Consider the following 288358-nt stretch of genomic DNA (forward strand, 5'->3'; position numbering starts at 1 on the left):
AATATATTCAGAAACTGAGATGTATATGCAATCTGCATATTATTATGTTTAATACAGGAAGGATCAGTACAATTCTTTTTGCTTTCAATGCTTTGTTGTTGTTGTTGCTTTATCTGCTTCATACAAGGGCTGTCCACTACAAAAACCAATGCAAATTAAATCAGAAAAGAAGCTGCTTCTTCCAGCCTTCTGGCAAAAATAAATAAATATCAGTAATAATAATAAATGCGAACATATACTATTTTATCCCTATCTTAATGCAACATCAAAGCCTAGATTCTCTGCCATCGGCTTAAAGAAAGAAGAAATCTATCTTCCTGGAGTCTTGTGTTTTTCCTGAGATGTTAGCCCAGTCTTAATCAGTAAAACAGATGCATTGGACATGTGGACACCAGTGGAGCAGCTTTCAAGTAACCACATAAAAGCACTTCATTTTTCTGCTTGTCCTGTGTTATATTTTATAATTTCGTTGAAGGGAAAAAGAAATATGAATGCTGATAAGAGCATACCAAAAATATGAGGCTCCTTTTTATTATCTGGTTGACCACTGTGGAAACAGAATGCAAGACTGGATAGGCCTGAACCAGCAGATCTTTTGTGTTACTTTGATCCCCCCCCATTCTTCTTATCCCTCACATATCCAGCTCATTATCTGATCGTCCCTAATAGTTGTTGGGTGTAAGCGGAGGGTCATTAAATTTTGTTCATGGACAGAAGCAGGAGGACAAACCAATCAGTTTTCTGAAGAAAGAGAATGCCCCCCCACTCTGTGCTGAGTTTGCTGGATGCATATTACTGAAACCATATTCATGTCTAACTCAGAAGTAACCCCTATTAAGTCAATGGGACTTATTCCAGGTGAGCTGATCTAGCAGCCACTGCAATCTGGTAGCTCTAGATGATATCATTGGTCATGCTGGCTGGGACTGATGGGAGTTATAGTCGAAAATGTCTAGAGGGCATCAGATTGAGGAAAGCTGTTATATATAGCTTAAACATGTTTTTTATGGATTATTGGGTATATATAAATATTTCATGCATTTATTTCAAAATTATGCTGCATTAAAAAAATTGCTAAAATAAACTCATGCATTATTATGCTTAAAATACTCAAACCCATTTACAAAAGCAGAAACTATCCCAGTATAAAGGCAAGCCAAAATAAGATAGCTGTAGTCAAAAATCCTTTGAAAAATAATAATATTGGCTTGTGTGAGTGAGAACACTAACAAAGGGGTGGAAATGTGTTCTTGCAGGAGGTCATGTAGTTCAGCAATTTCAAACTCTGGACTTATTATAGAGTGGCAGGGATGGGAAGAAGGCAGTTTACTGGGAGATCTCCATGTGACTTTCAGTAGATGACAAGGATTCTGACACCCAATCACTGAACAGTAGTAACTGCAAAAATATTTCTGTCTTCCACTTGTAAACTAGGCTGCTGAGATGAAGAAAGGTGGAAGGAGCCAAGGGTAGATTTTGGAGTGAAGGAACTGGGAATTAGTTCTGATTCTGAAAACAAAATCTTTTCCTGAGCATGTGCTCAGATGCCCCCAGTTCCTTCATTCTATGTTACACATTCGATGTTACTACAACTCCCATCAGCCCCAACCACTTGTAGTCCAAAACAGCTGGACAGATGCTTTACAGGCAGTCAGATGCAAGCCCCACTGAATTCAATGGTGCCCATTCCCAGGTAACTATACTTAGATATATAGTAATACAATCCTAGCAGTTCGAAAGCACCCCGGGGGCAAGTAGATAAATAGGTACCGCTTACCAGCGGGAAGGTAAACGGCGTTCCGTGTGCGGCTCTGGCTCGCCAGAGCAGCGTTGTCACGCTGGCCACGTGACCCGGAAGTGTCCCCGGACAGCGCTGGCCCCCGGCCAATAAATGTGAGATGGGCGCACAAACCCCAGAGTCTGTCAAGACTGGCCCGTTCGGGCAGGGGTACCTTTACCTTTACCTTTAATACAATCCTAGTCCACAGTGTATAGCATTACCTAATAACCTAGTTATTGAACTATGCAGTACTGCTGCTATTTGTGGGTCAACACAGCTGTCTGCATTTCTGGACACTCTGTGTGTGTCATTATGAGAACTTGCTTAAAAATCTGCCACTACACCACTGGCACCAGAATCATCATAGCTCAAGCACCAGGCTGAACAGACAAAAGCTTTATTTCTAAGCTCTCTTTCCAATACAGAAAGATGCATAAGTTGTGGTTCCCTTTTAGGCTTAAAAGAGAGAAAAGATTGCTATCATCAAATAACAAAGCCAAAACCCATCAGTACACACCCATGGATGAGATTAGATATGTTTTTAGGTCGCAAGCCTGCTAATGCTCCCGGCATTCCTTGTCTAGGAATGTTTGTTAATTTGAACTCCCTTCCCTTGCTGCCTTTCTTTAATCTCCCAACCAGCTGTCTCCCATAAAAAGATATTTCTGTTTTTAGTTACAAATCTGTTTAGAGATAAAAACTCAGCCATAAATACACAACCACATGCATAGAATTATTTTTTGGTTGTTGTGTTTTTTTGTTTTGCTGACAATTGAAAATCAAGTCCAGATGAAAAATATTAAAAGTTTGTTTGGGAATATAAAATGCAGTTTGCATAGCCAAAAGAGAGACGAGCAAAGTTTTCTCAACAACCAGCGTTTTCAGTATGGTGCCAGCTTTTAAAGATCTATCTCTTATCAGGAAGGCTTCAGTTCGAGAGTTCAAGGCAATCATATACAAGAGTTTTCCAACCTAAAGCGGTACATATTGCTTGCTAAGCAAAATGTTTGAATGAGCAAAAGAAACTAAAAAAAATCTGTATAGAATCCAATTTGAAATGAAGTTTACGGAAAGTTTCCTTTGGAGGTGTCCACCCAGGGTTATAAGAACTTTGGAAGCTGTCTTCTGCCCTCTTAGTCTCTAGGCTAGTTGCTGTCTTATCTCTAGTCTTCTCTGGCCACCTCAGGTTTCCTTATTAGAAACAAGGTCCTCATCTGTACTTCTCTCTCCATCTTCAGCTATATGTACCTGCCTGGATGGATTTGGCCTCTGCACATGACTTTGGTTTGTACATAAGAAGAGCCCTGCTGGAGCACACCAAAGGCCCATCTCACCCAGCGCCCTCTTCTCACAGTGGCCAGACATTTGGGAGGCCCACAAGCAGGACCTGAGAGCAACAGCACATGTCCAACTTGTGATTCCCAGCATCAGGTACCTCCAACACTGGAGGTAGAACATAGTCAAATAGGCCTAGTAGCCACTGACAGCCCTATCCTCCATGAGGTGGCAATGGGCTAAATATGGGCCAATAAATTGAATCTTTAAAAGACAGGGCTGTTATGTGCCCTAGGTTCTTACATTTGGGTGGTTGGGAGGCTGTCCTGAAGTGGGTTGCACTCCTCTGGAAAGGAGTAGGTCACTGTTGTTTGCACTGACTGGCAGCAGAGCACCTGAATTTCAGAGAAGGGAAATTTCTAGCCGCACCTGAACCTGGGACCTTCTGCATGCAAAGAAGATGCTCTACCGCTGAATATTGTAATTTATTCAAATTTAAGCAGTAAAGTTTGGCTGTAATCCACTGAACAATACACTCTACCATGTTCTTTATGCTGCAAGTACCTTGAGCTAAACAATGATCGCCCAAATATTTGGCTGTAAATCATCTGAGTTCATTCTAGCAAAGAAATGTTTACTTCAGCGTATTTGACATTGGGGGAAAACCCCCAGTGAACTTACTTGTTATAGAAAACAGATAATCATGCTATGAAAGCAGCTTTCTGGTATTCAGTTTCTTGGAGAAGGAGTCCAAAACCATGTTGCGCCCATCCGATGCTAACATTTGCCAGAGGATCTGTTTTTATTTAGAATCATAGAATCATAGAGTTGGAAGAGACCACAAGGGCCATCGAGTCCAACCCCCTGCCAAGCAGGAAACACCATCAGAGCACTCCTGACATATGGTTGTCAAGCCTCTGCTTAAAGACCTCCAAAGTAGGAGACTCCACCACACTCCTTGGCAGCAAATTCCACTGTCGAACAGCTCTTACTGTCAGGAAGTTCTTCCTAATGTTTAGGTGGAATCTTCTTTCTTGTAGTTTGGATCCATTGCTCCGTGTCCGCTTCTCTGGAGCAGCAGAAAACAACCTTTCTCCCTCCTCTATGTGACATCCTTTTATATATTTGAACATGGCTATCATATCACCCCTTAACCTCCTCTTCTGCAGGCTAAACATGCCCAGCTCCCTTAGCCGTTCCTCATAAGGCATCGTTTCCAGGCCTTTGACCATTTTGGTTGCCCTCCTCTGGACACGTTCCAGTTTGTCAGTGTCCTTCTTGAACTGTGGTGCCCAGAACTGGACACAGTACTCCAGGTGAGGTCTGACCAGAGCCTGTCCAAGATGTTTAACTGCCTGAAGCAAAGGACAGGATGGCACCCTTCAAGCATTATAAAGAGTCAACTGGATTTGCATTAGCCTATTGCTTCAATACTGGCAACAGGGCAGTGTTGAGTGGATGGTGGCAAGCTCACTTAGGGGACACAGAGTCAGCTGCATGGCTCACATCGTTCTTCCCTGCAACACTTGCTGCTGCTGCTGCTGCTGCTTCCCATCACCCAGCATCTGGTGCCTGAGGCAGCTGCCTTACTCTGCTTAATGGTAGGACTGACCATGCATTAATCCAAGGGTCAGCAACCTTTTTCAGCCATGGGCCGGTCCACGGTCCCTCAGACTATGTGGTGGGCCGGACTATATTTTGGAGGGGGGGGGGAGAGAACGAATTCCTATGCCCCACAAATAACCCAGAGATGCATTTTAAATAAAAGGACACGTACTACTCATGTAAAAACACACTGATTCCTGGATCATCCGTGGGTTGGATTGAGAAGGCGATTGGGCCGCATCTGGCCCCCGGGCCTCAGGTTGCCTACCCCTGCATTAATCTATCATAGTAATCTTCACCTCTCAGGGAGCAACGTACATAGAAATTTCAGAAATCCTCAGAAATAAGTCCCCTTAGAAGCAAGTCCCCCTGTGCTCAATAGCACTTACTCCCTTGTAAGTGCACTTTAGTCCAAGCAGGGACATGATTTTCTAACTGAGCTGCATTCCCGTAACTGTGAGGAATTAAGTTATTCTGTCTCGAATGTTCCTGCCATTTAGACACCTAAGCGATGGGTGCCACAGAGATAAAGAAGGAGACGCAGGCAGAAGGGAAGGATGAAAGGATAATGTTGAGGGTCAGGAGCAATTTCCTTCCTCTCCATTTTACTGCTTGGGGAATTCTCCCCTGAGGTGAAAGAATTTGCCCTTTGCTTCCCAGTCTGCTTCGTCACCCTGTATATCGATATTTCCCGACAGAAGCACTGTTGTTTGTTGGTGTGTCTGGGGAGAAAGAGGCCAGAGAAATCAAAGCAAAATAAATAAATAAATAAACCACAAGTCCCTGTGGTGTAATGTTTCAGCCTTGAGGAAGAGGTACAATTAAGTGAACATGAAAGATTCCAGGCAGCGACAATCTCCTCCATCTCTCCCCCTTTCAGACTGGATGACTTAAGGTAGGTTTGGCAACCCACATCTGTCACAAAAGTGATGTCATGGGTCTATCTGTGACAGGCACCATGGGTCTGTTACACTCTTAAGATTGCTTAACCGCTAAACACCTCACCAGAGAACAAGGCAGAAGCATCAGTCAAAGTGAAAAAGTAACGCAGAGGATCTTTTGGACATGGAGTGGGCCACTTTCAAGGAGCAAGCGGAAGGAAGGCTAAAACAGAGAGAGTATAAGATGCTGGATTTCCACTACCAAACCCATTGGGCATGCTGGGTGGAGCTGATGGGGGTTTATTAATTTATTTTGAACTGTTGCACCATACACTCCCAGAGTGGCTGGCACAGAATAAATTAAAACAGTATAAACAACATAACAGAAAAGGGCAATCCCTGTCTTAATGTCACTTCAGGGCTTTTTTTTGGGGGGGGTATGCACAAAAACACTTGAAATGAACAACAATACTTCACATTTATATATTACTTTACTTACTTATTTAGAGCATTTCCCTTCAGCTGAAAAATCATTCCAAAAGCAGGTAACATGTAGATCATACACCCACCAATCCCTGCCTTCAGGCATATAATCTAAAGATAACATGCAAGGGAAAAGGGACACACAGAGAGAAGGAAAATGTAAAACTCTGGCACCAACTCTAATAATTACAGTGGTACCTCGGGTTACATACGTTTTCAGGTTACATACGCATCAGGTTACAGGCTAACCCAGAAATAGTGCTTCAGGTTAAGAACTTTGCTTCAGGATGAGAACAGAAATCGTGCTCTGGCAGTGCAGCGGCAGCAGGAGGCCCCATTAGCTAAAGTGGTGCTTCAGGTTAAGAACAGTTTCAGGTTAAGAACGGACCTCTGGAATGAATTAAGTACTTAACCCGAGGTGCTGCTGTACTAGCTGCTGTTGAAACAGTTCAGTCTCTTCCACTTCATGGTCCTAGACCTAGACACTATGCCACTCCAACTGTTAGTGCACACACAAGCATTTCATGTGCAGCAGCTTGCCAAGTGACTTGTGTGATTTTCTCCATGACTTTCTTTTTCTTAACTGTTTGTGTTGGTGTGGAAAAAATTGCCTGACCTGCTGGGTTGGCATAAGAGGGCATTACAGCATGGCCTTTAGGAGGACCACTGCAAAACCCCAGAGCCCTAGAGCATGGGAAACTGCTTTACACTGAGTCAAACCACTGGTACATCTGCCTCAGTACCATCTATTTTGACAGGCAGCTGCTTTCCTGAGTTTCAGACAGGAATTTATTTCCAGTCCTAAGTGGAGATGTCAGGAATTGAACCTTGAACCTTCTGTATGCATGGTAGATGCTAAGCTACATCCCTTCCCCAAGGTTTTATGACACTAAGAAAAAAGAAAGGACGTTGAAGCTGGATATAAAATAGCATCTTATGTGCCCAGGATGCTTCCTTATACTATGTCAGATGATTGTTCCATCTGGCTCAGTATTGTCTGCACACTCTACATTGACTGACAGCAGCTGTCCAGGATTTCAGGCAATGAGTTCTCTTCCAGGCTGACCTGGAGATGCTGGGTATTGAAACTGGTACCTTCTGAGAACAAAAGAAATGTTCTTACCACTGAGCTATGGTCCTTCCCCTATTGAGTAATGACCTTTCCTACAGTGTGCCACCTTCTCCTCCTTGCTGCTGCTGTCTGTTCATCTGCCTGCACTGAGTCTACAAGCAGCAACAAGAAAGAGGAGAAGCAGCTTTGCCCTCTCCTTCAGAGCAGCTACCAGTACAAGGAGGCAACTGAATGAATAGCAGTGAAGAGGGCCGGTCCTACTATTTGGCAAAATCGCCTCGTTTTGACTGGGACAGCATTCCATCTCAGCCTTTCCTCCTGGGCCTGATTTTTCTTGAGATGTTTTCATCTATTGTTCATCCTGACTAGTTACATATTTTTTGTTACTGTTAGAGTAAATTATATATTTTTTTTTTCTTTTTTGGCTTGAGCATGGTTTAACTATGGAAAGGTGGCATACAAATAAATGATGGTGATGATGAAAATGTCTTGGGCTAAGCCTGATGGTAAAGTGGGACAGTTGCAGGACAGCATCTTGCCTAAGCTCCCCCTCCCCCCTCAAAAAACCCCTTTTGCAGCTGCACTCCATTGCAAGGGGTTGTGCATAGAACCTCACCATATGACTGTTTGTGGGGCCTGGTAGCACATGCAGCAACTGAAATCAGCCAACAATTGTGCACTCTCTCTACAATGTAACAGCCTCTGGGAAGTCAGATGAGCAATCAGAGTGATAGGAAAAGCAATAATACAGAATGGTCAGGCGTCTGCAAACTGAATTGAATATCCGCAAATGTTTTTCACAGCATGCCAGCAGTTACGAGATCAGACACCTGGCTAGTAAATTACCAGACTCTGATTTTGTCAAAGACCTATTTGTGTGCACTTGACAAATTAGGAGAAACAATCCAGAAATTCCCCTATAAAGGGACTTGCTCCTCAAATCTTTCTTTTTTAGCTATGTCATTGGAAGTTTAGAAAGGAGAGGGGAAAGATTTTTGAAGGGCAGCTTGCTAGACAGAGCTTGCGTTAGAAGAATTGGATGCTTTCTATCAGCTGTTGACAGAGAAAAACTTTCTGCATTGTTGGCTGTGGTTAGCATTAAATTAAGAGTGTTTCCCATACTGCAGTGGTTGTCCATTACAGTAACCCTAACAAAGACCACAGATAGCTTCCCTAAAATCACACACCCCATGACACAGTAATAGCTATCAAGTGAGAAGGTGAGGTTTGTTCTAGCTAAATGTGTTCTTTCAATGGGTTCTGATAGCTAGAATGCATTTATTCAATAAGCCATGAGGTTTTTTGTTGCTAATAACTACTAGAAAGATGTCAGCCCAGGGAAAGAATTGTGTTCTGACAGCAGTTTAATGTGAAAGAATTGTTCCCTGCTTGAGGGGAGTGGATTGTTTTGTATTATATAAAAATACATTTTGCATGTCATTTTGTTTGGAGAGTATGGAGTTAACCTGCTAAACCTGACCTGTGTGTGGCTCAAATCGGAAGGTGTGGTAATCTGCCAGTGTCTGGTTTTTGTGGGCAGGTTCAAGAGTGGAGATGCCAGGCCAGTTGTAAGCCTTAGACTCTAGGAATAGTGTGGATAAGGAAAAACTGGATTGCTTTTTAAAACTTAATGCTTTTTTTACTGTATTACCTCTCTTGATAGGATATGCTGGTTTTCCATTAATCCTTTCCCCTAAGTACTATTTCTATCATTTTAAGTTAACTTTTAATTTGAATGCATAAAACCTTGTAGTCTCTATTATTTAATATGCCATTCCATGTCTAAGCCAAACACAATGCTACTTTGAGGTATTCTTGAGGAGACAAAACGAAATGGGGGAGTGCACAAGCCCAAGGTCAATTTACCTATTGATAAATCATAGTTTATTGTTACATCCAATTACCAATACATTTATTACCAAGCAAAAATATTTGAATGCTGCAATGTCTCTTAGACTCGCTGTGATTGTTAGTTCTGTTTCGTTTGTCAATTTTTTGAAGGAAGAAAACTGCTTTGGTGAATGGTGTGATTTTGTATTTTATACACTGTAGTTTAGTTTATTAGTTGGTTGGCTGTTATAAACAAGTATCCAATTGAGACCTGTGCCCTTTTAGAGCAGCATATGAACAAAGCTGGGACGCGGGTGGCGCTGTGGGTTAAACCACAGGGCCTAGGACTTGCTGATCAAAAGGTTGGCGGTTCAAATCCCTGCGATGAGGTGAGCTCCTGTTGCTCAGTCCCTGCTCCTGCCAACCTAGCAGTTCAAAAGCACATCAAAGTGCAAGTACATAAATAGGTACCGCTCCGGCGGGAAGGTAAACAGCGTTTCTGGGTGCTGCTCTGGTTCACCAGAAGCGGCTTAGTCATGCTGGCCACATGACCCAGAAGCTGTACACTGGCTCCTCGGCCAATAAAGCAAGATGAGTGCCACAACCCCAGAGTCAGCCACGACTGGACCTAATGGTCAGGGCTCCCTTTACCTTTACCTATAAACAAAGCTATTGTATTGAAGACCATTCTCAATATTTCCCAAGATCTTTGGAGAGGCTCGTGCTACAAGTGGTATAAATGGCACAAGCTACAAGTGGTAGAAGCTTTACAAAAACCACAAAGCACATGCAGAAGCTGCCCATGCAGCCCTTTGGACCCAGGCGAGGGAAAGTCTGCTGAAACGCACAATGAAATGGACTTCTAGCATCATTTTTTTCTTCCTTTCCTCCAGCCCCAATTGACTCTGTACTGTGCCAGCAGCTCTTTCTTCTACTACTCACTTAGAATACAGTACACTCCAGGCAGCACGGAAGGCACTTCTACAGGTCATTGCTATTAAAGGATGTTACCTTCCGTCATTAGCTGGAGAGTCCCCAGGTCAGCTCCTGCGTTATGAAATGTTAGTACTGCCAGGTGTTCTGATACTGCAGTCATAAATAGGTCAAGCAAAATGTCACTGATATGATTGTGTGAGAGAGAGAGATTGAGACAGGAATAATGCTGTGAGAATGCAAGATAAAAGGTAGAAAACTGCTGCTAATGACCATATCTTGTTGTTATTTTGGAAAAGCTGAAATTGAAATAAAAATGTACATGCCACTTGACCCTGCTCTCCAAGTGTGTGTGTGTGTGTGTTTGTGTGTGTTTTAGAGCTGTGTGCAAATGGCTTTTTTATGTGTGAGGAACTGGGAGGGGGCGGGGAGACCATTTCACTAACTCTCGAAATTCTCCAGCAGCTTTTCGGGGATGGCAATAGCATGGCTTCTTTCTCTACTCACCCCAGGAATTGTCTCTTAATTTTGCAGAAGCAACTGTGTTGATAGCCTGGACACCATTTTGCATCCTTCTCAGTTTCCTAGCCCTAGCATCAATTTGGTGGGGAATGGTGGCTATCACACACACACACACGAGAGAGAGAGAGAGAGAGAGAGAGAGAGAGAGACCATTTCTACATGGAGGGGGGATTTACAAAGTGGTCTCCACCCCCCCAGGGGATATGAAAAAGAAAAGAAAAAATCCTTCTGAGAAATTTCATAGTATGTGTCTGGTTCCCACTGAGACTTCTCAGGAGAAATGAGCTTGCTCAGGGCCACAGACCAATGTAAAAGGGAATAGAAATGGGAACCCTCCCTATTTAGAAGCCTTATGCACCCACCTCCAAAACGGTTTGATTGCTCCCTATGCATTGTATGCAAATAGTGATCTCCAACTCCTCCTCCCCCCTTTTAATTGTCACTTGAACATCAAGAGGGAAAAGGGAATAACAATTTCCTCTTCTCTTGTGATCATGGTGTACTTTGTTACTTTCCAACACTTCTAATGGTCTAGAGGTAACTCAAAATGCATGATAAATGCCCTGTACTAAAAGCTGTGTCCCATTTGTTTCAGCATAATGATGGTTATACTCTTCTTTTTAAAGAACATTTTCCATTCTACAGCTGCCAAATAGTAAGAGGAAATGACTGGCACATTATTATAGGATGAAGATCATTCTGATGGTGTCAAGGATGTGTGAGGATTTACATTATGAACACTATGCCTTAATGGCTTTCCAACTTTGGCTAGATGAATTTACTCTTGTTGGATATTCAAATAAGACTTGTTGCATACTTCATATAATCCAAATGCCACTATTTATAAAGGATAGTCCTTATTTTCTGGAACCTGTCCCTCACTCTCTGTAACTATTTGAGCAGATGTTGATGAAGCCTATGCTGAGACCAAGATTGGCTGTGAGTCCTGGAAGACCTGCTCCCTGCGTTGCAGACTTTTCCCCATCTGGGCTGACTGACTCCAGCTACCAAAGTTGGGACTCCTGAAGAGGCCAGAAACCATATTAGCTGTGAGTCCTGGAAGACAGCTTAGAACTCTGCTGCCTTGCGGCTAAACTCATTCATGAGAAATGCTCTGGGATTAACCCCTGAGGAATATTCTGTATCCCTTGTCTTGCAGGACATATTTAGGAGAAGTAAAGGCCAACGAGTAATCCCTACACAAATCCAGAGTGGAGTTCCTAAGGCAGTTGGATGGCGCCTTGTATGCCTATTTCCAGCAACTCTCACAGCCAATTTGGTGCCAAATGTATTGTTTTGCTTTCCTTTGCACCACATCAGCAAGGCCAAGAGGGTGGTCCTGTCGTCTAGGCAGCCCAGGACCTCCATACACACTGCCCTGGTTTGTGCCCCACAGAGGTCACTTCAGTGCTGCTAACACAGCAAAAAACTGACTTGGGAGATGGCAGTTCCACGTTATAAGCTCAACCTGATTGGCACAAGGTACAAGCACTACAAGTTGCCTTTGTTGGTGGGAGAGATCATTGTGTCTCACTAGTCAGCTACTGCCTGCCTTAAGCTGGGCAGCTGGCAGTTAGTAAAGTGCTGACCAGCTACTGTCCACCTGCTTCAATGGGTGTTTGGAGTGCAGAGGATCATTCGACAAGCAGACTAAACTATTACACCAGGCAATAAAGAAAAGAAACAAACGATCTTGTGCTTAACATGCTCAAATGTCAGGAACATGTGTCCTGGCTTGTCCACTGACCTGTTGCAGGTCAACAACTCATGGAAGGTGGCCATCATTGCTAGCAGAAACAGTGGTCAGAGACAAAGGGAGTTGTAGTCCAACAGCATCTGAGGAGCTAAGGTTGAGAAATGCTGGTCTAGACCATAATTTTCTGGGTGGTAATTGGACGTATCTTATTTCTTGCACACATCATGCAAATGCATAAGCATGTACACTACAGCCCCTTTCATATATGACCTACCCCTGGCCAGATCCATTCCTTGTACTGTACTGTACAAAATCTCTGTGTAGTCTAAATACAGAATATTGATTTGATGTATATAAGCTGCTGCTAAAAACCAATGGTTGAAATGTTTCCAGGTATTATATAGAGTGATTGTTATGACTGGATAATGTTGCGGCACAGCAGTTTTTACCAGAGGTGTTTTCGGACAATAATTGAATATTTGGTGTGTCACCAATGTAATTGCTTCTGTAAAATATGTCTGTAAAAATAAAACATTTCTCATGGCATGGTTTAATGTAATATAGGTCTTCAGCACAATAATACGATAGGATGTCAGGAATGTCTGTCTAATGTTTAATGCAGCAAGAACAAAGACTCACTATGTAATATCTACATTTTGATCAACAAGACCACGGTTAATCTTCTTTAAAGTGTGTGTCTGTGCACAAGGAAATATTTGATGATGGTTTGCTGGGAACCAGGAGTAGGGAGGGTGCTATTTTGCTCAGGTCCTGCTTTTAGGCTCCCATATGCATCTGCTTGGCACTGTGAGAAAAGGATGCCAGACCAGATGGACCTTTGTTTTATCCTGTAGGGCTCTCCTTATAAGGTAATGAGTGAGAAATGCTAATGAGCTGCCTATCTCTTCACCAGCAATGCCAGATTTCCCACCTTTCTTACTTTCAGAGATCCTGTGATAAACAGGAAGTCATTTCTACTGTGAACCAGCAGTAGGCTCCTTATCTAATCCTAATTGCCTCTCTTTGGAGCACCAAATGGGCAAGTTTGGTGCACACCTTAGAGATCTTTCTTTGGTGTCACAAAAATGTTTCCAATGCATAGAGAGTAGTGTTCTTCAGTAACATTTTACAACTAGCACCCCATCCCAAATGTTCGCTTTACATGGATCCATTATGTATGTATTTTAAAATGCTATCATGTATTGATTTAGCTATCATGTATTGATTTAGCTGCCAATTATTTCAGTTTCTACCAGTCTTTTAATATTCTTAGCTGAATCTAGTGCAACCCTATGCACGCCTACACCAAAGTTAGCACACATGATACAGATCTGGTTGCCAGAGAGACTTTTTATCAGAAATGAGGAGCAGTCAATGCTTCTTTATTCCAGCATCCCAGGTGTATAGCAAAGTTGACTGACCAAACCCAAAGAGTGCTCACTAACTGTTCCACATCATCCTGGAAAAGTGACAAGTGGGGCGTGGCAAGGCAACATCCTGGGTCTGATGTTGTTCAAAGTCTGTATAAATGACTTGGATGAAGGAATTGAAGTGATGCTCATCAAATTTGCAGTTGACACCAAGTTGAGAGGGGTAGGTAATGCTGCAGAAGTCAGAATCAGGATTTAAGATGACCTTAACAGATTGGAGAATTGGGTCCAAACTAGCAAAATGTATTTCAATAGGGACAAATGTAAGGTTCCACACTTAGGCAGGAAGAACCAGCTGCACAAATACAAGATAGGAAACGCGTGACTTGCCAGTAATACATATGAAGAAGATCTAGGGGTCTTAGTAGACCACAAACCGCAGTGTGATGCACCAGCAAAACAGCTAACGCTATTCTAGGCTGCATGCACAGAAGTATAGTGTCCAGATCAAGGAAAGTCTTAGTACCTCTTGTGAAATCAGAACCCTGCTAGATCAGTCCAAATGCACATGTAGTCCAGCATCCTGACTTCACAGTAATCAGCCAGATATCTCTCAGATGACTGCAAGCAAGACCTGAGTGCAACAAACACTCTCCCCAGATTTGATTTCCAGAAACTGGTTTTCAGTAGCACACTGTATCCAACCATGGTGGGAAAACATAACCTAGTAGCCTCTGATAGCTGTGTCCTCCATAAATTTGTTTAAACCGTTTTTAAGGCCACCCATGTTTGTGGCCATTACTACAAGTTGTGGGATCAAATTCCATTGTTTAACTATGGAGTGTGTGAAAAAAGGTGCTTCTTTTTGTCTGCCTTGACTGGATTCCATATGTTTTCATTGTGTGTTCCCACTGTAAGAATATAGTGTCACAAGCAGTAGATGTGCCAGAGCATGGAACAAATTCAACCCCAAAAAGTCAGCCAAGAAACAAAGGGAATGAAATTATAGTTCCAGTGTCTCTAAAAAAACAACCCTTGACTTGATCACAAATTCTTTCACACCCTAAATATGACAATCAGATTCAGGCTCAGGCTCAAAACCAAGAGCAGAAACAACAAACCCATTCAATGAGTCCTCCTAAGGGATGCAGTTTTGGACTGCAATTCCACAGCATCCATTTATTCTCTTTAGTTTGGATCGAGGCAGGTTTTGCTTTGTTTTGAAAAGCCTATTTTCTTCCAAGGGTATATTCATTCCCCTTCCTTCCTCGTGACAGATTTTTGTGCAATATTCACAAGGGAAAGCGAGCATCGGAGGCAGAGTCAATCTTTCAAAGCCATTATGTTCCCGTGAATTTAAAAATTATGCAAAGCATGTTCGCCCAGCTTCTAATTTAGACTTATGTTCCTACATGCAAATCCTCAGTAGAAATGTATGAATGTACAAGTCAGTTATTCGCATGGAGTGAGTACATCCAACATTTGTAGCCCAGGAGTTAATTTACTTAATGTCCCACCAGGGAAGGTGCATATTCCTCCTCCTGGAACTTGTGACTTTTCCTTTTCCTTTTCCGTTTTCTTTTTTCTTTTTAAAGGAGATGCATTGCACCCTATAAAGATCCACAAGATTAGAGTTTCCATCTGTAGTTAAAGCATCCTAGTCTACTGGGGGGGGGGAGAGAAGGCTTTCTTTCTTTTCCAAATCTTCTGAGACAGAAACCTCAACACATTTCAGTTTTGAAATGACTTTTAGCTGAATGGGCATATTTAGCAACAGCACCACATGCTTTAAAATGCAATGAAGCATAATGACTTTGTGACTATAGGGAAGATTTTAGGGCAGATGGTTCAGAAACCATAGCCCCTTTGGGTGTTTGCCTGAACGTACAAAGGTTAAAAGTGTGTAGAGTGTCAGAGGCACACATGCCAACCTCACCCTCAGTGCTTCCCACACTCCTGAAGTGTAGGCTCTTTTTAGACCTTCACACCTTGACTGTGAAGGTTTAAAGGGGCTCCTAAGTATGGGTGACTGAACATCCTTCATTGTGTACTTACTTTGTGTTTCTAAGTGTATTTACGGTACTTGATTGCACAAAGAAGCCCAATTCAGATCTTTGCACTCAACGTCTGAAGTCTGATATGCAAACAAAAGCCATTAGGGGTGGAGCTCTGCCCATTTAATCCTCAGATGTGCAGGCAAGTATCTTAAGTTTATTCTGTTATGAGTTTCAAAGCTATTCAAGCCTCTAATTCTGGGAAATAGCCAAACTGCTGTCCTGGTGAGGTGGTGGTGGATTAAGGGGCTCAGTGCAAGGTGGCAAATGGGTGCCCCCCCTCCCTCAACAGAAAAAGCCAGAGTTGGGAACAGAGGTGGCAGTGATGTGACCTAAAAGTAAAGCAACAAGCTAGAGAGAGTCAGAAGTTTGAAAGCAATAATTGATTTCTGTTTAAATCCAAGGCTGCAGCTACGGGGGAAAACAAGACCCTTTGGGGTGCTGGTGCTGTGAATCCCTCCACTTTAGGTCTAGGTTGTAAATATATGTATATAAACCATATATCATAAAGACGGCACAGTCTCCACTGTGCCTTATTTCCAAAAGGAAACACAAATGCTTGGTAAGTGCCTGGAACTCCTGGAATCTCACACTGTTTAGGGATTGGGGCAACAATCCATAACTGTTATATATCCCTTACTTTGTGGGCAAGAACAGCAGCAGCAGTGGTTAGATTAAGAGGCAAAATGAAGGCCTTTAAGGCTTTGAAAGAATGATTCCTCTAAAATCAATCATGCACAACATTACTCCATATAGATGGTTGGATGGATGGATGGATGGATGGACGGATGGGGTAGAGACAGTGAAGTGGAGGGAGGGATGTCAATTCCTCCCCCCCACCCCGATCCTGCTGTTGTTCTTGACAACAAGGGTATTCAAAGTCTTGAGTGATGGGGAAGGCATTGAGGGCAATAGAGGTTGGGGTTGAGTGACCGTTTCTTTTTGTGGGGGAAGGAATTTGAGATAAAAAACAATCTAATCCAAGGAGCAGTTTAGAGGATTTAACAACACACACACAGAGAGAGAGAGAGAGAGAGAGAGAGAGAGAGAGAGAGAGAGCTTGACAAGGAAAATATACACAGTTTTGGAACAGCAAAGCATATCTGGTGATAACAAAGCAAGTTAGGTAATAAAAATATACCAGTTTCTTTCTCAAAGTGCTCCTCGGTGCAAGTGGTGAGGTGGATGTTTCTCCTCTATTGATCCCCCACCCCGTGTCCACACATTGTATGCAGCCCCCCACTGCCACCACCTTCACCAAACCCAGATTTACCACTTCTGAGAGGAAATCTAGAAAGTTTATTTTTTAAAAAAAGCCAAAACACTTCTTGCCAATGGTCTATTGGCAACAACTGAACGACCCCCTCCTCTCAGAAAATCTGGAAGTCCTCTGCCTCTGTGACATCTGCCAAGATACCACATATGTTGAGTTCATCCATCCTGCACTACCAGAAAAATGGGATATTTAATGAAAAGATTTCTATGAGACACAAAGCCAGATTAAAGTCAACTTGTCAGAGGTAAGAAGAATTCAGGTGTGTGATAAAGCACTTTAAAACCTAGGAGCCTACCTGGTACTTTATTATAACTTACTGAGAACCATAGTATTTTATGTCTCAAAGATGTGTTCTCCTTTTCTTCTTGATCATCCAATCTCAGGTCATACTTACTTTAAAAAGTGTTAAAGTTTTTTTGAATATAATAATAATAATAATAATTTAAGCTTTTTATTGTTTTTAATATTGTTTTTCATGCCGTAAACTGCCCCGGGTCTCAAACCCTAGATGAGTTAGGAACTTCCTCTGCATGAGAAGACAGATTCCAGTGGATTGAGCTAATGAGACCAACAGGGGGTCCAATGGTCGAGAAAGTGGTTTCTGCATGTGCTGTAGAGGGAAGTGAGGGAAATATGGGGCACATCAAACTAGGAAGTCAGCCCATCCAGGAGAAGGAAAACCTAAACCTCTGCTGTTTTGTGGGATATCTTTGGGAGAAGAAAAGGCAAAGGAATACACCCTACATAAATCCAGAGTGCAGTCCTTAAGACAGTTGGGTGGTGCCTTGTACACCTCCTTCTGGCAACTCCTTCATTCAAGCTGGTGCCGAATTTATTGCTCTATTTACCTTTGGACCACATCAGTGAGGCTGAGAGAGAAGTCCTGTTGTCTGGGCAACCCAGAACCTCCATACACACTGCCCAGGCTTGAACCCTGGGGAGGTCACTTCGGTGCTGCTAACATAGAGGTTTGACTTCATCCCTGGAGCCACACCCCATTGTCTCTTGAGACAAATGAATGCCAATGATCTGTTTGGTTGGAGAATTGCATCACAGAAGTGTGAATAAGTGTGGATTTTGAAGGACAGCTGTGGTTTGGTTCTCATATTGTTTCAGAAAGTGGAAATTGATAAATCCAGCTTTAAATGAGAACTGAATCAAATTTCTTCTTCATCCTGATTTCCATCTATGGGGTTCAATATTAGTCATACTCAAAATAGACTCATTAAAATTAATGGACGTGTTAATTTCATTGGGTTTGCTTTGAGGTGGACCTAACTGATTTCTACCCTAAGGGCCCAGCAAGGTAACACTAAAGTTAACAACAACACAACACAACACAAAACACAAACACAAACTTAACAGGCAAAGCCCTGAAGCAAGATGCCACTATTCAGATTTTCATGTAGTAGTCTATTACTAGTATTGACCTGGAGGCATTCTTCTGTACAAGAGGAAGGCATATTGGCTTCAGAGTTAACATAATCTCTGGCCTTCCTCAAACAGATTCTGTGATTTGCTGCGCTGCATTTTTTATATACTTCGCTGCAAAGATGAGAAATGCGGAAGAGCAACTTCTTAGCCCCTGATAGATTTTTACACTGCAATGGACCACAGATTCGATTGGAATTCCAGTCCCAGGAGTGCAAACTTGGTACTTTATTCATGTAATAGACCAGCTCTTCATTATCAATTATTCATCAGCGAGGTGAAATTGGAGGAGAGAAAGAAAGTGCATGATCCTGTATTTCAGTGCCATGTATTTAGCAGATGGACAGAAGAGTTCAATGCAAGCTCAGATGAGCAAGTGAAGTATGGTCAGCCCTCTCTCCGTAGGCCTCCTTGGAAAACAGTCTAACATAATGTGGGTTCACCCTCCCAGGACTGGTTAACTGAAGAGACATTAAAAATGTATTGGTCTCTTCTCAGTACAAGGGTCTGCTTTCTGCCTACATCTGCAAAGAAACAGTAATGATAGAAAGGCACACTAATGGTACTGGTACAAGTTTCTGAGTTGCTATACTTAGAAGTTATGTTAGAAGGATGCTAGCTTGAATGGCTATATGCCCAATTTAACAGAGTAACCCTCTACTTGAATGGTTGTTTGAGGGTAGTCCTCTTTTTGAAAGCCTTTTTGAAGGTTTTAGAGAGGTGAAACCACTGCTTGCACAGCCCTGCCACACATGATGGTGAGGTAGAAGGTGGGGGACCAGACAGGTAGCTGTGCTATCTTAGGGTTGGTGCAATGACCAGGCTTGGATCAAGCCCAATGCCAACATATTATGGCAATGAAGACAGCTTGAGATTAAATGGATCCTGGGCCAGCTCAGATCTTCTCCACTCCCAGAACATCATGTTTCAGGGATTTCTACCAGTGGGCATCTTGGCGGTGGCACTTTTGTCCATCTATACATTTGGCAGGCAGATGGACACCTCTGCCCAATCAAAAAAAAATACAAGCCCAGTGTGGTGCAAAGAGGGTTTGGATTGTGCCATTACAAAGGAAAATGCCCAGCAAAATTAAAGAATGCAGTATATAAAGAACCTGTAAAACAGATAAAACATCAAAATCCATAAAATAGGATTCCACTCAAAAGCAATTCCACTCACTCAATACTTGCACATATTCCACATCAACTACGGCAGACAATTAATGGCAAATGGCAGAAAGCAGCATTTCAGGAAAAGACATCAGCACAAGACACTTCTATGCACAAGGTAAGATGGACAGGTAATCTACTTTCTTATGTTCCTAAGGCTTTGGAAATGGGGGCCTATCAAAAGAGGAAGGAAGTAATACTATAACAAAACAAAATGAGCCCTAGTGGCAAGAATTGTAGAGATTTGGTAAGCCATAGCCTGCTTCATCAGGCATGTGAAGTGGGTCTATCAACAGGCAAACCAATGATGTTGGCTATGAGAATGCTTCCAAATCACTGCCTTTCCTTCTTCACATGGAACCTTCTTAGAAGCAGAACACCAGTGCAGGGACCCCACCTCTTTCTTCAGATCCTTCTCCCATGAAATCTCGGGCTTAACCACTCCCTCCTTGTCCAGCAACCAAGATTTAGTAGAGGTGGCCATGGGCCTCAAGAGTCATGTTATATGTGCGTACTTTTAAGAATTCCAATTTGCTTCTCTGTGCTCTTTCTGCTTCAGTCTAACAGGTTCTGAGCCACTCTATCAAAAGAAGCTCTGCAATTCCCCATTTACTATAATGGAAAATCTAACTTTTTCCAATTGTTTGGCCAAGTGGATGAAGCAGATTAAGCCTGCCAAATTGCAAAGAGATACAGACAGTGGCTTAAAATTCTCAAGAATTTTAGGGGGGGGCCAAAAATTGAGAAGTTTTGCTGAATTCCAGGGTAGATTGTACGTTCCACATCTTAACAGTCTTGTAACACAAGGAAGGTGGAATGTATCCTTAATATTATGCATGAACGGAAATGTTTCTCTCTGTGTTTCTGTCTCTCCTTAGTGTTTACAATCTTCCGATATCTGGAGTTAGTTATTGGCTCATTCCTCTAGCATAGATGGGGGGCATTTAGCCTATATGGATGCCCACATTGACTGAAACATCCATGCAATGTTGAGTCAATACGCTTAAAATGATGGGATACAGAAAATCACAGGATTTAGATAACCGCTAACTGCTATTGAATCAGCCCTGGAAGATTAGGAGACATTTGCTTTTAATTACTTTCTCACAGCATTCAGGGAAACAAAAAGACAGGCAGAAACGCTGAGGCCTCTTGCATTTTCCAGCTCTCCAAATTTCCATATATTGAGTCACCATTGGAAGGGAAGGAGAAACTCAAGTTCTAGCGTTTGAGAGCAGTCGTCAGAATATTTGCGAACACCTGTCATTTGACATTTCTGTTGGTGGTGGGGAAAAATAAATATGGAAATCATGCTAATGACATGTAAATGAAATGCAGCCTCCGTGCTCAATGATATTTCCCTCCTCTAGCCCTTTCTGCTGAATAGCTTGCCCATGTACGTTTGTTGTCTTATTTCTATGGCTGTCAGATAATTTGCGTTGATTAATCTTGTCTTTCAAAGGATGTAATTGATTAAATCAAAATTTAAATTAACCCAAATATGCTTGCTTGCTTGAAATGTGACCCAAACTGGATTAAAGATGCCTTTGAGAGGGACTGAAGAAAATGTGGGATAATTCACAACCTAATATGCAGAGGCTACCACTTATAGTGAAAGGAAAACAACACCTTTGATGATTTGATTTTTTCTTTCCTCGTTTTGGGGAAGGGCCATAGCTCAGTCTAGAGTACGGTACACATTCTGCATTCAGAAGGTAGCCTAGGTTTAGCCCCAGGACATGTTTGAAGTGCTTGCTAGTCAGTGTAGAAAATACTAACCTAGATAGACTAAGACTCAGGTAGGTAGCCATGTTGGTCTGATGCCGTCAAAATAAATAAATAAAATTTAAAAAATGTCCAGTAGCACCTTAGTGACCAACTAAGTTTGTTCTGGGTATAAGCTTTCGTGTGCATGCACACTTCTTCAGATACAGTGAAACAGAAGTCACTAGACCCTTATATATAGTGGGAGGGTGGGTGGGGTTTTTCTCAGAAGGATATTGGGAGATGGGTGATTGACTCAATGGGTATGGTAAACCTGTTGACGACTGTTAACGACTGCAATTAGTCCTACAGGAAAAAGCAAGGGATAGTATGCAGATGACCAAAAATAGCCAAATTGAAAACTATGGAGAGACCTGGTCTGAACAGAGATATTGGGTTCTTGTCTCATTACATATGCTAAAGCTATTTATTTATTTCAACTAGATAGACTAATTAAAAAATCTCCCCATGCTCCTGTTGCTTATGAAAGTTTAGCACACCAGAACTGAAGCAGCCTAAAAGCAGAAAGCCTTTAGTCAAAGCCCTGCACAGGGCCAGAGAATGAGCCCAGCACCCACATTCACATTCATTTAAAGCACTATTATACTACTTTAACAGCCATGGCTCTCCACGCTGGGAAATGTAGTTTCTTAAGAGTGCTGAGAGTTGTTAAAGGTAAAGGTAAAGGACCCCTGACAGTTAAGTCCAGTCGCAGACGACTCTGGGGTTGTGGCGCTCATCTTGCTTTACAGGCCGAGGGAGGTGGTGTTTGTCCTCAGACAGTTTTTCCAGGTCATGTGGCCAGCATGACTAAGCTGCTTCTGGCACAACGGAACACCGAAACCAGAGCAGTGCACAGAAATGCTGTTTACCTTCCCACCGGAGCGGTATCTATTTATCTACTTGCACTTTGACGTGCTTTCGAACTGTTAGGTTGGCAGGAGCTGGGACTGAGCAACGGGAGCTCACCCCATCACAGGGATTCAAACCGCCAACCTTCTGATCGGCAAGCCAAAGAAGCTCAGTGGTTCGGACCACAGCGGCACCCGCGAATTCTTAAGAGGCATTCATTCCCCTCACAGAGCAATAAATTGCAGAGTTCCTGGGAAAGAAGAAATGTTCAACCACTCAGGAATTGTAGCTCTGTGATAGGGCTCTCTTAATGCTCAGCATCCTCAGCAGGACTCTTTGGGGAACCAATGACTGTTTAAAGTGACCTGATACTGCTTTAAATGTATAGTGCGGAGGTGGCCACACAAAAAGTCCAAGTGAGTCAGAGTCATTCAAATGCGTGAGGTTGTGGTATGGTGTGTGTGTGTGTGTGTGTGTGTGTGTGTGTGTGTTTAGGGGGGATGTGTGGGAAGAAAAATGTTGCAAACCTCAGAACAGAACATTACAAATTATTGCCTGGGGTTAAAATACATTTCAGTGTAATTCCATCCAAAGTGTTTCACACTGTCAGATGCATTTTACATCCACAATATCTCACTAGTTAAGCTTAATAATTTTAATGTGTCAGGCTGGGCTTGAACAAAAGGGCAGCTGGGCTCACGTTTGGCTAGCACAGGAAGAAGAGGACTATTATTCATTATTAAATAACTGCAAGGCTGACATGATATTTTGCTTCCTCATGAGGATGGTTGGTGGTCCATGTTTTCATAATGACCTTGTTCTAACTTAAATTGCTTGGCAAAAGCACACTTAATTCAATTATATGGAGCTTTAGAACAGCCTTAAATGTTATTTTGGCTCACTGTGCAAGTGACACAGAGTCTTTGGAGAATAAGGATAACAGGATGAATTTTAGCACTTTACCTTTATTTCATCTACAACTGTCAAGGGACTGATTGTGGTGATCTTTGAACTATTTTTTTGTCCTTACATACTTGGGAGTAGTCAAAGAAAATGGAAAACCTTAATCATTCTTGAGTCAAACGTGTGGGCAAACACTGTAGCTCAGTCATAAAACACAAGCCACAGATTCCAGGTTCAATCCTGGAATTTCCGGTAGGATTTGGAAGTAGTCCCAATTGTAATCCTGAAAAACCACTGCTGCCAGTAATTGTTGTCCAGCCTTTCCTGGCCTGGTTCTCTCCAGAAATGCATCTCCTATTATTCATTATCTGTCAGGCCTGGCTCAGATGCAGGTCAGCACTCAAGCACAGAAACGAGCAGGAAGTTTAATTCTTTATTCAAGAAAACAGAATCTTCAAGGCAGGAGCAGCTTGCATAGCACAGTTGCCAGGACTGACTGTTCCTGCTTCCTACTTCCCCTTAAGACCTCTCTTCCTCTGGAGTTTGCCCACATAGACATAAACTATGGCAGGAGGGAACTCTTGCGTGTTGTTCAGCCACATGCATAGCTCTTTGTCTCCCTGGAGATAAGCAGGGCAAGGAGCCTAACACAATAGAAGAGGCAAGTTCCTGGGAAGCTTCATGTGCTGAGTCTGAACTGTTTTCTGCCCTTGGCTCTTCCCTCTTGCTCACGCCTGTTGCTTCTTCAGTGGCCCACCATTCATCCCCCCATTTCATCTTCTGACCTGTCCTCAGTTTTTCAATACCATTCCCCGTCCTCTGAACCTTGCTTCTCTGAGGCTTCCCTAGGGGGTTCACTAGCTGGTGCTCCAACCACTCCTTGTCATTCAGCCAGTCCCTGACATCTTTAGCAATCCTAGCATGGGTTGGTGAGTGGTGGGTGTTGCAGTCCAAAACTTCTGGAGGGCACTGGGTTGGAGAAGACTGCTCTTGTAGACCATGCTAAGCTAGATGGTCCAATTGTCTGGCTCAGTATAAGGCATTTTCCTATGTGGTTATTGATGTTTGCTTGTCCCTAATCTGGACCAGTGCCTTTCTGTGTCTGAAATTCACAAGGGGAAGGAAGCTCCAGAGTTTTCTTTCATTGTTCCCCCCACCCCATTTCTCTCTCTCTCTCTCTCTCTCTCTCTCTCTCTCTCTCTCTCTCTCTCTCTCTCATCTACACCCACATTCAGAATTGCACCAGAAATCTTTATTAATGAAGAAAACAAAAGAAAATCCTGCCCCTGGTGTGTGAAAATGCTTGATACATCAGATTATACAGATACAGATACAGATACAAATATACAGATATAGATTAGGAACTCATCCTGAGGTTTGGATTTCTGGTGGGGAAGTTGATGGCAGTTCTGCTGTTAAACACAACAGAGATTTGGCGGCACAGAAACTATGGATAAATAATGTAATGCCTATTCCATATGTACGAGCATGTGTATGTTTGAACCAGCCCATCTGCTCCCTTGCAAGCAGAAGTGAAACAACATAAAGTGTAGCTGCCGATTCATTTCTTCTTCCTTTTACCAAGGCCATGACCTTTAAATAAAGAAAGGAAGCAGAAGAAAGATGGAGAAATACTTTTTAAACTGCCATACTATCCCCTGGAAATTTGTCTGGAAAGGAGGGGAAACCAGAAACTGCATCTGTAAAGCATACGTCAGGCTGTCAAATTCTGATTACTTGTAGCCAATGATCATTAGAATATGAGTCCAAAAATAACAAAGAAGATAATCCAAACTCAGTCCAAAAGGAAGTTTTCAGAACTACAAGTGATCAACACTTAAAATTGTAAAGTTCCCTATATAATAAAGATATTTTTAAAAATCTCCTGAGGAGTCAACACTATTTGGGGTTGTTTTTTTTAAAGTAGCACATAACTTTCTGCTAGTGCATATAAATCTGGTTGTGGCAATTGTAAAATATAAAATTATTTATAAGGAGAGAAAAAAGGTAAATTCAGGAAGATGAGATGGATCTTGCTGTTACCATAGCTCATTCTTTGGCTGACATGATAAAATTTAATCCTTTTCATTTTCATAAGTCACCTTTGCCATTGTGTCTATCATCCTGGCTCTTTAAAACTATAGTCTTACTATGCCTTTGGAAAAATAGCTTTGAATACAACTTTAGTGCTCTCCTGTGGCTCCCCAAATGCTATTGAGACTCCAAGTCTCATCAGTCCTAGCAGGTTGGGGATGGTGGGAGGTATAGGGCAGGTTCCCATCATACATTCAACACACATCCTGTGCATATTTAAAGCACACATCTTCCCCCCAAGAATCCTGCTAACTATAGTTTCCCACTCACAGAGCTACAATTCCCAGTACCCTTAACCAGCTAGCATTTTTTTTTGAAGGAAATATTGTGCTTTAAATGTATGTTGGATGTATTTTAAATGTATGGCATGGATCTGTCCATAGTCCAGCAACACCTGGAGGGCACAAGTCTCCCACTCTTCATTTGGTGGAATGGCTGGCATGTTACTGTACTTAGGCTGTGAATACATTGTCCCTTTATGGCACACCTGGAACACATTTTTCCCTTTGAAGAATTCTGAGCACTGTAGTTTGTTAAGGGTGCTGGAACTCTCATTCTGTGAAGGAAAAACTACATCACCCTTTGAGAGACAAAATGTGCTTTGAGTGTATATGTGGCCATATTTTCAGCCACTTCACATGCTTTTCTTTCAGAATGTATGCATGTGGATGCACTGAAGCCTATTTGCAACACTCCAAAAGCCCCAGCAGGGTCCTATAAGTGTGACCTTGTCTAGTAGAACACTCCTATTCTTTTGTGTGACTTCTTAACTAGGCATAGGAAATACTAACCAGAAATCACTCACATCCAATTAAAAACAAAAGGAGCTGACCAACTACATGTTTATAGCTCTGCCTCGCCCACTCTTGACCAGCAATAGTGTAAAGTTTTCCACCCAGATAGCTACATCCTTTGGGAAACCCACTTAACCTCATAAGAGCACAGGTACTTAATATTTTCATGTCATAACAATTGTCCTCTCGCAGATCTGGAGGCAGCCTTCCGGTTATCTAAGGCTTCTTGCAAGTCCCCCTCTTCCCCCCGTTGCCGCCCTGGTGTTCTAAGCAGTGTTTGGAGGCTGGGTCTCATATCCACTATTTAAAATTTTCTGCCTTGTGCTCAATGGAGAATTTCTGGGAAATTGAAATGGGGTTTCCAATACACAGCTGTCTGGCAATTTTGGGATCTCACCTGCTCCCTGCTGTTGCCATTAGTGCCAGATAAGACCCTAGGAGGAAGGCCACTGGTGGTGGAGGGGACCCATCGGAGTGTGCAGTACTTAGCTGACCTTGCCCTTCCTTCTACACAACTGAGAAGATCTTGCCTTACTCCTGAACTCTTCATGATAATGGCCATATTCTGGTTCCTTGGTTATTTTTTCATACATATTAAAGAAGGGGAATTTATGTCAACTGATGCAGAGGAAATATCCATCAGTTTTACCACTCTCCATAGACATCTGTTGTATACAGCTCCCTCATTAACTTATGTCCTCTTTTCTACACACTTGAATAGAATCTTGCATTTTATTTTTGTGGTTGTGAACTGGAAAATATGTAAGAGCAAGTCACTTCTTCAGTACAATGAATCACTGTCTCATGGTATGATCTGAAGACATGTGAGGGTTACCAATAGGTCTGTGCACATACTCCTCTGACCTACAGAGAGTGTTCTGGGGAAGCAGTTTTCTGCAGCCTGCAGGACCATATCCTCCATTCACTAGCAGAGGGTTCAGACCTGCTCAGTTTGACTGTGTGTGTGTTTTTTTTTTTTTGCTAGGAACAGGGACACACAGTCAAACATCATTCATTCTGCTTGAAGCCCTACCCCCTGACAACCTTGGATAACCATAAGAGGCATGACCTGATCTGGGGCAATTTAGGGCTGTCTCAACAAACTGGATCAAAGCCCAGATCACCCTGAATCAAACAAATTTGGTGTGGAATTTGCCACTTTGTGTGAAGCTAATGATGTCTGGGTCTGGGTGGACACTGCCTGGACACCACACGTGTGCCTCCTTTGGGTTCTATGATAGAAGAAAGGTGGGATGTAATGGTAAGAAAATACATTTTAAAACACAGCTCACCTATTCCTACTGATCCTAAGGAGAGAACCAACATTTCAGAGCACTGGATTGAGAAAGGAGTTCTTTTTTTCATTATTAGACCTTATTAATGTATAGTTAATTGTAATTATACATCAAAAACTCAAGCAAATAAAAAACTGCTTATATGCAATGCATGAAATAAATTATAAATCAAATTAAATACATCATTGATCAAACATTCCAGAAATTATGTAGCAGCCAATTCAGGTTTTAATATATTGAACGGTTCATTCATTATTAGGCTAACATTAAAAAAGATAGTCTAATTAAATCTGGATGCCTGTATAGTGTCTGTTTCTTTATATAAATTCTAGCACCTATGATCTTAAATTCCGATAATTATTTTTTTGCTTCTGGTATTGCAAAAAAACTCTCCCACTATCCTAATGTCTCTCCCAAAGCAATTTTAAAATGTAAGATATTAAACATCAATATTCTTTGCCAGATGTTGTTTTCCCATTCTTTAGGTAAAGTACTTTTCTGTTATCTGGCCACTAAGATCCCAGCTGGAAGCCGCATATTGGCAATACGTAGTTTTTTTTACTTTTGTTTGCAAGCAAAGTTCCAAGCTTCCCTGATCTTGGTAATTTAGCTGTAATTTAGATTCCAGAGGAAGGTGATCTGTAGTGCTTCTTAGAGTTTCCTGTAGCGACTCCTTTTTGACATTGCCCTCTTAAAAGGCTTATGGCTTTACTGGGCCAAGTTCAAGGTTTTACTGTTACCACATAAAGCCATTAACAACTTGTGGTTCACTTGAGGAATCACCTTATTGCTCCTTGCATGCCCACTTGACCACTTCAATCTGTGGACCTGGCACTGTGGCAGGTGCCACATAATAATCATCCTGCATTCATCTTTTAAAGTGAAATTGATCTTTCCGTGCGGTGGTACCCGTGCTTTGGAAGTCCCTGACTTTTCACACCAGGCAGACACCTCTTTTCCAGTGTCTGCTAAAAACATTTCTGTTCAGGCAAGCCTATACAGACATGTAGAAGTCAACAAATTTATTAATAATTTTAGCTTATTGTATATTTGAATAAGCAGCAGAAAGTGACGGGATCCTGACCCACAGCTCTGTCTGGATAACTATGAACATTAACTTAAAATGTGAGGATGCTAGGACACTTAGTAGTAAAATCATGCCAGGGAATTTAGGAATTCTGATTAGCAATTAGATGGGCTGAAGGAAGTCAGGATGCCAAATCTTTAATTAGGATAAGAGATGATGTTTGATTGCTTTGTCAATGCAATGTTTATAATGCTACTCTTAGGTAAATGTTAATCTGTGTTGTTTTCTAAGTTGTTATATTTCTATATTACATTTTCATTTATGTTGCTATGTTCCCCCCCAACTCTATAATACAATAAATTGTTATATTTTGTTCAACTATAATCACAAGTTTCTGTGGTATTATGGTTTATGCATTATTCCCTGACCTCATTTGCTAATGAGCAAATTCAAACTTTTTGTAGATCGCCAAATTAACACCAGCCAGCAAGGCCAATAGACAGGCATTATGAGAATTGTAGTTCAATGGCATCTGGAAGCTCACAGATCTGCCAACCATGACCTACATTTCATGTGGGATACGGGTGGTACTGTGGTCTAAACCACTGAGCTTCTTGGGCTTGTTGATCAGAAAGTCAGTGGTTTGAATGCCTGTGACAGGGTGAGCTCCCGTTGCTCTGTCCCAGCTCCTGCCAACCTAGCAGTTCAAAAGCACACCAGGGCAAGTAGACAAATAGGTACTGCTGTGGCAGGAAGTTAAACACTGTTTCTGTGTGCTCTGGCTTCTATAATGGTGTTTTGTTGCGCCAGAAGTGGTTTAGTCATTGTGCTGGTCCTGGGGGGAAGGTTACCGTTGGCGTAGTCAAAATCCCGTCCTGGGTCACTGGTCTGGAAACAGTTCACAAGGAGCGAGGTGAGGTCCGAAGCAGGAAGCCGGGCGGGGACAGGAACACTGGGGGAACAGGACTGGATGCTGGCCGAAACAGCTCATCAACGACGTTGCCCCCGCAACCTGGGACCGGGCTGACTGGCCTTTATCTTCTCTGAGGCCAGGGGCGGTCCCGGCCCCCAGGAGACCTGCCTCTCTGGGCCTTAAGGCGAGCACTCCTCCTGGGAGAAACCAGTTCCCTTCACCTCTCTGCCCTGAGCCTCTGCAGTTCAGGAGAGGCTGAAGGGTTACTGGGCCCAGGGGGAGACTCACTTGTAGGCACTGAGTCCTCAACCACCTCTGAAGCCAGAGTAGATTCACCTGGTGCCTGCTCCTGAGGATCCGGCACAGGTGCAGATGCCTCAGAATCAAGGCCCTGCCCCAGTTCAGCAGGCCCTGGAGGCGGGGAATCCTGTGCAGGCTGGGATTCCTCCGGTTCACCCTCTGAATCGGATTCCCAGGCCATCACAGTCATGCTGGCCCCATGACCCGGAAAGCTGTCTGTGGACAAACGCCTGCACCCTTGGCCTGAAAGCGAGATGAGTGCTGCAACCTCATAGTCTCCTTTGACTGGACTTAACTGTCCCGGGTCCTTTACCTTTTACCTTTTTTTTACACTTCATGAACACCTATCCATGGGACTTCCAAGGAACACACATAATGGTAGTCTGTAAGGAGTAGCTTCCATTAATGAATGAGATATAAATGGAATGTAAAGCCTGAAACAGTTACCATACTTTTGTTTTGTTTTTATAAGATATTTATTGAAATTTTCAAAGTGTTACCAAATAAAATAAAAGCAGTAGAAAATACAAAATAAAAATAGTTTACAAGGTAGAAAAAGGAAAAAAAGCAAACCCCTTCCAACCATATGAATACAAATTCAAAAATAAGAAAAAGTGACAGAAAAAAAATACAAAAATACATCACAAACAATTAAAAACATTTAAAAACAAATTCATTCCAAATCTGGCTTTTTCCAAGTTCATTTGTCAAATCCAAAAACTCATATTCCTGTTGGGCCTGTTCTGTCAGGACACACTCCTGATTTAATTCCTGAGTGGGCACCACATATTTTCCCACTGTCTGTTCAAAATTTCCCACTGCCTGTTCAAAATTTCTAGTTGAAGTCGCCATCCAATTCACCTTCTCATGTAATTGTTCCAGTAGGGCATTTGTTTTATAGAAAGCACACAACAAAGCTTCTGAATACGTTGTCCTGCAAGGTCAAATGCCTGTTCCCACGATTGTAATCTGTAACAGCTGCCGGCTCCCTGGAGTTGGTTACAGTTACACAGTCTCCCTCTAGGGGGAAAACTTCTATTTGTTCTTGCAACAAAGTTTCCCTTTTTGAGATATTTTGTCAATATTTGTTACTTAAAGATGCGAAGGGAAGCAGTGGAATCGCTATGTTTCTCTTCTTTTAGCTATCTGTCAAAACCACTTGTCTCTGGTCAATGAACTTCAAACGTCAGTCCTGACACCCCGCTCCAGGATCAGGACAGAGGAAAGTTACTTTACTTTAAACTCACTTTAAACAGTCCGAAAAAGATCCCCCTCCTTCTCCTGCTGTCGAAGGGGGGTTCCACAATTTTAAATGATGAAATCCAATCCTTTAAAGGCGATTTTCTAAGCTCTAGTTTACATTGTCTTTGCTTTATTCTGTCTACAGAAGAACGGAAGGCTGACTTCCTGTTTAGACCTTCCCGTTCCGTACCAAATTAAAATAGGTTTTTAAAAATCCAATTCCTTTCTGCTCGCAAGTCCTTATTTAATGTCCAGTTGTTCAAAGTCTAAGTACTCACGGGTGCTTATTTTAGAGTCCAAATTGTCCCAGGAAAAAGGCAGCGCTCTCCGGCAACGGCTGTGCGGCTTCGCTCCACGGAAATAGCAGTTGACTCACAGCACCGCGCCACTTCCCCCTCTTCACTTCGGAGCCCATTAGTGGGTTCCCTAGCGAGTTGGGGGGGCGCTAAAGGTGCCCGCCGAGTCCCATGGTCACAGGCTTCATCTGCCTGTGATTTTAAAAAGGCTCCCCGCTTCGCTGTAGCGGAGAAGACCCCTTTCCCGCGGAGCTAGTACCTCCTGTTCAGAGGGAGTCCGCCATTGCCGATGGCGCCACCCCAGAAGTCAGTTACCATACTTTTGACAAGCAAGCGGTTGATATAGATAGGGGTGAAAACTGTGTCAGTTCACCTTTAGAGATGAACACACCTAATTCACACTTTCCACAAAAATACGCGAAGCAAAGCACAGCCATTCTCCAACATTTGCCACATGTCCAAATATTCCAGTACAGTTCTCCAGCCATGTAATGTGTGCAAATCTGCATATACTCAGGAAAAGTGTGCGTGAAAATGCAAATATTAGTAAAAACCACATTAAAATGTGTCATAATGCAGTGCTTTGGGTGCAGTTCAGGGATGGGCTTGGCAAGGGATACAAAAATGAGGGGTTCCATGCATCAAGGAGAGATTGGTTTAAGCATCAAAGTTAGGGCAGGTGAATGCCATTAAGAGTCACTCCTGTTGCTCTGCCCATTTCCCCTCTGACTATGCCCATATTTGGCTCTGGCCCCATCCACTGCTGGCATGTGGCCACTGGAGAGTTGCTGATAAGGGAATATGGCTGTCAGACTGAAAAGAATTTCCTACCCTAGCTTCACAGCATAGCTGCTTAAGAAAATAGTGAGGCTTGCAACTTATGCAAAACTGCCTCATACTGCAGGGGTGGGGAACCTATAGTCTTCCAGATGTTGGCTGCCAACTTCCATCATTCCAAGCCATTTGCCATACTAGCTGGGACTGTTATGGCAACCCTGTTATACTGAGTTAGGTCATTGGTCTCTCATTGGCTCAGAACCATATACACTGACTGGTAGTATTTCTCCAGGATTTCAGGCAGGGGTCTTTCCCAGCCAGACACAATTCAGGACCTTTGGCATGCAACAGATGTGCTCTACCACTGAGCTTCTGCCCTTTCCTATTTCCAGGGTGAGCTTCCCAGCAACATTTAATCAAAACATGATGACTTCGGAGCTGTCCGCTGTGAGAAAAATACAAGCTGTTTCATGGGACGTATCTCAACTAGAGGACAGAGAAAGACCACGGAAATAAAGCAGATACCAGAATTTAAACCTGGGGTGCTGTGCAAGCAAGGCATGTGCTCTGACACTGTATTACAGCCACCTTCCTAATTAAGTACTAGTGGGTCCTTTAAGGCCCTGGTATGGGATATCATAGTGCCACAATGAGACTAAAAAAATGCAATTCCAAAGCACATCTACTATGTCCCACTGAGGTTTGATTTGGCTTACCCATTAGGTAAGTATGTATAGGATTGCATCCTAAGATCTCTTAGTCCTGATTCAGATCTTAATGTAATATTACCATGGGTTTATGTTGTGAGAATGAGCCACACCAAGCCTTGGCCTTTTGTGTTCTCTTCTCTCACCTGATTGTTCATGCTCACAGGGAGGAGATCAAAAGCTTCTGCTCTTCAGCAAACCAGTTTCTCATGACAGCTGATCCAAGGGAACTGTGGTTTGTTTACACTATGGTTTGAGAACAAATCTACATCTGAAATCACAACTTGATCCTGGCTTGTTCCCAGTAACCAGTGTCCCAAGTTTGGACATCATGAAGAATTGTGGTGAGCTGGGCTGTGCTCAGACCCTGTGATCCACACAGGGCAATCTGGGGGCCACCTCCTTCACTCCAGAACCAGCCCTAAAACAATGTGGGTGGGTGTGCTAATGTCTAAACAGTGTTTCTTAAGCCCCTAATTAAACATACAATCAAGAGTGTGGTGGAGAAAGGAGATGAGATGTTTCCTTCTCCCACTTCTAACTGAGAGGTTTGTGCAGATCATTCACACAGTGACAAAGCATAATTTACTGTTGCATCTGAACTGAGCCTTGCAGAAAACCCCCAGAAGTCTCACAACACTGAAATTCTAAGCATTTTTCTGGAAGAGGCTCTGTAGGTGCTAATGGAAGTAACTCCCACCTAAAGTTCTGGCCAACAATATTAAGGAATGTTTATTTTTTGAAATCCATATTCATTCATGGGCGTATTTCCAGTGGACTTACTACCAATTGGAGCCTTTCATAAACCCCCATGCAGAGCTCTTGATTCTAGGAATGTACCAGCTAACATTGTTACACTACAGTTAAGGAGGACGTGAACCATGTAGCCTGGGGTTAAATCCAAACGCATGATTGTAAAACAGTGCAGTCTTGAATTTAATTCCTGTCTTTCCCCACAGGAGCCTATTGGGCTGCTTTCAGAAGTCAGGGAGGAAATAATTATCCAAATTTTTAAGTTGAGCTGTTTTCATTTGACTCTCTATTTTACTGCTCAAACTCTAAACAGAATTTTGATGACAAAGCTGCCCGAGACCACGAGAGTGGAGCTCTTTGAAATATCAATTATTTTACTTGTAGTTGGGTTGGAGTTCTTTGTACGGCCTTGGCTGTGAAATTGTGCCCTAGAGCTCTCTGTGGCAATTCCCCCTGGGTCTAAGTGCTGTTCAGAAGCCTGACAATTGAGGAATAAATTACCTCAAAGGGCATCATTAATCAAAGTTACTTTTTTTCCAGTCATACAATTAGCTCTCGCCCGTTTCAAATAAACTCCTGTTGTTCGTGAAGTTTGTTTTTTTAAGCACGTGCACACGCTCTGGACAATAACTGGAGGCACTTTGCAAAAGCCATTCCAACTCAATCCAGAAATGGCAAATAAAGGCACTTGTGGAATTTCGCTCATATAATGATGCAAATGTGCACAGCAGTGATAAGAAGGTTGGAGAGTTAAGTGAAGGAGAGCAGGGTAGAGGTGGAATCAAATATCTTGTTTCTGTGAAGTCGGCAGCTCCAATCTTCTGAATTATGGTTGAAGTATAAAAAGGTGTATGCTTTTTCCTCTTGGGGAGTCTTTATATATATGAAGTGGGTGGCACATAAGCAACTTGAAATAATATTATAGATGCGTTTTGTCAGGTTTTGTTCCTATATTAGCAGAGAAGGACTACCAGTAAAGTGCATAGCCTGTTCATACATCCCAAGGCTGTGCATCTGTGATATTTCAGGTGTGAGATTTCAGGGGTTCCAGGCACTTACCCAGGGTTTATGTGTGATGGCCTTTGAATCAGATTCAGAGGCTGAATCTGAGGAATCCCAGCCTGCACAGGAGTCCCCGCCTCCAGGGCCAGCTGAGCAGGGCTGGGGCTTGAACCTGAAGAGCCCTCACCTGTGCCGGATCCTCAGGAGCAGACACCAGCTGAAGCTGCTCTGGCTCCGGAGGTGATCGAGGACCCATTGCCTGCAGGTGCACCTCTCTCAGCCCTGTCAGGGGAAGGTGAGGTTGCCTCTGAGTCCAGTAACCCTCCAGCCTCTCCGGAGCTGCAGAGGCTCAGGGCAGAGAGGCGGAGGGAACTAAGTTCTCTCAGGAGGAGTGCTCGCCTTAAGGCCAGGAGAGGCGAATCACCTGTGGGCCAGGACCGCCCTAGGCCTCAGAGGAGATAATGGCCAGTCAGCCCAGTCCCAGGTTGCGGGAGTAACATAGCTGGAAACCTGTTCCTGCCAGCACCCTGACCTGCTCTTCCAGAGTTCCTAACCATGCCAGGCTCCTTGCCTTGGACCCCGCTTTGCCCTTGACGGACAGCTTCCAGACCCTCGACCCAGGACCGGACTCAGACCACGCTGCATGGTAACACCCCCCCCCCCCCGGACCAGCACATTATGTTTCTTTTGGAAATGAGGCACAGCTGAGACTGTGGTGTCTTTATGATATATGGTTTATTTACACATACCTACAACCTGAGCCTATGATGTAGGATAATAGCTATTCTTCTCGTCTTCATTAAGCTTGATGAGTCTTCCCCCAGGCAATCTCCTGAATGGGAAAGCTGCCTTGGCCTGTAGTTTGACACTGCTAAATTCAGTGTCTGTCACTCAGGAATTAGAGGGGAGGCAGGAATTAATATACACACTTTTGCAAAGCACTGTTCCATAATATAATACAATTTTGTATGTTACTTTCATGAACATATGCATTTTTATGCACACTCTACACTAGAACGTGCATTTTTGTACATATTACTTATGGAGAGCTGCACTACAAAATTTGGAGAAGTGCAAATTTTTACATATTACTTTACTTCATGGATGATCCTGTGGTCCTTGATATGCTGTTGGACTCCAACTTCCATCAGCCCCAGCTAGTTTGGCCAGTGGGCATTGGCCAGGAATGATGGGAGCAGCAGTCCAGCAACATCACATATTTTCCATCCCCACTTGCTTCCTTCAGCTTACTTTGTATGGAATAGTTATAGAGAAAAGGGGGAGGTGGCTCATTTAGAGTTAACAAATGCAGCTTGTACCTTGACAAAAACAACCATCTCATTTCTGAAAAACTAGAATTGGAGCCACATAATTAGCTAAAAATACCCGGTTCTCAGCACTTCCAACTAAGGAGATTTTTTCCCCTATTTAATAACATTACTGAGAATATGGAAACTGTACTCTAATTACTTGCTGGCTAGTATACAAACAAGACAGAGAACATATTTTTGCCAGATCTATCACAATTCTCAGAGAGACTCCCCAGCTCCCAATAAATTGTCTTCCTTGACATCTTTTTATCTTTCATCATGGAAATATACTCCAATTATATTATACTGCATGAAGATTGAATTCCCCTTCAGCAGTACCAGTAAATTTTCGGCACACGATGGAAGTTGTGAGCTCTCCAGAAGTTCCTAGCAATTTACAAAAGAATTTGGCACCATATAACTTCCAAGTGCCTTTGTCGCCTTTTATTGACAATGAAATCCATTCCATGATGTGAACTTTGGGATACTGTAGAAAAAAACCTGATTGTTCACTCATCAAATGCCTGGGTAAAAAAGCATTTCTTTTTTAAATATTCCTTTTGAACATCAGTAATGAGGTAGACAGACACACCAGATTAGGAAGGGCATTCCACAGGCTGGGAACCACCATCAAGGAAGTCTTGTAATAGATCAATGCCAAGTGGGCAGCACTCAGCAATGGCACCACCAGCAGTGCCTCTCTTGCTGATCAGGGTGCCCAAGATGGTTGATTCTATCTCACTCAACCTGATCTATTCCAAAGTGACCTTTGAGCCTAAGGAGAGAAAGACTACTACAGTCCTCTGGTCGTAGACCAAGAGCAGCAAACCTTATTTGCATTTTACCACAAACATACCATATTGGCCCGATATAAGCAGCACCCGAATATAAGCCGCACCTTTGAAATTGGAGGGGGGGGAGAAAAAAATATCCGAATATAAGCCTCTCCATTCCTCGCTGCTCCTGGCTGCATGCTGGTGGGGGGGGGCGTACTGCGTTGCCAGCAGCCTTTTCCCTTCCTGGCCTTGGGGGAGGAGACGGGCAACTACACACTCCTGGTGCTGTTTGCCCAACGCTCCTGGTTGCATATTGTAAGGTCACAAATATAAGCCGCACTTTAACTTTTCATGGTCAGAATGTTGGGGGGAAGTGCGGCTTATATTCAGGCCAATATGGTACATGCATCAGCACCTCAGAACATATCCACTTCAACTAGTCAGTATACTACAGTCACTTTGTGGTTCAAGGTCCCTTTTAAAATTATCTCACACTTCTGAGGTGATGTTGTAATTACAGTGACTTTCATGCTATGTTCCAGGTAACTTGGAACTCGTCGGTAGTTCCTCAGTGACAGGGTCAGGAATGGCAACTTTATTTTCTTGTATGTTAAGTCACCCACTATCAACAATACTCTACCATCATGTGATGGACATGTACTGCAGTACAGTGGTACCTCGGGTTACATTCGCTTCAGGTTACATACGCTTCAGGTTACAGACTCCGCTAACCCAGAAATAGTGCTTCAGGTTAAGAACTTTGCTTCAGGATGAGAACAGAAATCGTGCTCTGGCGGCGTGGTAGCAGCAGGAGGCCCCATTAGCTAAAGTGGTGCTTCAGGTTAAGAACAGTTTCAGGTTAAGTACGGACCTCCAGAACGAATTAAGTACTTAACCCGAGGTACCACTGTACAGGGGCAGGCAGACTTCAGCATCTCAGGATCTGATTGGATGTTTACTCAAATGTTTACTCCATGAACTGGAGCTAAATGCAAATATATTGTGAGTCCATAAATTATAGTTTAATACCAGAAATGAGCTCACAGTCCAGTTGCACAAAATCCACTCCTAGTGTCCCACCCACATCCCAAGTTTTCACAACTCAGCAACTTAATTTAGAAGAGGGGAAAAATATTGATTCAAACAGTATCCCCTGTAAGTTTCCAAAAAGTAGCTAGTGGGATTATAACAAAAGGTAACTGGGTGCCAGCCCTTCTCTGGCACCCCTGTGAGTCAAATACTGCTCAGTCGCAATACCAGCACTGTAGCCAAGATTTGTGATTTTTGAACCGCTCACTTGACAGCCTCTGGACATTTCTGCTTCTTCATTTTGCATTTGACTCCCTTTCTTAATTAGGACTTGCAATGAAGTATGAATGAATGCTCTGGCTGTCTGGCAACAAAGGTATGCTGGCACTTACTTCCCTGCTGTTACGAACACCTGTGCTAGAAGCATGTCGACATGACACAGAACTGCAACGTGAAAAATGGTTAAAAGTGAGAATATGTTAGAGGGAAAAAACATCATTCTCATCATCACATTTCACATCTACAATGCACTTAATTCTCAGAAGGCTCCTCATAATAATTAGCTGTGGCTGTGGGTTATTGACACAACTTTTTCCTCATCTCCCCTTGCTAGAAAAAAGAACAAAAGGTGCCAGTTTGACTGTAGAGCAATTGGAAAAGAAGATAGCAAAACACCTCCTCATATATTCATCCATCTTTCTGTCATCTACAGGACTGCTCTTCTCCCAGGAGTCCATTCCCAACCGCTTCCTGCCAACTACTTTGAAATGTCTTCAAGTGACAAGGCTTCTACCATCCGCAAGAGCATTTTGCAGTCCCCAAAGTCTGATGTCTGGTTTGATTAAAGATTTGCTAACCATCATCCGCACTGACGCTGGGTAGTTTAATGGTGAGAACATTGGACTTGGTCCTGAATTCTAATCTGTCTCTTTGTACTGGTCTTTTCTTTACAGAACTCTTTTGCACATATAATTCATCCCCTGTGCAGAAGATATGGCATCTGTGTGCTGTGCTTTTTGGAGACTGGGAGGTGACATGATAAACCCATCAGTGCTCCCATTGTTTGTGTTCTGCTCTGCTCACTTGTCAGAAGTGTTTTTAAAGCATTACAGATGTAGGATGTTGTGTGAATCACAGCATGTGGTTCTGACATGTATGCACATATGTCTATTATGTCTGCAGCTGGGTGAAGAATGTCAGTGGGGGGACACCCCTACCCAATATGAATCACTCTGGAATGATGCTATTTCATGATGTAGCATTATTCCATCTGAACCATGGTGGGAGACATGCTGTCAGAGGCAGTATACCTCTGGGTAAAGTTGCTGGGAAATGCCTGGGGATATTGCTGCTGTGCTCATGTATTCCTTGTGGGCTGGTTTTGGAAGATGACACCCTTCATTTAGTATGAAAGACCTGAGAAGGTTTTGTGTTTAGCATTCAAAGAAGGAGAGATAGATAAGCCCTCTGCTGATGCACGGAGTGAATTATTATTATTATTATTTATTTCTATCCTGCCCATCTGGCTGGGTTTCCCCAGCCACTCTGGGCGGCTTTCAACAGAACATTAAAAACAGAATAAAACTTCAAACATTAAAAACATCCCTAAACAGAGCTGCCTTCAGATGTCTTCTAAAAGTCAGATAGTTGTTTATTTCCTTGACATCTGATAGAAGGGCATTCCACAGGGCAGGTGCCACTACCGAGAAGGCCCTCTGCCTGGTTCCATGTAACAACAATAATAATTTATTATTTCTAATAATAATAATAATTTATTATTTCTATAATAAATAATCAAGACACCAAGAAGGAAATAGACTACCCACCATCCTTACTCCCAACCTCCATACATTCCTTCACAGGTCTGAATAGAACCATGCATATATGAATTGTGCTTTGATGTGCTCTCTCCATACAATAAAAGATTATTATAGTGAGGCGACTCTGATAAGGATAAAGTTTGTTGTTTGGGGGGGACTTCCAGAGGGACTTCTACAACCCCAGCTGTGGCTTGGTGAGCCCTTTTTTCTAGCTGTGACTGATTTAGCAGCTCACCGCTGAAACAGAGAAGCATAGTCATTGTCATTCATGCTTTGGCAACATCTTTATCAGATGGCTGTTATGTGCTCTGTATGTGTCCTTGAAGACTGTTTAGAAACTACAATGAGTTCAGAAGATGCTGTCCATCTTTTGACTGAGGCAAGCCAGCAAGCACCCCTGTTTTCCAACAACTGTACTGGTTGCGTGTTGAGGCCCTGTGTCCACCCAATTCCCTAAGGATTAAATAACAAGACAGTACACAGTATATTGGTTTTATGGGATCAAAAAAGGCCACAACTTTATTGGTTACAGGTGTGAAGGATTTGGCCACAGGCATTTGGTTAAGCAGCTGGATATACTACCCTAGCCCATCTGCTGGCAGTGTCTCTAAGGGTAGAGCCAAGTGGTTCTAGCTGGAAGAGTGGTATGGCCCTAGCCCCTGTCTGGATGCCAGAGAGGAGCCACTCATCCCAGATACTTTTAACAGGATACCTTTACCTATGGAGGGGCAGACGGAGGCTACAACCTCACCTCCAACCAAGATCTGGGCATGGGGCCAAGTGCCACCATTGTCCAGTTGGTCCTGTGCCCAAAGAAATGCTCTCCAAATCCTGCCGCCATTGGCAGCAGGTGGACGATCTGGCCTACCATTAGCCAGTTCACAAAGGGAGGCCAGGGCCCTGCCCACAAAGCCACATATCGCAAAAGGCAAACGGACCTTCCAGTAGACTTGAGGTACTGGTGTTAAGTTACATATGAAGCCCTGAACTGCCAGGGTGCAGACTCAAAGTATATCAAGAATTATACCATCCGATAGTAGCCCTACCCCAATGAAATACTTTCCAAGGGATGTGTATTGGCTGTTTTCTAAGAAAAACATATTTGATTTGACTGGATATTGAAACCAGTTGATAATCGTCTGCTGTCCGGCCCTGCTCAACTATGCTTTTTCAGTCATGTTGTGTGGGTTTCAGCATTTTATTATCTGTTATTTGTTCTAAACTTCTTTGTAAAGCATTGTATAAATATTGTAAATGAATAAATATGTATGGCTTACTAAATCTGATGCTTCAAGTGACACTGTGTGGGAGGAAATTTGCTTTCTAAGCACAAACTGCTCTGAAGTTTAAGGGGTAGCTGATAGTGGTTAAAATGCTGAATTGTGCTGAGGGGGAGCCAGGTTCAAATCCTACTCAGCTACTGCTGACCTTGGACTAGTTGCACTCTCTTATCCTAACCTACCTGTTGTGATGATAAAATTGGTAGCAGGGAGTCACTGCTTTGGGTCCTTGGAAGAAGGCTAAAGTGAACGTAATAAGTAAATAAAACAGGGGAAATGAAAGTTCCCATATATAGTGCCATCCCATACACACTCCATTATTGATTTGGCAACGCAGCTTTGTATATTATGTTCACTTCCAAATCACCTGTTCATTGAGCACTCAACCTGATTTGTTTGAAAAAGTTTGTATGACATCCCCTGTTTATTTAGCATTCATTCTGAGTTTGCAAGGAGATTATACAATATTGCATCAACCCATTGTTATATGATACTTTCCAGTGCTTTTCCCTTTAATTTTCTTCACTACAAAAAGTCTGATTTTTTTTGGGGGGGGCAGGTATTTTAGCACAAGAGCACAAGATTCACTTTAAAATTAATAAATGGAATTAATAAATTGCACAGCCTGAATTTACTGATATGCAGTTGAATTCCACTTGTAGGAAGGCACCTAAGATGATGCTTGTGCTGCCATCTCTGGATTTTATGATGCTAACATACACACTATAAATGTTAGGTGCATGACCTCCATACACCATATATAAAGAAAGGAAATGCACCATTGAAATGACACTAAGGCAGCAAGGGAGCTGTTTTTTCTGTGGTCAGGAGGACATGGGGAGAAATCTTCATTCTGCAGAGATGGGTGATTGACAGCCCGGGTCAAACTGCACTGTGTAGGAAAGGACACTGGTCCAGAGAGTGGTGGGAGATTTGCACCACTTGATTGCGAGCAGCCCTACATGAATGTGGACCAACTTTGCAAAGTCAAGGGAGGCCAGAAAAACCGAGTGACATTTTCAGCAATTGAAACACCTCTCTCGCGCCCCTCCTCCGGCTTTGTTATACTGTCCCTGTTCTCCAAGTGCCATTGAGTCAGCACTGGAGTTTGAGATTAAAGGTAGCAGCTACATCCAGCTTTAGCACAAGGTCACAGTTCAAGGCTCCGGAAAAGAGGAAAAGGTATTTTAAGCAGAAAAGTCTGACAAAAGAGACCCAACAGAAGAAATAATAGGTGTGCTGGGGATTCTAATAGTCTATGACCCTGTGCGATCTATCAGATAAGTAGGATTTGACTCTCAGGCACCAAGTTATGATCCTATCTCCGTCCTGGTGTCAGAGAAGTGAATGCCATTCCTTCTCAGTTCTCTGGGTATAGAATGGGATCAGCTAACATCTTCAAGTTAATTAAGGTGTGAATGCAGGAATGAATATGGCCTATAGTCCTACACAGTTGGAGTAAGAAAAAGTGGCTCATGGGGTAGAACCACTACAATAACTTCCTGGCAGGTGGGCTTAGGGGCAGGAGGGAGGTCAGTAAAGTGCTGATACTGGAAGGGCTGCAAGAAAATGGTGGGAAGGGACTGCCCTCATCCCCACTGCTGAAATACTATTCCACTCCTGCTTAGGAAATTATTCAGTGTGTTGTACGAGGATGAATCGGGTGCTATCCACTCTAACCCTGTTTCTTTCTCCAGAATGCACCCACTAGTGACTTTAGGCCTACTTGAGTCATCTCCCTAAACCTAAACATTGAATAGCAATATCCTCGGTTCATGAAATCCTGGAACATAAGGATAGTGCCTGATATTCCTATTAATCACTCAGGCATCCTAGAAAACAACATGTGTCAGGGTCCTTGGTGCATGCATACTGTTATTTTGGTGATTTTTGGTACCAATCTTGAGCAATGGAGGCTTCACGAAGAGATTCCCCCCAACTGTGCCACTGAGATGTATGTTATGTAGGAGAGAGAGAGAGAGAGAGAGAGAGTGTTTAGAACAGGGATAGCTGCTCCTCTGCTGAGCTGCAACCTTTCCCCATTGGCCATGCTGGCTGGGCCTGATGTGGGTTGTAATCCAACAACATTGACTATCCCTGGCTTAGAAGCTTACAGTGGGAGGCAGTGAGGCTCTATCACAATCCCTATGAGGTCACAAGGAGCAGTATATTTTCAGGTGGGGATAAAGGGGGATGCTTCCTTTAGCCAAGCCAAATTGAGATGGTGGGGTTTCATCCGTTACTAACCTAGACAGACAAATGAGACAATCCTAAATTGTGTTGTGGGGGCAGGGGAAACTGAAAGGTTTTGTTGAGGCAGAAGAGCACTTTAAATATCTTCAGAAGAACCAAAACAACATAAAAAGGATCCCATCAGTTTTATGATGTACTTTTGCTCTTAATGTGGAAAGAATATATCTTCCAGTCTTTTTGTTCATTATTCTGACAGGCACAATGCTCTCTTTTTTTTAATCAAATGAAAGGAGGATGGAAATGAAAGTCAACTTTAAAATAAAAATAAACTAGAGGCAGACATCAGCCTGTGAGCAGAGAGTTCTGGTAGGCGGAAGTGGGGTGGGCAAGGAGGTCAAATTAAAGCAGAATAGCAAGACAAGCCTTTTTCTTGGATTTTTTTTTACAAAGGATTCTATGGAGCGTTCAGGTCTGCACTAAATAACAGGAAGATTACAGGGTTGTATGAAATAAAGCCGCCACATCAGATAAGCTCATCCTATGTAGAGAAGCCAGTTGCTGGCTCCTCACTCTTTGTCACACTCTAGCATGACCCAGAAAAAATGCTCAGAGTCAGGGCATGAGGACCAACCATGTGAGTATTTTGTACATTTATATATTGTCCATCTTGTTTTCCAAGGAAAATCAAGGCAGATAACAATAACATTACAAACTGTGCCCAATATGATAAAGCACAAATTTAACCCCCCTAAAAAAACACCCATTATTTTATCAACCTTTAAAAAGCAGGTTTTCACCAAGCACCTGAAAGAATACAATGAAAGAGAGTGGTGTCTCTTGCTTGGCAGAGCAAACTGCAGGGTGGGTGCCAGAACAGAAAAAGAACCTAACCCTGGTTGCGACTGGTAGGGATGGAGGATGACTCTAATTAAATGGGACATATACATATAATTTTGTGGTTTCAACAAGATCAAGCTTTGCCCACATGACACAACCTCTTTCATCAAGTGACCATTCATGCCCAAATTGCTTATGCATTGTTTAAAGGCCTACTAATTAAAACCTAATTCTTTTATTAAAAAGCCCCAGCTAATTACATGCAGAAAAGACACACACACACACACACACACACACACACACATACTTAGAGAGTGAGTATGGGAATTAGGTATGCATCCTGTTCTGTGAGGGGTTGCACTCCCCCTGAAGGACCAGGTTCATTGTTTGGGAGCACTCCTTGATTCCAACTTGCCACTGGGGCCTCAAATGGCTTCAGTGTTGTAGGAGAGCTTATGCCCATCTTAGGCTGGTTCTCCAGCTAGGGCCATTCCTGAATCTATGGTACAATGTGGCCTGTACATTCTAGTAACCTCCAGCTTGGATTACTATAGGAAACCTGGAGCGCATATGCAAATAATAATTCATATAATACGAAAGAATTGCATGTCTTTTTAGTGGAACTGGTTTTTTTAAAAATGCACTTGCCAAGATCAAGTTGTTGTTTAGTCATTTAGTCATGCTGACTCTTCGTGACCCCATGGACAAGAGCATGCCAGGCCCTCCTGTCTTCCACTGCCTCCCACAGTTTGGTCAAACTCATGTTAGTAGCTTTGAGAACATGTTCCAACCACCTCATCCTCTGTCATCCCCTTCTCCTTGTGCCCTCCATCTTTCCCAACATCAGGGTCTTTTCCAGGGAGTCTTCTCTTCTCATGAGGTGGCCAAAGTATTGGAGCCTCAGCTTCAGGATCTGTCCTTCCAGGGCTGATTTCCTTCAGAATGGTAATTGGGAAAACAAAATCTGTGCAGATATGCTTGACATGGAGATTAAAAATATAAATAAATCTATCCCTAGACACCAGCCCCACCTCACCAGCTCATAGGATCTGGAGCAGAGTCTCAGATGATGTGGGAAGGGGCTTACAGAAAAAGGCAGTCCTGAAAATATCCATGTCCCATGGATAGAAAGTATCCATGTCCCAAGGGCTTTCGACAGTAATGCAGTACCAGCTCCTTGAATTGTACCTGGAAACTAATTGGCTATCATTGCAAATAACAAAGGACTAGTGTGATGGAGTCAAATTGCTGGGCATTGATCAGCACCATTCAGAATTTTTAAAAGATGATCTGCCTTTTTAATTATCCACAAATACTTCAGTGTGGCATGTGATTTACATTGCTAAGTAATCCAGAATGCAAGTGAGGTGGCCTGACCTAGCAGCTGACTTGAGTATGATGGCTGCCTCAGCATCAAGTGATAATCTTCAGGAATGAGGAACCTATCCTAGATCAAGTCCTGCAGGTTAACCTTTTCAAGCAAATAAAGTACTGCTCACTGAAGGCAGCTCATGGACCAAATATCCTTGGATGGGCAAATCATCCCAAATAAGTCTCAGTAGCCTCCATCTACAGAGTTTGCAACACACTTCACTTTGTAAAGTTGACCAATGAGATTGAAAGTTTAATTAAAATCTGTAGAGGTTGATCTTCTTAATTAAATAAAATGGTCTATTTGTGTACTAAATGCTTGCAAAGTCAGCTCATTGATGGGACATCCATATTTGATTCCCCAAGCTATGTGTCTGTTTCTGTCTTGAATACATAAATAGTTAGCAGTCCTGTACAACACTTTTATGTACTGCAGCCTGGTTAATTGGAAAAGGTGTGATTTGTACTAATTGAATATGACCATGGCTAAATAGTAATATCAATACCTCAGTTTCTGCCCCTAATCAATCACAACCCAGAGCATCATGTGGAAGTGGCTCAGCTAAGGATGAGCAAAACTAGGTATGGACAAATCAGTTTAATTCTGATTTGTGTCATTTTCAAATGGGATTGCAAATTAGTCCATTTGCTTCCATTTCCATACTAATTTGTGGTTTTATTTTTTATTTTTTTAATCTCCATGGCTGATGAAGTGAAAGTGGAAGGAACCTTGGGGAAGCATGACACGAACCGCATTCTGGTGTTTATAGGAATAAATAATGTACCTTCTACTGAGTCAGATCAGAGGCTTATCTACATTGACTGGCAGCTGCTCCCCATGGTTTTAGACTGGGGATTACCTACATTGCAGATTGAACCTGGGACCTTGTGCATGCAAGGCAGGTGTTTTATCACTGAGCAAAGACCCTTCTTGGATACACAAAGGGCAAAAGTGTGTTGAGGTGCACAGTAGTGTGGGCAGGAGGCAATGGCAATGAATGTGCCCCCACCCCCTGCACACTTTTGCAATTGAAAGTCCAAGCTGAACACATGGAATGAATTCAGGTCATCTTGGATACTGTGATAGCAAAGGGTGTAAAAATTGAGCATAGTCAAGTTGTTTTTTTCTGGACTTTAGGAAAACCGCTTCCATACAGCTCAGATTAAAATCCATAGCTAGAAATTCTGAAAGAATTCAAGAGAAATGGGAGATCCAAAAAATAATAATGAAACACAACAGGGATTGGGTACCTCTATCATAAGGGCCAAAAATGGCCCCCAGGCCTCTCTACCCTTCCAAAGCCACACCTACTCTCCCCAGGTCACACTAACCCTAATGTGTGCTCTCCTTGAGTCCTTTTGTCTGACTGGAATATTTCCATGTGCAGAGGTTGTGTGTGTGTGAAAACCTCAGATTTTTGTATTACTTTTTTGTACTGTCCAAAAAAAAAAAAAACCCTATTGCTTCACTCACCATTGTCTCTGCACCCCCTCCCACACCAATGTTATTTGCCCCCTTCAGGGTTGCCCAAGAGGAGAAAATTGCCCTTTGTCTGAAAAACGTCCCTCTTCTGTGTACTAACAACATGATCCCACATTATCACAAGAAGGAAATATGGGAGAGAACTAACTCTAACTCAGACCTTTTAAAACAAACTTGGCAAAAACATTTGTTGGGATGTTGTTGTTTTTTCTTTCCCAAACTACAAGTCAATGAATTTACTATGGTGCACAGCACAGTGAAATATTCCAAAATCAAACCAAGGATGTGGTGTCAAGAAATCTGCTCCCTTGTAGAAACTTTTATTTGAGAAAACCACTGGGGGTTTTTATTCTGAAATGTTAACTTTGGGTTGGAGAACTAAACTCCCCAGTTGAAGAGGGGAAACCCCAAAGATTTGGGTGGAGGTGTTGTGTCCCCAATTCTTTACTGTTTTCAAAAATAAAACTCTGGTCAAGCACTTAAAGTTACCTCACTGGATCAGTTTACGCTGGTTTGGGATGTATTACTATAAGATGTTACATTGAGTGGACAAAAAAACAAACAAAAAACTACCTCCACATGTAATGTTTCATTGAGATACAGTTGGTGTTCTCAGAAGTGGGAGGCTGCTTGCTTGAATGTTTTGCCATGAACAAATCTTCCCCGTATAGAGAAAATGAGAATGTCAGGATTTGTTGGCCCCCTGCTCAATGGCATATTAATTTTCCATGAGTATGTAGGTATTTGTTCCATAGGAGAGCACTGACTATCAGTTGATATTGTGTAATGTCTCAACTGGTCCATAGTTTCCCAGATTTCTCACCCCACCATCCATTCCAGGTGCACAGTTAACTCTGTCACTAGATGAAAATCAAGCAGCTGTTCAACCAAATGTGCTTCCCTGCTCATGCTGTGAAGATCCATAGATGGGGATTATGTTTTGTTTGAAAGCAGTTAGATGTTGTTAATATGCAAAATGTTGCTGGCACATGTTTCTTTTCTTGCAAAATATGTATACCATGGGGATTTCCCACCATTTGTTCTTAAGACACCTAAAGTGTGCACAGAAAGGGGCAATAGAGGTTAACAAAGTTACAAATGTGACATAGTGGTGGGAGTGAGGGTATGAATCAGGGGGTGTATTAGGTATGGATGTGCCCCAGATTCAGCCAAAGCCTAAACTAAATGAGGACAATTTGGAGGACTCTGGGTTCAATCAAGTCTGATGGAGATAGCCCCAAATCACCATGTCAGGCCACCTGGAGTGATCTAGGGCTTTCAGGATGTTGGCAGCCGCCCCAGTGCATTCTACCACTGTTTGCTTGTTGAAGCAAAGCTCAGCAGCAATGATCCTCCACTCAGGATTCAGTATTGGGGGGGGCAGGGTGCTCCTTCACAAGAGCCTTTCCCCAAGGGAAGGTGCTTGTAAAGAAGCATCCCACGGAATCATGAGTTTGGTTATGGAAGGGGGCTGTGCACAGCCCTAGTGTCAGGGCAAATGGGCATGGCTGTCCCTATAGGGTTTCTGGTGAGGTTGGCAACACAAAGATCATTTGTCATCTTCAACACAGTGGTGACAGTTGCAGTCTGTCCAGGCTGCTGGAGAGCTGGGTACAGAGGCAAAAACTGTGCTGTGCTAGATCCTAAGGGTAGGCTCTGGGATACTACATAGAGGGTTTTTTTTGTTGGGAGGTAGGGTTGTTGCTGTTATTGATTTGTGTGTGTGTGTGTCTTTATTTTGTATCTTGATTCATGTGGAAATTGTTCAATTTGGTTGTGTGTTTTGGATGTTTTATCTATTGTTTATAACCACAGTGGTACCTCAGATTACAAACACCTCGGGTTACAAACACTTCGGGTTACAGACTCCACTAACCCAGAAGTAGTACCTCGGGTTAAGAACTTTACCTCAGTATGAGAACAGAAATTGTGCACTGGCAGTGTGGTGGCAGCTGGAGGCCCCATTAGCTAAAGTAATACCTCAGGTTAAGAACAGTTTCAGGTTAAGAATGAACCTCTGGAACGAATTAAGTTCGTAACCAGAAGTACCACTGTACTTTTGTTTTGAGTTGTGTAACTTTTTCATGTTGTAAGCTGCCTTGAACGTGGTTTTAACTGTGGAAAGAAAGCATACAAATAAAATGATGTGTGTATGTAAGCTTCCTCCTCAGTCTCCACTCTGTTGGTGGATACAGTTTCTTTCTTTCTTTCTTTCTTTCTTTCTTTCTTTCTTTCTTTCTTTCTTTTTTCTTTTTTTGCCTTCCTACTTATGCTAATTAGGAGCAGGCATGCTCTAATGACTACACTTATGATTAAAAACAAATGTGAGAGCAAGATTCTTTCTATCACGTCAAGCATGAATTCTCCCCCCCCCCGCCGTCACCAGATGCTTCAAGAGGTAGTAGGTAAGGGCATCATAACAAAAGTCCCATACCCCAACACAAGGCTCCACCCTGCCAACATTACGATGGCCTCAGACTATATTGGTTTCATTACATTTCACAGAAGGGGAGCATCACTCCCTGATAAGGAATCTGACCCGTAAGAGACCTGCTCAGTTTTTTTAAAAAAGGTTTGATTATTGTCACCTACTCTTTCTGGCAGCTTTTATCTTTATTTATTGCCTAGAAACATTTGGACCCACTTATCTGCACCTGGAGTAGGAATCGGCAAGCCACTCCAGTATCCCTGCCAAGAAAACTCCATGGACAAAGACAACAGGCATATAAAAGTTATGACACTGGAAGATGAGCCCCTCAGGTCGGAAGGTGTCCAACATGCTACTGGGGAAGAGCGGAGGACAAGTACAAGTAGATCCAGAGCTGATGAAGCGGCTGGGCCAAAGCCGAAAGGACGCTCAGTTGTGGATATGCATGGAAGCGAAAGGAAAGTCCAATGCTGTAAAGAAAAATATTGCATAGGAACCTGGAATGTAAGAACCATGAACCTGGGTAAGTTGGATGTGGTCAAAAATGAGATGGCAAGAATAAATATTGACATCCTGGGCATCAGTGAGCTAAAATGGACGGGAATGGGCGAATTCAGTTCGGATGACTACCATATCTACTACTGTGGGCAAGAAACCCGTAAGAGAAATGGAGTGGCCCTCATAGTCAACAAAAGAGTGGCGAAAGCTGTACTGGGATGCAGTCTCAAAAATGATAGAATGATCTCGATACGAATCCAAGGCAGACCTTTTAACATCACAGTAATCCAAGTTTATGCACCAACTACTGGTGCTGAAGAAACTGAAATTGACCAGTTCTATGAAGACTTACAAAACCTTATCGAAGTGACACCAAAGAAGGATGTTCTGCTCATTATAGGGGATTGGAATGCTAAAGTAGGGAATCAAGAGATAAAAGGAACAACTGGCAAGTTTGGCCTTGGAGATCAAAACGAAGCAGGGCAAAGGCTAATAGAGTTCTGTCAAGAGAACAAGCTGGTCATCACAAACACGCTTTTCCAACAACACAAGAGACGACTCTACACATGGACATCCCCAGATGGGCAACATCGAAATCAGATTGATTATATTCTCTGCAGCCAAAGATGGAGAAGCTCTATACAGTCAGCAAAAACAAGACCTGGAGCTGACTGTGGCTCAGATCATCAGCTCCTTATAGCAAAATTCAAGCTTAAACTGAAGAAAGTAGGAAAAACCACTGGACAGGTAAGATACAATCTAAACCAAATCCCTTATGAATACACAGTGGAAGTGAGGAACAGGTTTAAGGATTTAGATTTGCTGGACAGAGTGCCTGAAGAACTATGGATGGAGGCTCGCAACATTATACAGGAGGCAGCAACTAAAACCATCCCAATGAAAAAGAAATGCAAGAAAGCAAAGTGGCTGTCCAACGAGGCCTTACAAATAGCGGAGGAGAGAAGGCAAGCAAAATGCGAGGGAGATAGTGAAAGATACAGGAAATTGAATGCAGATTTCCAAAGAACAGCAAGGAGAGACAAGAAGGCCTTCTTAAACGAGCAATGCAAAGAAATAGAGGAAAGCAACAGAATGGGAAGAACCAGAGATCTGTTCAAGAAAATTGGAAATATGAAAGGAACATTTCGTACAAAGATTACCATAATAAAGGACAAAAGTGGTAAAGATCTAACTGAAGCAGAAGACATCAAGAAGAGGTGGCAAGAATACACAGAGGAATTATACCAGAAAGATATGGATGTCTCATACACCCCAGGTAGTGTGGTTGCTGACCTTGAGCCAGACATCCTGGAGAGTGAAGTCAAATGGGCCTTAGAAAGCACTGCAAATAACAAGGCCAGTGGAAGTGATGGTATTCCAGCTGAACTGTTTAAAATTTTAAAAGATGATGCTGTTAAGGTGCTACACTCAATATGCCAGCAAGTTTGGAAAACTCAGCAGTGGCCAGAGGATTGGAGAAGATCAGTCTACATTCCAATCCCAAAGAAAGGCAGTGCCAAAGAATGCTCCAACTACCGCACAATTTCACTCATTTCACATGCTAGCAAGGTTATGCTTAAAATTCTACAAGGAAGGCTCAAGCAGTATGTGGACCGAGAACTCCCAGAAGTGCAAGCTGGATTTAGAAGAGGCAGAGGAACCAGAGACCAAATTGCAAACATGCGCTGGATTATGGAGAAAGCCAGAGAGTTCCAGAAAGACATCTACTTCTGCTTCATTGACTATGCAAAAGCCTTTGACTGTGTTGACCACAGCAAACTATGGCAAGTTCTTAAAGAAATGGGAGTGCCTGATCACCTCATCTGTCTCCTGCGAAATCTCTATGTGGGACAAGAAGCTACAGTTAAAACTGGATATGGAACAACTGATTGGTTCAAAATTGGGAAAGGAGTACGGCAAGGCTGTATATTGTCTCCTTGCTTATTTAACTTATATGCAGAATTCATCATGCGAAAGGCTGGGCTGGATGAATCCCAAGCCGGAATTAAGATTGCCGGAAGAAATATCAACAACCTCAGATATGCAGATGACACAACCTTGATGGCAGAAAGTGAAGAGGAATTAAAGAACCTTTTAATGAGGGTGAAAGAGGAGAGCGCAAAATATGGTCTGAAGCTCAACATCAAAAAAACGAAGATCATGGCCACTGGGCCCATCACCTCCTGGCAAATAGATGGGGAAGAAATGGAGGCAGTGAGAGATTTTACTTTCTTGGGCTCCATGATCAGTGCAGATGGTGACAGCAGTCACGAAATTAAAAGACGCCTGCTCCTTGGGAGAAAGGCGATGGCAAACCTAGACAACATCTTAAAAAGCAGAGACATCACCTTGCCAACAAAGGTCCGTATAGTAAAAGCCATGGTTTTCCCAGTAGTGATGTATGGAAGTGAGAGCTGGACCATAAAGAAGGCTGATCGCCGAAGAATTGATGCTTTTGAATTATGGTGCTGGAGGAGACTCTTGAGAGTCCCATGGACTGCAAGAAGATCAAACCTCTCCATTCTGAAGGAAATCAGCCCTGAGTGCTCACTGGAAGGACAGATCGTGAAGCTGAGGCTCCAATACTTTGGCCACCTCATGAGAAGAGAGGACTCCCTGGAAAAGACCCTGATGTTGGGAAAGATGGAGGGCACAAGGAGAAGGGGACGACAGAGAATGAGATGGTTGGATGGTGTTCTTGAAGCTACTAGCATGAGTTTGATCAAACTGCGGGAGGCAGTGGAGGACAGAAGTGCCTGGCGTGCTCTGGTCCATGGGGTCACGAAGAGTCGGACACGACTAAACGACTAAACAACAACAATCTGGTGTTTATACTAAATGTTCCCCCATTCCTAACCTTTCTTAGCACTTCTCCCAGCCCCCACAAGGGTTTCCCTCCTGTATCCATTCCATCAATTCATTTCTGACCAAGGTTGGGAGGAAAGACTAGATATAAAATGGCGTTTTTAAAAACAGGACTTTCTCTTTGCTATCCCCAAAATTAATCAATATGTCATATGATATCTTCCATGCAGCTATTTGTGTGTCGAGGCCCTGTGGCCACTCTGTTCCCTAAGGATTAAATAACTAGACAGCACACAGAATATTGGTTTGGGCGATTTGACCATAGGCATTGGGATAAGCAACTGTCTGCTGGCATGCCACTAAGGGTAAAGCCAACTGGAAGGGACGCCCTATGACCTATGTCAAATTGGTGCATGTCCCAAGTGGTCTCCATTGGAGGAGTGCTATGGCCCTAGTGGTATGATCTGGGAGTTAGACAGGAGCCACACCTCCCAAATCTTTTCAACAGGATACCCTTACCCATGGAGAGGCAGGCAGAAGCTGCAACCTCCCCTCCAACCAAGATCTAAGCTTACACAACACCCATCCGCCTTACAAGGTTGTGACAATTGCTATGAGGTAGACAAAAACCAAATGGCTGGTTCCAGTTTGCCAGATGGGAAAATTCCTGCCTGGCTCTGAATACGGTGACCAAAATTGTCCTCAGCAAGGTTGTACCATCCTCAAACAACCATAAATTGAGGGTGGGTGGGTGAGAGAACTGGCACAGAGAAAGAGAGGCTGAAAGGCAAGTTTGATCTCAATATATCCTGGCCCTGGGCGCACAGCATTTGGTCCCATGCCCAGGGGAATGCCCTCAAATTCCTGCCATCATTGGTTGATTTGGCAGCAGGCAGATGATCCAACCTGCCAGTCATAGGGAGGCCCAGGGCCCAGCTGCAAAGCCACCTGCCCGAGAAGGGAAAATGGATTTAACAAAGACACAGTCGTCATGTTTATTCCTATATTTTTTTCTCCCAGAGAGTTAAATACTACTCCTGGAATTGTTGCCAAGATGGAATGGCAGTCACAGAAAAGTGGCTTCCTTGCAATTCGGTCCCCTGTTGCTTTATTCATGTAAGTGTTTTCTAGAAAGTAGATCCCATTGAACTCAGTAGGTCTATTTCTTTGATTGTCTCCACTACCCGTTCATAAAGAACTCTTGTGCTTTGCACATGTCTGTCTTCCTCCGAAACAGAGACCATATTGATGTGGTGGTGGGGAGACATGTCCCATAATTTGTGAAGCAAAGAGTGAGTGCTTATTTTGGCATGAGTACACAGGTCAGCAGACCAATGCATACAATGGCATCTTGACTCATGTATTGAAACAAAATAAACACTCATGTCACTCAGAAGTGACATAATTTCCTATGGAGAAATAATGGATTGTATCCAACTAGCTACTTTCCAAAACAGACCTATTGAAATTAATTGATCTAAGTTAGACATGTCCATTTTTTTCAACGGATCTACTCTGAGGATAAGCACCCAAAGTTTTGTGTGAAGTGGCTCCGATAAATTAAGCATAATTTAAATGATTCCATACTGTTGCCCAAACCAAGAATAGGGCCAATTTTCATACATCTCTGTCTATCACTCACCACTAGGTATGGGGAAGTAATTTGGTTCTTTTCATACATGAATGCCAACCTATCTAACTCACAGTTCTCTAAACCATACACAAATTGAAACAAACCTATCCTTTGAAAATTGCATGTCTCTGAATTTTGTGGTGTAGTTCTCTGAACCCCAAATATTATAAATATGTGCAGTGCTTTTTTCTGGGGGATACACAGCGGTACACATACCCCTAAACATTTTGTGAATCTTTGTACTTTTGTCCATTTACTGTATTTATTTTTCCTGATTAGAACTATAAAATTGTGATTTTCTTGAGTCAAAATGAGAATACGCCTAAATATTTTTTTTTAGAAAAAAAGCACTGAATATGTTTATATTAGGAAACATGTATAAAAAGGCATATATTAGTGAAAACAACAGACCAAAATGTATGTCATTGTTTGCAAATGAAAACAATAGGCAAAACTGCTTGCAAAAAAAAAAGATACTATATTAGGAAATGTACACTAAAATTCTGTTGTTTTTTAATTGCAAACTTCTGCAGAAATCTGGCAAACTGAATTTAAGACTGGGGGGGGGGGACAATAAAGTGAGAGAAACTGAAACTGACAGACTTGTGTATTCTGACTCACAACACAACATGCACAATCCTAAGCAGCTAATTATAGCATGCCTTTGGGGCTGAAGAAAACATTACAGGTGATGATGATGCAGTTACAATCACTTCCACAGCTGACAAGACAGTTAGCAGAACAGGCCTGGATCAACTCTGCAGACATCCCTTCCCTTCCTGTAAACAACTTTAATAATCTAACAGGCAAGATCACCAACTGGCCATCTGTGTTAGTTAAAAGTGGACATTCCCCAGTCAACTTTTTTATCACATGCTAGTTCCGTCCCTTTGATGGAGATGAAGGTCCTCTGGACAAATGTTTTCAGACTGCAAGAGATAATGTAACATAAACAACCTGGGCCAGCTCAGCCTCAAAGCATCTCAAAGCGCCCCTTAAGGAAGCCATTGGTTTCTGATACTGCTTTGTTACCCACCAGCTGCAGAATAGGTATTCTAATATGAGGGTAAGTGATACTGGTTTGAACTATTGGCTAGCTCACAACAGAAAACAATTGTCGCTCATTAGGAATTAATGTACGGTATTCATCTTGCTTTCCCAATTCATTTCCAGTTTTCACTCTTTTGGTAGATCTTGTTTCTGTTGCGTAGCCTTCCGGCCTCTCTTTGTAGTAGCTGCAGCAAAATGTAAAGAGCTCCTGTCCATGGAGCAAGCCAACCAGCTATACCATTTCCTAAGACACTCCATTCTACCCACCTCCCTGGGTTTCAATTCCCCTCACAACAACCAGCCCCATTGCACACCCACTGAGAAGGTCTGGTTTTTATAGGACTGATTTTCATAAAATGAAATGAAAAACAGCTTTTAGGATTTTTTAAAATAAAAGTTTTCCCCTTGTTTCCTTTTAGAAACCACAGGGTTCCCCAGGCTGATCTCCATTGGAGGTTTTTAAGCAGAGGTTGAACAGCCATTTGCAGGGGGTTATTTAACTTGTGATTCCTGCATCGCAGGGTGTTCCAACTCTACAATTGATTCTATGGTTGATGCCATTTTGGCTCCAAGATAAACTATGGGAGAATGAGCTAGTGTTAGTATCTAGAATATCCTCCCTGCTCCTTTGGTCAGCGCACCCACACCCCCACCCCATCTGAGATTAACACCCATTTATTTTATGAATTGAGCTCCTGCCCATTAAAGCTCATGCTACAATAAGACTTCATTGTTTTTGCTACTCTCTTAATAGTTCTGCATGTACAATGGAATTCTGGGCTGCATCAATAGGAGTATAGCATCTAGATCAAGGGAAGTAATAGTGCCACTGTATTCTGCTCTGGTCAGACCACACCTGGAGTACTGTGTCCAGTTCTGGGCACCACAATTCAAGAAGGACACTGACAAACTGGAACGTGTCCAGAGGAGGGCAACCAAAATGGTCAAAGGCCTGGAAACGATGCCTTATGAGGAACGGCTAAGGGAGCTGGGCATGTTTAGCCTGGAGAAGAGGAGGTTAAGGGGTGATATGATAGCCATGTTCAAATATATAAAAGGATGTCACATGGAGGAGGGAGAAAGGTTGTTTTCTGCTGCTCCGGAGAAGCGGACACGGAGCAATGGATCCAAACTACAAGAAAGAAGATTCCACCTAAACATTAGGAAGAACTTCCTGACAGTGAGAGCTGTTCGACAGTGGAATTTGCTGCCAAGGAGTGTGGTGGAGTCTCCTACTTTGGAGGTCTTTAAGCAGAGGCTTGACAACCATATGTCAGGAGTGCTCTGATGGTGTTTCCTGCTTGGCAGGGGGTTGGACTCGATGGCCCTTGTGGTCTCTTCCAACTCTATGATTCTATGATTCTATGATTCTATGATTCTATGATTGTGCTGGCTGGGGCTGATGGGAGTTGTAGCACAAAAGATCAACCCCCAAAAAAATTCTAGTCCAAAATATCATTGGACCATTGTTATCAGAATTGAAACCCATAAAGAGAGGAGGCTTATCCCTTCCCTCTCCAGCTGTGGCTCCACACTACATCGTAAACTTAATATGTTGCTTGACCATGGGGGCTGCCATGTTGAAACTGGAATAGTGCCAAAAGTCCATCTAACATTGGATCCCTACCTAGAATTTGAGATTATGTTGATGAGGAAGTATGTGTTATTTGTTGTTGCCGTATCCTAACTTCTACTCAGAGTAGACACATTGAAATTAATGGGCCTTAGTCATGCACATTAACTTCAATGGGTCTGCTTTGAGGAGAACTAGCAATAGATAAGACGGGTTGTTGTTCTCAGCAAATATCAAATTCACAAATGTCCCTGTGCTTTTGGGTGACGGAGAAAGGGACTGCAAGTCCATTCACTAATATAAGAACCTAACCATTCCCTTAACAAAATGGCTACATTTTCTTAACTTAAATACTTTTAAATGAATAAATGAAGCAATTCAGTCTTTCCTCATCTGTTTTAAAATCCATTTTGTTGATTTTTCATAGAAATTAAAATGAGTGTAACCAACAGAAAGTGGCATTTGTTCATACTGTGGGAATAGAGATATGCTATTTGTCCAGAAGACAACCTGAAAGCTTTTCGTGTGTGTCTCATTTCCATGTACTTGGTGAGCATGAAAGTGAAGGATTATCAGTGCCAACCAGAGGCAGGTGCAGTGAAGGCAGACAGCGGGGGTGAGTTTCACCATATAACCGTGACAATTAGGTATGATCCTGGCCGGTAATTCTTTGCTTGCTGTAAAGTGGTTGGTATATGACTTTTTATTTATTTTTTGCCAGGGAACACTGGACTAATGTTTACCAGGGCCTTGAAAGTCAGCTACAGATTTATTTTCACTTTGGACTTTCCCAGCCCAAGTGACTTTCGTCCTTTCACTGAAAACCACAAATCAGTAACTAAAAATGGCCTTCCCTCTAATTTCAGAAATGGGAACATAATTTGACATCCCCTGGCTGTTCCTGAGGGATCCTCAAGCAGCAGGAATGGCATGATTCCTGACAGATTCTTGAGAGAACATGACATAATTCCTAAAAGAATCACTGCTAACAACACTGATCAAATGAGATCTTCAGGGACCCTGGATGAGAATTTTAGTATGGAGTGTTTTACTCTCCCTGTCAACCAGGGCAGGGGTGGGGGTAATGTTTGTGTGGAAAGCAACATAAACCCCAAGGCAGGAAGATTAAGGATCAAACTGAAGGTGAAACTACACATTACTTTTCATAAGTGGCATTTAATACAGTAAGTGGCATTAATAAGTGGCTACGCCACTTTCACCCCTTAAATAACTCACAGCTTTCCTCTCTCTCCCCAAGTTGTTTTCAGAACCAAAACCCAATAAGGAGAGGTTTATCCCTTCCCTCTTCAGCTGTGACCCCCCCAAAAAAACCCCACCCCTCATGAGGCAATAACACCTGGTAAATAAGGTCCCAATTATGCCAGTTTTAAAAAAACTAATTCTCATAGCTGAATGAGTGGGAAATATCTGAGCTGGGGGGTTGCAGCAGAGAAGGGGAAGGAAAATACATGCTGTGCATTTGAAAAGAATCACTCCACCCAGCAGCTGCATTTAATTTAAGAAAAGTAAGATGCATCACTGCATGCTACACATTAAGCATAACCTGTCATTTGACCTTGGTGGCTGCCATGTTTGACAGTTGTTGAAACTGTAATAAGACTGAACATTGATTAAAGATTGGGGGCTAACATTTCTATTACTGTGGGGTGGGTGGGTTCCCATTTGATTAAAGCTAAGTGCACTTCCAGACCACTGCTATATTTAAGCAGGATTCCATCACACATTGGTAAATTCAACTTGTACAACCAAAAGCTGATTTGGTGCTTTTGTGCAAAAAATCTGCTTCTGCTCCATCCCCCCCCCAAATAATAATAATAATAATAATAATAATAATAATAATAATAATAATAATAATCAGGCAATTTGTTTTAAGAAAAGAAATGGGAAAATGCACTGGGGAAAACACTGAATAACATTTGCTTGATGCAACATCATTTACCCCTCCCTCAAACAGAGTCAAAAAATTGCTCAATGAATAACTGACATCCTCTAAGTTCCTTACAAACTTTATTCAGACACATCAAGATGAATGCTCAATAAAAAGGTCATAAGGAAGCAGCCACCATCATTGTCAACATATAACTGACAAGGTGTTCTTTGTTGTATGAATTCATTTTTAAAAATGCATAGATTGAGATTTTAGTAATGTGTAAATGTATTTGCATTCATCAACTATAATCCTTTAGATTCTGATAGCCCTACTTCGTTATACCCTCCCCTTCCTACAACACACACACACACACACATCATTCTAATATCTTCATGGATTTGTCTGTAATAGCCTTTCTATCCTTGTCTTGCCATTATGCTGCAGAGCTGCTCCGTTTATATATATATGCTCTTTACTTTGGTTCATTGCCTACACATTGATTATTTCACATTTGTCTACATTAGATGCTAAACAGTATTTTCCACTTACTGAGTTTGCCACCTGAAAGAATGAAATCCATTTGAATTTGGCTGGCTTCCACTCCCCCCTCCCACCCCACCGCCCCAATTTTGTTATTTCTTATATATTTAATTTGGTTGATGTTAACAATCCATCATCTGAACCATCTGTATGCTTTGTTTAGTTGTTTTGCCATTTGTCATCACGGAGATCAGCCTCATCATTTTCTGAGCCTGCCATTATGCAATGTTTTTTCAGCCTTTGTTGTGCAAAATCTTGCAGACATCCTGCTCTGAATCCTTCTGTGGTAGTGGAGGGAGAGAGACTAGAACCAGACCTTGCATACAAGCACAGTCCAAATCCCTCTCTTCCTCCAGGAGAACAGTTTCTGATTCCTGTATGGGAAGGGGAATTCATTATGGTACCACACAGGGATAGGGGAACCTGAGGCCCTTTGGATGTTGCTGGGGGCTACAGCTCCCTCATCTCTAACCATCACTCAAACTGACTGGGGATGATGGAAATCGGAGTACAACAACATCTGGAGGGTTGTGAAAGGTCATGGAAATGCTGGAACACGATTGCACAAGAGCAGTGCAGTTTGAGAGTACCTTTTATCATTTGTAACACATATAGCCATGGTGTACATACCAGCTAATGCTAGCTTGATACAATTAATGCAACAGTTGAATGTGGAAGGATCCCATAGGATAGGGATGGGGGACTTAATTCACTCCAGATGTTGTTAAGATTCTAGCTCCCATCAGCCCCAGCTAGTGTGGCCAATGGTCTAGGGATGATAGGAGCCAAATCATTAACTTGACCATTTCAGTTGCAAAACTAGACTCTTAACCTAGCCAGTGCCCCATTGTACTAGAAAGTAAAAGCAAAACATCATGCTCTACAGAGGCCTCATTCTCTTCTGCTTTTATTTCTCAGTTCTCCATTTTTATGGGCCAATTACCCCCTTTTATCACCAGTAAAATGAAAGAGTGTATCAACTAACTTTATGTTACATTGCAAAAAGAACTGCAGCTTTAATGAATCTGAAATTTTACTTGGGAAAAAGAATTTGAGTAAATAGAGTACCATGCTATTTAAAGAAATCATAAAATACAGACTGAAAAGATGCAAATCTCTTAGGCGGAAAGTCCACAGGCCTGTGCAATAGTGCTGTTTAAGGGATCCCACTGAAGTCTGTGGCCCAAATCTTGAGAAAGCCTCACTTAAGTTTCCTTGAAATTTATGCAATCTATGTGAGTCATGTGAGTCAGTTGATTCCCATGTGACTTAAGCACATCTAACTTGCTCTGGTCTGGGGACAATGGGATTTAAGCAATCAAAACTGTGTGTGGCATTGCAGACTTAATATTAAGATCCCCTGTTAATCTGCTTATTCTGAAGTTCTCATCTGAATTTTTTCTCCTTAAAAATGTGTTATGGGAGAGTCCAAAGCTATTTGCAGGTGAGAAGTCCCAGGTTCAATCACTGGCCTCTCTAGTGGCATTATATGTGATGCTCCTGAGCATAAGATTCGTTTGCTCACTTCCCAAGGTACCGTAAGTGTGTATAAGATTATTTGAGAGTTTTAGCCCCACCTCCCATTGAAACCTTAAATGTGTTATATATGTAGGCATTGTGGGCCAGGCCCATGCTGTATGCATGCCATGCATGCCTAGGCCATGAGGCACCTGGAGCTCAGGGATTTACTAATAAACTAATAAATAGGTTTTGCATGTTGTTTTGACTAATCACTTGCAAATAATTTCCCCTAATATATCCTTGATATAATATAATTCTGTATGCTATGTTCACTAAAGTATGTGGTTGTACACATATTTTCTCCTAATATATGCATGTTGGCACATATTGTTCAGTTGGAGAACAGCATCACAAAACTCAGAGTAGTGTAGAACAGTGGCAAGAAAAATTGATGACTTATGCAGAACTGGCTAAATAGACATATAAACTGTGAGACAAGGACAACTGTGACTTTAAGGGAAAATGGGAGCTATTTACAAATTATCTAAAGAGTCAACAAAATGAACTGGACTCCTTGGCAGGGTTTGAATACACGAACATACACGAATTTATTGGCTGATAACATGATAGACAGATAATGTAAGGATATGTACAAGTTTATAACATGCAGAGAATAACATGTGTTGAGAAAAAATAAAAAAAAATCCTTCCAGTAGCACCTTAAAGACCAACTAAGTTAGTTCTTGGTATGAGCTTTCGTGTGCATGCACACTTCTTCAGATACACAGTGCATGCACACGAAAGCTCATACCAAGAACTAACTTAGTTGGTCTTTAAGGTGCTACTGGAAGGATTTTTTTTATTTTGACTATGGCAGACCAACACGGCTACCTATCTGTCACTGGAACCATGTGTTGAGAAATCAGAGAGAGGAGCTGAGAGAAGTCTTTGTGGGGGGGAGGGGTGGCGGGAAAGGGGGAAAATGATGAATATGATATGTTGTGATTTTTTTTTGCTGGAATTGTTAATTAAAAATGCTTTTTTAAAAACAAAAACAAAAAACCTCAGAGTAGTGCAAATTTAGAAGGACAGCTGTGTTTCTGTTCACATATTGGTCCCCCATCCAGTTTGAAATTGCCATACCTGACCCTGCTTAGCTTTGCAAAGGTGCTAGCAGTTTTACTGCTGCACCACTAGGAGGTGACTTGTAATTCACTTTCCTTCCAGGGCTATTTTTAAACATGTTGCTGCCCAAGGTGGCCAAGGACAAGACAGTGGTACCTTGGGTTAAGAACTTAATTCGTTCTGGAGGTCTGTTCTTAACCTGAAACTGTTCTTAACCTGAGGTACCATTTTAGCTAATGGGGCCTCCCACTGCACCGCCACCGTGCGATTTCTGTTCTCATCCTGAAGCAAAGTTCTTAACCCGAGGTACTATTTCTGGGTTAGTGGAGTCTGTAACCTGAAGCGTCTGTAACCCAAGGTGCCACTGTATGTCCCTTTCCTACTCCATATTCAAGAGCTGACCATTCAAGAGCTGACCATGAATCTTAGTTCAACATTGCTTTGCATGTTGGTTTTTTGATGAGTGATGGGCAAATTTCCTTTCACTCTTGCAAAACTAAATGTACTCCTCACCTTCCACTCCCCACAAACCCAGGAAATAACTTGGTTAATTCCAAACACTATTCTGAGAAAATGCCAGGACCTAAGAATGCCAAACATATATATAGCTTTCAGTACTAGAGTGACCCAACACAGTGGAATTCTTTCTAGAAAATGCTGTGGGTTTGAAACAGGTGCATAATGTGAAAATCCATTCTGTGATTTGCTGAAGCCATGAACAATGTTTCAAAGAGTTCGAGGGAGCAGTGTTAGCTACTTTATCCATATAGTATTCTTTTAAAAAAATGAAAAAATACCTGATATATTTCTGTAGAGTTTATTTCTAACTTATTGCACAATACTCCTGTATCATATTTTCCCCTGGATAGCAGACACAGAAAATGGTCTGTGTTTTCAGAACAGTGTTTGGCCTTCAGCAAGATGTTTCATTTTGCTGCAGAAGAGGCCATTCTAATTTTTCAGGAAGAGAGACTGATGGTGACTCACAGGCTTTCCCATTTCTTTAGGTTTTGATAACTGCCTTCTCCAAATCTATGAACATAAGAAGAAGCCTTGCTCGATCATGCAAAATGCTCAGCTAGACCAATATCCTGTTTTCAGAGTGGGCGACCAGATGGCTGTGGGAAGCCTTCATGCTGGACCTGAATGCAATAGCATTCTCCCCACTTGTTCATTGTAAGGAATGATTGTATCTCACATGCATCCAGCCTCTAACTTTGGATGTAGAAGACAGTCATTATGTCCTATATATGTGATGGGAGGGGCAGGGTGTCACAACAATACAGCACATGTGCACTTATTATTCACTCAAGGTTAACAGAAATAAATAAGTTCACACCAGAGTTCTTAAGAACCCACTGGATAATTTGAGAGTTATTTTTATTTTTATTCATTATGTTCAGAGTTGTATTTATTATATACAGCTTGATTATAATTAAACCCTTTTTTTAAAAAAAGTAAAACATGAAACATGATGACTATCAATAAAAACAGTTAAAACATGTATCAAAAGCATTCAAAAGATAATAATAGGATAAGACAAATCTATGTTGTGACCACCCTTGGAATGCTTTGTTCTCTTCTGGTTTCATCACACTAAAAAGGAAAGGGTTTAGTAAAGGGAAACCAAAATTATGAAGGAACTGGGTCAACATACACATTATTACATTTGGGGCTTTTAGTTTCTTTTTTGAAAAATCAAATGAGGGTAGGGCATGATGGAGGTCCATGGGATGGAGAAAATGTATAGGCAGAGGTCCGTCCCCCCTGCCTCATAATTCTAGAATTTGGGGGGATCCAATGAAGCTGAATTTTGGAAGATGCAAGGCAGGGAAAAGAAAGTATGTCTTCAAACAGTGCATAGTTAAACCATGGAATTCATGCTCATAAGATGTGGTGATGACCACCAACTTGGATAGCTTTAAAGAGAGACTTAGACAAGTCATGGGAGATAGGACTGCTAATAGTTACCAATCCTGATGGCTATCTATGTTTGGAATCATAAGTGGAGAGAGTTCTGCCTCACTCATGTCCTACTTTCCAGAGGCATGTGGTTGGCCACTGTGAAAACTGGTTGCTGGACTAGATGGCATTTTGCTCTGTGCAGCAGGGCTTGTCTTGTGTTCTCTGGTACATATGCAAAGAGCCCAAGAGAACATACACACGCCTGAAAAAAGACTTGTTCAGTTCAAGTGATACAGATTTACACAAATTATTATTTTTCTCTTATCAAGCAAGTGGATATAAATATGTGTGAACTAGCAGATACTGGATACAGTCAAGAGCAAATAATATAACAGCGCTTCCTGTTAAAATTGTCGTGGTAATTTTGAAAATTATACTGTGGCTAACTAAAACCGTGTGTGTGTGTGTGTGTGTGTGTGTGTCTGGGCTAAAAGAAAGACCATATTCAGGGAAGCCTGTAACTGCTGATATGGTGAAAAAGATGTATTGCATGAACTGGCCCTGAGATCACTTATATTCCAACAATAAGAAGCTCTTGACAGCAAGTGTATAGAATAATTTGCAGATGTCATCAGCTCCCTGGTTGCCAAGTCTTTTTCGGAAGGGGAATATGAATTGACTGAGAAATTCTGTTTTTCAATGCAAAAGCTAAGTGTGTATTAGCTTAAATTTTCTTTGCTGTATTTCTCTGACACTTACATTTATATCAGTGTGTAATAAATAAAGCAAGCACAAAGCGAGGTTGAGGTGAATATATCAAAGCTTGTCAAAGAAATTACTTTCTTTCTCCCCACTCGCATTTATACTTATTTGAACGGCCTACGAGCATTATACCGAAAAGAATAATATATTCATTCACTCCTTAGCACAGAGGGTATCAAAACACTTCCAGCATTATTTCCACATTGGACATCTTTCATCATTTTTAAAACTAATGACTAAATTTTGTAATGGATATGTTGCATTTGACTCCATAGACACTAGACATTTGACAACAGTATCTAGAGAAGGTTGCTTCTTCTTCTTCTTCAACAACAACAACAGAGATAAGGTGCACCAGACACAAATTGAGAATTACTTCACAACAGGAATGTGCAGGCTTCCCAGAGGCATCTGGTTGACCACTACTGTGAGAAGAGGATGCTGGTTTAGTTAGATTTTTGGCCTGATCATGCACAGATACTGATAATATGTGGTGCTCAAAGAGGGCAGGGAATGATGCCGATGTGTTAGATGACAAAGCTGTGCATGATATCTGCCCTGTGCTCTGTGTGAGGGGGGGCGGGTGTCACTGGTTTTTTCCTCAGAGTAGAGGCATTGAATTTAATGGACCTTAAATAAGTTATGTTCATTAATTTCAATGTGTTTATACTGAGTAAAATTAGTATTAGACACAGCCCTCTGTTTTATTAACTGCAGTGTTGTGTGTATGTGTGTGTCACAAATATCTTCACAAAAAGGAAATATTTAAATAATATTTTAAACATATTTTTTTCTAAACTGCAAAGGCCAATGAATTTTATTATTAGTGTTACTTTTTTGAATACTTGCCCACTATTTACTATAAGGTCCCAGGTTCAACACTATGATAACTGATTTTTTTTTTCCAGAACAATATACAATCAGAAGAACAGGGTGAGTCCTAAAGCATATTTCTTATGGAAAGGGATGTGTCTTCAGCACACACACACACACACACACAAACCAATACACACCCTATACAATGAAGCTGCCAGACAAACATGTCTTCTCCTGCTCCCCCCCCCCACCAAAAAAAAAAAATCTTCTAAACTATACTTTGGCCTAGGAGGTGCAAAGTAGGTCGGTTCAATATTGGAGTTCACACAGACCACATTCTTAAACATTCCTATGACAAGGAGTGCATTACCATGGCAAAATCATCATGTGCAGCAGCTTCGAATAAGAATGAAAGGCAAATCAACTTTTCAGCTTCCCACAACCACAACTGAGGGTGGGGGAAGGAATAGCTTGCTCTTCAGACAACTGACATGTGGGATGCATCAAGAGTAAAATACTTCCCTTCCCTTCCTGCTTTGCTCTACATAAGGACAAGCCATTACTTGAAAGAGTGTATATGCACTTAGTCTGCCTCCAAACATTTCCGTTCAAGCATGCCAGAGAATAAACTTTTAATGGTTCTTATATGAAAGGACTTTAATTATTATTTTTTATAAGAGAGTGTCCCTCCAGGGATGCGTAAACAATTCTGTTTAGTATAACTGTTCCACATTCCACAGGTACCAGATTCAGTGGCTCAGCTAAGTCATTAAACTCTAGAAATGTGCTTCCCCATCCTCCACTGAAACATCCATGAAATTCAAAACAGTGAAAGATGATCTTAGTTCTATCTAAGAAGTACAGGAGAATGTAGTTGAGTCTGTGTTTATTTTTAGTGAATCAACTTGATTCACATTTCCAAATATGCAGATTGGGATTCAGATAGCTGTCAAATTGTGCATTCTTAGAATTTTGGGGTGCAGTTCTTGGTTTAAACAAAGGTGTATAAAAATGCAGATTTTAGAAATGAATGCAAAATGCATATTTTAGAGGTGAATGTGTACAATTTCAGAGTGATTTCTGGTGTGTGTTTTTGGTTCAGAACACAGGATGGGACTGACTTAAGAGTGAACATGTGTAAGACTTATTGGAATATGACTGATCTAACCAACCCTTGTTACAGCTGTTCGTGAAATGATGGAAGGGAAAGAGAAAAATAATATGAAAGGGAAATTCCCACTCCTTCCCCCTTCTTCTTACTGAATGTAGCTTAACAAAGTGCTACTGTGTAAGGAAAGAAAACTGTGAGTTTAAAATATTTTCTTGCCAAGGAAATTGCACCTTAGATAAAACAATGTAGGAGGGATGGATAGAAATCTGAGAAAGAATCACCTTGCTTGGTGTAGATTTTCAGGTACTTCACATTGGTGTAAAAGATAATCTGCAGTTGTAGCTGTACAACTAACGCGGTTGTGGTTCACTTTGAACTGTCAGTTCTCTGTGGCAACTGATGTGCTGGATAAAGATGCTGCTTCTCCTTACAGATGTGGAAGTCATGTATTGAAACAGACCTCTTTCTGCTGATGTGGAGGCTTGGTAGAATTTGCATGCTTTTGTATTTATTTCAAAGAACCTGGTGCAGTTCCTTGGCATGGGATACAAGAATATGAAAGGGACTGAGGAACGTTGGAGTTGCTTGTCAATGCCAGGGAGTGTCAACACAGTGACCTCCAGTTGTTGTTGCAGGTGGGAAGAGCCAGAGGGAAAATTGGGTAGAGTAATGAATATGAGGGGGACGTGGGTGGTGCTGTGGGTAAAACCTCAGCACCTAGGACTTACCAATCGCATGGTCGGTGGTTCGAATCCCCGCGGTGGGGTGAGCTCCCGTCATTCAGTCCCAGCTCCTGCCCACCCAGCAGTTCGAAAGCACCCTTAAGTGCAAGTAGATAAATAGGTACCGCTTTCTAGCGGGAAGGTAAACGGCATTTCCATGTGCTGCGCTGGTGCCGGCTCGCCAGAGCAGCTTCGTCACGCTGGTCACATGACCTGGAAGTGTCCTCGGACAGCGCTGGCCCCTGGCCTCTTAAGCGAGATGGGCGCGCAACCCCAGAGTCGGTCACGACTGGGCCGTACGGGCAGGGGTACCTTTACCTTTACCGAATATGAATGTTACCTTTATGCAATAGGCTAGTTTTTATGTGCGCACATACAACCCACACATTTCTCTATCCTCCAAGGAAGCAAGCGGCATTGTCAGAGTTCAAGGACATATTCCAGCCAGGTATAAACCCTCAAGAGGGTGCAAAGCAAGGCCAGTGACAGGTGTGGCTTGGGGAGACAGGTATGGTTGAGCCAGGGGGATGGCCCAAGAAGAGTCCTATGGCCCAGATAAGGAGTTCTGGGGGGCTGCACAGTTCTCCATCCCTACCTTAGTCAGTTGATGACACTGGACTTAGTTGTATCTATGGAAGACAAGCAGCCAAACCTCAGTTAGCATGAGAAGGGGCTAAGACAATAGAGCTGTATTGCTGATACAGTCAAACCTTGGTTGTTGAATGTAATCCATTCCAGAAGCCTGTTCGGCTTCCAAAATGTTTGACAACTAAGGCATGGCTTCTGATTGGTTGCAGGAGCTTCCTGCACTCAAACAGAAGCCGCGTCAGATGTTCGGCTTCCGAAAAATGTTCGAAACCCAGAGCACTTACTTTTGGGAGCCAAAACATTCCAAAACGGAAGCATTTGGGAACCGAGGTTTGCCTGTAAGCAGAAGCTCAGACCACAAAAATAAAATTGGTAGAGAGGGCTCTGAGTGTGATGTCCTTTCCTCTCCTCTCCTCGACTTGAAGGAGTGTATAGTACTTCCTGTTCCTCTCTCTCTTCCTTGGACCAGCCATGAGGGCAGTTCATGCACATGGCTGAAGCTGGCTAAACTGTAAAAAGTAAAGGACCCCTGACAGTTAAGTCCAGTCGCGGACGACTCTGGGGTTGCGGCACTCATCTCGCTTTACTGGCCAAGGAAGCCGATGTTTGTCCACAGACAGTTTTTCTGGGTTATGTAGCCAGCATGACTAACCCGCTTCTGATGAAACCAGAACAGCGCACAGAAACACCATTTACCTTCCTGCTGGAGTGGTACCTATTTATCTACTTGCACTTTGACGTGCTTTTGAACTGCTAGGTTGGCAGGAAGCTATACTGTATATAGAAGTAATTTGACTTCATAGTTTTTACTTCTGACATTGCTGTGAACCAATGCAAGACTATAGGTAAGTAAATTATATTTTAAACTTCCCAGATTGTTGCCTGATACTTTATTAAGTGGTGTAAGAATGGGGAGCCAACTAACTTCACAGCTGGAGTTGCTCAAAACAAGGTTTCACAGCTTAATTCCCATGCTTTTAATTTTGCTGCCAATAGTGGGATTTTGAAACTGTTCAACCCACACACGTGGGCACCTGGAGGGATAAATTGCAATTAATATGTCCTCCCCTACCCATTAAAAACAATCCCAGAGTATTTTGGGGGGGGGGGTCAGGTGTTTTCACGTTCCTGTTCTTATTTAAGACAAACAAACTTAATGTAAGGATTCCAGATTTCTGTGACTCTGGGTATGTCAGCTTTCTTTCCTAGTATGGCCATCACATCTCCAGCCTCAGGCACACCTGGTATTTAGCTGAAAACCCCAGGCATCAGTATTCCACCCCCAGTCCTCATGTATCTCAGAGTGAGAGTGCTTAGAGGACTTCATGTCTGACTTCCACCTCACACCTCCCTTTTAAAAGATTGTTTTTTAACTGCTCTTTTAGCTATTGCAAATAACAACTTGGCAGAAAGCAGGCACACATTCTTTCATAAAAAGACAAACAAGAATTCCTAGAGGGAAAGTTAACCATGTCTGTAGCTCAGGTTGCGAGCACAAGTCATTTAGACTCGGCAGGTTTTCTACTATATCAAGTGAAACGGCATTGGAAAGCCATGTAGCCACCTACGAAACAGCTGTTATTCTTTCTGTCGAGCATTACAGGAGTCCTTTTTTGCAAGAAGGAACATCCAAGGGAACACTGCAGTGTGTCACTTCTGCCTGCCAACCTGAGAAAATAACTCATTCCATGGAGCAGGACCAAAGCGTGCCTGGAGCTTCCTTTTGCACTTGGTGAAGTGATAAATAAATCAGAAGCGCTTTTGCAGAGAGCAGAACCACCAACTGTATATTCAACGTGTTGCCTTCTGTGTCTCTCCTGCTACGAGTGTCAGAAACACACATGATAATATAATAGACACTTTATCCCATGGAGAACCTGGAAGTTAATGCAATTACTCTCTCTATATATATATAATCAAAATGTCATCATGCAACCCCTGTTGAAGAATTTCTAGGGCTGCATCACAATTCTAGGTTTGCATTAAGTCAGGGTGGGTTGGGGAGCAAAAGCAAAGGGAGGTTGCACAACTGCCATGACCACAGCATGGAAGCCACAGGGGAGGAACAATGGGGGAGGGCTGTTATGTTTTAAAACAATGGCAGAAGGTTGAATGAAGAAGGGGTGGAGGAAACAAAGGAAAACTGAAGTTTTAAATGGCAACAGTTTGAGTAACTACCTTTATGCACATGAATATTTTAGGGCATCACATTCTTTATCTTACTCACATGAGGCAGCTAAGGAATGGAAGAGAGTGGTGTTTAAGCACAGCAAGAAGGGAGGAACAATGAAAGCAGGAAAGTGGCTGTTTTAAACAACAGCAGAAGTGAGGTGAAGAGACCTTGGAAAATAGTGGCGATTTCAGAAATGGCAGAGGTTTGAGTAGAGTGAGCAGGGTGTGGCATGTTGGGGAGTGGAAGTTTAAAACAAGATTTGAGTACAGTGAGAAGGCTGTTTGGAAAGGCTTTGTTGTTTTAGATTTCTAGTGTTGGATTCTGTGTTGTGTGGCGAGTTTCCGCTCCCCCCAGTGGAAATAAAGACACATGACACAGATATTTAAGGTTAATGGGCTAAATACGGCCACAATTTTATTGGTTACAGGTGATGAGCAGTATTGGCTTAGGCATTGGTCCTAAGCCAATACTGCTCATCACCTGTAAACCAATAACTGACTATCCGGCTTCAGCCTATTTGCTTGAAGTCCAGGAAGGGTTAACCACCAGTAGGGGGAGTCCTGCTGATGCACATCAACTAGGAACTCCCCCAGGGTCACCGCTCGGGGGCGTGCCTTAGGCCCTCACCTCCATAGGCTTTGGACAGGGCCACGCCCCCGGAATCCTTTATCGGACTACCCTTCAATATGCGGGGGAGGTGATGGCACTTCCTCCCCCCCCTTCCATCTACATAACAATACCAATACCAATGCCAATACCAAGGAAGTTGTGACGATTTGCTACGAGGCAGGCGAAAAACCAAGTGGCTGGTGCCAATTTGCCAAGTGGAAAAAAATCCTACCAGGCCCCTTAACGGCGACCAACTGAGGTCCATAGCAAGGTCAAAGACCAAAACCTTAAAGGGCAGGAGAGTGGGAACCCGGAGCAGCTGGAAGCGGCAAAGAGGGAGATCCCCGACCACCCCTGCATTAAATGGAGCAGGCCATGCCACACAGGCCAGCCGATTGGCTGGCCAGGGGATGATGCGGCTGGGATTCCCTCAATCATGCGGAGGCTGAGAGACAGCCCCCGTGCGCATGGTGGAAGGGTGAAGCCCGCAACCCCACCTCCTTTCTAAGTCGGAAGTGGCTTTGTAATCATCTCTGCTGTTTCTCCTTGTTTAAATTGATATGTTTTAAAAGAAAACTTCATTGTCCTTTCATCCCTGCTTTATTTAAATATCTACTGTTGTTTAACACCACCATTTTTCTCTCAGTCTTCCTCTGGCTTAGTTAGGTCCATTCATTGTAATAGGTCTGGTCTGAGTAAATTTAGCTAAATGATGCACCACATCCACCCACCCACCCACAATGCAATGAGTTGTTTCCAATCCTAGGCCAATGAAAGGACCCATTAAAATTAATGGGCATGACTAACTCGGGTCCATTCATTTCAATGGGACTATTCTGTGTGTGACTTAATTGGCTACAACCATCTATAGATACTAGGAGAAATTTATAAATTGCCCAGATTGACATTGGAAACAAATGCTTTCCCAAAAACACTCTCATACCATATAAAGTTATGTAATTAAAACAATGTTAATTAATAATTGACAGTATCCCAACTCTTCTACTATAGTCAATAAAGTTTTGTCAATTTATCAAGAATTTATTTTATCTTTGCCTGATTTCTTTTAAACTAAGAAAGTGTGTCAGTTTAGCCAGAGCTAAATATAATAGACACATTTTTTTTACACTTTGAGTGGTTGGTGTTTTCGTTCCTGCACACCCACGCATCCTGCCTCCCCACTGTTGTCTAGAAATGGATAAAGCAATCTATTTCTAGTCTGGGCTACTTTCACACATGTTCAATCTATATTGATACTGTCCCATTTTTAATTAATTTTGTTTTTTTTAAAGTCTGCATGAAAATTTGCATATTTTAAAGGGGGCTGGGGAACATCTGGCTCACAGGCTAAACACAGCCCTCCAGATCTCTCTATTGGACATCTCCCCAAGCCAGACTCCTCGGTGGGCCTTTTCCACACCTTCCTTGAATGCATTTGCCTTGCTGGAATGTCACTGAACTGTAATCAGACATCTTTTGGGGTGGGGTGTAGAAACCTCTGGCTTTTGTGTGACCTGCCAGCTGTACAATAAGTCACACCTTTTGCCCAAATCACTTTGCTTTTGACCTTTCTCAGTACTACCCCTGGCTCCACCCACCAGTGCCATTCAGACCCCCCTCCCTCACCATGGAAGGTTGTCCATACAGGAAAGAAACCTTGAGGCTGAGAAGTGTTCCCTGCTCCTGGTTCAAAACAAATTTACAGATGCATTTTCTAAATAAATAAATAAAATCTCAATGTGTTTTGAGCTGAGAATTGTGCCGGACCATTCAGAAAGTGCACAAGCTGGTCAAAAACCAGGTTTCCAACTGTACCTTAGCCGAGGGAGTGCAGATCATGTTAGTTCATATCAGAAGACTGGATTCTTCAGGTATCCCTAGTGTTGACACTACTTAGGGTGACAATGCCTGGCCAGTGGAAGGAAATGTCATGAAAGATGTTTCAAGAAAGGGATGGGTCAAACACTCCACCCAGCTGAAGATTGGTGTTGTTGAGGTGTTTGGGGCGGAAGAACCCTGAAATGTAGATACATTGAAAAGGTCCATAGCTCAGTGGCAGAGCATAGGTTGTGCATACAGAAGATTCCATGTTCAATCCAAGGCATCACCAGGTTAGCTTGGGAAGGTCCTCTTTCAGAAAGCATGAAAAGTCATTGCCAGTCAGAGTGTAGACAATACTGAGTCAGGAGGGAGTGGACGTTCAGAAGGGACATTTCACTAGAGCAGAAGTGGCAGACAGAGGCAGAGCAAGGTGGATGCAGCGGGTGCGGCGCGTTCCACGTTCAGTGGATGGGGGTGACATTCCACCCCCACCACCCGCGACTCCCAAGTCTACAGCGAGCTGGGGAAAGGGGGGAGCTGTAAAGCGGCGCGCAAGGCAAGTCTACCTGCTAGTCCTCGGCTGCACGTAGCTTTGCAGCTCCATCTCTCTCAGAGCTGCAGCCGTGAGTAGAGGATCCCGCTGCCATCTGTATGCTGCTTGAGTGGTGCCATTGGCAAACCACTCGTCGGCACATGCACGACACGTAGCGGCGCTGGACGTGCGCCATATGTACTGCGCACGTGCATGCACCACCAGACGGTTTGCCCAGCCTCCTGACACCCTACGCCGGACGCCGGTTTGCTTTCCTTCGCCCCTGGTGGCAGAACAACCAGTATGAAGCTGACCAACAAGGCAACTGTATCATGTGTACTGATACCTCTTTTCCAGTGGCCCTTTTCAGAAAATGCTACCAGATACACTATGTGCAGATATTATAGTCACCAGGTGGCACTGGGCTTAGGTGCATCTGGGTGAAATCAGTAGTTTCCCATTTCTGGTCTATTCTTGCTTAGAAAACCTTTCAAAAAAAACAAAAAAGGATTTCTCTAGTTTCCGGGCTGATTCATCCATCCATGAGAAGCTGTAAAAGACGTTCAAGCAGTGTTCACATTAAAAAAGATACCAGGAGCCTCATGCCCAAATTCTAGTTTTAGAAGGTTCAAGAGAAATATGCCTAAATCTGGAAGGATGGGGCTTGCTTTTATTTAGGGTCCCAATTTGGTGTGATGGTCAGTGTGACAGACTAAGACTATGGAAACAGGTTCAAATTCTTGTTCAGCCATGAATCTTACATGAGCTTGAGCCAGTCATGACAGCCTAACCTAACTCACAGGGTGTTATGATGATCTTTCAGTGGTGGCAGGAAAACAATGTATGAAGCTGCCTTAAGGCAGAGTATAACTATAATAAATGAATGAATGTGTCAGTCACCATATAAAATGAAGCAACAATTAAATGTTGTATGGAAAATAGAAGGTTTGTGCAAGTAGAAAATTGGTCTAGGCAAATTCTCCTCCTTCTTCAAAGAAGCCTGTTATTTCCTTTAATTCGTCAGCATTTATCATGCATGCAAAAAGCATCTTTGGTGCCAGTTATGCTCTATAGATTTGATGTTTGGTTATATAGCTGTGACTTGGAGGGGATGAAATGTATCTGCCTGTCTGCCTGTCCATCCATCCATCCATCCATCCATCCATCCATCCATCCATCCATCCATCTATAATTTCTGAACAATAAACAGGTACTGCAGGCTGCGGAAGTGAACACAGAGCCTTGAGAATTCTTTCTTAAATAGCTCAAAAAGATCTATCATTCTCCCCACACTTTATTTTAGTCAGAAATCCATTTACTCTGGAAAGGCGGCACACAAATAAATGATTGATAATGCTGCTGATGCTTAGAACCCTGCAATGCATCTCTTGAACTCTGATAATGCCACTTGTTCACCTACATGGAGGATCGAGAGAGGTGTGTGAATATCTGTGTGACATGGCCCTACTGCACAACAATAAATTTTACCTTGGTTATTCCACCCACTTTTGCTAGGCCCCCACTCACCCTTGGCATCCGGCCCTCAGAAGGTTGGTTCTCTGGCTAAAAAGGGTTCTCCACCACTGTTCTAGCTGGAGATTGAACTTAGACCTTCCCAATGAAAAGTGTCTGCTGTACAACAGGTCTCACATGTCCTCTGCTAGATTTGATGTGGCAGCACAAGGTCACCCCGCTGGCTGTGTGCTTGTTTAATTGTCATGTGTGAAAATATATTTGCATAGCATTCCATGAAAAGAACATTGTCCTCTGGCTTTTGTGATGAATGTGTTGGTGCTAAAGATTGGCATGAAGGATAGTACTATAAATAAGCTTCTAATAAGGTTAGACTATAATTGTTTTATTGACACAGGGCTGATGGATATGACTCGAAGGTGTAAACAAATCTAGAAATTATTAGGCATGATTGCCCCACAGATGAGAAATTAATTCTTTCTAAATGAGCTGTTGTGATATGAAAGAGATGTGAAGTCATGCGGCTGGGGGGGGGGGCTGAATCAGTACACATGCATGGTCTTCATGCTGTATTGATTGAATGGAGATTGGTTTAGGTATTTTTTGTTGTAATAAAAATAAATAAATGCGCTATTAGCCAGTGAAGGTGAAAATTAAAGAATTCAATTCTACCAAGTAAAAAACTAAACACAATGTGCAGCTGGAACATCTAGAAAGATGAAAAATTAATAGGCTGCTTGAGAAATGCTCACCACCACTACATGTGGGGATTTGATGCTTTTGGTACCTTGCCAACAAATATGCCCACCCAGTAGGGTGTGTGTGCGTGTGTGTGCGTGCGTGCATGTGTTTGCTAATCTACAACATTCTCTGACTCTCTTAGGCCTCCTCAATATAGTCATAAAAAAGTAAAAGACCTCTGGACGGTTAAGTCCAGTCAAAGGAGACTATGGGGCTGCAGCGCTCATCTCGCTTTCGGACTGAGGGAACCAGCAATGGTCCATAGAAAGCTTTCTGGGTCCTGTGGCCAGCATGACTAAACCACTTCTGGTGCAATGGAGCACCGTGACAAAAACCAGAGCGCACGAAAACACCGTTTACCCTCCTGCCACAGCAGTACCTATTTACCTACTTGCACTGGCGTGCTTTCAAACTGCTAGGTTGGCTGGAGCTGGGACGGAGTGGTCATATTTGCATGTCATACTATGCCAAACTATGGCTTGGTGGCACAGATTGGAGAAAGAGAGGTGCAGCTGGAGGATGACAGATGTGCAGGGGCCAAAGAAAAAATTGTGGGTGGAGAGGTGTCCTATTTGCCATCCTTTGGATACTTTAAGAAATTCCCCAAAGTCAATGCTTCAGCTTTTGGAACTGGGCGTGTGCAGTGCAGCCGACTGAGTGCTGAAGGGGATACAGCTAAGGGCGGCCTGAGGAAACTCCACCAACCTTGACAAATAGCCATACAATCGAGCCTAGAGTGAGGGATGAGGGAGGAACTAGCAGGTTCCAATAATTTAATTCATTATGAGATTCTTGTGGGCGATTTGTGAATTTGAGCCTTGGGTTAGAGCTAGGAGGCTGAGAGGTGGAGGTCTGGTGGCTGAAGAGCTGCGTAGTGAAATTCCAGTTACAACCACCACCACCATTTTCCAAAAATGCCTCAAGACCCCACATTGGTGGTCCCACATCTGGCCAATCTAGTTTTTAAAGAGAAAACCTTTTTAAAAAAAGTTTGTTATGCCTACATAGTATCTGCCTGCTTTAAACAAGCATCTCAAGTAGGGATGAAAGGGAAGTTCAAATCCATGTGCATTTTAACGTGAACCTGATATGCAGTTTCTGAAACAAGGTGCAGCCAAAAGAATGTACAAAAATGTGTATATTAGAGGAAAACAATATTGAAGAAGAAGAAGAAGAAGGAGGAGGAGGAGGAGGAGGAGGAGGAGGAGGAGGAGGAGGAGGAGAATTCTTATACTTAATTCTTATACTCAAGGCAGCTTTCAACAAAAACACAGGAGGAAAAACAACCACCATTTAAAGCTTACTGAAACAGGGCTGTCTTCAGATGTCTATGAAAAATTATACAGTTGTTTAACTTTTTGACATCTGCCGGAGGGCATTCCACAGAATGGGTGTGAATACCGAAAAGGCCTTCTGTCTGGCTCCCTGGAGTTTCAATCCTTGCAGTGAGGGAATTGCGAGAAGGCCCTTGGAGCTGGACCTCAGTGCCCAGGCTGAATGATGAGGTTGGAGACGCTCCTTCAGGTATATATAACTGGGGAAAAAATACCAGTACATTAAAGAGGAAAATGTTTGCAAAACAGTGCATTAGGTGAAATGCACAAAAATGTTGATGTTTTTGTGATGGCTTTGTGTGTGTGTGTGTGTGTGTGTGTGTGTGTGTTTTAAAAAAATGCAAACAGATACAGAGCTATGGAGAATTGAACTCAAGAGTAGGGGTGAAATGAGAAACACAGAAACCAAAAGTGACTAATTCAGCCTGCTACATAAAATCTAGATATGAAAGGATATCACAAAATGCTACCATGAATTTGGTTGTACATAGCATACTTGCTTTGCCACTGAGCTGATGTTGCCATTTCACTGAAATAAATAAAATTGTTTTGTGTTCCCCCACCCCTTGCACACCCATGAGCACTAGGACTTAGTCGAAGACAGTTTACTTGAAAACCTTTCTGATGAACTTCTTATGTACTCCAGCTTTTATATGGTGTTTCCAAGTGTTCAAATTGCTTCACATTGCATTATATTGTAGAAAACCTTATGATAACCCTAGAATATAGATCAGTGTTATTATCACCATATTGCAGATGGAGTGACTGAGGCTGAGAGTGGCTTGCTGGTCAAAAACAAGGAATTTCTTGGCTCACACATTAATTGCTCAGCCACTATGCTGTACCAGCTGCCAAATGTACAACTGTGACAAATATATATGTTAAGCAGATTGGAAGCTGCATTTACAAATAGTGTTAAAATAGCAGCATTCCTTAGCAACAGCTGCAGCCCCCTAACCTGACCAACTGTTTTTTTTTTTGTCAGCAACTACAAAGCTAGCTGCAAACCATCACAGAGTCTTGGTAGCCAAGGCAAAAAAGTTGTTCTTTCCAGGTTCCTGGGCATCCAGGGGGCGATGCAAGGGGGAACAGTTCTCCTTTAATTGTTGAGACATAATCCAGATTCTCAGCTTTTATATATATAAACTTTCTAGCATTTGTAGAACCTGAAATATGAAGCAAAATCTGCAAGATCATTCATTCATAATTTTATTTGTATGCTGCTTTCGCCCACACAAAAATTGCACTCAAAGTGCCTTACAAACAAGAAAATAAGGCATTTCAAAATCAAACAATACAAAAACAATTTCAAAATAAAAGAACAACACAGTAGGAAACATAACATACCAAAAGCAACATTTCAGCACGATAAATACAACATGATTACACTAACAACACCCATCAGCAAAAATAAGAGCCTTTATAGGTTTACCTTGGTCCTACAAACAGTCCCTCTCCTGCAGCAGCTTCTTAATAGGCTTGTAAAGGCAAGGAGTGGGGTAGCTGGGAACACCTCTTCCAGGATGTTACTGTTTTGTTTCTTAAGAAACGACTCACATTTCAATTTTTTGGCCATTGAACGTGGTCATAGCAATATCCAGCATTCAGGAAATCAGAATCTAGCCAAATTGATAAAGGCTAGAGTGAAATACCCATAATCTAGACTTGGTTTCTAAGCCTTCCCATTGTGCCTGCAAGCTCCTTTTGTGCCCAGTCATGTCTCATCTTCATCTTGTCCTGCACCTGGTGCCAGGTGTTGGGCAGGTGGTTGTGTGGCTCAGCCAAAGCAGCCCTGCAGGCTGAATGGGGAGGCTCCCCAGGCTTAAATAGGCCCATGGACTAGAGCAGGCATCCCCAACCTTCGGCCCTCCAGATGTTTTGGACTACAATTCCCATCATCCCTGAACACTGGTCCTGTTAGCTAGGGATCATGGGAGTTGTAGGCCAAAACATCTGGAGGGCCACAGGTTCAGGATGCCTGGACTAGAGATTCCCCACCACTGGTGTATCTGGCACTGATAAAAGAAAATGAAATGCAATTGGGAAGGGGTCAGCAAAATTAATGATAGAAGCAGTGGGGTTAATCAAGGGTTGGAGAAGATGAAGGGAGCCAGGGAAAGAAATTAGAATTTCAACAGTGAGTGGGATTATGTTGCATGGATCCATCTGTAGATGGGCAACAATACAGAAGTGGATTGAGAACCAATGGAGGGGTAGACCTAGAACAGATGTTTCTTGCAGGCCAGGTCTACCCAGGCCTCACCTCTGCTTAGTCACCAGATCTACCAGAAATTGTTGACCAATTCTCTGCTAGTTATGCATGTTTGATTTATTTATTTATTTATTTATTTATTTATTTAGAGTATCTGCTTTACCCTCCTGAAAAATTACTGTGAATGCTTATGAAGTGTCTGTTCCTCCCGGCCAATTTGGCTGATGCTCAGCAGAGTTGCTCAGAATGCAGCTGTCAAAAATCAACTGGTGGCCTTTCCCACTTCCCTTCTGTGGAATAAAATGTGGTTGGGGACATGTTGCCTGCCCAAAATTCAGTTCCCTCCCTTGTGCCAAGACTGCTTCTTCAAAACACTGGTGTCGGTCCCTGGGCCAGCACAGAGGTGTGGACTTCAATGCTAGCGGACTTTCATTTCCTATCAATTAGCCACTAAGCTGGACAGACAATGGCTCATCATAACAATATGTTATTATGAACGTTTGGTGTAATACATTAAGGAATTAAGGCTAAAAATAGGAGCAATACTAAAGGATAATGATGGAAGAGCTGAATTTGCATGGCGGTTGAGAGAAGCGAAGTCTGCTATCATGTATGGATGTCAGCCCCAAGAAAAGATGTCTCAACGCAGAAATGGTAGCAAAGGCTTAAGACTCCTCAATGTGTCCACTGGAGTTACAAACCATTTCAAGCATTATTTAAACATTGTTATTTCGGCAAACATGCCAGCCTGTGATAAGCTTCTGTGCTGTACCACATCAAAATGCAGATTGGTGCTGAATGCATAAGAGGGGCTTCATAGAGGTAACAGTTCATTAAGCCTCAGAGGAATTTAAATTGCAAACCCTTAAAAAAAAAAGAGGAAGGAGGATTTGTAATGTGTTCTCCCTTTAATCATGTGATTTGCACAACATAGGGACAGTTATAATTTCGTGAGGGTGTCTGAGAACCATCAGGATATTATACTGTAGCTGCTTCATTTAATCTAATTGTTTCCATTTAGGCAATTTTCATGTGTTTTAATCTGTTTAATGATCACCTCTGAGTTGATTTACTGTGGCTGAATCTATAGAGTACCTGTACATGATTTGCACTACTAGAGGCTCAAGCTCAGTGTTGTAAGTGATAAAAGGTGGAGGAACTCCAGTCAATATAACACAGTTTCATAGTTTCAGATCCTATAAATCATACTTTTTTATTGGTGTAGTAATGTTAGGACTTGTCAAATTGCGAGGAGGGGTGTCAATAAGGCTCAGGTCATGGAAAGCTTAGAGGACATATCAGTAAGGAAGCTAGAATTTTTATTTTTTTATTGTCCCTCTCCAACAAGAAAAGAATAGCAAGACAAAATGAAATCAAATGCCACCAAAGTCTTTTCTGTAAGTTATTCATATCTATTTTATTTATTTAAAAGCATATATAAACCACTTAGTATTTTAAAAATCTCTAAGTGGCATGCAATATAAAAAAGCAAACATCATTAAGACAAAAGTACAACATAAAACCAATAAAACAGTTGTATAAAAACACATAAAAGATACACTTTTATGTGTTTTTATATGGATATATAGAGAGAGGCAGGGTGGGGTGGGGTTCAAAAACATGAAAACAGAATCCAATCTTTTGGGTCAGGAAAAGTCTAGGAAAAAATATCACTCTTTATAAGACATCTGAAGCTACTAACAGTGTTTCACATATTGCAGAGGAAAGGGCATTCCATAGGGTTAACAACAGAAAATACCCAGTTTGGGGTCACCACCCTAAGGTATTCTGTGCTGTGTCACAAATAGAATTTCCCCAGATCATAGAATGGTAGAGTTGAAAGGGACTCATGGGGTCATCTAGTCCAACCCCCTGCAATGCAGGAATCTCAGCTAAAGCATTCATGACTAACAGCCAAGTAAGATCTAAGTCAGGGGTAGGCAACCTAAGGCCCGTGGGCTGGATGCAGCCCAATCGCCTTCTCAATTCGGCCCGCCTTCTCAATCCAGCCCGCGGACAGTCTGGGAATCAGCGTGTTTTTACATGAATAGAATGTGTGCTTTTATTTAAAATGCATCTCTGGGTTATTTGTGGGGCATAGGAAATCATTCTTCTTTTTTCAAAATATAGTCTGGCCCACCACATGGTCTAAGGGACGGTGCACCGGCCCATGGCTGAAAAAGGTTGCTGACCCCTGATCTAAGTGATCTTACTGGTATGTACAGGGGCAGATGGTCTACCAGGTAACCTGGTCCCAAGTTGTCCAGGGCTTAATATATTAACAGGAAGACCTTGAATTTGGCCTGGAAGGGTGCATCAAAGCATGAAGTTACTAACAGAAGAATCACAGAGGCTAAGGGGCATAAAAGGGCAATACAGATATTCAGACCATTGGGCCACTGAACACCTCCAGGGCAGAGGCCCTTTTCAGAACTGCCACCAAATGCACCATTGTTTATATTTATTTTATTATTATTTGTATTTGTAACCCACCCTTAAGAACATCGAAAGCTGTCTTATCAAACCATTGGTCCATCAACTTCTTTAGTGGCTTTCCAGGGTTTCAGACAGGGCTGGCTCCTGGCCCTACATAGAGATGCCAGAAATTGAACCCAGGACCTTCTGTGTGTATGTAACACATGCTATACCCCTGAGCTAGGGCTTTCAACAAATGGTGCCAGGACAGGTTTGCTAGAGATACTTCCAGGTATCGAACCTGCTTCTCTCTATTCAGAAAGCACATGCTATAGTCTCTCTTACATATTATTCATTACATTCTAGATAACGTCATCATCTGAAATGTGTGTAGGTGGCAGAACCAACCCCCATCTACCATGGCAAAATTCAGATCTGAATCTGGAGAAAACGTCTGCACTCTCTTTCCCACCTCCCCACCCCGCCTCCCGATGATTGTGTACTTTCCCATGTCAGAAGGGGAATGAGAAAGAGGAGGAGGAGGAAAGTGGAGTCTCTGAATGATTTGGAAACATTTGATAGAATTATGGGCAGGTGATAGGGAGCAATCAGCAAATATATTCGGAATGAGCCAGAGAGACTTAGCTATTAGCAGATAATGAGATCACGGAGTTCAGGCTATAAAACGTAAGATAATGAGACTGGAAAATAAATATACTGTAGGTATTAGAACCTCCAGCCTGTGTAACACGAACATAAAAGCAGTTCCAGAATTGCACCATGACCATAACATTATAATGAAAATATGCAACCATATTTTGTTATGCAGCCATGTAACAAATAGCTCCATAGACTAGATGAACAAACTATTAGATGTTTACTATAGATGGAGGCAACTAAAGGCTTTTCCCACCAAGCTGCCCTGTGTGATGATTCCGCCAGCATCCATTTTTTATTTATTTCCTTGTTTTCCCATGAAAGAATCTTGCAGTTGCAGCAGCAATACAGTAAAGCAATTTTATTATAGGGTTATAGAAAAACCCAACAACAACAATCCATGAAGCATTAAGACACAAATGACTCAAAGCAGAGAAGAATAAAACCCATTCCAAAGATCTGGTCAGTTAGTTCATTTACTTAATTCCTGCAAAGCAGAAGTCCTTTGGAGAGGTAGGGAGTAGAGATGTGCAAATCTGTCAATTTAGTTTCTCATAGTTTCTCATTTGTACACATTACTTGGCTGGAGAACTACATTGCAAAATTCAATGACGTGTGAATTTTGAATGATGGCTGTGTTTTGGATATTGTTTCGAAAAAGTGTAAAGCATGTAGGTTTGCCTTTAAATATTAATTACATAGAATTTATTCCTTGTCCCTACCCCAGACAGAGATAAAATTTCCAGCCCCATATTTATACGACGTAAGGCATGGGGCAGTTGGGTGTGGCTTGCAGGAAACAGGCTCATGGGCCAAATCAATCTGGGCTTAATCTGGCCCGCAAACCAGAGGTTCCTCCTGCATGTGTGCTACATGCTCCAACATCTTCTCCAGTTGGATATTTCACATTTGAGGCAATAAGCAGTATTTTTAAAATAAGGAAGAAAGGAGAAGCCCTCATTACCAGCATATGGGTTACACCGTAATCACATAAATCTCAGTTCCTCTCATGGCAGATTCATAAGAGGAAGACGTAATGACAGCTACTACAGAAGAGAGCTAAGTTAGGATGGATAGGAGGGAAGCTAGCAGAAAAATGTCCTTCCTGATGGGCAATGAGCAATTATTTGGCAACCTACTGAGATATTGAGAGTGTGTGGGGAAACCAGTCTTAACTACTGGAGTCTAGTTTATACATTCATTGATAGGAGGTCATACAAAAGTATTAGAAGGTTTTATTTAATTATTTTTTGCATCAGATAGGGAGGCAGAGAATCGCCATTATAATAAATTTGTATTAATGGCATTTAAGATCAGTAAATTAAATGTTTCGGTTCCAGGGTCTTCAAGTGTCATGACATTAATGCAGACTTCCCCAACCTGGGGCCTTCTAGATATTTGGGACTCCCATCAGTCTAGTTGTAGTCCAAAAAGTTTAGAAGGCACCATCTTGGGGAAGGTTGCCTTAATGCTTTTCCATTGCTTGGAAATTTGTTGAGATTGTTTTACCTTTCCAGTTTGTAAGATTATTTTAATTCTTATATTTACGTAGTGGAATATTGTTGTGAAACATTTCATGGACATGCCATTTTTATCCATTCATCATTTTTTATGGACAACCTTGCGAAGGAGGTTACCTCAATTTCTGTTCCCAGTTTCGAAAGTTGCCCTTCCTCGAAGCTGTGTTTCACAGACTAAGCTGATCTCATGAGAGTTTGAGTTTCCCCTCCTTCTGCCTTACTCGTCTTCCTGTCGCACCCATGCCCACTCATAGAATCATAGACTTGGAAGGGATCCTGAGATCATCTTCTTCCTGCAATGCAGGAAACACAACCAAGAGCATTGTGCAAATCCATTATGTTTTGTATGGTTATGGAGGTGGTTGGCAGCACAATTATGTTTGCCCTAACATGTGGGTGGTGGTGGGCATGGCTAACCTGCAGAGCCCTGCAAACTCCTCATGTGCTTTTTCAAATTGCAGATGTGGAGTGGTGGTTATGCAAATATTCTTCCTGAAGAGATAGGACTACAGCTCACCCTAAGAAATGTTTGACCAGTTTAGATGTTTATAGAATGCGACCTTTAATTGAGAATAGCTCTATAAGCAATTATGTGTCACAATAACTCTGTGCATACATACTTTGGAATCCCAGCTACTGGGGACAGCCCCAAGGAGATAGCCATTCATTGCTCATAAGTTTCCAGAGAGGAAAGGGTCTTTGGGGAAGGGCTGTAGATCAGTGGTAGAGCATCTGTTTTGGAGATGAGCCCAGGTTCAGTCCCTGGAATCTCCAGGTAGGACAGGGAGAGTCTGCAGCCTGAGAGTCACTGCTAGTCAATGTAGACTATACTGAGCTAGACGGAGTAATGGTCTGACTCAACAGAAGGCAGGTTCCTATGTTCTTCCTTGAGGGATCTGATGTTCATTGTAAAGTTACAGCTGTAGGAAACTGCATGGATGCCAGCAGGGCTGGCCCAATACATTTTGCAGCCTGGGATGAAGGACAAGATGTCCTGCTGCTCATCTGCCCCCTTTCCATTCCACATACAGAAGTCAACTAGACTAGTGGTGCAATAGTATCCTCTACTGCATGTGAGGCAGCAGGGCAGTTAAGGGAGGACAGGACTGGCTGTAAAGGCTTAGAAGAGGCAACCAAAGGATTGCTGCTGTTTCCCCAACATCTGCTGCCTGAAGTGACTGCCTCATTTTGCCTAATAGTAGGGCAGGCCATGGATGCCAGTGGGGTTTAATGGATTGAATTCCACTGCACAGCTGCAGTATTATGCCTACTTCCTCTGCAGTAATGAACTCAGTGCTGTTTACTTCCAAGGAAACATGCACAGTATTCATCTGATTGATTGCAACACAATTTGGCCCACCAGTTTAAAATCTTTAAAGTAAGTTTTTGTATGAGTGTATGTTTGTGTAATAAACACACAGCTCTTAAAATTGTTCATTTCCCCACTATTCAATTCCACAGAACCTAATCAGCAATAAGAGGTCAATTTTAAAACTTTGCTTGTCAGCAAAAGGGATTTGTTTTGCATTTATGAATGGGTAATAAGCCTGCATCTCACAATGATTAATGGTTATTAACCTTCCAAAGCTTATTCGGGTACCTGAGCATCCCCTTGTCTGTTAGTTTCTATGAGTGAGTTCAAGTGCTTTATTGCACAAAGGTCTTCTGTCTGTCTCTCAACTGCTTGCCATGAAGACACAATAATTAAAACTTTGGAATAATTAAAAATAAATTAATTATATGGCTGCATATGAACGATGTAGGAATTGGTTAAAAAAAGGAACTGCTAAAAATAATACTTCCACTATGGGTAATGATATGAAACAATCTCAAATACCAAGTGCTGATCGACAGACACAGGACTCTGTGTGGGTAGCTTAACGAAAAAGACAAAGACATTCCCGAGGTTAAAACCACTTAAGCAGACCTGCTTCCACTCAATTCAGTCAAGAGAGGTTCACATGTCAATGTTATTCACATGATAAGGGCCTTTATTGTTAGATTGTATATGTAGCAGTTCGAAAGCACCCCCGGGTGCAAGTAGATAAATAGGGACCGCTTACTAGCGGGAAGGTAAATGGCATTTCCGTGTGTGCTGCGCTGGCTCGCCAGAGCAGCTTTGTCACGCTGGCCACGTGACCCGGAAGTGTCTGCGGACAGGGCTGGCTCCCGGCCTCTAGAGTGAGATGAGCACACAACCCTAGAGTCTGTCAAGACTGGCCTGTATGGGCAGGGGTACCTTTACCTTTACCTTTATATGTAGCTATTCCTACATGAATCAGTGTATCATTTACAAAAGGAACTTTAAACACTTAACAGTTTTATTGTGGCATATGTTGTGGCATGCAGCCTACAACCAGATACATAGATGTTTAATATAAAAGCCTGCCCCATATTGAGCCAGGCCACAGGTCCATTTAGACCAGGGGTGTCCAACTTCCAAGAGACTGTGATCTACTCCCACTATAAATGAACAGGCAGTGATCTACCCATTGGATTGACCAGGGTTGTTGAGCTTTACAGGGGGCGGGGTGTGTGGATGAGCCAAAGTTGTTGAACTTTTTTTGGGGGGGGAATTGGGGTCATGAGATCGACCAGGATCGACCAGGGACACCCCACAATTGAGCAGTAGATCACAATCAACCTGCTGGACACCCCTGATTTAGACAGTTATATAGTTGCATAGTTATACAGTTATACAGTTTTAGAATTATATACATTTTAGCTTTACAGTGGTACCTTGGTTCTAAAACACTGTGGTACTCTAACAACTTGGAACCCAAGCACTGCAAAAATGAGTGTTCCAGTTGGCGAACATTTTTTGGAGGCTGAACATGGTCCATTTTGAGTGTTACACTGCAGTCTGTCTGTTTTTGCTATTTATTTTGTGTTTTTGTGTTTGTGGCTTTTTTGTTTTGTTTTTGTGACTGTGTGGAACCCAGTTCAGCTACTAATTGATTGATTGATTGATTGATTGATTGTGTGACTGCAGTACATTGTTTATTGCTGTCATTTTATGGATCAATGGTCTCATTAGATAGTAAAATTCATGTTAAATAGCTGTTTTAGGGGTTTTTTTAAAGTCTGGAACGGATTAATTCATTTTGCATTAGCTTCTATGGGAAAGCGCGCCTTGGTTTTGGAATGGACTTCCGAAACGGATTAAGTTTGAGAACCAAGGAAATGCCATGGAAAGTACTTCTGTGTTTTCCTGGGCTTATGTATCTGCCAACTGAGGTTTAGGGAAGCCTGGTCCTAAAGCCCATGTTTTGTACATAGAACATCTCGGGTACAATTCTCAGTTGAAATAATTTAAGGTAACAGAACTGAGAAAGACTCTGAAGCCACTTCCAGTCAACAGTAGACTAGATAATATCAGTCTAGACCAAGCTTCTCCAACTGCTGCCTTCTAGACAGCACAGGAAGGAAAAGTACACTGGGTTCTGGTCCTCCCTGGATGCTTCCGATAGTCATCAGGCTGGCCACTGTGAGAATAGGATGCGGGACTAGGAATCTCTTTTTGAGCATTTGTCCTAATTTCTTTGCAGGGAGATTAGACCACACTGGCTATTTAATGAACTTACACTGTTTCTGGAGATGCTATGTGTAGTGAGGTAGGATTGAGTTGGATACACTCTTACGTATATTATTGGTGCACTTTAGGTTCTTTTTACTCTAGGTTTTTAATGTTCAATTTTGTGAGTCACTTTGAGTTCACTTTTCTGAAAAAGGGAAGAAATAATAATAATACACTCCCACCCTTACCCTCTTTCGCATTACCTAGGGGTTTTTTTTTTACACCTATCCTGGCAGTGTTTGTTGACTTCTCACACTGTCAGGCAACCTCTAAAAAATTACCTTGTACAAAGGGCAAACTTTTGGCTCAAACAAGATTCAAAAGCCAAGGGTCAAGTACCACTGAAGAAGCCAGAAATTTATAGGAGTGTATCCTCCTATATGAATAGGATTCCAGGTGAATGGAAATCAGTGCTCAAAAGGCTTTCAGTTTAACATAGTACAAATATATTGTCCTTCTTTGAAGGGTAGAAGAAGGAAGAAAACCACAAGAGTGTGCGGTGATCTTCCGGTCTTGTAAATCCATGCATTAGAGAAGCATATTTTCAAAACCTGGCATGGATAGTTCAAGGCTAAAGTATGAATGAGCTCCCATTAATTAGCCAGGATTGCAGAATCGGGGTAGCTCTGTGCAATGTCAGCATCTCCCATAAAAGAAAACGGCAGGGTCACATTCCTCAATTCTTCTATTCTCCTCTGAAAATTCTCAGCATGAGAAAAGCTGCCTTAACCTGAACTTTATTAATGAGACATCCATTTAGTTCTTGTCAATGCTAAGGTCATATGTGTTCTACGTGTGAGAGTCAGGCATGCTAATGGGACAAGCACTTGCGTCATGTCCAACTAGACACTTCCCTATTAATGAACTAATTACATAGTATTGTCAATACTCTCCCCTCCTTTCTCCCCCACCACTTTCATTCTTTTTTAAAATTATTATTTGAAATGCAGACAGCCCCAAACATCTGCTAATCTCTGTCTGTTCATTATCAGGAGGGGGGTGGGCAGTTACGGCAGACACTTGAAGTCACTGCTGTTATGTTAACCAACCACAATTCAGTAGCCAATGCTAGCGTTTTTCTCCAGAGTGGTACATCCAATCCTATGCTCAGGTTATCTTTTTAAATGAGCAAGCCATTCATGCAAGCATATTGTTGCTTCTAATAGAGAATTGGGATGATTGAGCACCTAACGGGCCTTTCAGCACTGGTTACTGTTTGAGCCAACATTTTTCAACAGTAAATTTGTAGCTGATTATTATCTGCACATTTGATCATGTGATGCTGTTATTAGAGAGCTGGTGGAGGGTTTCCCTTTTCACGCTAATGGTGGGTTGTGCCCAAATTGAGAAAATTTCATGGCTGTAGTCACACCTATTATATACAGTGGTACCTTGGTTCTCAAACTTAATCCCTTCTGGAAGTCTGTTCCAAAACCAAAGTGTTCCAAAACCAAGGCACGCTTTCTCATAGAAAGTAATGCAAAATGGATTAATCCATCCCAGACTTTTAAAAACAACCCCTAAAACAGCAAATTAACATGAATTTTACTGTCTAACGAGACCATTGATCCATAAAATTAAAGCAATAAACAATGTACTGCAGTCACACAATCAATCAGTAGCTGAACTGGGTTCCACACAGTCACAAAAACAAAAAAAGAGGCACAATAACAGAAACTCAAAATAAATAGCAAAAGCAGACAGACCTCAGTGTAACACTCAAATCGTCAGCGTAACATTCAAAACGGAAGTGTGGCACTCAAATTGGAAACGTAACACTCAAATCGGAAGCATAACACTCAAAATGGAGCATGTTTGGCTTCCCTAAAAAGTTCGCAAACCAGAACACTTATTTCCGGGTTTGCAGTATTTGGGTTCCAATTTGTTTGAGTACCAAGGCATTTGAGAACCAAGGTCTCCTAGATCCTAGTTTGAATCCTGGTCTCCTAGGTCCTAGTTTCATGCTATAACCACTATACAAGACTGGCTCTCATTGTGTCGTATTCCAGAATTCTTATCTTGTTGGAGTGCAGGAGATAAGGAAATATATGTCTACCTGAGGCATGACAGATCTGGTTATTGTGATGACATCTTGTCTATAGCTAATGACTGCTCTCATGAGCAGTACTTTGACTCAGCACCATCTCTGTCTGCCATCTCTCTCCTTTGAACTGAGCTCACAAAGCGAAAGATCACGATGGTCAAAGAGAAGTGGCAGCAAACAGATATCACCCAAACACACCGACCAGCTCAACCCCCTCTGCACAGAAACTGGAATGATGCTTATACGTATGCCACACAAATGAAAATTAGAGGATCCATTCCGGATCTCTCACAAAGTCAGAATTTTTGCAATAGAAAAAGAGGGTTTTTCTCCGGTGCATTATTCCAGAACCTGAGCTGAATAATGACACCATCTGGCAACATGCCAAAAAATCCAAACAAACAGTGTGGAGTGCAGAATGGTTCTCAGTCTGGAAATAAAACAGGTCCATCCAAAAATATACTATTGGTTTCTATATATTTGCAGAGTCCCTGTGTACACAGGAAAGGTTTTGGATCCACAATGATGGCTAGTCTTGTTTGACCAGCCATGGAAGGGGGTCCTTGGACTACATTTCTCACAGGTTCTCTCTAACCTTGGGTGGAAGTGTGACCCAAGAGTTCAAAGGCAAAGTTTTATACAGTGGACGCTCGGGTTGCGAACGTGATCCGTACAGGATGCACGTTTGCAACCCGCAGAAGCACGTCTGCACATGTGCGGGTTGTGATTTGGTGCTTCTGCACATGCACAAAGCACGATTTAGTGCTTCTGCACATGCATGACTGCTGAAACCCGGAAGTAACCCATTCCGGTACTTCCAGATTTTGGCGGTCCGCAACCGGAAAAAAATGCAACCTGAAGCATCTGTAACCCGAGGTATGACTGTATAGGCATACAGAGACAGCACGCACCTTTAATACAACTCACACTTTAGCTCAAGCAGCATAAAGCCAAATGAGCTGGGCACATCAGGGGGAAATACTCCTTTGGATCTGGCATCAATGCACAAAAGAACCCTAGCAGCTAATTTGAATAGTTTCCAAAGTTTAAGAAAGCAAAAGCAAAAAGGCAGAAAGGTGCTTTAAGAAAAGATGTTTTTTTTAGAAAACTAGCTAAGCCAGGGTAGCATGCACTGGCACAAAGGTTGATGCTCACAAGCAACTCTGCATCTTTGATGGGGAGAGGGCACACTCCATTTTTTGAAGCATTCAAATTTGTAAGGACTCTTGAGCCAGGTGAGCACTGATTAGCCTGTTACAGAAGTTGCACATAGCCCAGACAATGGCCACAGCACATTTTGGCTAGAGGAGGAAGCGAACAAGGTAGCAACATCAAGGAGATGGAGGCAATCAAAACGTTAGCTTCTGTTGAAGTCCCTCAACTTTCTTGCCAGGTGAGAAGCTTGTGTACAGGAGAGGAAACATGCCCTCTTCACTTATACATGACTAGAGAAACTTGGTAATTTTAAAGGAGCAGGCTGGGGTAGGGCAGAAGTGCACACATACAGAAGTATATATGTTTGTATATTGTGTTAGCTTCACATTGAAATTAATGGAGTGGAATAACATAATGACAACATAATTTTGTTCAATTCATGTAATTAATTATGTAAGTTTTGTTATTTGCCACAGTGGACAGTGAGACAAATAATGCAGTTTCTGGCAGAAGACAAATTGCAGTGGAACTGGAACTAGTGCTTTATGCGACGAATACAAGGCAGAATAGAAAATGGTGCCTTTTTATGTCCCTACTGCTCACTTAGAACCAGAAGGTTAAGCTCATTTTCTGCTTTGCAGATAAATCCTCACAAGGCTACATCATCCCCTCTCAAGAAAACCACTGGCTCACTGACTCACCATCTTCAGGCAAGGGGGATGAAAGGGTGCTCACCTACCAATGTTGCTCTGGCCCCTTCTTTAATAATTTTCTAGCAAACTGTAAAAACATGTTTATTTCCGTTTCACCAAGCCTTTGGGCTGACTTAAATTTATTGTTTTCACCTATGAGTTCTGTTTGCTGCTGGCTTTGTAAGAAAAAAAGATGTAACTCTCTGTTTGTATTGTTATAGTGTGTGTATGTACACACACAAAGAGAGAAGTGTCCTACAAAATAGGAAAAATACATGTAATAAACAAAGCAAAGTGTCTGCTGGATCTGCTAGTTAGGCACTAACTGTTGATGGACAACTTCAAAAGACAATGCTCTCTCTTCTTAAGCTCTTTTTATCTTTAAACTGGACTTTGACTAGACAGCTTTTCAAACTGAGGATTCTTTCAGATGGAGGCTGTCCTCTGTAAGGCAGGATACACATCCACCCTGACAAGTAACTAAACCAATGGGGAGAAACACCCAGGGTAGTGGGTACCATTTGCATCACTGGAATTTAGATGAGGCCTATGTCAGGCTTACAGCATGCTGGAAGATATTTCTGCCATTAATCCTGCTGTTAGTTTGACAAGGCAATTTCATCTTTCCCTTACCAATCCTCCTGTATGACACCTGCACAGAGACAGGTTGCTTGGAGTTCTCAGGATTTCTGCATAATTGGCTAATGAAACCATCTGTAATTCAGCGCTTGTTAAGTGAAATTCATTCCTGCTTGACTCCCCAAATAAGCCTTATGATTGTAGAGACATGAGCAGAACAGCTGCGAGGGAGGAGGGAGGAGAGTTTTCCAAGACCTCATGCTGTTGATTCTGAACCTGGCTATGCCAAATCTTGGGCGTGTTCAGGTGAAATCTATGGGGCTTATTTCCAGGTAAACATAGTCAGGACAGGGCTGTCGATGTGTTGCTGGTATTTAATTAAGGAGCACCGTTTTTTGTCTATTATCACATTGATTTTTACCAAATAACTATAATAAGTAAATATTAAGAGTTTTTTAAACTCTGATTACGATGTTTCATCTAATATGTTCTGGTTCTGTTCAAAGATTTAAAAACAAACAAATAAACAGAGAATCTTGCCTGCAATCCAACAGAAATAATACAAAGGAAAATGAAATGGGAAAGAAAAATAAAGAAAAAATAAGCAGTCTCAGGCACCTAATCTCCAAGCAGAGGTGGGGATCTATAGCCCTCCAAATGTTGTTGGACTCCAGCCCCATCATGCCTGACTATTTTTTATATTTGCTGGAGCTAGTGATGGACAAATCTTTCATTTTGGTGTCTACCAGTTTCTTATTTTTCCAATCTCAAATTCATTTTGCCCCACTTCTGCAAAGTGCACATGAAAACATGCATTTGAGACATGTTTCTAAAAATCCACATTTTGTTCATAATTTTGACTAATATACACAATTTCTGCAAGCAATTTTCCTGGATATAACACATGCATGCATGTACTCCCCCCCCCAATATATACTGTTACATGCCACCCCAATCTCTGAGCTGTGTGAGATTACAGGAGTTCCAGGCTCTTACCCAGGGTTAGTGTTTCCTTCGGAATGAGGCACAGCAGAGACTGAGTCGTTTTTATGGCCTATTGTTTATTTACCCATGCATACAACCTGAGTCTACGATGGAAGAGTTCACAGCATTAGCACCCCAAAAGGGTTGTGCTTCTCCCATAACTGCTGCATTGGATTTAAAGAGGAATCAAGCATCGGTCTGGCTTTCCAGTTTGCTGCTTTTCGCTTCTAGCTCACATAACTCTCTGGCCTTTGCTTTCCTAACTACCAGCCATATTTCTTCTGGGACTGAGCCATTTTCTTTGTTCCCTTAATGACCCATTAACCAGGCTATCACCTTATCAGAAAGCTAGCCTGGCTATTCCAGGAATTAGAAGGGGGCCCAGGCATGCAGTCTTTAGCATATGCACCGCTGGGGTGCAAAGATCCTCCCAGCGCCCCCAAATTTAGTTTAGCCCTCAAATTAACTTTTATTATGCTGATGTCAGACACCATGCCTACGCCTTATCTCTTGTTTATGAAAGAAGGGAAGGAAACGAAAGAAAAGTGCCCTCCAGGAGGGGTCAGTGAGGCTCCAGTGCCCAGCACCAGCCAGCAGGCGGCCAGCAGGAGAGCAGCCAGGGCGCTCCTTTGAGCTGCCCCATTCATGCCAAGCTCCAGGCAGGTCCGGCAGGGCGGTGTGGCGATCTGAGCTGGCGGGTGCCCAAGAGGTGTGCACGGAGCTCAAGGGGGCGGCCAGGAGCCAGGAAGGGTGCTATGTTTGGAAGGATGGGGGGTGGCCGGCAAGTCAGATCCGGGCGTCTCCCTTGGCATGCCAGCCAGTGAGCAGGTCGGCAGGAGGCAAGGCGGCAAGTTGGGAGTAGGTCCGTTGAGAGCGGCTGGGCGGGGGGCAGGCGGAGGGCTCCCAGAGAGCCCTAGTCCTGTCAGTCAGTTGCCAGCGGGCATCTACGAAGCTGGCAGCTCCTGCTTCATGGTTTCAGTTTGTTCACCTCCAGCTCACGCAGAGTCCAGCCAAAAAGGGAAAAAGAGGAATGGGGGGAGTGCAGACACCAGGGGTGGGTGGGGAGGAGAGCGGTCTTTTTGTGTGTGAATGACAAGCACTGCTGCTGGCGCGGCACGTCTTTGGTAAATGAGCACACAAAGTCGAAAGTCCTTTTGTTTTTCTAGCTTCATCAAAATTATTTATCATTTTATAACAGGTAGATAGTTAAGAGCTTAGGCAGCTTCAGCGGTTGGCGCCAGGTGCCCCCCAGAACTCAGCGCCCGGGTGCCCCTGCACCCCTTGCACCCCCAGGTAAAGACGGCCCTGCATGCAGCCTACCCTCCCACCGCTCTGTTCTATGCATATTCCATAGGATTGCAACCTAGGATTTCTGTTTGAAACCATTACGTATCGTTTCCAGTTGCTGCAGTCCCCACTGTAAGCAGCACAATATTGAGCTAGATGGACCAACAGTCTAATTCAGTATAAGGCAGTTCCCTAAGTTCCTATGATCAGTTTTGGTTCTAGTTGCCATACTCATTTCTCTCAAAGCTTGTGCTGTAGCACAAGTCCAGGACCTTGCATTTAGACATAGTTGGCTGGTTTTTCTTGTAACATAGCTCAGACTTCAGCTACCTTCAGTTGCTGCCAGGTAAGCCTGAGGGAGTCTATTAATAGAGGAGGAAGCCAACAGAGGTAATATGGCTTAGGGTAGGAATGGGGAACTTGTGGTCCTCCAGACATTAGAATCATAGAATTGTAGAGTTGGAAGGGACTCTGAGAATCATCTACTCCAACCCCCAGCAATGCAGCTGTTCCATATGACAATCGAACCTGCAACCTTGGCATTATCAGCACCATGCTCTAACCCAGTGTTTCCCAACCAGTGTTCCGCGGCACACTAGTGTGCCGCGAGACGTTGCCTGGTGTGCCGTGGGAGGGAGGCGGGCGAGTCGGGCGGCGAGAGGCGGGCGGCAGCGGCGAGGAGAGGCCGCCCAGCGCGGGGCTCTCGCCGTCTGCCTGCCTGGCTGCCTGCGTGGCGTTGACGTCACGGGGCTGTAACGTGCCCCACATAGGCACACGCGGGGCGGCGAGCGAGCTCCCTCCCACATCCCATCGCCGCTCGCTTCGGCCGGCCTACTGGGCTGTCACAGGCGGAAGGCCTGCGCATGCGCGAGGTTTTCGCACCTTTGGGATTGCCTTCACGCCTTCCTCCTCCCGGGTCCTTGAGAGCGCGGGAAGCGGTAGCGCGAGAACGGCGTTGAGCCTGGTAGGTATTGCGCTTGCCAAGGCAGTCATTTGGGAAATGAAAACAAGCAACCAGTTCAATCTGAAGTACATGTATGCTTAATATCCTGTATCTGAAACCTGTTCTGCCCCCTCCCCCACACTTGGTGCCATTTTCATCTACACATGCAGCAGAGTAAGTTGACCCAGAATAGTACCAATTCAGATGGCAGATGGGAGAATGACAGTGCTGAATGCTTTCCCATGTAGAACAGTCCCTGCAAATAAAAACCTAGCATATTTGGAAGAGGGATGCTAGCCTAACCATTACCTTCTATGCTGTTACTATTTTTTTATTTCTTTTTACATAAGTAAAAAGTGACCTTTCCCCATCTGGCATGGTGGTGTGCCTCGAGATTTTTTTCATGAAACAAGTGTGCCTTTGCCCAAAAAAGGTTGGGAAACACTGCTCTAACCAACTGAGCTATCCATGCACTAAACACTGTTGGATTAAAACTCCCTTCATCCCCAGTTAGAATTGTCAATTGCCAGGGATTAAATAATTACTTAATTGTTAAATTTCTATCCTGTTCTTATGCCCAAAAGAGCCCAAGGTGCTAAACAGCAATGTGCTGAAACAGCAGAATTAAATATTATTATTATTTAAATAAAAACAATGAGTATCTAAAAACATGTAAAACTGTCACATACAGTCACATAATTTCAAGGTTGCCAAGTTAATAATGATGGAGACAGACACAGCTCACTAGAGAGGGCATTCTATTTTTTTTTTTTAAAAAAAAACATTTATTAAGATTTTACAAATTATATCAAACAAAACAATACAACACAAACACACACAAAAAAACAAGTATAATTTCATAACCTTATCTTCTTAAAACATATTTCACTGACCTCCTCATACCTCCCCTTTCTGCATTCCCATTTCAAAAATTTAGTTCAGCAAATCCTCTCCCTTAAATTTATCTAATTATCATCCTTACTTTCCTTTCACTTAATCTTTACAGCTGTACTCCATTTGATTTTAAAAGCCACATTATTCCAAAGTTCATAGATTTTACAATATTTCTTAAGGTAGTTCTTAAATTTCTTCCAATCTTCTTCCATCGTCTCTTTTCCCTGGTGTCGGATTCTGCCAGTCATTTCTGCTATAGAAAGGGCATTCTACAAACTTGGAACCACCACCAAAGATGTTCTGTCACATCTTAAAGGAGAATGCTCAGTGGCAGAATCACCCATGGAGCCTCATCTTCTGACTGTAGGGCCTGATATGGTAGATGATTTGGGGAGAACTTGAACAACATTTTGAGGTTCACAGGTCCTCACCTCTGGCCTAAGAAATACTCAGATCTGAAACGAGACCTTTTCTGAAAGCACTTGGGAAGCTGAGGTAGAGGCTCTGGGACAGATATCCAAGACAACAGTTTTATGAAACGGAAGATATAGTATACAGAGCAGAGGAATAAACTCTACTGCAACAATAATTGTAGTTTTCCCCATGGCCTTTCTGGCAGGTTTCATTGCACTCTCTTAACTGTATGACATGTTGCTATTTATTCTGCATTAAAAAAAAAAAGTCCTTTCCAGAGGGATTTCTTCTGATGGGTATGCTTTAAAAGGCACCATTCAGTGTGCCAGCTGTGCAGGAATTTCTCAGGTGGGAATGACTAGAGGAGGTTTTCCCATGCAATCTGTCCACACTACTTCTGCAGACAGGATAAACCGTGCAGAAATTAATGGAGGGTATCCCACACCATTTGTATATATAAACACTGAATGGGGAAATGTTTTGCAACAACACCGTCAGACTTGTGTTGGTAAACCTCAGGTCAATAGGGAATCTAGTAGACCTGTGGTACAATTGTTGTAAGTCTATTTGCAACAGCAGCCTCATGCAGTATTTCAAGGGTTGATCTTAAGCTTGCATTAGAATAAAAGAACTTTGCTGTATGTCCCCAGATCTTTCTGTGAAATTGCCTCTACCAGGACACAACATGCATTCATAATACACATCTGGTCTAGGTGAGCCGCAACCCAGTTCAAAGGATACCTTTTATAGGATATGCAAATATGGAATATAAAGCACTCGGTGGAGTGTGCTTACTTGAATGTCAATTACCACATGCTGCTTTTGCAGAGAAATATTCATAAACATGGAATCTGTAGAGGGATGCAGCACATATAAACTATTGTTTAATAATAACTATGGTTTAATAATAACTACTACAGTGGTGCCTCGCAAGACGAAATTAATCCGTTCCTTGAGTATCTTCGTCTAGCGGTTTTTTCGTCTTGCGAAGCAACCCTATTAGCGGATTAGCGCTATTAGCGCTATTAGCGGTTTAGCGGCTATTAAAGGCTTAGCGGATTAGCGGCTAAAAGGCTATTAGCGGCTTAGCGGCTTAGAAAAGGGGGGGAGCGGGGGAAAATCGGAACACTTGCAAGACGTTTTCGTCTTGCAAAGCAAGCCCATAGGGAAAATTGTCTTGCGAAGCAGATCAAAAATGGAAAGCCCTTTCGTCTAGCAGGTTTTCCGTCTTGCAAGGCATTCATCTTGCGGGGCACCACTGTACCTTTTTTAAACTACTATGAAAACCACAAATTACCAAACAGAAAAAGGGTGTTCCCTTAATTGAGTGCTCTTTCAGTCATAATTGCAATATACAACAAAAGGGACCCATTTCTGGAACAGTCCATCACAATTTCTGCTGTATCAATCTAGTTAATTTGTCCATTTCAGCAAGTGAAAATACTGCCTTCAACCACTCCACAGTGTGGGCAGTGGAGCATTAGATTTCCAGTGTTTTGCAGCAATAATCTTAGCAGCCACTAACAGATTTTCAATAACAACGTGACGATGCTGTGCTTGTCTTTTAAAAAATGAATCATAACAGAATCCAATCTTGACTTTAAACTCGTTAACCAAGGACACACTCATCATAAAACTTTAAATTTAGAAGGTGCCCTAGAGGTCATTTCCTTTCCTCCCAGAGGCCAACTAGATGACCCAGGTGGAATCGACACATGTATAAAAATCATTCTGAAAATGCTTTTTTAAAAAGAGTTTTTTAAAATACATTGAATTTTCCATAAGGCTCACCATCACCATCTAGTGTCACATTGTATATTGCACTTGAAACACACTTAAAACGTTTTATTTGACCCTTTGTGTATGGCTATCAGGAACACTTACAAGTGTCTTTTGATCGAAGGCAATACATTTCAACAGTATACATCCCTAACTTGGTTCCCATCATATGTTTTGGACCATGACTGCTATCTTTGCTTAGCATTGGCTATGCTATCAGGGCTGATGGGATTTGTTGTCCAAAACATCTAGAAGGCACCAGTTTGGGGAAGTCTGGTATAGACACATCCGCTGAAAATGTGCATTTGATCCTCATCAATCCCCATGCTTTATTGTAGTCTTTTATCTACCCTCAGTCCCAACCTTGTACAGTGGTACCTCGGGTTAAGTACTTAATTCGTTCCAGAGGTCCGTTCTTAACCTGAAACTGTTCTTAACCTAAAGCACCACTTTAGCTAATGGGGCCTCCTGCTGCTGCTGCGCAGCCGGAGCACAATTTCTGTTCTCATCCTGAAGCAAAGTTCTTAACCCGAGGTACTATTTCTGGGTTAGCGGAGTCTGTAACCTAAAGCGTATGTAACCTGAAGCGTATGTAATCTGAAGTACCGCTGTACCCCTACTGGAAAATGTGAATGCAAGGCACTGATGGAGGAGTCATCTAGCAGAAACACAAAGTGGCAGCACTCAATCAGCTGACTTCAAGGCCTGGTCTGCTTCCATCAAGACTTATCTAACACCAAACTTTGGTCCTGAAGCCAGTTCATCAGAGAGTACCCAGCCCTTGTAACCTTCTGCTTCCTTAGATTGTGTTACCTGCTTCATAAACTTTTGGTCTTTGACCCTTGCTTGTTTGGCACTCTTTGCTTCTGGCACCACTAAACTGTTACCTTCTTCTTCGACCAAATATTATATTTAGCTGTGCAAATGTGTGTGGGGGGAGTCTTGTTAGAAGACAAGGAGCTTTCTGGATCAGACCAATAGCCCATCTAGGCCAGTGTCCTGCTCCTGAAATGGCCAACAGATGCCATTTGGGAGCCTGAAAAGAGGACCCCAGTGCAACATCACCTGTGATTCCCAGCAATTGGAATTTTGAGGCAAATTGCCTCCATCAGTGCTAGCCCTCTTCTAAAGCCATGCTAATTCCTGGCTATCGCTAATTCTTGTGGGAGCTTGTAGTGTGATTGCATCCCCAGAAGAATCAATGGCTGGGAAGGTAGGTCTGGAAAATAATACAGGGATAGTAGGTTTAGCATTCCTTCTTTCTGTGTCACTATCCCAGTTGCTTTTACGTCTTTTTAAAAGAACATCTGGAGATCTTGTCACAAATCTCTCACATCACATCTGTTTCCCTGGCACTTGAATTCCTTTTCGCTCAACATGGTTGGACAACCAGGTTTGCCTCCCTCTGCAACTCATTCCTGAAACAAGGAGCTTAGCATTGGGATTCCATTCATGCAAAGCCAATTTATTTCTAAATATAAATCAACGGCAAGGTGGTTCATCAGCCCCTTAAGTTTCATTAAGATACCATCCTTATTAACTTGTAATTTAGTGTATGTTAAATTACATCTCTCTTCCTCCCTACCTCTTGCTATTTTGAAGTTGGTTTTGTTTAGGGTACTCCCACCTCCAGAGAATAATACTTCACAGAGGTAATAAAAACATCTTGTGCCTGTTGATTTTGGGTCTCCATGACAGAGGATGTTATTAGATAATGTCTTAGTCCTAGAGGTTGGTGCAATCTAATTTCATTATCCTAAATTATGCATGCATTTTCAGCTAAATGTTCTCTTCCAAAGGAACTGCTTAATCTATAGCGTTTGGCTTGTTTTAATACTATTCTGTAGGCGACATTTCTTGCTGAAATATTGTGAATGTAAAGAGGCCTTTAACTCTGTGAAGTTTTTTTTGGCAAATATCTGTGTGCTAGCACTAATTTTCTTCCTCTCAGAGATAAAGTGGTTTCCTGCAACCTCTTAATGTATAATGTATCTTGGGTAAACTCAGGGAACCAGTCTTCAGAATTAAATAAAAAGGGCAGAAACTACTTGAAGGTAATCTCTCTTTTTTGTTTTGTTTTTTAATATAACCCATGAGAGAGGTAGTAAAATATGAAAGCCTACTACGATCTCCATTATCCACATCCCTTGCTTCTTTTTTTGGTTTTGTTTTCAGGCTACTGTAGCTCATGCTTTCCTATTTTATAGATTAAAAAAACCCAACTCCTTGCTTTTGCTAAATGATTTGGATCATTTTACCTTCTTCCAACAAAGGAATGTTTCATTTTATGGATCCTGATTTAGCACAATGTTTCAGCACAAGATTATTCGTAAACTGGAAGGTCTTAATCTAGGAGGAATGGTCCATTAGTGCAACTGGGACACTACTTCACTAGCCCCAGTCTGTCCCCAGAGAGCCCTCACCTACCTGCCTTCTTAATTACATCTAGCCCAGTGGATTGTACTAGCGCGTAAAATTTATTGGACAGGACACACAGAGAAGAGGGCTTTCAGGTGTTTGATGTCAGGGTTTCAGCAGTTTTATATGGTGGTCCTTAAATTGGTGGGGTATTTATAGGTCAAAGCTGGGCTCAAAAACAGATGGGCAGCATTCCTGCTACTTCAGGGGAAATGTAAATCCATGTAGAAAACAAGATTCACTTTACCCATTGGGACTGAGGAACCATCTTCTAATGAGGATCTCTATTTTATCTGGATTGAACTTCTGTTTGCTAGACCACATTCAGACACCAGATCTGCACATCAATCACCACATCTGCCTGTGATGTAAAGGGGAATCAGTTTCAAGTTAAGAATGGACCACCAGAATGAATTAAGTTCTTAACCCAAGGTACCACTGTATCATCAACTTGCAGATGACAAGGCATTCCATTTTTTAAAAAAATAATTTTTATTAATTTTTTTCATTAATAACAATCCAATGGAGGCCACATTAATATCATGCCAAATCACAATACAATCAAAAAAAGCCATATTCCATATTCATTAACTTGCAGAGGGAATTTATATCCTGTAGTTTCTGTGTGAAATATTTGTTTACCTTCTTCTTTTATTTCATGTTGTAATCAATCAATTTTCTTCAACATTGCCCCTCCTTCAAAAACTCCTTTCTAAGTACACCACAACTGCATTTTGCCTCTCCAAAACTGAAAGCATTCCAGCCTCCGGCCACAACTCCTGGCTTACTTCCAGCACTTTACTCCTTTACTCCTTTCCAACCTTCTAACGAACTGGTGTCTTGCCAAAACCATAATAAATGAAAATTAAAGTTCTGTTTAGTAGGCAATGTCACAAATCATAGCAGTATTTCACACAGTCTATTCTTTCAAGTACTCCGTAAAGAAATTTATAGGTTCTTGTTGAATCCCTCTTGCATTTTATATATAGTTGTAGTGCATTCAGTGAAGGCTTGCAGAATCATAGCACATAAAATATAATGTAAATATAATGTAAAAAGGGACCAAAGGCCCCACTTCACTTATGTAGTGTTCCAATTACGATAGCAAGAGTCCTCTCCAGATCAAAACCTTGGCACTCAGTACCTGATTCATTTAGCAGGTTATCTTTCTCCTTCATCCAGAACACGTCTGTTTCTTAAGTCCAAATTCAGATCCCTATTAAAAGAAACAGAAGTACCTCCACTCATGGTGAACACATTGGGGAGTTTCCAATACGCACAGTGCTATGCACTCTGCGTCCCTGCCCTCGCATTCCATTGGCGTGAGAGGCAGTTATTGGACGAGCCACGAGTGAAAGCTGCCCCCCCCCGATATGAGGGGGGGCCTTTCATGGATAATTTATCCCAGATTATCCTTACTTAACTGCACGGCTGGCATCCGCTATTGTGGGATCTGCTGTTCACCATGGCGGGAGGGCCGGAAATCCTGATGACAAGGCATTCCAAATCTCTGGATGACCCCATTCAGCAGTTTCATGTAGATGTAACAACACAGGGGAGGGGAGAACAAATTATATGGAATACCACTGAAAATTACACTAGGCTGAAAAATACCACCACCAGGAGCTGGCAATCCAAGTGGAACAGAAACACTGCAAAACAGTGCCCCCAACCCCAGTCCTTGACCACATTTTATAGCTGCAGGCCAAATAAGCCCCTTTTTTCAGGACCTAAAGGAAGATTATATTATTCAGTAGCATGAAATATATCTGCCTTTTTCAACCAGTGGTGCTGGTGAAGATCTTGAGAACCAGTGTGGTGTAGTGGTTAAGAGTGATAGACTCGTAATCTGGGGAACCGGGTTCGCGTGTCCGCTCCTCCACATGCAGCTGCTGGGTGACCTTGGGCTAGTCACACTTCTCTGAAGTCTCTCAGCCCCACTCACCTCACAGAGTGTTTGTTGTGGGGGAGGAAGGAAAGGAGAATATTGTTGTGGGGGAGGAAGGGAAAGGAGCCGCTTTGAGACTCCTTAAGGGTAGTGATAAAGTGGGATATCAAATCCAAATTCTTCTTCTTCTTCTTCTTCTGAACCAGAATTGGAAAAGAACTTTGGGAACTTATAGAAACCCACCACAAAAGGGAGGAAAAACCTCAAATTCTCCTGCTCTGAATGAAATCTCAGGATGAGAAAAATACATTGCAAAGCCTGAGCAAGGGTTTGCAAGATGGATGAAGCCTGCATTGTTTTGGCCTCCAAAATCTCCACAAACCTCCTAAAATTGGCCCAGTGCAATACAGTTGTTATTGCTGTTGGCATCTGTCTGTTCCAGGAAACAATGGAAGAGTGTGCTTTTGGGGGTAAAGTTAAAGTGTTAGAAGGTGCCTGCTGTGGCTGTTGAGACCAATACAGAAGAGACATGTTTTATTGAAGACGGGGAAAATGAAGGTGTCTAGTTTTGCTGCTACAAGTGCACCATGGTATTTCTTCTCTCTGCACTCCTCCCAGAGGTTATGCCTCCTCTGGTCACTGCTGTGGATACACAAACTGTCTGGCTCCAGGCACTCCAGTTCCTTCATCTGCAAGGAACTCCCATACAGCAGGGTTAATTTTGCCAGCCTTCATGACTCGTTTGCTGACACCTTTGTAAAGCAGAGTTTGTCTTCCAGCAGGTCTTGTGCCTGAAGCCAGCTCCCTGTAAAGCACGTCCTTGGGGAGCCTACTCTCTTCCATGCAGTGTACATGACCAAACCAGGGCAGACATTAATGAGCTAGAGAATGCAGACTTAGGAGATCACAACTTTGTTTGAGACTTTTTAAAAAAAAAAATTACTAAAAGTTTAAGAATTAAAGAAAAAGAGAAAAAGAGAGAAAGAGAAAAAACAAACAGCACAAATCAACACACTACAATACATACAAAAAAGCAAAAAACACAATACATCAAAACAAAAACAAAATCAAAAACAGTTAAAAACAAATCCAATATTTCCATATCTTTATCTTTCGTTAACCTGTTTCATCGACCTCCTCACACCTCCCTTTTTGTATTCTAGTTATTAATTATTCCAGCAAATCCTTTCCATCTTTCACTATTTTCTGTCATTTAATTATCTTAATTTAGTTCTAACCTTATCTTACCATTAAAACCCTAAAACTTATTTGTACTTAACTCCTTATATCATTTCTACTAAAGCCATATAATTTCATACCATCATTTTTCTAATACTCATTAATTTTACATTTCTCTAAAATTATTTTTTTTTAAAAAAAAACTTTTTTCCAATCTTCCTCCACCGTCTCTTCTCCCTGGTCTCGGATTCTGTCAGTCCTTTCTATCAATACCATATAGTCCATCAACCTGGTGACCTTCTGTCCGAGGCTCTTAACTCTCTTCCATGTCCCTTCTGCAGATCTTCTTTATATTTATACATGCACTTTACTTTATCTTGTGCTGATCTTGTTCTTAATTTCCTTCCTTTGACGTTGAGGAGTAGATACCGGGGAAACTCCAACCTAACAATGTCGTTATTCCTTCTCGACAGGTCAGCCCATTCTCCATAGTCAGAACTAAAATCCAAAAGATATTTCAGAACGCCACTCTCCCCCTGACCCAAATCCAGTTCCCAAAGGCCAGAGCATCCCTGCATAGGAGGATCTACAAGCAGGGCTCCATCCCACCAAATCTGGCTTTCTCTAGATTCAATCATAAAGGGCAGCAGCTTATGTTCATCAAATTGCCTCTGTGAGGCCGTGGCTCTCTCCACTTGAATTACTTGAAGTTCGACAACATTCTCCTTCGTTTTCTCCACAGCTTGCCATGTCAAAACAGATTCCTGGGTCAATTCCTGAGTGATTTCTGTATAAGTATTCCCTTTTTGTCCCGACTCAGTCATTTTTTGTCCCAAATTGTCAATTTTAATAATCCTCACATCCATCTTCTCATGAAGCTGTTCCAGTAAAGCACTTGTCCTGCAAAACGCAATCACTAAAGCTTCTTCTGTCAACATTCTTATCCAAGGTCAGACTCTGGTTCTCACGCTTTTTAATCTCTGCAGCTGGAAAATTCCCCAGCTCCACTCCTGCCACTGTTTCAAAAGCTCCCTCTAGGGGAAACAATTTCTATTTGTATCCATCCTTTTAAATGCAGGTCCAACAACAGAGTTAGTTTCGATTTTCAGTTACTTTTTTTGCTCCTTTTTAAGTGCAAAAGGAAACAATGGAAACAATCTATTTCTCTTATTTAACTATCTGTCAACATACGTTTTATTCACAGTCAATGCACTTTCCCAAAACTTCAATCTTACTGGCAGCCCGTTCCCAGGTTCGAAACGGTGGTGATTTATCTTTCTTCACTCTCTCTCCTGCAGGCTTAAACAATCTAAATTCCCCCCCCTCTTCTCCTGCTTCCAAGGGGGGTTTAGTAATTTCAACCAATGGAGATTTAATCCTTTACAAAAGACTTTCCATGCTTTAGCTTGCGACGTCTTTGTTTCAATCTATTTACAAAAGAGGAAGGCGGACTTCCTGTTTGAAGCCTTCCCGTTTCGATGCCAAATTAAGAAGTTAAAAGATCCAGTTTTCCGTTCTACTCATGGGTTGTTGTTTAAAGTCCAATTGTCCACAGGAAAATGTCAGCGATCTCTGGCAACAGCAATGCGGCTTCACTCTGTGAAAGAAGCAGTCGATTCGAAGCACCGTGCCGCTCACCCCACGTCGCTCCGGATCCCCGAAACCAGGTTTCCCTGCGAGTAGGGGAGGCGCATAAGGTGCCAGCCGAATCCCACTTCCACAGGCTTCTCCCGCCTGTGGTTTTTGATGGGTCTCTGCCTCGCTGTGGTGGCCCAGACCCTGATTTCCACTGAGCGGATTCCTCCAGATCAGAGGAAATCCGCCATTGCTGGAGGCGCTAACCCGGAAATCCGACAACTTTGTTTGAGACTTTGTCCTGGCGCTTGATGCCCAAAATCTTCCTGAGGCAGTACATATGGAAGGCATTGAGGCGTTGCTCCTGGTGGGTGTAAGTTGCCCATGACTCACTTCTATATAGAAAACAGAGTGGAGCCAGCTCATTCCATTAAATTGCAGAGGGCCTATTTTAAGAGGTACATGGCTGAAATTGGGGGGTGGAGAATCAATATCACCCACCCAGGGAGCGACTTTTTTCTTCTTTGGTGATTTCCCCCCACTCCCACCAAAATTAATGGAGCAGTTTGTTTCTTATTCAGCTTGGGTAAAGGCTCAAGAGATTCTGTGTAATTTTCACAGTATCTCAGATTAGTTCAGAAAAGTCCCATTTTTAATTAGCAATATCAATTAATTAAAATTATTGGGTGTTTTTTTTTCCTTTTAGAAAGTCTGAATTAATTTGAGAGTAGCTTGAGGAAATTTTCTTCTCCACTGATTGTACATATGAAACAAACATGTCAGGAAACAAGTTGTATGTTCAATATTTTGCACTCTGATATGTTAGTTAATAAACCCCACCCCTGAGGGGAGCATTCAAACATGATCTTCCACCAGCAGGTTGAAGTAATCCAGCCCAGCAAGTATCGCAAATTACGTGATTCTCTCACACTTATAGATGAGTTCTAAAAACCACTTAATGCTAAGCTACTGTGAGTGATATGAAATCTCTTCTCATGGGTAGTTCCATTGTGGTACCAGATATGAAATAACAATACCCTTTAAAATTGTATATTGTACTATATGCAGAAAAGTGACTGATGTCATGGTCTCCACCAATACTGACTGAATACGTAGGCTGGATAAATGTGGATGCAGGTATAGCACTCATAATGCTGAGAAATGAAGAAATACCTATACTATCAAATAAAGTCGAGTCCCAACCAGTAGTTTTCATCTTAGCAATCCAAATATTTCATGGTTTGCTAAATGTTTGTATCCAGCTTTACGCTGGATGTTATTTCCTTTTCCATCTTTGTTGGTAGTAATTATTATAAAATCATTTCAGAAAAGATAGAGTTCCATTGGGCTTTGTTAAATGGCATTACATTAGAAACATTTGCAGCCTTAAAAGCCCCCCCCCCACTGGATTTCCAGCAGTGGAATGTAGGTATAACATAGATAAAGGTTACATATTTGAATGCTATTCAAAAATTCAATTCTTCTGTGTCCTCTCTTTCTCTATTCACTTTTGGTGAATATGATGTGTCCACTTGGAAGCAGTAATATGAGATAATTGAAGTCACCTATAGATATATCTATACTGACTTGTTTGTTTTTGTTTTTTGGGAGTATTTCCATCCAGGATGAATCATGCTCATTAAAATTCAAGACACGGGAAAATTGGGGATGGCCAAATGTTCAGGGACAAACATCTTTAGTATGGAAGAATGCAGCTGTTTACTATCACAGAGCCAAGCTGATTTGGTTGTGTGGAGACTTCATAGTCAAATGCTGAGTCTTTAAACGAAGTCAAGTTTAAGAGGCTCCATATCTTTATAAAACAATAACTAAAAGTTTCTATTATTCTATCAGGACAATCAAGGAATCAAAACAATACAGTGGTGCCCCGCAAGACGAATGCCTCGCAAGACGGAAAACTCGCTAGACGAAAGAGTTTTCCGTTTTGGAGGTGCTTCGCAAAACGAATTTCCTATGGGCTTGCTTCGCAAGACGACAATGTCTTGCGAGTTCCTGCTGGTTTTTTCCCCTCCCCCCTTTTTCTAAGCCGCTTATCAGCTGATCCGATCAGCAGATAAGCCGCTAAAAGCCGCTAATAGCGCTAATAGCGCTAATCCGCTAATCCTTCAATGGGCTTGCTTCGCAAGACGAAAAAACCGCTAGACGAAGAGAATCACAGAACGGATTCTTTTCGTCTTGCGAGGCACCACTGTAAACCTAAATATTTGCAATCCAGCACCTGGAAACTGACACTCTCAGTAAAACCAAATCATGTAAAACTTGACTTTAGTAATGACCAAAAAAAGGGGGGGTTAGAGGCCCCTCATAATCTGAGGTCCTAAACTGTAGCTTCCTTAGTTTATGGATTAATCCAGCACTGCTTCATTATGCTGTATGTTTAACTTGCGTGTCTTCTGCTGCATAGCTCCCTTTGCCAGGACTGTGCCCTCCAACTTGCTTTCTTAAACCACCCACTTTTATTGCTTTCAAATCACTCTTCAAAACCTACTTCTCCTACAAAGGAAACTCCTGAGGGAGATTCCCATTAGCCTTTCATGTACTCCCCTGCTCTGGCTCCAGCCCTCTCTGTAAAAGCTGTCTCGTACAACTAACCCTGTAGTTTTGGAGGGAAAACAATTTTACTTCTCCTCAGTGATTTGTGTGACAGGCCAAACGCCTACACAGAGGCAGGGCCCAAGAGGCAGCACTCATAGATTTTCTTCATGAAATTTCCCTCTGTGCACATAAGAATGTTCCCTTTCTGAAACAGAATTTCCCTCCAGACATATTAGGGTTATCAGAGCAAATTTTATGTATTAGAACCAGCAAAATAAGTTTTCAATGTAAGGCAAGAGGCATCAAGTCATGCACGTAAAGAGTAGTTTTCTTTCTTGATGTATGTTACAGGCACTATGCAGGTACTAGATTTTAGGAAGAAGAGCTATCTCAAAGCCAGCAAGACTAGGCAGCTACTTTCTTCCTATTGAATATCATTCCCTTACACCATGAACACTCTTGACAGCAGGGTAGACAAGGGTGGGGTTGTTGTTTTTTAAGAGAATGAAAGAAAGGGGGTTATTATTTTGTTTCACAAAAATGTGTATATTAGGCAAAATTACATACAAAGATGGGTACATCAGAATAAATTTGCATGAAATTTTTCATGAGTACTTGTTTATTAACAAATTAGCATGCTGTGGAAATGTGAAGAAGAGAACTTAAGAGTATGGGGTGGAGGAACGAAAAACCAAGAGAAACCTAAATTGACAAATTTGCCAAATCGTAGCTGGTCATTAACTTCCCTGTGTAAATTATGTACAAGGAAGGCTCAAAGTAGTCTCTGAGATGCAGTTGGGTGTTCAGGCATCAATGGCTGTTTACTGTATTGCACGTGATTCCCTTCTGTTTGTTGCATCATGCAAAAAATCAACATCTAATAGAATTGGAGAGATGCCAGGTCATTAGATGGAGATTCTGAGTAGGAGACGCTGGACTACTAAGCAAACATCATGTGTTTTTATTACAGCTGATCAGACAGTTCTGCAATAACGTATTTTCCTACACGGTAAAAAGCACAGCCAGGCAGGCCATCTGAGTCCTCTAAGCTTTTAATTCATAGCGGTCCAGCAGGGAATGAGTGTTTTGACATATAATGGGTTATTATCAGATCCAACTCCCCTCCTTTCTCTTTTGATCCTCCCTACAATCTGTAACTTCAGAGCAGAATCAGTTATGCTATAAGCAAACAACACACTGGGAGCATTTCAGAAATTCCTCTTTCTAATGAAAATATTTCAGTCTCAATCTAAATGAAATCATGAGCCCAAGAGTCTTGAGCAGAGAACAGCAAGTGCCTTTCTCCTGGAGGAATGGTAGCATGAAATGTAGAAATGAAAGATTATGTATGCATTGGTTTGCTTCTGATAAGAAGCAACATTATGTTGTCATTTCAGCATCAACGTTGTCATCTCTACATTGTCTTCACTTGGTCCAGTGAAGAGAGCTACTTATTTTAAGTCCAGAAGAGCTGAGGACCAGCTTCCTATGTCCCATCATGGTTTTTTCTTGTCAGCTGAGGGGGGGGGGAATCTAGTTAGTGCATTCTACACAGGCAGTACATCAGATTGTTCTGAAAGCCGAACCTGATCAGGGACATCCAGGCTTAGGTCAAAGATTGCCTCAGGTTGAATTGGGCTGCCCAGAGTAATCTGATGTTGCCAGGGTGTCAGTTGGGAAGGATCAGGAATCTGCTTCATTAGTGTGTTTCCTGCAGTGAACATGCTGAGGAACTTAATCCTCTACTTACTAACTAGTCAGTAAAGGATTCAGTCCCATAAGTTGCAGGTTGCTCCTTCACAAGTGTCTTCCCCATTGCATTGCACTCTCCTGAACTCAGTGGTGGGGGAAGGAGACATAGTGTCTCCCTATTACCACTCCCCCCCCCCTTGAACATTAGTCCTAATTCCATTTGGACTTTAGTACCACCACCAAATTGATTTGAGGCCAGAATATTGGGTGTTCCCTGGGTCAGCCTAGGTGATGGTCAGGGAGGGGGCTGTGCTATAGTGCACAAATCAGCCACCTGACTTTGGGCTATGTCACATAGGGGTGGGAAGAGGGACCTTTAGCACCATTGGGCAAAAGAAGGTATAGAGGGTGAGATTTGCTGGAATTCCTGGAGGCTACAGATGATGAGTGATGTTGACAGGCTCACTTATATTGTCCTCAGAATGTGGTGCAGCTATGGACAATATGGGGAACGCTGCAAGTTGGTCCACCTCTTTTCAGTAACCTTAACAAGTGTCACAGAACTTAGTAAGAGATTTTATTCTGAGTAAACATGCAGACATTTGGGAAGCATAAGGCCTCACTTGCCTTCCTAGCAACTGCATTCACTACTGCACATGTACAAAGTTGTTTGTAATTATTATCTTTTGTGAGTTGCTGGGGACAGAGTAATCCAAGCTATTAAATACATTTTATAACCAAGTCAGTAGAAACATTTATTTCCATTTTGATTCAGCTTTGATGCATGATGATATGCATATTACATGTGCATTAGCATACACAGCTAGGGGAGTTCCCTCTGCACACACATTTCTGCCCAGCTGTCATAATCATAGGTTCTTTTTAAATAATAATAATAAATGCTGCTTTGATCTCTACTGGTTCATGCTGTTCCTAGGGAGCACAACCTACCCAAGAGTGTTTCCCACCTGCTCTGTGTAGGAAACAAACTGAATTGAACCCATACAGGTGGCATGGATACATCCAAGGGGAGTTTTGAACTGTTCACTATGCTAGAAATAACACAAACAGGAATAAAGAGTTATAAATAGCAACATGGGGAGTCATAAAAATGCTGGGCATCATACTTTAGAGGCTTCATCAAATCTGTTTTTAAAAGAACAGGATTCCAACTGGGTTTGACAGGTGTTGGGTCAAGACAGTGACATCCTTCAAAGTCCACAACTATGTCTCAAGCTTGGGCTAGGTGCCTGTGGTGTGCTGCCTTTCTCTGCACAAATTGAGCAGAAATGAGGAACCTGTGGCCTTCTAGATATCCTTGGACTCCCAACTCCCATGACTTCCAGTCTGCTTGTTTGATTTTGATGGTCAAGGATCATAAGAGTTGGAGTTCAACAACCCTCCTCAATGTCCCACTACCAATCTCCTGGCTCTGGGCCCCTTTCCTCTGGGATTTCCCTTGCGGGGGGGCGGGGCGGCTGGTGCCTGCCACCATGCTTCATCATCTAGCCAGTCCCTAACAGTACATGGCATTCACAGCTCCAGCCCCTCCCTACAGCAGCTCTCCATTCTGCCTCACTGGAGGGCCAGCTGTGGCCATTATTCACCCTTCTGCCAAAGGTTCCAGGGTTGGTCACAGCAATTTAAAATACAATCCAAGTGGTTTAAAATAAGTCATAGGAAAAGGGTGAATCCTGAAAATATATCTCTCATGTGTCAGAGGCCAGGCTAAAGAGGCATGTCGTCAGTATATGATGGAATCCATATGATGCAAATGTGTTTGTGGGGGAAATCCACAATTTAGGGGCTAACACAGAGGATGCCTTCCCCCAGGCCACCACTCCACAAGTTTCTGAGGGTGGTGAAGCTACCTAGGGAGATCCCTTCTGCTGATCTTAAGGCGAGAGAGAAAGAAGGAGGCATCTTTTCAGATATCTGTGGCCTAAGCTTTTTAGGACTTTAAACACTAGCATAAGCACCTTGAATTGGGCCCAGAAACAAACATAGTGTTGGATTAGGGGAGAGAGCAGTGTGAGCGGGGCCAGTTCCAAGTCTGAGGGACCCTCAGTAAAGCACCACATCAACTGCAGTCATTTAGGAGCTGCCTATAAAATTCCCTTCAGAGTTGTGTCACTCTCTGGCAATCTAGGGAATTTAAAGGGCAGCTCACAGACCCAGCTGCCTATTGCTGATCGTAGCCGGGAATAATTTAAGTGGGGTGCAGGGCAGGTGTCAGAATGGACACTGCCAGAGCACTGCCGGGGGTGTTGTGTGATGATGTCAGGCCCAACCCTGGGAGTGCCCTTGAGCCTACTTGTGTTATTTCCCCAGTTTAGCTGTAAAACATCAACTAAAGATGGGTTGTCATTACTCCAAAGCTCTTCTGTGCACTAGAAAATGCAATAGAAATGAAATATTTCTCCTGAGGATGCATCAGATGATTCAGACTTTGTAGAAAAGTTGAAATTTATTCTTTCCTGCCTAAACCCTTTCAAATATGCATGCCACCAATATGTTCCAAATTCGATGAGTGGGTTTAATTCTTAATTAAGTTGGATCTTTCCATTTGTTCTAGAGATTTTGACAATAGAATACTCAGATTTATTTTATTTTATTTTATTATTTTGTGCGGTGCTGCGCAGATGGAAACCCAGATGCAAGCTGTGTACTGTGATCTAAATCTTTATCAGATGGCCTAATCTGGCTAGATAATTTGCATAGACTTTACTTTAAAAGGAGAGACAGACCCACTTCTTTAGCGCATCTACAATGACGGGGCAGCTTTCCAATTCTGAGTCTGCAGAGCTCATGTTTAAAGCTCATCTCACTTTTTGCAGATTAAAACTGCAGCAGCCTCAAAAGTGACTCAAAGTGACTGAAGAGCAAGACATGGGGAGAGGAAGACAAAATTTCAATGTTTGGCAAAGCACTGGAAAAAGCACAGCTATATCTGTGACTTGGTCATTGAACTAGTTCAACGAATAGCACTGCAGTTTTTCTGCTTCATTGCAAGCACAACAGTTTCTGACAAATCCTTTTATATCTTGAATTGGAAAAGAGAAAGAGGGAGGGGGCAGAGTGGCTGTGTGTTCATGGAAGGATTTTGACATAGTTTCTTAAAATTCCATCAAAGCCACAGTATACTTTGCTTTCCTTCTAATTCAAAATAGCTGTTAGTAAATTATAAATCTGCTCCACTCATTAAAAAAAAACAACCAAAAACACCCAGTCCTGATTTAAAGGAGTTATAAATCTACAAATGAGTATAGTGGGCATGGAGTATTGTCTTTTTTATCCTTGCCTATTAGTAAAAATAGGCCTGATAGCCAAAGGCTTCCAAGACCGTGTATTTCATAAATATATATAGTGGATAATTTGTGCAAGGATTAGTAATGAACACACACAACATATATTTGAAAACAGAAACATTCCTCAAGGTTTCTTAACATTCCACAAAGCAAAGCTTTTCAAATTCTGACTTAGAGGGCCTAGATTCTTTCACACTTTGGCAATTTGGAGGATACTATATGCATGGCGTTTTTCCAGCGTGGCATAATCTTCGTGGAGTGGGGAAACACAAACATATACATGCATGCATTCATATACACACATACACAAGTATATACCCCAAATAGGAATGTGCACAATTTCCATGCAAAATGACACATGGGGGAAATGGGCAAACAGTTGTTTTAACTTACATAGAATCTCTCTGGAAAAGAATAATGTTGCATGTTAAATGGCCTCTCTATGGATCCATGAGCATCCTTTCGTTTGCCCTAAAAAAGGCTCAGTCTGCATTCCAGCCATCATGGGCAAAGGGGCAATGTTTTGTGTGATCCAAGTGAGCATACACAAAATGCTCACAGAGGCTCAAAATGCATGCAGCTGCCTCTGCTGAAACCAGCATCTTTCCCAGCCCACTTCAGGGTCCTTTACCTGGGACAGACTTACCTGGGGCAGAAAAAGGGGTGGCAACAGTGGCAGAAATGGTGGCAAGGATGCTTGGAGTATCCATTTCTCTAATGTCGCAGCATCCACTCAATGGGAAGTAGAGATGGGAAAGAAATTCAACTCAGTTCACATTTAAAGACAAACCTACATCATCCACATTTTTTGAAACCAGAACAAAAACACAACCATCCTTCAAAATTCATGTTTTCACACAAGGAGTGGGAAGCTTTAGGATTTTAATGCGGTGGGGAGTGGTAGGGAGGTTGGTGAGCAGAGTGAGTAGGGGCACATTCAGCAATTTTTTGCTACACTCTTCAGCCATAGCTCTCAAAAGGCTTCTATGGGAAGCCTTTATGAAAGGAATGGCAGCTGATTCAGCTATGCATTTTTTGTGAGTCACAGCTGGATGAGGAGCTTGGTATGTATGGAATTCTTAAGCTTAGGAATTTTGGCCACCCAAAATAAAACCCAAAAAGAACTCAATGTGTTCTTATCTGGGAAGATAATATTAGCACAGCATTTGAAGGCAATGTGAATCATACGCGAGCTATGAGACGTCTACATTTTCTAATTAAATTTCAGCCAGAGAGTCTGAAGGCGAAAAATGAAAAAAAAAAAGTTTGTGTGTGACACTCTTTAAATAACTGCCATGTCTGTTGTCATTTTGGGTTGAGCCTGACACAGGAGTGTGTCTCGGAGACTTGCAAGTTTTCAGGATGTCTGACAGTGAGTGATTCTGGCTAAAGAAGACAAATTCCAGACACTGGTGAGTGTTGTATTTTGTGGCAACTTGTGTTATCAGCCCATCTGCCAAAAGGATCTTCAGTTTTCTAATTATCTTAAGAATGTGCCAGTGATCCTGCTGAACCTTTTAAGGTTATGGAATGCCAGAATGTCACAAAATCATTTAAGGTGGCCCCTAAATGATGGGAGTTGTGTTTGGATGCTTGGGATTTATGGGTGGAGAGAGTCATGGGTGGCATTGGAAAGAAAAGGGGTTATTATTTTCATCTGGCCTTCACCATGAGGCCCCAGTGTGGGTTAGAACTATTTGAAAAATAAAATATTGATATCAGTGAAAGCAAATTTTAGAACTTGGTCCCCATCTAAAACAGTTTTGCAGAATGGAGAGCACTCTCCTCCACAAGGGCAGGTTGGCCGGCAGCGCTCTCTCCCCCCCCCCTCTCTCTCTTCCCACCTTTCCTCTAAGGAGCTCAAGGTGGTCTCGTGGTTCCAAGGGCAGAACTGTTAAGTTCACCTTTAAATGAGAACTGAATCAAATTTCTCCCCAATCCCTATGTAGAAAATTGTCAAATAGGTAGGTAGGTAGGTAGGTAGGTAGATAGATAGATAGACAGACAGACAGACAGACAGATAGATAGATAGATAGATAGATAGATGATAGATAGATAAATAAATGTTGTATGAACATCCCCCTTCCCTGAGGGAAATTTCTCTAGCTATGTTCTTACTTCTTAGATTTCCTTCAGCCACCTTCTGATGTTTTGCCTGAGAACAACGTTCCCAGATTTGCTCCCATTTTCTCTTTTGGTGAGAAAGTGATGAGCCTGACAAACTTTGGCAGTCAACTTTTTTTGGCTTCCGCAAAAGTCTTCAAGTGGTACTCCTGAGGAGGAACCTTGACATTTACTTTGGATTTCACTTTAGGCAAGATTTTGGTATTGATTCTGCTTAGGACCAATGGTTATTTTCCCTGGACTGTGACTGAAACAGTAGTAAGGATAGTGTGTGGTGTGCTTGCATCTGCACACTAAAAGATCACTAGACGTTTTTCATTAATTTTTTTAAAACATCATTTAGATAAATTTAAATACTCGTTCATTAAAAAAAAAAAATCTCTAAGCAGAGATTTTTATTACTTCACCCCCAAATCCACTTGCAACCTAGCTAACCTCCAAAACTGTGGGACAAAATTTGAGGTGGTATTCTGGCATATAATTATTACCTGCTGTTCAAAATTTAGTATATTGATTAAAAGCGACAGTTCCATAACACAACATGTAATGCAGTGTGAAAGGCTTCTTAGAATTGAAACAGAAGGGCTAGCATAATAACCAGGAAAACTAACACAACAATCCTCACCTCTGAATGCACCCCATAATCAACAAACAGCAAAATCATCATAATCCATCAAATTCCTGGAAGATGAGATAAGTTCTTACCTGGAACCAAATGGATAGTAATGATGGTGCCAGACAAACATTACTGTGGATGGCATTTCACATGGAGCAATCAACAAATGAAAAGGCCATCTCCCATGCCACTACCCTCTGAACCTCTGTCAGAGTTGTCACTATCTATTCTGTACAATAAGGATCTGTACAGTTCTTCAGCTTACTCTGGTTTCTGTTTGACCAAATAGCTGACAAATACCACACCATCTACATTGCTGGCTTTCTGGCTTGAACAGAGACCCATCCGAGGGAAGCAAAGGTACTTAAATTTCATCCTGGGAGCTGGAGTGTTATTCCCTTTGTAAATAGATGAAGCCCCTTGTCCTTTGTGATCTAGTGACAGAGCCTTGCAAGGCAGCCCATCTTATTATATAATAAATCTGTGATGGTGTTCTCAGAGGAGAAGATGGTGAAATGCATATAATAAATCTGTGATGGTGTTCTCAGAGGAGAAGATGGAGAAATGCAAACAGGGGACACAGAAAGGGCTGAACTCCTCAATGCCTTCTTTGCCTCAGTCTTCTCCGATAAAGAAAACAATGCCCGACCTGAAGAATTTGGAGCAAATGATTCAGCAAAGGAAGCACAGCCCAGAATAACTAAGGAGATAGTACAAGAATACTTGGCTAGTTTAGATGTATTCAAGTCTCCAGGGTCAGACGAACTGCATCCAAGAGTATTAAAAGAACTGGCAGATGTGATCTCAGAACCACTGGCAGTCATCTTTGAGAATTCCTGGAGAACAGGCGTAGTCCCGGCAGACTGGAGGAAGGCAAATGTTGTCCCTATTTTCAAAAAGGGGAAAAGAGAGGACCCAAATAATTACCGCCCAGTCAGTCTGACATCAATACCAGGGAAGATTCTGGAGCAGATCATTAAGCAAACTGTGAGCACCTAGAAAGGAATGCTGTGATCACCAATAGTCAGCATGGATTTCTGAAAAATAAGTCATGTCAGACTAACCTGCTCTCGTTTTTTGACAGAATTACAAGCCTGGTAGATGAAGGGAACGCAGTGGATGTAGCCTACCTTGATTTCAGCAAGGCATTTGACAAGGTGCCCCATGATATTCTTATAAAGAAGCTGGTAAAATGCGGTCTTGACTATGCTACCACTCAGTGGATTTGTAACTGGCTGACTGACCGAACCCAAAGGGTGCTCATCAATGGTTCCTCTTCATCCGGGAGAGGAATGACTGGTGGGGTGCCACAGGGTTCTGTATTGGGCCCGGTCTTATTCAACATCTTTATCAACAACTTGGATGATGGACTCAAGGGCACCCTGATCAAATTTGCAGATGACACCAAACTGGGAGGGGTGGCTAACACCCCAGAGGACAGGATCACACTTCAAAACGACCTTGACAGATTAGAGAACTGGGCAAAAATAAACAAGATGAATTTTAACAGGGAGAAATGTAAAGTATTGCACTTGGGCAAAAAAAATGAGAGGCACAAATACAAGACGGGTGACACCTGGCTTGAGAGCAGTACATGTGAAAAGGATCTAGGAGTCTTGGTTGACCACAAACTTGACATGAGCCAACAGTGTGACGCGGCAGCTAAAAAAGCCAATGCAATTCTGGGCTGCATCAATAGGAGTATAGCATCTAGATCAAGGGAAGTAATAGTGCCACTGTCCATGGAAGTGACTAACACCACATGCTTGTCCCAATCAGGTGTTCAAGCAAAGATGCAAGGGCTCAAACTGGGAAAGGAAGGAGGGTTGTGGATGAGTTGGGTTTACCATGGTAGTAGCAACAGTCCTCTTTGTTTTGATTTAAAGGGGGGGGAGTTTAATCAATAAATAAAGCTCCTAACATTGAAGTCAAGGTCTGATCATCCCTGACTTCCTCATTTCTCAGTGCTCTTAAAATAGTTCCTTGGACATTGAACATTTTGTAAACTATTGGATCTTGCCAACATACTATAGGGCAAGGTTGGTAGATCTCAGATTAGTAGAATTTAGCTTGAGTGAACCATTCAACACAAACACCTTAATGGACGAAGATATTCCATTACCAGGCATAAGAGACAGACAGTTTAAGAGAGCTGACAATGTTCAGCCCTGAGATAATATGGCTCTGGGCCAAGAAAGGAATCCAGCTTCATCAGAGAATTTATGGTGAGCTTTCTTAACACATAATTTTTGTGTGTGTTTCCATTAGACTATTTTAAGCATTAACTTCAAATTTGTTCATGCTTAAGGGATTTTGCCTGCGTGTGAATTAAGAGGGGACATTAAAAAAAACACAACATTATTGAACTGCACTACCGCAAGGGGAAGAATTTCTGCTAAAAACTGAAAGGCAGATAACATGGACATTTCCTGGGTTTTAAAATCAAATCAACTTGTGCGGCACTACACAAAACCACTCAGACCATGATTTGTCCTCATTTACTTTAGTGGAGTGGTTACCTTGGTGTTGAGTAGGAAAAGCCTTTGATTTAATTCAGTGATGGCCAAACTTGGCCCTCCAGCTGTTTTGGGACTACAACTCCCATCATCCCTAACTAACAGGACCAGCGGCCAGGGATGATGGGAACTGTAGTCCCAAAACAGCTGGAGGGCCGAATTTGGCCATCGCTGGTTTAATTGATTGGTTTGGAACACAACATACTAATTTCACCATGTGATACAACTTCTTCCATTTTTTTCCTATCTTCACAGCTACAAGGAATACGAAAATGCCTCCAAAAATAACTGAGGAATTTACATATGGTTTAATCTGGCATGAGATATCAATGGGCATGGCAAATCCAATTGAGACAATTGGTTCAGCAAGGAAAGCTTGAGAAATTCAATAATTGTGAATTCCTCTAGAAACTGACTTAATCTGTACCTCCTGCAGTTTTGACTGGTCCTAAATGTCCTGGTGCAGTTCTCACAGACATAATATGTTCCAAAAAGGTTTGTTGGGGGGGGAAATAAATTTGGAAATGTTTACTTTGAAAGAAAATTAAAATAGGCTTTGAATCTATTCAAATGCAAATTTTCATACAGCTCTTAAAAAGAAACAAATGTATTAATGCAGAAATAGGATGGAATGTATTTATGCACAAACACACGTGGAAGTGGAAAAGACTTTGCCTATTGCTAACTTAAACTGGTGGCAGGGATTCCAGGTAAGACACCACAAACTGTTACTATTCACCATGACAACCTCCTATTGGTTAATCACTCACTCTGTTATACACACACACACATTCTTATTTTTAAATCTGGTTTATTATTACTGACATAGTTTAATGTAAAGACATGTTTTGGTTGATGCTGTTTCTCAATATTGTATATTTGTTGGAGAAACACACACAATAAAATAGCCAATTAGCAATATAGGGATGGAGTAGAACCTTTAACGATGCAAAAAATGCAGGTGGAAACAAATGATTCTTCCTGTGAAAATAAGAGTATTGCAGGAATATTGTCATCTGTGAAATATCGGAGGATATAAAATCCCACCAATCTGGATATATATCCACCAGCTCTGTGAAGTTGCAACAATAGCTGCATTAAATCCCTTAGCAGTGTGCTCCACTGAAGTAGCATTGCTACCATTTATTTATACCCAGCCTTTCCACTATAAAAGCCCTCGAGGTAACTAACAAATGCAACTAAAAGCAACATCAAAGACGTCTCATATCAATGTCAAGGAGACTATTAAAAAAAAAAAGAGCAATCAAACCTGCATAGAAGAGCAGCAGAGAACAGAAGTTGTTAATATAAGAGTGGGAATCATGTGGTGCTGGGCTGCAGCTCCCATCACCCCTGACCATTGGCCAGCAGAGGTGGGGCTTATAGGAGTTGGTATCTTAACAACAACTGAAAGGCCACCGGTTCCCACTTCTGCATTGGAGCCGTGCTCAGGCAAAAAGGATGAACTTTGCCTGACATCCAAGAAAGAGCAATAAAAGGAGTTCTCATTGCTTTGTGGTGCACTATCACAGAAGAGGCTTCCTAACGGGCAGCCACAAACCTGAATTCTAGATGGGAGTATCTACAGCAGAGCCTCAGCAGAAGACACAGTGCAAGACACTGTGGGGATGAGGGACAACGTGGAATTGCAAGAAGAAAGCTGGAGGACACAAGGCCTGTTGTCTCTACTCCATCAACAATAATTAAATTCAAGTACACACAAATTATTTCCAAGGAGCCTTGGCAACTGCAATCCGCAAAGGGAACAAACCCTAATTGGCTGGGATCACTCCACAAAGGAGAAGTGCTTCAAGAACATCTCTATAGCAGCAGCAGAACTGCTAAAGGTTAACTGAAGGAATTCTCCCTCCCTACATTGTTTCCTACAGATGTGGGAATAGAAAAAGCATTTTTGAGAGCCTTAATGTAATTAAGCTGTTTTCATTTGTTAAGCAACAGGTGAAATGTGCAATTGTTTGTTCTCACAGTGTTTTTATTTTAGTTTATTTTCAGATAGTTTAAAATGCACTTTTGCATCCACTGGACATCTTATAAAATCTCCAAAAGAACATTTTGGCTTTTAGTATCCTTAGTTATACCTTCCTGTTAATTCTAAAATATTTGATTCTGAATGTCACGTGGTAACTTTCAGCAGATTATGAGACTATGATCTCAGGTCATTTTTGTAAAAAGTGAGACAAACTACTGGGTCAGTGCTAATAACTGCTTCTAATTGATCGTTATTCTGCTTTCATGTCCATGCATAGTTTAATATCAATACCTTGACCCACCAAGAAATTGTTATATAACTGCATTCTCACAATTTGGAGATAAAGCACCCAAACTTACAAGTGGAGAGAGAGTCTGAAACTGAACACTTTGATTTAAAACCTAGCAACTCAGATACAAAGCAGAAATTACAGGGCTTTTTTTGTTAAGAGAGAAATGAAAGTTAAGATGAAGCAATAAAGACATACAACATAGCAAAGCATATGGAAATTATTCATTGCACTATTATGGAAAACGTTTCCCCACCCTGCAAAAATGACTGCATACAATATGGTTCTTAAAGTGTATAGATGACAAACTGGGGTGTTGTCTCTCCCCCCCCTTCTATTCATTTGCATTTTCTGATTATAATGGATTTTCTAGCAGTGTGTTCTGTGATTTAGCACAGATTTACAGTGAGGCAATTTTGCTTCAGTTATATCTATGAAGGAGATACAATTTAGCCATCTGAAGGAGAACTTCAATAGAAGAAGGAAGAAAGCCAAATAGGAGTCATCAAAGCAGAGGGGCTTTAAGGAGCTGCTTTTTTCTCCCATAAGAGGGCATGCATCAAATCCCACAGTCTCCTGTCACATTTGTAGTTTTTGTGAGATGCCATTCAGGTCTCGTAGGCCCCACCCAGACTGGTCTCTATTGCCTGCCTCTCCAAGTCTCTGTTGCCCCAGCCAACCTAGAGGTGCACAATGCTAGAAAAGAACAATGGCAACAGACACAGAAGACACATAAGAAGAAATTGAGTGCAACAGCGCACTCCCTGCCTGAGATTCCCAACAACCGATCTTTAGGAACAGACTGCCTTTGCCAGTGGAGGCGGAACATAGCATGAAAGATTCATGAAGAACCAAAGGTTTCTAGCAACACAGTTTGAGAAGACTATAACCGAAGATATAGACGCCTGCTCCTTGGGAGAAAGGTGATGGCAAACCTAGACAGCATCTTAAAAAGCAGAGACATCACCTTCCCAACAAAGGTCCGTATAGTTAAAGCCATGGTTTTCCCAGTAGTGATGTATGGAAGTGAGAGTTGGACCATAAAGAAGGCTGATCGCTGAAGAATTTATGCTTTTGAATTATGGTGCTGGAGGAGACTCTTGAGAGTCCCATGGACTGCAAGAAGATCAAACCTCTCCATTCTTAAGGAAATCAGCCCTGAGTGCTCACTGGAAGGACAGGTCCTGAAGCTGAGGCTCCAATACTCTGGCCACCTCATGAGAAGAGAAGACTCCCTGGAAAAGACCCTGATGTTGGGGAAGATGGAGGGCACAAGGAGAAAGGACGACAGAGGACGAGATGGTTGGACAGTGTTCTCGAAGCTACAAACATGAGTCTGACCAAACTGTGGGAGGCAGTGGAAGACAGGAGTGCCTGGCATGCTCTGGTCCATGGGGTCATGAAGAGTCGGACACGACTAAACGACTAAACAACAGCAACAACATAGCCCAAGATAATTGGGGGGGGGTGAATATTGCTAAAGTCACATAGAGCTTTTTGTTAATTCGGTTCAGCATATTGTTCAACTGAAAAGATTCTTAACTTGGTCCTCCCACACAGTAACTATCACCACTGAAGCTGGATCTGGTCTGTACATCCATGTTGACGGTTTGTGTGACACTTCCAGAAGTGGGCCTACACTGAGTTAATAGTTCTGCAGTTCAGTGGTAGAGTACATGCTTTGCTGCAATGGAGAAGGGCTGTAGCTCAGTCATAGAACTTCTATGTTGCATTCAGAAGGTCCAAGGTTCAATCCCTGGCTTCTCCAGGTACGGCTGAGAAAGTCCCCTGTCCAAAATCCTGGAAAGCCACTGCCATACAGGATGTGAGGGACTGGTCTGGACAGGAGAGATGGGAAGATTTTCAGGGTGTTGTTGGGAATGGAAGAGGAGGGGCTACTGCCAACGTCTCCTATGCGTGGAGACATGGATCTCTTGTCTTGCAACCAGATGACTGAATAAAAAGCCATAAAATACGGACTGTTTGTTCTTCTTGCCTCTGAGACTAACGGGGAAAGAGAGGATACTCCATGCCTGACACAGTTTAGACAATACTGAGCTAGATGGAGCAGTGGTCTGACTCAGTATATGACAGCATCCTTTGCTGCAGTGGAGAAGGTACCAGCAAGTTATTCTTACAGCTGCTGTGCAGCATATACTATAGTCTTTAAAACTTTGCTTTTCTCTGAGTTTTCCAGACATCAAAACCAATTTCACATTGACTAAGTTCACAAAGGAAATGAACAAGAAAGCTTTGGGATTGTTTGTGTCATTTGAAAGTGAAGACCCCTGTGACTAAAATTAACAAGACAGAGGCTCCTTTGCCATCATAAAGCATTTAGATTTGCTTAGCTTCCATTTTGATTAAAATGCCTCATGACAGCTTTATAGTATTAATTTCCAATTCACATACTCTACTTTTAAATGTTTTCTTTGCAATATAAATCACATTTGCTCGCATTGCACCAGCCAAATACACAAAGGCACAGATAGATGGTTTGAATGGATCCTAAATCGCAAACATACTGTAACTGATCATGATTACCCATTGATTATTCATGGTGATGGAAGGGAGCATTCTGGATTCAGCATGGTATTAGAAAAATGGACCAATAAAGGTAAATGACATTTAATTAAATGCTTTCTAAAGACAGTTTTCCCATTAGCCATGGAAAAACCTAATGAGATACTATGTGTGGTAACAATAATATTAATCTCATTAATCAGCTTCAGCAATCTTTTCATCTCAGCACTGGTTCAACACATGTTGTTCATCTTTTAATGTAGGCTGGCCAAGCTGTGGCCCTCCACATGATGCTGTATCATCCCTGACCATCATCTGTGACTACTGGCCACACTGGCAGGAGTTGACAGGAGTTGTAGTTCAGCTGTCTCTGGAGAGATCACCCCTGCTTTAATGCCTTCAGCATGAAGTAGTAATTCACATGTGTAAAACCAGACACCACAGATAGCACTGCCATATCACCCTGTTTCAGTCCTCAGCCAGTGCCTTTCAGCAGAGTCAAGTCACATAATTTAGCTGCAAGTCGTCAAGGGATGGAAATTAACATACATGCATGATGTGCATGCATGTATGTGAGGGAGCATTTTAGAAATCTAGGGATGAAGATTTCATTTTTAAAATAATAATACAGCTAAAATACAAGTAATTAAATAACAACCCTATTAAAAGAATAGAACTGAAAACACTCGAAACTATTTAAAAGTAGGTAAAGGGACCCCTGACTATTAGTTGCGGATGACTCTGGGGTTATGGCGCTCATCTTGCTTTATTGGCTGAGGGAGCCAGTGTACAGCTTCCGGGTCATGTGGCCAGCATGACTAAGCCACGTCTGGCAAACCAGAGCAGTGCACTGCTGGAGCGATACCTGTTTATCTACTTGCACTTTGATATGCTTTCAAACTGCTAGGTTGGCAGGAGCAGGGACTGAGCAATGGGAGCTCACCACGCCGCGGGGATTCGAACTGCCGACCTTCTGACTGGCAAGCCCTAGGCTCTGTGGTTTAACCCACAGAGCACATACAGAAAAGCATAGTGACCACTGTTAGGCACCATCATATGAAGACAAGTCATGGTGGGCATATCTGGCAGGAGGTGTGGGCAGCAGGAGCACTCTAATAAGTACTGAGAGGCTGGGAGCCACTTTCCCTCATGGCCAGCAAGGTAGCATTGTAATTCTCAGATCCAGCCACCTGTTACGGATTTTTCTCAGACTTTTATTAAAGAACTGCAATGTTTCAAAAAGGCTCATTTTCTTCCTACAGCATCATGAATACTGGGCTTTTAGGTTTTTCCAATTACTTTCTCAGACAACAAGGCATAACTCTGGAAAAAAAACCTTTTTACTTTCTCTCTGGAAGTGATTAGACTTTAGGCACATCCTCCTCTATAAGTCAGGTGTAAGTCTGTAAGTTAGAATGAACTAGTTATTATATGATTCCAATTCCCTTTTGGCATTACGCTGGGTTGGGTGGCTGAAATTCAGACCAGCTTGTCACTTGCTGTGATGTTCAGATGCGGGGGGGGGGGGGGAGTGGGAATGAAATGAAATTGGCAACCTTGGTCTGGTCTGCAGAGCATGGATTTGGTTGTCCTTAGCGGAGCAGGATGGGGTGGAGCAAAATCAAACGAGTCTCTCCCAAAAAGAAAATGAATTTTGTGTGAGAAAGAGGGATACACTGGAGGGTACCCTTTTCACTCTTAAAACAGGGGTGGGAAAGGGTTTTTTAAACTGTTCTGGACCATCTTCCTAGGGCCACTTGCCAGCGGTGGGCAGAGTAAAAGACAAAACAACAAACATGCAGCTTAGGTTTGCACAGTAGGCACATTTCTACATACACATGGGTGCCAATACATTTTTGCTGTGGATGCCCGGCCTCTGGACCCTTCCCAACCGTAGCATGCCATGCACCGCTGACTGTTGTCGTTGTTTAGTCGTTTAGTCATGTCCGACTCTTCGTGACCCCATGGACCAGAGCACACCAGGCACTTCTGTCCTCCACTGCCTCCCGCAGTTTGATCAAACTCCTGTTTGTAGCTTCGAGAACACTATCCAACCATCTCGTCCTCTGTCGTCCCCTTCTCCTTGTGCCCTCGATCTTTCCCAACACCAGGGTCTTTTCCAGGGAGTCTTCTCTTCTCATAAGGTGGCCAAAGTATTGGAGTCTCAGCTTCAGGATCTGTCCTTCCAGTGAGCACTCAGGGCTGATTTCCTTAAGAATGGAGAGGTTTGATCTTCTTGCAGTCCATGGGACTCTCAAGAGTCTCCTCCAGCACCATAATTCAAAAGCATCAATTCTTCGGCAATCAGCCTTCTTTATGGTCCAGCTCTCACTTCCATACATCACTACTGGGAAAACCATAGCTTTAACTATACGGACCTTTGTTGGCAAGGTGATGTCTCTGCTTTTTAAGATGCTGTCTAGGTTTGTCATTGCTTTTCTCCCAAGAAGCAGATGTATTTTAATTTTGTGGCTGCTGTCACCATCTGCAGTGATCATGGAGCCCAAGAAAGTAAAATCTCTCACTGCCTCCATTTCTTCCCCTTCTATTTGCCAGGAGGTGATGGGACCAGTGGCCATGATCGACCACCCTGTAAAAAGCGGCAGGAAAAAAAGAACACCTATATTTCAGAGAGCAAAAACTTTCCTGAAAATGAGGTCTAGGGTTTGGCCCAGGAATAGCTGTGACTTTCTATGACCTGATAAGAGGGGTGGCTAACTATAGCCTTTCTAATATTTTTGGACCATCAGTCCTGACCGTTGGTCATGCTGGCTGGGAATGACAGCAGAGGTGTTGAACCCGATAAGAAGTGGAGGAAGACTACAGGTTAACCAACCCTGCCCTATAACCTTTTCTTGCAAGGAGTTGTGGTTCTATAACCCTCCGTTCCAGCCCTCGCCTCCCTTAGAGAAGCTTAGTTTCAGATGTTTCCTCCAGCAGTGAAATAAAATTTGTTTTGTAAAATAATAATGATGATCAAATTATAAATTAAAGAATTTCATTACATCTCAAGAAGCCGCTCTTTCAGATCAGACCTGAAATGATAATGTGTGTTTACTTGTCATGGCGCTCTACTGATCTGAAACTTTTATTTAATATTTCTTCTGTTGGAAATTAGCATCATAACTGCAGGATTTATATTTGCAAAACAGGAACTAAATTTTAATAATCAAGGTATGAATATATACCTTGGGTTGAAGGTGCCTTACTTGTGACAGGGCAATATTGGCTTTGAAAGCAAAGGTCCCCGAACTAATATGTTGACATATCAACAGAAGTCACATAAATGCATCCCTTGCTGATGGCACATTATGCTGTCTTGACATTCATAGCTATTCTTTAGTGCTAGTTTCTTTGTTCTGCATTTTCACTCTCCCAAATCCTTAACAAAAAGTAAGAGACTTTCATTATCCTGATGATAGAAGACTGATGAGAAATAATTTAGTGAAGAGTTTCAATTTGGGAGTGGGGGCAGTCCTTATGTCTAAAGACTTTGGGGGAAATCTCCAGCTGTTCCTAAGACACAGATCCCTATTTACATATAAATAGAAATGTACACACCCATACAACTATGTGCATATGCACCCCAAATTGATCCTCACAAAATGAAATGTGCAGGCTTAGATCCCCCTTAATCTAATTGATTCTGCTGCTATTTACACAGTTCTGTCGTCGTAACTTCCTTGCAGCCGTGTTTATTTGTTAAAGATAAAAAAACAACCTTAAAAATCTGACAGAAGAAGGTAGTGACAAAGAATAGTGAAATCCAGGCTTTGAAAAACCAGCTAGGAAAGGTGACTTTCTTCCTGTTGTCAAATGTCAAACCAATTCTCCCCACTTTCCTTAATGTAAGTAGCAGTGGCGTAGCGTGGGGGGTGCCAGGGGTGCCGGCCGCACCGGGCGCAACATTTGGGGGGGGGCGCGTTTGGCCGGCCCCCCTCGAGGAAGCGGGAACCTCTCCAAGGTGGGAGAGACCTCCTCCCTCCGCCAGCCTTCGGAAGGCTGCTCCGAAGCCTGGTGGTGGGGCAGAGAGACCTTCTCCCCGCGCCAGCCTTCGGATGGCTGTCCTGAAGACTTGTGGTGGGAGCAGTGGCGTAGCGTGGGGGTGCAGGGGGGCTGCCGCACCTGGCGCAACATCTGGGGGTGCAGAAGAGACTCGAGTGCTAAAATCCATGGGTTAGGGGGCGCAAATTACTTGCCTTGCCCCGGGTGCTGAGAACCCATGCTACGCCACTGGTAAGTAGTTATGGGCATACATTTGCTTGGGAACATAATTCCAGCTCTCCGATGCTCAGTAGTAAAATACTGCAATAAGGCAACATTTATAGAATTTTCAGATGGTAGTATTTATTAATTAATTGAAAATATTGACACTCCCAGGATGGAAATACATAAACTTCAAAATCAACTTTAAGAATAAAAACTGCAAATGGTAGAAAACAAACTTATGAATGAAAGTAATGAGACCCTTTTTGCATGGAGCTATGCCAATGGGCAAGTGTTTGTGCATCCATTTATAAAATCCTGCACAAAAAGAATCCTGATGCAGTCAAACACAGGCCAATTTCAAGATGGCTCTTTTGAAGTGTTTTCACAATGCATACATAGCGGGAAGGGGAGATGTGAAGACATGAAATGTGCCCCAGTACTACAATTTCTTATAACATATATAGTTAAACTAGAATTCAGGAGAAGTGGAATACAGAGCAAGGGAGGCCTACATAATTATAAAGGAATGAAACAAGGAAGAGGTGACGTGACCTTAGCTCTCATGGAACCAATGATCTTTCCTTCATTTGCTACGTTGGTGGATCAAGCTATATGGGAGATAAGGACCTTGGAATCAGTGTACTTATGGCAAAAAGTAAAGGTAAAGGGACCCCTGACCATTAGGTCCAGTTGTGGCTGACTCTGGGGTTGCGGCGCTCATCTTACTTTATTGGCCAAGGGAGCTTCCGGGTCATGTGGCCAGCATGACTAAGCCGCTTCTGGTGAACCAGAGCAGCACACGGAAACACCATTTACCTTCCCGCCAGAGCGGTACCTATTTATCTACTTGCACTTTGACGTGCTTTCGAACTGCTAGGTTGGCAGGAGCAGGGACCGAGCAACGGGAGCTCACCCCGTCACGGTGATTCGAACCGTTGACCTTCTGATTGGCAAGTCCTAGGCTCTGTGGTTTAACCCACAGAGCCACCCGCGACCCTATGGTACTTATGATAGGGTAGACCTAATACATTTTGGTACCTGAGGTGAACACAAAAATGGCACCCCATTCCCTGCCAGGGAAGAAGATATCAATGCTATTAACCCCTTAGGCTGCTGCTAACAGCTTATGCAGAGGTCTTTCTTATGTGGCACTGAAAATGTCTCCTGCTTTTGAAATAAAACAAAATGACATTTTTCATCATGTGATGAGAAAATAAATTGCATTTGAAATCTATCAAAGAGGAGAGAAATTTCAAAGAAATTTTCATGGGTGTGGTGCAAGGTTTTTTAGACTCCGCTAACCCAGAAATAGTACCTCGGGTTAAGAACGTTGCTTCAGGATGAGAACAGAAATCGCGCGGTGGCAATAGAATAGAAGTTCGTAGAATCATAGAGTTGGAATAGACCACAAGGGCCATCGAGTCCAACCCCCTGCCAAGCAGGAAACACCATCAGAGCACTCCTGACATATGGTTGTCAAGCCTCTGCTTAAAGACCTCCAAAGAAGGAGACTCCACCACACTCCTTGGCAGCAAATCCCACTGTCGAACAGCTCTTACTGTCAGGAAGTTCTTCCTAATGTTTAGGTGGAATCTTCTTTCTTGTAGTTTGGATCCATTGCTCCATGTCCGCTTCTCTAAGGCTCCCTTAGCCGTTCCTCATAAGGCATCGTTTCCAGGCCTTTGACCATTTTGGTTGCCCTCCTCTGGACACGTTCCAGTTTGTCAGTGTCCTTCTTGAACTGTGGTGCCCAGAACTGAACACAGTACTCCAGGTGAGGTCTGACCAGAGCAGAATACAGTGGCACTATTACTTCCCTTGATCTAGATGCTATACTCCTATTGATGCAGCCCAGAATTGCATTGGCTTTTTTAGCTGCCGCGTCACACTGTTGGCTCGTGTCAAGTTTGTGGTCAACCAAGACTCCTAGATCCTTTTCACATGTACTGCTCTCAAGCCAGGTGTCACCCGTCTTGTATTTGTGCCTCTCATTTTTTTTGCCCAAGTGCAATACTTTACATTTCTCCCTGTTAAAGTTCATCTTGTTTGTTTTGGCCCAGTTCTCTAATCTGTCAAGGTCGTTTTGAAGTGTGATCCAGTAGCGGGAAGCTCCATTAGCTAAAGTGGTGCTTCAGGTTAAGAACAGTTTCAGGTTAAGAATGGACCTCTGGAATGAATTAAGTACGTAATCAGAGGTACTACTGTACTTTGTTTTTAAGGTAGGCTATGAAGTGCTGGAGAAATGTTTGCTGGAAAGAAAGAAACACCCCTCATTTGTAAACCAGAATACACACTCACAGCCCAACATCCTGAAGAAATCTGAAAGGAATTCCAAAGCTCTCTGAGAATGAAGTAGACAAATGGAAGTCACTTTTACTGGGGAAGAAATCTTTTGAGAAATTGGAGTACAAGTTTTGGCACAGCATTGGTCTGTTCCAGCCTACATTCCTTTTTACCAGACTGCCTAGGAACTGAAGCAGGGACCTTGAGCATGCAAAACATGTGCTTTGCCACTGAGCTATGATCCTCTCTCATTATTCCACATGGATGCATACAATTAATGGTCTGTTGTCACTAAAGATGGAAAAAAGAGCTCTGGATTTTAGAGAAACTTGAAGAATAATGAATAGCGCTCTCTCTCTCTCTCTCTCTCTATATATATATATATGCAGCCATTGCCAGTCACTGTTGACTATACTGAGCTAGATAGACCAATGTTCTGATTTGGTATATCGAAGATTCCTATGTTCTCATGTTTTTATGCATTTGGGATAAGTATTGTTATTATTGATTACATTTAAAAATCAGTTCCCATGAGGCATCCCAAAATGATTTACAGTATAATAAAATATATAAAACAGTTTCATGTATAAATGCACTCAAACAATTGCATATAGAAAAAGAACTTTATTAAAACAATATAAAATTATAGTATGATCACAAGGTCAAACCCTGGAATTCTGCCTATCACATTGAAGCAATGTTCTCAACACTTATGATAGCAGAAGCCCCCAGAATTAAAACTGGAAGAACAATTCAATATTACACGCCAAAAGATTTACTTTACAGAGTACCCATACTCACAGATGAACTCAAAGGACAGGAGATTTTCCTTTGTGTTTTGTGTTGTTGGGTGGTGGTGAGAGGGAGTAAAAACAATGAATTTCAGAGATCGAGGATTTTCAACCTCCAGTCAACTGGTGAACTATTTCTTCCATACTTCGAATGTCCTGGAATGACACTATTTCATTACATTAGTTGTCATTTTGAAGCACTTTCCAATGGGAAAATGGCATTTGTCAGTTTGGCCACTGAACTATAGCCCTTGCCTGTCCTGCCTACCTCAAGGTATGTTCTGGAGCCCTTGTGGGGGCAAGGGAAAGAAAAGCAGGATGAGTTAAAGCAGAGGCAGGGAAGACCTCTATTCTGCTCACCAAAATTTGAATGTGGCTGCACCACTATGGAAGCAGCCCATTTGAATTTTTTTGCAACAACCCTGCTTGGGACTGCTGTTCAGAATGTCTAGCATTGTGACTATCACAGGCACCTCTCACATGTATTTTGCAATGTGATTAGTTAGGAGTGACACGGCTTCAGCCTCACCAACATGCCTGCTCCATTATTTGAAAGTTGCTTTGGGTTAGTGTAGAATCTCCTGCTTCTTTCTGCAATGCCCCTGTCATGGTGTCACATTTAATTTTGCTATGCAAGTGGGATCTGCCCTTCAGCTATGCATTGCGTTGGTGTATAGGCACCAGCTATACAGTGGATTTGCATATACACCTAATTATCTCCTCATCAATGTGTCTGTTATGTATAATTAAAGCTGTATATTTTAAAAGTGTTTTTCAAGACTGATGTTAATTATATTTGGTTACATTTTTCACAATTACTGTTAGTTACATTATATCTGAAGATAAATACATGCCAATATTTGGCAAGCTCTCATCCTGGTAAATGACATATTGTGCAATTATATATTGTGGGAAGTTTACTCAGCTCTGATTATTACCTGCTAATATTATTTAGGTTTGCTGTATTTACCTGTAGGATGCCTTTAGGAGTTTATAAAAGAGAGAGGGTGATCATCTGTAGTTTGTGACCTGAGGGCTGAATAAAGTGTCTGGCCCAAAGGCCGAGTTGAACTGGGGCCATTTTGTTTAAGCTTAAACCAGTAAAAAACCTGCAGATGGAAACAACTGTGGCAGATCATTTTCACCTGAGGCAAACTGCAGCCACTATGGTGACCAAAAACTCCTAGCTGCAGGAAATAGAGGCATGGCTGTACTGCCCATCCCTTCCCCAGCCTATACTATGAAAGACAGTGGGTGTTGCTGAATCACCTCTCACAGGGCCTATAGCTCCAGGCAGATTTGGTAGGTTGTCCTCAAAAGTATCCCCTCATCCTGACTCATGGTTGCATAGCCCGGGGGCAAGTCTTAAGACCAGCTCACCACCCTGAATGCTTCCTGGGGGGCAGGGGGTCACCTGGCTGAAACTTCTCCCCTTCTTTCACCTAATTTCCAAAAGTGGTCAGATTAATGTATGTAGCTCTTCACTCACTCCATCTTCCTTGGTTTGTAGGAAAGCAGCATTTTGTGGTCAATCAGGTACCAAAATGTCTTGGGCTGGCCCTGGCTGTACCACTAAATGTCAGGTGTAATCTGTGTGGGCTTCCAAGAGGTGGTTGGCCAGCCTCTGTGGGAATCAAATTATGTTTTTTAGTCTTTCCTGCTCCAAAAGGATTAACTTATTAGTTATTATTAGTCTTTCCTCCCCAAAAAAAGAATGCTTGCAAAACAAGCATTAAGAACAGCCAAATACCACAAATTTGTATGCTTCTTTGTTTGCATCTGAAAAGAGCTGTGATTTTGTTGACTACATGCTTTTAAAATGGAATGTTTGCAAATGGGATGTTTGTTTAGGAGGGTGTGGATTAAAATTTTGCACAAAGCGCCCCCCCCCCAATATTTCCCTATGGGTAACTGGAGACATTAATGTATATTTCATTCCAGTTTGTTACTGTATGTGAAAGCAGCAGGAACAAAGTTGTCCTGTATTCAGTACTTTATGTAATGTGCAGTTATCATAGATGTTGCAGTCAAGGAAAGCCAGTATACTTTAACACATATACATTCAGGCGAGAGCTATGGAAATACTTATTTTAGGGACAAAAATGTGCTCACTAATGTTAATAGGAATGTATGAGGACTGAGCAAAAGACTGAATAAACTCAAGGTATTTGTTTATCAGCACAGGGCTTTCGTTTGTACTTAAACTCTTCTCTGTAGTGTTAAGTGTTTTCTTTTGGGGAGGAAGAAAGAAAAGGAGAGCTTGAATGTTCCTTTCTCAGAACTCAAATGAAGAAATTTCTCAATAATTAATGAGCATATATTTTAAAATGTCACATTGAACTTTAGAGGGACACTTACGATGATGAGAAGGGAGCTAATGTATACTTGTGTTCTCCAAATCTATGAAGGCCCAAAAGGGGTACATAAAACACGCCATGTGTTTTAAGAACTAGCTCCACTCTACCAAAAAGTAGGAATTGGGGAGAAAAATGCTTTGATTCACATTGTACCTCTTCCCAGCACACACCTTTCACCAGCCCTATTTCACGCTCACATTCAGAGTTGTTCTTCATGTTAAGAATGTGTCCTTGAACTCTGTTAATGGAGTATAGAGAGGTGTGGGTAGAAACTAGCCCATTGTACAAAGGTAACATTCACATGGATTGTTTGGTCTCCTTTGTCTCTGGCTCTGCCCACCACTACCATGTGGTCCCTAGAACGTTCCCCAGCACACAAACACTGTTTCTGAAGGGCTTTCTTTATCTTTCAAGATATCTGTTGCAAATTCGCCCCACCAGGAGAGGGTTAATACCAAAATGACACATCTTTTGTTCGAAAGATGGGTGGGGACCATTTATGTATTGCTGTGGTTACCTAACCTTGCTATTTCCTTCACCCCATATTTTTGGGAAGCAGTATTGGGTACTCCATTGATTTTAAATAAAGTTGTAACACCAGATTGTTATCCCCCGCCTGCAGCTGAGATGATAGTGGGTATATGAGATTATGTGCTATCAAGTAACATGGATAAAAATAAAATAAAGGGATTTCTTTTTATTCTCAGAGATCCCAGCAATTCAGAAGAACCTTAAATACTTTCATTTCAAGTTGAGGATTACTGTTTATTTCCCACATATACATTTTTGCACTGCTATCCACATGGTTCTATTTTCAGAACTGTGGGATTCCAACTAAACACCAGGAAGAACTTTCTGAAAGTAAGAGCTGTGTGACAGTGGAACAGACTTCCACAAGAGATGGTGGACTCCCTTTCCCTGGTTTAAGCAGAGGTTAGGTGGCCATCTGTCATGGATGCTCTAGCTGAGATTTCTGCATTGCAGGGAGTTGGACTAGATGATTCTTGGTACCCTTCCAATTCTACAATTCTATGATAATTTACCATAATCATGTATCTTTGTTGACATTCTTTCTCTTTTGAGTGACAGCGAGAGGAGATAAACTTAACCAGTAGAATAGAGGTGAGGAACCTGTGGACTTCCAGATGCTGCTAGACTCATTTCTAATTCTTTTTTATTCTTGATCATGGCAAGGCTAGCTAGAGTGGATGGGAGTGTCACAGGTTCCCAAACCTTGGTTCTACATCAGGAACAGGAAAACTCTGGCCTTCCAGATATTGTTGGACTCCAGTTTCCATCATCCTCGACCACTAGCCATGCATTCAGTGTAGGAGAAGCTGTGACAGTACAAACAGAGTAGGATTTCTTAGGTGATATTGATTGAGGCTTTATGTGGTTGCCAGAGGAGGTACTACCAGGTACAGTCATACCTCGGGTTATGAATGCTGTGGGTTGCATGTTTTCAGGTTGCGGATCATGCTGAACCCAGAAGTTATTTCCGGGTTTTGGCGCTCGCGCATGCACAGGAGACAAAATGACATCACATGCATGTGCAGAAGTGCTGAATAGCATCACACGCATGCGCAGATGCGGCGCTTCAGGCTGTGAATGCTGTGGGTTGTGAACGTGCCTCCCGCACGGATCACTTTCGCAACCGGAGGTATGACTGTACACTGGAGCCTGTGAGCCAGGCATTGGGACCCTAGATCTATACTGGCTGGCAGCAGTCCTCTAGGGTCACAGGCAGAGGTTATTTCCATTGCCACCTCCTTGCTCATTTTACTGGAGATGCTAAGTTTTGAACCTGAGGCATTCTGCATGCAAAGCATGTACACTACCACTGAGTTATGGTCCCTCCTCACAGATATGGTCCTACTGGGAGGGGAAGACTTCAAAGCAGAGCTGGAGTTGATCAGAGAACAAAGGGTATCTGCCCTACCAACTGCTGTTCTATTTCTCCTTAGATGTCCTTGACTCATGCTTTTCGAGTACGGTAGTTACATGGAAGATAATAGCAATACATATGTGAATGTTGCTGTTCATGCGGCTGCCTCTCTGGAGAGTGGATGCATTAGCAAGCAGTTCGGCCTCACCTTGCGAAAGAACAGAAAGAAACTCCGTTGGCTGATTATACCTTAGAGTCCTAAGCAAACTCTTGTATTTTCTAGCCTCATGTTGAGTGCAATTCTTGCTCACAGGGTCACTCTTATCACTCTTTCAAGGGCAGTTCTGCTGTTTTCTGCAGGGCACAGTAACATAATGAAAGCAAAGACAGATGTTACCAGAGATGTGAGGTTGTGTGGTTCTAACATAAAAGAGTAACAGCCTCAGCATGATAGCACTGCCTGAAATGATAAACTCATTTCCCTTGGTGTGGTGTTGTCCTAAGAGGCAGTGCACTGGGAGAGATATGCAAGTCTCCTTCTAGTTCATTTGGCTGATTGTTGCCTTTGCTTCTTTGAGCTGTACATTGCTTACCATGCAGTAAGTGCATGGAACAAATAAAAGGCTCTTCTATCAATGCCTGTTGCACAGTTGGGGTAGGATGGTGACCATGGCCTTGTTGCAGGGGTGGGGGACTTCAGGCCTGGAGGCTAAATGCAGCCTCCTCCCCAACCTCTTTGTCTGGCCCTGAGAACTCTCTCCCTCTCTGTTCCTGCTTCGTACCCTGAGTGTTGAACTCTGATCATGCTTGATAGAAAAGAGTGTGTGAGTTTGTGTAGAAACTAGCCTACTGTAGGAAGGTAAAATTCACACCCGCATTCTGCCCACGTACAACTGTGGCATGCCTTGAGTGCATTGGAAGAATGGTGGGGAATTCAATCAGATGAGAAATAGGTTTTATAGATAATGCTATAATGATCTTTGTTTACATGGGCAATAAACCTTTTGTTGTTTCAAGCTTTTCCTCGCCATTTGTCTCAGAGCCAATTCATACCAATTACATTTGACATGATTGCCATGATGCAGCTTGAACACTTACCTTTCATCCGCACTTTCCAGGCAGAGTTCACACTTTAAAGCTTTGTGTCCAAGCACTCTTTTTTGGTTTTTTTTTGTTCCGTTTTTTGCTCTGCCGCTTTCCTCACTCAAGCCTGCTCTTTGCCGCTGATTTGGAGCAAATGGCAATCCACTTGAAACTTGAATTGCCATTTGTTGCGCTTCAGCTTTAAAGATTGGTTTTTTGCGGCGAAAGCTCTGGGGTGAAAATAGAGCACTCGAACACAGGGCAAAAGGTAATTGCTACTTAGTTATTTTACAAAACAGATCCATGCACAAACTAAATTGGTAATTCTGGATGTGCAATGATGAAATAGAGATGAATCAAGAGCCCCAGTTCAATCAGTCTTTAATATGGGATTCATTCAGAGACTGAGGTTATTTAAGGAGTTGTGAGCCTGGGAAAAGTGATCATGGTCACACACACACCCCACACACTTTTTTTGATGTAGTATGTAAGAATAGTATCATAATGGTGTTTTTATAGTATACTCCTATACATGTCTTCTCAGAAGGAAGTACTGTAAGGTACAGTGGTATTTATTTCCAGATAAATATGTATAGGGTGCAGCCTTATTTGTTTGTATGTGTGTGTATTTTTAAACTAGGCAACTTTTATTATGAACAGTTTTATTAAAATGATCATGGTCTATTAAATATTTTAAAGCTTTTTAGAAAAAAACTCCCTATATTTTATTCATCATCACCATTATGAACATAGATATTGAACTCACATAGCAGCATGTTGAGTTATTTTTTATACAGCTATCTAACTGTGGCTGGTATATCACCACGTCTCGTGTTAAAATATTTAAATATCCATTTAATTATTTTTTGCATTTAGAAAGAAGGCGAAAGGGAAGAAAATGTACCTTCCATGCTTTTAATGAAGACTTATTCATGTATTCACAAGGACAGCGGTACTTACACATACACATATTATATTTTATGTATGTGGATATAAATAAGAGAAGGATGCACTTTTAAAAATAAATAAATAAATAAATAAATAAATAAATAAATAAAGCATATGGGTTCAGTAGGCTCCATTATTTCCTTTCTAAAACCACTTTGTCTCAGTGCTGCAGGAGTCACCAATCTTTTGGGGCCAGTGCACACACTTGGAATTTTGAGAAAGTGCTGTGGGCACCAATTACAAAATGGCAGCTAAAGGGGTGTGGCATGACACAAAATGGATGCCACATCTAAAGAGTAGTAAAAGAGACAAAGGCACAATGTGGTGCAAGCATGTCCCCTCCGCCCACCATCCATCCATGGTGGGAGGGGGAAGAATCTGCATCAACTACTTTCACACTGGTTCACAGACATAAACTTTTTGCATCTCTTCTCTCTTCATAACAGATGGGAGAGTGGGTATCTCATCCTGGCATTCAGTGAAATGTGGGCGTGTTTAAAGGTTGTATCCAATGTAGGAGAGGCTGAGCTAGTGCAAACAGGAACTGACAAGGAAGAGCAAACAGCCTCTTGTTCATTCTAGATCTGTTTTCTCTGATGGCAGCAGAGTTCTAAATTTCAGGCAGAAGCTTTTTGCTTTTTTCTGCAGTCCCTCCCCCAAGCCTGCCTAGTGGAGATACTTTGGAATTTTTTTTAACTATACTAGGGACTTTCTGTGTAAGAAGCAAGTGTTTTGCTGTGGGGCTTCTGTGTGAGTTTAAACACACTCAGTTCCTTCAATTTGGTTGTTTCCTGTTTTTACATGGGCTTAAGTTAACTCAGGACAGGAATCATATAAAATCAGTCTGAGGCCTATCTGGGATTCAGTTGAACTCTTTCATGAACCAAGAAAACAGAATTATCCTGGTTATCCTGTCCATCTGCTGCGGTTGACTCTCTCAATAAACGTACACATGCCCCAAGTTGCACATGCTGCAAATTATTGTATGGCTGCTATTGGCAAATCTTATAGTGAAGCATACAGGCTTCGGAGGGCCCATAGGCAAGATGACCAAAGGAAACCATGCATAGCAACTGAATGATACTGCTCTTAACTGAACATTCTGGTAGCTGCTTGCATGCTCAGAGTTGGTAAGTGAACAGGCAGTGATAGCCAGGAAGGAGCAGCATCAGGACCAGCAGGTTCCAGGGATGAACAATGCCCTCATCCCTGCAAGGGCATGGGCCTTGACAATAGCCCATCAGTGCCAACCCCAGCTGCCAGCCTCAACACAAAGATTCAGAGATGCATTTACTTCTGATGCCACACATTTAAATTAATGTATACAATGGAGTTCAGAAGGTCGCACTCATGGCAGAGTGTGCATGTTCAAAGTGGCTCCCAGAAGTCTCAGTTTATTTATGACACTCGCACGCTGAGCTCTTTTTCATCTTCAGCATCCAGGCTCCTTTCCCTGCCTCATCTATTAACTTTGCCCTCTGGCTTCAATCTACAAACTAGTCTTGTCTGTTGTTTGCAAAGCTGGCATTTCATCCCCTAGGCAACTGGGTCAACACAACACACCTTATTCCAGATAGAGAAGAAGGGACAATATAAGTGGTGTTTCTTATGGTTGTTGTTGTGTTGTGTTGTTGTTGTTGTTGTTTGGAAATACCATGCAAACACTGTTTGGATTTCAGGTGGATTAATTCATTCAGTGTCTTCTAAAACTTGACCAAAGAAGCAATCAAGCCAAGTCACTTACATGAGTAAAAGTGCTGGCCATTTTCTAAGGCTGTCTTGCTCAAGGTAAGTATCTGCAGAATTAGCCAATCCAAACAATTTACAAGAATTTCTTTTTGTGTCCACAATACTGTCTTTGGACTTGCTATAAAATAGCCTCATTTCCATCGACATTCCTATTGTTGTGATGGGAGTTTCTATATTCTCCCTGGTCTAAAGTCTTACTAACCATCTTTATTTCTGCCCAGACCCTCCAAGTGTCCCTGATTTAGAGAATTAGTCCTGGTTTCTGATTGGAGCCTGCAATGTCCCGCTTTTCCTTAGGACATCCCTATTTTTATCAGAGAAATGTTGACAGGTAGTTCCATTTTGTTGTATGAGTCAAAACACCCTCCTTGTAATTTATACTCCTAGACCTAGTAATAGTGCAGTGAATTTTGGAATTCAGAACACTAGAGATGAGGGAGAAAATGGATCCAGTTTGCCTTTAAAGGTCAGGTAATGTGGACAAAAATGCAAATGCTGGGTTTAGGTATGCATAAAATTGCATATATTGGTGAAAACAAGGCAGAGAAATGCATGATATTTGGAAAAGGTACCTCTTAAAATGTGTATATGCAGAGACGTTTGCATTAAAATGCCGATATATTGCAATGAGGACTATAAAAAAGGATTGGCAAGGTAAGGTGGAGCACTGAACTTAAGACTGACAAAATGAGAAACTGAGAGAAACTAAAACTGACAGGTTTTTTTATCATCCCTCATTATGATCTCTACTCATTCCCTTCCTTTTCACCCTCCCCATTTCATTGTATGCGATTAAAATCACATGAACTATGCAAGACAAACACACCCGCCCACCCTTTGGCTGAAATTGAAAGCAACTCTTAAATTCACATGGCTCTCCTTTCTTTTAAATTCCAAGAGAGGACTTGGAAGCCACTTCCTCTCTCTAGGGTTTCTGACCAAAATCCTTCCCCCTGCAATACGAAAGCAATGCAAGAGGCTTGTGGTGTGCTTTGCTGAGGGACCCTTCTTTGTTTCTTTCTTTCTTTTCTGTTTACCTTGGTAGAAGCCAATGAACTGCAGAGCAGCCTCATTCCCTGTCCATTCTACAGGGACCACTTCTATGCTGGGAAACTTTGGAGAAGCCACAGAAAGAGCTTTGTGGGCCAGAAGAGCAAAGAGGTCATAAGTCAGCCTGAAAACTGTAAAAAAAGCACAAAAGTGTCATTGAATTGAATTGGCAGCTGCCACCATGGTTGAAAGTTATTGTAACAGAGGTCACCTCTGCATAGCAGGAAAAATAGAGTGGTAGCTTTTCAGTACATACACATATAGGGCCCTGCTCAGTTGTTTATACTAGAGGCATATCGGTCATACATGATGTACAACATACATCTACAATTGCACACTGGTCTCCTTTAGATTGATTCAATTAACTCTCTTAGACCCATCAACAAAAACACTTTCAGTTTCACCAGTCACATTAAGGTTTCCCATGTTCACTCAAGATCCAAAATGCCCAGAAATTGCAGCTGTTAGGGGCTATGTCCTTATTAGACACATCAAAGAGACTTTAGTTGTGATTCCTGCATTGCAGTGGGTCAGAGTAGATGACCTTTGTGGTCCCACTGTGGTTAGGCAGTGGTGCTCCTTATATCCAAGTCACTACTGCTTACTGGGAGGGAGAGGGGGAGGCAGGGAGGTCAGCATGGGGCAAAGGTGGCAGCAGAGCTACTGCTCCCAACCTATCTAGAACTGAGCCCAGGCCAGCAGCTTACTGATCAGAATATTTCTCGTTCTCCTCTCATACTGCTTCTGGTTGGCTCTAGCAAATCTTAGAAGAAATTATGGCACATCCCATATAGATGCAATACAATAAAGATTTATTGCTCGTAGCTGTGAGCCATTGAAACTATTACACATGAAATGTCTCTTGACACAAACACGCAGCATGAGCAAATATGCTTCCTGTTTAAGATGAGAACAATCCACGGAGATGTAGTGAACTAATTTTGCATAAATATCCACAAACAGATTACCCTCATTTTTTATCATGGTAATGGGCTGGCCCAAGACGCTTTGCTGCCTGAGGCAAATGACAAGGTAGCACCCTCCCCTTTCCATGTACAGATTGGATGGAGAGCTGAATCGTCCTTCAGCAAAGGTGTCAAGACGAGCTCCAATGAACCCACCGGCTCCAGTGCACCCAAGGGCAGCAGGCTAACTGAAGGCATGCAGGGCATGTGGTGCACACAACTCGCTCCCACTATTGCCAACCCCTCAAAATTTGCTCCCTGAGGCAGCTTCTTCTCATTGCCTAATGGTAGGGCCAGCTCTGGGGCTGGAATGTATTTTTCTTCTCCTGTAACACCTCTTACATCCCTGGAAGGGGGACAGATAAGAGCTTATGAGGGCATGTAGGAACTAACTTCCCATGCAAAGGTAAACTTAACGTTCAGTGCTTCACCACCTCCGGCCCCTCCCACCCCTGACAAGTGGCCCCCCAGATGACTGCTGAGATGGGAATGTGGCCCTTGAGTTGAAAAAGATTTCCCCACCCCTAACTACACAATAAATTAACTGAATCTAAAAAAGCCCATTCCCATTAATTGCCACTGTTCTCTCCTCAGTTATGTCTAAGTAAGCCTATATTGTGCATAACCATCCCTGACCATGGGACATGAGAGAGAAATTGTCTATCGAGGAGAATGGCAGTCAGTGGATGCTGTTTGATAAGAGGCCAAGAACTGCTTGCCCCTGCCTAGCCATCTCATTCCAGACCTACAAATGTGTTTCCTTTACCTCCTTGAAAACAATACTTCGGGCAAATGGGCAGTATGCATGTTTATTATGCCTTAATAATACACTTGTATGATTTAAAGGCTTACGATCCTGAACTCAAACTGAAACAGAATGCAATATCCACTTCACCCTCTGGCTTTCCTTTCCTTTCAGGGGGGGGGGGCATTGCATTTCTTCAGTGCAAATTACCACACTTGTTTCTGTCTCTATTTCAGAAGCACAGCTCCGACTTTGTTTAAATATTAATGTGCACTTCTTTGGGATATCAACACAATGGTGTTGAAAGAGCCCAGACAATTAGGATTAAGCTACCTAAGGGTACTGTCATGGTCACATGGTGCTTTGGCATGCATTTAATTATGCTCATTTCACTGCTGCTGAGTGCCAGATTATTGTGCTCCAGCGGTTCCTGTTTTCTGTTACCAGCCTTGAGTAGTCATAGAATGTCACGGACTGGCTGGATGCAGAGGAATGGCGGGGGGAACCAGCTGGAGAACTTCCAAGGGAAGAAATATCAGAGCCTAGGAATTGGTGAGGGAACAATGTTGGCTGGTCAAATGGAGAAGAGGGGGCAGACTGGGAGGAAGAGGTGTCAGAAGCTGAAGAGGTAACAGGGTTTAGTGAGCAGGAAGAGTCTGTGACAGAGAGCAGTACAGAAGCAGAGGCAGAAACAGATACTGGCAAGGAGGGGGTCAAGAGGCTGAGATAAGTCAGGCTGATGAAGAATCCAGGTTGTCTCCCCCTGCTGCTGAGATTTATTGCTGACCTGCTCCTGACACAGAACCACTGTAGAGTTGCAAGGTTCCACAATGATCATTTAGCTCAACCCCCTGCAATGCAGGAATTACCGCTGAATAATCCCTTACAGTTGGCCATCCAGCTTCTGCTTAAAAACCCGGTAGCTCTTACAGTCAAAGTTCTTCCCAATGTTTAGTCCAAGTCAATCAATCATTTTTTTATTGCATATAGCCAAAGGCCTTTACAATGGAGAATAAAAGGAAACTTTCATCTAAAACCATACACATGACCTGTAGCAGTTTACAACATGAAAAGAAATTTACAACATTAAGACTTAAGATTGGAGTACATTCACATAGCTGGAACCGAGCGTCTTGGCTGCCAGAGCAAATTTGACTATCTGATGTGTAATATATAGATGGTTATCTGCTAGGAATTCCAACTGTCACTTCCTGTACAGATCAACCTGGAAGCTAATTAAGAATTGGCAATATAAATCTTCCTCTGGGCATTGTATACAGGGGGCAAGTCAGCAGGTAGTCTGTGATGTCCTCTTCCTGATTGCATCCATGTACATTGTTTACTGTACATTTACGATCCATATGGGGAATTCCCAGGATCTCCCCTCTAAATATGCTGAGGCAATCTGTTGAAATCTTAGTTATACAAAGGTCCTGTGTAGTTGTGGGAAGGTCAGACTCTCAAGGTAATGGGGATTTGCGTGTTTGATCTTAATTTGGGGGTACCAAGTAGAGTAGCAGGCAGCAAAGATGGCTGCTCTGTCTTGGTTGGCATCCTGATCAAAAACCCAATTTCTGGTATGTCCCACAGAGGAACTTACAGTCTTCAAACAAAAACATCCTGAAGGTCCGAGGCCACAGAGAGGTTAGGCTGGCCTCAACTAGAGCCAGGGTTTTTTCGACTGTGGCTCCAATCTGGTGGGACGCTCTGTCACAAGAGACTAGGGCCCTGCAGGACTTGACATCTTTCCGCAGGGCCTGCAAGACAGAGCTGTTCCACCAGGCCTTTGGTCAGGGCACAGCCTGACTCCCTCCTTTGGCAATCTTCACAGAACTTCAGCCTAATGGTTGCCATCAATTTGAGTTGAATTAATTTTATAATGAAATGATTTTAGAATGTTGTACTATTTTATTGTTGTTAGCTGCCCTGAGCCCAGCTTCGGCTGGGGAGGGCAGGATATAAATAAAATTATTATTATTATTATTATTATTATTATTATTATTATTATTATTATTATTCTAAGGTCACATAGGCTAAGGGCTAAGTAGCTCTCCATTTGGAGATTATAAGCACCAAGCTTATCATGGCACTTTTGTGCCCAGCCCTCTGTCTGTCCCTAGTTGCTCTAACCAGCAGAGCTTAGTAACAGTATGATCCCCAAAGGCATTTTGCTTACGTCAGTATCCCAGATAGGCTAGATCAATTCTGCCTGCTAGCAAGGGAAGGCCCATCTTGGCTCTGAAGTGGGCTGCCGGTGTCCTGTAGGGAAGCCCCAAAATCTGCCTCATATTTTGTAGGACCTCAATTTCAGATTTGACACCAATTCCCCATATCTCAGTCCCATAGAGCATTTGGGTGATGATTTTCGAGACAAAGATCTTAATAGCTGGGTTGATTAACTGTCTGCCCTTTGAATGGAAGAAACTATATAGCTGCCCAGCTTGCTCACATCTTCCATGTGACAGCCCCTTAGATATTTAAAGATGACTATCATATCACTTCTCAGCCACACAGTCATCACTCAGTCATCATCAATTTATCTATATAACACATTTTCCCACAAGCTTTGAAATGATGCTTTCTTGGCCCAGGGTGCATTGGATCCCAAGCTAGCCCCACTGCCATAACATGATGGCAACAGGTATGATCCAGGAACACCTGCTGCACCAAACCAGGCAGGAACAACCATCTGCCTGTACCACCTCCAGCCACTGTCACAGTAAGACTGAGGATGCAGCGGTGGCCCCATCCATTCATAAAACTTCACTGGGTTTGGGGCAAATGTGTTCTATAGCGTACACCTGTAGGATTGCAGCAAGTGTCCATTATTCAAAAAGTTTTATGGCAAACTCCAACTTTACACTTCCTGACAATGCGGCACATCAGTATCCTTTTCATATTTTGTACTTTTTTTGTTTTGTTTTTTGTTCTTCAAACGCTGTGGCAAACACAACCCTATAAATATGTGACATGACTAAATGATGAAACAGCAGCTTCCTGCTGAAATTTTAAAGCGAGACAGGCATTGTTTTAGCTGAGGAAGCCATTTACAGACCAGCTGTTCCCGCTGAAAAGAGGTGGCAACAATCAGCAGAAAAGGAGAACTGCTTTCTCGGTACATATTGAAATTAGTGTTATTTCCCTCTCCCTCACTCGGCTTGGATGACGGAAACAAAAGCTTTTACTCCTAAATAATAATGAGGAACGTAATAACAGCAAAAAGCCTCACTTTAATGAAAGGCATCAATGTTTCCTTATCTGATTTATGCACTTAGGTAGGGGGGGAAAGTTGTCAGGTTGGTTACACAGAGGAGTCTGGTTCTTTATATAGGATCCTAATGCTCACACAAAAGCCTCAGTTCCCACCTACAAAAGATATACAAAGTTATTAACTGCAAGGGGGGTGTAGAGTAAGAAGTTCACATGATTCTTTCCTCCTTCCCCAAACACTTGGAAGTATGTTTCAAAATGTCATATAACCTTTAGATTAGATTACTGCAATGCTACTTGAGGCTGTATTTGAAGACAGCTTGAAATTGCAGCGAGTGCAAAATTTGGTGGCCAGTTTCTTGACTGGGACCAGGTGGTCTAAGCATATCACACTGATTCTGCATTGGCCATCAGTTGGTTTCTGGGCTCACTCCAAAAGTGCTGCTTCTGACCTATAAAGCCTTATGAAGCTTAGGACCTCAGTACCATAAGAACTTCCTCTATCTGTATGTACCTGCCCGGACCAAATTACAGTGGTACCTCGGGTTACGTACGCTTCAGGTTACATACGCTTCAGGTTACAGACTATGCTAACCCAGAAATATTATCTCGGGTTAAGAACATTGCTTCAGGATGAGAACAGAAATCGTGCAGCGATGGCACAGCTGCAGCAGGAGGCCCCATTAGCTAAAGTGGTGCTTCAGGTTAAGAACACTTTCAGGTTAAGAACAGACCTCCGGAATGAATTAAATTCTTAATCCGAGGTAAAAGGTAAAGGTAAAGGTACCCCTGCCCGAACGGGCCAGTCTTGCCAGACTCTGGGGTTTGTGCGCCCATCTCACATCTATTGGCCGGGGGCCAGCGCTGTCCGCAGACACTTCCGGGTCACGTGGCCAGCGTGACAACGCTGCTCTGGCGAGCCAGAGCCGCACACGGAACGCTGTTTACCTTCCCGCTGGTGAGCGGTACCTATTTATCTACTTGCCCCCGGGGGTGCTTTCGAACTGCTAGGTGGGCAGGCGCTGGGACCGAGCAGCGGGAGCGCACCCCGCTGCGGGGATTCGAACCGCCGACCTTTCGATCGGCAAGCCCTAGGCGCTGAGGCTTTAGCCCACAGCGCCACCCGCGTCCCTATAATCCGAGGTACCACTGTGTTATAATCTGAAGCTCATCTCCATGTGCTTCTGCTATGGGAAGGAGCCAGGGGAGGAGCAAAAGGACCAAACCATATAAAGGACTATAACAGTGGTGGTCTCTTGACTGTGGAATGCTTCCTCTAAGGAAATGCCAACATTGTCCATTTCTGTCTCTAAGCAAAGGGATTCCTGTATGCCCAGGCATCTTAATTTAGATGGTACTTCAGTATGATTTATGCCTTGTTTCCAGTGCTCATCTTGGATCAGATTTATCCTTCATACTCTTGTTGGATGAATGCCCTTAGTAATTTGTACGTCTTATTTGTTCTTTGTTTCTGGTTCCTAAATGTTTGGTATGTCTACAGTATTTTGGAAATCTACAATATTTTGAAACACTTTGGTAAAAAGCAATGATTATGGCAATGGTTATAATGATGATGGATAGTAGTAGTAGTAGTAGTAGTAGTAATTTATTATCTATACCCCACCCATCTGGCTGGGTTTCCCCAGCCACACTGGGTGGCTTCCAACAAAGTATTAAAATACAGTGGTCTATTAAACATTAAAAGCTTCCTTAAACAGGGCTGCCTTCAGATGTCTTCTAAAAGTCTGGTAGTTGTTCTTCTCTTTGACTTCCGGTGGGAGGGCATTCCACAGGGCGGGTGCCACTACCTATGCCTGGTTCCCTGTAACTTGGCTTCTCGCAGTGAGGGAACCACCAGAAGGCCCTCGGTGCTGGACCTCAGTGTCCGGGCAGAATGATAGGGGTGGAGACGCTCCTTTAGGTATCCTGGACCGAGGCCGTTTAAGGCTTTAAAGGTCAGCACCAACACTTTGAATTGTGCTCGGAAACATACTGGTAGTAGTAGACAGTATACTGGGCCTCTACAGTTTGACCTCTGAGTACTTCCAGATGGCTCCCTAGGGAATATTCCTGACCCCTCCCTGAATTTTCACTTCTCATGAATAAATGCCTATTCAAACCCTCTTACTTGTGGAGGTAATGAAATATATAAAGGTGAAAGTTTTCCCAATTGCTCACTGTGAATTAAACCCCCACCTCCCAAAATTCTGGCCAATTAGTAGAAAGGCACTAGGATGTGACAACCACTAGATCAGGGATTGGGAATGTTTAGCCCTGCAGTTGTTCTTGAACTGCAATGCCCACTATCTCTGACCATTGATTATGTTTACTAATGGGAGTTGGAGCCACACAACATCTTGGGGGCCACAAGTTCCCAATCCCTACTGAAGGACCTCTTGTGAAAATGTTAGACTTTTAACATTTTAGCAGCGTGCAATGACTTTAAATACAACAGGCTCCTGAGTTTATATCCAGACTAATCTGCAGTGCTTCTCTCACCAAAAACATTTACTTTAGATGTCTTACATGCGTATACGGAATAGGAAATAGTGAATTCCAGTAACAGAATGTTGAGAAACTGGAGGTGGATAACAGATAGGGTTCTGCCCTCATGATTATTCAAAACACTTTAGAATATTAAAACATCATAATTGCAATAGCCAATTTAGCACTACTAATTTGCACTGTTCATTCTTGTATACATTAAGCATACTAATGATTCTGATAGTATATTTGTCATATTTTGCATACCAAAAAATAAAATAAAAAGTCAGACACATGAACTAGACATAACGAATATCTGTCCTTAGGGAAGGGTATAAAATGCATGTTGCCATATTAACAATGTTGGTTCCATTGCCCCAGGCAATCAATTCAGAATTATTTGATTAAAAAAAGCATTACATTAGCATTGCATTCACAAGCTGCCTCCTATTATCATTTTCCTGTTGCTTACTATAATGGCAATCAGTATCAACTCTCATTATTCCAAGCAAAGAGTATAGTCATTTTCATCTTAATGATTGAAGTGATACACCTCTATAGGGACCAATTTTGCTCTACTCGTTTAAGTTATAATGTTTTCATTGTTAATACTTGATAGAGTGCTCCTGTAGCCTTCAAGGTTTCCTTGACTCTCCTTGAAAATATACTGGATTTGCTTTTGCTTTTTCTAAGAAAGTATCAGTGCTCCACTACTTCATACCTAACCTCTTAACAGCAGCTAGAAATTGCATACAAACTTGCTGGGAAACATCACAGCTGGAAGCTGTGTACAGACTTACTGGAAAATATCACAAGTGTCACCAGTCATGGAACGGCTAAAATAGAGCTGGGAAATTCCTTTATTAACCAAGTTATCACAATGTTTTATTGACAAATAAATAATAATATGCTTTGGAACAATAATTTTCAAGACAAGTTACAACCATTTGTTTCCCTTTCAGCATTAATAGTTAAGGATATATGTATATTATCTGTACTGTTATATTTTTTGTAATGTGTGTGTGGTTTAATATTGAAGCCAAGTTGGCCAACATTCATATTTTTAATCTGAAGCGCAGTTGGCAAGAGCACATGAAACCACATTTAAATTAATACAGTGAAACAAGAACCATCTTTAAAAAACAGGGGAAGCAGATAAAAAGCACCAACTGTCACAAACTTAAAGCAGACTGGTAGTCTCCCAGAACATAAACATATTCTAACAATGCTAGTATAACAGCAAGGAAAAGATACAGAAAGTACCTGGAGAGAACTAATCCCCAAAGCACCACCAGCTCCACAAAGCTGCAAAGATCACCACCTTATTTTGCAGAGCTATCAACAACAAATTCATATTTTACCCAGATGTTAGCTTCAAATACTCCTTTTAATTGTCTAGTTAGCCATCTGTAATCAATAGGCACATCAGGAATAGAATCATGGTTGAACTGCAGAATTAGAAGTAGTGTCATTTTTATTGTGCCTCTAGTGAGATTCTAATGTGATTTTAATAAAAATCTAATTGAAGGTAATGCCATGTGAATTGATTGTTCAGGGGATGCATTGCACAGTTTATCACGTCTATAAGAATGCTTTGCAATTAACTCAAAACTGCAGAGCAATAATGTAATTCTGTTCTTAGCAACTCTTAAAGCTCTTCAAATATGTTTAAACAGTTCATTTAAATTACAATAACATATAAAATGCCTTTAATGTTAAATACTAATGAAAAGCTAATCAATATTTGTTAAGTATTCCAATTAATTGAGCAATCTAATTTCTGCTACCTCTGAAGCTATTTAAATACCCAAATGCATACTTAATAATACTTAATAATCAATTATATATTACTTTAATTCATTATGAATAGATGTATTAAGGCAAGTGCATTTGGACCAGGTTTTACCAGTGAATGACCTATGACCTCTCTCTTGAATAATAAATTAAGCTCAGCACATATAATCAGATTGAAAGCAAATGATTTTTTATATTAAAAAAATGTTTTTCACCCTCTCCTCTCTTTTTTCTTCCTCCTGGGGTGATCTGGTATTGCAAGAAATAACAAGTTTTACAACTTGAAAAGACTGACAAAGTGATACACCTCCATGCATAGGCTTCTGTATGAAAGAAGCTTGCCCACCATTTATATCTAAGCAGCAGCTGATCTCGATCTAGGACTGCATCTTTTGCAATGACCATCCAGTTTTAGTTTCTCCTGGTTCTTGCAGATCCTGAAAGTGAGAGCTGCAAATAGTTTGGCGATATAAGGTTTTCTTCAATTAAGTTCTCCTCAGTGTAGACCCATTGAAATTAATAACCTTAAATGAGTTCTGCCCTTTAATTGTGCAGTGGGTCTACTCTTGCATATGACTATCATGGGATTCAACCTATATTGTCTTTAAAAAAACATTTATGAATTGCTTCCAATGAAACACTGTGAAGCTATTAACAATTAAAACGTAAACATTTTCAGTTACCGTATTTTTCGCTGTATAACACGCACCTGACCATAACACGCATGTAGTTTTTAGAGGAGGAAAATCCGTAGGCATGCCACCCGTAGGCATTCCCTCCATAACACGCACAGACATTTCCCCTTACTTTTTAGGAGGAAAAAAGTGAGTGTTATGGTACAGAAAATACGGTATTTAGATTAAGCAGATAAAATGGGATAAAAATCTTCACTCAAAAGATCTCATGCGAGGGTGAAGTCTTCAAGAGGCCAATTCTTTATGAAAGTGAATGCATGTTTGTACTTAATTTTGCAGACCTTTTGTAATTGTAATTCTGTAGACCTTTTATTAAAATTTGGACTTATCCTCCACTTTCATTTGTAAGCATTGTTCGTTAATTTAATTTATTTATTAAAAAAACCTCCACCAAACAAAACTTAGTTTGATATCCTAATAACTGTACTGAAATGGTGGGCTATTCCTGGGCCAGTCTTTCACCATTATGAAACATATTTCACCACCTCCTTGTTTGACACATAGTTATCCTTGGAGAAAGCAAGAAAACCCATCATGCAGTGAAGATACAGTTTGGTGGGTTTATGGTCACAGCAGCTACAGTGAAGTTCAGTCATCATTCACCATTTTTACAGCAGTACTCATGGTGGTGTAAAACAACATCAGCAATATAATACAAGACAGTTGAAGATCTAGCATAAACATGGCAGCCAGAGAGCCAATAGATAGAGCAAAACAGAAGCACATGAAATAAAGCCTGCTTGAAGGTGTGCAGTGACGGGGCCAGGTGCTCCTGTACTGGGAGGCCAACCCTAATCCTGGATTGCCACAGTGACAAAGGCTCATTCTTTGTTACCTAGTCCCTTACTTAAAACAGAAGCAAGACTTGAAGAATGTCCTCAGTTTTGCAACAAACTTCCATAGTAAGTTTATATTGTAGCTCATTGAGATCCCAGCACCTTAATTTGAGACTGGAAGCAAACAGGTAACCAGTGAAGCCACTGGAGGATTAGTGTCATGTTATCTGAATGAGCATGATCAGAACCCTCCCAGCTGCATTCTGGATCAGTTGACGCTTCCAGACTGTCTTCAGGAGAAGCCCCACATTCAGTGCATTGTTTTAATCTAATCTGGAGGTGAAGAAAAAATATGATGGCATGGAAAGAGGTAGCTGTGGCCAAAAGCTAAAGAGGAAGGCCTAAGCAGGAAGGGCTATATATGCCACCTGGTGAAACAATTTTGAATTATTTCAAAGCTGATTGAAGTTTCTGTTACAGATCAAAGGAATTTCAGTTCTAGTCTTGTGGAGAGCAAACATTGCAACACAAGTTGTAAAAGGTATTAAATCTAATACATTTTCTAATCTAATGCTATCTAAATCTAGATAGTAAAAGTGAAGAAGACCACTTGCCTCCTTGACCCATGCCTTCAAAATTAACATGTTAGGAATGGCAATTTTGAATATTTGGTGATGTTGCAAATCTGGGTGCCTACCACATTAAATTTAGTTTGTCATATTCTATGGGTTAAATGACTAATGATGGGAGCATGTTCTTATTCATGAAAGCGGCTGCTGGGAAGTGTGTTGTCCTAAGATATACCTTCCTGTCGGTGGAACTGACAGCCATGAAATGATGGAATCAGGTTCTTGTCCTTCAGTGTTGCTTACAGTTAAAGCTGTCACACACTTTTGAAAACAGGCTGTCAAAGAAAGAGCCCTCATTCTGACACAATGTGGAAAGCAAGTACTTGGAAATGTCTTAGACTGTCGGCACTGTTAAATGTTGCTGCAATTGGGTGCATTTAGGTGGGGGGAATCTCACTTCCAGATTTATTTCCCTACCTTTCAAGATTTATTTTTAAAGCTTGTGGGACATTTCATGCAACGTTTGCTTGCCCTCCCCCAAATCAATAGGCCTAGCTATTATAGCAGCCTTTCTCTGTCCTAGTGCCCTCCAAATAATGTGGACTGAAATTCCCATCAGCACCCAACAATGTGAGCCATTGCCAGGGATTGCACCAGGTTGGGAGAAGGCTGTTTTAGAAGAATGAGTGTAATATCGGCTTCCCCCTGGACTACACTTCAGAAATTGAACCATGCAGCTTAAACACAAGCTGAAAGTGTGAAAGTTTGGGAGGTTGTGGCCTCCCACAACCCTCCAAACTTTATTCACAACAGTGATGTGATATTGCAAAAATGTATCCTATTGCCACATGGTTCCATAAGTTACGTTTTTTACAATACTGTTCAGTGTTTCCCAAACTTGGGTCTCCAGCCCTTTTTGGACTGCAACTCCCATCATTCCAACCTGGCAAGACCAGTGGTCAGGGATGATGGGAACTGTAGTCCAAAAACAGCTGGAGACCCGTGTTTGGGAAACCTTGCTGTAGATGAAATATTTAGAAGATTCAGTGGCCAGAAGAACATTGGAAAGCAGGTACAGATGACAATATGGAGGATGGTGGTAGGATAACTGTGGTTGAGAAAGTAATGTCCAACTATGTTAGAACAGTTCTGTGATAATCAAACATACAAAAGGCTTGCTGCCGCCCATCTAAGCTGGTTCCCATTATTCGGCAGATGCCTGCTAAGATACAACAGAATGGCTGTTGGGAACAGTCCTGCATGTTAAATAACGGAATGTTCAGTCATGCACAGCAGTTACTTGGCTTCTCAGCATTGGGTAGCTTGCAGCCGAATGTGTGGACTGATTGCAGTTAAAAGCATTGGGTCCAACATGATGTGAAAACTCTGTTTTATTTCATATGCAATTCTGATTTACAAACATATCAGATTATGTAGCAGTCTTTGAGAGTTGACCACACATGTGTGATCCAGCCCTGAATATCTTCTGAATTCATCACACCAGGGCAAGGGGGGGGGGGATGCAGAATGTTAACTACAGACTCAGTGTAGAGCTGAAAACATTAAGTTTGATTTACCAGCAGAACTCAAAGACACACTTAGAACAAAAGCAAATTTACTGCCACAACATCCTTGATAAGTGACCATTCAGCTTCTGTTTTTTTTAAAAAAAATATCCAATGAAGGGATGAAGCTCAGTAGTAGAGTATCTGCTTTGTATTCAGTAGCCCAGATTCAATCACCAGAATCTTCAGGTACGATTGGGAATGTCCTCAGTCTGAAAACCTGGAGTGCTACTGCAAGCTCAATACTAAGTGAGATGAACGAATCATCTGATAAAGCAGCTCCCAAAACGCAGCCATCCTTCAAAATTTGCACTTCTCTGAATTTTGCAATGCAGTTTTCCAGCAAGGTAATTGTTATAAAAATGCACATACTGGTATGAAGTGTGCATAAAGATGTATCTATTAGTGAAAATGAGATAGGGGGAAAATGCATTACATTCAAGAAAATTGGTTTGCAAAAAAACTGCAGAGAAAAAATGTGTCTATTAAGAGAATTTTGCACTAAAATGCTGATGAATTTTCATGAGGACTCATTAAAAAAAATGCAAGCTGATGTGGGAAACTTCTTTTAAGAGTGAAAAAAATGAGAAGCTGAAAATGACACAGGTGCCCATTGCTATCTGTACCAGCCAACCCATGTTTTGAGATCTGCAGGGGAAGCCAACTTTGCGGTGCCTTCAGTGAATGGGGCCTAGAGGGGTCACCACACAAGATGGGTGTCTTGCCTATAGAATGCCTTCCCTGCTGAGATCAGAACACTCCCCATGTTATATGCCTATAAGTGACAACTCAAGGCCTACTTGTCTGACATATTTTTGGCACATCATTAGAGTGGCATCACTTGTTGTCTTGTCTACTATAGTCTGCACTGTTAATTTATTTTAAATGTTAGCCATCCAGGACCCAGGAAAGCTAGTACATAAGAAATAAAACAACAGCAAAAACAAACAACATTTTTTAAAAAACTGATAACAGTTTTCACCTGCTGTTTTATGACTGTTATTCATTTACTTATTTCATTTTTACTTGAAGAACAGAAGGATTTCCTTGACCACAAGGAAAAGCCTAAGGAAAGCAAAGGAGAGTGAAGGCAAAATAGAAGGAAAGGATCAGACCAGACCAGAACATATAGTAGAAGCACGGGGACATAAGAAGTTGCCTTGTACTGGACCAGACCATTGGTCCATCTAAAGTTTGCACCGTCAGCAGTTCCTCAGGGACTCTTTCCAGCCCTCCCTAGAGGTGTCACATGTTGAATCCGGAAATGCTGGCATGCAAAGCATGTTATCTACCACTAAGTTACAGACTTCCAAGGGAAGGAGGGAAGGTACGATAACACTTCTAAGTTCATGACAATCTCATCTACACTGACCTCCAACAGCAGGGTCTCCTTTAGTTCGCTGTCTCATTTTAGCACTTGCATAGGAGTTATAGGATTCTCTAGTGGCTTCATGTAATGCTTTTTTTCTTTTCTTAGAAGGTCACCCTCTGATGGGAGAAAGGTGTCTTGGCAATGCTCAATTACTGTCAGAGTTCCCTCACTTGATTCACAGTCCTTAGCGCCTGTCAGTCAGCAATATTACACCAAACAGAAAAGTGTCCCACAGAATTTGCTGGGCAATAGCGCGGCCTGTGACTAAGCCCATACTAACCCAATCAATTCTGGTGCATTATTTGTTGCAAGGCTGCATTACTATTCTGATTTCCCTTCTTCTCATTATTGGAATTCCTATCCCACTCTTCCTCCCAAAGGAGTCCAAGGTGGCAAACAACAAAGTAGTAGAACAGCACAATTAAAAATAAAGTTGGTAAAAAACATTTAAAAGCAATCACATATCCTCATTATCACTGGCATGCTATTTTTATTGCTATATTATTTATTCATGACAGAGAAGTGAAACAGGTTTCCCTTTTCTAAAAGCAAGGCTTCATAAATCCATTATTCTGTACTTAAAAAAAAAAACTCCTGCCAATGCCAAAGCAACATTTATCAAAAGTGTGGGTTTTTTTAGATCTGCAGAAGAGAAAAAGCGGGGCAGAATGTTGTAGTTGTTTGAGAACACTTTGGAATACGGTTACTATTGAAATCAGGCAGACACTCATAATTCTGATGTTTCGCTGACTGTGGAAGAACTTTCTGTTTCAGCTAGCATTTTTAGAGAATTAATTTGATTCAGACTTAGTTATTTGTTCTGCATTCTATCATTTTATTATGTTCTAATGATTTTACTGTACACTGCCATGATTACTATTTTTTGAATGAAGAAACCTCCTGTTCTCAGTTGGCAGGTAGGAGGAGATGCAGAAGCCCCAATTAAACATTAACCCTGCCCACAAACTAATTTGGGACAAGATCTGGGATGAGTGGTCCCCAGATTGATCCAAAGTGGGTCGGCCTAATTGTGACCTTCTGTTTCAGGGCGATGGGACAATGGGAGGGGGGGCATGTCAAAGACCTAGTGACTACCAACCATATTTGTTACTTGGTTTTTCATTTCAGCTCAGACAAAGTATACATGATTTTATTATATATGATAAACATTCATTCACAAGGAGCTGGATAACAAATTCATGGTTGTGGCCGTCAGCTGTTACAAGAACAGAACCATCTTTTTTTAGATCATCCTAAAGGATGTAGATCTGACCTTCAGCATCAAGGAGTTGTCCATGCATCCAGGTGCTAAACTGGTTAAACACTTGGTATGTAAGAGAAGCTAAAAATCAATACAACATTTAACCAGAAACCAGCGTAGCATAGCAAACACAGGAACAATGTGCTGACGAGCAAGCATCTCCACACCACTGGAAGTCAATTTAGAACAGTCATGGGTAAACAAGAAAAAAGAAAAAGAAATAGAGAATTGCAGTCATCAATCCCAGAGTAGAAATAGGCTTGAATCGGAACCTCGGCATCAGCAGGAGACAGCAAATACTGCAACCAGGAAGCTGTGCCTCTTAGATGGTAATGAGAAACCTCGGAGACTTTAGTTATGTGAAACCTGAAAGCAGAGTCTAATATGAGCTCAAGCTTGCTATTAGCTGACCTCCATGTAAACTGCAGCCCATCAAAGTCCACTGGTGAAGGGGACGGAGGGGGAAATGGGCTCTGCAGAGAATGGAATAGTGTGGAGATCAAATTATCATGACCTTTGTCTCACTAAAAAGGCACTCTGTAAGCAATTGTGATGCACTGAGTTTTCTCTATTCCAGAAACAAAAGATGCAAACACAGAGACACTCAAAGTTTAAAAGATTGTGCTAAAAGTCAGATCCATGCAAAGTTTGTCTGAAGCCCGTCACAGGAGTCTTGTTAGAATAAAGTTATAAATATTTTTTTTTATTGCAGCCTGTCCCTGGCAGCGCTCCCCCAAGGGACTTAGCCCTCCAAGGCCCAGGGCAAGTGTACCCAGGTGACCCCGCCCACCTGCACCTGCTAAAAGTTACTCAGAACTGTGGCAGGCAGGGGCAACATTAATGGCTCAGGGGGGAAATGTAGCAGTCAAAAATCTCTCCCAGCCTCCACTCCTAGACTTGGAAGACAAGGACAGTATTGATGTATTATTTTTATAAATAGATAAACAAACAAACAAATTATCTACAACCTAAACAGTCAAATTCAGAGGATTTGGGCAAGTGAGAATCTGTATAAATCTGGTGGGAACATGCTCCTCTAGTCCAGTGTTTCCCAACCGGTGTTCCGCGGCACACGAGTGTGCCATGAGACATCGGCTGGTGTGCCGCGAGATACCTGGAGGGAGGCGGGCGAGTCGGGCGGCGAGAGGCGGGGCGGCGGCGGCGAGGAGAGGCCGCGCCTCCTGCTGCTGCCTGGCGCTCCTCCTCGCAGCCGGCAGCGCTGCCTGGGCGCCTCCGCGCGACTCTGCCTCGCTGGGTTTGGTCTCCCAGCAGAGACGGGTCACACGCGCCCCTCCCTCCCTCCCTCAGCCTGCGCGGAGGGAGAGCCAGAGAGAGGCATCGCTCCTGCGCTCCGAGGTGGATTGAGCGCAGCTGAGAGGAGCTGCCGAGGGAAAAAACTTTCACTTTTGTGCGTCCCTCCCGGCGTGACGCTGCGCGCTGACGTCACGGGGCGGGGCTTTAATGGTGGTGTGCTGCGAGATTTTTTTTCAGTAAACAGGTGTGCCGTTGCCCAAAAACGTTTGGGAAACACTGCTCTAGTCTCCTGGGCGTGTTTACAGCCACAGTCTGTAAGAAATGGAAGCAAATTTCCCCTTCCTTGCTAGGTGAGCCTTGCATATGTGAAACCAGCAGAAAACTCTGCAAATGCACAGGGGTTTGTACAAAAGCCCAGTTCTTAGATCAGTCAGACACAGTGGAATCCTGGTCATGTCTCCTCAAAATTAAGTCACATGGATCTCAATGGAGCTTACCCCTTTGAAAAATTGGACAGGGTTGAAACCTAAATCTCACAGAGGAACAGATGTGCAGCCCCATTCCTACATTTTTCATTTTCCCCTTGGTCAAATAAACAGTGTAGGAGAACACACAAAATTTGACCCCCAGACCGGTGTTATGTAGGCATTTAAAGCCAGATTCATTGGAGGACTGCTCCTTGAGCCAGAGGAGTCAGGCAAGGCCACATTCTCTGGCTTGAATGGTCAGTGAGTGTAATATGCCTCCTCTTCCTCTAAGTCTCTCTCTGAGTCTGATGGAGGAACATGTACCTGGGATATTTTGCATGAAAAGCATATGCTGTTCCATTGAGTTATGGAAAGAAGAATATCTACCTATCTGCATGATATATCAGTGGAATTATGAGATGTATGTATATATTTCAACAATACACACACAGCTTAACACTTTGATCACTAGGCAGTGCACAGAAAGTTGAAAAAGATAGGCAAAATTAATTAAAACTAACCATAAAAATATATTTTAATAAAAAGCTCACTTAAAATGACTGCTGGAAGTCCAAATAAGAGGAAGCTTGTATGATCTCAGTTTGGAAAGAGTTCCACAGAATTGGGTCCATGATAATGGATGTATGGCTTCTGGTGGATATGAGTTGTGCAAGCCATGAGGCATCACTAACAGTGACTCCCCTAAAGATCTCAGTAATAAGGCAAGGTTGGAAATAATAAAGGATATCAAGTCAGATTGTTCCCAAGTCTACACTGACTGGCATGGCTCTGCAGGGTTTCAGATAAAGGAGTCTCTCCCAGCCCTCCCAGGAGATGCTGCAGATTGAACCTGAGATCTTCTGCATGCAAAGCAAATACTCTGCCACTGAGCTGTGGCCATTTCCCTAAGGAATCAGGCAGTTCTTAAAGTACCCTGGACCCAAGTTATTAATCACCCTGTTAATTCATGCATTGAGTCTTGAGCTTGGCCCAGTAGCATATGGGCAGTCAGTTTTTTACCCCCAGAGTTATGTGCTGGCAGTCAGTAGTCTGCCCCCACCAACAGTCTAGCCACAGCATTTTGCACCAGCTGAACAGGCTTCTATGACAGCATCGAAAGAGATCTTCATTCCAGATTAGCATCTCCTTATGTAGTTACATTCTTTCTAATTTGATGTTACATTTATCAAAATTTGTCAGTGCAGACAAGCATCCCCCCATGTAAAACAATGATTTTAACAGGAGCAGGTATGATACGCTGCACCTCATATTGTGGCATGGAACAAAACGCTTACTAAAATTCTGATCAGACTCCCAACTTTAATGGCTCCTCATAAAATACAAAGGGGACCAAGAGAAAAGGGAGGGAGGAGGGAAAGGCATCTGGAGAAATTGTCATTCCTGCGAAAGTGACATCTGGATCAGCATTTTGCGGTCTTCTATACTGCTAAATGCCTTGCTGTATTATGCGCCAGATTCATTAGTACGAATTAGGCTCTGTTCGCATTATGGTATGTAATCAATTATATTAGATAGGGAATATCTTCTGCATAATTCTGAGTTATAATATCCTTGCTGCCTGGACTGTGGGGAAGTTCATAAATTGACATTGTTGAGTTTGCAGGCATCTGAGATGGGATCACATATTCTTGCTCCAGTCTGCCTCTCTCTTGCTATGTACTGGATAATTAGTTCTGAAGTAAGGCTGCAAGGCAGACATGGCCAGATTACTGAAGCTGGGGGCTACAATATTGGATGGTCATTTAGCAGAATCAGCACTGAGGAAGGGAAGTAGGATGGTGCCCATTGGCATCCACACATTGATTATTCCCATGTTTACAGAGTCTACATATGCATAGCAGGTGAGCATGCAGTCTAATACCTTGCATTTTGTACAATAGTAGTTCACACAGAGAGCACCTATGTGCATACAGTTTGCACAGGTCTAGGGTGTTTTGTATGTGCACACACAATGAAAGCAATGTACTGGGCTAGATGGACAGCTGGAATGACCAAACCCCAGGGTGTTCACCAATGATTCCTCATCATCCTGGGGGAAAGTGACAAGTGGGGTGCCCAAATAATCCTGGGAACTTCAGTTTGCCCTCACAGGGCTACAGTTTCCAATACCCTTAACAAACTTCAGTTCCCTAGAGTCTTGGGAGTAGGAATGAAAAGTGCTTCAGATCCATTGTGCACATGTAGCATGAATGTTTTCTAAAGCTGTTAAATTTGCCAATGGCTTTGACAGCAGCAGCAGAACACTAGGCTCCCCCTACTTTCCCAGAAACATTCTGAAATGGACACTAGCTGGATTCCCTCCCAGGTGTACTCCAGCAAGGAAGAACAGAGCGTGTCAGCTCTCCATTGTCATTGCCATGCTGCCTGGGACACTAGCAAAGCCAGCATCTTTGGAAACAGATGTCTAAAAGGGCAAAACTAAAAGAAGGAAAACATAAAAAGCCCCTGCCAGCCACAATTGTATGCCCCACTCCCAGAATCATGACTTTCAAACTGGAACTCAGATGGTTGCTCCTAATGGGTTCCATTTCACCCCATCCATAGTATCACTCCTTTGTGATGATTAACAGAGAGACAAAGAGAGAGAGATTGCTACCATTTTTTTTCTTGGTGTACTTTTTTAAGCAACTTCATGAACTGAGCATTTTCTGGGGAAAGCCCCTCAGCCCCCTACCCCAAAAGGAAATTCTTTTATTTAGAAGTCTCTGCCTAAGATTTGCCACAGTTTGCTATCTTTTCAGTGACCCATACCTAATGAGCAGCATGGCACCACTTAGCAACAACACACACTGACAGCATCATTTTTGCAAATTAGAACATCCTTGTTGGCAAGCTCAGGGAAGAAGCCAATGGAGTTGGAAGGCAAACACTCTTCCCACTCCTAACTGCTTCTCAACATTTCTGTGTAGGGAAAAGAGTGTGAGAAGAACCACAGGTAGCTTGTCAGGTGAGACTTTTGCATACTCCTCTGTGGTATTGCACAAATACCTGAATTTAGTGATTAGAGGACTTTATACATTTTCTGCCCCCTCCCTGCCTTCCATGCTTTGATTCTGGTTGAACTGAGAAAATTTCCCCAACTAATTCCAGCATTTCTGACAGTTGTGTTATGCTACATCTTCTAGCTCCTTTAGCTCTTTTGCATCCAGTTTGTTCCCCATCAACAATTCTGATGTGTAGAAATAAACATTAATAAAAACACAAGCTAGATGAGACTATATGTGTGATTGCAATTTTTAAAACTGATTACACATGGACTCTTGCACATTAGTGATGCATACACACATTAGGAAAGGAATTGAAAGTAGTACTTCTATTGTGTTGCTGCATTTGGAAGCCTGTGTACAGTACTGGTTGTCCCACCTCAAAAGGGATATTGTAGAGTTGAAAAAAGTTCAGAAAAAAAGAAATCAAAATTATCAAGGAGATGGAGTCAAGGCTTTTTTCAGCCAGAACTCACTCAAACTCAGTTCTGACACCTCTCAGGTGGGGGCCATTGCAACTTTAAGAGAACAAGGAAGGCTTTCATGATGAGTTCCGGCGCCTCTTTTTCTAGAAAAATAGCACTGCATGTAATCATTCCCCAGAGGAAGATTACATTATTTAGTCTAGAGAAAAGAAACATAAGAGGCAATGTGATTGAAGTGTATATGCATGTTATGAAAAAGGGGGATAAAGGAAAGGTCTCCCTTCCTCTCTCATAATACTAGAACTCTTAGACATCCACAAGTGACTCTGGAGAGCTACTGAAATCACAATGAGATACGTTTTGATTTAAAAATCACTTGGCTTGGTCCCTAAATCTCTATTATCATGATCAGAGTGGGTCTCCAAAAGCAAGCAGAAGGTGACATACATTCTGGTGGCCAACCCTTCAGATATTGCTTGATTTCCAGTTTCTTTGAGCCCCAGCCAGCCTGGTCAGTGATGATGGGAGTTGTAGTCTATCAACTTTTGGAGGATCACTGCATCATAAAAATGCAGACATGAAGAAATGAAGGTGACTTATGTTGAGTCACATTATTGGTCCACCTAGGTCAGTAATTGTCTACACTAACTGACAATGGCCATCCAGGATTTCAGATGGCAATCTTTCCCAGTGCTACCTAGAGATCCCAGGAAATGAACCTGGGGCCATCTGCATGCAAAGTGTGTGCTCTTATCACTGAGCTATGGACCCCTCCTGTGCTCGCCTGTCTGAATAAATCTGTCTTTTAGGAAAGCTCTTGTGAATTTCCATGGCTCGAGTGAGAGTTGTTAGTGGGGGAATATGGAACAAAACGATAGGGCTTTTCTCAGAACACTGGAGTTTCTTAGGATTACTGGACCGTGGTGTGATGTGACAAGTATCTGCCACGTACAATTCACTTTCTTCCCTACACTCGCTCTGGAGAGGGAATTGTGTATGCAACATGGTGATTTGTTTTGCCTTACATTGACGGTATCATTTAAATAGGCTCATGTGGCAATACAGAAGGCACCATCTTCCAAAAAAAAAAAGGAAAGAAAAACAAAAGCATGTATGTCACAGAAGAAATGTCAACCCATAGTTTCCAGTTCACCTTAAAACTTTAGGAGGACAAAGCTAGATTTTAAATGAATTAATTATTTTAGTGATTTTCTTGATTTTTGTCTACCTGGGTTCCACTATAACCAGCAACCTCTCCATCGATGGTGGGCAAGGCAGGTACAGCAATGGCTCAGCTCACCGAAAGGGTATGGGAGAATGTGATGCTAAAGTCCAACGCCAAGATGAAGATCTACCAGGCTTGTGTGTTGAGCATGCTGCTTTATGGAAGTGAGTAATGGGCATCTTACCCATTACAGCAACACCTCCTAATGCCTTTCAATGCACTGCATCAGGAAGATTTTGGGTATCACATGGCAGGGCAGAGTTTCAAAGATGCACTCTCCCAAGCCCACATTCCCCGCATGTTTGCACTCCTGTCTCCATAACATCTATGCTGGCTTGGTCATGTTCACAGAATGGAAGATGGCAGTATCTGCAAGGACATGCTATATGGGGAGCTGACTTCAAGCACCAGGCCCATTGGCAAACCATCTCTGCATTATAATGATGCCTACAAACATGACATGAAGGCTGGCAACATCAACCCAGCTGTGTGGCAATACCTTGCAAACGACTGCGGTGCCTGGAGACAGATAGTCAGGTTGTGCACAGCAGTAACCAGAGAAGGAATGACTGATGGGAGGAGCGCAGAGAGAAGAAACACAATGGAACATCTGCAGCAGCACAACTGGATGCCTTCATCTGCCTCAGCTGAAACCAAACATGTCTCTCCCCTATTGGTCCCTACAGCCACATCAGGCGCTGCAACCTTCCAACAGTTTGACTTCACCCCCAAAGCACACTCCTCCATTGTCTCCCGAGACAGACAGATGCCATAATACCAGCAACACCATAATAATAATAATAAGCTCAGGAAAGTTCATAATCATTTTAGTGTGCATTTATCTTAATACACATAATTTTGCAAGCACTTTTTACTTGCTATAATGCATTTCTAATGCTATATATTTTGTATGCAATTCTATACACACTGTCTCCCAATATAGTGCACATAATTTGGTTGGAGAACGGCATGGAAGAATTCCAAGAAGCACAGCTTTTGAAGAACAGCTTCATTTCAGTTCACATATAGTTTTGGGAACTAGACTGGGTAGACTAGGGTGTGTGTCTGCTGGAAGGAAAGCGTAGTGCTAATGTGCTCCAGGTGATTGCCATCACTGCAATCATCTGCTTTTCCACCAGGTACATAGGTAAAGAGCTGCCTAAGGCAGCTCCTTGGCAATGTGCCAAGTGTGATGCTATTTAACACTGCACTTGGAGTTGATTCAGAGTCTCAGAGCCTCTCTGCTAGCTCTGCCAGCAGCAAGTTACTTAGTGTATACCCAGGCCATTGAGACCAAGCTCCTGCAATCACCGCCCACCATAAACCACCATTGGCAGCAACAGCAGCACATGTTCTATGTTTCAGACAATATTTTTTTCTCTGCCAAATTATGCTGTTTCAAATGTGTATTCTATATTTGGGCACCTTCAGTAATGTCTTATTTTGAAATCTTTAAGATAATATTTTAGTTTCCTGTTAACTGTGTTGCTTTTAATGCACACTTTATGCTTTATATTTGCTTTTTTCCTAGAATGGCTTATTTTGGATTGTTTTGTTTGATGCTTTAAGGTAGGCTGTAAACCACTGAGATTTCCCCCATCAAAATATAAAGCAGTGTAGGAATAATAAATAGTATGTTCACATTCATTAGGTAGGTTCTTATTAAAATGTGAACTGAACCAAATTTCCCCCCCTTCCCTTATGTTTCTCAACTCAGGACCACGTTTTGGTAGACGGTAAGTTTGTTTGTCCACAGTCACTGATGAGTGATGGAAGATGCAGTGAAAATTTGCCAATTCGCTCATGATTTGAAAGAACAACATCATAATATTGGATAATAGAGGGGATACTGCTGTTAATTAAACAGACGACAGGTATTTAAATGAGGCAGACACATGGACAGCCTGCATTCCTGCAGTCTGAACAACAGAACTTTTTCTCCAAAAAAGAAAAGGAAAACATTGTAACTGCTGCCAGTCAGACAAGACAACTTGCAGACATCGTCTGGAATACGAATGGCACTGCACAATAGGCAGAAGCTTTGTAGAAAGTACATTTTCCTCGTCTCCTGTTGCAATGTCATCTCCGTTAACAGATGGCAAAATGCCATTAGAACAGGGAGATGTCAAGAAACAATAGTGTCAGCAGCTGTATTAACAGCTAAGCGATGATCAAGACTTTGCTTTGGAAGTTGACGAGGGAATCTCAAAATAATCCCAGCCACTCATGAAGAGCCGCAGAGAAATAAAGTTGCTGCCCACAGACACTTTTGTCCAGTCTGCCGGTTACTTTTCTGAAATGATCCAAGGCTATTTTCCACCTGGAGGAGTGGAATCAGACACTGATCTCAGCACCTATTAGCTCTGTCTATCTGTCTCCACCTTTAAATCAGGGGTGGGAAATGTTGATTCAAGGGTTAAAAAACAAATAAATAAAACATAGAAAGGAAAATTCCTGAATGCCAAGATCCAAGTATGGGGCAAGTACTCTTGGTGAAAGAACCTCAGCACAGATTTAAAATCACAAAACAAGGAGGCTACGAACTCTGAGTTGGGCAGGCTGTTGTACCTGGAGGTCAAATTGATATTTCGCTGCCTTCAGCAACCAGTGCTTTGTACGAGAAAGTATACAGGCGATTTCACTCACTTTATCATTTCCACCCATTTTATAATGAGATATCCTCAAAGTTGTTGCTTTGAGGCATCAAATACAGTTTATGGTCTGAGATGGTAATCTGTAATCCTAACTAGAATATTCATGAATTGTGAAATGTCATTCTCTTCCCCATCGGCTGTAGAAAACTACTCCATTAAAAACAATTGTAATATTGGGCAGAGTTTGCCCCATACTAAATGGGAACCAGGCAAATTACAGAAAGGAATGCAGAGGTCTGTTCTTTCATTACCCCATCAAGTATGACAATTGACAGTGCAATCTGCTACAGCAGGGGTGTGGGGTCTTCTTAAACTTTAGGACCACATTCCCTTCCAGGTGACCTCTGTGTAGTAGAAAATGTGCAAGAAAAATCTAGGAGGTGTAGGTTTGGCCTTAAGCAGCAAACCCTTCTTGCGAGTCCTCGCAAGAGCACTCCTGCCCTTGGGGGTGGCCCAGCTGGGGCTTGATTACCCAGATTAGGAGCCCTAATCGTCACAGGTGGTGGCTATGGATACATCCAGCCCTGCTTGGTCGAGGCAGGTACAAATGGTGCAGGGCAACGTAGTCAAGTAGGGTGAACATGATAGACCAAATGCTGCTGAGGCTCCCTATGACTGGATCTGGTGCTGTATGTGAAGTGAAGGTCTGGTGAGGGAATTGTGTCTTTGGACTTGTTCCTTTGGGGATTAATTCTCAGTGTAAGAGGGTTTTTATTGCTGTGTAAGGTGGTTTACTGTTTGAAGCGTTTTTCTGTTGCTGTTTGAGGAGGTTTTCTTATTCTGTTCAAATAAAAATATATTTTCCCTCATATATTGACTACCAAAGATACTTTAAGGAACCTGCAGTGTTAACTGGCAAAACACTCTGGGAAGTTGGGTACGTGCTAGTGGTGAGTGGGGCCAGAACAGCAGCATTAAAAGCCGTTTTCTTAAAAACAATCAGTTCCTCAAAAGTCTGTCAGAATAAAATGACACTCACCTGCTGGCAGAAAGAAACAAGGAAGGGACCAGTCTAGCTTCTCTAGAAAAGGAGTTCCAAAGTCTGGAAGCAGCCACTGAGAAGGCCCTCTTCTGCATCCTCACCAAATGTACCAGTGAGGGTGATGGAACTGAGGGAAGGGCCTCCCCTGAAGTTCTCAGAGTCCAGGCAGGTTCATGTGGGAGAATATGGTCCTTCAGGTAGCCTGGACCCTAAGCCTATCTCTCACTCCTTTCCCCCTGTGCTTTGTGTGTCTTAGATGTTAAGTTGGTACTTAAAACTACACTGATTGCAGTAAGCAACACACACACACACACACACACACTGGGCTGCACTTAATTTAATGGGTTGAAATTATGGTCCAAAATTGCCAGTAGCAATATACAATAAATTCTTACCTATTCTGGGGATGACTTGTAGTTCAGTGGTACAGGATGAGATTTACATGTACAATGTACCCGGGTCAATTCCTAGTGTCTCCAGTTAAAAGACCATGTGGGCCATCGATATGAAACCTTTTTCAGCAGCACAGACCAGGAGCAGCCAATGTGGTGCTCTCCAGATATTGTTGGACTACAGCTCGCATCATTCAATGTGGCTGGAGCAAATGGGAGTTGCAGTCTAACAGCATATGGAGGGTACTGCCTTGGCTAGCTCTGATGCAGGCCTTACTGAACTGGTTAAGCAAATACTTCTGCCATTACCAAGACTCTTAAGCAGCATCATAGATTCATAATCAGTGATTATTATTACCAATTTCTATTGATTCAATGGCATTGCATTGCTGGGGTGTGCTAGAAAACCTCTGCTGGCATTATTATAAATCAAGAGCCTGAAGAAATATTTCTTTTTTTAAAGAAAACAAAAGGGGAAAGTCAATTTTCCCCTTCTCTAATCTGTTACAGTTTTTACGAGTCAAGTCAATAAATCTTGGAATTCAGCAGAGCATATTTCTGTGTTTTGTTATTATTACCTCATCTGGTCACCTAGGGTGAATGTCATCCTTTCGATTGCAATATTTCTATCGATTGCTTTCCTGTCCTCTGCTTAATGGTCACACATCTGTGACTTGTTTCTTGGTTCTTTAAAGTCATAACGTACCTCAGTACTAATCGATCCTGACAAGCAAGAGAAGCAAACTAATAATGTGACCTCCAAGTTTAAAAATCTCTCTCTTACATTAAAGTTGCAGCTGTGTTCAAGGCAGTAGGAGAAACAACATTAATGCAGCCTAATGAAAGTGGGTGTGAGCCATAATGAAAGTGGGTGTGAGCCAAGCCCAGCTTTGCTATACATAATGGTGGAAAGAGTTTGACCACACCAGCATATATGTGCTTACAAGGAAATATTTCATTGTTATGGAGCCTATGCCCATCCAGATGTTGTTTTATTCTAAGCAACCTAACCAACTCAGTCCAGTGAAACCTGGAGGCCGCAGTCTTCCTGCCCTTGAACTGTACCAAGTACTGGTACCAGCTGTGGTAGTCCTCCAGATGTTGTACTTATAATGCCCATCATCCCTGACTATTGGCTGTGCTGGCTGAGGCTGAGAGCAGCAATAGTCCAATGTCAGGAGGGTGCCACGTTTACTTGCTGTGTGATGGGTCATCACATTATCATGGAATGAAACAGTGTGGCAGCATTCTAGGGGTAGTTAACCCTGTTTTTAAGGTGGATTAACATCTGACTTGATAAAAGGCAGGCTCCTATGTACTCTTTCATCAGAAGATCATGACTGTATATGGCATATTTGCAATGATCTATATACAAAGCTCATTGGTTCTGCCAAGCAAGAACAGAGTCATGTTTCATATCCACAAGGGAAAGCTTATAACTTGTAACATCCTTGCCCACCTTCTTGCAGATAATCCCCAATAGCAATCTCCAGAATTGTGTTTTTAATCTGTTGCCTCTCACCTCTGTTCTCAGCATTTAAAAAATATATATTTCCCAGGAGGGAGACTGATAGAAAATCACTAATATGTTGTTTGCTGAATCCCCCTGCCCTTTCTAGGAACACCGCCAATAGTAAGTAGTGAAACACACTTAGAAACTTACAGATAATGGTATTGATCATCTTTCTGTGTGGCTCTGTGTATATCGCTCTGCCTCTTAAGTAACAATATTTCACCACAGAAGCATTTAAGCTCTCCTGCTCCTTCAAATTCTTGTGAATTGACTCAATAGCAGATGAATAGCTAATGGAGGAATAGACTGAAAAGATTATTTCTGCAAAACTATCAGGACCATTTCCACCCTCCATTTCCATGTGAAAATAAATAGAATGTGATGAATGTTCCATAATTTATATATATATATATATATTTAAGTACACACATACTCAAAGCCAGCATTGGAGTACATCTTAGCAGTAATCATGGGAGAATAAGCCTTAGCAGAGACTGAAACAGCTCTTAAATATCTGTAACATAAACATTTTTACTTTCTTAGAAAGTTCCCATTAACAATGCTAAAGTTGCTGTTAATTATCAGTCACATAGCTAGTAATAGCATGTTGTAAGAGAACAACACTTCCAGTTTGAGCATATATGCTTCTGTTATGCATCGTGGGAGTGGGATTAGGGGGCCTTAGTTATGATAGCTACTTATGCGTCACCCCAAAATTAGAAATCAACCAACAAGAAAAAGAAAGAGGGGCATGGGTTTGCATAATATTTGACTATATTAATATTTATATTTCTTACCTATCCTTCACCAGGAGGACCGAGGGCAGATTATAACCATTTTAAAATACAATATTAAAAGCAGGTAAAAATATATTACAGGAGGGGGGACAGAGACTAGGGTGGGTCCTAAAATATATATCTTAGGTGACAAATCCCAGGATAAAGAGGGACATGCATAATGAACATGCCAAATCCAGCTCTGTGGGGAGGGATTTCCAGGGCTTAGGGGATGCTACAGTGAATGCCTTCTTCTGAACCACCACCTCAAACTTCTGAGAGCAATATAACTACCTTCTGAAGATCTTAACACCCAGAAGGGACTGTAGGGAAGGAGTTGGTCTTTCCATGTTGAAGCAAGGGGTGGAAGGGGCATATGCCCCGAGGGGCAGCAGAATTACCAACCAGCTGGAAAGCAGTGTGGATGCAGAGTAGTGAGCCACATCATATGGGGTGTACTGGGGGTGTACAATGGCACAAACAATGGATAGTGCGAGTGGGCATGGAATTCATCATTAGTAGTGGTAATATCATTGCTTTGTTGTTGCTGCTATTGTAAATAGCTATGTTGGCAGTCTGGCCACCATTCTGCATCCTCCCCAATGCTCTGGACGTAGCTGTCTGAGGTTTGGTGGGTAAGACATGGACTTCTCTGTTGTGGCATCCTCACTGAATAATGCTGTCTCTGCAGAAGCCTGTCAGACCCTATCACTGCTCAGTTTTCATTGCTTGGTGGCTTTTTGTGTGTGAAGACTTTGGTGAGTGTATAAAATTAAATGGTGCTTTTGACCTTTTGCTGTAGGATAGTGGGCTAGGTGGAGACGTTGCCTGTTGTTTCCTTTTTCACCCATCAAACACCCACAAACCAACTATTGTATTCTAGCCATTTTTATATACAAATGTCATAAAATTCATATGCAACAACTGTGTATTGTTTTATAATTTCTTCTTTTATGTATGTTAATTTTTCATTTTTAAAAAAGATGTCAAGAAATGTTGATATGCCACTACGACTACTAAGTACTGGCTCCAATGGGTTTATTGGGTGGAGAAGGTTCATGGGCACCATGCTTTCGGTGTCCCCTCTGAGCCCCATCATCACTGCTGTCACTGCCTCCCATTCGCTTTTCACACAACCAGCCACAGGGACAGTAGGTTGCATGCATCTCCGCTTTCCTGCTCAGGGAGGGCAGGTTGTCCCTCTCCCCATCTGGAACAAGAAACCCACCCTCCCTGCCCTACGCGATGTTCTGACTAGCAATAGAAGCTTATCTTAGAAAAGCTCTGAAATTATATCAAGGAAGCCTATAATGCAGAGCCATCTGTCTTGAGTGAAGGCCAGTGCTGGATGAAATTGATGGATCTATAACCAATAATATTTCACTCAGTTGGGCTCCTGCTGCCGGTGCCACAGTGATAATCTCCTCCCCTTATGTCAGCTGCAGGAATGTGTGGTATTTAATGAAGTATGGCTCAATCACAAGCACATCAACTGCAGAGAAAGGGTGGCTGGGCTGTCAGCATTTGCTGCTGCTCAACAATGTGGAAACTGAGAGGGGGGGATGAAGAGGGACTCTCTTATATATGTTGCAGGCCAGAGCATGGTGTGTGTGATCGTGATCTTAAAACATGTTTGATGTGACCTCACCCGTTATTCCAATGACCCGGGTAATCAACATGAAGCCCTGGAATGTTTGAGAAATGTGTCCCAGATCAGTGCTTCATTACGACATATTCTTGAGCGAATGTATCTTCAGATCACTTAATTCTCTGACAATATCAAGGAGTCAAGCATAGGTTGGTGGGGATAGGGATGGTGTAGGGGGAACAACCTCTGAAGAATCAGGGGCTGTTGAGTCACATCAGCTTGTGACAATGGCATGGTGCTTATTTCAGCAGTTCAGGATTCACTGCCAGTCCACCATTTAGAAAATGACTGATGATCCTGATGGGTGCAATTAATGCACCTTCCCTGCCTGTATGAGCAAGGACTGCTGAGTCATAACTGAATTAACCTTAGCTGTCACTGAGTGCATGAATAAGACCCTCCCATGTGCAAAGGCTCCCCTAAGCAATGTGAGCCTTTTGTGCATTCACATGAACATCTGAGATCTTGCTTGCATCTAGCCACTGTTAGAGATACAGAAGGTGAGACTACAAGGCACAGGTTTCTCAGTGGTGGTGTTATAGTCTCTCCTAAGTGGCATGTTAGGCTGTCAGTTCTCCTTAAAAAGAATTCAACAAGACCTTGTCTTAATTCTGGGTGGTTTTGTGATTTAACTATTTATTTGCAGGAGGTAGGCATACTTTTTGTTTTTGCAAGTTTGTCAGGGGAGGAAGGTGGTGGTGTGGGCTTCTTTGAGTGTTAATGATTGTGTTTTCTAAGGACTAGGGATGGAAAGATCTGTCAATTCTGGTTCTCTCAGTTTCTCATTTATCCAATCTTAAATTAAGTTCTCCACATTCTGCAGCAATTTGATTAAAAAAAAATCCTCATGAAAATTCATCAGAATTTTATTGCAAATCGTGTGAATTAATGAATAGTAAATAACTATGGATTACTCTTTTACTATATGACCACAGCAGAGAGATTCCTGTGGGAATAAAGATGTTTGTTTCTCAAAACGGAGGAATGATTGCTGAAGTTTTTGGAAGTAAAGTTGTTATACTGGACTAAAGGAAGACTATCATGGACATTTAGTTATCACAACAATTGGAGAGCCCCTTTGAGACTTTTTGTGTGGAAGGGAAATGAATGAACCTTTACATTCACCTTTAAATATGAACTGAATCTAATTTCTCCCCCATTCTTGCTAAGGACCAGGCCTTTCATGTGGCAGGTCCTGACCTGTGCAGCTCCCTCCCAGAAGCTTCTAAGCAGGAATCGCCCTAGCCCACTTTTTGACATCTCCTGAAATCTGCTATTCAAACATACCTTTGAAATATGAATCCTTTCCCCCAACCTGTTTTGCTGGTGTGTTTCTGGATCTTACTGTAATTTTGGATGTTGTAGATCACCTCATGGTATATTTTATGAAAAGCATGGGTCTATAGATATTTAAAGAAATTAATAATGAAATCTACTCAACAACAACAGCAAAAGAGCATAGAGGTATTTTTAATAAATAAAAATATGGTGTTTGGGTTTTCTTAAAGTCCAATCATTTTAGCAGTCATTCAAGTTTTTGTTTTTGTTTTAAACCCACCAACTCTCCTTTCAGATTGTAAAGAGTATCAATGGGAGAAGGACCCCTTCTGCTGATTAATTTAAAGCACTTGTTCATTAACTGTCTGACAGTTCTGACAATTAACGGTTTGGGTTGCACTGTCCTCATGTAGCAATATTCCCAGTTGGACTGTCCTGCTGTTTACAATGGGTACTACAATTAGAAGAGGCCCCAGGCAAAGTTATAATTTTCTAGCCAGCAATAAAACTGTGAGATTAACAATGGTTCTGCATAATTACTATTTCCCAGCAGAACCTTGATATTTATTTATTTATTTATTTTAAAAATGTCTTTAGCAGACTCAAAAGAGTACCCTATAGCAGCCATTTCATTACCTCTTATCTTGGCAGACCAATATTAGGTCCATATTAAATTCACATACGTTAATTGCCCTAAAAGGGCATCAAGGAAGAAAAACACACAGACCAATTCCAGCCTGCCTTCAACATATAATTTCATATGTCCTTTTATGATCAAACAATGCTCTGTGAAACAAATATTTAAAACTTATCTTTCAAATAGAACTGCCCTGATAAGAATGATTTGTAAACCTTTAATGAATTCACCTCAATTAGCCTTTAATTAAGTAGCTCATTAAAATCTTATTTGAATACTGCTCCAAAACCGAGGGGCAACCAGCCTTACTTTGCTGTTATAACAGAACAGGCAGCCAATAAAGTTAAAATTAAACAGTTTCTGAACAGGATAGAAGTCTGATGGTTAGTCCAATAACATTTAGAGTCCCAAGTTTGAAGAACAATGATCTAGGGCACAGATGTCATACAGCATACTGGTCCAGCCTGTTTTACCATGCCCAAGCAGGGGAAGGGCTATGGCTCAGTGGTAAATCATGTCCTAAATTCAATCCCCAGCATCTCCAGGTATTATTGGGAGAGACCCATTCATGAAACTATGGAGAGCTGTTGCCTGCCAATGCTGGACTACATGGACTAATGGTCTTACTTGGTATAAGGCAGCTTCCTATGTCCTGCTTTCCTGCAGTTTCACATAGCAAGAAAAGTTCAGTAATGGTGGCCGAACTATTTTATCAAAAATTGTCTACCACTTACCATAACCATCATTACAGACGATGATGAAGATTTCTTATATCCCTGTTCACCCTGTCTGCATTCAACTTTTTTTCACCATACATGGGGTAGTTGCCTGAGATGACCAGAAATGCTTACAGGAAACTTGGCAAGGAAACTTTTCTACACTGGAAAATAATTATTTCTTTTCTTTCAGCCAATCAATGTGTCAAATTCATGGGAAAGTAGACCAGAACTAAAATCAGCTGCCTAGGAACTACATATATGTCCTATATGTCTACACAGAAATAGGGATAGAAGGATCTGTCAATTTCAGTTCTCTCACATTCAGATTTTCCCAGTCTTAAATTCAGTTCTTCACATTTTGTAAGGATTTGCAGTGCTTTGGAGGGGGGCTTATGAAAATTTATCAGCATTTTACTGCAATTTTCTCCTGATAAACATAATTTATATGAAGTTTTGACTAATTTACCCATTTTTGTAAGCAATTTCCCCTGATATGCATTCTTGTATGCTATTTTAAACAATATATTCATTTTTATGCACACTTTCCACTACCATATGGATGTATGTAAGCTTTGGTTTACTGGAGAACTACATCACAAAATTCAGATAAGTGCAAATTTCAAACAACAGCTATATTTCATTTCACATATTGTTTTGGAAAGTGCAAATTTGATAGATTCAGCTTTGAATTTCCCTTCTGTTTCTACTAAAAAAAAAATTACTCATGGTGAATTGAATTTCTTCTCCATCCCTGCTCAGAGATAAACATGCACAGAGAGTAAGTTCAGGACTGCAGCACAAGTAGGTTTAACTTCCCAACTTCTGTTTGCCATCTTATAATGAGAAATAATAATAAAACAGTCACAAAATGGCATTTCTCCGGGTTTGCATTCTAAAATGACACATTACTGCCTGTGTGACTGAATTCCATTTCCAGAAGGGAATTACACAGAAAACAACATTTCCTCCTTCCCTCAGATCATTCAGAAGCAAATGTGTATATAATGAATCTGGCTTTCTTATGAGTATAAATGTGTAGTTGAAACCTGTGCATGTTTACCTGAAATGAGGTCCCACTGCAATCTTCTGCTTAGATTTGGGAGCAAGCCCTCTTGAACTAAGCAAGATTCACCCCTGAGTAAAGATACTCAGTATATAGGGCTGTAAGTTTTTTAAAACAATGTTTCAATACAATAGGAAAGAGAATCAACATAGATCCGGTACTACCTGCATAATGCTGCTCCAAATACCAATAGGGCGGTATGACAGAACAGGGGGAAATTGTGGCAAAAACCATTATGAATTTTAGCTCAGTCACTCATCATATCAGAGCATTCTTTGATAGGCCGAATCCCAGATATATCAGGAAGAGAAACATGGACCCTGAAATGCACATTTTTATGCAACTTTGCCCATTATAGACATTTTTTGCTAAGAAATTTTACCCAATACAATGTATTTTTATAATTTATTTCTGCTAGTGGGTGCATTTTTATGCATACTCTGCCCTAGCACATGCATTTTTGTATGGGTTACTTGGCTGGAGAACTGCATTGCAAAATTTGGAGAAGTGTGAATTTCGAAGGAAGGCTGTGCATACCTGGAGATTCCTGCATTTTTCCAGAAAGTGAACATTTAGTAGATTAACCTTTCAATGCACGATTATTGAATTTCTCCCCCATCCTTACCTGGAAGTCTCATCATATGGGAGCTCTTCAAGGAATATGTGAGGATTAAGAAAGATTGTTGTTATTGGTCCCACATACTTATGTGGTTCCTGGTCATGTCTCTTGCAGCAGAATGAATATATAGTGTAAGCAGAGATTCCTCACAATGTATTTTCTGTGGGTGGTGTCCAATCGAGTTCTACTTAGAGTGGAAAGTAATGGGCCTAAGTTAGTTGTGTTCATTAATTTCATTGTGTCTACTCTGTGTAGAACAAACATTTGATGCATCCTCATGTGACTATTTGCAGTGTGGGGTGGAAACATGAAACCTATGGCAATCTATGTATTCTCAGTTCTATGTGACTTCTGCATCGCAGGGGTTCGAGTAGATGACCCTTGGGGTCCCTTCCAACTCTACAGTTCTATGATTCTATCATCATCATCACTTTTAATTTGTATGCCGTCTTTTTATCTTACAATACTCAAGGCGGTTTACAAGCTGAAGAAACAAAGAATGTACAACTTATAACAATCTAATGCAATACAAAAACGTGATAATAAACATAGCTTTAAAATAAACAACCTACATCAAATAAATAACATTCAACAATCATTAGAATAGTATAGAATAATGATATCAACATATAAAAATTAAACAGAAATCCACTCTTAACAGATACAATAAATAATTTCTAAACTACAATCAATAAAACAACGGTGCATAAAATAATACAATACAAATTGAGAAGTAGAGACTGGAGGGTGGGGCAAGGCAGTTGGAAGGAGGCCTTGCCTGATGGAGTCTCTCCCCTCACAGTTCTTCCTCCAGGCACAGCTTCCTTATGAGGAGGGTAATTTCAGAAGCATCCAGAAACCAAAAGGAAGCTATAGTCATCCCAATGTCAGTGCAACAATGCTTTCTCCACTCCAGTCATGCACAGGAACATGGTAGAGTTGCAAACCTCAGTTTTAAGTAGTGAGAGAAAGATCAACCCTCAGTACATTGGTTTGTTGCTAATGCCTCATTTGAAATCACCCTAGCCTAAAATTGATTTGTAAAGGATCAACATCTCATTTAAAATAGGCTAATATGTATCATTCGGTCATTGCAATGTGACCTTAAACTCCATTTAAGGCCCCAGTGCACTGCCAGATTTATGCAAAGAAGACCTAAGTGCAAATGAGGATAGAATACACACACACATACATGTTGATTCCATAAGATGTCAGAATCTGCTAGCAATTACTAATGTACAGCATTATTTCTTTCAGTGAGGTGTAAATTATTGCATATTTGGTGCTAATCTGATTTATGCAGCTCTGCTTCCTAATTCTAAAACTTATTTGGCACCTCATCAATGGACATTGCCATTTGAGGTTTATTCAGTGAGCTGAAACTGTGTTGTTTATTAATGAGGTTCCTTGCATCTGCAAAAAGTTCAAAATGTCTGTCACCTGACATTGTAGATGTGACCTTGAAAATGCCTTTACACCAAAGAATTTTCATAGCCAACAATATGACTTGATAACCAATGCTCAGACTCAATTTAAAACTCCAAAGTTCATGTATCATTAGCACCGAAAACCAGTGAAATTGCATTACGTAAACAAGAGTCTGGAGGGGCTGTGAAGCTAGGGCTGCCTTTCCCAGCCTGGTACCCTTTAGATGTCTCAGACTATAACTCCCATCAGAATGGTGTGGTATGGGAGTTGTTGTCCAAAACATTTGGAGGACAGATTGGCAAAGGGTGGACTTTGGGAATGTTGATGTGATCACTGGTGTCGCCAGTTTCTGGAGGTTGAGTATTGGGATCATATGGGAAAAATAACACAGTAAGAGTTTTCAAAATACTCTTTAGCTTTATTGCATAGAAAATTGACATTACTCCCCTTGGCTATGGCTAGGATGGAGAACTGTAGGGGCTGGAAAACATCTGATGGATATTCATTGCAGGCAGTGCTATTTTTCTAGAAAAAGAGGTGCCAGAACTCACCATGAAGGCCTCTCTTGTTTGATAGTAATGGCGCCCACCTGAGAGGTGCCAAAACAGAATTCCCGCTGACAAAAAGGCCCTGACTCCAGGGATGGTATACAAGGATTTGGAGCATTCATAAATACATTATCGAGAGGATTACAGCATCTAGCATCTTATTTAGATATTTATAACCTATGTAAATGTTGGTATGAAGAGCCATGTAAGACCTTTAGGAGGGATGTTTTGGTATAAGTAAGATCCATGGTGTATTAGAAAGTCATGAATGAACTACAATATTGTCTTGCATAATCACTTCAACTGTGTAAAAATCCTGAATGATGTGAATAGCCATGTTGAGGTAATATGACTGTTTTGGGTTCAGAACATGGGTATTATGTTAATGTGCTTTCATCTTTAAGGCAGTTAATCCTTTTGGGAGGTATTGTATGGGATAATTTCTTCCTGGTTCTAGTCTAGGTACAATGTGGCCCAGGGGAGCTTAGTGTACCACAGGCAGGGAACACAACATGCCATACAGATAAGGTTCAGGATTCTTCAAATTCTGGAAGATTTGCCTTTGCATTGCCCTTCTTGGAATATACTTTGGGAAGGACTGTAGCTCAGTGATGAAGCTTATGCCCTGCAAGCAGAAGGTTCTATGTTCAATCCCCAGCATCTCAAGGTGGGAAAGACATGTCTGAACCCCTGCCAACTTCCTATGTTCTGTGGCTTGGAGAAATATGTGTGCTGTATATCAAAACGAAGAACTCGCATCCACTTCTTTGACTAAAGAACAATGAAGTAGAGATGTAAGCCCTGAACGGACACTCATGCCTATACCTATTAGGGTGGGGGATTAGGATGGTACCCACATTTCCTGCTTCCAGCCTCTATATGTTATCTGAATCCAAGTTGAAGTTGTCTATTCATAGGTTCTGGATGGATATAGAATCAAGTCACCCACATAAGTATCTACATATATGTGCTGTGTTCAGATCTTATCTGAACACATGGAGGTTTGGCGCAGTCATACCAGGTGTATTACTGATTTATATTCTGTTTTTTGCTTTTTATATAAATATTTATTGGATTTTCACAAATTATAAAAACACACACAATACAATACAAATATACACACACAAAAACAAAACATGTATAATGTCGAATCCTTTTTTTCTTAAAACTTACTTCCCCGACTTCCCCGTACCTCCCCTTTCTAGATTCCAATTCCCAAATTTATTTCAGCAAATCCTCCCCCTTAATTTTATCTAGTTTTTCCTTTCCTTTTCTTTTCTTTTACTTAGTCTTTTACCGCTGTAATCCCCTACTTTCTATAACCACAACATTTTAACACTCATTAATTATACAATATTTCTTAAGATAAATTTTAAATTTCTTCCAATCTTCTTCTGCCGTCTCTTTCCCCTGGTCTCGGATTCTGCCAGTCATTTCAGCCAATCCCATATAGTCTATCACCTTCATCTGCCATTCTTCCAAAGTGGGTAAATCTTGTGTCTTCCAATACTTTGCGATGAGTATTCTTGCTGCTGTTGTAGCTACTGATTTATATTCTGTACAAAGGCAATTTCTTCTCTGCACACATGCAACCCCCTCCTACAGAGCCATATTCACAAAAATATGCTATTCAGGGCTATAGAGAAAACATTCAAGACCTCATGCAGTTTAGAGCTTTTTAAGCCATTTATATTTAGGCTGCATACACATGGCATTTTATTCTACACTCAATGGAGACTGTGTTTATTGTTTTCTACTTAGTCCACACACAATCTAGATCTATTGCATATTTTTTGCAGCAGAAAAGCACCTCTCGAGAAACTGATTTCATTTCAAAAATAAAAGTTCGTTGTCTAGTGATCCTGCATTAATCTGCAGTGTGTCCATTTGAAGACAGATGTAGGCAATGTGGGGATGTATTCAAACCTGTCAGATTATGTTGGAGGTGGACGTATATTGAGATGACAATCACTTCTTCATTCTTCATTCATCTGGGCCATTTGTAAGGAGGAAAAGGCATGGATCACTTAATAAAGGGGAGGATTTTCAAATGGGAATCCACACCTGCTTTTGTGGGTGACAGGATCTAGAATCAATCGAGATTGAAAGCAGCATGTTGACTGCAAGCACAAATGATTATTGAAAAGAAGTACATTTTAGTACTACAAACAGGTTAGTGTGTATGCAGCTTCTAATTACCATTCTAGTCAAATTATGGCTTTTTTCCAGACCCACAGTAATGCCTAATAAATTTAAGAAATTTTATCTAGACTGATGGGTGGCCAATTTGCTGAGGGTTCAAAAAAACAGCATGCCCATCAAATTATATTTGTGTAGCTCTGACTGATATGCTCTCACACATGATTGTTAAACAATGTGAATTTATCCTGCACAATATAATGCATTGCAGTGATCTGTTCTGTCAATGGCTCCCTCTTCCACACCTTCCAGTTTAGTGCACTCTAACACAACTGGGAGAATGAGATGCTCCCTCTCATGCATTAAAAGCACATGCAAAGGGATCATGGAGACATGGGGACTAGTCATAGAATCATAGAATTCTAGAGTTGGAAGTTCAACCCCCTGCAATGCAGGAATCTCAACTAAAGAATCCATGACAGATCCATCCTCTGCTTAAAAACCTCCAATGAAGACGACCACCTTTCGAGGGACCTCCCGCTTTTCAAGAGCTTTCTTTAATTGTGGTGCCCCGAACAGAACACAGTAATCCAGGTGTGGTACTGTTACTTCCCTTGAGCTGGACACTATGTTTCTGTTGATGCAGCCTATAATATCAGTAGCTTTTTTGCTGCTGCATCACATTGTGGACTCATGTTAAGTTTGTGGCCTACTAAGACCCCTTGATCATTTTCCCGAGTACTACTGCCAGGTGTCCCACATCTTAGATGTGCAGGTGGTTCTTCCTGCCTAAATACAGAACCTGACATTTCTTCCTATTGAAATTCATTTTGCTAGTTTTGGCCAAGTTCTCCAATCTCCTAAGGTCATCTTAAATCCTGATTCTGTCTTCTGCGGCATTAGCTACTCTTCCCAGTTTAGTGTCAACTGCAAATTTGATGATAATTCCCTTGATTTCTTCATGCTAGTTATTTATAAATACATTGGACAACAATGGGTCCAGGACAGTCCCCACATTCTATTGGCATTGTACCCTTTGTACCCCTTCCGTGGTCCTAGGCAACAGATAGGACTTTAGGGGGCAGGTGAAACACTTGTATACTATTGGTAGGTCTGTTTTTGAGATATACATGAGAACCAAGGTTTATATCAATTTCTTGTATCTACAAGAATCTTTCCACTCCACTGTGCATAATCTGGCATGAATACTGAAGGGAAAGAAAAACTTGCCTTAACATGTTAGAACTGGAGCTCCACCCGCCCTGCACATTAAAAGCAGGATCATAAAACTTTCAATAGTCGTGCCACACCTCCAATAATTATGGGAACTGTAGTTTGTTAAGTGTGCTGACAGTAGTTCAGGGCCCCACTAATCTCTACACAGAGCTACAGTTTCCAGAATTCCCTGGGAAGAATTATTGATTGTTAAACCACTCTGAAAATTTCAACTCAAATTCATCAGCCTCAGCCAGCATTGACAGTGCTCAGTACCTTATACTGGTTACGCCTGCAGTAGAACATTTAATCTGGATTTGCTTTTTCTGGGGAAATCTGATAAGTAAAAAACAAACAAACAAACAAAACAAAACAGTTGCCTGTGTCCCATCTCAACGATCCATTTATATTATTAAAGATGCAGTCCTAATCCCAATCACCTGAGAATAAGCCCCATTGAATTTAATCAGATTTACTTCTTTTTTCATAATTTTTTATTCATATTTGCATATTTGATTTACTTCTTATTAGGCATGGTTAGGATTGTACCTTAACCTCCATATGGAAGCACCCAAAGAGATGTCACAATCAACTGTATTACAACAGTAAAGTTTCCTAAAAGAGGGGTGCTATTTTTGTGACTGATATAACAAATAAAACAGAACAGAATTGTCTGTGACAGGAAACACAGTTTTGGGGAAATGGTAATTCTTAAAGTCTTTATGGTGATTCAGAAGAAAATAAGTACAATAGATCTCTTGCAGTGTGTCAGTTTTGATGCATGTAAACATTAAGCCCCTTAATTTTAAACATCTTATCAGGCCTGTATCAAATGGATTTAATAATGCCTCCTTGAGATATACTCCTAATTTCTCTTGCATATTAATGCACCTCTTGATATTTACAATTTTATCTGTCTGCCTCAAGGAGTGGAGCATTATTCCCCCACTCCCTGCTTCAAAACTGAAGTCATTTGGTACATTAACAGCATATCCAACACCCAAAATGAAAACATTGCTGCCATCCCACATTGCTTCTAGGGGTTTTATGCCACTGGGGGAGCCTAAGCAGTGCTTCCATCCCACCATACCTGGAATTCATGGGATTAGAATTGACACATAAAGGTTACTGGATGCTAGATTACAGGAGAATGTGTGGGTTGCTCCTCAGGCAAAACCTCTGAGAAATGTTGAGGGCATGTCAAAAGAACTTCAGTAAGAGCAGTGAAATTTCCAAGAATGGTTCAACACATCCCTCCAGGAGTGTTATGTTCTTCTAGCTATACACTGCACAGCAGAAATAATATAACTGAGACCCTTGTACAGAGCAAAGTATGTCTTTTAAATACCAGCAATTTAGTAAGATCTCATAACAAAGAACAGCATAAGGGAAGTATTTTAAAGTATAATAAAAATGTGGGGTTTCGACAAACAGAAATATTGTTTATTTACTTACATTTATATCCCACATTTCTTCCATCATGGGGTCTAAGGCAACGTGCATGTGTTTGCAGATTGACAGCCATCCAGGCACTGACCAGACACAGGCCTGCTAAACTTTAGCAAAGTGGTAATTTGATGTGCCTTTTAGACCACACCATGGGACATTTTCTTCATTTATTTATTACTTCTCTTCCAGAACTAGCAAAGTTAACAGTTTATTGTGCTTTATTGTACATGACATGGAGTCAGTCACAGGGTCATTTTCCATCTATCTCTAGGTTTCTCTTGGTCCATGAGATTTGTAAGAAGGGGAGCTGTCCCAAATGTTGCCTGCAGCACACTGAAGAGCTCTGGGTCATGTTATCAAATCACAAGAATTGGTAGTTTGGAGTTAACTCATTGGCATCAAAGCACTCCAGAAAGGCGTCCTATATGTCATTGTGAACTGAAAGGAACAACTAAAGTGAATACCATTTGTATTCCCTGGGTTGATTTCTGTTCCAGACATGGGACGAATAAGCGAACATTGGCAATTTCTGGTCCCATTTCCATTTCCATCTGAATTCTCCAGCATTCCTATGGGGTAAGAGGTTTAGGAAGGCAGCCTCAGTGATGTGGACTCTCATTTGCTGTTGTTGCTGTTTAAAACAGTTTAAGCTTAAATTCCTATTTCACAATAGGGCTATTTTGGGCCTAATGATTCTTGGAAGTTTGGCTCAGGGTGCATTTTTGCATGGGTGTTTTCAATTTTTAACCTCCCCCACCCTTCCCCCCTGCTGCTCTGTGGTATATCTGTGGTATATATCCGTCTCCTGCGGTATCCTTGTGCTTTCCCTTGTAAACCAAGGCAACCAAAATTGAACCTGCCATGTACTAATGAAGATAAGAATGTATGGCTGAGGAGACTAAATAGTTTTCCTCCACAAGGAGATTTTCATCACATTTTTCATTTCGGAACAGCCCACCTAAAATCTGAAAAATAATTAGATGCGCACCTAAGCCTTTTTTTTTTTTTTAAAGAAAGAATCTCATAGAATCCTTATTAATAACACTTTCTTGGGTTTGTTTATGAGATTAATGAGGTTCAATCATTTTATTGATCAGGAGGGAGTGGAAAAAACACCACTGCAGAGAAAATCATATAGATAGAGATTTGTCTGGGGAGCAGTTCAGGCATTATTAAGCCTGAACTCTCTTCCTCCTGACTTGTTTGTATTTATGTACTGTGTGTTTCACAAATCAGACAATTCCAGATTTTCCACACAACGTTTGTGCAAGATATGGAAGCCCACCTGATTCACAGAATGAATATTGTGTGGTGCTTGGCCCCATTTTCAAGAGCTGTCTGCAAAGAAGCAGTTCAGACATCTGGCAAAAGGTATCTCTCCTTTTCTAGGTAGCCTGTTTGGCATGAAGGAAGTGGGGTGTTCGTGCAAAACAGAAGCGTGAGGAGGAGCAGGGGAAGGGAATGACTTCTACTTTTGTCTCTGTCACCATCAGCTGATGACTTAGGCCCTGCCACTGGAAAGGTCAGATGAGTCTAAGAAGGAGGAAGGTGATGAGCAGTGGTTGTAAGTAAGAAGCAAGCAGGCGGGGCTGGTTGAGGGCATATGGAGATAGGTGGGCCAATGTCCCATTCACCCTAATGAACCAACTTCCATTGGGTGTTTGACAGGAAAATAACCAAGGCACAGAGAGCCAGCATGGTGTAGTGGTTAAGAGTGGTGGACTCATAATCTGGTGAACTGGGTTCTCTTCCCCGCTCCTCCACATGCAGCTGCTGGGTGACCTTGGGCTAGTCACACTTCTCTGAAGTCTTTCAGCCTCACAGAGTGTTTGTTGTGGGGGAGGAAGGGAAAGGAGATTGTTAGCCACTTTGAGACTCCTTAAGGGGAGTGAAAGGCGGGATATCAAGTCCAAACTCCTCCTCCTCTTCTTCTTCATCATCATAGCACTGGTACCAAACAGGTAACCCTATGCAGTGAGAAACTGGCACTGTTAAAGGTGCCACATTAGATTTGTTCCACATTTATAAGAAATAGATTTCTTTAGTTCAGTGTTTCCCAACCTTTTTTGGGCAAAGGCACACTTGTTTCATGAAAAAAATCTTGAGGCACACCACCATTACAGCCCCGTGACGTCAGCGCGCAGCGTCATGCCGGGAGGGACATGAATTGCTAGCAAATTACATAATCACCTCCTTGAGGGCTGGCTCATCTTCTCCGAAGGCAGAACCCCATTAATTAACAGCACAGACTCACACCATAGCCAAGACGAGGGGGGATAACCTCAGTCATGCACAGTCATGCACATGTGGGGGCTAAATGAGGACGAAGACCGGGCAAAGAGCAGGGTTCAAATCACCCCACCTGGCCAGGACAATCCCTGGGTGCTCCCTTGGGCCACTCGCCTGACCCACCTCGCAGGGCTGTTGTTGCGAGGATAACACGGGGAGAACCATGCGCGCCCCCGGGAGCTCCTTGGAGGAGAAAGCGGGCGATGAATGCAATGCACGAAATATATGAGAGGCGACCAGGTTTTGCAGGTGAGGGGCCCCCGCTAGCCTCCGCTTCCAACACCCGGCACAACGACGCCGAAGTTCCCTCCCGGGCTCGGCTCGGGGAGCAGCGCTGCTCCCCCCGGCTCCCCTTTGCCCTCCAGGCTCTCTCTGCCGCCCACTGGGGACCCCCCTCACCTGCCAAGTCCGGAGCGGCGGTGGAAGTTGCATGCATGCATGCAGGGCGCCGCGTTGCCATTGCATTGCACTGCACTCCATGCAACGCCTGCACGCATGCATTGCCTTGCACGCCCGCCAAGGGGTCCCCCCGCGGTCCGATGCGTCCCCTCCGGCACGGATGCAGCATTGCAAAAATAAAAAAAACCCCAACGCAGCCCTACCTGGGGGGCAGCCTCCGCCTCCGCCGCTCCACCTCCGCGGGGGATCCCCAGGCTCCATCCTGCCGCCCGATCTCCGCGGGGGCGCAGGCAGGCTGTGCGGGGTCTGCGCGGAAGAGCCCCTGCCTGCCCGGCCGCCGCTGCGCTCATTCCATGGCCGGGAGAAGAGCGCTTCAAACAAAACGCCCGGCCCGCCAGGCCACGCTGGGAAACGTAGTTTGCGCACCCCGCGTGGGCGCGGAGCTCAAGGGCGAGGGGACTACGGATCCCGGCAGCCCCCGTGCCGGGGACGGAGGGGGAGAGGCCAGGTGCAGGGATGGAGGGACAGGTGGGCGAGCGAGTGAGTGAGTGGCAGCCGCCAAGCCTTGGCCGAGAGCCAGGAAGGGCCTCCCCGGAGGAGGAGGAGGAGGAGGGAGGCGCAGAGCGGGAGGGAGGGAGGGAGGGAACCCCAGGGGTCATCTAGTGACGGCGCCCCAATCGAAAACTTGACTTAAAAAATCTTTCAAATTTTTTAATTTTTCCCGCGGCACACCAGGCAACATCTCGCGGCACACTAGTGTGCCGCGGAACAGTGGTTGGGAAACACTGCTTTAGTTGTGGCCGCACCTACAATTTGGAACAATTTGTAGAATGTTGGTGCAGATTTTCATCTGTTTTTAGCTTATTGCTGGTTTTAATTTTAAAATGTTTGGGTTCCATTCAGCCAAGTGCTACTCAGGGTGGACCCACTGAAATTAATGGTCCCAAGTTATTTATATATAGGACTTTCTGTAGGTCTCCTCTGATTAAGAATTACATTGAATATCACTCTTCATGTCTATTGCCAAAAATATTTAGCAGATCACCTGCAGTTCACATCTAAATATGAAACTAGCAAAGGTGAGTGTCACCTTTCCTATTGGTCAGTGAGTCCTCTCCTTTTTTGTTTTCACTTTCAGAATTTAACAATAACCTGAAATACCATAGGAAAATATGCTTTGGTGGAAGGATTATTTATTATTATTAAATATTATTTGTGAGTTACTGTTATATATATTCCATTATTTTATTCTCCGCCACACTTTCTTCCTGGAGTTTGTCTGTGGCAAGATAGTTTTACAAATTGTGCAGCCCAGCAGTCGTTTCACACTTTCATATGTTTGCTAATGATTACTTGAAGGATTAGGTTTCCATCCAGTGCTGCATCTGTCTTCATTTGGAAGAGGCTCTTTGATTGCTTCAATTTCTATGGTTTGAATATGATTTTGCTTTGCAGGAGGTGGAGGCAACAAGGGAATGCAGATTTCTTAAGGTCCCTTGGCTTATTCAGGAGGAGTGCTAATCAAGTTGGAAAGCAAGACAACTTTTCTCGACTTCAGGAAAAACTCCTCAGCCACAATAGCAAGCCATGGCTTCCTGCTATATGATGAGATTTCGGGTCATGTATTTTAGGGGTAGCAAATGTTTTTCAGCAGGAAGGCCCCATTCACTTCCAGAGGCAGTGGTGGGTGGGGCTAGAGGCAAATATGGAAAGAGCAACAAATGTAAATTTTACCTTTGTACAGTAGACTAGTTTCTGCACACACTCAAATACGAGCAAGAGACATTATCAGAGTTTAAGGACACATACAAGCCAGGCAAAAACACTTGGGATGTAAAGCAGGGCCAGTGAGGACTTGGGACAATTCTGAGGGTCAGACAAGGAGCTTGGAGGGCCATATTTGACCCCTGGGCCTGAGGTTTCCACTCCAATTTTTTTCCTGCATGTTTCATACTCATGACAATAGGATAGGAAAATTAGTTTCAAGGTCCATAGCTTTATCATAGGGAATCTGCTTTGTATGCAGAAGGTCCCATATTCAATTCCAGTTAGGGCTGGGAGAGTACCCTGGAGAGTTGCTGCTAGTCAGTGTATAAAATGATGAGCTAGATGAACCAGTGGTCTAACTCTGTATAAGGCAGTTTTCTATTTTCCTAAGGTCCTGGTGTCACTTTAAAAAATTGAGATGCATCAAGCTGTCAATATGATCACTCCTGAGTGCCCTCTCTAGTGACGTGGGGGCCACAGTGCTCTTTAGTATTCCTGAAAGCTGTGGGTGATGAAATAGGCAGGATGACAACAAGAACACAAGTGGTATAGGACTTAGCATGAAGCTAATCAACTTCACATTAAAGCACACCTTTATTATTATGATTGCTTGATTGATTGATTTCTGGTTCTCTCTAAGTTCCCAATACAGTGGTACCTCGGGTTACAAACACGTCAGGTTACAGACTCTGCTAACCCAGAAATAGTACCTCAGGTTAAGAACTTTGCTTCAGGATGAGAACAGAAATCACACAGTGGCGGTGTGGTGGCAGCGGGAGGCCCCATTAGCTAAAGTGGTACCTCAGGTTAAGAACACTTTCATGTTAAGAGCAGACCTACAGAATTAATTAAGTTCTTAACCCGAGGTACCACTGTAGAGGAATTTATGCAGCTTAGCGGTTACCACAGAAAATGCCCTTTCCTGGGACATCAGCTCATGAACTTGTGAGGGCAGTGGAACTATCCAGAGGGCACCCTCTCCCCATCTCTACATTGAGAGGGTCTGCAGGCAAGACGTGAAGCTGCCATGTTATTCACTAGTTGCAACCTCTCTGAACCATCTGCACATTTAGATGCAGGTAGCACACATTACAAGTTCATTCTGGACATAGGCCCCTGGGTAACTGAGAACCCACAAAATTCCCCATGAAGGGGCTGGGTGCCCACAAATTTCAGTGCCAGGGCCATGCACACTGCATGGCACCCATGGCCCCGGGCACCCACAGTTGCGGGGCCAAGTTGACACTCCTAATAATAATAATAATAATAATAATAATAATAATAATAATAATAATAATTTATTATTTATACCCAGCCCATCTGGCTGAGTTTCCCCAGCCACTCTGGGCGGCTTCCAATCAATTGTTAAAAACAATACAGCATTAAATATTAAAAACTTCCCTAAACAGGGCTGCCTTCAGATGTCTTTTAAAGAGAAGATAGCTGCTTATTTCCTTCACATCTGAAGGGAGGGTGTTCTACAGGGCAGGCGCCACTACCGAGAAGGCCCTCTCTGTGAGTAAGGACAGTGTGGAGGGCTTATTTCGCTGCCTCCATTACATCCTCAAGTTGCCATCCAGCAGGGCTGTTCAGGGCTGTTAGGAACTTGTTAACATCTGTTCCAGTGAATGAAGTGCTGGGACTGTCAGAAGCCTGCTTTTGCAAAGCAAGTTGAGTGTAAAATACTTCATCTGCACAATCTTAACACCTATCTTGCTTCAGAATCCTTACATGTCTGTAATGTACTGCCTGGTCTTGCTTTGTGGGATTGGTTTGAGTTGTTGTGGCCTGAGGATGTGGACAAAGTGATTGAAGCATTATGGTGGGACACATGTTCTATTCATCCTTGCCTCTCTGGGCTGATAAGAGCCATTTGTGACCAGGTGGCTCCAGGGTGTTGTGACTTCCTGTATTACAATTAATGAACGAACCAATCTGCCCACAAACATGCCTCCACTTAGAAACATCTATTTTTTATCTTTTAACTTTTTCCCATTAACATCATTCAGGAGTGCTATATAGTTGAAAAGCTTGCGCACACATTGCAGAATATGCTGCAATGGTTTTGTGCAGCTATTGTTGACCTTCATGTCAACTAGCATGAAGGCTGGAAGACTTTCTCATCTCACAGTGAAAGTGACAAAGAGGACCAGCTGCATGTGTGCAACACTTCATATCTTCAGTTATAGCCAACCTCTTGTGACCTTAAATGTCCCAGAAGGGCAGTCCTTATGCATAGCATGAAATGTTAGTCTGACTGTTGAATGAAGAGAGCGCTTAACCAGGTCAGTTACTTTGCCACATGAGTCAAACGTCTGATAGGTGCCTCAACACTGTTATCACTCTTACAACTCCTTTTCTATTTTAGTTATCCATTTTCTCAAAGATGGGAAAGGAGAAATTGCTAGAAAGGTGAGAAACCTACACACACACACTTTTTCAGCTTTACTGTGTGTGTGTGTGTTTGTCACAGTCAGCTATATCCCTAATCAACGCTGACTGTGAATTTAGAAGACTAGTCCAGAGCTCATACGGGATAAAATAATGTTTAGTTAAACACATCTATAAACGTGTATCTCTGTACATATGTGGGTACTGTGCAGAATATCCGATGACTTGATAGAAGTGGCAGTTGGGAACAGCAAGTGTGATTCAGGCTCATAGTTTCCCCACTGTTCATTGATCACTGATGTTGCTGACAGAATAAGGCCCCACCTGCACTATACATTTAATGCACCATTACACCATTTTAAATAGCCAGGGCTTCCCCCAATGAATCCTGAGAACTGTAGTTTGTAATCGTGTTGAGAGTTGGTAGGAGATCACGCTTCCCTCACAGAGCAACAATTCCTGGAGTGGTTTAATAGTCAATGCTACTTCTCAGGGAACTCTGTTGTTAAAACAAATGATGAACATCAAAATTATATTTTATTTCCCTAATTTTTACACCGGAACTAAAATGGACTCCAGCAACAATCCAGTCAGTGGTGCAGTTTGGTATTTCTTTTACTCTGGACTTAATGGCTTTTCTTTTTTGAGAGGGGGGGTGCTTATTAGATGGTGATGTTTATTACTTCACTTACTTCAAAAATGTGGTAAGTCAGCCTAGCTGTGTTTCAGGGCTTTCCTACTCATTCTGCTGCAGAATACAGGTTATTCTGAAAAATAAAATAAAAATCCGAGTCCTACCCATTGTAACTGGACACACCATTTAGGTCACAGCTACATCTTTCATTAAAGAAACATTGTACCACAGTAAAGCAATGGGTACCCACAATGCATGCTGGGAACTGCAGTTCACACCATAGAGCTAGAGTTTCCTGGGAAGAGGAATTGTTACACCACCCTGGGAATTGTAGTTCTGTGAGGGGTATCCTTACAACGCTTAGCACCCTTAACAAACTACACTGCAAAGGATTACCTGACTGTTAAACGGGCATAGTCGTCCTTTAAACGTAAGCTGCAGATGTGGTCTCAATCAAGTAAACCTCTATCTGAATTACTCACCATCAATTATACTCCATTTAAAGCATGCAGCTACATTAGATACAGATGGTGTTTCTCTTGACATTCCTATTCACAATTGGAGACAGCACTTCTCAGGGTATATAGCTCTTTTCAATTCAGAGGCTAGAATTCAGAATATACAAGGTCTGAAGTACTTTCACATTCCTCAGAGAGATGTTCAAAAGCAGGACATCACTCACATGAGACAATCCCTGAGGATGAAAAGAATAATATACAGCTGATGACCAAATTGTCAAACCAATAAAATGGGGAAGGGAAAATACACATTTTTGAGGGTTCACCCGAGAGCAAAGCAAGTATAATTTTATGATTAACTGTAAGTTTAAATCCACAATGGAGATATATATTGTATGAAAAGAAAACACTCTGTAGCTTTTAATATTCCTGGGATATTTCCCCCCACATGGGAACTAATGAACACCCCCTTTGCCGCCCAACTAGTTTTAAACTCTAAGATGTTGAGTAAGTAAAAATATCTGAGACGTTTGCTAGCTTGCTTGATACAGTTTCTGAAAAGTTCCCTTTTGTCTGCTTCGTTTCCTTTCCTGGAGATTTCACCCACTGCTGCAGGGGGAAAATGGTGTTATTTCAGCTGGATCTCATTTAAGGAGTCTTGTTGTAAATTCTGCAGGAACCTCAAACAAATATGAGAAAATGGCCAGTGAGGGTTAGCCAAAGAAAAGGAGGTGAGCAGGATGGCAGGAAGAGAAAAATGGAATAATTTCAGCCACTCTGCTTTGTTTCTCGCAATAATAATAATAATATCATAGAATTGCTTGATTCTCCAAAGCCACAATAAACCTTGAGTAAATAACAACCCACCACCGTTATTTTTTAATATAAAGGATTAATTACATTCTGCCCAAAATGCCAGAAGTCTGGTTTTGATCCAGCTCAAAATATGTATGGCCTTCTGAGCCACTGAAATGGAGGAAATCTGCCCAGATTAGCTCTTTTAAAAAAATTGCTAATTTATACAGAAGAAAGGTCACTGGTTTAAGTTGCCCAGATGCAGAGTTGCAGTGGAGCCAAGAAGCTGTATGTAATATTGGCGAATGGAAAATGCATAGAGAGCCACAATTCTCCTAATAAAAATTGTTGTTCTTTCATTCAGAGAATCCTTTCCTGTAATCTAAAACGCTGACAGTTGAGTGCCAATGGGATTGTAGCCAAAATGGGCCCACTGAAAAAAGAAGAACATGCTGGGGGGGGGGGACCTCAAGGTTTGTAGAAGAACAAAAAGAGTGGGGGGGGGCGACAAAAGGCTGAAAAGTAAGCAAACCCAAAAACAGCGCATTGAGGACTGAGAATGCTCAGTAGAGTGTTGATTGCCAGTTTGGAAAAGCAGAACAACAAACACACACAAATTAAAAACATTTATAAACAATCAAATGTCCCCACAGCTAGATAAGTTCAAGGTTACCAAGAACAATGTATTCCAGTCATCCAATACTCAGGTGAACAGGAATGCTTTTTGATTTCACCTTTGTTTTAATAATGATGGAGGGAGACAGACAGCAGCCCAGAGGGCATTCCACAATAACGTTGAACAATGGCCACCCCACACTAACACTGAGATCACCGACAACCTTGTTTTAGTTTTTAGAACTGAAAAGACTGAGAAATAATTGTTGAAAATGGAACCCCATCGAGTATTCACTCTGTACAGTGAATGTGGTGTGTCCCCAGATATTGTTGGACTGCAACTTGCATCAGCACTAATGAGCATGACCAATGGTCAGGGATGATGGGAATGGTGGTCCAGAAGCATCTAGACGGCACCAGGGTTGCTACCCCTGCTCTACATATATCCCACAGTTATGCTGAAAAGCTCTTGAGCCACAGAGGACACCCATCCTGTTTTTTTGAGCATCACTGTCCCCAGTAGCTTCCAGTGACATGGATGGATGCAAATAAAAATACACAAAGCATAATTTTATTTTACTTTGTTTCTTTTTCCAGACAAATATTGTCTCCTAAAGCAGCACACATCAATTAAACAAAGTTAGGTGACGTGCTCTGCCTTGGGGGAAGGCTTCCATTAGAAATGGAAACAGGAACAGAAATCACCACAATTTGCTTGTTCATCCAAGGTCAGGAACAGTAATCATGCAAGCAAATATGTGTGGTATTGTTTGTCTGTAAGCGATATGTAAATAATTCTGTTATTTTTGGCATTGTTTTTGATGTCTCCATTCCACTGAAATGCATAGAATTTGTTTCCATAATTAATTATTTTAGTTTCGGACATACTGGGTAGCAGGATGAACAACACAGGTTTTAGTGAAAGCCAAACTGCAGGCTAGTAGAATGGAAACAATGGTAACTGCTATGAACACAAAATGGGATGGAAACCACCCCCTCCTTACATCCTTATCTGATTGCTAATTCCCAGAGCAGTTAAACCATTAATCCCTCTTCCCAGGAAATTCTGGGAATTCTAGCTCTTTGAAGGGAATAGGGAACGCCTAACAACTCTCACCATTCTTAACACAGTTCAGAGGATACTTTGGAGAAAGCCAGGACTGTTTAAGACTGGTATACAGTACAGTACTAGTGCTTCAAATGTATAGTACATACAGTGCCTCAGTTCCATTCCTTCTGTTCAGTGAGTGGGAAGAGCAGAACCATGTGCTAGGAACATTAAAAGAACCCAAGTGGATCTGGCCAAAGGCTCACCTTGTTATCACAGTGGCCAACCAGATGCTTCTGGGACGCCTGAAAGCCAGACATGCCAGAAACAATTCACTCTCCACTTTCGATTCCCAGCATACTACTACTGACAGAGAGCCATCCATGTGGTCTTCCACAAGTTGGGGGTCCTCTTTTAAGGTTCTAAATTGAGTTAAGAACATTCATGAATATGAGAAGTCTCCCTGCTTCAGAAGTTTACCCTCCAACTCATGGAAGTTGGTGATTAATGGGGATAGGGTGTCCATGCTTGTTTGCATGTGTGCCTGTGCCAAGATTCTTCCTGCAAAGTATCTTACCAATGCAAATGACACCAATAAAACACTGTACAAAATGAGTTGTGATGCAGTCATGTGCAAAAATCACACTGATGCCTTTTTTGCAGTGTGTAATCAGTATACACATATGCAATGAACTGACAGGACTAAAAGATGCAAAGTATATAAAAAACAAGGGGGTGCAAAGGGAGAAATCCATTCATCTCTAGTCACACTGTGTTGTCTGATTGACCAGCCTATTAATTTCAGTAACTGAAAAAGATAATCCTCCTCACATGGTTGCAGTTGGAGGGAGGGCTGTGTGTGATTCGAACAAGAAAGCAGCACATCAGCTAATGTATCTTAACTGCAGATAATGTTCTGCTTTAACTGAAACAGGATGATTCTTAGATTTCAAAAGACAGGATTTTGGAAAAGTTATTCTTCCACTTTTTTAATAAATAAAGATTAAAGAGCAGCCTTGAAGCTGAAAAGAACGATGGGTTCCTTCCCTTAGCAGACTGGATAAAAAGTATTTGTATATTTTGGCTTCTAGTAGTCGAACTAGAATTGCTATATAAACGTCAGCTGGAACTGAGAGAGCCAACAACTTGGCCTCCCCTTCCCTACATCTAAATTCTTATTATTGCCAGACCAAACTACCCCACCCCCTTTCTGAATGCAACTTTTAAGAATGGCTTCATTGTAAAAAAAGGGGGGGAGAAATTAACTCAGTTTTCCAATGGGAAGGCTATAATCTGGCAACAGCTGTTTATAGTTAACTGCAACCCATGGTTAAAGCTTTTAAAGTCTGCTTCTTGTTTAGCTGGCTTGCAAATGGTGTGTGTGCATGTGTGTGCATGTATGAGTGAGAGAGAAGTGGGTGGCAGTTTGAGAGGCAGGTTAACCCCTTATTGGATTTTAACAACACAAGGCCATTTAAGCAAGGACAGGGGGGTGGGAAATCCTCCATGGCTGACGTGGCAAAGAATTCTAGCCAGCATCTGTGAATGAGAAGTCTCTCCCCTTTGTTTTCCTGGCTTAAAAGTTAGAGACTAATGAGTGGTGAACATTTCTTAAAGCAAACCAGCAGAAACATTGCCAGAACCATTTATATAAGCCCACATACACAGCATGCATCTCCTACACTCTTGGGTTAAAATATGAACAAAAGAAGAAATTTCTGTGTAGCTCTCTCCTTCTATCCAATTCTTTGGGGGAGGGAGATGTTTTCTTCAAAGTATTATTTGCTTGCACTTGGAATTTCTTTGTTTTCCGCAGGTTCTCCTTTTGTAGAATGAGGCGTGAGGATAGTGAGAAGGAGATCTTTTGACAGTAGTTGAGTGTTAGTGATCATCTTTTATGCCTGACAACTCCACAATAGCAAGACAAATGACTAGTCCAATCTGTTACATACCGTTGGGCTGTATTTCAAGGGTCCATTTAAAAAAGAAGTTGAGATGAAGAGAGAATGAAGCTATTGCTGTAAATAGAAAGTTTGGCTAATGCGAGACAGCAAAGCGACTCAAGAAAGGAAAGGGGGGAAGGTTTTATGTGCAAACTAATTATTCTACTGGGTCAGCCAAGCCTCCAGGAAATAGTTTGCAGTACAGCTGGCCACAGTTGTCCAGGGAACACATACTTAGCTAATCTATCGGCAAGCATGCCATTTTGTATTTTTGTGTTTTTAAAAAATGATGTGTAAGCGTATTTTGGAAGTGTTTTTTTATAATTTTTATTAGAGTTTCAAAAAAAAAGAAAATATCATATACAGAAAAAAAAGAGAAAATAACAATAAAAGTAAAACCATATGTACAACAAATCATTTTCCTTTTGGACTTCCATCAACGTTGCTGACATCATTCATAGTTAACCTTTTAGTACACATTCCATCTTTTTTGTTCCTATTGCCAGTTATTCCATCCTTCCTCATAATCTCTACTAAACAATATTTATTGATATTTTACAAAGCCTCTTTAAATCCCACTAGCGTTATTTTTGCCCCATAATTATTTTCCAAATAACACACAAATTTCTCCCAGTCCTTTATAAATTTCTGGTCCTTAGTATATCTGATTTTCCCTGTCAATTTATCCAATTCAGCATATTCTATCAGTTTTGTTCTCCACTCTTCCACCGTTGGAACTCCTTCCTGCTTCCACTTCTGGGCTAACACAATTCTGGCAGCTGTCACCGCGTACTGGAAAAGTCTACAGTCCTTTCTTTTGACATCCTTCCCTACGATACCTAATAGAAATGCTTCTGGTTTTTTCACGAAAGTATATTTTAGCATCTTTTTCATCTCGTTATATATCTCTTCCCAAAAGCTTTTAACTTTCTTACACTCCCACCACTGATGGAAGAAAGTCCCTTCTTTATGTCTACATTTCCAGCACTTGTTGTCCACCTTATAGATCTTTGCCAATTTGGCAGGTGACAGGTACCATCTGTAGAGCATTTTCATCATGTTTTCCCTCAGTGAAATGCAAGCCGTAAATTTAATGTTCTCTTTCCACAACCTTTCCCAATCCTCTAGTTGAATGTTATAGCCTAGGTCCCTTGCCCATTGTACCATCACCGCTTTCACTTCCTCATCCTTCATATGCCACTCCAGTAGTATTTTATACATTTTTGACAGGATTTTATGTTCGTTATCTATTATCTCTTTTTGGTAAGTTGACTCTTTTTCTACGTAATTTCTTTCCTTCAACTCCTTTTTAAACATTTCGTTTATCTGAAAGTAATGCAGCCAATCGTGTGTTAACTCCTTGTATTTTGGAAGTGTTTTAATTCATACCAAGTGGAAAATATTACTTGAGCTAGAGAAGTTACATATTCACTTGCATTTTTGTGTTTCAGAGAAGACTTACTATTTCAGGGAAATATTCATAACTGAAATACTGTAAACTGGGGAAAACAACAACAACAACAAGAAGGAACGATTTCAGTGGTGGCTGCACAATGGCACTGGTAGGACAGAAGGCAGGGAACCCAAACAGTAAGTGGAGCCTAAGTCAGGGACAGGCAGAGCAAACTCATTCCAGTTTTGTCCCTATCTTCCTCTCTGCAAGGGTAAAGTTGAGACTGTGGAGGACGAAGCTGAAAGCCAGTCAGCTGCACAGAACATGGCAGCTAGGTTGCTAGGTTGCTTGTGATGGCAAAATACCACCAGCATACAGCACCCTGCTTGTGGGATTTGCACTGGCTAGTAACCTGCTGCTGGGTCAAGTTCGAGGGGTTGGTACTAACATGCAAGGCCCTATACAGTTCAGAACCTGGCTACCTGAGAGACTGGTTTATCCCAGTCGAGAGGGGAAGACTGAAAGAAGCAGACCCCAGAACACTCCAAGCAGCCTTTGAAAGGCACAGCCCTGATACTCCCCAGAGGAGGAGGAGATGAGTGTTAGTGATAGATGGCTCCCTACTGAGGGGAACAGAGGCAGTAGTGTGTGGAGGAAACAGAATGTCATGGGAGGTGTGCTATCTTCCAGGTGCAAAGATTCACAATACAGTGGTACCTCTGGTTACGTACTTAATTCATTCCGAAGGTCCGTTCTTAACCTGAAACTGTTCTTAACCTGAATCACCACTTTAGCTAATGGGGCCTCCCGCTGCTGCTGTGTGATTTCTGTTCTCATCCTGAAGCAAAGTTCTTAACCCGAGGTACTATTTCTGGGTTAGCGGAGTCTGTAACCTGAAGCACATGTAACCTGAAGCGTATGTAACCCGAGTTACCACTGTATAATTTAGAAGTCGCTAAGTCTTATAAAGCCCACTGACCAATACCCCTTCTTTCTGATTCATGTGGGTACAAATAATACTACCCCTGCCACACATAGCCTGCAACACATAGCAAAGGACTATGAGACTCTGGGAAGTGAGCTGAAGAGACTTGGGGCACTCCTTTCAACACTCCTTCCTGTTGAAGGTCGTGGCCCAAGAAGAGAAAGGAAAATACTTGAGATAAACCACTGGCTGTGCAGGTGGTGTCGTCAGAAAGGATTCGGCTTCTTGGATCATGGTCTCCGCTTCCTTGAGGTGGCACTTCTGGCGAGAGATGCACCTCACAGCAGTTGGCAAGAATGTGCTTGCCAAGAGTCTTGAGAATCTGATCAGGATAGCATTAAACTAGATCTTGAAGGGGAGGGAGAAAATAATACGAACAACAAAAGAGCACCTGGCACTGGGGATAGTAGCTCCACTGATGCACGGGAAACTGAGGTGGTGCTCCAGAAACCTGCTAAAGGGCAAGAAACTACAGGAAGGAAGCAGCTGCAGGAAACAACTCATGGTTTCAGTTGTCTCTACACAAATGCACAGAGTAGGAGAAACAAACAAGATGAACTGGAGCTTTTAATACAGGATGGCAAATATGACCTGGTAGGCATTACTGAAACCTGGTGGAATGAGACTCATGACTGGAATGTAGGAATTGAGGGGTATATCCTCAAAAGGAATAGACCCAACAGGAAGGGGGGAGGAGCAGCATTATATGTAAAGGATGTATACACTTGTGAAGAAATCCATGAACTGGAGCATGAAAAGAAGATTGAAAGTGTATGGGTAAAAATTGTAGGAGAGATAAAAAACAGTGACCTTACTGTGGGTGTCTGCTATAGACTGCCAAACCAGATTGAAGACTTGGATGATGCCTTACTAGAGCAGATTACCAAACATTCAAATAGGAGAGAAATAATAATCATGGGGGACTTCAACTTCCCCAATATCTGTTGGGACTCAAACTCTGCCAAGAGTGTAAGGTCTGACAAATTCCTCTATTGCCTTGCTGACAATTTCATTTCTCAGAAAGTGGCAGAACTAACAAGGGGATCAATCTATCTTGGACCTGGTCCTCACCAATAGGGAGGAACTGATGGATGAAGTGCAAATGCTTGGAAACTTTGGAGGAAGTTATCATGCTCTCCTGGGTTTCAGGATACAGAGGCAAGGGAAAACTGAGTGTAGTCAGACACACACTCTGGACTTGAAGAAGGCCAATTTTGAAAAGCTGAAGGAGTTACTGGGTGTAATCTTATGAGGAGCACTGGAAGGAGCTTGGTATGTCTAGCCTGGAAAAGAGGAGACTGAGAGGAGAAATGATAGCCAAATATCTTAAGAGCTGTCACATGGAGAAGGGAGCAGAGCATGCTTGTTTTCTCCTGCTCTGGAGGGTAATACTTGAACCAATGGCTTCAAGTTGCAAGAAAGGAGATTCTGACTAAACATTCAGAAAAACTTTCTGACAGTAAGAGCTGTTCAGCAGTAGAACAGATGCCCAGGAGAGGTGGTGGACTTTTCTTTCTTATAGGTTTTTAAACAGAGGTTGGATGGCCATCTGTCATGGATGCTTTAGCTAAGATTCCTGCATTGCAGGGGGTTGGACTAGATAACCCATAGGGACCCTTCCAACTCTAAGATTCTATGATTCTACAATCCCTTATATACCCAGCAAATCCTTGCAGTCTGTGAGAAAGTTTCTCCTGCAATTCTGTAGTCATCTCAGTACATGCTAAATAGGTTGCCCCCCTAATGTCCCTAAGTTGACCTACACTAACTTATGTACCATTTCAAGCATTACATTTATCCTTTGGTGGTGGTGGGGACATACTGTACTGTAAATAACCAAGTTCAGCTCCAGCATTTCCCCCCCAACATAGCAATTGTGTTTAATGAGCAGCACTCCATTGTCTTGCTTCACATGCACAAATCTAAACTCAATTCAGCTGGCTAAGTCTTCATTGAAGCATTGCATTTATGGGAGGAGACAGCCTATAAAAAGGCAACTGATTGCAGCAATTAGAATATCTTGATGACACCATCAGCTGAAAGAAAACAACAGCAACGCCATTTACCCCAACTAGGGGGTTCCGGGTTGTTCTTTGGAACTCGTGTCAAGCCTAACATACAAATTAAGGGGTTGAAAGGCATGCTCAGTTACCATGGTTACATGTAGGAAAATGTCAGCTGCAGTACTGGAGTAAATATACGAATGAAAACTCCTGACATGTGTACAGACAAGAATTATTCCAGCCCATGGAGTCTGGAAAATGAAAATCATCTGGAGAAATTAAATAGTTATCATGTTCACTTAGCAGCGCCCCCTTCTCAGCTTAGGTGTAAAACTGCCCCGTTAATCGGTGACAGCGGCATGCATGAAGCTGAAGAACAGAAAGTTGAATTGCCCGTCTTCCTGTCACAGGAACACAGGAAGCTGTCTTATAGTTAGTGAGGCCATTGGCTCAGTATCTAGCTCAGTATCATCTACACTGACTTCCAGCAGCTCTTGCAGGGAGTACTTCCCTGTCCCACCCGGAAATGCTGCAGGCTGGACCTAGGCCCTCTTGCATGCAAAGCAAATGTTCCAGTCTTGAACTATGCCCCTTCCCCCAATGTGTTTTCGAACTTTGGTAATGCCTCTTGCTTGCCTTGATCTGCTCAAGTTTTGTCCCCACCAGACCAAAGAAAGATACAGCTTCTACCGCAGAAAGACATTTCAATGCTTTTTATGCTGAAAGAACTGATTTCAGTGAGAAGTTTCTTTCTGAAATATAGTTGGAAAAACGAGAATCTGCTTGTAGACATCTCTTATCTTCTTTCAACAAAATGTGAATCTTCCCAGCTGCGATGCATTCAGTTTGAGAATTAAAATATTGAAGCAAAAAACAAAACAAAAAACAGACAGTGTATGAGTGTGTACAGAAACAAGCCTTCTGTAGGAAGGTAACATGTAAATCCATTGCTCCACCCACCTTTGTCTCTGTTCCTCTTCCACTGGCATATGGCCCTATTTATTTGTTTGCTAGTTTATTTCATTTGCAGCTCACCTATTCTTTAAGGAGCTCAAGGTGTTTTTCATTGTTCTCTTGCTACTCATTTAATCCCCACAACAAGCCTGCTGGGTATGTTAGACTGAGAGGCAGTCAGGGGCCCAAGGTCACCCAGAGAGCTTCATGGCTGAGTGGGGATTGTCACTGGTTGATGGTTGTTTGCAGTCCAAGGTGTCCAGATTCTTAAGGAGTACCACTGCCATTATCAAGGCAGCAGAAATCATGCCCTCATGTGGCGAAGCATTAACCACACTCTGGACTAGGGGTCAGCAAACTTTTTCAGCAGGGGGCTGGTCCACTGTCCCTCAGACCATGTGGGGGGGCCAGACTATATTTCTTTTGGGGGGGGGGATAATCGAATTCCTATGCCCCACAAATAACCCAGAGATGCATTTTAAATAAAAGGATACATTCTACTCATGTAAAAACACGCTGCTTCCCAGACCGTCCGCAGGCTGGATTTGGAAGACTATTGGGCCTGCCCATGCTCTGGACCTAACCAGTTGGGCCCCCTCTGATAGATTTAATAAGCCAGAAGGGATAGGAGTTAAGAGAGCACATGGTCAGGCATATTGCAGCAAGCAGCTTGTCCACATCAGTTGACTGTATGAACTGAAACTGATTCCACATCATCGATCTTGACATTAGATACTTCAACTGGAGCTGCAACAACTGCAGAATCAAGTACACTCCAAAGTGATAACAAAGTTATAATAAATGCAGAAGGCACATCCCATACTGTAAGGAGGAAGATGATAAGTCCACTTCTCCCTCCCCTCCTTGGCGGACCTTGAGGTCTCAAATTTCAGTGATCTCCTGTTTGATGCCAAAATTTGGAACTCCTGCCACCTCTAACACTCCACTCTAAATCCTAGTTGTGACATCCCCTGTGGTACCCCCAAGGCTGCAAGCCCAGGGTCATCGAACCAGTCGCACTCTCCTAAATCCAGCTCTGCTCCCTTTGTCTCTCAGTCAAGGGGAATGCCATGAAACCAAAGTTCCTTTCTACCAGTTTCTCACTCCTGCTGCAAGTTACATGTGTGTCTCCCACAGTACCTGCCTCAGGCCTGTGCAGGGTGAGGGCAGCCAGGTAAATTTGCCTTGGAGGGCTAAGTTGACCAGGACCAATTCAGGACCAAATCAGGGATCAATTGCTTTTTTGTTTGAGTTTATAACCTTATTCCATCAAGACTCCTACCCCAGGCCTCAGACAAGCTCTGCACAGGCCTTCCTGGCCTACAATTCCATATTCTGAGTGACAGTGGTGGGTGCCCCTGCCTCTGTGACCCCCCCCCTGCCCAAAGTGTCAGCCCTTTGGCATTGGCCCCTTTGAGGATGGCGCTGCCAGGATCGACCCCACTGCTTGCAGAAGAGCCTGTTCTCATAGCAAGGCAGGCTCTGGAACCCATACACAGCCAGCTGTGTTCACTCAGCCTAGAATCAAACAGTACCCCACATTGCAATCAGCACAAGTGCTTTCTTACCCACAGGCAGATATTTCATAGATACAGTGGTACCTCGCAAGACGAATGCCTCGCAAGACAAAAAACTCACTAGACGAAAGGTTTTTCCGTTTTCGATTTGCCTCGCAAGACGAATTTCACCTATGGGCTTGCTTCGCAAGACGAAAACGTCTCGCGACTTTGTTTCCTTTGTCTAAAAACAAAGACAAGTTTTGTTTATAAAGTTAATTTATTTTCCCTTCAATTTTTGAACTGCTCTTTACAGTATGTGTGACTTTAAAGAGCAGTTAATAAACTGTTGTTGTACCAAATTTGGCTTTGTTTGGACTTTTTTTGACCATAGGAACGCATTAATTGATTTTCAATGCATTCCTATGGGATTTCGTGATTCGCAAGACGAAAAATTCGCTAGACGACAAAACTTGCGGAACGAATTAATTTCGTCTTGCGGGGCACCACTGTATTTCATAGGACGAACTGATGTAAACAAAAAAGCACACAGACTCTTGCTGCCTAGGAGAGCAGACCAAGCAGGGGCCAGGAAGGTGCCAACCAACCCCTTGCTTAGTCCTTGGTAGGTTTGCTCCCAGTGCTGAAATGGTGAGTACTTTGTGGTCTTTTGAAAAGTATTCCCAAGCACAAGTTGATGGTAGCCTAATACAGATGAAATAAATTGCCCTAAATAAAAATTGAAACAGTGTGGTCCCCTCCATTCTTGTGCTCCCAGTTTCTCAACACCTGTCCCACCTAGCTTTTGGAGGGTGTTGTGCCCAAGTGCCTTCCAAACCCTGGAGTTGGTACTGTGTAAGGACACACACAGAGCTTCCTTTGAAAGTCTAATTGTGAAATAATATCCTTCTCCCTGTTGCCTTTAACAATGTCTGGAGTAAATCCAAAATAATAATAAAAAAAAGATTGATTCCATGACTTTTGCCAGTGTAGCAGAGAAATGAGTTAGGCCCCAGTTGCTCGTGATTAATGTATAAATGTGCAAGAGATTAGTAATGCAATTGAAATCACAGGGTTGTGGGCTACAGGAATGCAGCTCCATCATTCTTGCCCCTACAGTCTTAAGTGACAAAAATAATTTCAAAGGCATATGAAAAATGTTAGAAAAAGTTTAAAGCAGATGCCAATTGAGAGAAGGGTAATGTGTTACATCACCTTCAAGTTTGTTCGGATTTTATACAGCAGTATACATTTAGATGAGAGTGTATGCATTTCCAGGGCTGGCCCCTACCATTAGGCAGAGTGAGGCAACCCCGCCTCAGGTGGCAGATGCTGGAGGGAGGGCAAGCAGCAGCCATGAAGTATTGGAGAACAGAGCTGGGTGGGTCAGGCAGCTTGCCCTTTGTCCCCTTAGCTAGCTGCCCTCAAATGCCATGGACCACACTGTGTGGTCACCAGTGTTGAGATCACATTCAACTGCAAGTCTGGTTGGCTTATCTATGAGTAATGAGAGGAAGCATCTTGCCCTTTGCATCAGGTAGGAAATGGTTGTGGTCTGGACCAGCCTGTTCCATCCAATTTAGCAGCACTCATGTATATCAGTGGTTCCCAACCTTTCTCCCCCCATGGACCACTTGAAAATTGCTGAGAGTGTTGGCGGACCACTTAATGGTTTTTCTGCCTGCTGTAGCAATTGTAAAGTGCTGTGCTAGATGCTGTATGGTTTTTAATTGGATTTTACTGCTTCTTTTATTTCTTATATATTATATTGAATATAATGAAATACAGTACGAGGAATAAAAGAAGCAATAAAAATGCAATTAAAAATCAATATGAATATTTAATATGATGGATGTGCCATCTCTTGTCTTCAACCACAACTCCATAGACATACCACCCCAGAATATGGTTCATGGACCACTGGTGGTCTGCAGACCACACTTTATACGGAAGCATATGAATTTGTTAATTTTTATGTATATTCTGCTTTGGTGTTTGGACTGAAACAACCAGAGAGAGAGAGAGAGAGAGAGAGAGAGAGAGAGAGAGAGAGAGATGATAGATGATAGATAGATAGATGATAGATAGATAGATAGATAGATAGATAGATAGATAGACAGATGATAGATAGATAGATAGATATCCCAGCCATATTGCCATTGGGAGGGTGTCATTGGAAGCAGTGTCCTAAGCATATTCTGGTTTCCCCCCTCCAAGAGATCCCAGCACCCTGCCATGATGGAAAGTTTTTTTTAAAAAAAAGTTTAATATTTTAGTATGTTTTTATATATGTTGGAAGCTGCCCAGAGTGGCTGGGGCAACCCAGTAAGATGTGTGGGGTATGAATAGTAAAATTATCATTATGGAATGGGATGTCCCTATTTTCATCGGAGAAATGCTGGAGGGTATGGAACTGGCATTTGTGGTTTCATTGACATGGGGAGAAAATGGAAGAGAATCTGTTTCCACACAGAAAGAGCAGAAGGAAAAATGCTTTAGCTATATCAGAGCCTCTGCTGTTGTTTCTTCACAGCCACCTACCAGTAGGACTGCTCTCTGAAATTGTTATTGTTAGTTTTAATACAAAATGTGCAAACAACTTACAGCAATTATTAAAAATAAAATACACAATGCTAAACATTAATGGAACAATAAATAATAAAAGCAGATGATTTTTAAAAGCCAGCAGACATAAAAAGCAGCGAACAGCCCCCGAGGGGCTAAAATCATAGACTAGGGTTGCAGTCTGAACCCTAATTACCAAGGAGATAGCCCCAGTGCATTAAATAGGGGCTTGCATCTGAGTAGACATGATTAGGAGTGTCAAATGACATGTGATGGTAATGAGAGAGAGAGAGAGAGAGAGAGAGAGAGAGAGAGAGAGAGAGTCCTCAAGGACATGGGGGTCCTTTCAGAGAGACTGGGGGTCCGATCTTGATCATGAGCCTGTGGTAGGGATGGGGAGGCGTTCAGCACAGATATGCTTCAGTCACATATTGGGGATGAAGGAAGAGAAAATTTAACAAAAAGAAGCAAATGCTGCAGAAAATTGCCCATGTCCCAGTGCCAGCATTAATTTTAGAAATTCTTCTCATTAAACTGGAATACAGGAGGAGAGGAACACCGGATAGACCAAACCGATGGAACAGCACAGGAACGGAATGCAGGTTTCTATTCATCCCTAATTTTCTTTAAAACCAATCATCCTATTTTGGACCTGTGTCACTAGCCTGATTCACTTGTTCTTTCTCTATCCCCCTTCCCGTTCTTCAATTTCCATGCAACACCAATTCCGTTTCCTCCTATCTCCATATCAGTGGAAATGTTTTAGCTGTTTTTAATTGATCTTAAATATACTTTTATTTTTATTATATTGTTTTATCATGTAAATCCTGGGCTCCTTTGGGAGAAAGGGCAGGATATAAATGTAATTGTTGTTGTTGTTGTTGTTACACCAAGCCCACAACTTATGCACATTTAACTTGTGTGCATTCAGGTTTACGTGTGTGACAAAATAAAAATAAAAAGTGGGTGGGATGTGGGTGGGGTTCCAGAAAAAATAACTTTGGCTGTTCCACTTGCCATTGAACCCAGTGTGTTTTGATAATTTTGGCTTTAGGCACAATCCCTGGAATGTAACCCCAACCTAAATTGTGGGCTTACTGCATTCTGATTGTTTTTTTTAAAATGGGGGGGTTTAGAATGTATACAGTATATTTTCTCTCAAATTTCTCTACATTTCTCAATGTAGTTATTCACAAAATACACATTATTTAAAATGGGTTGAAGTCATGCCAAAATCAGATTTTGGTATGCCATCTTAATACAAAATGGTGGCTAGCAGCCTAGCTTTAATGACAACCACTGCTCCAGTGTGGTGTAGTGGTTAAGAACGATGGACTTGTAATCTGGGGAACCAGGTTTGTGTCCCCACTCCTCCACATGCAGCTGCTGGGTGACCTTGGGCTAGTCACACTTCTTTGAAGTCTCTCAGCCTCACTCACCTCACAGAGTGTTTGCTGTGGGGCAGGAAGGGAAAGGAGATTGTTAGCCGCTTTGAGACTCCTTAGGGTAGTGATAAAGTGGGATATCAAATCCAAACTCCTATTCTTCTTCTTCCAACCTCAGGAACCCTTGGGCCAAGTATGGCAATGATATCTTGGGAGGCAGCTGAACCTATAGAGAGCTGATAGGCAGACAGGAAGACAAATCGCTTTCCAAAATATATACAGTAGATGGATTACTGGTGGATTAGGTCAGTTATTATTGGAATTCATGAAGAACAAATCCTCAAGCATCCCCACTGGGGACTGCCATCGCTTCAAAGGCCAGGAGCCCTCCAAGAGGGGAACCCAGATGCTCTGCATCACACCCCTTAAGTTGTAGAATCCCATCACAGTGATGCCAGCTTAGTAAGCAATTTTAGATTCATGGATGAAAAATGGAATAGAACTACTGGCGCACAGCTGACTCCCATTCTAATAAGTGCTTATTAAGACGTGGGCAGCCTTTCAATTATTTTAACATTATTATAGTGCATTTGTATTTATGAAACTCAGTTGTGTCTGTAGTATTAAGTGACGTTTCTGCTAGCAACCCACTGAGCAGCATTACCAAAATGAAATGCCGAGTCTAATAACATTCATGGGCCTTATCATGCAATTAGCATAACTGTAGGAGATCATGCAAGTGGAATGATATTGCAGCTGACCCATTATCAAGGCAATGATATTTTACATGGAAATGAAATAAATCTGGGGCCCACAGACAGCAGGAGGGGGAGTGTAATTGTTTGTTTGCAGAGAAGGAAAAGACAGAACCCAGAAACGAAGGCATGTTTGCTGTACAAATAAGACAATAAATGAGTTCTAGTTTTAAAAGAATGGAACAGCGGCCCTTATTTGTCACTCAAATTCCAGAACTGCTCTAAAGTAGAAATGACAAAGGGTACAAACAAAATGTTTCAGGTTTATAATACAGTATGAGTCCTCTGTTCCCTGAGGTCTATTGTATCAGATACTATTGCTCAAACAGATAGAAATATCATATCCTTTGATAATGAATGGCGATGATGTGGCCTAACTCAGATTCTGCTTTGTAGATTATTATCAATGAGAGATTACTGGTGTTTTCTTGATATAAACCCATGGTCCAGACTTGGCTTGCCATGGGTTCAAACTTGCCCCATGAGGCTGTTTTCCTTAATCATAGATACAGGTATCTGAAGAAGTGTGCATGCACACGAAAGCTCATACCAATAACAAACTTAGTTGGTCTCTAAGGTGCTACTGGAAGGAATGACCACCTGCCCCACATACGAGCCAAAGCCTTTTCCCTCCCTTGATATAAAGGCTGAATACCCTCATAGGCAAATTTCTAGGGGCAATTTGTCAGTGGTGAGCAAGGTCTCAAAGTTAGAGTGGATAAAGCTTTTGTAAAGAAGAAGAAGAAGAAGAAGAAGAAGAAGAAGAAGAAGAAGAAGAAGAGGAGGAGGAAGCAGCAGCAGCAGCAGCTACATTTCCAGCATACAAAGTGAGAGGCTTCTATGCAAACACACAGGACTGGCCCACCCTTGAGACAAGGTGAGGCAATCACCTCAAACGGCAGGATCCACAGGTGGTTGCAATGGCTATGGAACACTTATTGGATCTGCCACCTTCACGGCAGCCCCCCACCCCCACCCCACATGTCACCTCTATAGCAGCCTCTTGGTGAAAAGGAGGAGCTGCTGGTCTCCTCCTACCCTTGTTCCCAGTGTAGATATTTATTAATTTATTTCATAATATTTATATACTGCTTGTTTGTAGGGGGGGAACCCACAAAGCAGTTTACAAAAAAGATAAAACAATAAATTTATTGAACATATACAACCATAATTATAAAGATGGTTAAAACCACAACAAGAATAGACTCAAATAAATTGTAACCCATACAAACTTTCTAAACATTGATTTCCCCCTTTGTTCCTGGTGTAGAACTTCATTCACACCTCATTCCCTGGCTGGAGATGCCATTTTGTGGTTCACCTCAGATGCCGAAATGTCTGGGACTGGCTCAGCACACACACGTCTGTTTCCATTCAGGCATGCAAGAGGCATTACCACAGTTCAAGGACACATTCCAGCTGGGCAAAAAATACTCAAGAAGGAGTAGAGCAGTACCAGTGATGGGCATGGTCTGGGATGGGACATGACTTGGAGAGAATCCCAAGGGGTGGCTCAAGAAGCTTGTCACACTTACATGATTCAGACACCACTAGTGTAAAAGTTTGTCAGAGCTGAACAAGCAACCCCCATGGAAAACAGCAGCCAAACATCTTCACAGTCCAGGAATTGATAGTTGAGGGTCAGAGTGAGAGGACACATTCACACCGTACATTTAAAGTATTATGATACCACTTTAAGCACTCCTGGCTGTAGAGAGAAGCCCTGTATATGGAAGCTGTTTAATGGTTTATTATATTTTTATATATGTTGTGGCAACCCAGTCAGATGGGCAGGGTACAAATAATAAATTAGTAGTAGTAGTAGTATTGTTTGTTAAGGATGCTGACAGTTGTTAGGAGACCCCTATTCCATTCCCAGAGTTACAATTCCAGAGTGGTTTTGCATTCAGTCCCTCTTCACCTGGAACTCTTGTTTGTCTCGGGACTATAGACTGTTCTCTGTATGACACAAACAATTCCCAGTTTTAGCCCTGGAGTAGCTCTTAAGAACATGGCTGCTGCTGTGCCATATTGCATCACCATTGTTAAGCCAAAGAAAAGCCATGCCGTGACAGATCTCCTTGCCTGATTGGTACAAGTAATGCTAAATTGTCTCAAAACAGCTGTTGGGTGAGCTCAGACACCTGAATCCCCATATTCAAACCAGACATAGCGTTTCCTGTTGTGTCAAGCTTTTACCGCTGACCTGGGTGAAGAGAAACAGTTAACGCCAGACACCAAGCTCTTGCTTTTCAACAAATAAGCCAGATACATATTTTAACTCACAAGTCATACACATAAGTTTAACTTTAGGTTGTTTTTCTTTAAAGCAAAGAAAAATGCAACATATTTCATTCCAATCACACTTACCAGAAATTATATATTAATCAGGGATTTCAATTTTGATAAGATGTCTGGGTACTTCCTATCCAAATAAGCTTCTTAAAATGGCAGTTCTTTATATTTGCTCTATCCCAATTATTTTAATTATTTAATATATTTATATATTGCTTAATACAAAGACAGTCTCTAAGCAGTGTACAAATATTACCAATATTATTTTTGCCTTGAAGATATTTTTCATTAAGCTTCAGTTTTGTTGTATTAATTATAAACAAACTAAAACATGAGAGAGACAGGCAATAATGATTAGGAATAAATGTTACCTTATTGTTAAAGAAGAATATAAACGGGGGAAATTGCTGGTATTAAGGTGAGATTTTCTTTTTATGTATAATTCTCTGGTTGTGTGATAGCAGATCTGATAGGCCATTAAGACATTTATAAGCGATAATTGTTTCTATAAGCCATAATTATGGCATGCCTTGCTATTACATATCATCAGTGTTGTGGTGCTATATGATTAAGAACTAATTCATTTTGTATTCTGTAACTGATTGAATAGTAAAGAAAATAACTTTTCATCAGCCTGGCTTTAGAAAATATTTTTTATAAATAGTCTGGATGTGCCTGATTTTCAGATAAAGAGAAAACACTCATCTGATGGAAACAGTTGGTCTAATAAACTAATACAGTTAAATAAAAGGAGGTCTATGATTTCAAAGTACAGGAGTATAAATTAGGGAATTCTTAGGCAAGGCTTAATCTGCCACCATGTTCTTTTCTGGTACCTTTCAGATCTGGACTCCAGTCCCCCATCAGTGCCAGCCAGCATGGCCAATAGTCTGGGATGGTTGGAGGTGAGGGCACCATCTTGGGAAAAGCTGGCATATGTTGACAGCATATTTAATTATAGACCTGATTGTACCATTGAAGAGCTGCAGGTGACCTGTGATAGCAAGTAATGAACAAAGAGGGACTCAATGAATGTCACTTCTTGGGATACTCCTACTCGAGCATTCCTGTTTGACAGAAAATAATTCCCATCCCCACCAAAATATCTAGTTGGACAACTGCAGATGATGAGGCTTGCTGCTCCTGAAGAATCCTGAAAAAATCCATAGGAAAGGCTTTGGAGGGCTGAACTATCATGCACTGGCCTTGGTAAAAAGATTTGTAATTGCAGACAAACTTAAGGTAGAAAGTTCAACACACTTCTTTTCCAGATTGTGCATTTACTATATCTCCCCCACATTTCCTTTAGAAAAATTATAAGGAACTACTACCACTTCCATTAAGTAATTTAGGTCTACATATTCTTCCAAATGTTGATTTTCAGCACTGCTCAAATCAATATTGACCTTCTTTCTGAAGTGCTAATAAAATGCAGTTAATGCCATTATAGTGGGGAAGATCATCAGTTCCATACAATCTAAGGGGCAAGCAGAAAATAAGAAACATAGAAAATAAGAATCTCTCTATATGAAACTTCTTGAGATTAGGCAAGAGAAAAGAAAAGAAAACCTCAAATACATCTGCATCCACAAATCACTATTTGCCTGAATTCCGCATCATCCACACAAAATATTGATATCAAGGGAGCTTTTCTTGGGAACAAGTGGTGCTTTCTTCAGAGCAGTTTGCACAGCAGTGTAACAATATTGCAAGAACTGCAATTATCCAGCCTTCATTACTTTGTAGTATACCCACTGATCTCAAAAAACCCTTTGTTATATATGTGCAAACTGAGGTATAAGCATCACCAGCTGAGAGAAATCCTGCAATGAAAAACACATGTCTATGGAAACAAAGCCTATTGCTCCTCATTATACAGAAGCTTATATAATAGTCCAAAATGTGAAAAATAACCTCATGAATTGCAATAACGCCCTTGTGGGATTCCACTATTCAGATGCAGTCGAATCTCAGTTCATATTTTCCGAGCTGCCCCTTTGTTCGACTCAGGTGGCCTGGGGCAAGCTAGCAGCAAGGAAACTTTCCCAGGTTAGGGTGAAAAATGGAGTGTTTGTTAATGTTAAGGTTGTTGCTGATGTAACAGACCACGTCCGAGGACTGCGTTTGGAGGGGAAGAGGGTGGAAATTGCTAGGAGTAGAGAATGCTGGGTGTGGATTTGGAAGGAGCATGGAATGACAGTTTCAGTGCTGGTACGAACTTGTCCCATTGGCAGTTGGACAGGGTGTCCATGGGCCCTAATTTACAGTCCTCTGTTCAAAGGATCTTAGAGGGCACTCCTCTATCTGATGGGCTGCTTCATCAAAGTCTGGTTTGCAGATAAAGAGTTCTAGAGAAGTGAATCTGGCATCCTCCTCTAGGAGATAAGACTATAGCTTGGTTTTAATGCACATTCCCCACAAGCAGAAGGTCCCAGATTCCATGGTTGGCATCACCACTTAAAAGGATCATGTAGCAAATAATCTACTGACTTGTGCTGGCTACAGAGAGTTTTGCTCAGTGCTTCCCAAGTGTCAGCTGATTGTCAGCACTGGAGAACAGTATTAAAAACTGAGATATGTTTTTAACCCACTTGTGGAGATAACTCGGAGGTGAATGAAAAGGAAAATTAGTAATGACAAGGACTGAGAAGAGGGACTGAAAATATCATTGTAAATATGAAAGCAGCAGAAATATTCGAGGATTGGGCTCCTGCCGACCAAGAAGCATGGGTGCCCCCCACAAAAAATCTACAATTGGGAAATAATTGGATTATATGATGTGTATTGTTATAATTTGGATTCATTGGTTTGATATGTTTAATTTGGTAAATGGAAACTTAATAAAAATTATTTTTTTTAAAAAATAGAAACTGAGATATGAAAGATAGGAGCTAAATGGCACCTTAAACCTAGGTGATGTGCGCAACAGCAGAATGTCTCGACATGCTTTTTTGTAACAAGAATACAAAGCTGAAAATGAATGAAGTGCAGCTAAAATATTACGTTCATTTTTCACATGGTCTAGACTCTAGTGCTTCCCCCACCCAGCCCCCTAATATCCTTAAGAGGGTCTCTTCCCCAGTCTTCAGAGAGTAGCTGGAAGTGGGGAGGCACAAAAAGGTCCTCCTTTCTTTCCACTCTGCAGTTTTAATCTGAAATCTTAGGCGCAGTACTGCGCCCAGAGCTCAGAAACTGCTTGCACTAATAAAATTCCCTGTTGCAAAAGGCACCTGGAACAATAGGAGTTTCAAACACTGCTGGAGAAACCCTAGGCCACTGCTTCACAAGTGGTGACAATCAGCTGATTGTTGGTGCTAGGAGAGCACTGCACAGACTTTTGTGACTGCACAGTTTGCTTTCAAACTGTGTAGGCAAAAATGCTTCAATTGGCACTATCCACCTGCCAAACTTAGTCTAAGGGTATATGTGGAGATAATTGTCAGGCCTGCTGGGCAGTTCCAGTAACCCCCCACATGCCCCTGTTTCTGCTTGGTTGCAGGGCATTGTGATGCTTAGAATAACTTCTCTGGTTTGTAAATGTGGCCCCAGAACCCCACCTCCAATTCTGAACCTTGTTCTCCTCCGTAACTAGGAGGTCCCATTTGAGCTTAGTGAGGCTTACTTCTTAGTAAGCATATATAAGGTCACACTTTTTGAACACTCTTGTCTTGTTAAAATAAGATTTTGCTTTTGATCTTGAAACATGTCTTTTGTGAATGTTGTAAATGCGACGAGAGCTACATTTTAAAGCAAATATACCTTGCAGTCAATGTAATGTTGACTTTCACTTAATGCTGACAAAGTATGCAAAGTGATTTTAAAATTCAGAGCAAAAATTGATTGGCTAATTCATGCTTGTCTAAAGGTGTCTTATCTCTGCTTTAGTTGCTGCATTGCTAGTTTTCAAAAATCTGAAATTATTTTACATGCCCAACCTATTTCACCATATTTCAGAACTAAGAAACTGGCAATACAACAGAACAATCAATAATATTATACCTTGTAACTCTGCAAACTTTCTTTTGCTGTCTGTTTTTACAGCACTGCTTTACTATCACAATCCTTCCAAAGCATCCATTTTAGGGATTGAGATGTATTTGTTGGCAAAATACAAGAGCAAAAGGCTTAAGGAAGGGATCTAACAGAATTAAATGTTTGGCAATTCAGCATTCAGCAGAAAGCTGAAGCAAGGTGCAACATAATCCTTTGTAGCTTACACAACATGTAATTAATCAAGAATTAGGTTTAATACTGTTCTTTGCCATTGAAGTGTTTGGCCCAGAAGCTTTAGAGGGACAGCTGTTCTCAGCTAGATTTGAATTTAGATATCCACTTTCTGCCTGTAATAGCAAAGCATGGGGTGACAATTGTGTTTGTTGACTGCTGGATTCAAGCTCCACAATGATACTGGTAAGTTTCAGACTAATTTAGAAGATCCTGTACAACTCATTGGAAGAATATCAGCCCCAGTGGCATAGCGTGGGGGTGCAGGGGGGGCCGGCCGCACCGGGCACAACATCTGGGGGTTAGGGTTAGGGGGCGCAAATCCACGGGTTAGGGGGCGCAAATTACTTACCTTGCCCCGGGTGCTGACAACCCACGCTACGCCACTGATCAGCCCCACTCTTGCAGGAGGATCCATTTGGTCTCAGGGGAATGATTTTCAAGGAGAAGGGGCTGAGCGGTGGACCCAGTGTCTAAGAAAGCAGGGGGTTGGAATGTACTGCTCCCCTGAGCCCTTCCTCTTCATAATTTTGCTGCACCATCACTCTCTTCCTATATGCAGCACTGACTGTTAGTGGGATTTTTTTTGGGGGGGGGGGATTCCTTGATTGGCCTCTAAGTGCCTTCCTGTTGTCAGCTAGTCCAAAATGCTGGGAATAATCTGAGTGGCATTCTGGGTGTCATGGATTAGTTGGTCACTGAGCACTGAGTTCAGGCAGGTGAAGTAGTTGGGGAGAAAATCTTTAGGTTTTATTGAATTAAGGGTAGCCCTTGGGGACATGCCAGTGCTTTGTGCTTGCTGGGTCTTTGGGGCGGGTTGTCCTTTAGGCCTGGCATTTGGGGTGAATTCTGGACAACAGGACCCAAGGCTCATTGCGTCATCACCTTCTCATCTTTTGTTGGGGAGTGGTAGTCTGTGACTGTAGCACATGCCCAGGGGTCTGGAGGAATGCTTTCCTACCAGAGTTATATAAATTCCTCACCTGTCTTTGCTATCTGATTAATTTGTTGTTTTTTGTAGTTCCTTCAAGTTGTTCTATTAATAAATGCTACCATCATCCCAATGTCTGGTCTCATAAGTCTTTTTTTGTGAGTGTAGGTATCAAGGAGAAAAATTGAGTTGCACAAAATGACAGCCCCCAAAGCAACACACCTTGAGGAGAGTAAAATAGAAAGGTGTTGGACACTTTGGGATTCATTATTATCACACGCATACAAGAGAGAGCTAGTTTAGTGAGTGGTTAGAGCACTGGAATAGGAGCTGGGGAACCATGGTTCAAATCCCCACTTAACCATGATGCTGATTGGGCAACTTGGACCAGTCACTGCCTCCCAGCCTAACCTAACTCATAAATTGTGGGGATTAACTGAGGAGGGGGAGAATCATGTACACCACTCTGAGCTCCTAGGAGGAAAACATGGGATATAAATGCTGTATTACAGTTTCCAGGTGTGGCTATGGCCAAACAAACATTTGTGAGCCTTTGTCTTATCACTTAAAAATAATTTTGGGTTCTGCTCTTAAAGAGCATCTCACATCCAAATTGATTAATTAAACTCCTGTCCAGAGAGGTGTCCACTACCTCCTCAAAGAGAAAACACACACACACACACACACACACAGCATTTCAGTTCCTATATCCAAGCACAATCAGGTAGGTTTGCATTGAAATGAAAACCAAACTGAATTTCTACCCTATCCTTATTTATAACCTTTTTCGGGCATGTACTTTCCACGTCGAGGGGAAACATTGTTCCAGCCAGTAATTTTATAGCACAAAAGGCAAGCGGGAAACATGACCTGATGTTTTAAATTATACTCCTAGGTATAAATAGTCATTCTACTTTGTTGCGAACCAAAGTTTAATTGCTTCAGCCATCAATTACAGGGTGCGCTCTAGTTCAGGAAGTGCATGAAATACATAATAAACTTGGTTTAAGTCAATGATTTAAAATTGCCTCCCCCCACCCAATGGTTCAAAATTACTGTTTTAAGTTGCCATGGGGCAATTCCAGATGGGGGCGAGAGAGGGCTTTATTTTGTAAATGGGTTGTGCAGATTTGCTTTTTCTGTGTACATGACTGGCACATTTATTTGTTATTTACTGAATATATTTCTGTCTCGCTTTCTCTAGCACTGGTATTCAAGGTGGTTTACAACAAAATAAAAACAATCTAGTTAAAAACGATAATTAAAACACATTCCAGCATATTTTAAACCAGCAATTAAAATATGATTTTCCTTGAAATTATAATTTAGCTTCCAATGCATTCCCATCCCGCTACTTTAATATTCATTACTATTTTGCTGCTGCTATCCACACCCATAGGCAGAGCTAGAATGTGCCCTTAATGGAGGTTTCTTTAGTCCCTTCACTCGGTCCATTCTCCCCTGCCATGCACTGCCTTTATCAATAGTGTGCATGCCTGTTGATATTTCTGTATCTGTGTCACAAGGATGGGCAAATCTGACAGGCTGGGTTTCTCATATCTCCAGTTTTAAGTTGAACTGACCACATTTCCACACCAAATGGCATTAAAAAAAAGAAGTCTTCATGAAAATTAACTTACATGTTCATGCGAATTCCTCCTAATATGCTTTTTTTTGGGGGGCAAAATAATCTCCCCTAATATAATGCATTTTTGTATGCTGATTTCACTAACATGTACATTTTAGGCACACTTTCCCCCAGTATATGCATTTTTATACACATTACTTAGCTGAAGAAATGCATTCCAAAATTGAGAGAATAGTGAATTTCGAACATTGGCTTCTGTTTCGGAAATTGTGAATTAAATGTTAACTGAATTAAATTTCTGCCTCATGCCTACCTGTGTGTACATATGTACCTTTAAACAAAAGGCCTGGAAAGGTGGGGCCCTGACTGACTACAGCTTCCAAAGCCGAGGCTGCTTATTTTTTTACTCATTTAATTTCCCATGCTTAGGGGAAAGCTGGATTGGCATTTACATTATGACTATGTCATATGGATTGAGCAAGAAAGTTGTGTGTATGTGTAGCTCTAATTCCATAATAAGCTCCTGTCTGGAAGCATCCACATTTTAAGTCAATTCACCCAGGGTGACATAGGTTTAGAATCAATAGCGCAAGATTGAGTCACACATATTTGAGCATGTGACATTCTCCCTCAGTTTTAATTCTCAGTTGTATTGGGAAGGAAGAATAAAGAATTCAACTTTCAATTTTCATTTTAACAATGAATTGAGAGGATTGTTATTACCCTGCATTTTTCTTATTTGGTTACCTTGACTATCTTCTCCCTTTGCAAATCCATTTGCACGATTTGGCTGTGTGCTTACTGACTAGCTCATTGCTTGCCTCTTTTTTTTAAAAAAAAAAAGTAGGAAGCTTCCTATTCCACCTGCTGACAGAAATCCATGTTGAAATGAGTAGCTCTTGCCTACAGGTGTATCAACAAAAGGAAACATACACATTGCATGGTGCCAAAAACATTACCAGACAAAAGTAGTTATTTGAGTGCATTTCATTTGCAGAGCCTACAATGTAATGTTTGCTCAACAGCTGACATTTTAATAGGAAGGATTACATGCCCATTACTTCCCTTCAAGCAGTTCCATTTCCACTGCCACAGCTATCAGTCATCCTGGTGTGCAGCACACCTCTGATTTCCTTTAAATTCTTCTTCATAACACACCTTTTCCATAAAGCCTTTGGCGCAACCTTCTCAGTCCCATGTCCTGCTGTAACTCAGTCTGTATCTAATAGAACAGTGCATCCAGTGTGGACAAATCCTGGATCTTGAACTGAATCAAGCCAATCTGAGGCACTCTAGGATTTGCTTGGAATGGGCTAAGGCAGCCCTGGTTTGCCCTGGGTCAGATCAACCCAGAGTGAGCTGGAGCTGTCAAGAAAAAGGGGGGAATGGAGGAGGAGGCAATTCAGATGAGACTCTGCCCATCCTCATCTCTATCTGATCCTAGGGCTGTGCAAGGGACTCAGTTTGGTTCAGGCCTTGGATCGTTTCAGATTCAGAGCAATCCAATTGAATCAGGACCTGATCAAGATAACTGAATCAGGCACTGAACTGAATTAGGGGGATTGGAGAAGGAATCCGTTTTAAATTGATTTGTACATTTAATTTGGTGGTTCCCACCAAATCAAGCTTTACCCACATAGAAGTGTGTCTTTCATTGCCTTGTGTCCAAGCCACTTATGCACTGTCAAGTTTTGTTATTGTTTTAAAAAGCCCAAATAATTATTGTGTGTCTGTGTGTTTTTGTTGTTGTTTTTTTTTGTGTGTGTGTGCTGTAGCCAAGCCCAATGCAGTGCTATATTTCTACAGCATTTTTATGAGTATTATTTATATTTGTATACATTTTTTGATTTATCTGTTTATGTGCTGGGTATGTTAGGAAACAGGACGCGGGTGGCGCTGTGGGTAAAACCTCAGCACCTAGGACTTGCCGATCGCATGTTCGGTGGTTCGAATCCCCGCGGCAGGGTGCGCTCCCACTGCTCGGTCCCAGCGCCTGCCAACCTAGCAGTTCGAAAGCACCCCCAGGTGCAAGTAGATAAATAGGGACCGCTTACTAGCGGGAAGGTAAACGGCATTTCCGTGTGCTGCTCTGGCTCGCCATGCTGGCCACGTGACCCAGAAGTGTCTGCGGACAGCGCTGGCTCCCGGCCTCTAGAGTGAGATGAGCGCACAACCCTAGAGTCTATCATGACTGGCCCATACGGGCAGGGGTACCTTTACCTTTACCTTTATGTTAGGAAACATAGAGTGCATATGCAAGCATTGCATTTAATAATATACTGTATATAATAAATCATGAATTGTTTCTTTTTTATCAGGCAAATAAAACCCTCACTTTTCACCAAAATCAAGAAATAAGATGTGAACTAGAAAAAAAATCCATTTGGATAAGCTCAACATAAAGATTGGTAGGGGGGAAATATCCCTATATGCAGGTGAAACAATGAACTATTCTTCTATTTGTTTGCTCTGTCTTCATTTCCCCTTCCACTGGTATTTCCCTGTTAATATTGTGGTTTGAGGACCCAATCCCCGCAAAGTGGAATGAATACACAAGGACACATGATATAAGGTTAATGGGCAAGAAAAGGCCACAGCTTTATTGATTATAGCAAGTGAAAAGGTATTGGCTTAGGTATTGGATTACGCCAGCTGACTCCACCCCCGCAGAGAGGGGTGAGTCTAAAACAGGGGGGTTTATTCACCAGTAGGTGGAGCCTGTTGATGCTAATCCAACTATAAGCTCTCCCCTGATGTCACCGAGGGTCGTGCCATGGCCTCCCGCCACGCAGGCATCGGACAGAATACACGACCGCCGGATTCCTTTAACGGAATACCCAAAAATTGAAGGCGTAGGCGATGGCCACACCTAGCCCTTCAACACACCACAACACATTATTCCAATGCCTAATCTACCCACCAATACCACGAAAGTTGTGACGATTGCTACGAGGTAGGCGAAAAAACCAAAAAGCCTAATGCCAAATGGAAAAATTCCTACCAGGCCCCCCGGACAACCAGGGCGACCAACCTAAGGTCCATAGCAAGGCCAAAGAAAACTGAGACCCTGAGCTCTAAGGAAGTGGAGGGTGGGTGACTCGCGACGGGACGACGAAGAGTGAGGCCAGGGGGGCTGGCGCGGCACATGGTTGGGTGCCTGTCGGTGGGCGTGGGCGCCAGCCAGGTGAGTGGGAGGCAGGGGGCTAATGCCCCCTGCTTGAGGCGGAGCTCGGCTCCCGCCCACAACCACTCCCCTCTCTTCCAGGAGGAGAGTCTTTGTCTAAAGAGTGTCAATGGTTAAGTATGTCTCCTATGAGGAAAAAAGTTGTTTCAATATATTACCTTGCTCATTTCACCTGATGTATTCTAGAAAGAGTTCTATATCCCTGCCTAGTTATCTCTTTTCTAAGTTGAAGTCTCCTAGCTACTTCTCCCCTGTTTTTTTGTTCATCTCTATGTCTTTTCCATTTCTTTTACATCCTCATTATAACAGGGAGCTGGAAACTAAACACGGCAAATTTATGCAGTGACATTGTGACATTTTCTGTCACAGTGTCACTCATTCCACTGTTAACACTCCCTAAGACTTTACCTCTGACTGCAGCGGTCAAGAATCTATGACAACTGTAAGATTGGTTTCTTGAGCAGTGAAAGTTAATTTAGAGCCCTACAACTTGGTACAGAGACCTTAGATTACTTTTCTGAATGCATCAAGCTATGCCTATCACAACTGTCATTCATCTGCCATTTGACCTATCATGAAAAAGAACATAAATAATCCCCTAATATTAAAATGATACTTCACTCTGCCTTGTTTACCTTTTGTATTATTCCATCACTCATTGATCCACCAAGTAACCTTGGATGACATCCCAGGGCTATTTCATTTTGAACCAAGGCTCTACTTTCTGTAGATTCAACTCGCTGTGTTACCTAGATCACATTGATCAACTGTGCCCAGTTCCATGAGATCTCAAGGTTTATAGAGGATATCCACTGGTGCACCTTCAGGACCTTGGAGAGCTCCCAGGGTCCTGCTGGTGCAGCTTTACAAGTCATCTTCATAAGCATCTTGCTTCAACTGAAGCCCTATATACATTTTCTGGACCTGGACCACAGCCTCCTTCCCAGAGGAGCTGACTGACTGTTAAAAGCTCCTTACCTTATTCATTTGAACCCACCCGGATTTTGCAATCATAACCTTCTTCGTGTGCTCCCTCCATGGATGGTCAGTATGAGAACAGGCCTTTTCAGAGGTGGCTACATGCTTGTGGAATGCTCTCCCCAGCGAGGCTCACTTGTTGCCATCATTACACATTTTAAGTGCCAGGCCTTTGGTTTAAAATTGTCTATGAGTAACTTAGAGGTTTTATCCAGTTTTTAAATATTGAATATTTATATTTTTTCTTTGCTTTCTCTTTTAAAAGGTTTTAATGTTTGTGGAAATAGCAGACAAAAAAATCAGTATATTAGGAAAAGTATCTTGCTGAACTGTGTACATTAGTCAACAATGCAGACAAAATGTATTTATTATGATAAATCTGCACTATAATACTAAAGAATATCTGCAGAAATGAGAGAACTGAAATTGACATATCCTTTCATCCCCACTCGAGAACAAGGCATTGTGGTGCAAGCCGTCCCTGGGTTGTTGCTCCCACCACCATGTATACAAGTGGGATTTGCAACAAAATGTTGCAGAATAGGGTCCTCATGGTTCAGAATCCCAGTCACTCTATTTTCCTACACCACGCTATCTCAATTTACATGTTGACCCCACAATTACTAGTCAGTATCCCATTCTTACTGGACATGTTCAGACCTACTGAGACTCAGGTTTTCTCTTTAAAAAATAACTTTTTCAACTTAGCTCACTGCTACCTTATGAGTGGTATGATGCCACTGTATGGTCTTCCTGGTTAAAAGGACAAATTAAATACATAAATGCAGTTATACTACCTGTATAACAAAGACATCTCAGTACTGGTTTGACATATAAATCTTTGTTCTGTTCTGTTTCACTTTGCTTTGAGGGAATTGTTATTATTCATAAAGATAAAATGTAACATTGTTCACGTGTAACCCAATAATAATAATAATAAATAAATAAATAAGAGAATAAAACTACCTTTATTCACACATATTGTGTTCTGTTCTCATGGCTAGTAACTACGTTGTGCTGAACTGAGCTAATTCTGATTTGCATTGTAAAATCCTTACAGTTTAAAACACATGTGCAAAAGCACCCATTTCCGAAACAGAAAGCTAAACAACCCTCTGACCTGATTGCCAACAGCAACAGTTACAAACTCTGTTGTCAGATCATCTTCAGATGCTGCCCTTGAAAGAAAGCAAAGGAAGGAAGCATAATCAGATCTGGATTAATTATTTACCCCATTAACCTCTAGTAATTTATAACAAGCTATCATTAACACTTTGAGTCAATAACTGTTGTCTGTACACTTCCAGTCCCATGTTCACGGTGTCCTCAAGCTTCAGAGAGAATGTGCTGATTAATTGAGCATTCAAAGGAGTAACGATATTTATAAAACAACACCCTTGACATTCTGTTAGGTGGTCATCTTTTGTTGATTTTAGTAACTGTTTAGTAAATGTTTAGTATTTATGCTGATTTCATTCCATAACAGAGCTAGAGCAAAAAAGTGGGAAATATTTTCAGATCTCTCTTCCCCTACCCCATAAAGCATTTATTTGTTAGCAGCTTTTTCCATATGTATGGCCCTTTAAAAGTACAAGAGGAGAGGTCCCTGGCTGAAGGAGCTTCCAATGTAAAATTTGATGTGGGAGAAACTACAGAGGAAAGGGATAAAAGGGAAGGGGAGAAGGGAGAGGGAAAACCTCTGGTCCTCCAAACGTTTAATCTTGTATTTTGATACTGTTGTAAATTTGTCCCCTACCCCACAGGACCATATGATGAATTGTTGGTAAGAACTCCTAATAGTAGTAGTAGTAGTAGTAAAGGTAGTAGTAGTCATAGTAATACCATTTAAACAAAAAACTAAAAATTATCATGCCATATTTTAGTGTATTGAACACCTGATGCACAATGAAAATGAGAGCTTTTGGAGGTTTGTATGCGTTCTCATCCTTTAAATGGTTTTAATAAGGTTTCTGTGAAGGAATTAGTTCTCTAGGCCCACTAACCTAAGCAGCAAAAGTCATTAATTAAAATCAACTTATTGTGTATCATGTTAAATGAAGGACTGCTATGCACCAATCGGTGCCTGTGCTATAAACATCAGCAAAGACCTCTAGAGCAATTTCTTGATAGATGGATTTACATATTAGTGGAGTAAATTTAGCATACACTGCTGCTCTGTGTTCCAGAGGACTGAGGTGCTAGGGGAAGAGCCCCATCAATCCATCTATGTTATGAACTATATTGTCAATTGGTAAAACAAGTGGTGCATACAAATTGATGCTTGTGCAAACCTCTCTCTTTTATTCCCCTGTGATGGAAGGGAACTTCAGAATACAAGCAATTTTTTTTTAATGAAATATAACAGCCAGCTAGTCGATTTATGTGCCAGTTAAGCTGCAGTCATTAGCCTTACTTAGGCACTGGAGAGAGAGCATGTACACCAGCACCACTGCCTCCATTCCTGGATTTTCTTTGTAGAGAGTGGAAAGGTTTGAAGAGAGATTCTAGTCCCATGTGCGTTTGTCTGAACATACTTACAACCTTCCTTTCAACCACTAACTTTGGACCAGAGGAAACTGCTTTACATCCAGACCATTGCTCCATGTAGCTCATTACAGTGGTACCTCGGTTTAAGAACAGCCCTGTTTACAAACTATTCGGTTTACGAACTCTGCAAAACCTCTTTGTGGGTTTAGGCAGCAGGCATTCCTGGTCCAACCTGAAGATGCCAGGGATTGAACTTGGGACCTTCTGCTCCACCACTGAGCTATGACTCTTCCCTGCTAACCTTGATTACACAGAGTTCCCAGTCAGGGGGTAGTGATAATGATGTTCAGCCAAGCACACTTACCAAGTAGCCCTTTGGCTGTCCCTCTCAATGCCTGTGGAAGCAGGCCAATGGGCCTTCTAGTCTTATATCAAAGGGTTTAGGGAGGCCCTGGTGTATTACTACCAGTAATATTGCCCTGATAGTGTTATACACTGCCTCTCAGTTTGCCTGCATGGTTTAGAGAATGCTTGCATTGCACATCAACATTTTTTCCCCTTCCTAAAAGCATCTAGCTGTTCTTTATATAGCTTCATTGTATAGTGTTACATTGCATGGCAACCTCTATTTCCTATTAGCACTTTGCAGCTGCTTTGAAATTAACGTGACCAACAGGAATAGAACTTTTCTGACTCTTGTATTATGCCCTTGGCTTGACTGTCCTCTCTTCTATAGCATTATGTTAGGCTTTCAATCAAATCCTGCTACAATTCGGTACTTATGCCTTAATCTTCCACTGAGGGAAAACATGATAGCACAATTTCCCCTGGCATATACCTTTGGAAAATCTTCAAATTATGGGTTCAAAATATGTTCTTTAAAAATTCAAGGTTTCCACAACAATGATACATCATAATGAGTCAAATTCAGGATGTGCTTTTAAAGCTTTGCATGAACTGAATTTAGATATTTTGTATCCCTGCTCCTTTAATTAACGTTGTTGTTGTTGTTGTTGTTGTTGTTGTTGTTGTTGTTGTTGTTATACCCAAACTCCCCAGTAAATTTTTGTAACATGTCCATACAATTTCTATAAAGAAAATGAATTTAAAGGTCCATCAGTTCCGCCAGATATATAGAATCATTGAATCACAGAATTCTAGAGTTGGAAGGGACCCTGAGGGTCATATAGCACTACCTCCAGCAAAATGAGGTATGTGTGTGCACGCACGCACGCACACACACACACATGCGCACACGCACACACACAATTTGAGCTGCAAACTTCAATTGGTTTCATCAAAATAATAAACCAATTAAAGCTTTATTTCTGTTATTAACTGGTGAGAAGACATATTTCCAGACTATTTGGGTACAGGTGTATCACTGTGAATAGGGAATTAATATAACGAGGAATGAATCTGAGTGAAGTCTCTCAGCCCCACTCACCTCACAGAGTGTTTGTTGTGGGGGAGGAAGGGAAAGGAGAATGTTAGCCGCTTTGAGACTCCTGAAGGGGAGTGAAAGGCGGGATATCAAATCCAAACTCTTCTTCTTCTTCTTGAGTGGGTTGTAACCAATGCTAGTCCTGCTCAGAGTAGACTCATTGAAAATGGTTACCATAACTAACTTAGGTACATTGATTTCAATGGGTTTGCTCTGAATAGAACCTAGATAAGACTCATTACTTTTTCTTCCTCTTTGTGATAGCAATACGTGATAGTAATATGTTGGTAGGGGTAGGGAAGCCTGCAACACTCATGGCGCATGCCATTTCTGACATGAGACCTTTTAGTCTCTGTACTGTAATTTGAAAATCATTCAACAATTTCATGAACGATTCAAGTTGACTTAATGCATGGCCAGTGGTCACGGATAATGGGAGATAAACTCCAGCAACATTTGGAGGGCCACAGGTTCCCCATCCCTGCAGTAGAGACTAACTTAGCCTCCTCCCCAAGCCTGAGCAAATAAAAATGTGTAATGAATGCATCTGAAATGCTTTGGGTATTTGCACCTGCTGAACAAATCTCTTGTTATTTGTTACTGCCGTGCTGGAGTTCAAGGACACTTGATTATCAGTATAAGACGACCCCCATTTGTGTATAAGATGACCCCCATTTTTAAACATTATTTCAGAGTTGAAAAACCTCATCTTGTACATGGAAAAGTATGGTGAAAAGATTCCACTTTTGTAAACACTTTGCTCTGTGTGTTAATGTGAGTGTCAACAAGGTTTATAATCTTGCTCAGCTAAGTGAACTGACTTAATTTGCTCCTCCTTGAGCAATGCAGAGATCACAATATAATTAATTACCATTTGGGTTTTGAACTTCTTCAAATTTTGTGATACATTTCTTGTGTACATTTTGAAACAAAACACAATTTAAACACGTGTACATTGAGAGAGATGAACTATGTTTTTAAACATATTTTGTGATAATATACATATATATGGTACAACTGAATGCAATTTTGGGTTTGGATTCCCCCCCCCCCCCAATAATAAATTAATGCAGAAATTGGACAGATTTACAAATGAGCACATGGGAAGTTGACATTGGCAGTGACTGATGTGTCCATCCCTAGTGCAAATACTGTATACTAGCTGAGAATGGTGCGAAAGCAACATCCATTTCTGGGTTGGAAGAGGCTGACCAAAGAACTCCAAGCATTGGTGACTTCCAGATGGGATTCCTGCAGTGTACTCCACGTGAAGCTTCCCTTATGCTTGACTTGGAACATGCAACTAGTGCAAAAGGTTGAAGGCATGAGTCCTTGTCAGTATATAACACTTCTCATTAAAGGTCTGTAGTTGGTGATTTGTTACTTTTCCATGTTCAACATGTTACATTTGGTATATAAATCCCTTAATGGCTTGGGACCATTAACTTGTGGGATCATCTTACCTCATATGTGCCCACTCAACCTGTGGAACTTGCACTGTTGCAGGTGCCACACAGTACTTGGCCAGCACTTGTAATGTGTCAGCACATACCCTTTGGAACTCGCTGTCAATTGACAATAGCCAAGTCATTTCACTGCACTCCTTTCAGCGCCTCCTTAAAACATTTTTCTTTAGGCAAGCCTAGACAAACATGTAGAAGGTAGCTTCACTTTATTTCTTTTTAGCTACTCTGTTGATTTTTGTCAGCTCTTCGGATACCTATTTTCATCTGGTTTATGTCAACAATTTTAATGTTTTAATATAAATTTTTTAAACTTCTCAGAGGTCTTTGCATTTTGTTAAATAAAGTACTGAAAACATGAAAGTACTGCTTTAAAGCCCATTTACTCTACGCTAATGCACATAAATACCTGGTTTTTTAAAAAATCAAGTTATTCCCTCTGAACATTATTTTGAGTGTCAACCCCTCCCCCCCCCACAATGCACACACAAATAGACATGAAAGTAATCACAAAACTTTATTGTCTAAGTTCAATTCAGGACTAGTAACTGATCCTATAATTGCATGATATAGCCCACTTCACATATTCTGGGGCCAAACCCCAGAAAACATTGAGTTTTAGCTCAGCCCAAGTCATGACTGGGAAAACATACAATGCTAAATGCTAGAGAAATACTGTAATGCAGCTTAAATCAAACATTCCGACCCTGTAACTTACAGTTATCCTAATCTCCTGTGGAAAGCCCCTACATCTTAGGCTAGTCATTTTCCCCTTCTAAACAACCTCCAATTCTCTAACCACTTCAGAAAGCTATATTTCTGTGCATCATTTATTTTTCCTCTTCCTCTTCTCAAAGAGATTATGACTACCCCACTTTAGAAGAAAAGTGGAAATTATACAGTCACATGCAGTTATTATGGCAAAATCTTAGGTTTATGGAAGCATCTATTTATGTCTCCTAGCTCGAACCAAAGTCTGACATTTCCTTCAGGGAATGGTAGTTTCCTTTAATAGAAATCAACTGTAGCGGTTGTAACAGGAAACTGTAATTCTCTTCTGTCCTGTAATACTTGTTAGTTTTCAATGTCTCTTCATCATACATGTTATCTATAAACTGGGCTATATATTAAAGTATAATTAAAATGAGAAATGGTGATATAAAAAATTTGAGTTTAGGATTAGCCGGTTGCAACATGAAAGACCACCCAGAGCCTTGTGCCTGAGAATTCAAATGCTGTGCTTTTCCTAAAGAAATAACAGATGTCCCATCTGCAGCATGCATTTAAAGCAGTATCATACCACTTTAAATAGTCATGGTTCCCCCCCACCACACACACAAAGAATTGTGGGAACTGTAGTTTGTTAAGGGTGCTGTTAGGGGACCCCTATTCGCCTCATAGAGCTACACTTCCCAAAGCAACCTGGGAAGAGAGATTGACTATTAAACCACTCTGGAAACTGTAGCTCTGTGCCGGGACCAGAGAGTCTCCTAACAACTCTTGTGGTGCTTTTCAAACATAAGGGAAGTATCAAGCACTCTGAAATTATCTTCTAATTCCCGGGGGAGGGGAAGGAGAAGAGAAGTTTGCCTCAGAATTGCCTCAGAATTGTTCCCTATCATATTATCTCATATTCACAGTGGTGCCATTGGGGTGGGACTTTGGGGCAGATGAGGACCCTGTTCAGCAGAATGAGCAGGATGACCCCCAACCCACATAGGACCATTATGTCCAGAGACTAATGGTAACCAACTGCTTCTCTTTTGCTTTTGGTATTCACTGGTGAACAAATGAAAAATGGCTCCTCAGCTGTGAGATTACATGAAGTTCTGCTGTGCAGCAGTGGGTGGATAATGAAATGCTAACCAGAGCTAACAAGGCACTCTGTCTGGAGAGCACTAAACTGCCCATTTGCCCCTTTTCAAGCCTAACGATGCCAGCTGTTCTTAATGAAGCTAGAATCTTAAGTTGCTTTGCACTGTTTTAGTCTACTTGGAGAACAGAAAATACAAACCATCTGAATAAACATATTCCATTCAAATTAGAGGCCTATACTGTGGCCATCTTTAACTTTTTGTGAGGCGGAAGGGCAAATATGTGTTATTCTTCTTGATTCAGAGCAGCTGGTGTTAAATCTCTGCAATATAGAGTGAGCCCTTTTGATGAGATGATTATATATGGAGGGATGTAATGGGAATATGAAATTGTAAGAAGCGATGGGCAAAGCTTTCAATTTCAGCTTCTCTCCCTTTTCTTCTTTCTCGTATCTTAAATTCAGTTCTCCACATTTCCACATCAGGGTGCTTTTTTTTTTCTTAAGAAGTACTCATAAAAAATCATCAGCATATTTGCGCAAATTCTCTTAATACACTCCCTTTCTACGCAACTTTGTCCAATAAATATACTTGCAAAAAAAATATCCCCCAATAGAATACACACACACACACACATATATATACATATATATATATATATATACACATCTGCATGCACTTTACCCTAGTGTATACATTCTTGTGCACATAATTTAGCTGGAGAAGAGCACTGCAAAATTCAGAGAATTTTGAAGGATTGCTGCGTTTTAGTTTGTGTAATGCTTCAGAAAGGTAGAATTAAGTAGGTATGCTCAAATCAAGCAATGTAAAAGTTCAAACATTGGGGGTGGGACTGCTTGGGAATGTGAAAGGAAGAAAGAAGTCTCAGAATTCCAGGCATGTATAATGCCCTAACATTACGCAGAGGAAAGCAACTGTCTCAGGCAGCACTGTATGGGTTGTGATGGGGCAGTGGTGGCAATTATCCCAAGCCATTCCTCTTGAGCCCCCCCCCCCAGGCCACAGGACACAGCTGTGTGTGCCATATTGCCTGCCCCGAACCTTGTAGATTAGCCTGCTACTATGATTCAGCTTGCCGTCTGGCTGGCTCCTGTACATTAAATGGGAGGACTGTCATAGGCTCCTATGACAGTCCTCCCTTTGGTGTACAGAAGCCAGCCAGCCAGCAAGCTGAACCTGCTGGATCATGCCTATGGCCCATCTACTCCAGTATCCTGAATCAAGTACCTAAAGGGGGCCTGAAAGCAGGGCCTTACTGCAATAGCCCTATCCTCACTTGTGAGTCCCAGCAACTGATATTCAGAAGCATCCTTCCTCCAACACTGGAGGGAGAACATAGACATTGTGGCTAGTCGCCTTATCCTTCACGAATTGGTCTGATTCTCTTTGAAGGCCATCAAAGTTTGTGGCCATTGCTACTTCTTGTGGGAGCAAATTCCATTGTTTAATTATGTCTTTTGTCTCAGGCAGGAAAAAAAATGCCTTGGATCAGCTTCAGATCTCTCTGTCTCCTAAGCACTTTCATATATTTTGGGTTAATGGTAGACACCACTAAGAAGCTGCACACATGTGTTTCATTACATGTACACAACCATGACCCTCAACCTATTGCGTGAAACATATGGAGAAACAGATGTAGGCTGCCACTTCAAAACATGATGATGAACACTCTTAAGCCACAACAGCAGGTGGTCCCTTTCCTCCCTTATAGCGTCTCACAGATGGTAAAGACCAATATTTTTACCCACCGACTGTGCTCCCTATGTCCTTGTGTTTGGGGGCTCTGAGTATATAGAACATGAACCTGTGGCCCTCCAGATGCTGTTGGACTCCATCTCTGACTCTATTTTATGAACTCCCATTAGACCCAGCCAGCATGGCCAATGGTCAGAAGAAGAAGAAGAAGAAGAAGAAGAAGAAGAAGAAGAGGAGGAGGAGGAGGAGGAGGAGGAGGAGTTTGGATTTGATATCCCGCGTTATCACTACCCAAAGGAGTCTCAAAGAGGCTAATATTCTCCTTTCCTTTCCTCCCCCACAACAAAAACTCTGTGAGGCGAGTGGGGCTGAGAGACTTCAAAGAAGTGTGACTGGCCCAAGGTCACCCAGCAGCTGCATGTGGAGGAGCGGAGACGTGAACCCGGTTCCCCAGATTAATAATAATAATAATAATAATAATAATAATAATAATAATAATAATAATAATTTATTATTTGTACCCCTCCCATCTGGCTGGGTTTCCCCAGCCACTCTGGGCGGCTTCCATAGAAACCAAAAAAACACTAAAATATCATACATTAAAAACTTCCCTGAACAGGGCTGCCTTAAGATGTCTTCTGAATGTCAGGTAGTTGTTTATCGTTTTGACATCTGATGGGAGGGCGTTCCACAGGGTGGGCACCACTACCGAAAAGGCCCTCTGCCTGGTTCCCTGTAGCTTTGCTTCTCGCAGTGAGGGAACCGCCAGAAGGCCCTCGGCGCTGGACCTCAGCGTCCGGGCAGAACGATGGGGGTGGAGACGCTCCTTCAGGTATACTGGACGAGGCCATTTAGGGCTTTAAAGGTCAACACCAGCACTTTGAATTGTGCTCGGAAACGTACTGGGAGCCAATGTAGGTCTTTCAAGGCCGGTGTTATGTGGTCTCGGCGGCCGCCCCCAGTCACCAGTCTAGCTGCCGCATTCTTGATTAGCTGTAGTTTCCGAGTCACCTTCAAAGGTAGCCCCACATAGAGCGCATTGAAGTAGTCCAAGCGGGAGATAACTAGAGCATGCACCACTCTGGCGAGACAGTCTGCGGGCAGGTAGGGTCTCACCCTGCGTACCAGGTGGAGTTGGTAGACAGCTGCCCTGGATACAGAATTGACCTGCGCCTCCATGGACAGCTGTGAGTCCAAAATGACTCCCAGGCTGCGCACCTGGTCCTTCAGGGGCACAGTTACCCCATTCAGGACCAGGGAGTCCTCCACCCCAGCCCGCCCCCTGTCCCCCAAGAACAGTACTTCTGTCTTGTCAGGATTCAACTTCAATCCATTAAATTATGAGTCTATTGCTCTTAACCACTACACCACACTGGCTCTAGCCAGTGATGATGGGAGTTGTAGTCTAACAATATTTGGAGGGCCACATTGTCACGAATTCCTCGCGGCGCTTTAGCAGAATGCTCAGAGTCCCAGGTTCTTTAGTGCAGTATTATTTATTGTGAGCAATATATATATATATATATATATATATAAATATCTACAGAAGCAGTTCATATAATCAGACAGAGTACCTGGCTGCACCTTGAGGCAAAAGACGACTCCACACTCATCCAATCACATTACATACAGCCAATCACATTACTGCTGAGTCATTCTGACCCAGCACTTCCTCAAAATCTTCTCTACCTGCAGCCTGATCCTGTGTGCATAGCTCTAGCTGAGAGGTTAAAAGAAACAGATTTGCAAGCTCCAGTATGTTTTACAACCTATTCTTTCTTTCTTTATTTGTTTGCTTAACTCATTAATTGCCTTATACAAAGATGGATCTAGACACATCAAAGAAGCGTTTCAGTTTAAAGCCTTGTAAATTTAAGCAGGGAAAACAGGTAGAGAAGAACGGGCCTCTATGTTGCCATCTGGTGGCACAATGTTATATCGCACATATAACATATATAAATCGCTTTTTCTTTAGCAGTCTAGCTGCATCTCAACACTCAATTATGCATAAAATTTAACTGCAGCAATGGATCACATTCAGTGATGTGCACCTGTTTGTGCAGTGGAGATCCATTTATGCAATGCAACCTCTGACTAATCTCCTCCACCAGCCTCCCATATGCATCCAAAATCTGCTTCAGAGGTCCCAAAACATGCAGAGCTGATGATGGGGTGCACATGGGCTGCAAGGGGGGGGGAATTGCATTGCATCTGTAGACACTTCCTTGTGCTACGTTGGATCTTATGACATCAGTCCACTACAAAGGATCATCCAAATAATTCTCAATACATTAATCCACAACCTCCCAGTCACCATAAAATCAGCCAACTCACAAATCCTGCCCAACAGCAGTGATGAAATCACTGCGATCAAATGCCTATTGGATTCTGTGATTGTAAGTGATAGTTGTTTGCCTATTCCTAAGTAAATCTTAGAAACTAAATAACTTACATGGCAAAAAAGTATTTTGCGATACCTTTAGTTTCTTCCTGATAAATATGCATTCAGAACTGGTCAGAGGAAACTTTTAGAACTCCATTGCCCTTCCACAATGCCCGCAAGGCATGCTGTCAGTAATGTGATTTTACTGTACCATCTCCTTGGAATGCTGTACATTTTTATACTTTTTAAGGTGAACACTTACTGTCACTTTAAAGATTACATATCGTGGAAGTGTTCTTATTCAGTGATTTCCCATGCACCCTGAGCATTTGCATTGCTCGAGGTGGTTTCTACTTTGAAGAACTTTAAAATCACAGAGGAGCTGTCCCTTACAAAGATTTTTACATCACTGGGTAACTGCTCTCCCTTTGAGAGTTTTCATGTTATTGTGCAATTCCCCCTTTGAAGATTTACATAGTGATGAAGGAGAGCCTTTGAAGATGGAGTCATTGCCAGGGTAGAAATAACCTTTTTTAAATATAAAAAAGAGGATAAACCCCCAGAAAAGTTTCCATCATTAGACTACCCATCCATGAAAAGATCCTCTAATAATTAATTATTCAAAACAAAAATATCCAACAGCACTTTTTTGTTCTAGAGAAGCGTATGTAGAATGATGCAAATCCAATGATGTGGATCAATCCAACCACAACTTGGTGGCCCAGATTAAACCACCAGGATGTACTGAATACTTCCAGTTCATAAGAGCACCAACTCATGGGGACCGAGCTGTTTTGGCCCCCACAATAGCTTTTTTTTAAAAAAAAAAAAAATATTTATTAAAGTTCCAGAAAAAGGAATTGCATAAAGCAGAAAATGCAAAAATAAAAGACAAAAACAAAAATACAAGAAAAATACAGAATAAATACACAGATAAAAAAAATAAAAAAATTCAACCTTTCCATATCTTACATTCATATCCTTGTTTCCCTGACCTCCTCATACCTCCCTTTTTTGTATTCCAATTCAGTTAATTAATTCAGCAATTTCTTTCCCTCCTTATTATCCTGATCTTTGATCTTAATATATTATAACATTAAATTTTTACCTATTTAAAAATCCAATTTTCCATATTCTTTTATATCATTACAGCTAACTTCATTCAAACATCATTCTAACATTCATTAATTTTGCATTACTTCTGTAAATAGAGTATAAGTATTGTCTTACTGGAACTGGATTGTGCCATAGTCCAACTAATCCAGCAGACATTGACCACATTCACACCATACATTTGATTTAAAGCTCTATGATACCACTTTAAACACTCGTAAAAAGGTAAAGCTAAAGGGCCCCTGACAGTTAAATCCAGTCGTGAACGACTCTGGGGTTGCGGTGCTCATCTCACTTTACTGGCCGAGGGAGCTGACGTTTGTCCAGAGACAGTTTTTCGGGTCATGTGGCCAGCATGACTAAGTCGCTTCTGGTGAAACCAGAGCAGCACACGGAAACGCCGTTTACCTTCCTGCCGGAGCGGTACCTATTTATCTACTTGCACTTTGACGTGCTTTCAAACTGCTAGGTTGGCAGGAGCTGGGACCGAGCAACGGGAGCTCACCCCATTGCGGGAATCAAAACACCGACCTTCTGATCGGCAAGCCCTAGGCTCAGTGGTTTAGACCACAGTGCCACCCACGTCCCTTAAACGCTCATGGATTCCCCCAAATAATTCTAGAAGCTCTAGCTTGAGAGTTGTTAGGGGACCTATATTCTCCCTCACACAGCTACAATTCCCAGAGTGATTTAACAATCACTCCTCCCAGGGGAACTCTGGGAAATGTACCTCTGCGAGGGTCAGAGACAATATGCTTCTGAATACCAGTTGTTGGGAATCACAAGTGGGGAGAGTGATATTGTTCCCTGCTTGTGGGCCTCCCATGTGGTTGGCAATGTGAAAATAGGATGCTAGACTAGATAGGCCATTGCTCTGATCCAGAAGGGCTCTTCTCATGCTTTTATATTCTTAGGATAAGAGAGAGTCCCAGGAACCTTTGCATCACTACTTAAGAATACTTACTTTGGTGTCCACAGTATGGGGAATGCATGGGACAGAAACAAGTGGCTTTGAGATTTTGAGGAAAACTATATTTAAAAAATCTGACATTTCACTTGGTTGGATTAAGCCCTGGTTGCCCTAATGGCCCAGCCTCAGCTGACTTTAATCAGGGAGTAGAAGAATTGAAGAGTGGAAATAACACAGTAAATAAAAATTCTAGAATTCAAAGAGGGCATTTCATCATATGAAATCACATTTCAAAGGCATCCTTTCAGTTATCTATGTAAACTAATAACTTGGGGGGGCCCTCAGCCACACAGGGGCCTAGTTTTGCCCAAACTGTGAGTATCTATAAAATCCACCACTGGGTAGAGGAGAGAAACAGAATGACGAGAATGAAGAAAGAAAAAAGAGAAGGGGCGGGGGGAGAGACTCAGAAAACGTAAGGAAGAAAAACGAATGTGCTAGAGTCCATTTAATGTCACAGCTACCATGGCTACATCACCACATTTGTCCATAACATTATGGTATAATGATTTGCCAGGGTAATATTTAAGCTTACATCATAGCCAATATAATTTATAGAACTTGCTTTTTGCTTTCTAATGATGCTCTAATGTTAAATCCACATGGTTTTCATTCTATGTACAGAATCTGCAAGCATTTCTAAAAAGTCAAGGCCAGACATCATTTCCAGTAAAAATATATACCTTTCAGTGCTGTGGAACTTGATTTTGACATTTCGCATGTGGCAGCTAATGCCTGCAGTAAATTTTGATCACTGTTTCAAAAGCAGAAATCTGTCATCACATCTTAAGATTGTCCAAATGCAAAAACCAGATGCCCAGTTCTCAAAGATATTTAGGCGGCAATCCTGTGCCCAGTTAGCTGGGAGTAGATCCCATTGAACTGAATGGAGTTGACACCTGGATAGACATTGTGCTGTTCATGGTTATGCAATCCCCCCCCCAAAAAAAACCCACTCTATAAAAGAAAGGTACTTCTTAAAGTTATAATGACTTTTATCTTAGGCCATAGACTTCATTTCAACCTAAAGCTTTTAATTTACTGTGGGTAATGAAAGTAGGACAGGAAGAGTTGCCTATAGACTCTAGAAACCTTAATGCTTAATGTGTTTTTTATTGTAACCCCACCCTCTGTCAAGTCCCGGACACTACTCTTTGAATAATCAGAAGTAAGGAAACATCCTCAAATAGGTGTTTTGTTTTTTGTAAAAAAAAAAAATTAAAAGATTTTCATGAAATACAAAAGAACGAGCAATCTCTCTCTCTTTTTTGTTCAGATTACAGTATAAAGTCTTTTGGTTACGTTCAGTGCAAGACAATATGGTATCCAGAGGTAGGAGGAGAGAGCAGAAGGGACAGGGTGGGTGATAAACTTACACACCTTTTTTTTTTTTTTTTGGTCTTTCCATCCTTGCACACAGACCATGTTAATCTTCCCTACTACATTCCAATGTTCATATATGCACTGCCAAAGCGAGTACTCAGAAGAGTACTCAGAAGATGGCAAAACAAAGGCAGCCCAGGAGGAGAAGAAGAAAGTTCTTCTGGGGGTTCTTGCGATGGATGACCTCATTCCAAATTGAGCTGGGGAGAGTGTGTCCTTCACTACTAGCCATTCGCAAAGCAGGGGAATGCATTGTATTTTATCCTACGGCCTTTATCAATGTTTCTCTGTTCTGTTTGAGAATCACACAAGGAGAAGAGATTCGTGGCTCTGAATATGGGTCATCAGCCTTCTGCACATCATTTAATCCAGCACAGCTAGCGAAAAAATGGTCGTGCATTCCCATACTCATTTTTAGAGCCAGATATTTTAAAACAAACCCTTGACATATTGAGAGCTGGCACTTGAAGTTAGTCAGGCCTTAGCCCTTTCCCATCCTTCTATTGAATATTCTGCCGCTAAATGTGAAAGGTGTGGAGACTTCCTTTAGAAATAACTTTGTTTGAGTAGAAAGCAGTAAGAGTCGAACAAAAGATGTATTGACTGAGCAGAGAGCGTTTGCCCTTCTGGGTCTCAAGAGGGGTGGGGTTACAAATGAAGTGAAATACAATCTTTGTGTTAAATTCTTACAATGATTTTTCCATATCAAAGATTCCATCTGAATAAATTTAGTGCTGGGGTGTGTGTGGAATAACACTTTTTTTAAAAAAAGAGCAGCTGAAATTGCTTTAGTACTGCAACATCCCTCAGTACCTCTAAGAATAATTTCCTGAATTTTTCCAAGTGCTTCCTATTGCAATACAGTGGTACCTCGGGTTACATACGCTTCAGGTTACATACAGTTCAGGTTACAGGCTCCGCTAACCCAGAAATAGTGCTTCAGGTTAAGAACTTTGCTTCAGGATAAGAACAGAAATCGGGCTCCGGCGGTGCGGCGGCAGCAGGAGGCCCCATTAGCTAAAGTGGTCTTCAGGTTAAGAACAGTTTCAGGTTAAGAACAGACCTCCGGAACGAATTAAGTACTTAACCTGAGGTACCACTGTACAAAGGGAGCGATTTGTACAGGGTGATGGGGATTCCTTTGCACTAATTATTTGCATTGATTAACAGGGAGAAGTTGAAGCTGTGGGGATGAACTGTTTTCAAGTAAGTCCTGGCAGACCTTAGCAAAACCATTTCAGCCCACCATTTCTTTTAAACATTTCTAAACTGCTCCTCATCTAAATGAATCACAGAATGAAGACCATGATTAACTCCAAAAACAAGACAATATAAAAATGTAGGGTGGTATTCAGCATTAGTCCTACGCCAAGTAGATCCATAAATATTAATAACTATTAGGTTCATTAATTTCAGTGGGTCAACTCTAAGTAGGAGTTATTTAAACTTGTTTAAATTGTTAGGCAGCACATACACATAAACACACACAGCTAAAACCAAAAAGCTAATCACACAAAATATAACACATTTAAAAATGCCTGGGCAGATGAAAAGTTTTATTCTGGTGGCAAAAATGCTGTAATGTCCACACACCCAGAAAGAAGACTCAAGAAGCAAGGAAGGGATAGAAAATGATAGATTTATGAAAAATATCAAATAGAACATCTGCAACATGATTAGCCAAGTTCAGAAAGTTTGGGCAGCTGAGGTTCTATATGAATCCGGCTGGAATACATCCCTCCAGTCCTCTGGGCATGTTTCTAGCTGCAGCATGTGACTGACTTCCCAGCCAAGGAGTGGCAGACTCTCCAAGAATCCCTAATTTTCAGGGACAGTCCCAGATTTGCAGGAGCTATCCAAGATTCTGATTTGCAAACTGAGACAGGAGCTGCTCCAATCAGCCTTGTGTGGGAGGGGCTTATCCTCTATATCCCTGACTCTGTGTGATTTGCTGTTCAGAGGTCCCAAAGAAAGCAGATTTCCTGAGGGAGGGTCCTGTCAGTGCACTGTGCAGGAAAACCCAGGGACAAGCAAGAGGGCTGGCTTTTCACCACTCCTCTCTCTTCCCCTAAGCAGCGCTCCCTTGCACCAGTCACACTGTCCTAGATCTGCCTCTGCAGGAACCACAGCTAAAGAATCCCTGACGATTGGCCATTAAACTTCTGTCGAAAAACTATAATGAGCAGACTGCCACTTTCCAGTCAATGCATGGGGTTGGTTACGTGTGTGTGTGTGTTTCAGCAAAACATGCTAAGATTCTCAGGGGACTAAATCCTTTTCAAGATACCATGACTGGCTGGCATGGAATCGGGCTCAGTAGGCAGAATAGCCCTCTTATTTCCCACATGCATGTGGAAGGTGCATCACTGTGATTTCCAGTGGCTGGGGAATGAAGCTTCGACTTTGCACGGCCGCTTATCTCTCTGCTATGAGCAGCAAATGCTAAGCAAATCAGCAAACTAGATGTGAAACTCTTGGATTTGCATAATTTATACAGACACACCATTTGAATGTTTAGTGTGCCGAAGAGTGGGCTGCCTAGGTGAGACATTATTTCCGGCCTCACAGAAATGGTAGGATATACACCGACAAAACAAGGAGACCCAGCTATCTCACTTCATGCAGAGTGCTCCAAACTGCTTTCCATTCTACTTTGCATCCTTTAACATAGCTTGTCATTGTCACATAGGAAGCTACTTTATATTGAGTCAGGCTGTTGGTCCATCTAGCTCAGTAGTGACTGACTGGGAGCAACTTTCCAGAGTTTCAGACAGGGGATAATTCCAGCCCTATCTAGAGATGTTGGGTCTGGAATCTAGGACCTTCTATATGCATGCAGATGTTCTACCACTGAGCTACGACTTTTCCCCTTGTAAATTTTGGATTGCATGTGTGTAGGATGCTTTAGCTTTAGGTATGGAACGACCAGTCTGTTTCTGGTTTGTGTAGCTTCCACCTGTTTTCATTCTGACCTGTTTCCACATTAAACTGCAAATTCTTCACCCTTCCAAAAGCTCACCTTAAAAAAAAATCTGCATAAGAATTCAGCTTAAAATGCACATTTAAACACATATTTTTGTAAGTATTTTCTCCCAAAACAAGCATTTGTAAATCTATTTTGTTATTTCTTTGCACTTCTAACGTTACTCAGTACTGAGGTCAAAAGAATGATGGATTGCTATGTTCCAGTTTCCACAATAGTCTGGGGAAAGTATGGATCAGGTCAGGTCTTATTAGCACTTACAAAGACTGAATTCCTCAAGCCACTCTATTTGGCATATATGTCCCATTTCAATCAGGGCACAGCACAAACCAATCATTAATATTACATTCAATCATCCTAATCAAAAACGCCAATTCTTGTTTTCATGGTTTGAGCAGCAAGCAACCAGTTCAATGGCACATGTCCACTCTCTGCAGAAACTAATGGCATATTATGCATTTTTGCTGCTATCACTCACCCTCATCTCACAGTCAGGATGCATTGTGCACTTTCCAGCCCATTATTTGTTCCCAAAGCCTGAGATAACTGATGGGATGCTTCACTGGTTCTTAAAGTTATTCATAATGATACATGTATGTTTTGAAATGCAATGATACTGAAATGCTGAAGTAGGCAGCCCTTCCCCACAATATCTATCAAAGTGCAAACTATCTGACACTGCAGTCTATACATTACTGGCGATTATAGGAAATTGACTTCTTAAACGATATGGCAGCTGCAGACACGACTGAGGTTAATTTCATCTCTTAATGAGCCTATTTGCAACCCACCCTTTCAGAAGCTGCATGGCTATACTCTGTTTAGCAACAAGAAAATCCAAATTGTCACACTCATAGAGGTTAAATACAAGTGTGTGTGTGTGTGTGTGTGTGTGTGTGTGTGTGTGTGTACACATATAAGCACATACAAGGGACTATCACTCAATTTTAAAAAGTTTAGACTGAAAGTGTAAAAGGAGAAGGGAGAGAAAACTGAGGGCAATTGAACTGCTGGATCCACTGACCTAATGGGGCTTATAAAAGCACAGAATCATAGAGTTGGAAGGCAACTCAAGGGTCATCCAGTCTAGCCCCTGCAACACAGGAATCACAGCAGGGAATTATGCTAACAGGGGAGAGGGAAAAAGGGGAGGAGGGGAAACCGCTGCATCAGCAACTGCTTCCTAGTTTGGGGGGGGGTGTCAGGGGGCTGGGAACAGTAACGGAGGAACCCTCTCTGGTACCCGAGGCGGGATGCCGATGGGCAGGGCAAACCGCCTGGTGGCACATGCACAACGTCCATACGGAGTGCGCACACGCAGCATCCTGTACAGACTGTGCACATGTGGCATCCCGTATGGAGTGTGCACGTGTGGCAGCCTGTACGGTCGCCATGCGAGAGGCAGCCCATATGGACGCCCGTATGGATGGCGCGCGAGAGCGGCAGCCCATATGGATGCCGCGCAAGTGGCGCCCATATTGACTGTGCGTGCCCTCAGCTGCTCTACAGCTGGGGGGAGGCCATCTTGTCACCTCCCCCAGAGTGGCACCCTGGTCAGACCGCCCCCTACCCTCCACTTTGTATGCCCCTGGCTGGGAAGGCTATGGCCCCTGCCCCAGCAAGCCTTTTGGTCCAACCAATGTTGAGCTCTGAAGACAATGGGGCAAGGAGGCACCCAATGTCCATATCTCCTTTTTTTAGATACTCTCTCTTAGAATCATAGAATCATAGAGTTGGAAGAGACCACAAGGGCCATCAAGTCCAACCCCCTGCCAAGCAGGAAACACCATCAGAGCACTCCTGACATATGGTTGTCAAGCCTCTGCTTAAAGACCTCCAAAGTAGGAGACTCCACCACACTCCTTGGCAGCAAATTCCACTGTCAAACAGCTCTTACTGTCAGGAAGTTCTTCCTAATGTTTAGGTGGAATCTTCTTTCTTGTAGTTTGGATCCATTGCTCCGTGTCCGCTTCTCCGGAGCAGCAGAAAACAACCTTTCTCCCTCCTCTATGTGACATCCTTTTATATATTTGAAAATGGCTATCATATCACCCCTTAACCTCCCCTTCTCCAGGCTAAACATGCCCAGCTCCCTTAGCCGTTCCTCATAAGGCATCGTTTCTCAGAGGGAGAGGGAGATCTGATGATTCCCATGGCCTGTAGGATGACCACTCAGGAACCAACACACTCATAAAGAAGACCCAAGATGCAGGAATGGGGAAATGGTTAGATTTATCGAACATAACTGTAGAAGATCTGCAAAACCAAATTATAAAAGTGCAGGGTTTGAATTCATTGCTGGACAAGATGACATTTGGGATCCCCCTTCCAACTCTACAATTCTATTACTCCCATTGGGCTCTAGTCCCCATGTGGTCTCAAACTCCCTGCCCTTGGGAGAGACCATCTCAAGTATTCTTGCTAAGGGATGGGGTGGGGGGGGGGCAAATTTGTCCCTGCTGCTGAGCAGGAAGTGTGTTTTAGTGGGCTAGGCTGGGTTGCTCCCCCTTAGTTTTTCCTTTTAAAAGAATGATTTTGGAAATCTTGGCATCTCCTTCTTGCTGCCATTTTGGCAAAAGAGTATCAGGCTGTCTCCTGTGAACACCAGGAACGAAATATATAAGACGATGCATGGAAGAGATAGAGAATATACCTTTTCAGAGCTATCTACACAGGTGTCGTGTTTTGTTCCTTCTGGTCTTGAATCTTTTGTGTGCTGTGCACCTCAATAGGAATAATGAATTTGGTCTGATGCTGAGCTAGTGATAGCAGCAAACTACAGGACTTCAAGTGGTGATTGTTTAGCCGATGCAGACTGCAGAGTCGGAATCATTCTGGGAAGGGAGGAATACATTCAAGCGGCTGAATTACCTCTTGCATTGAAGGGAAGGTTATCTGTGTTAGTCAGGGCTGAGGCACAGCTTAACAAACTATTACAGAATGGTATCTTTGATTCTAAATTAAATGTCAAGCATAGTTACACAATGGCAAGCTGGCCCAGTTGTCTGGCAAAAAAATGAAAAAGTGCCCTGCATTGCATAAGTAATGTAAAAGGAAAAGAATGTCTTCTGGAGAAGGCATGAAATGACTGTGTTCTGACTAAAGAAGTGACAGGAGAGGAAAGCCACAAATAATGGGCAGAGAGTGGCTAAGAATGTGGGACAGAGAGAAGGGACTCTTGCATTGAAATTGCCGCTCCGTAGTAAAGCTTACCAGGTCTCAGCAGGCATGATATTCTCAGCATAAGTGACTTCACAGGGTTGTTGCAAGAAGAAAAATGAGGGAGGGGAAAACCTACAGACCAGTCACATTTTACACAGACTTCACTAACAGAACTGCAACTCTGAGTGCTTGACCAAAAAGAGAGAGAAAAGAATAAAATGAATAAAAGTGGGTGGGACAACATTGCTTGCTGGGGTGTTTCCCTTCACAACCTTGCCTGCCAGGGTTTTTTTTCAGAGTTTTTAAGCTCTCCAACTTGCTTTCTAGGCTCCGGGAGGCTCTTGTGAGAGACCACACAGCCCCAATCATGGGGAATCTTCAGCAGAGGGGGTGGTTCCTGGGGTAGTTTGGCTTTGCATCATTTTGCTTTTTACGTGCAAACCCCCAGAAAGTAACACACATGTAAGTAACCCTGAGATGGCAGAGGCAGAGCAGGGTGGTTTAGGTGGCAGTGACAGCAGCAACAAGGCTGGGCGGCCACCCCTGTCTAAATCATAGCTGTCAACGTTTTCCTTTTTTTAAGGGAAATTCCCTTATGCCAAATAGGATTCCTCACAAGAAAAGGGAAAAATTGACAGCTATGGTCTAAATACATATCTAAATCCCCTCCCCCAAGTCAACAGCATACAAGATTTGTGGCTTAATGGGTTGCCTCCATTTTTGTATTTATTATATATCTTGTATTTTTTTATATTGTAGTTCTATGAACCACACTGAGATCTACGAGTATAGGGCGGTATTCAAATTTAAATAGTAGTAGTAGTAATCATTATTATCATCATCTTCAATATCTTCATACACACCTGCAGTTTGATCTTCATCTGCTGAAGTTATAGCTCTTTTGTTTTTGTTTTTTCTACTTTTTTTTTTTTTGGTCTTCCAAACAAAGACAGATGGATACTGCGGTTCCCAGTCCATCTCAATGCCCTAGAGGAAAATGTCCTGCTGGTTCCTTGAAAAGTACTGCTCTGAAAAAGAACAGATTTATGGAGGTGTCAGAGATGTTGTGTGCTTCTTTCCCATAATTCAGTGCTTCTGTACTAGAAAGAAGAGCTTTTTTCTTTAAAAAATAATAATAATGAAAAGTTGAAATGGCTCTCTTGTATGCACACAGTGCATACAGAATGTCCAGGTGCCAACTAGTGATATTTGACACATTAGTTATTTACTAGAAGGATGACTACACCAAAAAAAATGAGATATTTAACACTCAACACACTAAATTGCACCATGATTCAGATTCTAAGTTTGAGAAAAGGGTTTCAGAACCTGTAGCTCTCCAGATGTGGATGAACTCCAGTTCCCATCAGCCCTAGCCATTAGGGTCAATGGTAAGGGATGATGGGAGCAGAGCCCAGCAACATCTGAAGGCCACAGTTTTCCCATTCCTGTTTTAGAATCCACAGCAGGCATCCCCAAACTCAGCCCTCCAACTGTTTTTGGACTACAACTCCCATCATCCCTACCTAACAGGACCAGTGGTCAGGGATGATGGGAATTGTAGTCCCAAAACAGCTGGAGGGCTGAGTTTGGGGATGCCTGCTGTGGATACTAAAACAAGTATGCTGTGAGTGTTGAATTTTCAATTGAGTAAATAGGATGGAGAAAACAAAGGTAAAGATGGCTCATTGGCTTTTGCTGTCATGAAGACTCTTTGCTCTGCATGGGGACAGCCCCTTTCCTTCCTGGTTTCCCTACTTATTTATTTACTGCTTAATAGATTAAAATATCTCCAAATAGTGTACAACAAGCTAAAACAACAACAAATTACACAGTAAATTTATTATTATTATTATTATTATTATTATTATTATTATTATTATTATCATACCGCCCTTCATCTGAGAATCACAGGGCAGTTTACAATATAAGAACACAAAAATACATAACACAGTAACTTACAAAATCAATATGCACCCATTTAAAAAGGCAATAGATTGTTTAATTAGCCAAAGGCCTGGGAGAAGAGAAATGTTTTTGTCTGACGCCTATATATATTATCCCCAGAGAAAAATCTTCCCCAGAGAAAAATCTTCCAGATGCCCCAAACTCTACGGTCTCCCCAAGATACACAAAGAAGGAACACCACTCAGACCAATAGTCAGCTCCATAGGCTCACCTCTACAAAATCTCGCTAAATTTCTCGCTAAGCAACTTCAGCCCTATGCAGAATCCATCGCTTCACACGTTACTAACTCCTTCCAGTTCATAGAAACAATAAAGAAGCAATACCTACATCCCGATGACCTACTTGTGAGCTTCGATGTTGTATCTCTCTTCACTCAAGTGCCCATTAATGAAGCCTTGACAGCCATTCAAAACAAATACAACCCCCCCAAATACATCCTGGACCTGACCAACCACTGCCTAACCAACACGTACTTCATCCACAATGGACAAAGATACAAACAGATAGAAGGAGCACCTATGGGATCACCCCTCTCACCGGTCATCGCAAATTTGTACATGGAACACTTTGAAACCAATGCTTTAGACAAGTCAGAACACAAACCCAAACTTTGGCTCAGATATGTTGACGACACCTTTGTAATTTGGCCACACGGGAAAGAAAAACTAGATAGCTTCCTCACACATCTCAACAGCCTACACCCCAAAATACAATTCACTATGGAAATAGAAGACAACAACCAACTCCCCTTTCTTGACGTCCTAATCTACAAAAAACCTGATGGCTCCCTAGGACACACTATCTACCAGAAAAAAACACACACCAACCGCTACTTACATGCACAATCACACCACCACCCTGCACAAATAAACTCCGTAGCCAAGACTCTCATCTCCAGAACCAAACGCCTGGCTGACAAAGACCACTTGACAACTGAGTTACAGAATCTCTCAAATGTGTTAATCGCCAATGGATACCAGAAAAACAGGGTTACGAAGCTAATCCAAAAAGAAACACCCCCCAAAAACCAAGACACAGAAGAAAACAATGGCATGGCCCTCCTTCCTTATATCAAGGGCACTACAGACAAAATCAGCAAAATCCTCCATAAACACAATATCAAAACAGCCTTCTGCACCAACCAAAAAATAGCCAATATCCTCAGAAACCCAAAAGACAAAATCCAGCTGGAAAACCAAGGGGTCTATGAAATACCCTGCAAAGTCTGCCCAGCCACGTACATTGGACAAACAAACAGACGAATAAATACACGTATCGCAGAACACAAGAATGCCGTCAAAAAAGAAGAAAAAACTTCCTCTCTTTTCCAACACATGAAAGAAACAGGACACGAAATTAATTTTGCAGATTCCAAATTGCTCTTTAACATGGAACATCACCACAAGAGAATAATCATGGAAGCCATCGAGATAGAGAAACACCCTCACAACATGAACAAGCGTGACGACACGTCCCGCCTGCCAGACATCTGGAAATTAGCCCTCCCCACAAAAACCGACACCAGAACCAGAGGCACACAGAACGCCGTCACCAATCAACCACACCAGACCCAAACCCAGACCCTCTCCACAGACATATTACAGACTCCATCCAGTAGCCAAACTATAGTGGCACCTCCGGATGCTGCACCCCCCTGCAATCCCTACACAGATCTGGCTGGCACAAGGCACAAAACCACAGCTCGCCCCTATACACGAAGCCAAGCCAGAGCACAACTAAATGCAGCACAGCCATCTTCTCAGAAAAACTCTTCACAAGCTCAAGAGGTCAAGACACAAAAGCTTTAGCAACTAATCTACACTTAATGACCCACCCAGTGGTATTCAGAATATCACTCATGAAATCACTCAAGATATCCCTCAAGTAATTAAGGAACAAAAGAAGAAGAGGCACACTAATCTAGGAACTTCCTCTCTGCCCAGAACGTTGGAGGCTATACACCACACCCCTCAACAGTATTTATAGGAACTCAAACACCAGATTCTGCTCTGTTCCAGTAACAAGAAGCCGAAAGCACCAGCCTGAAGATGACGAGTGAGACCTCGTCGAAACGTCGCACAGACACCCCGACTCTTACACGGGAAGACACCCGAAGACACCAAAACCTGCATTCCTGTACCCGTGAAAATCTACGAAAGCAAATATATATATATATATATATATATATATTAACCTTTAATACAAGTTACTAGCAAATGACTATTAATATAATTTATTTCTTCTGACACACTTCCCCACCCAACCCCTCTCAGATTCCTGATTCTCATTCAGGATTATACCTATCCACCCCAACTCTGTTTGGACCCAAAGCAAAACTCACAGATCACTCCCAAAATCTCTCAACAAAGAGGGTTTATGGGTTTAATGGCGCTTCCTCAGGCTGCCCACAGCCATGTTCCAATCAGCACTCAAATCAGCTGTACTGCACACACCCAGTTCCAGGCTACAGCAGGTTTGGGCTGGTGGGTTCCCTGGGTGGGGGAGAGACAGTCCAATGGGTGGCAGATAGGACACCCCTCCACCCACAGTTCTTTCTCTGGCCTCTGTACACTGTACATTTATTCTTCCAGCTTCAATCTTCTAGTGACACAACTACACACAATTTTAGGTGTAATTTGAATAAAAGACAGATCCCTCCTTCAAGCATCTTAAAATAATAGAACTGGTGCTGCTGCCAATACTCAAAATTAGTCAAATTTTAATAATTCCCAGATGTATAATGAGCCCTGACTTCAAGTCAATGAATTTTAATATTTTTGTCATTCAAAAAGAGATTGATTATGAGTTAATCAGTAGAAGAACATAAAATATAAATTACGACCAGGATGGAAGGAGTCTTTGAAAACCTTGTATTAAAATGCCTAGGCAGACTGGTATGAACAACTTGCCAAGATGTCTCCTTGGCATAGCTCAGCTCAGTCTTAGAGGAAAAGGTGAGTGTGAGCTTGAATCCCCACTGAGGCCACCTACAAGCCTGTGGATTGTACCATACCTTTGCCACCATGGACCACAGCTGGACTCATGGGCATGTCCTGCCATCCCACACCTCAACTGAGGCAGATCATACATTCTCATAATGCTTCTACTGTTGATGTTACAGTGGTACCTCTGGTTCCGGACACGATCCATTCCGGGGTGCCATTCGCACCCCAAAAAGTCCATAAACAGAGTGGCGCTTCTGCGCATGTGCGAAGTGCGATAGAGCGCTTCTGTGCATGTGTGAACAGCACAGAACACTTCTGCACGTGTACACATGGCAAAAGCCGGAAATAAACACTTCTGGGTTTGCCGCGTTCTTAACCTGAAAGAACGCAACATGAAGCGTTCGCAAGAAGAGGTATGACTGCATTCCATGCCTATCTACAATGATCCTTCTGCCATAGGACTTAACAGAAAACAAGCAATGAGCAAAACCACTGAGCTCAACCTATTTACAAGTAAGACCAAAGATCTTTGGTAGAGCATCTACTTTGTATACAGAAGGTCCCATTTCATTCCCCGGCATCTCTAGGTAGGCCTGGAAAAGTCTTCTCCTCTGACAGTTAGGATAGACAATACTGAGCTAGATGGACCAATTGTCTGGCTCAATACAGGACAGCTTATTGCGTTCCTATGACTTAATATCCCCAGATCTCACGGCAAAGACGGCAAAGCTGTTGGAATTTTGTAGCATATGGATTTTAAAGCCTCTATTAATTTGCACTGGTTTTTAAAATGATGAAAACATTTAACACACCTGTCATTTATCACACATTGTGCTATTAACACATTCAGCTAAATACTAATTAATTAGTAGTGGCTTTCTTCAAAAAACAGCTGGGTTGGTTAGCCATGGACAATGGGTCCCTGAGTCTTCATTAACTTTCATTGCTGTCTCTGATGGATTTGTTCTCACAATTCATAGATGACAAACCTCCTCTCGCCTCCTCTCTCCTTAAGAAATAACTTCTTGTTCAACAAGGATGTGCAAGCAGATGTTGATCTGTTGCTGACTCGTCTGCTCGTGCTTTCTAATTGAAGCCACATAGCTGTGAATATTTTTACAAGCCTAAGGTTGGTTATTCAGTTTCCTGGAGAGAAAAAAAATGTTAATAGCCCTGCTCTTTCACCCCATTTATTCTGGACACTTGAGAAGAAGAAAAGGTTGCAGTGCTAAGATTTGCCATGCATGGTTTCAGCTGTTTCCTATTTCCTCTGAGTATTATAGAGTTCACCTTGGGGTGTACTTGAATTTGCCTAATTGGCTAAGGGCAAGGCAAAACCACAGGCTTAAACTAGTTGAAGTGTCACCACTGGGGATTGTAAGAATGTGGGCAGCTCTCTGATCACTACTGCCCATACTGGCAGGCAGCACCTACCCTGGGTGTCAAGCACAGAGTATTTCCAGCCCTACCTGAAGATGCCAAGAATTAAACTTGATACCTTTTGTATATAAAGCAGATTCTTTACCACTGAGCCATAGCCCTTTGAGGCAACTTGGAAGATGCAGGAAAAAAATCGAGCAAACTAATAGCTCCAGAATTCCTTGGGGAAGCCATGGTAGTCAAACATTTAAATAGGCAGTGTAGACACGTTATTTAAGAGCTTACAGCCATGCTGGATCCGAAGAAATGCCAATCCTGCCCAACATCCTGGTTCCTACAGTCCTTATGGAGAACCCACAGGCACAGAATGAGTATAATCCCTCTCCCTCATTTGATTTAAATCAGTAGGTCAAACAACTGAAGTTTTAATTACAGATAGAACTCTTCCTACCAATCAGGGAGAATGAGATTCAAGGGCATTCCACCGTGCAGATAAGCATCATGAAGCTACCTCTCTTCCCCATTACAAATCTGATTCCCTTCTTTCTGCATTCTGGACTCAAAACAAGTAGGGTTTGTTTGTTTGTTGAATTTCAGAGTGCAAGTACTTTATTTATTTATCAGTCAATCACTTAATTGTCACAACCTCTGAGCGGTTTCCACAAAACAGAAAATATGCATTAATATTGACGATAAAATCAGAGGTCAAAAACAGATCAGCTTAAAATTGTTCAAAATAAAATCAGCACTTTTAAGAATATACACTATAAAATAAAAATACCTATTGAAATGTGTGCCAAAGGTCCGTGTCCAAGGAATCTTGCTTAAACAGCGAAATTTTTAGCTGGTGCAGAAAACAGCACAGCTAAGTTACCCATTACAAAGCATATGTGCTGCCCCACTGAAAGATGGATTCCTTGCAACTGTGGAATGAACATTATAGGGCATTATGATCTCCCTTCTACCAAGTAACAACCATTGGCCTTTAGTGCACAGCTGAATCAAAGTAACAGCCCTCTTTAGGTATTTGTCTACAGTGCACATAGAAAGGGGAGAAGAGGGAGAAGCAGGCTAGCTTTTTCCTGCCACTGTCCCCATCACTCTCCATGTGACGAAGGCTGCAAGTCTGCATCTGAAAGCTCCTATAAACATGGAGGTTCCCTATGTGGTGTAGAAACCTGATTTTCCAGGGATCTGCATCATGTGGGGAGCCTACACAAATATAGCGGGCCATCCACTGCAGACAATCAGGGAACCAGCAGTAGTTGTCAGCAATGCAGCTTACCTGACCTCACATCGCCAGCGTTCCTGCCAGAAGGGGAAGGGGTGAGGTGGCAATGAGGGTGGCACAGTAAAAATGCACCTGTAGAGCCCACCTGGTGGTCCCATTTGCAATGCACTGACCTCGTCATCACTTCAACCCTGTTCTATACCCCCCCTGCAGTGATGTTGTTGATGGAGGGTCAGGTAACTGCCCCCCACCTACCACTGAGTGGTGTGAGGAAAGCTATCATGCTCACCAGTGCTCCCCCTCTTTGAGTGTTCACTGAATACAAATGCTCAAAGAGAGGTGTAATGTTCCTTATAGCCATACCTTCCAGGATGCTGATGGGGTTTGAACTTGTTCTTGAGCAATAGCCCATTTCCAATAGTTTCATTCTTTCTAATATCTCAGAAGCCAAACTTGACAAAGTACAAAGCACATTGGAGCTAGCTCCAAGCTATGCTGGGTAGTTATCTCCTGCTGAAGTGGTTTTGATAACATGCAAATTTATTTAGATTTAATTGGCTAATCAATTAGAAGCTGGATGGTTAATGAACTAAGAGTCTTTAGTCAATCAATAGGCCTAATTACATTGTCTCTCTTTATCCATTACCTGCCCTCACTGAATTAAGTAATATTTCAAAAGGTGCTTTGAGAAACCGAGGTCATCAGCCACATGGTGCTGCATAAATCGAAAGCAGTATTTCATTACATCAATATCTGCTTTCGTTCTGGGGGGAAATATAATGATGTTTTTGGAACCTAATAGAGTCCAGTCTTTACAGAGGACAGACTTTATTCCCTGTTAGGTTCAGACCTTTCAGCAGTTCCCTTGGTAATAATTTCTGACATTGGAAATAGCTCCTAGGTATTTATATAGTTAATCCTGTTTCTGCCAATAGCCTTGGCTGCCGAGACAATTTTGTAAGAAAATGTTCAGCAGTTTGTTCAAGACCTTGTATGCTGGCAACATTGATACATTTTTATTCCTTCCCAAATTTTGTGACATGGCCGATCACTGATTTACGTCAGAGGAAGTGATTGTCTCAGGTGTTATAAGGATGGAGTCATTTTAGTCAAGCCCCCAGGCCTGTGCTCAACCATTTTCTTTGGGCAGAAACACTACAGGTATATCAGTATTCTACTGGGATGTAGTTTTTTAATTTATATGTCTATACAGAATCCAGCCATTCTCACCTGAGAGCGACTCATATTTGTCCCCATCAGCCTACACTCAATCCCTCACCCTAACAAACAAAAACACGCAACTCTGCCACATCTGTTTCACCAATCGATTCAAAGTCAGGCAACATTTACACAAGCATAATGAAGTAATAGAGTTCTAACATGAAAGAATGGACTGTACCACTTTAGGCTGTCATTGCCAGAATGCATTCCTAAATGCTCCCCTGGGCAAACAATAACAACAACAACAAAAACACCTCTCACCAGGAAGAGAAGCTTAATGCTTCACTTTTCAGCTGTTTCTAGCTGCTGCTTTCAAGCTTGTTTTTCAGGGCTAGGGATTGAGAGAAAATTGATTCAGATCACATTTAATGGCACCTCATCACCCTTTTTTAAAACAATCTGAAATGGAGCCATCCTTCAAAATTTGCACTTTTCTGAATTTTGCAGTGCAGTGCAAAATTTTTCAGGGGTGGTGAGGAAGTGCCTCTTTAGACCTAATGGACCAGCCATTGCTCCTTTAAAGTTTGACCCATGTTGTACTGAAATCTGTTGACTTACCACAGGTAAGATTTTTATTTTATTTTATTTTAAAAATATTTAATCTGTTGATGTGTAAACCTGCCTTTAGTGATGGGATTAGATGGCTTCTTTGGGGCCCATCAAAACACGTTTCTCACTAACTACTGAAATCTGTTGACTTACCACAGGTATTGGAGATTTTTATTTTATTTTATTTTAAAAATATTTAATCTGTTGATGTGTAAACCTGCCTTTAGTGATGGGATTAAACGGCTTCTTTGGGGCCCATCAAAACATGTTTCTCACTAACTACATTGTCCATAGTATCAGCAAGAGGGCAAGAACGAGAAGGAGAGAGAGAAATCAAAGGCAAGGGAGGGAGACAAGGCTCCCCAACAGAGGCATACATCCCTGTAAATAAGTGGATTTCAAAGGAGGAAAGATAAAGCCTTAGCTGTTTAAGTTGAAAGTCAAAGCTGAATATACAGTTAAGTCAAGCAAGGAAAGCTCTTTATTTATTTATTTTTCCTTGCTAAGGAACACAAACTCAGCCTGAATTAAGCTTTCGTATCAAAGCCCTTCCTGAACGCTCACAAGATTAATTTTCACATTTACTAGCGCCGCTCCTTACATGTTGTATTTGAGATTAAAGTACACTGATGAGGCTGACACCACTAAATGTAGGCAGGCAGCTCTTCTTTTGTTGCATTTTGGGGGCTCATCATTCCTGGTTTTAGCTACCTGTCAAGTGTGTTGTACTTAAACACAGGGATGACCCAAGACGATTTGTCGCTAAAGGGCAAAGAGTTTCCTCCCCATTGTCCTGCCTCCCATCCAACATACGCAGACAAAGGATCTTATGTGCAAGTAAGAAAAAGATCTTTATGCAGGCAAGTAACAGTACAGGCTTGGCAGCAGACACAGGGTTCAAAGGTCATGATCCAGGAGTTCAGGAGTTCAGGCAAGATGTTCAGAATTACACAGAAGCCATGGTGATGTTTCCACACCCTGCCTGCCAAGTGTTTAAAGATGAGGGGTGACACATTCACTTATGAGACTTGCTTGTTTTGCAGGCTTGCAAATTCACACTCCTCCACGCTTTGTGGTAGAGCTCCCATCTGCAAAGGTGCTGCCTGGTTCTGGGCAATAATATTTCACCCTCCTGTTCAGGCTACCTCATTCACTACTGTCTCCTGAATTTCCTGCCCACAGCCCTCCCCAGCCTCCACTGAGAGTCTCCACTGTGCCTGGAGGTTGTGAGAAGGAGCCAGCATCCCTGGAGTGCCTGTGGGTGGGGCACAATGGGAAGAGCCCCCCTCATCCAACAACAGTTCATGCCAATTAGCGGCTCTCCCTGTTTCTTCTTCCTCCTCCTCTTGGATCAGAGTCTGACAATCCAAGCCCAACCCTGAGAGTGCTGTGAGGCTCATGACGCCCACTCCCATCACACCGTCTGGTTCAAGGCTTCCTATGACGGCTGCCTCCAGAGCCAGCCCAACAAGGAGGCAGGGTCAGGCAGCCACCTCATGCAGCACCCAAGAGAGGTGGCCCCAAGGAGGAAGAGGAACCTGGATCCCTGATGCTGCTTTACATGGTGGGGTTGCCATAGTGGCTGTGTAAAGTGGCAACAGAAGTGGGACTGTGACTTCTTTTTCTCCAGGTGCTGCCCCTTTATGAGCAGCCTTGGCAAATAGGCTTATCATGAGGCAAAGTGAGGCAGCCAGGGCCAGCCCAATATATTTTGGCACCTGAGGTAAACAAAAAAATGTTCCCTCTTCCACCGTGCAACCTGATTGGAACATTTTCATGTTTGTACAGTACCAAGCACTCCCTAGCAATAATAATAATGGAGATATTTTTTGCATTTATACTGGTGTGGGACTGTGGGGAAGTGCAAACAAGTCTGGAAATATGAGAAACTGAGAGAAACCAAAACTGACATATTTCTCTATTCCTAGCTGCAGTTGTTATGAAGACCCCTGCCTGAGACTGCTGCTGCCAACTGGAATAAATCATACTGAACTGGGATAGATAGCCAAGATAATCTGACTTTGTACATGGCAGCTTCCTAACCAAGTGCCCTGAAACCTAATGGAAACCATGTTGTTTGGGAGGTCCTCAAATACAGGAGTATCCACTGACTCCCCATCTGTCCCCCTTGTGGGTCGAAACAGCATCATACAATTCAGTTTAGATTGCTTTCCATATTTCACAGTTTCAAACCAAACCAACAATGCTTTAAAAAACCCTATTACAATCTGCTTTTTCACCAAGTGCCTGTGTTAAAATAGAAGAATTTTTCATCTCTCCATTGGACTGAGATTTTAAATTCAACAGCCATTCAGAAAAGAACGTAGAACAATATATTTCAAATTCTCTTGAAAAAGTCCTACATCTGTATTAGGAGCGAGAAAACGAGGGGGGGAGGGAGAGACGACAGAACAGAACGGTGACATTTTCAAAGAGATCTTCCACAGCTATATTATCTTTTCAGTTTGACATATTAAATTCATCCTGAATCTCTGACCTTGTTCGGGAGCCAGAGCTGGAAATGAATATACGGATAGTCAAATAATCAACATTCTTTTAGAAGTCGCGCTTGCAAGTGCGACAGAATGAACAGATACGGCATGTGATTTACATAAAGCACAACCAGTTACTTTGGTCTTGAACTTTTCATGAGAGAAAGACATAATTTAAAATGTGATCATGAATGGCTTCTAATTAATGTGATATAAAGAGGTCATTGAAATTGATTAAGAGACATTTTATGAAAATGAAGATGCTGTGCTCTTTGAAAATGCTCAGAGGTTCACACAAGTGTGCAGTATTTTTAAGCTTCCTGTGCAAGTATTCCTCAAACACCAGAGTAATGACTGTCCCCGGGTAGTTTCCCATCCATCTGTTGAGATTATAAGTCCAGGAACAGAATAAATGCTCCTGTCATTAATGTTAGGCTTATACATGAAAAAGTTAGATCAGTTTCCAGTTCTCAGAGGTGGTTTACATAAATGTAAACTGCATTAAAAATTCTTTGTTGCCCTACCTTTTAAAATAATTATTCTATTCTGCTGAATGCAAAGGATGCAAAAAAAGGTCAAATAAAATGATCAGGGAGTAGAAGCATTTTCCCTAGAAGCACAGATGAAATCATTTGGATCTTTTTAGCTTAGAAAAAAATAAAACCTCAAAGGGATGGAAGTCTGGAGAAAGTGGGGAGAGTTTTTCTCCTTCTCCCAAGTAGACTTGGGAGGGTCATCCAATGAAATTGATTAGCAATAGATTAACATCTGATATATATTTGCACAGAATTTATTGGATTCATTTCCACAAGATGTGATAATAGTTTAGCTATACAGTGGTACCTCAGGTTATATACGCTTCAGGTTACAGACTCCGCTAACCCAGAAATAGTACCTCAGGTTAAGAACTTTGCTTCAGGATGAGAACAGAAATCGTGTTCTGGCTGCGCGGCGGCAGCAGGAGGCCCCATTATCTAAAGTGGTGCTTCAGGTTAAGAACAGTTTCAGGTTAAGTACGGACCTCCGGAACGAATTAAGTACTTAACCCGAGGTACCACTGTATTTAAAAAGAAAAGAAAAGAAATTCATGGAGAAGAGGCATATCAATGGCTTTTACTTATTGTGGGGAAGTATCTGATTAGCACATGTGGGAACCAGAATGTTGGGTAACATGAGCCTTTGTTCTGATCCAACAAGACTCTTATCGTGTGGTTCACTTCCAGATTTTTCTAAAATTCATTCATTTGTTTCTTTGTATATTTAATTTGTATGCCACGCTTCATCCAAAGATCTTAAAGCAGTTCACAGCATAAAAACACAGAATAAAACCACAATGTACATAATAAAAACAAGAACAACACAAAACAATAATCATTCTAGAGAAATGTTGATACGCTTTTAGGGGTGTGCAAAAGGAAAAGAATCAAAACAGGCTACTTGGAATGGATTCAGGGTTTGTCCAAGCAAAAGTGGACTATTTCTGAAGCACCCCAAAACAGTGACCTCCAAAGTACTTCGAAGTCCTTTGATAACTGGGATGTTTTAAAAAAAACAACCCGTTTCTCCTGAAACTTGCCTTGTAAGGAAGGTACAGTTACAGTAGCACATATAGGGTGTGGGAAACTGGGGCAGGGTGCTATACAAGTATCAGCAACTCCCATTTATGTTTTGAGGCACTGCGTATGTCAGCAGGATGCGCATAAACCTGTCCCACTCCCTTCCGTTCTGCCCCGCCCTGTTCTGCCCCTGCCCCTCCCCCTTCCGGTGCCGAAAATTGAATGCACGTCAGCAGTCACATGCATGCCAACCACACTCAACTTGGGAGTTGCTAGTATGCTCACTGAGTGTTCGCTGAGTGTTGAAAGGGGGGGCGAGTGTGTGAGAGTGTGGAATGGAGTATCTGGAAGGAGGCCAGGGCATGACTGGTCAGCTAGAACCATTGTAAAATGGGATGTGGGATGTAAAACTGCAGTCAAGTACAACATTCCTACAGTGGACATGTTAGGGGATGTTTTGTACCACTCAGGAGAAGACTTTCTGTTTCCTCCTGAGCTGGGACAGACTTTCACTACATGTGACTTGAAGAGGGTGTGTGGTCTGTTGTACTAGCACGAGGGACCACGTGGCCTCCATGTTCTGATCAGTGTGTGTTCTCCATTTTATATGTTGCTGCGTTTTTGGACAAGTGACTGCTTAGTCATAGTCACCTGGGACTAACTTCTTTATGGAATAGTTCTAGTTGTTATGTAACCTAAGTCTGCCTTCAGGGATATGTCTGTGAATCTGAAAGAATCTGTGAGTAAACTACTTTTATATTAACGTTAATCAGATTCTTGTGTTTATTCTTTTTAAGAGGGATTAGAAGGGATTTTACCAGGAAGGAATCTTTAATAGTAAGACTCAGATGAATCAGCAACTAGCTGATCGCTGCGTAATTTAAAAAGGGGGGATGTTTGGAACTCTGCTAGAATATGGAACTTGCTAGTGCAATTTAGGAAGGATATCATTAAATAATATATCCTCTCCTTCCTTCCTAATCATCCCCACAAACTTTAATACACAAAAGTAATAGGTAAGTAATGGATGCACCCTTCAGTTGTCCAGCTATTTGTAGTCCCCATAGTTATTCATTGATTCATTCATAAATATACAGTTCTACGCAGTTCTATGAAGAGCTCCTACCACTGTACAGCTGCCACGCTTTTCACGAACTTCCACGATGCTGACCTTCCAATGTCTCAGTGCTACATGGACCCCCCCTTCAATTATTTCAAGTCCTCTCATCAGAATGTAGTAAGCTAAAGAGGTTTCATGTGATGAAGGGCAGTCTCAAAGCAGAATAAATAGATGAAAGCCTAAGCCAGCCTTTCTAAAACTTGTTTAGAAATATTTGTGCAGTTCAAAAATACCAAAAGTATTGAACGTTCATGTATTCAGCACTAGAAAATCAGGAGGAAACACAAACGCAATCACATTAGCTGAGTGAATCTGGCTCTTGTTCAACAGAGGCAGTGAACATTACAACCCCAAAGCTTTAAACAGCCATACCATACTGGGATATTGCCAGAAGATATTGTTTTTGCAAAGTATCTCATGATTATCAGTACATATTATCCCTCGGTAAGGGGAAAAACCAAACCCTTGGCAGATGTGAGGCTATATTAGGTCTCGCAATTCTACTTCTCTCATGACCTGCCTTTTATTGGCTAAAGATGGTGAGTTAAGTCTGTCTCCAAGATGGCTATAAAAAATATAATGTTTCAATTTCTCATGGCTCCCATGTTCATTAAAGCCTTCTCTTTTTTCTCCAGCAATCTGCCTCGCTTGCAAAGGGCATTAGAAATAAAGATTGTATTTCAGCTGAAGACAGAGCGAGCACAAAAGCTCCCCTAATTACGTTACTAATTACTTGAATAGTCCTCCATTTGACAGTATAATTACACCAAAGGAGGGTGAAATGTCTCCATTACCAGGGAAAGAACTGGAATTTGTTTTCATTCCAGAATTCATAGACTATGAATCTGGATGTATAAACTTCACATGAACTCCAAAGGGCAGACAAACTTTCTAAAAATAGCTATTTTTCAAACACATGTCTTGTAGAAAAAATAATAATTTGTGAAACATGTGCTTTTCATTAAACCCATCAGACATCTGAGCTCCAGGACCTGTTCACCTCCAACCTCTATGCTTGATTTTCACTGCTGTTCATTACAGATATTGCCCTCCTGCGTTTCGCCCATTTATAAACCATGACTGATCCAATGGGATCCTAACATTTTCAGTACATGCATCAGACAAAAAACATTTAATGACTTGCTAGGGATGAGGAAGAAAATGGATTTTATTTGTATGTCCATGAGAAACTAACCAGTCTGCACTTCTCAAACCAATCCATGAACCAATACACAATTATCCTTCAAAATTCAAGCTGCTCTGATTTTTGTCATGCAGTTCTCCAGCCAAATAACATGTACAAAATGCATACACTGGGGAAAGCTGCACATAAAAAAGGAATAGCCGCACATACAATTGTGAAAACAATATGCAATAAATGTTTTATTTTTTGGGGGGGGGATGCTTGCACAAATGTGTATATTTCTAAAAATAAAATCATCTATTTAGTGAAATTCCCACTAAAATGCTGACGAATTTTCATGAGGATTTTTTTTAATCCTCACAGATTGCTGCAGAAATGTGGAGAGCTGAATTTAAGATTGGAAAAATAAAAAACATAGAAAAACAGAAATCCATCCCTATAACTGGCACATAATTAGCATGTTCCCCCCACCAAGGGTACGGCAACTAATTCATGATGAATTCAACTCTAGCTCTCTTTTCTTAATGAATTTTGATATATTTTGCAAAATTAGCAACTCCTTCCTAAAACTCTGGAGAATTCCTGCCTGTCAGTTTGGGCAATACTAGAAAACTCATGTAACTTCTTACACAGCTTTGTATACCTCCTGAATAGGAGAACTGAAGCCCCACATTAGTAAAGTCCTGTTCAGCCTCCTTCTGGCTTTGGGGGTAGATAGGTGAGCTATTAATAGCATCTAGGCCAGGGGTGAGGAAGTGGAATCCAGCCAATTTGACAGCTTGGTGGGGGATACAGAGCAAAGTCTCAGAACCTAATTTGGGGAGTTTTATACTCCTGGCATCCTTGGGCAACTGCCATGCAATGGCGTAGCGTGGGGGTGCAGGGGGGCCCGGCCGCACCGGGCGCAACATCTGGGGGTTAGAGTTAGGGGGCGCAAATCCACGGGTTAGGGGGCGCAAATCCATGGGTTAGGGGGCGCAAATTACTTGCCTTGCCCCGGGTGCTGACAACCCATGCTACGCCACTGCTGCCATGGCCCCTATTGAGGAGTTTGGATTTGATATCCCGCCTTTCACTCCCTTTAAGGAGTCTCAAAGCGGCTAACATTCTCCTTTCCCTTCCTCCCCCACAACAGACACTCTGTGAGGTGAGTGGGGCTGAGAGACTTCAGAGAAGTGTGACTAGCCCAAGGTCACCCAGCAGCTGCATGGGGAGGAGCGGAGACGCGAACCCGGTTTTCCCAGATTACGAGACTACCGCTCTTAACCACTGGCTCTCCAGTTGCTTGAGCAGGGCCTGCTTCTAACGCTTGAAGTGCTTTTTGACTGGGTCTAGCTGCCCCGTTTAATTTTTCCAAAATGTCTCTAGTGCAGTATCACTCAAGGGTAGTATGGGAATGCAGCTAGCCTCAGCCACTTGGTGCTTTTTGTAATGTTGCTCAGAGCATTGCTGCCTAATAAGCCCAAGGCGGGCACAGAAGTGGAAGAGGGGTCCACAAGAGGTCACTTAGATTTTTGTGCACAGACCCCTGGGGGCTGCAGCCACGATCCTTAGCCAAACAATGGCTTTTCCGTGTCTGCACTTGAATGCTGTATTTATGTGGCTTCTCAGCTTATACTACACGTTGCCACATTTTCAAGCTCATTGTTGCATCTATTTTATTTATTTTATTTCAATGATTTCTGTATTGCTTACTTAAAAAGGTAAAGGTGCCCCTGACTGTTAGGTCCAGTCGCGGATGACTCTGGGGTTGCGCGCTCATCATACTCTGTATGCCAAGGGAGCCGGTGTTTGTCCGCAGACAGCTTCCGGGTCATGTGGCCAGCATATCTAAGCTGCTTCTGGCAAACCAGAGCAGCGCACGGAAATGCCGTTTACCTTCCCACCGGAGCGGTACATATTTATCTACTCGCACTTTGAGGTGCTTTCGAACTGCTAGGTGGGCAGGAGCTGGGACTGAACAACGGGAGCGCACCCTGTCGCGAAGATTTGAACCACCAAACTTCTGATTGGCAAGCCCTAGGCTCTGTGGTTTAGACCAGTGTTTCCCAACCGGTGTTCCGCGGCACACAAGTGTGCTGTGAGATGTTGCCTGGTGTGCCGCGAGATGTTGCCTGGAGGGAGGCGGGCGAGGGCATTTGCTTCCCGGAGGACTTGTGGGAAGCCGCCCCTTCCCTGGGCGACGCGCCGCCTCGCGACTCCGGAGTCAGTCCCGAGGGCTCTCGGAGGGACTCGCGAGCGACGGCGCGGCGGCTCCGGGGCGCGCTCAGCCGGGCCGCCGCGCGCCCCCGCTGCAGCTGCCCGGCGTGGAGCGCGACGCGGAGCCGGCCGGGCTTGGAGGCGCCCAGGTAGGGCCGAGCCGGGCGGGGGCAGGGAGGTCTCTGTCTGCTGCGGGCGCAGGAGGGCGAGCGGGAGAGGGGGAGCCGTCGGGTCTCCTGGAAGGAAGCGAGGCGGTGGCTGAGGGGGATGCAGCCCCGTCCCAAGCAACAGGCGCTCCTCGAAGTGAGGCCACAAGTCGGGGCTCGGACAGGGCCTGGAAGCAGCGGCTCCGGCTCTTGGGAGCGGAGAAGGGGACTTCGAAAGCGGCCTGGAGGAGAAAAGCCCCGATGCAGCGAGAGCGGGGAGCGTGCTGCCTTGTCCAGGCCTCCTCGCTTTGTGCCGTCCGCTGCCGGGAGCAGGACACGGGGGCTCCTCGTTCGCATGCTTTCCCGGATGATCGGTGAGGGTTAGGGTTAGGGTTAGGGTCCCTCAGTCCCTTGCTTTGCTGCCTCCTCCCCCCCACCCCCAAAGCTTGGAGGTTCCCTGGCAAGGGGGAGGGAAAAAAATTGAAAACTTTCACTTTCGTGCGTCCCTCCCGGCGTGACGCTGCGCGCTGACGTCACGGGGCTGTAATGGTGGTGTGCCGCGAGATTTTTTTCATCAAACAAGTGTGCCTTTGCCCAAAAAAGGTTGGGAAACACTGGTTTAGACCACAGCACCAACCGCATCCCTGTATTGCTTACTTACAATAGCCTAAAGCAAACAACAACAACAGAACTCAGTACAAAAAAAAACCTGTTATAATTATAAAATCAGAATTCAGTTAAATGCTGGCTGGAATTTTTTAAAAAAAATATACTCCAGTATGCACTGGAAGTTCAACAGGGAGAAAACCTGTTTTGCCTCAACTGGCAGGGAGTTCCATAAAATCAGGTCCACAATATGGAATGTGCAGTGCCTGGTTAATACAAGACTTGCATCTGAGCCATGGGGGACCACAAACAGTGACTCATGTGAAGACCTCAATGACTGAGCGGGGATAGAATAATGTACTTTTAAGGGAAATTGCCCCAAACGGCCAACCTGAGTTTCCATACATTTTTAGCAATTTCCATCCAGATACTACTTTGACTACACTGTTCCATATATGTCTGGAAAATTTTGACATTCGGCAACCCTAGGATAGTGGAACCTTTGGCCTTCTGTATGTTGTTGAACTACAAGGTCCGCCAGCCATAGAATGAATGGCCAATGGCCAGGGAAATTGGGAGTTGTAGTTCAGCAACATCTGAAGGGCCAAAGGTCCCCCACACTCGTAATAATGGACATAATCTATAAAGGCGTTAGGGAATGTCAAGATGATACATGCAATATTTAGTACTTGGTGGAATCACAGGATGTGTGGACTCTACATGGCTCTGATGTGAAAACCCACTTTGGAAAAGTAGTTCCAGGCAGCAGCATTAAGCTAGATCATAAACCACAAATCAGCAACATTTGCGCACACAAGAATTTTACCTATTTTTCACCAGCCAAACAGCAAAGCTGCCTCCAAAGCTGCTGCAATATACCAAATTCCATGTGAATGCCCCACTGAAGCAAGACTATTATTAAGAATCTGTTTTACATTAGTAGCAGGATCTCCAACCCACTTACATTTTTCTCCTGCTGAGCTGACAACCTCCATCAACACCGGCCTGTCTGCACATCTAACATCAGGAAACACCTAACATAGCTATAATAAATTCAAGCCTTTAGACTCCATCCTGCCCAGCGGCATATAAATCAGATTCAAACTTTTGAACTGTGTTTATTTTTTCACCAGGGGGAAAAAACCCCTCCTCTTATTTGTTCAGATATGCAATGACTGACCAAATTGAAATACTAGAAAAATACAGCCTGCTTTGAAGAGAGTCCAGCATAAGGCACTGAAACATATCTGGCTATTACTAAGAAAATGGATACACATCTCAGGAATTTGTACCAATGATTTTAAATTAAATATGATTTGCTTTCTAAGCATGGGATCTAAGAGTTTATTGTTCCATTCTTGGAGGAACACAGGAGAAATATTTTTTGCCACAGTGCAGCAAAAATGGGAGGCATCTAGCAAGAGTTGTTCCATAGTGTCTGCCCCTAAATAACAGAATGACAAAATGTTTAAATGAAAGCTGCAGACGAGAGGAGGACATCTGTGCCTCAGTAAAAATAGTACAACAGACCAGTCATCAAAAATATCTGGAGGGTTCCCATCAACCACAGCTGAGGCTGATGCAGGTTGTAGTCCAAAGTGTCTGGAGGGCACCAGATTGGTAAATGGGATCATCTTAATAGATGGTCCTGGTTGCGGGCAGGCTCTCAACCTGGTTCCCCCCACCCAGGGCTATTGCCCAATCATGTCAAAGGGTGATAGTGGGGGGAAGTATAAAAGCAACAGCGCGACATGTGCATGCCTCCTGCTTCGCGCTGCTGAAGACCCGCCCACCCTCCCTTTAATTTAGATCCTTTGGCCTTGCTTTGGACTTTGGTTGGTAGCCTGGCTTGAGTCAGGGACCAGGTAAATTTGTCCATTTGGCAAACTGGCATGGGCCACTTGGTTTTTGCCTACCTCTTAGCAATCGTCACAGCTTTGTAAGGTTTGGCGGTTAGGCATTGGCTTATGGTGAATGCGGGAGGGGAGGTCGACCATCACCTGCCCCTCCAGTTTCAAGGGTATTCCGTTAAAGGAAGCCGGGGCCTGGTTTCTGTCTGAAGTCCACTTGAAGGGTGAGGGTCATGCCAGGCCTCCGGGAACACCGGGGGAGATGCAGGTGGGTTCCCCCGAAGCAATTTCCCTTTGGGTGGTTTACCCTTACAGACTCCCTGCAAAGGGGACAGGAGTCAGATATAGTCTTGCCAATGCCTAAGCCAATACCGCTCTCATTCCTGTAATCAATAAAGCTGTGGCCAAATTGTTGCCCTTAAACAAAACCTTAAAAAACCTTAAACAAAATATCCGTGTCCATGTGAATTTATTTATCCTAACGGGGGGGTCGGCTTGAGGGTCTTGCCATGCAAAGGCTGCAACAGACATTTTCCAACATGCACACGGTTTGAGGCTTTTTAATAGGGAAGTTTATGTTTATATCTGTCCGGTGATCAGTTGACTGAAAGCTAGACAAATTTATATCCAATTAAGGTCTACTCACAGTAAACCCATTGACAGTAATGAGCATGACTAACTTGGCCCCATTAATTCCTGAACAAGAATAGCATTGGCTGCCATCCAAAAGCTCAGCCAAGACTCTTAATTTCAGGGCAGTGGGTTCGAGACCCACGTTAGGCAAAAGGTTCCTGCATTGCAAGATCCACATGGTCCCTTCGAACACTACAGTTCTCTGATTCTCTGATTCTCTGACCCTCCCACACATCGGTTGTAGGAACAGATGGAGCTCAAATGGGAAATGGACAAAACTGACTACAAGTGGAGAATGTTCAATGCATAAAACAATACAAGTGGAGAATGTTCAATGCATAAAACAATATAGCAACAGGCCATTGCAGTCTTCAAATGCCACCTATGGGGAGTAAAACAGATGTGCCTTAAAGGGGAAGGGCCATAGCTCAGTGGTAGAGCACATGTTTTGCATGCAAAATGGCCCAGGTTCAATTCCTGGCATCTCCAGGAAGGGTTAGGAGAAATTCATGAACCCCTGGAATGCCTCTGACACTTACTGTTGACTATACTAGGTAAGATGGACCAATGGTCTGACTCAGTAGAAAGCAGATTCCTACAATACTATCAAACACTTTGAATAACTAATTTGGAAACTGTACAATGAGAGGAGGGGGAATTTAATGTGGTGTCACACAAGTTGCGATTTAAACATAGAACATAAGATAACTGCGGCTGCTGTGATTCTGAACTTTTTTTTAAAAAAAAAAGCTATATGAAAAGGCATATTCAAAGATTTTCCTGCCGTTCTGAATCACTGTGTCATGTACTCTCCCGAGGATTCTGCACCGTACAAGGTGGAACCTCTTTAAAAATGGCGTCAGCGTTATAGCATGAGACGCCAGGTAATTTGTAATTGCAAGTGACTTAGAAAAGTCACAGGGGACTTTATCCAATTCAGTAATTATTCCTTTCTACTGAGCCCTGGTCTTTCACTGTTTCAGATCAGTAGGGGTTGGCCTTGTAGATAATACTTTGCGGTAACTTAATTATATCAGATTCAATTCCTGATAAAGGCGCTGTCTTATGCTTTCAAACAGGGACATTGCAAATACACAAACAATTATAAAAAAGTTACATTATTAGATTGAGAAGTTATTAGGTTCCCACCACCTCTATTTATGCAGGAATCCTATAACTGTGTATTTTAAGTAAGCCCCTCTGAAATCAGCGGGACTTTGCTGCATAGGTATGTATAGAATTGCACGGTTGATCAGAAATGTGGTGAATTAGAGACTGCTCGTGAAAAGATTTGCATGTGCTCTTTTGAAATCAAGTAGGGCTGTTGGTTTTAATTCCTCTCATTAAGCATTTGTTTTCATTTCATTTCAGCCAGTCATCCTTATCAGCTGAGTCCATTACCATTTGATACCCAAACCAGAGGAGTTTTTGTTTTATTTTTAAATCTGCATTCTGTCAAGATCCAGTTGCTTCTAATTTATTGCAATGAACCCTGGGCAACAAGATCCTCAAGGTTTCCTCTCCTAATGCACACCACCTGGTTTCTGTTAGGCTTAAGGTAGACAAGGACATTAGGTCATGTCACTCTGCACGTTGTAAAAACAACCATTTTAGAAGGTGGCAGACTTGCATGTGAAGTGAAACAAAAGCTTCCACTGTGCCTTGACACCCTAGAAGTTCCACAGGGTTTCAATTAAATACAGATTGAATAAATAGGTATTCCTGTGACTTGGGTTTTAACTTCTCTCTTTCTTCATCATGCCATGAAAAATTCCAGGACTGGAGGAGGGGGATAAACTCTTTTTTTTTTTTAAGAGAAAGAATGAGAAACCTTTCTGTATGGACCCAGGAGACAAGAAGCCAAAAATATAGCTGGTTATGTCAAATCAGCATAAAATACGTATGCCAGAGAATTTGAAAGATCAGTAGCAAGCCTAAAAAATATATATAAAACTATTACGGATGGACAGGTGTCACTCTGTTTCCTATTTATGTCCATTTTGCATAGCTTGTTCATTCCATCCTCTTTCTGCATTAATCTGCTTTTTTTTTTAAAAAAAAAAAAAGGAATTTCATATGAAAGTTTGTATTTATAATTATTTTATCTCAAGGGACACATTTCCAGGCCTTCTTTACCCTGAAAAACACATAGTGTGTTCTCCAATAAATGAGAGCACGTGTTGCGGTGTGGGCCACTGGGCCAGCCCTCTTGTTGCCAGGCAGGTTAATAGTTGTTGCCTGGCATTGTGATTGGATAACCGGGTTGCTGGGGGAAATTGTATGTTGCAAATTGGGTGGGTGGGACCATAGTCTTTAAATATTGGTGCACTCTGGTTTCTCTTTCTCTTTGCAGAGTGCATCGGATCACCCGCCCGCCCTCTTTTCCGGTTGACCTTGCTTTGCCTGTCATGGGGTCGTCTGCCTTGGCACAGGGGCCTAGTAGGAATTTTGCCATTTGGTGATTGGCTGGGCCATTTGGTTTTTGCCTACTACTCAGCAATTTGTCACAACTTGTAAGCTTGCGGTTAGGCATTGGTTATAATATGCTGGTGGTGGAGGGGTCAGGATACGCTGTGCCTGCCCCTCCTATTGCGCTGAAGGGAATTCCGTTAAAGGAATCCTGGGGCTTGCCATGATTTCATCCTATCCCTGTCATGGGATCAGGGCCGTCCAATCCCTGTCATGGGACCAGGGCCAGCAAGCCTTCGGGGAGCTGCTGGGGTGAGCGGCGTGGGTCTGACGCTTAGCTCAAATGACCCCCAAGTTTGACTTTCCCTTCTACTGGTTACTGATCAGACCTCGGGATGTCAGTTCTGTCCCGGGCGGGGGGACAGATAGTCATAACCAATGTCTAAACAACCACTCACTGATTTTGTATTTTAATAAAGTTGTGGCCAAAATAGTGCCCAAAAACCAAAACTAAAATTACGTGTTATGTGTGAAGTTATTTGAGGGGTGGCCTGGGGACCTACACACGCAACTTGTAATGCATTTCTCTACATAATTTGAGCCAAGAACTTTATCACAAATTTCAGACAAAAGCAAAAATTTGAAAAGATGAGTATGTCCTGACCCACTCACTGCTCCAGGAAGTTCTGTTCAGACTATTTCTCATTAGAAATTAAAACTGTATAAAAGCTTCAGCTGGTCCAAAATGATGTGTACAGACTGCTGACTGGGACCAGTTACAGAGAACACTTTACTCCTCTTTAAAAACAAACAAACAAACAAACAAACTTCATTGTCTACTAGGCCACTTCCTAAATCCAGAGATTCCCTATGCAATCCATGTAGCTAGTGTTCCTGTTTGCGTTTTCAAAGGACGGGGACTCTCTGGGTTTAAGAAGATAAGTAGTGAAGGAGAACACCACATAAACGAGGAGGAATTAAAGGAGTCACAAGGGGTACACAACCCCCATTAAGCTTAGGTATGGATGAGCCTTTAGTCAAGAATATTAGTGAGACACTTGGGAAGTGTCAGTTCATACTGGCATTTGCAAGCACGTCTAGTTTTAAGAGTTACTGCTTTAAAGGCTTATAAAGACCTTGTCTCAAAGTACATCCATTTTTAAATTACTGAAAGAAAACAAAATGTGCATCATTGTTATTTTTGCTATTTATCATTTGCCAGCTATGTGATGCTGACAATCCCTTTTGAATTTTAAGGATTAAGAATGCCAGAGGGCATTACATTAACATTATGTCTGGGTTCCCTCTCCGCCTACTCTTGTCAAAACAAAAAAACTGAGAAATCTGTCACAGAGAGATAGAAAAATTGAAGAAATCTAATTAGTGCTATATGTTTGGAAACTATTGCCAACAAAATCTGTTGGTTTAAGTCATATTATGGAACAAAGACGTTTATATTGTTTAATTATGATTAGATCCTGAGTTGGGAATATTCCAGTCTGCTCCTCATATTACCAAAAACATAATTTCCACAATCTTGAGAAACATCTCTTGTTCTTGCCATGATAGACGTGAATATTATAATTCTATTATTTTTAATGTATTTTCAGATGTGTGACTGCTACAAAGGCTCAAATAAAGTATTATCCCCTGGACAATAGACGATATGCTGCAAGAGCCAATGGAAGAAAATGAATTTCATTAGAATAATCACAATATAAAGGACTCAGCTTCATGCCCCGTGACAGTCATTTTCTCTCAATGGGGAATCCTCTTCGTATTGACTTTTCTGATAAGTAAAGTCTGCTGCAACTTTTCCACGTATTGCAAAAGGATTGCAGGGAGGGTTTCTGTGAGGGGTGAATCCATTGCTGCAGGCTACACAGCCTGCAAATTTCACCCACTTCTTTCATGAAGAAAAAAAAAGTTATAGCCATTAAAAAGAAATCCCAGTAGGTGAGGGAAACAAAGGAAATTCAAATTGCTAAACTGAATTGTGCAGCCTCTGAATTGGTCAAAGCTGAACTGGACTGTTTTCCAAAGCACTTAATCAGGTGGGGCAAAGCAAATCCTGTAGTCAGTGCACACTCCTGCCACATACAATCTTCTATGTGACAATAGAAGGTGGTGCTTCTTCCCCAGTCCCTATTCTGACTGCGCCAAAGAGATTATTGAACCTTCATTTGCCATAGGGCTAAAGCAGGATGGGGTATCAGATCCAAATAATAGTTTCTCTGTGCAATTTAGATTTGCACCTGAAATCCAGCAGGGAATAAACATAACCCCCTGTGTCCAGTAGGGCTGATTGATATATTGAGACATTGTCCAAAATCGGTTTGAAGTCCACATCATGGTAACGGGTTCATAATATTCAACATGGCGATATATCATGAATCACAATGTTTGTGTGTCCTATGTAAAAGAAATAACGACGTGGGGAAAACCATGAAGCTGGTTGTCACTTCTCTCGTGATTGCTGCTGCTCCTGTTGCTCTGTACTGTAGAATAACAGTTGTAAGAATATGTTATAATGGAAAAATTACAGCAAACATTGTATTCTATCCCAGATAACTTTAGCAATTCTCCCCATTTAACCAAAATTCAGAAAGTAAATCTACTTGCCAGGTTGGATGGAGCTGCTATCTTCCTGACTTTTGGGTAGCTTTTGGTTACTGGACGGGGGGTGGGGTGGAGTAGATAGCGGGGAGGTTGGCACAGTACAGACACACCAGTGATATTCATCTAATTTGAATTCCAGTGTGAATAACATCTTCCAGTCTACTATGAAGAACATAATTATTTTTCAAATTTCACTGATGTGTCAAAAATGCATATTTTAGAATTAAATATAAATGTTCATGCAGGTTTTTAAAATAAAAAAATGCAGCAGAAATAGGACAAAACAAATGCATAAGAACATGCATGAAATAGATGCAAGCTCAGGAAACAGACTGAGATGTTCCTGCTTAACTAGAGTAGGAAGACAAAATTAAAGCCCAGGATGAAGTAGGTTACCATAAAGGAGATTAAGTGCCATATGCAAGTCTTCTCTGTTCATTTCGTTCGAGAGTTAGCATGTCTCTAAATGAAGCTTTCTAGATGTTTATGTTGGTTTTCAAACTGTTTATGAAACCCCAGCCTTGAAGGTTTACAGATGGAACAGTAAAACTTCGCAGTGGTGTTGGCCTTTCGTTTGCTTTTCTTCAACATCCACTTTCCCTCCCCCAGTTGCCTTTAAAACACCAATCTGGGCCAAGAATTGGGAAGCCATTTATTATTGTGCTTGCTGCCAAATAGTTTCAGCATGAAAATAAGCCCTGTCATGGCCAAAGATAATACCAGGCCTCCTCCAGGTACAACTGGCCACACTTATTAAAACAAAGCCAGGCTTTAGCTTGGAATCTGATGAAAAAGAACACCAGGTGTCCGTTACTTAGTTTTATCGGGGTGGGGGATATGAATGCCCTAACAAATAATCTGTCCTCAGCATGGGGATCAAGTTCTTGCTTCATCCTTCTCTTTCCCTTCTGTTGTGAAGACGGCCGACCTGACCACACACAGCTTCACTGCGCAACTATTGGAGTGTGTGCACGTGTACACATGTGCTCACACGTGATAGATGCTGCCAGATCAGCATCATGTTAAGAATGATCCTGTCATTTTAACTGATTCTCAGTTCGTTTCTGAGCTCAGGTCAAGGGGCTGGCTGGGACCTTTGAAGCCCTAAATGGTCTGGGACAATATCATATCAGGAATCACATTCCCTTCCCAGCACCGCCATGGGAACCCTTGTTGAACTATATGAAATAGTGGGCCATCAGGAGAGGAGGCGTGGCTTGGGGGTAGTTATGAAGGCCTGGAGAGGAACATTGGGCATCCCGGCCTGAGGTTTCCCAACTTTGTTCTAAAAGCATTGCTTTATTACATACGGCCAATCAGGGGAGCATGAATGGCAAATCCTAACCAACATATGTTAGGCTTTTGAAAGGCCTCCTTGAATTACTTAAATGTAGCTGAATTTTATGATCCTAGTATTTGGTATTTGGTATTTTGCATGGTTGTTTGCTACAAGCTTTTTAATGAAAGGCTTTTCGGAGGACAAATAAAGAGAAGGCGGGAGGCAGGGAGGGTTCGTTCCTCTAACAACCTTGCCATTGGAACAGGCCTTTGGGGTAGACATCCAGGGCTCCATGAAGCAGAATGAGGAGGGCTGACTGACCACATCTGTACACCAGATTTGGCCAAAGCCTTGGCCCATAAGTAAAGTGTACCAAAATGGACAGATCTGATAAGCAGCTGGATTGGGTTGAGACAGCTCTGGGTTGCCCTGGGTTGGTTCATCCCCTTTTGCAGTGAATGGAGGCTGTCGAAAGGTGGGGTGGTTGGGTGCAGGGGGAGAAAGAAGAGCAGGTAGCAACCTTTGCAGTGAGAAGCACAAAGTTGTTGTTTTAGTTTTGCAAAAGGGCTTTCAAACAGCCCCACATTGCAATTTGGCTATGCGTGCCTGTTCCCAGCACCACTGATACCCAGCTCTGTGGTCCCCCCCCACCCTTTTCCTCAGATGCAACAAATGGGCACATTAGTTTCACTCAAGCATATCTTATATTTTGTTACCTAAAAGCACCACTTATGCTTTGAAGCTGTTCTTCAACTGTTTTGCGGGCTTTTATTGCTGGTTCTCCTAAGCAGATAAAACAAGGCAACATTACGTGGGTATCTACTGTTGAAGGAAAGAGACATGAAAAGGTCATTGTCTTGTGTGGTATTCAGTTCTTTAAACGTGCAATTTCTTTTATTTTTAAAGAGGAAAGCTGCCATCTACTCCATAGCAGAGATTTGATTTGTTGCTGCTGCTGTTCTTTTTAAACGTGCTCCTATCTGCCACCACAACAATAGCAGTTCCAGTGAACTAAGTGGTGGGCTCCAAATCCCATGTGAAAGATCAACAAGATACCACTTAATATATAAAAAAATATCTCTAAGCGGTGTACAAAAAACTGAAGCAACAACAGACAACTTAAACAGAATATTGCAAAAAAATGCAGTTACATATAAAAACAAAAACGTAACACCAGTTTTTTTCAAGGTCCTGCTTCAAATGCAGATGAAGTGAAAGTAAAATTGCAGATCCCTTCCCATATTTTGACTTGGGTATGAAATAAGTTACATTATCAGCTTCTACCAGAAACTCTTTTGAGGTTCTGTTCATTTAGGATTTGTGTTCTACACTGGAAGCCAGTGCAAAGGGTACCTAAGAATGCTAATGCTATGGCTTGGTAATATGTAAAAGCAATACTTGTGCCTAGTAATGACTCTGTTAGAAGAACACAATGAATCTTGTAACAGTAACTTAAGGATAACCAAGTCAGGAAAAAGCATCAGTGTCAATTCATCTGAGAGTGTTTGGATAGAATCCAAATAATATGCTTTTAAAAGGGGAGCTTATAGTAAGAATAGGTATTTGTATTCCACATGCATCTCAGACTCTGGGGAACAGATTACTAATTGGTTTAAATAATGATTGACATCATTAAGGTAATAATAGGTCTGGAAACCAAGCCTTATGAGAAATGGTTGTGGGAGCTGGGTATGTTTAGCCTAGAGAAGAGAAGACTGAGAAGTGATATGATCTCCATCGTCTAAAAGCTGAAGGACTGTCACATGGAAGATGGAGCAAGCTTGTTTTCTCGTGCATAGGACCCGCACCAATGGATTCAAATTCTAACTAAACATTGAGGAGATTCCCCATGAGTTTGTGGATTTCTTTTTCTTCCTTTCTTTTTAAGTCCTCGTGAAAATTAATCAACAGATCAGGATAAAAGCATTCCTTAATTCTTATGTGGACAAAAGTGCACATTTTTGTATGCAAATTTGACTAATATACACATGTTTGCAAAGCAATGTTCCCTAACAGAATGCTTTTCATATGTTATTTTCACTAATATATGCATTTTTATGCACATTTTACTGTAGTACATGCATTTTGTGCATACTACTTGGTTGGGGGGGATGTGGGTGGTGCTGTGGGTTAAACCACAGAGCCTAGGGCTTGCCGATCAGAAGGTTGGCAGTTCGAATCCCCACGACGGGGTGAGCTCCCATTTCTCAGTCCCTGCTCCTGCCAACTTAGTAGTTTGAAAGCATGTCAAAATACGAGTAGATAATTAGGTACCGCTCCGGTGGGAAGGTAAACAGCGTTTCCGTACGCTGCTCTGGTTCGCCAGAAGCGGCTTAGTCATGCTGGCCATATGACCCGGAAGATGTATGCCGGCTCCCTCAGCCAATAAAGCGAGATGAGCACCGCAACCCTAGAGTCGGCCACGACTGGACCTAATGGTCAGGGGTCCCTTTACCTTTACCTTTTACTTGGTTGGGGAGCAGCATTGCAAAATTCAGAGAAATGCTAATTTTGAAGGATGGCTATGTTTCAGAAATTGCAAAACCGGTAGGTGCACCTTTAAATGTAAAGTGAATCAAATTTCTCCCTCGTCCCTACTAATGGATCCATCCATCCCAAGCAACACGTTAGCTATGCACGTCTTAAAGAAAACGCAGAGAGCAATGTTCCTCTATAGGATGGAGAAATATCACCAGTGTAGAATTTGTTCTACAACTGGATTTAGTTTTTATAATGCTATAGCTATAAAATGTCCTCTTTCAAAGGGGGGCTGGGGGGCTGCAGAGATTGCAGTTGTAATGGTATATTGAGAATGGATTCATTTTGCAATGTTACCCTATCCTCATTAAATCATTGATTAATCTTTCCCACTTTCTGTTCTTTTTATGGTCTTTTGCAATAAAACGATCATCATCATGAACTTTTAATTTGTATTATATCATGTAAGTTATGGTGCCACGCCACTGAGGTTTTACAGTTCAAGCTTCAGAATTATGACACACATACATTAAAGTTTTATTTTGTCCTGCCATCTTAATTTGCTTATAAAGATAGGGGGTGCAAAAGAGCCCCTCGAGATAGATGCCATTTATGATCAAAAATGTCACTGTCGTATGCTGGATTTCTAATTCATTTCATAGAGTATTTTGTTCACCAAGGACTCAGCTAAATGCTTAACATTATTCCACCACTATTGCTACTTGCATGAAGAATAAATTAAAATTTAAATTGCTGTTTTAGGTATTTTAGAATATGCAGACACTTAATAGATGGTCTTGTTTGGGGTTTTTTTTAAAAAAAAATACCTCAAATACCTTACCATTCACTTGAAGAGGGAAGGGAGGCAGCTACAAATATTTAGGAATTACTGTTAGTTCCACACTGTCTGAATTGCTGCTCAGAAATCGTAATGATCTCATACGTTTCTAATTAATAGCAAAATATGTGTTGCCATGTAATTTCCTCTGCCTTAAATTCCACCAGTTACATTGAAGGATTCTGTTCTGTTCTCTGTATGATATCCAGTCCCCTGCCTGAGAGACCCCCCCCCCCAAGTGCTGCTGACAGCCAGTGTGCACAGTACTGAGTCAGATAGGCCAATGGTCTGATTCAGTATAAGGAAGCCTCCTATTTTCCTACGCTGTGGTCACATTGAATCTTCTGTTCTACCGTAAACAGGTGCCTTCTCTTCCATGTGTTGAAATACAGAGAATATAAAATATATCCCAAAGGATTGTTGGGGGGAAATAACAGCAAAAGGGTAATCAATAAATGCTGGCATGAAGATTAATGATTACCAGGTAATGAGGAGCAACAGTACAAGAGGGCTATATAGCCTTTATATCTTGCTTGTGGGCTTCATGGAGACATAATCAAAGCTTTACTACCTTCAGTTTTCGAAGGTCTCCCTAGACCAGGGGTCAGCAAACCTTTCCAGCAGGGGGTCAGTCCACTGTCCCTCAGACCTTAGGGGGGGGCTGGACTATATTTGTTTTTTGGGGGGTGAACAAATTCCTATGCCCCGCAAATAACCCAGAGATGCATTTTTAATAAAAGGACACATTCTACTCATGTAAAAACACCAGGCAGGCCCCACAAATAACCCAGAGATGCATTTTTAATAAAAGGACACATTCTACTCATGTAAAAACATGCTGATACCCGGACCATCCATGGGCCGGATTGAGAAAGCGATTGGGCAGCATCCAGCCCCTGGGTCTTAATTTGCCTACCCATGCCCTAGAACAACTCCATCCATCTCCCCTTGCTGGTCCTTAAAACTGAAACTGCAGACATGTCACCAGCTTCTATCTTTTTTTTAAGGTCACTACCAGGAAAATAACCATAGCATGACATAATAGGCATGTCACAGCAGAGGAAAGTCTTCCCAAGTTCCAGGGTTAAAGGATGCTATCACCAAATCTGTATCATTCTGTGTTGTCAGAAGTAGACAAGGGAGCTGACCGGGAGTAGGCATCAGCTGCTGAAGAATCCATGAAGTCTCCCCCTCCTGCTGCAATTAACTCTCCTCCCCCCTGGTTTCCCAGAACACAGAGAGAAATGGAGAGGGTGGAGCAATGAGAGACAAAATGATGGAGCCTAGGACTGCAGGGATGCATCACATTAGCAGCTTGAAACACAGTGGGGTCATTTCCCCCACAATGCATTTCAAGCTGTGTTTGTATGATGTTGTTCACATCAGAGTAAGGGCAGATAATTATTCAGCCAATGCACATAATGTTTTGGGTTTTTCTGACCCTGGACACACACACACTCATGTGCCTCCACGCTCATCTGCACATGCAGATGACCTGTCAGGACATTTTCACATCACTGTACTCCACATCTGGTTTTCTGGTCACTCTGAAGCGGCTTTGAGAAAAGAATGTGTCAGAAAGCAGTACAGTGGTACCACGGGTTAAGTACTTAATTCGTTCTGGAGGTCCATTCTTAACCTGAAACTGTTCTTAACCTGAAGCACCACTTTAGCCTCCCGCTGCCGCCGCACCGCCGGAGCACGATTTCTGTTCTCATCCTGAAGCAAAGTTCTTAACCCGAAGTACTATTTCTGGCTTAGCGAAGTATGTAACCTGAAGTGTCTGTAACCTGAAGCGTATGTAACCCGAGGTACCACTGTATTTGTTAGGATTGATATGGAGTGTGGCTACATGTGAACACAGCTTAGAAAACCAGCAGCAGGAGGACACTGGATGTGGAGAAAACAGTAATGTGAACATACCTTAAAACTCACAAGCCTATTCATGTCGACTCAGAAGTAAGCCCCACAGAGTTAAATGGAAGTAAATGTACATAAGACTTCACCTTTAATAAAAAGGTTTCATTGTCTTACAGCATGCTAAGAGAAAAGAAAATACATCAGCAGTGCCCAAGGTCGGCACAGGATAATGAAAGGTTTGCAGTGGCCAAAGATAATCAGCCACGGGGTGCTTTCAAGCTTGCTGTGTATTTTACCTCTAACTTACATTTTATTGAATGCATTTTTCAAGTGCTGTGTTTCTAACTGATCCTGTTGGGAGGAGGAGATGGACTGGCTATAAGCTTAACTACTACTACCACTACTTTTTAAAATTGAGGTTTAGAAATATTTACCCAAGTAATTATAGCAAATTGGTACATAGAAGGGTTAGTCTCCTTTCATTTTGCTTGGAGGGCTTGGCTGAATTTGGGTCAGTGTTTTAGCCAAATCCTTCAAGGAAAATTAAAGCTGCAAGAGGTTTTTTTTATTATTGGGGGGTGGTGGTTAAGAATTGTAGCAAGGGGGCTTCTTTCTTTCTCCTGCTTTTCTCCAGCTTTTCTATAATTTCGCTTCCTTTTTAATTCTTGCTAGAACTGGCTGGTTTAGTGTGTTATGTGTGTGTTTTCAGGAATAATTTCAAGAAAAGGAAGAAAATAGAAAAGAAAGGTAATAAGCTCCCCACAAAAACACAATAGTACAATCCATTTCCCAGAAAAGGGAATTGAAAATGCCCCTCTCCCAAGTCACCCCCTGCAAATGGGGTGGCAAATGGATGGCTAGCTGTTTCAGCCAACCCCAAACATTCTCCCTAATTGATTCCTCAGCTGTCTTTCTTGATATGAGGGGCAACCACCCAGAGACTGTGTGCCAGTGAAGGGTGTGGCTAAAGTGGGTGTGGACACCAGCCTCTTAATCTTCCATTCCAGCCAGCTAAAATCACTAGAGGATGATGCAGAGCAATGCCAACAAGAGATTTGGCATGGGTAGAGTCATGAAAGCCAGATAGAGAGGCCTGGTAGGCTGCAATCAGCCCACAGACTTAAGGGTCCCCATCCTAGTTTATATAGACAACCGTCTCCAATATTGTCCCATTTATTGTTGTATTTATTTCCCACCTTTCCAGCAAGGAGGGAAATATGCACCCCATATTCTCTCAGAACAACCCTGTGATGTAGGAGAGGCTGAGAATCAGTTACTGGCCCAAGGTCGCATCCAGCAAGCTTCATGGCTGAGTGGGGATTTGATCCAAGGTCTCCTTTGTCCATGTCTGTACTTGGAAGCCATTGTTGAAAATTGGATAAAAAATATGGAGCTAATAATAATCAACAATGGACAAACTCCCTCAGTTTCATTTGGAATGCTAAGCCAAACTATTTTAATGTTTTTTTAAAAAAATGTTCAATGCTTGCAAGCCTAACTCCAAACATTCATAAACCCCACCATGCACCAAACAATGTCACAAGCGCAGGGTTTGAAATTATCACTGCCTGTAACCATACACTTTCAAAACATTCTGTGGGTTATGACCTTGTTTTCTGAAGGAGCTCCACAGCTTTTGAATTTTTGTTCTCAGGGACGAGAGCGAGGAACCTGAAGTCTAGGAAGCAAATGTGGCCCTCAATGCCTCCCTATCTATACTTCCATATTTTCCCCACATTATGGCCCACTTTCCAGGCCACCCCGTTCCTCACAAGACCTGGCTCGTGCCCTCCTCGAGTGTTTTTGCCTGGCTGGAATCTGTCCCTGAGCTGCAATAGTGCCTCTTGATTGTATGGGTGAGGATGGAGGAGCATATGAGTAGAAACCTCTGGCTTTGTGGAACTGGGATGCAGCCCACTCTTCAAAGGTAAGCGTCACATCCTTTACTCCATCCACTTTGCTTCCTGCCTCACCTGCTGCTTCCCTGCAGCCCACAGAAGATTGCCTACCAGGGAATGCGGTCCTGGGCCTAGGGATGCAGCATACTGTCAGTTCCCATGCTGACATTCCTTAAAGAAAGGGCTTTCTCCATTTCATGGCTCCTTGCACTCCACAAAACAAACCACAATTTGTTTTGTTTGTTTGTTTCGATGACAGTTCTTTACGTAATTAACCTCAGCATGTTTTCCTTTCATATTGGCTCTAGAGGCAGATGCATCTCAACCCCTCAGGGAGCTAAAAAGATGCTTGGCATGGCTACCTTGGCTGGCCAGGGGGGGGGGGGGTGTCACCTCTACATCTCTGATGCTCAGGCAGAGACAAGAAGAACTGAGAGCTGAGTAAACTTCTGGGGCTGGGGGGTGGGCAAATACAGTCACAGTGCAAACCTAAAATGCCTGCTCAGAAGTGTCACTGAATAAAGTGGCACTTACTCCTAGGTAAGTATACGACTCTAGCATTAAATATAAAATAGATGGATAAATAAATCTTATGTCTCCCATTATATATTTGCCTAAGACTGTCATCACATAGCAGTTTGCTTAGCCACCCGCAGATGGCACTGTGAAATACAGCATGATGGCAGCCTTCTGAGAGTTGCTGGGCCAATGCAACAGTGGCAGAGGGGGGAGGAGGGAGGTGGTGGCAGGTGGCCCAGGTGAACCAATGGTGCCATTTCAGCCGAAGTAGCAGAGAGCAAGGAGGAAGGAAGCAGCAGCCAGTGGGAGAGTAGGACAGGAGCTGAGGAGATACCCTGTCCTGTCTTGAGTGTTCCTCCGTAGCTTCCTGGGGCACCAACCTTCCTGCATCTCTAACTCTTTTTGTTCTGTTCTTATGTGTCCTCATGCCTAGCATTAGGATGGCTTAGGTTGCTTTAGCCTGCAACAATCCAACCCCCCCATTTGTGGGAAGAAGTCCAATTTAATTCAATAGGACTTAGTTCCAAGTCAACATTGTTAGGGCTGCTCAGGAAGACTTCAAATGCCAATGCACCACTTCACCCCACAAATGCTAATATGAAACAGTAGCAGAAACTGTGAATGCACAATTGCATGCAAGAATCTTTGCACACTGCAGAAGAAATGGCTCGCATCAAGAAGGTGTCAAAAATTTGCAGGGAATTCGAAATATTGGGGAAACTCCAGATAATAGGACCTGTTCCAGTGGGAGCCTTGGAGAAAAGAACAAAGCAACTGCCTTGCGTGAACACAGAGTCAAAACCCAATTTTATGTATGAGATTTACAGGGTAATCCTATGCATGTTTAGTCAGAAGCTTCACTGGGTTCAATGGAGTTTCCATCCAGGTAATGTAATGAAACTTCAATAACATTATTCATTTCATAATATTTGCAGATTTGAGGTGGGGGGGATTCTGGGTCAACAATTGCTGCTCACATCTGCATGAAGTATATCTGGGCCTGACAACAAGTGCATGTATGAACAGTGGCAAACCTGTTTCTGTTTCCATCAGAATTCCCTGGTGTTCCTACCTGAGGTAGGTAGGTTCCCCACTTCTCCTCAACCAACATTTCTATACTTTCTGTCAGGCTCTAGCAAGGTGGAAACATCAGATCACTATTTGCAATGTCCTCAAAACGGAACACCCCCAGCATGGCTGATGCAGGGAATAAACCTCTTCCTGAAAATGATGTAAAACTACCACAGGCCTTGACTTAACTGTGCAGGAAATATATAGTTTAATGTGGGGGCGGGGGCATTGTTCCAGGCTTTGAAATGTTTTACAAGAAGTGGGATATCAGATACCACTTAGTCCTTTGGTACTATTTTTCTTCATTAAAAAATGTTGCATTATGTAGAAACGTGGGCAGCTACTGCACAATGGTATCTCTGAAATGACGCCACTGCATTCAGTAAGGCTTACTCTAAGGCAGCGGTAGAAAAAGTAGTGACCATAGGCAGGAGTGGCGAATCTTGGGTCCTTCAGATGTTGCTGAACTACAGCTTCCGGCTGACGTAGAAGGCATTGCCAATGTTCAAGGGTGGTGTGGGAAGATGGGATTTAAGAGATAGAGAGGACCAAAGAATCCTGGGAGCTGTAGTTTGTTAAAGGTACTGAGAGTTATTAGGAGACCCCTCTTCCCCTCATAGAGTTACAGTTCCTGAGTTTCTTGGGGAAGGGACTGATTGTTTACATCATTCTGGGGACTGAAGTTCTAGAAGGGGTATCTTAACAACTCCCAGCACATGGAACAAACTATAGTTCCCATGATTCTTTGGGGGGAAGCTAAGACTGTTGAAACACTATAAAGCAGATATGGCCTAAGTGAACTAAAGAGAGCTTTCTGAGTAAAAAAAAAGTGGGTTAATTGAGGAGGCCTTTTACTCTCTCTCTCTCTCTCTCTCTCTCTCTCTCTCACACACACACACACACACACACACACACACACACACACTATAAATTTCAATTTGTGTACCTCCTAAATGGTAGCTCAGGCTTACACTTGATCAGATACAACAAAAGGTCCCATTGACTTGCAATTGCAAATTGACACTAAGACTCTGCTCTGGACATTGTTGGCTCTCTCCTTGTTTTTTGTTTTTATTGACTCTCTTCCACTCCAGTTGCCTGGATTACTCACTCCAGACATCATTTGGTATCTGATATTGTGTGGTGCCCTCTAAAGCCCTCATGTACACCTTGACCTAAATCACTGCATCTCTGCAGTTCATCCTGAATAAATCTTTCCCTTGACCTCACAACAATACAAATTTAGCTCTTTCATATCCCCTGTTCTTGCCCTCTTTGCTCTTTGCAGCTGGCTTTTCCCATCTTTTTTTTATCTCAACTTGGCATTAACTTTAGAAAACAATTTCTTCCTTTCTTGTTAGAGAGTCCATGTGTGTGTATGTGTACGGATAACCCTATTTGCATTTGTAAATTACAGCAGGACTCTGTCATTAGAGATAATTTGAGAAAAAACTAAATTCACATGAAATTAAACACAGAATTAATAAATTGCATTAGAATTGGTTATGCCAGTTGTCTCAAAGGTGGCTTTAGAATAGAATTAGACACATTTAAGGAGGGTAGTTCAATGTGTAGTAGACTTTGACCACTGGAAACATCAGTAGAAAGGTAGATTTATGTCTGTGTAAGTTGGAAGGAAGGAAGAACAATAGGAGGTGGAGCCAGAATCAATGGCAGGCTGAACCAACTAAATCTAGTTTGGTCCCCATCCTCCTCCTCCCTGCTGACTGAGACAAAGTAAGAGGAAGCTGACAGTCAGTGCCAGTCCCTGGACTGGCTAGAAGTAAGAATGCATACAGGTGGGACTTGCTGAGAACAGACTAAGGTTGATGGGGTGTTGCCCAATCCACCCTACTGGACTAGCTACCACTGACCGGAAGAAAGGGACATATTAAAGTACTCCATTGATACTCACACTCTTCCCTGACACAATGCTCCCCTGAAGTTTTGGACCACAACTCCCATCAGCACCAGCCAACACAGCCATGGCTGAGACTGATGGGAGTTATAGTTCAAAGCATTTGGAGTGCATTAGGCTGGAAAGGCTGCTTTACCCCCTTTAGCAAGGTGGTAGGTCTGAGCAAACCTTCTTCAAAGTCCAGGAGCCAACCATGCATTGTAGGAAATTCTTTCTTCTCCAGTCAAATACTGCCGCCATCATTAAAACAAAACATGCTAATGAAAAATGCTAATGCTAACAAAACATTAGCTTGCCTCTAATGCATAAGGCACAAAGATGTGGTCAGAAATCAAAAAATGAGTTTTGTGGTTAATGGGGGGAGCATCTACAGTTCCAACATGAATTTAATAGCTTTCATCACCCAGTTATGGCACAATTTTTGACATTACTCTAGCACAAAATTATGTCGTGTTATGTTGCTGAGACTCATTAGACATAAATCATGCGAGGCCTTTGCCAGATAGATAAAGAGGCAAGCGTGTCTCCTGCAATCATTTTTTTGTAAGTACTACCTGTACCTTTTGGCTGGTGTGAGATGATGACTGTAGACGGGTGCCCTGTTTATTGTTTGTTGCACTTTGCCCAGGGAACATGAGCCTGCTGCACTTTTCATTGCTTTTTACTCTGCCGTGTATTAAAAGGACAAACTTCCCCTCTCTGACACATGTATTGTTTGGCAGAACAAAAGATCTGCCATGGCAGGACCAGCCACCGTCTGTGGAGGATAAACAAATAAATGTACTCACTTATGTGTCTGTCACTTTTATGAGTTGCTCCGAGAGGTACATCACTCACCGCTTTCCTGCACCCTTTAGTTAAATCCCTGTCGGCATCTTATTATCGCCGCCGCCGCCCTTCACCTTTTGAAGTTGCTGCAGCGGGCTGCAGAATTAAAAGGTTCATTTTCTGGGCCCTTCCTATGGATTCCGTTGTTTTGATGGCAACTAGTCAGGCCTGCAAGCCCATGGCAACTTGCAGCGAGCAACAGGCACATCGCACGGGGGTAGCGATTAATCTCCTCTCAGGCACACAGGTGACATTTCTATTGTCAAGACATAAACCAGTGTAGCTTGCAGGGAAATAAGCTGGCTCTTCAGCAAGGATAATATGTTACACAGACAGCATTCAGTGCCAAAGAGTCTTCTTTTCTTTTCTCTTACTGGTAATGTTTAATAGTAATTGCCAAAAGCTACTGTTTATGGAGGGCATGAATGCATTTGCTGAATATAAACAGTTCTGCTCCAGAGACCAGTCTCCATTCCTTTCCAAGAAATTTGCCTGTGACACTTCCCTGGGGAGTTAAAGCTGACACTTGTGAGGCTGTGTGTACACACAAAATAATTAGGTGACCCAGGTAGAAGTTGCTTTACCATTCTGTGGGTACAAACCAGGTCATGAAGAGTTGGGGAAGAACCAAGGATCAGTAGTAGAGCACATCCTTAGCATGCAGAATGTGCCACACTGCAGTGGCTTCAAAAATGCTTCTGCCTTTGTGGAAATTGTAGGTGGGTGGCGCCAGTTTATAGGATCTTTTTGTGTATGTTGCATTGTTTAGACATAGAACTACTTAGGGGTAACGTGATGTGGCGAGAAAAGTTTTTCTCCTCTGTCGTCATACTAGAATTCATGCACATCCAATGAAGCTGAATGCTGGAAAATTCAGGACAGACAAAAATAAACAACTTTTTCACACAGAGCATAGATAAACTATGGAATTTATTCCCCAAAGACGTAGTGATGACCACCAACTTGAATGGCTTTAGAAGAGAAGTAGACAGGATGGGGCCATCCATGGCCACCAGCTACCACCTTCAGTGTCAATATTACTTCTAGTAGCAAAGCTGGCATGACTCTGAATACCAGTCGCTGAGAATTGCTGGACATTACAGGTGGTGTGAGTGCTTTTGGGCTTAGGTCCAAACATTTCTATAGCTAGTGTAGGCTTCTCATAGGCCACTGTGAGAACAGGATACTGGACTAGCTGGGTCTTTAGCCTGGTCCACAGGGTTCCCAGAACTTCTGTCCCTCTTTCCTTTTAACATATTTATAAGAACAAAACACCTTTGCTTACACAGCAGCTTTCCTGCCAAAAACCAGCCCCAAAGTATGTTTTTACATATAAACATGCAGATTTGTGCCCTGAGTCTTTTAAAGACCTAGCAATGTCTCCACAAGGCATGCTCTCTCTGCTTTCTAGCTTCATGCTTTCTGAGATTCAGTTCAACACGAGGAGTAAGGTGGAATCATCATTCCATAAACCAATAATCAGAAACACCTGAAAGCAGTTATAAACCATCACTTCAATCAAGCAGATTGCTCAGCTGGTTTGTAGCTGCGCCATCCAAGCAGTACTTATTTACCAGTAAATTATTAAGGTGCAAAGTCCATAAATCTTAGAAAGGGTGAGGAAGGGCTGTGGCTCAGATGTAGAGAACCTGCTATGCATGCAAATAGCTGCAGGTTCCATTCCCCACATTTCAATTTAGGGCTTGGACATACCCCTGCCTGAAAAACCTGGACAGCAACTACCAGGCAGTATAGAAAGTACTGACCTAGATGCTCTGAGTCAGTCAGAAGAAGGCAGCTTCTTATGAGGAGACATAGGTGGGAGCTGAGTGGGAAGCAAAGGTGGACAAACTACCCCAGAAGAAGCATGGCATGTCCCCCACCAGAGATACCACCCCTCTCTTAACATCCCATACACAACAAACAAACACACATACAGTGGTACCTCGGGTCACAAACGCTTTAGGTTACAGACTCTGCTAACCCAGAAGTAGCACCTCGGGTTAAGAACTTTACTTCAGGATGAGAACAAAATCGCTCGGCAGCAGCGGGAGGCCCCATTAGATAAAGTGGTTCCTCAGGTTAAGAACAGTTTCAGGTTAAGAACGGACCTCCAGAATGAATTAAGTTCTTAACCAGAGGTACCACTGTATAATTAATTACAAAACATTTTACTGGGTGGACATTGAGATGTATAATGTAGAGTATTTTTGGTCAGAACTCCAGCAGAATGGAAACAGCGCTGCATGCATCAAACCAAGGGCAGAATATATACCAATATTTCCTTACATCTCTACACAGATTGCTACTGCTTGAGGTGGGGGGTTTTCCATTCATATAATTTCATTTCATTTCATTAAATTTATATTCCACCCTTCCTCTCAAAGGAGTCTGGGTAGCCCAACATAGCAGCCATCCCAAATAAATGGCATTTTGCTCATTTACCTCGCCATTTGCTTGGAATCACAGCTACTAGTTCCATACAGGTAGAATATCTATTCACAAAAGAATAATGGCAATTCTTTTTCACGAGACACTTTAAAACCCTCCTGCTGTGCCATCGATAAAGGCGTGAAAAGCTTCTCTATGGGGAGATATTGTAAAACAACCCTTTATGTATGATTATAACGCAGATTAATGCTGTGCATTAATCCAGGTTCAGGCGCTTGCTGTTTGCGAGAGCACTCTGCGGTTTGCCAAACAACCAGTCATAAATGCTACTGCTCAATATTACTCCCAATGACATTTGAGCAATATCCTCCTCCTGCTTTCTTTCATAGCCCTTTAGGAATTTGTCCTGCTTCATTGTATAACGGCCTTGGAGAGCAGGAAATTAGAGGTGGGAATACAAAAAGAACAAAGTAATCCTGCTTGCGGTGTCAAATTAGAAGATACAGTGCAGTGAAAGAATGCCACGTCCTCCTCCCCCCTCCACCCCCTCCCAACTCAGACACTACAGTTGTTAATCCAGTACAGAAAGAATAGAAATCACTCTTAGGGGTTGGTGTGTTTACCAAACAGCTACTTTCAAAGCCCCTTTAGTAGGGACAAGCAATTCCCTGTTCTCCAAGAACAGCCTAATGCATAATGCATAAGGTTATGGGGAGGGGGGGAGTGTATTCACGAGGGTGGCTTGGCTTCCATCAAAAAGAGAACAGTGAGAAATTATGATAGAACAATTTTCATTTCTGCCACATTGTTTTTATAGTACATTCATGCCTGGGAATTGGAGGCTTTGGAGTCTGGTCTGCTGTAGCTGTTGTGGGGCCTGTCGCTATTTTCTCGCTGACAGTGACACTAAAAACAACAGCACCCCAAAACAAAAACAAACAAAAACACACACGCCCGGAGATAGTTGTGGAATGCAAGTTGAATCCCTGCCTGTCCACTTTTGCTGTGTTACAAAAGAAAGAAAGAAACAGTTTAGGGAATGTTGTGGGGGGGGGGTGGAGCAAATACATTCTGCAGCTGGCATAGGATGGTGTCAACAGAATTGGAGCTTCATGGTCCCCTATTGAAGAACCTCACATTGTGTATGATGATGTGTGATGATGCGGCTGAGCAGTGGCAAAGGCAGGTAGAAAGCAAGGAAAGCTTTAGTAAACCTGCCAAGTAAATATTTCTAAAAGAATCCTTGGCCATCTCTTAATAATTTTCTGTGAACATATTGAGAATAAACAAATAAAAGGAAGTGCGGTCTTTTTTCCCATTTCCATTTCATATTTTTTTTACAAATTATCTCCCCTAGTGGCTTTCATCTGATCAAACATTGGAGTCTTCTTAACAGCTGGCTTCATTTTCTCCTTTACCTGTAAGAGCAAAGGCATGGTAAAATCAGCAGCATATTGGAATTCCCTGGTACAATTAGCAAGCAAAAAGACTTTGTGTAATGTATAGGCTGTTTGTTTTTTATGGAAATTAGAGGGATAGATTGTACAAACAACATCAAGTGTCTCTTATCTTTGGGTAAGCCATTAGACCTGCAATCCTACGTGCACCTACTCAGGAGGAAGACCCATTTGGATGTAGCCGGGATGCTTCAGAGTAGAAATGCTTATGTAACCCACGCTGTTATTCTTATTATTAAGGGCAGGAGAATACACTGCAAAACCAATAGAAGGTCTATTCAGCTGACCTTTCATCCTCTTTTCCCCACACTACTGGAGTACTATACTGGAGTATAGTAGTGATGTATGTACTGGAGTATAGTAGTGATGTATGGAAGTGAGAGCTGGACCATAAGGAAGGCTGATCGCCAAAGAATTGATGCTTTTGACGTATGGTCTGGAGGAGACTCTTGAGAGTCCCATGGACTGCAAGAAGATCAAACCTCTCCATTCTTAAGGAAATCAGCCCTGAGTGCTCACTGGAAGGACAGATCCTGAAGCTGAGGCTCCAATACTCTGGCCACCTCATGAGAAGAGAAGACTCCCTGGAAAAGACCCTGATGTTGGGAAAGATGGAGGGCACAAGGAGAAGGGGACAACAGAGGACGAGATGGTTGGATAGTGTTCTCAAAGCTACCAGCATGAGTTTGACCAAACTGTGGGAGGCAGTGGAAGACAGCAGTGCCTGGTGTGCTCTGGTCCATGGGGTCACGAAGAGTCGGACACGACTAAACGACTAAACAACAACAACACTGGAGTACACCTAGTAACCTGCTTTTCAGGGGAAATTCCAGAAAGTCAGTTTGAAAGATGAGGCAGAGGGGCTGTTCCACAGGAGTTTGGATGAGACCTGGGTGTTGTTTTGAGCCTGTTTTCAGCCACTGCAGTTTCTCCAGGTTCCATGTTGTGTGATGCAGCAGAGAATGCTTGAAAGGAAATGTAAACTTTATCTTTATCAGAACATGTGCTTTGAATGTTGAAATCTCTTGAACTGTTACTTCTTCAAAGTGTTTTTCTTCTCTTTTGTCTAGTGGAGCCCCAGGGCTGCTAAAGATGCGGTATACCCTGCTTGATGTATATTCAGTGAGTAATAATTATATATACAGTAGAAACATATATTTAGTTTATAAATTATTTGCTGCTGGTGTTTTCTTCATTAGATAGGCTAGCGCAAGCACGGATGGAGGGACCACTTTGCAGATCAGACTGAACCTGCAAACTGCTGGTGATTTGTGGCTACATATAGGATTGCATTGAGTGGAGAGCAAGTTGACTAAAGATAGTTGTAAACCTACTGTCTGTTTCAGGGTGTTCCGGACATCTAGGTTAAACCATGATAAATTAATTTTCAGACATTGTACCAAACCAGCCAGCTGAGAGAGTTTGAAAATGCTATTCTCAGCAGTTTCCATGCACTTCGTGCTAGGATCTTCGTGACAAATTCATCAAACTATTTTCATTTCACTTCTCAGCCCAAAAGCTGCAGGCATCTCCTCTTGACCCTACCAATCAGGATCTTGGGCTAGTGTGTCATCAGGATTCACTAATATTAATTTCCTCACTGAATGATAAGGGAAAGAATGCTAAGATTTTGTCTAGTATATTAAGAGTACACTAGAACAAGATTGTAAAAGTAAGTTGCAAGGAATAACAAAGTACTAGAATGGTTCATGAGGCATAATAGATTAATTCATAATTATATAGAAATCCAAAGAAACTAAAGATACCTTAATTAAAGATCTAGTAATTTGCCACAGCTATACACAACATTACAGTCATTAAACATCAGGAGTGGTGAACCAGAAACAAACTCAAGTGTTGTATGATTGCACACTGTGTCCAATCTAATTTTTCAGCTAATTTTAGTAGCTCATGAGATGTTTAGCCAACTGAATACAGTTTGCTTTTGCTTGTTTCAAATCATTTTGGATACCGCAGAGCCCTATGGTAAGGGAAACAATGGGATAAAATTGCAACCTAATTATCACTGGTTGTATGCTCTATAATGTACTTGTATAAAATCAGGTGTGATGTAAAGATATTGTAATAGTCAGTTAATTCAGTGTTTCACTGCCGGGAAAAGCATGAGTTCTCCAACTTACAGCTTGTGTCTCATCTGTTTTGGCCTTGATAAACAGCTGTCCCTCCTCAGAAACTCTCTTTCTTTCTGGTTACATCCAGGAGCAGAACTGGTGACCACCTCCAGGCCAGAACAGGGGAACTACATTGGTACCCCAGGTTAAGAACTTAATTCGTTCCGGAGGTCCATTCTTAACCTGAAACTGTTCTTAACCTGAAGCACCACTTTAGCTAATGGGGCCTCCTGCTGCTGCCGTGCCGCCGGAGCCCGATTTCTGTTCTTATCCTGAAGCAAAGTATTTAACCTGAAGCACTATTTCTGGGTTAGCGGAGTGTGTAACCCGAAGCGTATGTAACCTGAAGCGTATGTAACCCAAGGTACCACTGTACTACCACACAGTTCTTCATGTGAGACAGCAGGCTTGATGGCAACTATAATGTCTCCCATTTCTTAGTGGTCATACAAATTACTTGTGGGGATGAGTTCCTCATTTTTTTTCCAGATCAGTTCTCCATATTTACGCATCAGTTTGCAATTAAAGAAGAAAAAAATTCTCATGTAAATTTATCTACTTTTTATTTCATTTTTTTCCTGTAACATTCTGTATGCACTTTTACCCAATATGATACATTTTTGTACACTATATTCAATAATCTATGCATTTTTATGCCCATGTCTACATGACATATGTATTTTATGCATGTTGTTTCACTGAATACTTGCATTTCAAGATTTGGAGCATTACAAATTTAGAAGGGTGGGCGTGCTTTGATTCACATCCAGTTTCAGAAAGTGAATTTGGTAAGTTCACCTTTAAAAGAGAAGTGAATTGGATTTCTCCCTCATTTCTAATAATAGCTGTGTATTTTATTTATTTATTCAGAAATGTACATGTTAAATATCTATTTTCTTCCATTTTAATTCTATTTTACATTCTGTAATTTGGGATTCTTTATTTTACTTTAACGAAATTTATGTATTGCTAAATTGTGAAAAAATAACCACCTCTAAGCAGTCTGCTAAAATTTTAAAATTATCAATCGAAACAGTAAAAAAGCAATTAAAACATTTTAAAATAATTGAAAATAATGGTAAAAGAAATTTAAATGTGCCAACATTTATGTGCTTGAATAAATATTTTCCTTCTTTTTCTATTCTCTCTCTCCCCCCCCCATTCCTTCTTTTTCTATTCCTTTTCCCCCATTCCCATCCCAATCCAATCAGCCCTAGGAGGAAAACCTGTACCCTGGATGTCTGAATACCAGCTTCCTTGCCTTTCAAAAGACGTTTCATGAGCATAGGCCCCTGAGGAAAGAAACAATGCCTTTTGGCGGATGTTTTACAAGGCTAGACTATTGCGAAAAGACACAATTCTGAAGGCTGGTCAGATTGTTTGCTCAATGGCTTGCTCACCTCATTTGGAAGGCTTTGGAAGGGGTTCCCTAGTGAACGGAGCTATGCAGACACTTACCTGCAGGCTTCTAAGAGATAAAGAAATTATCTCTACTGAGAGGAGCAGATGAGAACTTCAGTAAGGTCAGGTTAATACAGTAAGAGAACAGCAGAAAACTGAATTGTTTCTGATCAATGCAGGGCATATGCTGAGAAGACCAGAAAAAGCTGGGAGCTTAAAAGGACATGAAGGCAGCTGTAATCTAACAGGCATTATTCAGGCTTTGTCCAACAAGAGGATCAGAATTCAGAAGTCATCTGATCTTGGAAACGTCAGGCTCCAGACAGACAATCAAGTTCTGGAATTAGTGGAGAGAGAGAGGAGAAGTGAAAAAAGCAGCTGGATCATCCAAATCAGGTAGGAGTCCAATTCCAGAGTAGCAGAGGCCAGATGCAGCCACACAGAGGAAGCAAACATGAGAACATAAGAAGATCCTGTTGGAGCAGGCCAATGCCCCCTCTAGTCCAGCATCCTATACTCACCATGGCCAGCCAGACTCTCTGGGAAGCCTGCAAGCAGAACCTGAGTACAACAGTTCCCTTCCCACTTGCAGTGTCCAGTGACTGGTATTCAAAGTTGTTCTCACTCCAACCGTGAAGGTATAACATAGCCTTGTCCTTCCTGAATTTGTTTAATCTGCTTTTTGAATTATCAAAATGGATGGCTATCACTATCTTTTGTAGGAGAAAAATTCAATTTCTTTGCACTGTGCAAAGAAATCATTTGTTTGGTCTGTCTTGATTGAATATTCTGACATTCAGCTTCATTGCAAGTCCCCAGATTCTAGTACTATTAGAGAAGAAAAACTTGTCTCTATCCACTTTCTCCAAACCATGCAGTCTTATACAGTCCCTCCCCCCTTACTTATCTCTTTTTATCCCCTATACTAGAATGCCTGAAATGTTAGTTTAGTTGATCCACCACCTTGATCATCTTGGTCGCCCTTTTCTGAACCTTTGCCAACTATACAATGTGCTTTTTGAACTGAAGCAAGCAGAACTGTACACAGTATTACATACCCTCCAACATTTCTGTGATGAAAATGGGGACGTCCTATTCCATAATTATAATTTTACTATTTATACCCCACACATCTTACTGGGTTACTGCCACTCTGGGCAGCTTCCAACATATACACAGTTTTGTATGTGTATTTTTTGTCTAATGTACAATTTTTTGTAAGCACTTCTCCCTTTTATAAGGCATTTTTGTATGTTATTTTCTCTAATATATGCATTTTTATGTACACTTTACCTAGTGTATGCATTTTTGGGCAGATTATCTGGTTTGGAGAACTGCACTGCAGAACTCAGAGAAGTATGAATTTGAAGGATAACAAAAAGTAATTTGTACAATTTTACTAGGAAAAAATGTTCATATAAATGTTAAATAAACACACAAATGTACATTAGAGAAAACTGATTTGCAAAAATGAGGCAGTTAGGCAAAATTTCATATGGAAATGTGTACATTCGGAGAAATTTGCCCTGAAATGCTGAGGAATTTTCATGGGCTCTCTCATGATGAAGCAACTTAGGTTTGGAAATTTGAGAAACTGAAATTGGCAAGTTCACCCAGCTTTAGTTACGGAACATGTTTGTAAACTGCACTGTGTCCCCTAAGCTAGCCTTCTGCCCTCCTATATAGTGGAGGATGCGGCCGCATTGCCAGTCTTAGAGTACACTGAGACTTTTGTCATGTGGAATTGGGGGAAGAATCTAGTCAACAACATTTTTTGGGCTCACCCTGCTTCCTGACTGCTAAGGTTGGGGAGCTTCCATGACTTGTGCCCATATATCAACAGCACTGTTCCACCAGACTTTTCTTTTAAGTGGGCCTTAGTGGCCTTTTTTGCAAAACTCACTCTGAAGTGTGATTAATATCCAGGACTTAGACCAATCAGAGAAAAACTTTCAGATTTCATGCTATTTGTTTAGCTGTTCAAGAAAAGGTTCTCTCTCTCATCAAACATGCAAATTTTGACACTTCTGCTCAACTCTGTGATTCAGCAGGGACAACGAACTGTTAACAGAAGACGCAAAGGAAAGCAGAGTCCTTCCATCTTCACAGTAAGTTGAAATGTGGTCAGACGAGATAGAGGAAAATAAACTTAAGGATGGAGGACAAAGGAATTCAGGTCAAGATAATAAAAGAACATGTCAGAGGATATCTGGTATACTTCAGTGAACTCAAGTCATCAGAGGCTGATGCAGTGAACCCAAAGATTCTGAAGAACATGGCTGAATAAGGTCAGGTCACTGGGTATTTTTTTTTCCCTGGTGGGTGACATATGAGAGACAGGAAGAGCTCAATTTTATTTTATAAAAATCCCATTGTTACTTCCGAGCAGAAAAAATGTCCTTCTAGTGGTCTGGGATGGTCCTCTACATTGGATGCCCAGCTGTTGGGAAGCAAAGCATCTTCAAAATCCTCAAGCAGCTCCTTCTTCTTGAAGTTCAGTTAACATTCTGCCTTCAGCAGAGAATGCCAACTTTGTGCTGCAGGTTGAGCAGAGTTTTTTGTTGTTGTTTTTTGTCTTCCCTTAGCACCAGTTCTTTGATCAGTATCTCAGGGCTGAGCACTGTCAACCCAAGAACCAGTACGGAACAGATTTGATCATTCTGACTTGATTGCTTCAAGCTAGGAATGAAATATTTCCCACAATGTGTAACTTGATTCCTCGTGGATGCAGCATGCAGCCCCCTAGGCAACCTTCCCAACCTCATGCCTTCCAGATTAAAAAATCTTATGACTCTCATCAGCCCCAGGCCCCCAGCATGGCCAGTTGTCAGGGAGAATGGAAGTGGTGGTCTAAAACATCTAGAGGACACCAAGCTGGGGAAAACAACAAGGTGCTGTATTTGATCACATGCCTTATGCAGTGGAGAGTCATGGTTCAGTTCCTAGAATCTACCAGTTTGTTGTTGTTGTTTAGTCGTGTCTGACTCTTTGTGACCCCATGGACCAGAGCATGCCAGGCACTATTGTCTTCCACTGCCTCCCACAGTTTGGTCATGCTGGTAGCTTCAAGCACACTATCCAACCATCTCGTCCTCTGTCATCCCCTTCTCCTTGTGCCCTCAGTCTTTCCCAACATCAGTGTCTTTTCCAGGGAGTCTTCTCTTCTCATGAGGTGGCCAAAGTATTGGAGCCTCAGCTTCATGATCTGTCCTTCCAGTGAGCACTCAGGGCTGATTTCCTCAAGAATGGATAGGTTTGATCTTCTTGCAGTCCATGGGACTCTCAAGAGTCTCTTCCAGCACCATAATTCAAAAGCATCAATTCTTTGGCGATCAGCCTTCTTTATGGTCCAGCTCTCACTTCCATACCTCACTATTGGGAAAACCATAGCTTTAACTACACGGGCCTTTGTTGGCAAGGTGATGTCTCTGCTTTTTAAGATGCTGTCTAGGTTTGTCATTGCTTTTCTCCCAAAAAGCAGGCGTCTTTTAATTTCGTGACTGCTGTCACCATCTGCAGTGATCATGGAGCCCAAGAAAGTAAAATCTCTCACTGCCTCCATTTCTTCCCCTTCTATTTGCCAGGAGGTGATGGGACCAGTCGCCATAATCTTCGGTTTTTTGATGTTGATCTACAGGTTAGGCTTTCTCAAAATTCAGATGAGAAGAATGGGCATGGACACAACCTCAGAGGCAATTTAGCCAAAAAGCTCTTTTATATTATCTATTAATATATCATTTTTTTCAGTGGGCCTACTATTATAGCACACACTGGGAGTACAATAAGGACCACAAAAGATCACAATATTTAAAATAAATTCCTAGAAGTCTTAGTACTCATTTACTCCTCAATTTCAGCAACAATGTATGCTTCCTGTTAACCACTCTCCAGAGGAAATCATAGAACAGGGGTGCCCTGGTGGTCCTCCAGATATTGCTAGACTGAAACTCCCATCCTCACTGACCATGCTGAGTGGGCTGATGGAAGCTAGAGTCACCACATTGGAAGTCACCACTGGCTAACTCTGTCACAGAAGAAGCCAAACGTTATTGTTCCTCATAGCGGTGGCACAAAATTGGAGAACAGGGAGAGGACCCTAAAACATTTTTTAAAAAATCTCTTCAAGTACTTGGCAGAATGTGTCCACTGAAGAAACTCAGAGATTATCATGTTCCTTATAATGTATGAACAGCTAATCTATGAATATATAATTTAACTGAGGTGAGCTGTTTACTGTTTAAGATTCAAATAGTTCTTCCCCACAAAGCCTGATCTCCAGAGCAAGAACTCTGTGAAAAAGATACTTTAGACCCCTCTAAACATAAACTTCATGGAGCATTTGCAGTTCAATGTTCTGCTCCCTTCTGGAATTAAAGGGTTGTACCCCAGTTTGCATGTGCACAGTCTTGAATCGCTCACCAGATTGTCTCTTCTTGATGCCCCCTCACAATTTATTGTATTTATTTACCACTTATATATAAAAACCTCTAAGTGTTTACATGATGAATAGAAATGATACGTAAGAAAATACCAAGTAGACATAAATTTTTATTTTTTTAAAAAAAAGATAAAAATCAGCAGTTTAAAACAAATATGCATAAGAAAATTATATATGTAAGGAGGTGCATTCAAAGTACACAAGGGCCACTGAAGTTATTTTGGCACTTGAGCCAGAAAATCTCTCAACTGTGCTTTTCCTCCTCCAGTAAAAAGATGCAATAATAATAGCAGTGTGCTGTCCTTTCATGAGGGCAACTCAGCTGCTGAGGCAGCTGCCTCAGTCTCCTTAATGGTAGGGCCAGCCTATGAAAATAATCCCCAAAGAACATACAATGACCTCATGCTGGCAACATCATCTTTTTTAGAAAGGGATGTTTTCCCTTATGAAATGCCAACAGGTTTCTTCCTATGAACTCTTATCCTTCACATCAACTAATGCTCCCTGCTGTAATCATTTGGCTTTAAATATTTAATTTAGAAGACTTCCCCTGGTTTTTATTCTTAAGATAAATATTATCACAGCAGTTATTTATAAATACAGTTCCAACAGCCTTTTTAAAATGCACTCTGGTTTTGCATCTTTGCCATCAATGTTAATGTGCAATAACCCATTTAATTACTGTAGCAACATTTGTGTTAACCGATGCAAGTGTCTCTTTAAGGCAGTGGCCAGATTCATTCTTGAAGAGAAAGTAAGTACGTTAGGGAATGGGGAGCAACATAAAGCCATTACCATGGTTTCTGTCATCACGTTCAGCTGTCTCTGATAGCCTGTGACATCTGCGACATCTGTCATGTCGGCTGGGGAAAACAATCTTAGTGTCCTCTTTCATGCAATGCTTTTCTCCTCACTGAAAAATGCTAAGTTGAAGGAAGAAGTGGAAATA

Source organism: Podarcis vaucheri (assembly GCF_965113315.1).
Source record: "Podarcis vaucheri genome assembly, chromosome: 7".
NCBI classification, from domain to species: domain Eukaryota; kingdom Metazoa; phylum Chordata; class Lepidosauria; order Squamata; family Lacertidae; genus Podarcis; species Podarcis vaucheri.